The sequence below is a fragment of the Mastigoproctus giganteus genome, chromosome 5, assembly GCF_048544385.1.
Source record: "Mastigoproctus giganteus isolate SK-2022 chromosome 5, ASM4854438v1, whole genome shotgun sequence".
Taxonomy (NCBI): Eukaryota; Metazoa; Arthropoda; class Arachnida; order Uropygi; family Thelyphonidae; genus Mastigoproctus; species Mastigoproctus giganteus.
Window position 1 is genome coordinate 60,723,662 of NC_143579.1, and position 288,358 is coordinate 61,012,019.

General features: G+C 38.3%; 1 protein-coding gene across 1 annotated transcript; it reads left to right on the forward strand.

Annotated features, from left to right (window-relative positions):
- Positions 1 to 66,896: 66,896 nt before the first annotated feature.
- On the forward strand, positions 66,897 to 219,892 carry LOC150085441 (nucleolar protein 4-like). The gene is made up of 10 exons (XM_090373248.1): positions 66,897 to 67,433; positions 167,938 to 168,075; positions 184,881 to 185,201; positions 207,607 to 207,700; positions 209,421 to 209,617; positions 209,787 to 209,939; positions 211,109 to 211,312; positions 213,038 to 213,154; positions 214,298 to 214,676; positions 219,609 to 219,892. The coding sequence occupies exons 1-10, from the start codon at positions 67,044 to 67,046 to the stop codon at positions 219,782 to 219,784; spliced, it is 2,169 nt and encodes a 722-aa protein (XP_090229374.1). The 5' UTR covers positions 66,897 to 67,043; the 3' UTR covers positions 219,785 to 219,892.
- Positions 219,893 to 288,358: the final 68,466 nt, after the last annotated feature.

Consider the following 288,358-nt stretch of genomic DNA (forward strand, 5'->3'; position numbering starts at 1 on the left):
TTTGCAGGTGGATTAAATTGGAAAGGATTAAGAAAAAAAACTTTCTGAAGTTATTATAGGACGAACACTGGAAGAGGATTATTTCATTCATCGATCGAAGGGAAGGTTTGCAAAAGAATAAAAGGTTTTGAATGAAGATGAATTATATAATCAGTCAATATAAAATATTGATCAAATAAAATTAAATACTCCAGTAGAATTGATGTGCAAAGGCTGAGAGGTCAGAAATGGTTGTTTTATATCTCCTGGCAAAGGAACTATGGATAAGAGGCGTCTCTTTTCATTTTATTTCGCGCGCGAGCTTTATTATTTCTTCTTGGTCTTAGCGGTAACACAGAGGTTATAACCGTCTTTCTCTCATAGGGTGAAAATGTCGCGGTTCGAATCCAGTCAATGATGTGAGAACCTTCCATACACTTTTTACCCTTCAAATCCGAGTTAGTCGGTCTCAGGAGAGGATAGCAAGTTTTCCCCGGATTGCCCAGGCTTTTCGTCCAGAAAAACAGACAACAGAACGCACGCAATTTATGAACATAATACATATGGATGAATGAAGTTGTTCTCGGGTAACCCAATATAAGAGGTTTCTTTTTCTTTTTTTGTACATTCTTACCGGATTGGAGATATCTAGATAATGTCTTCGAACCTTAATTTTTCCCCATTTTGTTGGTACTATTAGTCTTGACTTTATTTTTATGATAATTCTATATGAATATTTAACAACTATAATTCCATTTCTTTCTCCCGGTCTTGTCCAAATACAAACATCAGCCAGTCAACATTCATTTACAGTATATCTCCAAAGTGCAGCACTACTTTTCTTCTTCATTTATCCATTCTTTTTCTGCTCCTTGGAACAAGCCCTCGTGGGTAGCACAGTTGGTAGAATCGCCATTCTCCCCCAAGCCTGGTGGAAAAGGCCTGAGTTCGAGTCCCATCAATGATGTGAGAAATTTTTATGGGCCTTTTACATAATGTGGCTGAATTATTAGGTCTCGGGCGAAGGTAGCATGGTTTCCCTCCCGGAAATTAAAGTTTTTCGTCCATCAAAACAGAAAATCGACCACAGAACACACGCAATTTACAGACAGTAAACAAGAAGCAATATGGCCTTACTCGCTGATGCTCCTAAAAGCCCACTAAAAAACAACCCTACAAAAAATTTAGAACAACTTTTCATTTTATATATTTGAGGAAAAATTGTAGTCTACAGAAATTCAAGTTTATTGTCTTAAAATTTAATCTTCTGTCTTCTAAATTCTCTACTTATACACGGTTCTAGTGTACATGGGTTCTAATAGCTTTCATCCACTGTCAGATACCTCTGCTTGACTGTCTTGAGCGTTGTCTTAATTTTGTTTATTATAAGCTTGATCAACCTGCACACCTCATCAAACTTTTGAGGTCCATAAAATCAATCGTTGTTTAAGAAAATTTTTCTTTAGTAATTGCATTGTAAATTTCAGTTTTTGAGAAGAGAGAAGGTAAAACGGAATTCCGTTTTATTTTAATTTTAAAAGAAATTCATTGAAAAATCAAAATTTCCTCACCTGAGAAATTTTGATTCAAAATGTTTTTGGTAATGCTTTTCGTTGTCAGTTGGTTTTTTCAATCGCGGAAGAGTTTTCACTCGAGCGATTGAACCAAAAAATCCATTGACTCCAAATTAGTTTTATATATTTTGTTGTCTTTGGGTCTAAAATTAAATTGGCTAAGAATGTATCAAACAAATGACACTGACAAATGACAAATTAATTCGGGAAATCAAGCTGACAATTTGAAATATAAGAATGTCAGCGAATATTACAGAATTAAATCAATGTAAAGATAGGAAAATTTTTCTCATTGGATGAACTTTGTTATGATTACAGCTTTGTTATTATTTGCTATGAACTTTGTTATGATTGCGTTGCCCATAATGCTCTATACTATAGTATCCCAGCATTGAATTACTTTTTAGATAAGAGGTGGAGCTTTCAAAAGTACAACTGGACAATAAAAAAAGGACTAGTGAATTTAGGTCGTTTACAATGGAGTCTTTATTACACAGAATGGTTTTCTTAGAATTATTTTAGAATGAACATGACCTGTGCGTCTCTCTTGATTTCATAGATTCTCACCTTCATTGTCTTTTTTTATGCTTAATGATTTTAACGTTATCGATGATGTTTTGTTGCGTTCCTTGTTAGTTGTTGTCGTTTTTTGTGGGGTTTTAGCGGCATCAGCAATGCAATACGTTTAGTAAATTGCGTAAAGTGTGATCTATTTGCTGTTTGCTGGAGGGAAAACCCCAGTTTTCGTGAAGGAACCTTGCTAACCTCACCTGAGACTGTCTTGTCAGTCCTTATTAATATTTTTTAAAGGCATTCTTTAAAGCTATCCCAAACTTAGCCCCGTTGTTTGCCCATTTACGTCGTGTTGAGAACGTCTGAGTTCGATACCAATCATTGGTCAAATTTGGGAAATACTTCCGTAGACGTGGAAAGAACTTATGACTTTTTTTTCATTTGAGGGCGAAATTAGTAGGTTTCGGGATAAAGTTGCGCGATTTTCCTCCGGGAAACTTAAAAAAATCTGAGGGTTTCTCCAAGAAACTTCAGAATTCCATCTCGCGTAACACACCACCCGATTATGGAATGCAATCACTTCACAAACACAATATATTGACACCTCATTGCTTCAGTATCTAAGCTCATAGAAAGTTTCGAATTTCCTTATCAAAAATTCTGTCCTGAATTTTCGCAACCAATCATTCACACCAGAATATACATTGTCCTTTGGTCCCTGACGTAAAGTAATCCACCCATGCTTTATTCATAGTGATAAAAAGTTATAAAAATATTTTTTGAAACAACTTCAATCACACCAAACATTGTCGATATCGTCATTCAAATAAAATCCCCATAGATGAGCACATTAAGAGAAACTCAATTAGGGCAATAAACAAATCTTAACGACCCAAACCAATCAATTCTGGTACAAATTTTAACTGAAAAAAAGTATATTGAAATAAAAAAATCTTTTTTTTTAGATAATTTACAAAATAACTGTTTAATTTCATTTCTCGTTGATCTAAGAGGAATTCTTGAACATACTCGTACAAGGTAAATGATAAGATCAACTCTTTTAACATGCAAAACGCAGCCACAAAATTAAATGCCTTTTGCTACCACCAAACTCTGTGCTTGTGTTTTATTATTTCAATGCTCGTATATTCAGAAAAGGACAAAGGGAAAGATTAATATATCTAACAGTGCTCTTCCAAATATCTCCTTCACAAATGTTACAGCTAAATTTTATCGTGTTTGTCTGCAAAGAACACAATTGTTTCAGTACTATTAAATATAACAGAGTGTTGGAACTATCTCAATAGTCCATTTTCACACACATCCCGATATTTTATTGTCTGCAGTTAATTCTGACAGCTCTTAGCGAATTCTTCATAGATATAAACTTTCTGACAAATATTCGAACATTCCGCTTGTTTAAAATCCGTCTAAAGTTATTGCAATAAATTATCCAGAGACAACCACGCAAGAATTATTGCAATCATGTTCTCAAGCTTTCGATACCCGGTGTATTAAATTTAGCCAATTGCGAGCTTTAAACTCAACAAGTTATTGATCTAAAAAATAATAATCTTGATCTTCCGTTTCCATCTAAGACCTTTTTCCATGATCACTATAAGGAAAATGATCAATTTTTTCTACGGTTCATCGATTGTATGCATCTTGCGTGACTTATGTACCTTTAAGAATTGTACCTGATAATTCTTTTCAGCTCTGGTGAAGCTAGTGAGTGTTTGCTGAATTTTGTTTTGTTTCTCATTTTTTGTGACCTAATTTTTATTTGGACTTATAGTTTTTATCTCGCTGATCACATAGATGTGTTTGCTATCGAAATCAAAGCAGTATTTCAGAAGATATGATCTGAATTAACAGTTGTTGCTTGCGGTGATTTTTGGCCCCAGAATATAGATTAAAATGTTCTTGAGTCTGCAATTCTCTCGATATAACAAGGAGGGTTTCTTGATGAAGCCTTGTGGATTAATTCCAGGTTGGAATATTCTACTAGGCATATGAGAGGAATGAGTTTTCTCAGCATAACTGGATTTAGTTGCTGGATGAAATTCAATTTAGAAAGACGGTGTTCATTTAAACAGAAGAGGTGCAAGGGTTTTCGCTAATGCCATTCAGAAGAAATTAAGGATTTCTTAAGAAGAAAATGATTGATTCCGGTCAGTGGCACTGGGTAAAGTTACTGTTGTGCCCTCTCTGAGAGTGCTTGTGTGCAACCGTTAATTATCCTAAACACTGTAAGGGAAACTGTAATAGAAGCAAAATCCACCATCAATCACTAAGATCACATGGAAAATTACTTTTAAGTAACTATAGGAGGCGTAAATGGTTGTAAGGCTTCTAAGAAAGCATTAAAGCAAGAAACTTACTTTTTCTATATAGTAATGTCATTAGTATTGTAAACAAATTAAATGAATTTGAGCTTTTAATAAAGTCAACTTGTGCTGATGTTCTTCGGTTTATTGAGATATGGTGCCACTCGGGGATGCGAGATGAATATCATTTCGACGAAGAAACAAGATGAAATTAAGATACAAGATCAAGAATTCATCTTCTATCTCTTTTCAGGATAGATAGGGAGGGACAGGATTGCAGGAGCGATATTTTTGATCAAAAACTGCTTGATGAGACAAAAATGTTCCCTGAGGTCACGTAATGCGGATATTGAGTCAGTGTTGCATGAAATGACTTACAGTAAAGGAAAGATGATAGTGGGGTATGTTGCATGACAAATGACTCTGAGGAGTATGACAAAAATCTATTTAAGGAGAATAGTATGATTGTCGACTAGAATGTGGACTGAAAATAGATTATGGATAGCCGTTTTTGGAACAAACAGGATGATTGCTCTTTATCCCGGCGTGTCCAAGAGAGTAAATGAGTTAATATCCTAGATCTGGTTCTTACTAAGGAAACTGTTTTAAATATTTCACAGTAAAGGAAACCGATAGGAGAGAGCAAGCACGATACTATAAACTGGGTTGCATTTAACCCATTTTGACCTGCTTCCATCTAACAGTTGGATGCAGGTAACAATTTTATTTTGATATTATGCGAGTATATCTAATCTATAGTGACGCTTTTGATGCCATCCTTCATGGAAGTCCGCTGTGTATAAACTGGAAGAAGTAGGGGTTACTGGTAAGATGCTACGCTGAATAGCAGGCTGGCTAAAATATAGGAGACAGAGCGTTGCTATAAATGGAGCGTCTTCATGGTGGACCAGTGTAACAGGTCGGGTCCCTCAGAGCTCGCTATTGGGTTGTCTCCCATTTGTGATTTTCACAAATGATTTTGACGATGGTTTCCAAGGGAAGCTACGAGTTTTCCGGTGATTTGACCGTGGAATGGGTGGTTACTTCGAGACAGGTTGCTTAAAAACTACCTGGATCTATTGCATATATGGTCTGAAAAATGGCAAATAAAATGCTCCCAAAATGGTTATGCATTTTGGAAACAAAAATCCTGGAGTAACATATAAGCCGATGGTTAGACCGCATTTGAAATATCATATTCAAGTCTAGTGACTGCACCTAAAAGTTATAAAACTTATGGAGAGAGTTAAAAGAAGGGACACTAGATTAGTAATGAGTGAAAATCGAATCGCTGTTTAGAAAATGAGCATTGACATTTTCACAATTAGACATTTAAAGAAAATCTGGTTGAGGTGAAAAAAGCAGAGAAGGGGTTTCAGTAAAATGAATGAGGAAAGTATGTTCTCCCTCCTAGGTGAGACACAAACCAGTCGGCACAAATAGAAAATCTCAGGGAATGACAGAAGCGTGGACCTTATGAAGTTCACTTATGGGCAGTGGGGTCCCGTACATACACTGGAATTAATTGCCGCCCAAAGTGATAGAGGCAGCTGCTTTGGCTAAGTTCAAAGTGGATTTTAATGGGAATGAGGGTGCTGGGATATTTTGTTTTATTATTATGATTATTTATTTATTTTAGTGTTATTATATCGCAGAAAAAGTCCACTTCATTTCATCGTTTTACTTTACTAATAATAAATAAAATAAAGTATGATATTTATTATAAAAACACATCATAACACTCTCGTGACAGATTCCAGTAAATTATCGCTACATAGAATAAAGTAATCTAATTGAGTTATACATAACCGATAAATATTGATGATAATTAAATTTCCTGTGAAAATTAACGATTAATATTTGTTTCGAAACAAGATCATGGGGCGTTTGACTACTAAATATCGTTTATTCATAACTCAAAAATTCACTTTCTGATTCAGTTTTTAAATTTATTTCGAACTTATAGAAATGAATTTTTTATCAGAAAATAATGATTTTCATGTTCATAAAATTAATAGCAATTCATTCAAATATTCCTCCCAGAAGTTGTATGACATTAGCTGTTATGAACAAAACACAGTTCAAAGAAGTTATTGACGTATTGGCTCCACTAATGAAGTGGACCGTCATGGCCTTGCCCTAATTCTGCTTACCACTTTGCCCGGAAAACGTTCAGTTAGGTAGAGGTCAGTGCTTTGTGCCGACTGTGTTTGAATGTACGCATACGTGGCTGGACGTATATGAGGATGTAACAAAAACTGAAACCAAATTCAAGCAGAGCGAAGAACTATGAGCAGTCAATGAGCTCCCAACAGCGTTTTGTATCGATAACTTCTCACGTGCAATTTCATCGTGCTGCTAACCTGCATTCAGTCATCGTTATACGCATTAGTATAAAGGACTCGTGTCAGTTAAAAGATGGTTATTCTGAAGAACATCGAGAATGTATCAAGTTTTGCTTTAAACTCACAAAACTTGCTTCAGGAACTCAAGAAGGACAAAAGAGCGAATAGAAATAATAGAAGATAAGAGTAATAAATTTTAATCTCCAGTAAGTGGCCCTTTTCAATGTGAGCATAGACATCTCCATGAATTTGTTAACGTTTCAACTCCAATACATTTTTTATCCTTCTGATTTTTTCCAGATAAAATAGTCACGTCTTACCAGCTTTGTTTCAAGTTTATCGAGAACGACATTAATAGTAAATATACTATTAAGGAGGTAACGTGATGCTGATTACATTTGGCAAGTTCAAAATCCTTTCTGTCTATTCCCTAGAAAGCACTTCGCAAACATAAACACCCACAAGCAAATACTAGGATCTTATCTGTCATCAATGATAACAAAAATCTCACGTAGTGCTGTCAATGTTGTGTCTTATTGCAACTAAAGTGTTAATTTATCTGAGTAACGTTTAGCTTAAGGTATAATCGCCAGTCAAACATCTCGAGTCTCGCCTGAGGTCGTAAAAGTCTGTAAACACTGAACCGGGGCAGTTTATAGAGTTAATAAATCATTAGTATAAGTTGTAAAATTTACCATAAGTCATCGAGCTATATCTCTGGCGATTTCAGAGATTTCGGAGGGAATAATAATATTATTATGACCAGTAAATAGGATGCTAACGTCAGGACCTGCCTTTCTCTCAAATAATCACTTAGTCACGTTCATTCATCACTAGAGATGCGCCAGCGGAACTTCAGATGTTGAAGAGCACCTGCAGTTCCATCTTCCTCTCTCTATATATATATATATGATTAGGGTGCATTTTTAGTGAACATTATTTCTTCAGTTTTTCGTTAATAATATAATAATTCAACGTGAACTAATTTCTTTATTTAAATAGTAGTTAGAGAAATCTAATTTGCATCTTCTATCATTGCTAAAAATACCATTGTTAGCGACAATATATCTAATGTGTTCCAAGGCCGATTTGGGTCTAATGGAGGGAATTTAACCGTTGTGCAATTATCGCTCATGCGGAAGAAAGTCGTATACAAAGTGATAATGGTTATAATGACCTCAACTTGGTACTACTTAAAGTTTAAAGCTGAATAACATTCAATGTGGAGCAGTTGTAGATTCCTATAACAGCCGGATCTTTATGTTCTTCCCCCCTTGCATTCAACTTAAACTCTGAGGTACAACTTGGTCGCTGGAAAGGTTACCATGGTAACGAAACGCACATATGAATGGAAAAATGACAAAAACATGTCTGGTTTTGCTCAAAGGACTACCGTCGGTCTGAAAGAACTACTGCATAAACAAGAACATCCCCCCGTTGTAAATCGCTACCTTCATTATCGAGTAGAAGAATCAATATTGTATGTAAAATAGTTATCCGCGTTAGATGTATATTTTTAAATTTATGTAAGGATGTACATAAATTCATAGTGATATTAATGTGTGTTTTGGTAAGAATAATTATGCATATTGTCTGTTGGAAATCGTACGGATATTTTATGTTATTCATCGAATAAAAATTTCGATATTTTGTTCAAGAACTGTACCATTGGAGTCCAAGTCCTCAAAGTTCATTTATCATATTTTAAATTTGATGGCATTTAATATCGAGCCAGTGAGACCTTGAATTAAAACAAAGTATCAGAAATTAGATCTCAATGTCATATTAATATAAATAAAAACATTAAATTCATTTTAATTGTTGGTAAAAGGGAAAGGTATGGCTATTAAAATAATACGCAATATCGAACTATGGAGAAAATTTTACTACAAAAAATCTCTGTTTTATGTACTCGTGCAGAAATCAATAGAATCATGTGACAACCGTCAGGGTTATTACTAGTTTTTTTTTTCTTCTTCAAAGGTTATAAATTTATTTAGGAGAAAAACGTAACAGCCTTATGGATATTATCTGAATGTGGTGCATTAACATCCTTGAGATGTGTAAAGCAAATAATATACTAGCTGTCAATTTATGTGTATAAATTCGATTAAATTGAAATGGTCGGTAAGTTTTATAGGTTAAAATTATAAAGAGCGTTGCAACTTCCAGAAATATTAAATAAACTTTGAATGCATTTCTGCAATACCAAATCCATTACGAATGGCACCCTAAGTAACCCGCAATAATAATAAAAAAAAGTAAAATAACGAATGTAGAATAAACATAAATCTCCATGGAATTGGATGATAGTATTGTAAACGCTAGAAATGCAGCTGGATCTAAAGATCTCCAAACAGTCTGCCACCTTGGCATTAGACGAGTCCAGTTATTTCCAAAAGAACTAAAATTAAAATAAATGCAGCTCAGAACCTTCAACTGAAATAATTATTTGATTCATCAGACTGCAACAGCCTCGTGGAGTTATAAAAGGGGAAAACCTTCTAGTCCAGCAAAAAGAAAATCGACCACACTATTCTTGATCGAATTTCTAGAATCATAAACCGCAACTTATGTTGAGTTTTATGGAGGACCATGAAGTTATTCATAAAACGTTTGTTAACAATTTTTAGTAAATCTAGACTCTTGCTAGGCCTGATTATTACAACGGCAGTACTAGTAAAGCAAATTGTTTTATTTGATGATGCAATGAATAATATATTGTGCTTTACGTAACGCCCTCACAGTTTATTGAAACTCGAGCAAATGTCATTGGAACCATCAAAATATTGGAGAGGGAGTTTAATTGATAAGATGAGTCGATCGCGCTTTTGTGACAGGGGTAGTGCAGTCCTCCTTGTATTCATTCTGCAAAGTGTACATCAGACAATATTAGTTACACGCAAAAGTAGACAAAACCTATGGGATCGACTACCACGTCTTTCATTACACCTATGTGGATCCATCGGGGGTTAAAGTGTGAAACAGGATTCACCAGACCAGATTACACGTTCCACTGCTCCAACAACCACTGTCACAGTTCATAATCATAGAAGCTCGCATATTGTGGTGTATATTTCTCTAATATTTTGCAAGCTAGTGTGCTGTTTCCTTTGTGATTTAATGTGTTGACAGCCTATATTTGCGCAATTTGAGAAAGAAAAGAAAAAAGAAAACTGGCCGGGAATTCTGTTTAAAACTTAAACGTGATACATTGCTAGTATATTCTTTTATATGAATATAACTTAGGAATTTAAATAATGTCTAGCAGCCACTCAAAAAGAAGATCTATCATTCGTATAGAATATCGCGATTTACTTAAATCTCCAGTATAGAAATAATATAACAAAAACATCATTTGATCACCAGTTCATTTATCAAGTTCTAAAGGCTCGTACACAGCCTCATGTGGCTAATTTGTAATTACAAGGATTTGGAATTTTTATGTGATATCTGAGAACGATGTTTTCAATATTCATTTTATACCTGTCTGTTGTAGATGTACAAGCTTATATTATGAAGATAAGACTTCAATTTAATAATGTAATATAATATTGAACTCGTGTTGAAATATTGTTTTAAGAAAAGAATTCTTCAAATACATTGCAGAGAATTTGTATTCGCCAACCTGCTGGATGAGGGCAACAAAGAAGCAGTGTGATATTTAGATCCGACTGCCTCAATATTGGGTTGGAAGTTGTCATTTACAAAATGGATCCTTTTATTCAAATATCAAGGTAATCTTAACATTGAAATTTCTGAACAAGAGTTTCTAAATAAATTTCTATCAACCTTCGAAAATCGACATCGTACAAAATTTTGACACATGGACTTCAATGTTGAAGTCCATATGTCTCGATTGTCGATAAGTCTCGATTATTATGTATGAACTGTATTTTATTTATACTTCCTGGTTTTAATATGCTAAAAACGAGTACTACAAGCAATAGTTGTTATAAATAAAATTTCTGTTTATTATCCTCTGATCATATGAGGGGACGGACACGTATGATCAGAGGATTTAACAAGATAAGGGATACCCTGGGATAACCATAGAGAGCTATCCCTGGGTGGCTGCGAACCACTAAAATTTTTATTCGTATATCGTGGAGATTTTTAAGTGACCCGATTATCGACAAGCAGGTGGCAACACTTTCAAGCTCCATCTACCATTAACTGCAGTGGTCGCCGAAAGCTGTTAACCAACAAGCTTTTAATTAAATGAAATGTTTAAAATATTTATACACTGGAAGGCAAATGAATTCGCAACTGAACAGGAGTTTGTAAACACACGAATGCTTACAAATTGCAACATTTGAATATTTCACAGCAGTTCATGCACATGATAGAACTTTGTTGACAGAAATTTTTGTCTAGAATGTATTTTGGACGATAATTTTGGCAGTCGATCATTTCTAGTCAAATTTTGAAGATATTAGAAGTTAAAAAGTAAGAATAATTATTCTTAAATGATGCCATTACCTTCTTCTTCTCAGCGTTGAAAAATTACCCATTGTCCGTATTTCAACATTCAATCATTTAATAGCGGAAGCTGAAACACCTGTTAACTACAGCTGACTGAACACCTGTTAACTGTATCATCACCTGATTGTTCAATAATCAATGGCGCTTAAATTAAGATACTTAAAGCCTCTTTATAGGACGAGGAAGAATATACGTTTATTGGATAATAATGCCACCCAAGAATATGCCTCCCCCTCCACATTGATCTCCATCATTAAAATTTATCTTTTATCGAAATTTTGAAGTTACCAACTCCTCTGATTCTATGTGGTCTTCCCGTTGTCCCTTTTGCCTTGCAAACTAATAGATGTGTCATTTGGTAAGTGAATAGATTAATGGTCAATAATCAATGGTTAATAATTATTAATCATTAATCTATTAACTGAGAAAAATGCTCAACACCATAATTGTTCAAGAACCTTAACTTTGAACTTCTTGTTCCAGTGCAGTATGTCCCAATCTATGGGTCTGGACCCAAACATGGATTGCCATTAGTGTGGACAACCATCCTCTCCTTCCTCCACTGAATTTCGAATAACCAATTCATTGTATCCAAAACTATTAGAGAAAAAAAACTTACAGACAGTCGACCCTTAGAATAAACCACCTCCCTCGGTGATCGATGATGATACTCTGACGCGAAATTTAAGGGACAGTTAGATCGTTACTTATAAAAACATATCTAAGAGCTGAGAAATTACTCCATTTGAAAAACAAAGTATTGCTTATCTTCGAGAAGTAAAATATTCTTGAATTAAAATAAAGAAAAAAAGAGAGAGAAGAGAACATATCTATTTTACATTTTGCAGAAAAGTGTCACTTTATTAGAAAGATAAAAAAACTAGTAATAAATGTTAATTACCTTAATTACCATTTTAATGACCTCGATAAAAAGTCTGAGATCAACAAAAATGCAAAAGTTGTATAGACTGCATGACTAATGTGAGGACAACGATGCAAATCCAATCTAGTAGAGAATATCTGAGATAGGTGAGAATTCCTAATCACTAAGACTGAGACAGGTTGTTGGAATATATCCTGAATAATCAACGTTTTATACTGCAGCCAACGAAACTACTTTTCTGATTTATCCTTCACTGGAGTTTCGTCAATAAATAAATGTGTGATCTCAGAAACTTTATTATTTGTACTTTATAACTAAAACTTTATTTTAAAATAACTCGCTAGGGATAATTTCTATTCTGTTAGTTTGCGGATTAATGACCCCAATTCTCCATTTTCAAGTTTTCGAATTAATTATGCATTCTTTATTTCCAGTTTGTAGCGCAGATGAAGAACCTGAGTAATCCCAACAGAAAGGCTTACATTCTACACCGTCATCGATCAGAATAGTTTTCAGTTTTCATTTAGTGAAAAGTGTGTTTTAGGAGCATTAATGTTATACTTTCGTAATGTCCTTCAAAAAGTTTTATCCTGTCTTTTTCTTTGATTCTAATCCATTGTAGTTTATTTATATATCGGATTCTTCTATCAGTTTATTTTTTGTTTCAACGTTTGTTTACTTTTTTAACTCGTAATTCAGATATAACGAGAATCCGTTATGAAGGATATCGCTTTTGATATTCTTCGCTCTCATTATAAGGGTTATTGTATTGTTTGCAACTGTTGTAAGCTTAAGTACCGTAAATGGTGATAAAATCATGGTGGCGATTTGGGAATTCACTTCCATACAAAATCGTGCACTTTAATATCAGGAAGCTCCTAAAATCTTTTAAGAAATAGAATGTTTGATATAAATTACCCTACTGGAGCCTAGCAGTTCTTGTCTTTGTGGTGCAGATTAATCTTGATCGCACATTTTACAATCTTGGCTTCTTTATGAGCCACAAAGATCTCTCATAGATGTTGTCCACAATGAAGTCTCTCATAGAAGGTGTCTCATAGACGTTGTTGATTGAGAGATGTCAATGTGAATATTATTCTTCACAACCAAAAAACCTCTGCTGCTCTTCAATCCTTCTCTGCTGAAGTTTTTACCAGAAGAAGACAACTGCTACTGAACCACACCTAGAAATCTACAGAAGGCCAATGAGTTGACCTTTAGAAGACTTAAAAATTCTTATTTTGAACAACTCCTGGTTATTAACAGGATTGTGCATATTTAAATTTTAGTATGTCCATAATTTTTGGACTTAAGAGCCATTTTGTTTTCTTTTTTTCTGATATCCAGGTCTGGGAATCCTGGTACAGGATTTTTTTTTTGCTGGCATCCACTGATATTGCACTCCAGTGGATGCGGGATTTTTGCTAATAAATTGGGCAAACATTTGAAACAGGGCCCCCCTCCTCCTCGTTGGCAAGGGCGGGTACCAAGCAAGAGTCGCCCAGGCGTTGGCTGCTCCCTGGTACCTCTGTGAGCTGAAACAAAACAATGCATACTTACTACCAAACATACGCTGCACTATACAACACATTTACGCCTATTATACAGGGTTTCTGTATCGAATATAGACACAAGGTGGAGTTGGACAAACATCTAGGGGCTACCCAAAAACAAAAACATACATACAAACATAAACATTACCCTGCTGCAAAAAGTATTGAGAGACACGCCAGAACCCATTTCACATTTATATCACTTTAATAGCGTGTCTGTTCCACTTTGGCAGCTACGACACATTCTGCTCTTCTGGATAGATTTTTACAAAAGAAACAAAGCCCACAGCGGGTATAGCCCTCTATTCCTTATGCAGAACAGGGACTAGTTGAACTACTGAGGTACGACGTGTCAGCCTGGCCCTAACATGACGTTCCAGTTCGTCCTATACAATTCAAATTGACACTGTGCACAGTCATTTCAACATTTGGGTTTCCATGCCCATGAACCATTATAGAACAGGCCCGTATAGCATAGGGCATACCGCCATGTCAAAAAAAAAACATGATTCAGTACGAAAGAGCTGCCACATCATAGGGAGCATGCAATTGTCCACAATGTTAAAGTAGACCTTGGAGTTCAAGTTTTCTTCCACAACCTCTAAAGGTCCTAGGCCATATCGTGAGAAACAGCGCCTCCCCCTAACTTCACCTTTTCCGACAATGCACTTCTGCATCAGACGTTCTCCAGACATCCTCGACACGCATACCCTCTCGTCTATTCGAACAGGGTGTAGCGAGATTGGTTACTCTCTAGAAATGATTTCCGCTGCTCTATGGATCAATTCTGGCGTTCATTGAACCATGGAAGGGTAAACCACTGATTCCAGTTGATGATGTTTGGCTTTGGGCAGTCGCTCTTCTATGAAATTGAGGCTGCTGAGTTCTTATATAGTGTGTTTATACAGACCTCAAAAATATTCCATTGGATTGAATATCCAAGCGAATCGAACAGATTTCTAGGTTCCTTAAAGCAAGAACACAAGTGATAAAAATTACAGACAATCCTATGTCGTAATGGAGAAAATATACCCAACCACTCAAACGGATGTGCTCTGTGAATCCCTTTTATAGTTAAAATCTCAACATAGAACAGATGGTGGAGCTTACCATTATGCCCATGACGTCTTCAGAAGATATCACATATACCATACTGTACTGAGTGATTCATAGTTCATGTAACACGAAATAAAATTTATTAATTATTTTACTGTCCGATTATATAAATGAATTAATTATTATAACTATAATGATAATAAGTAATTAACATTACAGTTAATTGCAGTACAGCTTATCGTAGAAATTCATAGGATGCAGCATCGTATGACTTGCAGAATTGCCGATTATCTGTACCTTTTTGAATCTTCAAAGTTCGTGTCTGATTCACTTACCTCCATTTAGGTTCCATTACATTTTTGTGGAGAAGAACATTAACGAGCAGTAAAACTGAATTAGCTAATGAATACGAAATATGAAAATGTCTAATTCTTATTTATTTATATCCTTGGCCACGTCCATTCAGATTAACTTCTTTTAGTGCGTACAACGCTTGCATTCCAGCAAAGCATATTTTGATATTGTTTGCTGACTGCCAATTCACATCTTTATTTCATTCCATTCTTTTTTTTTTTTTCATTCATTTTATAAGACTGAATCGGAAAGAGTTCCTCAAAGTATTTTCCACATTATCAATAAGGAGTGAGGGGGTTATCTTAGTTCTTGTGTAATCAAATTAAGTAACAGGGATAAGAAAATACATTAGTCTTCCATTAACACGCACCTAAGAAGATAATGGATGGAAATAAATTAAATGTTTGGAAGTATTGAATAAAAACGTGAACGAAACCATAGCTTTGTGTTCAGGGAAATCCTAAAATAATCAATTTACACTACGGGAATTTTAATTCGAATGACACAAACAAAAATGTGATGAATTGAACGTTGGTATGGAAATGAGCAAATGATGAGGGAGAGAGAAAAAGGCAATCGGTAGATACTAGATCACTAAAATAGGAAAGAACATCATTCATTTTACCGGTATTACCCAATCTGTACAGTGAAAGTGAACAAAAGTATTAAGAAGTACTCTTTTGATAATTTATAGTAATATTTTAAAGAGTCCTGAAACGAAATGGTAGGGGAAAAAAAGGTAAGGCGACAAATTCGCGAAATTTCCGTCAAATAGATCGAATGCGAATAAAAATGTCTATACCGATTTGAAATTTTAAGACAATTTTCCCGAATCCACATAAAAAAACCATGAATTAACACCAAACTGGATCAATATAGTCTCGGAATGTATTAAAAAGTTTTATAAATGGGTCAATATATTGTCTAAATGGGTCACAAAGTTTCTAAATGGATGAATATCGTATTACAAATTGTTCGAAGATTCCAGCTGTATTCGGAGCTCTCGCGGCAGATATATGGTAGTTAATAATCCTTGTTCATTAAAACTGTAGAGAAAAAGGCTGTGTTAGAGTCGTATCTAAAAGATAACAACTTTTTTTAGCCTCATTTTCACTCATCATAGCCCAGTTTATCGATTTCGGGAAGGAGTTGCATGAGTTTTTCATAAATTCAGATTTTAGTCCTTGAAACAGCCAAGCCAGACATAGAACACGCGAAATGTGTGGTGCCAATACGGTTACTCCACGTGGCATTAGTTTTCTTGTTGCAAAATCAAAATACCAACAAAGGCAAAAAATCTTCATTTTTTTTCAATAAAGAACCTTTTTATGAAATTTTTTTGATAAAATTTTCTTTTTTTCGTAGAAATTCGGGATAGAATTAGAAGGCAGTACGTTGTCTTCTTTTATCCCATATTTTCAAATAGTTTATGTAAATATTAGGTCATTTCTAAAAACGGTTGAGCCGGTAATTCATTCAGGTTTCGTGGATTCTGTTGTTTTCACTTTCCATTCAAGATAGTCCCATACTTTCTGTATAGGATTTGAACCTGATGACCGGGTGGTCAATTTAAATGTCCTACCATTCTTTCGCATTACACATACCAGTCATAAACAGTTGAGGCCCTTCAGACTGAACAGTTCTCATCCTGGAATACGGTGTATCGAAATCATGAATGTCTCTCAAATTTTCACCAAAAGGCATAACCTGATCATCCAGAATATTGTTATATTCAGCCTGATTCATCATGATTGATATTTCAAGTAGGAGTCTACCATTAAATAATAGACAGTCCCCAATGCATCACTAAACCCCTACCAGCTTATACGACACCTTGCACAGTCTGGATGAAATGCATCATTGCTACTCCTGTAAAGTTTATGCCTGTCATCATTAGATTATAGGCAAAATGCAAAGTTGTCAGACCACAGTCCAGTTTTATGCTTTTTAATCAATATTAGTCAGGGTTTTTAATGTGCAGCTATTAATGTTGATTCTTTTTCGAGAGAACTTATTCTAGATGTCCGTGTTATGCAATTCATTTTGCAGCGTTCTCTGAGAAACTGGATGATGAGTTCCTTCGTTAACTGTTTGCCTCAGTTCTTATCTTGCATGAAATCGGTTTTTGTTTATTAGACGATATATCTGTCGCGGATCACAGACTTTGGACCACACAATGCTGCCATTGATTTCTTGTTGATTTCGACTCACATAACTCCTTAAAAATTCTTATTACTGTTCTTTCTGAAACACCAGCAAATTCAGCTACTTCTTTAACGGATCCTTTAGACCTAATAGGATTAAAAGATCCGAAATCATTTAATATTCAAAAATTTCATCAATTGCTAGGTAATCATATTACTCCTTTTAATTTTCTGACGAACCATCAGGTGTACTGTATTGGAGGAGGAAGTTATTTGGGACCTTTTCTGGCCGCTTGATGGAAGGTATCCGGGATACTTGAAGTGGAAAATGATTGCATCATATAACTGCCGCCTTTCATCCGTGGCAAATACACAACTCCTTAAAAGGGTATCTCAGAGTGTAAGGGAGAAACAATTCACAGTTAACGACAACACCACGCGCCAATGCTTGATCCGAAGAACTAGTATTAACCGTGTTGCCAGGTTAACAGCAAGAGTGGGCATGCCAACTGCACGCATTACTTCCCAGAGTTCTTCGTGAGACTCCCGCCTGCCCAGACCGATCGATAACGCAAGGGGGAACGCTCATCTAACATTTCCAGAGTTTCTCTCTCTCTCTCTCTCTCTCTCTCTCTCTCTCTCTCTCTCTCTCTCTCTCTACTCTTTTATGGGAAAGAAAGGTGCTCAGCGACGCTGTAGAATAACCTGTAGCATGTCCCCGGATCTCGTGTCCGGAAGGTACCTGAATATAGAAAGCAGGGATCACTCCTGGTACAGAGTGTGTTTGTGCTGAACACCGGGGAAGTTACATTATGCGCTACACAAGGTCATTTTCTCATCACAGGGGTAGGAGAGAATATACTCTACAAGATGGAGGCGATAGAATGATAATAATAGCTGAGCCCACCCACACAATCTTATATACGGCAGAAACATGGGTCCTATTTCTACTAGTTCGTTATAAGTGAAATAGAAAACCTTACTTCTCTGCACAGGAAATATCACTGGAATCTTTTACATTGATTTTAAAGAGTTTCAGAAAAGAATTCCCGCTGAAACAATGATATCTATCCACGTTGCTTGACCCTCCTAATTGTCTTTTTTTTTTTTTTTTTTTGTTTGTATTTTCGCTGCTAAACCATCTCATGAAAAGATGGATGGTGGAATTCTTAGTTAAAGTTATTATCATTTTGCAAGCAACGAAAGAAGACAAAAAATCAAGAATACTCTTTGTTCGATTCTTTTAAAGTTAAATTTTTATTTAAATACTCTTAAGTCTTGTAAAATTCTGTACTTTAAAGGCTGAATAATTTATTCACAGTATTTCTTCAATTAGATAACCATAGAAATCTAATTAAGAAAACAGTAAGTCAGGGAGAACAATTAAGAATTACCTTTAAAAGAGTGTGTGTTTGGATTTCTATTAGGAAGCAAATTTCATTAAATCAGGTTCCTAATAGAAGATAGAGAAAATATACACGGTATGGAGCCCTCGTGGGTAGCACAGTTGGTAGGATCGCTGTCCTACCCACACCGGATGGAAAGGACCTGAGTTCGAGTCCCGTCGATGACCTGAGGAATTTTTATGGGCCTTTTTCACAGCGTGGCAGAATTAGTCGGTTTCAAGCAAGGGGCGCATGGGTTTCTCTCTCGGAAAATTGGACAAACAGTAAACAAACCCTTCGCTAATATACACCACCCAGATGCAAGAAGCATCAGCCTGAAAAATTATTATTAGCTTGCACAATATACTGACGTTTCATAGCCATAGCTACTTTGGCGCTTATCACAACTTAACCTAACCATAAGTACTTTTGGGGCAACTTATATTAGTAGCACTCTCTTGTGAGCATGTTCGTAATACGAATTGTGGGAGATCTAGGTAACGTATCGTCCATAACCACTTCCGTTAGATTGAACGTAGACTATTACGACAAAAACAGAACATTGCAAAACTAAAATAATCCTCAGAAGTCGTCTACAAAGTGAAAAGATCCATATGATCGAAAAAAAAAACAAACAAACATATCCTGATGACTTGCACTTCAGTTTTCCAACCAACTTATAATAAGACACTATTTTATGTATCAAAAACATTGAAGAATCCAAAGAGCTGCGCAGATGCTGATATCTGATCCTCTTATTTCACTCTCCAGTTATTTATTAAACTACTGGAAAAGTTCATTCGTCACAATCGGATATATGAAAGTTCAGCGACCCCGTGGTGGAGGTGATAATATCGTTCCCAAAGAGACATTCTAGTCTCTTTTGGAACGAGAAGAAATAGACGCTGTTTCTTCACTTTAAATTAATTAGTGGTAGATGAATCCGATCTCTTGCAGGCTGTACAAATATAAACTGGAAACTACCAATTTTATCTACCATAAACAGAATAACCGAAAGAAAATTATAATAACGTTGTCATCGTGTGCAATCTGCACTAATTAACTTTAACAACCTCTACGTCTTACATTTTTGGTTGTGTTTATAGCAACAAAGTCAATAATTTATGTTTTTTTTTTAACCATCGTAAAGTCCAACGCCTAATTCATTAATCAAGAAAACTGCAAGAAAAGGTATTGACTCTCTTCCTCTCTGATATCCAACATTTTTGGTTAATTAGCATCTCCGTTCGAAAGTTGTCATCATGATTCTTGCCTTAAAATTCAAGAGGAAGTGATACCAAGTCTTTTGTTTAGCCATCAAGTGTTCTAAGAACCGACTTGTAAATTTTCAAGGGATGGAGTGGAGTTTAATCTGTTTCCTACATCTGATAATGATGTTGTCTTCTTAGTAATCAACTACCCGACTCAAGGAAGAAATAATGCAAAAATATTGCTAATGAGACTGAAAGGAAAAAACATATTTAGTCTCTAGTTATTGGAAGCTGGTGTTAATTGAAAATTTGTTCAAACAGATGCTTAAACCTCATCGTGGTTTTATTCCTTTATTTCTACTCTTGAGAAGTATCCAAATTACATCAGTATATCGAATCCACCACTCTCCAAACAGAAAAGCGCGTTGTTAAACAGTTTTTCGTATAAGATGTATGTGTGTGCCCCGTGGGTGGCATTTTACTCAGTGAAAAACAAAATGAATCGCTGATGATCAAAAGGTAACACCGCATTGACTGTGTTCAAGAGATCCATCATATAATACAAAGATCCCACGAATTTCTTCATTAAAGAAATTTAGAACCCATCTGCAGGAAAACGATGCTTGCTTAAAGACTTTTCCAATCATCAAAGGGCTCCTGCATCTGGACTTTAAGAAATCTGTAGTTGTTACCAATGCCATCAATTTGAAGAAAGGTTACGTCTGACAGTCATTAAAATGAAATTGTTCATCCACGTATAATAATAATAATTTATTTATCCCTATTTTATGTTACACTTTTTTGGGAGATAACAGCAAAAAGGGAGGGAGAACACATAAGACAATGGCTTTTTAGGGGTGTTCCCTTAAAAAATTATGAATATACAAATATACAATTGAAAAATATACAGTTCCGAAATTGTACAGGTAATGTTCAACAGGAAAGACAAATAAATTGGAGTTTTTTTGTACATTTCTTTACAGAAGACTTCGAAAAGCATCACTACTTATAATATTATTGTGAACATTTTTACAATTAAATGAGGAGAGAAAAGAAAAATGATGAAATACATGCGCAGAAATTTACAAACTATTTGCCAACTGCTTCCTTTAACATTTGTACATTATTTCCATGTTGGTGTTTTTAAAATGCAGGAGTTGAGTGGAAGGTAATTTGAATCAGACATCCCTGGTGATGCGTTCATTTAGTAGTTTCTTGAATTGATTTAGTGAAGTGACATTTTTGATTTTTGCAGGAAGTTTGTTTCAGGTTTAGCACCTCTGTATTTTATACTTTTCTGACCTATGGCTTTTCTGAAAAGCGGAATCTTCAGGTTGGCTTCATTTCTTAGATTGTATGATATTTCTTCTTCGTCTGTGGTTATGAAAAAGGATCTGAAGAGAGGGGGAGAGTCTGCTGTCTTCATAGCACTGTACACAAGGATCGCCTCGGCTTTCTGCAATAGCTGGTAGATGCTTAGGAGTCTCACGTCCTTGTATCTCGAACTAACCGATGCGTTCCAGGGAAGGCCCAAAATTGAACGAACGCATCGATTGAGAATGTAGTTGATTCTCGCGAGGTTTTCTTGGCTGGTGGTACCCCGTGAGATGATTCCATAGGTGAGGTGCGGCTGAATTAAAGAAAGGAAGACTTGTCTGAGAAGAGAAGGAGACACCCAGGCAGAGGCCCTGGCAAGTATTCCCGCTAGTGACGAAGTTTTCTTTCGTAAGGTTATCATTTGTTTTGCCCAACTCAGCTTATCATCCAGCCAGATTCCGAGAAACTTGGTTTCATTCACCCTTTCAAGTTGTTTTTCTTTGTATGTTACGTCTAAATCAACATTTAGTGGTTTGTTTTTCGTTCTAAACACCATATATTTTGATTTTTCTGGATTCGGTATAAGCTGATTCTTTTGAAGCCAATTATGCATCACAGAAAGCAGGGCAGAGATTTTGAGTTGAAGCTCATTAGGGTCTTTATCTGCGATTAGGATGGAAATATCATCGGGATACGCTACTAGGTGAGAAGATGGAAGAAGAGAGAGAAATTCATCGATGTAAAGAACAAATAGGATAGGTCCAAGAAGTGAGCCTTGAGGTACTCCCCTGGAGAAATAACAGATGTGGGAGTATGATTGATTTGTTCTTACGACAAACGGCCGATCGGTAAGGTAGTCTTCAAGGAGAAGGTTAATTTTCCCTCTCAAGCCAAGGTTATTGAGTTTGTTAAGTAGAATTGTATGGTTTATGCAATCAAAAGCTTTAGATAAGTCGAGAAACAGTGCTATAGCACAGTGACCCTTTTCAAGACTATCAATGATCCTTGAGCAGAAGTCAACAATTGCAAGATCAGTGGATCTTTTAGAGCGATAAGCATACTGTTGTTGATGGATTAGCTGATTTTCTTCAAGAAAACCCATGAGTCTGCTATGAAGAATTTTTTCGAATAATTTTGCAAAAACTGAGAGTGGAGCTATTGGGCGAAAGTTGTTGATGGAGTTATAGCGGTTTCCCTTTGGAACAGGGATGATTATTGCTTTTTTGAATTGAGAAGGGAATTTACCAGATTGAAAGGAGAGATTGAATATATACTTCAGTGGCGTAAGAATTGAACTAAGGACCTTTTTCAGCAGAGACGGAGATATTCCAACGATGCCGTAACCACTACCAGATATCTTCAAGCCACTGTTTATCCGGCTGCATACACTGACGATCTTACAATATTAATCCAGGGTAATTCTAGGAAAAGCCTTGAAGAATCAGCAAATGCTGTGCTGTTAGAACTCTCCAACTGGTCTTCAACACATAAATTGCAGGTTTCTATTGAAAAAACGTCTCAGATGTTGCTTAAGGGAAAGCTTGACCATGGAAGACCTCCAGTTATTAAATATAGGGAACAATCCATTAAGTACTTATCGAAGACCAAATACCTAGGCATTTATATTGATGATGCTCTCAGTTTCCTATCACATGTTCAGTATGTGAAAGAAAAGGCTAAATTGTTCCTGAGCCGAATTAAACAGATAACAAGACAAGACTGGGGTCTTAGAGAGGCCAAACCTTACGACTTCACTATAATTGTGTGTTTTTGTCGATAATTTCTTATGGAGCTGGTGCATGGGGCTTTAGAGCTAATAAAGTTGCTGTAGTAAAGCAACTGTTACAAGCACAGAGAGCTGCCCTCCTGACCATGTCAAGAGCTTGTCGAACTACCTCCACCATGGCTCTTCAGGTTTTGCTTGGGAAACTACCTGTCCATTTTGAAGTTCAGTACCGCTACCTTAAGTATCACCTTTTGAAGAAAATACCATTGACCTATGATAACATCCAATTAGATCTAAGTGCTCCCATTAAGACTGAGAAGACAAGATTAAGGCAAATTTTTATTGCAAAATGGCAGCAAGAGTGGTCTTCATCTGATATTGGTGCAGTAACAAGGGACTTTCTGCCTGTAGCAAGTGAGATTAAAAAGGAGGAGTTAAAGTGGTTTTCGGCGGGCTTATATGGTATGTTTATATTAACTGGCCACGGAAGTATAAATACTAAACTTCACAAACTGGGACTTTCACCAACAACATCTTGTTTGTGTGGCTAGGAAGAAACTGTTAACCATATTCTTCACCAATGTCATTATTATAACGATCTTCGACGTGACCTACTTAGTGTAGTTCCTAACTTGGACTCCAGCAACAATAAAATTCTGGTTGAGTCTCAGACAGCTTTTAATGCTATGAATGTGTTTTCTTCTCGTGCATTTAAAAGAAGAACCGAAATTAGGTCCTAGTTTTACTGTTCCTGCGATTTCTTGAATCCTTTATTGGATTAGGAAAGAAATATCTCTCATTTTTGATTGGATTCTATATTTGCAACTGATTAGTATCATTAAGTGCTACACTATACTTTCCTGGATTTTATAATAGACTTGTTCTTGATATGAAACTGTTTTCTGCAGAATAGGTATTTACTGTATAAGGAATTTTGCTCTACTCATCGAGATACTATTTGGCCTTTAGCGTTTCATAGTTTTTGGAATTAATATTTCTTTGTGAGTGAATACCACACACAAATTGTATTTAGGCAAGAACTTTTTAAAACATAATTTTGAACCCTGCCTAATGTGATCTCATCTAAGATTTGGACATGTATATTACTTTTGAATTACTTTTAACCCTGAAACATTTTATTTATTGGGCCAGATTATGGCATTACCCTGGCATTACATTGGACGAATCTGTACATAGTGTATATTCTGCTGTGTTCCTGAAGAAGAGGATATTGTACATATTGCACATAGTGTCTTTCTGTGGAGCTTTTCAGAATTCGTGGAATTTGCTTTCACTGTTTTTTTTTTTTTTTTTTTTGTTAGAAGATCAATCATTTCTTCAACAAATGAAGACGTTCTGCCTACAAGGGGTTAGGCAAACTGTAAATTAAGATGTTTTGCTGTTCCTAGTTCCTAGGATGGGATTTTCCATGAGATAGGTCTCCATGGTTAGAGAAGTTAGTCCACTTCTCCACTTCTTCCTACTTTATTCTTGTTTAACTTCTTCTCACTTCTAACTATTGGAGAGTCCCTCTGTTGATTCTCCTCTATTCTATCCATTTACCTCCCCAGATCCCAAACTTCTCCCTCTGTATTCCTCTTTTTCCACTTCACTCTCTTTTTCGGGCACTCTCAGGCGTTTTGCCTTGGGCTTGCCCAGCAGGAGATAATTGATTCTGGCCGCCTCCACGTGGCGGGGATGGGGGGTGAGACGTAGTGACCAGGTGTTACTGCTTCTTATCTGCTAACAGCCAGGCACCGGCCGATAACATAACAACAGAACACATCATAACACTTACACGTCCAACACACTACATACAATTGGCCGGTTTTGGCATAAGCTTCAACACAAGAAGTATAATAGCGGCTTATGGGGGAAACCCTGGGATCCGCCACAACAACACATGAATATCCCCCTGTTTATCCGGCTATTTTATACGCTGCTGAAATTTGGGCATCTGCGTCGCCTTCACTTCAAAAACCGGTGTTCTCGTGTGAATACTGGACCCTGAAATGGGCCACAAATAAACATCGCCGACCCCCTCAATTGAGAACAACTGACATGGCTGAGCAGCTAAATGTACCCAGGCTCCCGAAGTTAATTGACAGCAGGCGTTTAATGACTTCAGTAATAATGTACACAGGAGTAATAAACGTCCCAAACATCTGGGATTTCTGTCAGTGGCACAATCCTACGCCATCCTTGAGGTCAGAGCCCACACTAATCCTCAAATACAACCGGTTGAAACTGTGTAGTCGGTTCCTACCTGCCCAGGCACTCCCCAAAATTCAGGCACTGCTCCGTCTTGGAGCAGACCTTCAGAAATTAGCTACCTACTACAAATACCGTCACATGCTCCTCGAGTGGATTCCATCTGTGGAACTAGGATAATTTCCTCCATATGAAGTTTAGTCCTCATTTTTCATTATTACAATTTACATGTTTGTAACTCATAATTTACATGTTTGTAACTCTTAATTTCCATGTAACGGTAATTTTTTTTTCCTTTTTGCCAATTAATTTCATTTATAATTTCATTTATAATGTAAAACTCCTGGCCATGTCGCCGTGTTGAGTATTATTGTCTCTAGTACATGTCCTGTACTTATTAGCAATAAAGAATTTATTTATTTATATATTTCATCAAAACCAGGGGCTCCCTTTTCTTTCAATTGATTCCCTGCTTCTAAAATCTCTTGATCGGAGAGAGGGACGAGAAAAAAAGAGTTTCCGATTGAGTACTTAGCAGATTCTCTCATTTCATTGTTTCTGAAGTCAAATTTGTCTTTGAAGAGGTTATTCACACTTGAAATAAAGTGGTTACAGAAGGCAATAGCTTTTAGCTCGTCATCTGAAATGAGTACCTCGTTTTCAACTACATCTCCAACGTAGTTCCGTGATTTCAGTTTCCTTCCCGGTAATAGTTTGTTCAAAACTATCCATTTTTTCTTGCTTGTTATGATATCTGTAAGTTGAGAACTATAGTATTTTCTTTTCTCTGACCGAATGCAGTCAGTGACTTTGTTTCTGTACGTTGTGTATTTAACATAGAGAACTCAATCACGATTGTGTTACATGAAATGCGAAGAGGCGTTTTACCTTTCGCATCCACTTACGATTCCGCTCTCTTCTCACGATGCCTTCGCGTTTAACACAATTATGACGTGATGGAAAGAATTTACCATTTTTTTTTTCACGACGTGGCCAAGTTATTCGAACTCGAGAGAGAGAGAGGGAGGAGAAAGGTTTTATCTCCTGGAAACTCGAGTTTTTCATCCAGCAAAAACAGACAAACCGATTGAATAAAACACGCCATTAGATAAAATATACTGTCTTTTCATTGCCTAAGTTGCTTTGGCACTCAGTACACCTCACCTTTCCCACGAGATTCCTTATCTTCGAGTCTTTAAAATAAGGGATGCCGCATCTAGCCAGAATCTGATCTGAAGTGCAGCCTATCTAAGATGGAGTTCATCAGCAGTTGAAAAAATTATACATATCTACTTTAAACACTACATAAATACTTTAAAGCGTTGCATTAGTGCAAAAGCCATCCCACCAGTTGGAGTCTTTTGCTAGAAACAGGGGTTAGTGTATTTCACATCGTTATTAAGCCTTTTGTATAAAGAGAGAGCTCTTGGACAGTTATATAAATCCGCCTGTGAAATATTGCCAGTCCACGCGAAGGTTACTAAATTAAGAGCCCTTAGTAAACTACCTTCTTGTATTATTTTTGTTTACTAAGCTGCCACGTGTCTCTGCAATATTGATCTTTCCAGAGTTCTTTGTGTTTAGTCCCAAGTAACTGTTAGCGGTTGTGCATCAGAATATTTTTGTGAACTGTCCAGAAAGAAATCCTTACATATTGCATTACTCATCAAGTTCATTTGCGTCATTTCGTACAAGACACGCAAGCACCAAGTTTCCCGCCACTGACTAATATCCTTCTTGTGTCTCACTTAGTTGTACGACTGGTACGTTGCTCTGGACTTGAAACCTGTTTTATATATAGTCGTGCGTGTTTTAGGAGAACAAGCCTTTCGTGTGCGATTCCAGAAACAACCTATCAGTGCTATTTACATGACCGTGTCACGACAAACTGCGTCATAACCTTTAACCACGAGGGACCGCTTCCAGAAATGTAGAATATCGCCGAATAGTTTTAAGAACTTCTCGTTATCTTTACTATAAATTAATGTTTCTTAAAAGAAACATTAATTTATAGAAAAAATGTAAAAGTCCTTTTCTGACCTTATTTGCCAGTAAGCCTGCTCGATAATTCAAGATAAATAAACACAAGACTGGAGTATTCTTGTAGGGTGTATCCTGCTGTCAATCAAGATCTTATAATCGCCTGCTTTCAAATCTTCTCTGCAAAACATCCGGAGATAAAGCATTAATGAACATCTTCCCATCTTAAAAAAGAAAATAAATAATTACACTGAAAATTCAGATATGTAATGATAGTTATAATACGTTCCTATCATTTTAGCCAACGAAACAAAACATGTCCCCGTTTAACGTTGTTTCATAATACGCGTTTCCGTTATTACGCGTTTTCTGTTTTATATAATTTAAATTATATAACACACAATCAAATTATATATAATTTAAATTATTATATTATAAGGTTTGATGATGCTTGTATCTTCACCTATACTTGTACTGCGGATGAAAAATGTCTGCCAAATTCCACTCTCCCTAATCACTGAGGATAATGTTATCAGTATGCTTCTTGCTAATATCAGCTTGCATCCCATCTTATTTTTTTAAAGCCTCTAGTATTGTTACTGTAGGGGCTATGGTTAGCAATTTAAGCTTTGGAACTACACAGCGCCCTCTCTCTCTCTCTCTCTCTCTCTCTCTCTCTCTCTCTCTCCGGGAGAGGATGCGAGATAGGCATAGAAGTGTGACTTTGGAAGTCCCACCAACCCAAACTTAATTTGCTTTTTTTGTACTGACGTTCATTGTGCATCGCGTCTAACGTCACCGTCAGAAACAAAAGAATGGAACAACGGATCAGCATCATCAAGTTTTTTGTAAGGCTAAGAAAAAATCCAACTGAAACACAGAAAATGTTACGAACAGTTTATGGGAAAAAGGTTCTGTCCCAAGCACAAGTATGTTTGCTCTCTGAAATGCGTGAAAAAAATACCGAAGTAATAATTAAATATAAACATTTCGATCATTTAAGCATTTTAAACAGGGTAGAGAGGACGTTGCAGACAATCCCCGAAGTGGACGACCAAAAACGACCTGCAGTCCCTAACTGGTGGATAGACAAAGTGTGCAATTTACTAGCAAGTGGCCATCGATTAACACTGAGAATTCTAGCAGTGAGTTAAATGAGAATAAGGAGTCGACAAGGTCCATAACCACAGACTTGAGAAAAATGAAAATTTGTGCGAAGCTTTTTCCACACTGATGAGGAAACACTCAGAAGGATGTAGATCGGTTGGTAAAAGTGCAGAGAAGAGCAATATGATTGTAAGGGGGGGGGAAAGAAGAGTGGTGTTACCAAGAAAGGTTTCAGTTCTGCAAATTGCAGTGTCTGTAAACTAAACACCTGAGAGGTGATCTGACTGAGGTGTTTAAGTCTCTGAATGGAATGGATTGAGTAAGCTCAATGATGATGATGACATCCTTACTCTTGCTCAGACAACACACATAAGGGGCATAAATTGAATTGAGGAAGGTTTTGCAGGATAGATATGCGCAAATTTGTCTTCAGCCAGCGGGTTGTTGATTGCCGGGAAAAACTTCCATCTGGTGTTGTGGAAGTGGACAGTTTGAATACATTTAAGGAAGAGGTAGACAGGCTATTGGAGATGTACATCCAGTAATACAGTGTTCACAGATTCCACTTGTTAACCGTGAGTGATTTTATCATCATGTCTACACAATTAAAATTACCAGAGATATGGAACATGAACGTTTGTCACGTGACTATAGTGGATATATTAAGATAACAGGCACCTTATCTTCCTTGGAAGGTAATATTTTACACTAAAAAGTGTTAGAGAACTTTGCCTGCCTCATTACACAAACAACACTGTCCCAACACAAAGCAATGGCTGCTGCCCGAATCCATTTGAAGAAAGTCATTCCTGAGGATCATCCTCCACTCACTGAACCAGAAGTTCCTGAAAGGGATCCGGACCCCAAAGAACCAAAAGTTCCTGAAGGGAATGCAGACCCCCCCCCCAAGATTTAGTAATCCCCAAAGAATCTTCTCCCAAGGATCTTCAGGTCCCCCAAAAAGTAGACAAGTCAGAATTAACCAGAGTGTATGCTTTGCGCACTGCCTTAGCAGAAAAACTAAAGGAGGGATCAAAAATTACCAAAGCTGCTGTCCTGAAGATAAATGAAGCATGGGGACAAATGGAGCGCCTCATTATTGAGGTACTATTGGAAAATGAAAAGCTGAAAGGAAAAATTGAAGAGAAAGAAGAGATAAGATCAACTCAACCACAAGTGTGTCAGCATACACCTTCTTATGCCCAGGCCACTGCAAAGTACATCCCAGCCCCTACGACTAGAGAAAGGAGTCAATCAAGGAACAGAAACATCCAGAAAACTAACCACATCATACTAGTCAAGCCAATAGACAATGAGACAAAAAACAAGCGAAGAAATCAAGATGGGGATAACAACAAAGCTAAAGAAGGATTTGAAGAGTGTAAAAATAAAAAGCATAAGGAAAACAAGAGCAAAAGCTATTATAATTGAAATTGCCACCAATGAAGATCTAACTAAAATCAAAAGCTGTGACAACTCTACCTCCACTGGAATGAAATTAGAGATGCCAAAAAATCTTGGACTATTTGTGATGACTATTTATCACTGGCTATTTATGATGTGCCAAAAGACATCACTAAGGAAGAAATGCTTGAAGACGTACTACACAAAAACCTAGAAGACCATGGAATCACTGAAGAAGAGATCAATAAAGACCTGAAGATTAGGTTTGCCACCAAACCCACCAAACCTACAGCCAAAGCGACGAGACACTGGATATTAGAGTCTTCAGGCAGCATGAGGCGATCTTTACTCTCACTAAACAACAGGGTTTATCTTGGGTGGACTGCACATACCATTAAAGACTATCTGGTTCCTACCAGATGCTATAAATGTCTGTGCTATGGGCACCCTGCTAAATACTGCACACAACAGGACCCAACCTGTGGACACTGTGGAATCACAGGTCACAAACACACAGAGTGCCCAAATAAGGAACAGCCCCCTCCTGTCCAAATTGCAAAGCAAAAAAGAAGCAACATAACCATTCTTACTGGGATAACAAGTGTCAGGAATATATAAGAGCAGTGGAAACATTACAAAAGAAAATAGATTATGAACAACCACACCCACAAAGTAATTACAATAGAGCAACAATAAAAATAGTTCAACTGAACTGTCACAGATCCCTGCTAGTAATGGGACAGTTAGCAAAATTAATCCAGGAAGAAAAACCAACAATCTTATTCTTACAGGAGCGCTACTCTTACAAAGGGGTTATCAAAGGGCTGCCATCTACAACCAGAATAATCCAGTCTGAAGTGGTTACAACTGGACAAGGGAGAAATGCTACTGCCCGAGTTTGCTTACAGTGACAAAAATAACTGGCCTATGCTCCACCCATGTTACTTGTGCATGTGTTGAGGGCCCCACAGGACAGCTTCATTTGATAAGACTCTATTCTGCAGATCCGTATGTCAATTATTTGGATCATTCTATTGATAAACTAAGGGGCTCTGACTTCTTTATTGCAATTGATGCGATTGCAAACTCAACCATGTAGAAAAGTGCACGTACATGCCCCAAAAGTGAATTGTTTGAAGAGGTGATACTGGCACACAATATGCAAATTCTAAACAGATCAAGCCATCCACCCACTGTGTTACCCCCATGGGTCACTCCTTCATAGATTTCACCATGGCCACTAGTTCCCTAATCAGAAAAGTAACAGAATGGAGAGTTAATATGAAGTGGACCACAACGTAATCATAACCAGAATCCCAAGAATCACACTGGGCCATAGACACGACATAAACAGCTTGTCGAGGTACAAAATTGCAAAAGCAGACTAGGACACATTTAAATCCCGGATTCAACATATAATAATTGAAGGTTACCCAGAATTCCTTAGAAGGCTCCCCGCACACCACCAAGCTGAAGAGGTGCAAAATATAATCATACAAACATCTGAAATCTCTGTCCCAAGGAAGAAAAGAAGATCCAACCATGTCCCCTAGTGGACTAACAATCTCACAGCTATGAGAATGCAAACAAGGGCGGCGAGAAGAGATTATCAGAGGGCAAGAAGATCTCACTCTATGAGTCAAAATGATGTAGCAATCCTTCTGGGACGGTACAGAGATATGAGGCGGCTGTATCATCAAGAAATACACAAACAAAAGAGACATACTTGGAAACCCTAGTACAAAAAAGTGGCAACACAGACCCTTGGGGTCTTGGTCTTGTGCACAGGCTGGTAACCACAAAATGCCATCCTGAGGAAATCTTCTCCTCTATCCAAGATGAACAAAATGAAGAAACTGACTCTTGGAGGGAGTCCGTGAATAGGATCCTTGATGCCATTGTCCACTAAGATGACACTAGCTAGGACACAATAATGCAAACAATCATGAGAATCAACAATCTCACTCACAAAGGTACAACTGAAGAAGATCCTTTTACCAGAGAAGAGATTGAAGAGGCCACAATGTCAAGCAAGGCTGGCAAATGCCCTGACATTGATGGAGTTGAGATAGAAATCCTCAAACAAGCTTGGAAAGCAATTCCCTCTGTTCTTGAAAATCTCTACAACACATGTTTACAGGAGGGGGACCTTTCCTCAAACCTGGAAGAAGGGACTACTCTCAAAATCCTGATCAAAAGCCCTACCAAACCTGCACTGGATCCAAACTGGTATCGACCCACTGCCCTGCTGGCAATTTTAGGCAAAATTCTTAAAAACCTGATGGCACAAAAAGTATTGACCTATTGCTATCACAAACATCTTGCATCCCATCACCAGTATGGGTTCAGTAAAGGACGCTCTGCAGAAGATGCGATGACAGTCCTAGCCCCCACAGCAACAAACACCACCAAGAAGTACTTGCTCGCCATCCTTGTTGATTTCAAAGGGGCTTTTGACACCTTATGGCAGAGTGTCCTAGAGACTCAGGGAGGATAAAGTCTCAAACTCGCTTTATCTGCTGTTTACCAGCTACTTCTCCGACCGAACACTTCTTCAATCAAACTCGTGTTTGTTGCCCCCCCCTGGTTTCTAAATTGCCTGACGCCCCACTCAACACAAAAAAACGAACAAAAAAAAAAACAAAAAAAAAAAAACATCACACCTTCACATATTCCAACACTACACATAAACGGCCGGCGATGGCGTTTACCTCACCACAAGATGACAAAGCGACGAATGGGGGACCCTAGAATCCGCAAGAAAACCACTAATAATAATAATTGGAGATGTCCAGGTGATGTGGGAAGGTTTTATTTTTTTTTTTTGGCCGATGCTTTACAAGCTTTCTTTCTTGCATCATTTAGAAGAAGAACTCTTTATTGCGTACAGAAGGCACATTACTGTACGCAGCATCCTTCACGGCTACAAGCCAGGGGTTTACATAAAAGACAAATTTACACTTGAAAATATATTTACAAAAATGTTATCAAGTGACTTTTATTTCCATGGAGAAGTCCTGTTATAGCGCAGAAGGGTTTGAACACTGGAGTGATAGATCTATGGCAGTGATGGATAGATACTCGGGAGCAGGTTCAAATGTCCTGTGACGTAGTCTGAGAAGGAAGTTGAATGAGTAATTTCTGCCTGTATTTCTTATCAACTGCGAACTTGTAGAGGTCGCCGTCCAAGGAGTGTATATACTGCAGAATTTGACCGGTTAAGAACCGATCGGATAACCGGTTTGGGGTTACCTGTAGGACTGGATTGGCCCGAAAGCTTGGGATCGGGATCCCCCATCCGCAGTTAGCTCAGAAGTCTAGTTCAGAAATAATGCCAACCATCATTTTGACAGCAAAGACGAGTCTTCTTTCATGAATGATGGCAGGAAGACGTCTGATGTTGACAGCTGCAGCCACCCGAAACTTCCATATGGCCTACTTTAATAGCCAGAATCCCCCCCGCGAAATTCCCTCTAAGATGCGTCGTAGCAGTTGAAGTCCAGGCTTCGGCGCCATAGAGTATGACCGGATATACACATGTCTCAATGTATCTGCAGCCTACAGCCTGGTCATGGACATGTATAAGCTGTTGCTCAATCATCCACTAGAGTCAATGGTCTATGTGTGGCAGAAACGAGAGCTTTTGATCAAAAATAACGCCGAGATCAGTACGTTGTTGGACAGCAGAAATCGTGGATCCTCTTAAAGGCTTCGAGGGTCTGTGTTTTCTGAAGGATTAAGGCATTGATGTAGTCAGCAGTGTCTCCAGGGTGGATAGGAGTGAACAGTTTTATGTCATCGGCAAAGATTATAATATCAGCTCGGCTCGCCAAGAACGGCTTGTGAAGCTGAGAACAAGGTTCCAGACAGGACTCTGCCTTTCAGAACTCTGTTGTAATAGTCCTGATGTAGCGCAGATTGCCATCGCGAACAATAATAGTCCTGTTCTCAAGCGTTGTCCGAATAAACCAGAGCACATCTCCTCCAATGAGGTAATATTCAGTTTTCTATATACAATACGTTCTCAGCAGGTCATGGTACACATCAAAATTGTCTTGTACTGCACTTTGCTTTTTTACAAGTTTTTAGTGACATCGATTGATTGGTTGTTGTGTATAATAAATTGAGTATTTGGCCATATAGGGATAGCGTATTGAAGCGCAATAGCTAACTGAAACTTAATGAAATAAAATATATTTACAATCATATATATATTCCTTTATAAATTACATACAGCATCAAAAAGTAAGAGATGCCTGCAGTGTTGTAAAGAGGCGTAATTTTAACTAAAACATTTATAAAATTCTATGTGAAAATAGAATGAAACTGGTCTGATTGACTTTATGACTGCGCAGTGGTGATTATAAATTACCAGTCGCATAGAAGCAAAATCTCTAAGATGCTATCGGACCATCAATATCAAAAAAAATTCAAAAAGGTAAATCCCATTTGTAAAAGACCTAAATCATCTTTTAGAGCTTCTTATGGTAATCTATCACATCTTATTTACAAGAAAAGATGGAAGAGTTGTTTTTTCCCAAACGCTTCTGTTATCTGTCATCCGTCACCGGTGAGTCTTCGAAGAAATACGTTGTCTCCTTATGGAATTTGCCCATTCAACACTCTGTGTACAAACTTTATTTTGATAAGAAAAAAAGGATGATTTAAGTCGTTCTGTCCATCCCTCCACCCCCCTTTCCCCTACGTCTAAGTGTAGGGAGTTTCGTTTCTAGTGACTTATTACATTTAGCGTGTAATACAGCGTGGTATCGATCCATCTTCTGCTTCATCGCGCTCACGTGCTAAAATCATTCACTTGTCCAATTACACAGTCTGCTGATATACCTAAAATTTTCAGAAAGCATTAATGCATCAATTTCAGTTTAACTTTCCTTCTATTTTGTAACGAGTCAAAGCGCTAAGTCGGATAGGGTTCTCACTAATATTAATGTCTGTACAAAGAGTCAACAGACTGTCAACTTATTCCATCATAATTTAGTGTACTATTTCATGTTCCCTTCATTCAGGGCAATGTAACTTCTGTCACATTCACTTATGTCAATCCCCTCGCTCGGTCTCTTTCTCTCTGTGCGTGTCAATCTACAGTTAGGCTAAACTCTCCAATTTGTAGTTTCCTTGGAACTACTTAATTCAATGCAACTTTAAATTTCCCATTTTCCTACATAGCAGCTACATTATCTTATAGGTAGAATATCTTCAGGGATTTTGATCGTAGTGAATTCTTGTTATCCACTTGACCTTTTATTTCGATCCAGTGACTTAGACAAACCATAACTGCATAAAGTTCCCTTCCCAATGATTTTGATTATCTAAATATTGCACATGATATGCATTTCTCGTTAATAATTAACATATGTTAATGCAAGATGCTTTTATATTCATCATCATAATCTCAGTTCAGTATTTTGTAAAATTTTCAGTTAATAAAATCAAACATAACGTGATAATAAATCATATATGCCATCCTCATACAAAGCATGCATGCATCGTCTTCCACACACCGGGTGGAAAGGATTAGAATCCTCTTAATAACGCGAGGAATTTTAAGGGTCTTTTTCACAGTGTGGCCGAGTTAGGCGGTCTCAGCCAAAGTGGTTTTATTACATATCTATTATGTATATTGTACGAAGCAGTGTTACGCAATCCATCAGCTCTCTTCTCATCCATACTGACATTGTTCTTTTGCGGTATAGAACTGTATAGCTTTCGAGTTAGAATGGATAGCAACATATACAGGGGCAAGTGGAACTATCATTGCCTAACCTAAAAAATAGAGAAATGTTTAAAAGCGAAACCAATATAATTAAAATTGATTAATTAATTAAGCAGAAAAACTAAACTTAAAGTTAATCAATGTAAATTATATCAACGGATCAACGAATGTAGAAGAATTCTTCTGATTGGTCATTGCATCTCTTAAAATTTCCATCCTGTAAATTTATAACAAACAAAACTATGATTTTTTAAATTTTATTTTCAAATATTACTTGAAGAAATTATCAAATACCTTTTTGATTATTTATTTCGCTTAGTTTTCTTATAAAAAAAATTATCAAACATTTGGTTAATCTCGTTTGCAAATAACCACAGCATAACGAACCGCCAAGGAAAAACAAACGTAGTCTGGTTCCAGCGCATCCTCAAACATTTTAAAGAATTAGAAGCATCACCTAATAGATCGTCTAAAAATAGATTTCTGTAATTTCAACGTCTTTAAATTTCTCTTCAAATATTCATCACTGGCGAGACTTTTCGAATGGAGTGGCTCTGTCTTTGGTGATCTATGGAAATTGAACGTTTTCGTTGGTACCCCAAAAACGCATCATTGTCGTGTGAATTCTACGAATACGTCGCGTGATGTGTGATGAATAGATAAAGTGAAAGATCTTGACGTGTGTAAATGATCTGCTGATGACATGAAAGATGAGCGTGGTGGTGACAGGCTATACCGGGTGTGTGTATGACAGGCGACATTGCCCAGCGACAGAAAGATTATGAATATCAGAAATTGATATTATTGCATCTAGGCCAAGAAAGTGCGTGTGATTATGTCAGGATAGTTTTAGAGAAATACTACGCGGTTACCAGATTACAATACAATCAAGATCTACACTGTTACCTGTACAGAAAGATGAAAATTTCACTACCTTTTTGTCAAACATAAAATGGCATTGAAATATTGAAGTGACAGTTAATATGAATTAACCCATCTTATCATCTATGCTTTCTCACGATCACCATAATAAATATAATCGACAAGTGGAAAACAGTTGATCATACAATAATCGAATTAAAATCTGCAACTGACCATGTCTTAAATGGAACAGACACAAGAATAATTTTGCATATTTTCTAGCAAAAAAACACACCGAAAGTTACAAGAATATCGAAAAAAAGAGGTAAAACGTACAGGAGAGACTCGCTGAGTTTATCTTGTTGATCATTGCCAGTTAAGATGATTAATATCTTGAAGTACGATCTTCTCATGAAACGTGGTCACTGACTTAAAAGTACAACGGGGAATTCTTTGATAGTTAAAAACCAACCGCTGTCAACTTGATTATTACAAATGCGTGAACCAGTGCTTGTCGAAGACCCTAATCATTTATAAATTTGAGAAACTCCACTTTACGATTAAGTAAATAAAAAATAAATGCAAAATGAAATAATTAGGTTTTTCAATATAATCCAGTGCTTTTTAATACAAATTCCAAAATTACCCTGTAAAATATAACTATATTGTGTATTGATTGATTTTATGTGTGTTGGACGAAGTGGTTAACAGTAAATTTAATCTATGTTGGACGAAACGGAATTCTGAATATAATATTTCACTTGGTGTGGACCCTATCTAGTCATGGGGCTTGTGCAGCTAAATCTATCGTATCTCTGGTGCCCTGCATCGGGGATGTTTTCAGATTGTTGATGAGAGAGGCCAATGGAAGCTGGAAAGACTGGCGCAGGGTAAAAAGAAAGACCACAGTCAGTCAAATAACAAACAAATACAACAGTGGAAACCAAAGAGAGATTACAGAATGCATAATTCATCATAGCTTGTTACGGATGGAGTATCGCAGCCGACGACCGAACTGGGTTCCGTTTCTGTAGGCAAAAAACAAGAGAGTACGATTACAGTGGACTCAGGAACACCAACAGTGCAGAGTAGAGGACTGGAAAAGCTTTCTATAGTATGTCCTATCCTGGATCCTGCTTTCGCTACATTCTGGTTTTCAAATCTATTTCTCGCTAAGGGAGGACCAGAATATAAAGAAAACAGCATGTTTTTGTTGTACATACGGTTTTAGGTGGATCAGTGAATAAGACCTTATGCGCCGTATATACTGCCTGTAAACTTCATGTGTTCTACGGTCGGTCAATTTGCTATTTGCTGAATGAAAAACCTGAGTTTCCGGGAGAAAAAACCATGCTACTCTCCTGAGACCCAATAACTCAGCCAAGTTGTGAAAAAGACCCATAAAAATTCCTCACATCATTGACGGGATTCTAACTCAGGTCTTTTTTATGGGGCTGCGTTGTACCATCTGGAAATGGTTTTTTTAACACCATAATGCGTTATATCACAAGGCGAGAATTGTACAGATCTGGTTCCAGGAACATGAGAATAAATTTAGCTCACTGCGGTGACTTCCTCTTCACCAGATCTCATTCTAATTGAGCTCCTGTAGGATGAGGTGGAAGGAGCCCTTCAGAGTAGAGATCTGCAACCCACCCACATTATACGAAATAATAAGAAGATAAGAGTCATTACCTGATAAAATATTTTGACTAATTCTATTCATTCAGTATACAAAATCATCTAAAAACATTTAGGTTACATTTTAATTTTAGATTCGAAATCCTGGTTACATTTCAGCGATTCCCAACAGTAAAAGAAATTATTATTGAAGGAGAAAGGAATGTCTGAGCTCTATATCAATGATCACTCGTAACCTCAAAGAGGTAAGTGATAGTTGATTAGAGAAGCAATGACCACCTTTTATTCTAAATTATAGTTACAGATGTCGCAAATAAGAAAGAATAAAGTTCCTTTGTGAGTTCTATAAGGAACCTTTAGGAAAAGTAATTTAAGTCAATCAAAAAACAGAGGATACGATTAAGAAAAAAAAGGTGACAAGACTTCGTAATATATATGGGAGTGAAATGAGAATCCGTATCAGACAAAATTGCAAATAACACTGAAACTCGATTCATGATGGTTTTGTGAAAAAGAAAGTTTAGAAACTTTTCATATAAACTGGCCAGAAATCAAACACATTACGCACGAAAGTTTGATTTTCTAAGAATAATTTTTAAACAAACAAAAAAAGAAGACGTATTCAATAATAACATCATTAATTTATAATAACCAAAACGATCCAATTAGAAGTAAAACGCTAAGTTAAAAAGATACTAGGACCTTGCGAGAATTATTTTCCTTAAAATATCCGCATTTTTAGTAAACGTGGAAACCTTTGGGAAAACTTGGATTAGGTTCCAGCCCATAGGACAGTTTTGCATAAAACAGTTTCCATAAATGAATGTCAGTAATGCAAATTTTAATATTTACTGAATATTCTAAGAAGCTAAAACAAATTGTGTCCTACAAAAGTCTGTAGTTTTTAACTGTTATAGTAACCCCACCTTTTAGGAGTATACCTTGTCTTTGACTTAACCCCAAAAGAAATCTAAAGGGATTAGGTCCAAGCGGGTAGAAAAGCCAAAAAAACAAACCAAACAATTATATTAGGCCATCCGAATATTTAAATTCATATGCCGTACTGTATATCTTATGTCTTTTAATTGCGTGTGTTCGACGGTCGATTTGTCTGTTTTGTTGGACGAAAAACCCCAGTTTCTTGGGAAGAAAACATTGTTATCTACGCCTGAGACCGGCTAACTCAGCCACGGAGTGAAAAAAATTCATTAACGTTCCTCTCGTCATCAACGGCATTCGAACCCGGGCCTTTTCAACCCGGTGTGAGGAGCAGGACGGTGGCGATACCACTGGTAGAAAAGCCAAGAAAATGGCAAAGGACATGGGATCTAGCTCACTACTAGCTCTATAAAAAAAACATCGGGTATGCTTCCTACGCATATGGGGAATATACGCACAGAACGATTGGATTACACATAGAATGAAATTTGGGAAAAGAATCTACACCAACAAGAACCAACAGTCCCAGATAACGACTGACATCTTCCTGTAATAACTCGCTCAAAACTAAGCCCCTGCATGCCCCGACCCCTTTATTCAGGTTAATCCACCAGCTAACCAAACATCACTGGATAAAACAGCCATCACAAAGGAACGCCTTATTGAGGTCATCAAAGTCTTCCCAACAAGTTCACCACTGGCCAGGAAGGATTCCCTGTTTTTATGATTAAATTATGCAGTGTATATATCATCGACCTCCTGCTTGACGCATACAACTCCATACTCGAAGCAGGAGTTTACCCTACCATCTGCTTCGAGTATGGAACACATATTACGTTTCTCCTGTCCCAAAAAAGTCTAACCCAAAATCGCCTATCGATTACAGACCAATTGCTGCAGGATGCGCCTTCATCAAAATCATGGAAAAAAAAGCCATACTCCCTGCTCTCACCCACATGTTTGCCACAAACCTCCGTACCTCCATAGTGTACTACCTGGGCGATCCATGATCACCAACCTCATGGACACACTTTTCAGAATTGAATGTACCTTAAGCAACAAAGAGCAACTTGATATTGTGTTCCTGGACATTAAGGCGGCTTTCGACAATCTGTCCATCAATGCATTATGTGCCATACTGTGCGGTTACTTCAAAATCTCTGGCCAGTGCTTCTTTAGTGCTTCTTAAGAAGCTCCTACAGTCCAGGACTCAATGCATCAGAAATCAGAATCATCATCACCGGATTCTCTGTTCCAGAGGGCTCTCCCAAGGGGGGTGTTCTCTCTATCGTCCTCTTCGCCGCATCTTTACAACCCTTCCTCGCAAACCATGCTAACTTTACCACGCACGCTGATGAGTTAAAGTTCTTCATCGTTACAAATGCCCCCAGTCTCTCTCTCTCCAGTCTGTCACTGAGCTCCAACCGACAGCTACATAAACTGGAAAATCACACAATTCTCTATTACCAAGAAGAAAAATCAAACGATGTGAACATCATTATAGCAAATTCCCCAGTTAAAAAGTCACCCAACATAAGGATTTTGGCATCACCTGGGACAAAGACCTTACATTCTTGACTCACTTTAATGTTACTCGAATGAAAACATATGCGGTTTTATGGGCAGTGAAACAGGAGATTTCCAACTCTCATAATCCGCACCTTATCATCAATTACATTCTTCGATGCATAATCCCAATTCCTTTATATGCCTCAACTATATGGTCCTCTGCACCCTCATCTTACCAAACCAGGTTCTTAACTCTGGAATACTGGATTTTGAAATGGCTAAATAAGATCGCCGGTCTAATTCAAAATCTGTTCTGGTCACCAATCTTAATATGCTTCCTTGGAAGTGTCACATCATCTCTAAGAATCTTGTTACCTTCTCTCAGCTTCTATCCGGAAAACTGAATTCATCTGATATCTGGGATATCATCACCGGACCGTCAGATAGAAAGAGATACCAGACCAACGTACCCCTATACAGATCTAAGCTGCGTAGAATGTCCTTCCTGAACAATGTTTCCACTTAACTCCATCCAAATATTTAATAGATTATCCATAGACGTTGAGCGGCTGTGCAAGGACAAAATCTACAGATCTTCCACTCTTGCAGATACGCATGCCCTCGTCATGCCCTAGGTGAGTCTCCTGGAGATGCCGCTTTAACTGGAAAGAAGATTCTAGAACATTTTACCTGTAAAGCAGCATCGTACCAAGAGAAGAATCAAATAGATACAGAGATTAAAATAAAATACATTTCATTACTCTTTTAAACCATTTATAGAATTATTTATACCTGGATTAATTTCAAATCCGTGCGATTATTAGACAATACTGCACTTTTGTTCAGCAATACTGCACTTTTACTGGATGTAAATTGAATACGTAAGGTACGTAGCAAAAGAGAAACCACTTGGTGCAATCAACTACTCCATTAAGTGTTTAGCGAGAGACAGAGGCTTAACGGGGACAGCGTACTCAAGATTCATTCCACTCATATTGATTTCATTGGACATTTGTATGTATCAAGACTGTACAGTCAGAACTGACATTTAATTGTAATTGTTCAGCTCTCTATACTAGTCAATAACGGCGTTAAATAGGGATGCCTCTTTAGTCTTAACCTTTTCATCTTAGCTGAAGATCCATTATTGGCCGGCAATCAGAAAGACAGAAGAGCGACAGGTGTCTTTGTTCTACGATTACATTTACGATGAAAAGTCGCTTTGCTTATATTGACTATTGCCATCTTTTACAGCAGCATTCAATCGATTGTCGGTTGTTTCTTTGCTAGAAGGTGGTTCCTGGAAGTGATCCTAAAATGCAGCTATCAGGAGTCTGGTCTGAGTCGAAAAATAACACAATTTATACACTGTCTTAACAAAAGTATGCAAACACATATAGTATTTGGAAACAACGAATCATACCCCACCCATTCACGCAATAAAAGGCGTTGAGTTGGACTCCCAACAGGAGTCATCGTAGGATGTCATATTAGCAAGCTGTTCGCATCACTGCAGCAAAACTCCAATACCCAATATCAACGGTGGTTGATGTAATTACCAAATGGTGCCACTACAGCAAGGAAATGTTCGAACAGACCGCAGAAATTAGAGGAAAGAGACCAGTGGTCACTCAGAACAGTGATGCGTAGATCTCTTCACTTCTCATCGAGTGTTCTCAACCAGGAGTTCAGGGAAGCCACAGAAAATAACATTACTACAAGGACGTTAGAAGTTGAATGGTATCGGATTTTAGAAAGAGCTGCTGCACATAAACCAGATATAACAGCATGCAATGCGCAGTATTGACTTGCCTGGTGCACCACCAACAGTAGGTTCCTGGAACGTTTTAAAGGAGTTTTATTGAGTGATGAATCACAGCACATTGACGTGATGAATGTGTTTAGGTCTGGCAAATGCCCAGAAAATGTTATTTATTAGAGTCGCTCCGACTATGACATTTAACGGGGTGTTGTCCCCATCTTGGAAAAGAGGGTTGTTTCTCGTGGTTTGCCCTTGAACCACTGGTCGTCGTTCATAGAATAATAAATGGCATGCGGTACATTGACATTCTGAAATTTTCAGCACCTACATAGTCACATCAATATGGGAGGACCTTTTCTGTTTCTGCATGACAATTCATGTCATACTGCACAACCTGTAGTGACCTAGTCTGAAGACATGGGCATGTTTTGGGGATGAAAAAACATAAATTCAACATAAATGAAATTCGACCACCGACATAATAAAGAAGATATTCGTGCTGTACCAAGGGCACAAATTTTTCCAACAAATTATCCATGAAACCTCCATACTGCAGCCTTCAGTATGAGCCGTCTGAACCATGCACGTTGGGGATCGTTGCCTCATGGTATATCATCACACTTGGCGCCTACTACCACTGGAGTCAAAAAGGATATGTGATTCATCACACTAAACCACCTTTTTTGCAGTCGTTGCGTGTCAGTAAAGACACTCCTGGTGAAACAAAAGTCGCAGTTGTCGGTGATCTAGGTTAGCTGCGAGTGTCTGCTACTATATCAAAACTGTTGGAAAACTACAATTTTCTTGTAGTAAATTAATTTGAACTGCCCAGTGTTCTACTTCAAGATGAATGTGGACATCCTCACTGAACGCTCACTAATCCTTCTGTTCTACCTGACCCCAGTTTTTCCACTTTCCGTTTACTATCACATCACTTGTGATGGTTGATTGTCTTGCCAATTTAAAAAAAATAATAAGAAATCATCTAGTAGAACTTTATAATAATAATGTCCTACTGGACGATTCCAGAGTTACATTTATCAATATTCTTGTTAGGGAAGAAATATATATTTTTTGGAAAAATTTTATTAGTTTACATTAAAGGTATCGGTTCATTAGGAGAGATCGCTGAGGGAACATGCATTATCGTCCATCACAAGAAAGTCAGGACCAATTATTCCTACCGTATGGGAACGTAAAGATCAATGATCTCATTTTGACATCTTACAGCCTTGAGAGTTACTCATTGGAATACATGGAGATAGTTATGATCATTGACATGCTTTCTGCCCATTCTGTTAAACTACCATTCCCAAACGAACCTTTTGCGTGATGTAATCTGGATGGAACTTAGTTTTCTGTTCCCTTTAGGTGAAAGTTGAGGGAGGGAGCTATTTCAACTCATCAATGAAGAGCACCATCCTATTGCTCCTGATCCAATCGACATACTGTTGGCAACAATTCATACGGTTCCTTTGAGAGATAAAAGAAACAAAATACACAAAGATGTCTCTCGTGAATAATCTATAGATTGTATGGCTGAATATAAGCCCACCTGTAGATCAAGCAAGTTCCGTGATCTAGGTGTTCTCTATGGTCTCTAAGAGACCACAGCATGACAACCAACTTATCTCAAAGATCTAGCTGAAGCTATCCTCGTGTGGTATTTAATCTTCGAGAGACTTTTCGCATCTTTTAGGTTCGGTCCACCAACAACTTGTGGACCACCGACAACTAGAATTTTTGGTGGCCCACAAGAGTCTCAAAACAAAGTTTGAACAAACATTTTCTCTAAAATTTGACAAGACCATTACAAATTCCAGTTGAAGTTGTTAGCAATAATCGCTGTGTGCAGGCCATGTTTTTAAATGAGCACTGAAGTAGGGCTAGCTCTTCTTAACAAATTATTATTTTGTAACAGCTTTGTTATAAATTTTTCTATAAAATTTGTAACATTAAAAACATTAACGTGACATTAAATAAAAGATGATCTATCCTAAATCCAAAAGCAGTGTGCTTAATGGGGAAAGAAGATGAAGAAAGCAAATAGCATCTACAGGAATCCATCGGACAAGAATACAAGACCAATCATACTTTCCAGTTTCGATTCATCCACGATTTCCATCAAAGTTCTTCCACCATTTCCTAACATCGCAAGACGCTTAAGAATTTGCAGCACACGAAGAAAACCCACTTCGCTGTGAAATGCTCCTACCACACGTAAAACAGCTATTTCTGAACTTTTCTTGTCTTCCATTTTGTCGAATATGAAAGCAACTCCTTTTCCTGTTTGTACGATTCAATTTATTTTCTGTTTGTGGTACTTCGCAGCAAAATTTCCAGAAGTGATTACGATATTTGAGAGACATTTCTGTTCTGTATACACTAATACACAAAAAGGAGTTTAACTGTTAGAAACCGGGTAGTTTTCCTGATTGCTGGTATCATCTCCCCTTGATACCACTCATCACGTAAGCTACCATTCCAGAAAGCTGTTAAAGCAGTTTTAATAGTAGTTGATGCGTACTCTGCAACCTTCCATCACTTCTGCTATCTGATCTCCTCTTGGTGACTTATTGCTTTTTAGATTTTCCTTGCTTCGTTAAGTCTTATTTCGTAAAAGACAAAACGGTTTTCTTTTTCCTTTCTATCGGATATCTAATTCCTCTTCGGATGTTTTTCTATTTTAGGCTCTTCATAAATAAAATAATTTCTCCACCGAGTTGTTTGTTATTTCGTATCCGTTAGTGAAGTGCGTCTTATTTTTAATCCCATTTTTTTATCATTTTTTAACGTTCTCTATGAACATTTCAGTAGCTTACTTGGCAACTGTATAATTTTAGATTTCCAGCTTAATCTTTTCGAAGCAATTATTTTCATTCAAATGAATATTTATTTTTATATTCGCGATTTACTAATTGCGTTACAAATATTTGGCTAATTAGTAGATAGAAGTCTACCGAGTTCGAGAATAATAAGATCGTGTTTTGTACGTATTTATTAGTTCTTAATGAACTTTTATACTGAAGGAATACATAAGCTCGATAAATATGAGAATGGAGCAATTTGTTTTCCTGGAAAATATTATACTAAAGTTGATTTAAAATTTACCTTTCTCATCATGACTGGAAGGATCAACAGAACGCTTTCTATAACTGTTACTATCATGATATTGTGAGAAATTCGACCAGGGGTGATTGCTACACCCCATCCTATATTCCTTACCTGTTTCCACGTGATTACTGCTTTCTTGGCACCCATAACACCATCTCGGAGAGTACAAGGAGGTGCACAATTGACTATGATGTCAACTTAACAAGAAGCTTTCACACCGCTAGCAGCTGGACATTGAACAGCGATACGTGAACCTACTGCAGACCAGACAATATTGTAGTACGCTGAGTGGACAGAAATCATAGCATACCTACCTAGTAATGGGTAGGCCCACCTTTCACCCGAATAAGGGCAGTCACACGGCGAGGAATTGAGTCCACTAGTTCACTAAAGCGTTCCACAGGTATTTCCATCCATGCTTTCTGCACCACTGTCCATAATTTCGTCGCATGAGGATCCAAAGCTCGAACGGACCTTTCCCCAGCATCCCAAAGATGCTCCACAGGGTTCATATCCGCTGAACGGGGAGGCCATTTCATGATGGTAAAATCTGCGGAATGCTCTTCGAACCATGTTCTAGTCACCACGGCTCTGTGGTGACTAGAACATGGTTCGAAGAGCATTGGAAGAGCAGAGTACGACTGGAAGAGTCTGTTGCTCTGTGGGTGCACGATGACCATGAAAGGATGCAGATAGTCTACGAGGATGGATGCCTAACCTGGACCGTTCAGAGATGCGCCTAGACGTACCACAGATCCCAACGTGTGAAGCTGAACACCCCCCAGACATTACCGACCGTCCACCTGCCTAAACAGTTCCTTGTTGACATGACGGGTGCATGGCTACGTGCGGTTTCCATCAGATACGCACCCTCTCGTCCGCTTGAAATAACTGGAAACGGGACTCATCGGACCAGGAGACCGTCTTCAATCATCCAAGGTCCAGTGCCAATGTTTTTTCTCCCAGATGAGGCGTAGAGTCCTGTGTCGTGGTGTTGGCAATGGGGCTCTGGGATCGGCGGCTTCCATAACCTATTGCGGTTAATGATCGCCTGATGGTGTTGGCGGAGACGTTTCTGGCACCTCCCTCGTTGAAGTCGGCTGTGATTTGTGCCACTGTCGTTCTCCGGTTGGCTGAAACAATGCGAGACAGACGTCGACGGCCATGTTCATCCACTACCTTTCTGCGCCCATAGCGCTGTCTACGATGAGATGTTATTCCGGAAATGGAGTATTCCCGATACACTCTTGATACTATCAAACGGGGATAGCACAGTTTCTGTACCACCTCCGCGATAGAGTGACCCATGCGTCGGGCACCCACTATCATTCCTCTTTAAAAGTCGGTTAACTCACGACGTTATCCATACTGACATGGAATTACCGTCTACGTGAATGCAGTGATGCATTGTACCTATATACTTGGCAAGCAGTGGGTTCGTCAACTAGTGAGAGGGGTGACAGCGTCGCGTTGCCTAGGAACCAGATATCCCGTGAATTCTGTCCTTTCGGTGTATATCTTTTTGGTGCAAGGATATACTTATAGTAATCGGTTAGTTGGTAAACGTGATTTAACACTTTCCTCGTAGAGTACAAAAGTTTGTGGATTTTCTTTACCATGGCAACAGAGAAAATGGTATAGAGTACTGTAGCTAGATTGCAGTATGTTTGGCAGTATAGTATACTATATTACTAAAAATATGGACAGCTCTGTGATTTCGGAAAAATAAACCGACCCACCATTTCAGGAATAAGTGTAGAAGCACATCAGAAATACAGGATATGGATCGAGGCGTTCAGGTTAGCGATTTCCAACGGGAGTCGTACGATGCTAATTAGCATTCTAGCCATTGTAGCAAAACTGCTGACATAATCACAAAAGAGAAGTATCATGGCACTACTATAGCCTGGAAAGGTTCGAGCGGACCACAGAAATGATGGAAAGAGAGCGAAGAGCACTGAGAAGAGTTGTATGCAGATGACTTCAATCCTCATCGAATACTGCCACTCAAATCAGGTGTTCAGGGAAGCTACAGGAACTGATACTAGTATAAGGAAAATATGTAGGGGAATCCATGGCATTAGATTTTGCACAAGAACTTGCAGTCAACTTTCCTGGTACAGAAACCCATCACAATCGGTCTCTGGAACGTTAGAAAGAGAAAGTTATATTAGGGAGTAAAGAATCACGATGTAGTTTTCGGATCTGGTGGCTGTGTTGGTTTGAAAATGCTCAGAGAACATCTTTACTAGAGTAAAAAATTGCAGCCATTGTCAACCCACTGCGGAAATGGACCATAATCTGCCACGCTGGTCCAGTGCGGGTTGGCAGATCGACCGTATTTAGCAATCAGGGGCTTGAAACCCGGTCTACTCAAAGAGCGTGTGCTACTGCTACTCGGTTACGGAGGCCAGTCTCTTTATTAGAGTATGTCATCCCAACTGTAAACCTTGGCCAGGGTGCTGTCACTGTCTGGGGTTGTTTTTCGTGGCTTTGCCTTAGACTATTGCTCACAGTTCTTGGAACGGTGGACGCCATCCGACATATTTACAATCTGGACTGCTCCACTCTTCCTACAGTGCGGCAGCAGTATGGCGAAGGCCTTTTCTGTTTTAGCACGATAATGCACCATGTCATACTGCACAGCCAGTAACGAATTGATTTGAAGATATGGGCGTGTAAAACCTTCATTGGCTTGTACAGAGCTCCGGCCCCATTGAACACCTTCGGAATTAACATCCCGATAACGACGCGAAGAATTTTTATAGGCTTTTTTCACTCTGTAGCTGAATTAGTCAGTGTCAAGGGAATACAATAAGGATTTTCTCTTGGAAACTCAGATTTTTCATCCAGAAAAACAGGCAAACCGACCAAATTTAAATTCAAAAGAAGTAGGCTATTGGGTCGAGCAGAAGTCGAATGAAGAAAAAAGCGATGGACAGAACGTGACTTTTTTATTAACATCCGAAAATTGCGAGTGCAATTTCATATACAAAAGCGTTCAAAGTGCAAAAGCCACGCATTTTGCTCAATAGGCAAGGTGAAGTTCCATTCATAAAGCTATTGGTTAATACACTTTATAATATCCAATAATAATGGGCGTTTTGTGAAGAATCCTGCTTCAAATAAGAAGACAATTTATCGCCATGAAAAAGGAAAGTTAATGCAGGTCAGCTTATGAAACGGACTTCTAAGACAATAGAAGGAACTCGATCGCGATCTTCAGTGCAAGGAAGCTCTTTTTAGAGACTCCAACAACAACACGACAAAAAAAGTCTATTTTGTAAGCCCATCCTAAAAAAATAGCTATTGAACAACTTAATGCAACTTATACGCCTAGATGCGCGACATTTACTTTAAAAAAAAAAACAAACATTTAAACCTCCTGGAAGACAAAGCACGCCTTAATCGTATTTACTTGCGAATATTTGTGTACATAAAAAAGTTCCAATTTAAATCTGTAGAGAAAAGAGAGAGGAAATTTTTTTTGTGTACGTTGAAGCGTAACCGAAGATAAAGATTTACTTTCTACATCTTAATATAAGGTTAATCTAGATAGGCACAAGCTAACAAATTCGGATACGAATTCAGACCTGTTATTCTCAACAAACAGCAAACAAAAACGTAAAATTATAAAATTAATTAACTAATGGATTATAAATTTCAGCACGATTTTCATAAAAGTTTAAATTTATTCATTGAGCCACTGTGCACCGACCAAATACGAATCCTGAGTTCAATCTGGGAATCCATTGACAACGTACTTTTAGATGTCCCAGTGCTACAATTCAGAGGTTCAACGCGTGCGTTATAACCAGAAAGCGTATTATGCGAGTGAACACAACAGTCTAACCAGAAGTATGAAGGGATGTTTTGCTAGCCGGATGATAACCCTTCTCTGGACCGCCCGCAGGCAGCACGCGGTAGCTAAGGAATCCCCTGCGTTAGTGCATCCAACATTTTCCCATCAAGTCACGTGCCAGCTATCCGGTCTTCGCGGATCAATTGATCCGCTAATGTCTCATTTGCAGTACAGAACACAGGCCGAAGCCTACTGATTCTTAATCATCTGGATCAATAATATCCAATTTAAAGCTTCAAGGCCATCTAGAATTACTGATATCGGTTGTGTCTGTTCGGTGAATATTCAAAAGCTTTTCGTGAATTGCAATGGCTGATATTTCCACGAAATTGAAACTCCTCCATTCTCGATCATATGATTTTGATTAGCCTTGAGATCAGTCTTGAAATCTAAAAGCGATAGAAGAAGATTATTGCTCTTTGGAGTAATGAAAGTGGACAGTTGATTAATAGTAAATTAAACAATAGACATCTTGAACTAATACTCGGTGTTAATTCTAACAGAGATATTGGTTGTAGTTAAAATCGACTGATGGAACTCGTCCGATCATAAATATGAGGAAAAGCAAACTGGGTGATGTCTTTTATGAAGAGAATGGATAAACGTTAGACTATTGTGAAGATGAAGAAATAAATGAGAGATAAGCCCGAGCTTTCGCAGGTATGTGAACAGAGTAGGGATAACATCATTGACACATATCGAGACGTGAACCTACTGCAGACCAGACGACATCGTAGTGTATCCTTGTAGTGTCAAGAAGTCTTAGACAAGACGGTCAGGAAATTAGCGCGACGGGGATGTTAATGTCACAGCTGACGTTTGTCCCATACATAATTCACACGGTCGCTTTCACGAGACACCTCGAAACTGCCGTTATCGGTCCGTGCACAGAACAGACACATCCGTAACCTTTTTCCGCCACCGTCTATAATGACAAAGTGGCGCGAAACGATTTTTGCCCCCCCATCCCCGCTCGCTTCCCTCCCACGACTCACACACACAGTTCCTCCTAGCCTCTACCTTCGCTGCAGCATCTCTTCTACCTCAAATTACGCTTTTCGTCCGCACCAGGGCTCAGTGCCCTCCGCTACGGCATCAGCTTTGTGTCAGGTTGATTACGGGACTTTCGCCAGTAATGGCGGGAATTGGTGCACATCCCCACCTCGCACGATGCAGTGGCGTGCGAGTTGGATAATGAACGACAGTGCCGCCTGCATCCTTGAAGTAGTAGCAATGCCTCGCACGCGCTCACACATGGCGACTCGGAACACGGACGCCCCAAGAGTTCTGTGTCTGTGTATCCCGACGACGCGCATGCCACCGTGAATGCCAAGTTAGCAGGCTTCCCCTTTGCTCGAAAAGTGCTGGCGAAACTGAGGCCACAATAGAACCTTTTTTTTCCCCACTATCCCTAACAGGGCTTTAATTATTTTGGACAGTTAACTACAATGTCTGCGTGAAATTCCATCCTTTGGGCAGCAAATGGGGTTTTTGATTTGGTGTCCGAACCAGTTAATTCTACGTTTCATAAATATGTCTATTTGTACATTCGTTCAACACCGAAAGAAAAGGGAACGTAAAATAGGGAGCAGAAGAACTAGATGGCAGATAGAAAGATTCGCATATTTGCGGTTAATATTTAATTAAAACACGCGCATTTAAAATTTCGGTTTATTTTGAATGTCAAAACGACATTCAAGTAAACGTTGATTGATTTTATGTCTATTTATTGTGAAGTTCGCGTTGCTAATAATTTCATTTCGATTCGCTTATCTAAAGCTCGTGCTGTTTTGACAAAGCGTTCAAACATACTCAATTACCATTAATTCATTTCCTAGTCTGTTAATACATAAACATGGAAGAACACTTTCTAACGGAGATTATTTCCAGAAAAAGGCGTCCTTGTCATGAATAACTCTCTCTCGGAAACAATTAGAAGTCGCATGAAGAAAGGCTAGATGCTTATCATCCGAATTTTCTTCAATTACCAATTACTGTCCTTCTGGACCCTCGTGGGTAGCGTAGTTTGTATGATCACCGTTCTCCCCACACCGCGTGGAAAAGATCTAAGTTCGAATCCCATCGGGTGGAAAAGATCTGAGTTCGAATCCCACCGGGAGGAAGTTTTATGGGCCTTTTTTCTAACATTATTGAGTTAATTGGTTTCATGCGATGGTTTTTTTAAGGCGGAAACACGGGTTTTTCTTCCAGCAAACAGCAAATAGTCCACAAAATAGTCCACAAAACACAAGCAATATGGCTCAATATGGCCTAAGTTGCTAATGCGCCTAAACCTTACAACAACCAACCAACTGTCCTTCTGAAACCCTTCCACTGCAAAATTGTACCACACGCTTGGTCGATTTTATAAGCAAGCATCAAAAAATAACAAATCTTAATTAAAAGTTTCTATTCGGTAAATATCTACAGCCTCTAACACAATGGCAATAGAAAATAAGATTTCAAAAACATAATTAAACGGATTATTTCTACAATTGCCTTTATGAACTGTAAGCGCTTTAGCAGATTAGGGAACGAAATGCTTTTAAGTGCTAAATTAAAAACTTACAATTTAGCAAGTCTTCGTTCATTAAAAGCAGAACTGAAATCAAAATGAATGGCACTAGCGATTTTTTTGTAAATTAGTTTTTGGACTTCAATCCCATTAAAGACAGGAGGAATATTTTCCCACCCTGGATGAGTTAGCTGGTTTCGATCGAAAGTTGCATGGGTTTTCTACAAGAACTCGAGTTTTTCATTCAGCAAAACAGATAAACCACAACCGTAGAATACACGAAGTTTACAGATGCAACACACTGAAGCCTCGTAGCCTTAGTTCCTTTGGAGCTTCCTACGGTAAACAACTCCTTCAATGTTTTCGGAAGAGTATCAGCCCATCGCTAGTCCTTAAATACATTTTAAGCTTATCACTAAAGATAATACAATCCTGGTTGACCGTGCCACTTGGCTGTTAATCGACACTACCGCTCCTAATGCTGCCCACAAAGATATGGCGTGGGAGGAACACGGAGCAGTGGACTGTGAAAATGCAGGGACACTTCTTTCAATCGTTTTTTAATGATGCTCCTTGATAAAGGCCGTGCGAGATTTGGCTCGATGAAATTTGGTGAGTAGTCATGGATCTGTACCATGTAATCAGTCGACGGATTCATGAATTGTCCAATGCTGGTGTTCTTCTGATGACTAGAAATTGGCAACAGCTGTTGATATCACTATTACCAATATCTTCACGTTGCCGTACAGCAACTATCTTCAGACAACCTAATGAGTAGCCCCGTCCAAGGGGATATGAACTCTTTTACTATTTAGAATTTTTGTATAAGTAAGTTTTAATAACAAGTACTAGCACTTAACTTAAAAAAGAAATCACCGACCTTGTGCTTCCAGTGTTTCTGTGCTGACTGAATTGTAAAACTATTCGTTTGCATATTTATATCTGAATAACATTGACACAATTTTCAGATCTACGAACTCTTTCTAGTTGAGTCACTTTCATTGGCCAGATATTACCAAAACAAATTTTTAAATTTGTTTTAAATTTTATTTGTTTAAAACAATCAAAAACTTTTAATATTTTAAAGCGAACTGAACCACAATCCTCTTTAAATTCCTACGGTCCCGTTCATCTTCGAATACCGACTTTCTACCGTATTTCTGAAAAGAGTGAGGGGGTTCCACTGCTGTTAATCGTACGCTTACTGGCCAAAAAATTAGAAACCTTTATTCAATATCTGGTAGAGCCACCTTTTGTTCGAATTACAGCCCGTACACGTCCTGTCACGGATCCCACTAGGTTTCTGAGGGAGTCTAACTCCAGATTTGAACATTCTCCAAACAAGATACTTGCCAAGATACTTCCCTTTTCCAACATATTCCGCACATCCTCAATTACATTCAGATCTGGAGAATTAAACGGCCAGGGTAGATGTTGGAAATCTTGGAAATGTTCTTCGGACCATTCAGATATAATTTTTCCACGTTGGATAGATGCAATGTCGTTTTGAAAGAATCCATTCCAATCCAGATAAAAATGAAGCATTTCAGAGTGAAATTGGTCCTATACAACAAAAAGATATTCCTTAATGTAACACGTCCTTCTAACAGTATGAGCGAACCCAGTTCGTATCAACAGAACATACATGATACCACTTCCAACCGCTTGAGTGTCGACTTGAAACAGTCTGGATGCATGGCTTCATGAGATTCGCGCCACACTTTCATCTACAATATTGGTGCGCAAAAAAAGTTTAACTCGAGACTCGTCAGACCATATTATCTTTGTAGAAAAAGAGGTGGCTTTTATAGGCATACGACTACCAAATTCCGATTCTTCGACTCCTACCACATAGGTCCGTTTATAAATATGTGTCTTTTCTTGCCTAAATAGAATTTTTCAACCATTTGCTTCACACCGGACCTTCTATTCTGACTCGCAATTCGCTTTGAATTCCTGTGATCACGTTCTTCTTGGAATACCGACTTTCTACCGCATTGCTAAAAATAGGAAAGATCACCTGCCCTCTCCATGACTAGCTCGAATAATAAGTCCCAGTACAATATGAATACCGTGCAAAGGAAGAAGGAACATTGGTACTTTGGAATCAAGGTACCATGTGACAACTTACATTTGCATACCGTATGTTTAATCATCTCTTAACGCCAATTGCAAAAGGGTTTTAATTTTTTGGCCAGTGAATGTAGTAACCATTGTTTATCATCGTTACGTCATCAGGGAAAGGCTTCTGGGAGTAGCATCTGGTACAGTAATCAACATCTGTACGTTCCCTGGAGGCTGAAAAACGGCTGATCGAAGGAATAAAATGGGGAGAGTGACGCTATTAATATATAATCTGGTTTTATAGCCCTTTGACCAGTATTATGTCCAGTCTAACATCCGAAGGACTTCATCCGTGGTCTCCATCCGCTTTTTCCAGTAATAAACCACAGTAATGGTTCGTTTTTACCAGAATCTGGAAGAAAACCGCTGCAAGACAATTACCACACGACATTCCCTTTGTTTTGCTGTGAAAGCCTTCGTAGTGATTTATGGATCTCCTTAAGGACAAGGTCTCCTTAACTTGTGCCAATCGTTCTTCAGTTACAACTTATGTGCGAACATACACAACTTTCACATTTCCAGTCTCCCGTATCCAAATCATACTTAGGCCATAATGCCAGTATATTATAAGTCTGTAAACTGTATATGCTCTGTGGTCAAATCTATACAATAGTTTGAGTTTGGGACATTCTGGACGCCTCAATCTCAAATCATTGTATCGAAATGGACAAAAACCTCTCCTTTAACAATCATCATATTTGTATGGTTTTTCTCAAGAAAATCCACAAAGAAATAACTGAATTGTCATCAAGCCCGAAATCTCCTCCATCCAGAACAATTCAACAATCGTAAAACTGTTCAGAGATGATGATGATGATAGCTCGTTCGGAGCTAAAAATTGTACCATGACGGATGAGATCTCCGTTTCAAATCTCCAGGATTGAAACCTGAAAATTATACACATGTATCCCAGATAAAGGATACAAATATGACTAAATTATTTAAAAATGTTATTTTTATAAATTTTGGACATAATTTGTTTAATCATTTTTCAATTTCTGGATTAAGCAGGCTTGTACGCAAGCAGACATAAGTGCATAGTTTGGTACTAACAAACGATTTAATTAGGCCACCGAATATTTAAATACATCTGCCGTGCTGTGTGTCTTATGTCTATTAATTGCGTGTGTTCCACGGTCGATTTGTCTGTTTTGGTGGGCGAAAAACCCCACATTCTGGGGAGGAACCTTGCTGTCTACGCCTGAGACCGACTAACAAAGCCACGGAGTGAAAAAAAAGCCCATTAAAGTTCCTCAAGTCATCGACGGGATTCGAACCCGGGCCAACACTTTGGTACCGTTGAATGAGAGGCGTTTTGCAATTGAGAGCAGTATCGTGAACTGAAGAGGAACACTTGTTGACGCTCGGCGTGTAGTGAGATATGCGGTCATCAGTTTTTTTTTTTTTTTTTTTTTTGAAGAACAAGCGTGTATCTTTAAATAGTTTATATCAAGCAAGCTTGATGGAAGTGACTGCAATCTTTCTTATACTTTGGTCAATAATTTATTTTCATTTAGAGTTCTGATTGACAGGCTTCTGCAAATTTGGTCTGAATTAAACCATTCATTACCATCTTCTCTTGTGGCGATGCCTTTTCATTAATCGTAATATCTTGTCTCAAGAACACCACTATTTGTCTTTGCTCATGCGTTTTTGTTTCTCTAAACAACAGAGCAAATCAGTTTTCTCAATTCATTCATTTATTTAAAATACAATGCCTGTTCAAAATGTAGTGGTAATTTCAGTACAAAAAATAAACCTTCCTGGGGCTTTAATTACAAAACTGACTGCTTACATCCCCTCAAAATAATTCCCAGCCAAACGAGCTGGAGCAGTCTCATACCATCCGCAATGTTAAAAGTTTTGTTGAAGAACGGTGAGGGTGCTTATGCCTTGTGTTGTCCGAAAGCATTGAGCTCTGAGTGGCTTCATCATCTTGTGCTAGAAATCAAAGGACTCATGTACGGAGAATACAGAGAGCGTGCTCAAAGATTTCCCATTTCCACCAATGGTGACCCTTGCATGTAGCGCAGTGGTTGTAATCACCGTCTTCTAGCGCCATGTGGAAAAGACCTTGGTTCGAATTGCGTCAATGATGCGAAGAACTTTTATGAACTTTTTACATTTTGGCTGAGTTAGTCTATCTCAGGAGAGGGTAGCAAGGTTTGTCTTCCAACTCAGAAAGTTGGTGTGCTCACAAACCAGGAAACGGACCAGAGAAAACATACAATTCAATAAAAAAAATGTTCTTAAGTGTATGAGCCACAACTGGGGAAACTCATAATTTGAAATGTTGGGGTTTTTTGCCACTATTTTTGTGTTTTGTTTTTTGTTATCTTCACAGCACCAGCTAGACGGCACCTTACATTGCTGAGTAAGATGACTGACATTGTCTTCAGTCCATGTCTAAACGACTTTATCCAATTAGCCACACTACAATACGCCAGCCATCATGCTCACTGCAAACCACAAAACACACTTCGTGTATCCTCTCGTGCTGCTTCAATCTTTATCTTCAGTCCTGCGACACTTGTCATTCATGCACACTTATGAATCTTCTGCTATAAAACTCTTTCGTTTCATAGGTGCCTTAGATCAAGTGATTCCTACTCATGTTCTCTTTTGAGCAACCTCGTATTAAATAAATGAAGTTATTAAAAACAATGTGGCTTTGTCCCGTATTTTAGTCCATTCTTCGCTGCCTTCTGTTCTTGGGATGGCCAATGACACGAGAGAAAGAATAACTATAAAGTTTTTCCTATAACAATCTATTATTACGAAAAACCAAAGCACCAAGGTGTCAATATTTCAGAATTCCACTTTTTTTTTTCCCCTGCAATTTCTTCCTCTCAAGACTGGGTCAATCACAGTCAGGTCATAGTTGTTAGCTCCTCGAGCAGGTACTATTCATTGCCCCACCTCAAGAAACGTCCTGTATATTATACCTCCCCACCACCCCTCCCACGAGTTGCTATCTACTCGCGGATGAAACAGGGATGTCCTGTTCCGGCTTCCCCTCTACGGGACTGAAATATCAAGATAAGAAGCAACAGAGCTAATCTGCATTGGGTGGGTGAATACTTTTTTCCTTTTTATACCTACCTCGCTGACTTCCAGCTAAACGAAGTGAAAAGCAAACATTTTACGTTATGTTATAACACGTATCAGTTCCCTGGTGGCCTTTGAGTTCTACGTAAGCATTATAACTATACTGAGTGGCTACTTTATTAGGTGCACCTACTCTTTTCATAAAATGCGGCGCTACTTCAGTTGGTTGTTATAGGATTTCAGGCGCATCAGCAACTTAAGCCATATTGCTCTGTACATATTGTTTGTAAATTACACCTGTTCTGTGTTCGATTTGCTGTTTTCTGGACAAAACACCCCAGCATCCGGAAGAAAAAACCCTATTACCCTCGTCTGAGACCAACTAACTCAGCCACATTGTGAAACAGGCCTATAAAAATTTCTCCTATCATTGAAGGGATTCGAACTCAGGTCTTTTTCACCCACCCGGTGTGGGGAAGACGATGGTTATACCAGCTGTACTACCCACGAGGGCCGCTACTTCAGTGCCAGCATCACGTGTCAGTATCATGCGATATAAATCATGCAAGTGGACAGATACGTAGGGATATTGTATGCGTACAATTCAGTTCAAGGAGGAACAAGACGAAAGATTTAAGTGAATTGAAGTATGGCATGGTAGTCAGCGCCAGACGCGCTGATATGAATATCTCGGAAATCGCATCCCTGCTTGTGGGTTTTCATATACGATGGTGTTTCGGGTGTATTGAGATTGGTCCAATAATCAAATAACATCCAGCCAACGGCAATCGTGTTGTAGAAAACAGCTCGTTGATGCAAGAGGCGAGCAGAGGCTTACTACAAGACGTGCTAGCTAATAGAAAGGCAACAGTGGTAAGCAAAGAGGCATTTCAAAATATCCAACTCATTGTAGCTTGTCGCGGATGCAGGTATCGTAGCCAAAGACCGAACCAATTTCCAGCTCTGTCAGCGAAAAGAAGAAAATACAGTTATAATGGATTGAGGAATACCAACACTGAACAGTGTAGGATTGGAAAAACGTTGCCTGATCTGTCGAAATCCCGTTATTGTTTTTCACCTGCAGTCGCCAGATATACAGCTTATCAATCAACGCCATACCATCTTGATCTGCTGTTTTTCTCCTTAACATGTATGATTGAACAACCAACTGAGGAGCATTATGAATTGGATCACCATACTATTTCAGCAGCATTATTATACCTACTCGAGATCCACTTGCCCCAGAAAATGTTAAAACTAATGCCGTCATCAGCCCCAGGTTCCTTAACTGCCAAAAATGCCTGAGAGCTGCCATTCTTATACCTTGGCATGTCCTGGAAACGTGTGTCGACTCTATTGCTACAACACTACTAACAAGCTGAGTCAACACTATTGCACAATATGCCTCCTCAGTGAATATTAGGATCGCGTCTCACTCCAAAGTCTGGTGGAATCCAAAAGTACACATAGCTTTCTTACACTGGTGTGCAAAACTTAAGGACTAACACTATTTCTAAAGGTTACAACCACAAAATCTTTACTTAAGGTACTCTTTACTGATGAGAGTAGATCCAGTCTCAGCAGAGATTCTGAATGTCAGCTAATCTGGTGAGAGGTTGGCACACTGTAGCACCCCGCAAACATCACTGAAAGGGATCGATATGGCGATCGAGGTGTTCTCGTCTGGGGAGGAGTTATCTTGGATGGACGTACACAACTCCAGATACTGAAAGGCTGTATTGTAACCGGTGCACGCTACTATAGTGAGGTAATCCTTCGCCATATGCGTCTGTTCCGAGGTGCCATTGGCCCCGAGTTCGTGTTTACGGATGATAACGCCACATCCCGTCTCACTGCAGCTGTGATATGCTTTCGGAAAACGAGGACATTGTTCATATGGATTTGCCTCTCCGTTCCACCCATCTAATTCCCATAGAACACATATGGGACGCTCTGGGGAGACGCCTAGCGGCACGTCCACACCCACCAGAAAATGTTCACCAGCTGAAGATGGCGCTGACAGAGGAACGGACGATGTTACCGCAAGAACTTATCAACAACATTGTTTTAAGTATGGACAGGCGGTGCAAAGCCTGCATCGACATTAGGGGATGGCCATATCTCCTGCTGAGGACCACCTTTTCCCTTTGTTCCATCTTTGGCATGATGCATTTGTATCATGGCAACCAGTGCTATGTTGCCATTTTTGAATAAAGTCCCTCTGTATGTTTTGTTTCCGTTGTTGTGTCGGTGTTGTTTCCTTCATCATTTCTGTACCTCACGAGGTTCCTTTGGTATGCTTTTCCCATATAGCTTCTTATAGGCCACTCCTATGAGAAGCTATAGGTGAAAACATGATTGGTCCTTAAATTTTGCACATCAGTGTATTAAAACCAGAGTTGCACCAGATTTGTAAAAGTAACCAACAGGTTTCCGACCGTACATCTTACTCAAGAGCACGAGCGCAGTTTAACAGAGCTATAACAGCACAACTTAGTGCCCCACTTCAGCATACAATTCCAGAACCCATAGCTTTCCTAGTTAGCTGGACCCAGCCCAAATGGCCAGAGCGTATCACTAGATTCAACACTCCTTCCAGTCGAAAAAACTGTCATATTAGGACCACACAAGAGCTATCTTATCTGCCCATGTGTATTATGTCCATAAATTTCATGTGTTCTCTGGTCAATTTGCCTATTTTTCTGGACGAAACATCCGAGTTTCCGGAGGAGGGAAACTTTGCTATCCACGCCTGAGACCGACTAACTTAACTCAGCCACGGAGTAAAAGAGTCCCATAAAAGTTCCTCGCGTCATTGACGGATTTCGAATTCGGGCCTTTTCACCTGGTGTGGGAGGGACGGTGAATACAAATGGTCGCAGGACAGGCAAACCCTCTTCTACGACCCGACCACGAATCACAACAAGACATTTGACATTCCATCACTTTCTCTACACATCAACAGATAGAAGCCCTAAATTCGTTTCCAGCAACTGGCACTGCTCGGGCCGATAGAGTGGCACAACGTATTGTAAAATGCTTTAGCCTTTATCTTTCCAAAGTTAGGTCTACCTTCAAAAGAATTCTGACCACAAGAAACTTTCCTGAAGTTCGGTTTTAAGCCCACATAGACAAGCATACGTTTTCCAGAGCAGCATCTTTTCGATGGACAGTTAAACAACGCTTAATCTTTGTCGAGGATCCTCAAATAATTAAGAAATACATTAGAACAGTAAGCTATATAACACTCTATGCCTGAAACGTGGCCATCAGCATCTAACACAACGAAGAAGCCAATTCTTATTGCAGAATTCTGGCTCCTTTTTTGAGCGAACTGGAAAGCTTGTCTCTTACCACAGCACAGAACTTCAACTCAACCCTAGCTACTTCAATGGGGATGCAGCGATTACCTGATATTATTATCAAAGCCCCTATCCCCAAACTCTCGCCCTCGTGGGCAGCACAGTTGGTAGAATCGCCATCCTCACGACACCGGATGGAAAAGACCTGAGTTTGAATCCGTCGATGACGGGAGGACTTTTTCACAACGTGTCTGAGTTAGTCAGTCTCAAGCGAGGATATCATGGTTTTTCCTCCTGAAAACTTGAGTTTTTCGTCCAGCAAACTGAAAATCGACCTTAGAACATACCCAGTTTACAGAAAATATACACAGAGCAACATGGCCTTAGTTGCCGATGTTCCTCAAACCCAATAATCAACAACTCCAACTCTCTTCCATCTTCTCTACCCACACCTCCTCATAATTTTCGCTCCTATCTTTCCTTTCCCACAAATTCCTGAATCCCCTAATACTCCATTCTATCATTTTTACTTCACCTGATGGATGCCTTTCACTCTCATCTACCTCAATTTCCTTCACCTATAACTTCCTACACATCTGTGGTACCGCTTTTCTGAACTCTAAAGAGCCTTGTGTAAAGAAAAGTATAAAATTTGGACTAGAATCTAACTTGAACTTTAAGTGGAAAGGATCAAGTACAGTCTAAGTCATGCACAGATATATATTACAGAATTGCCTTTTCTATATTCAAGAGAAATCAAAAGTTTTCTCTATTAATACCTGAATCTTCCATTAATAGGGTGTAGGTGAATCTTGTTTTGTGTTCTGCTACCATTTATGCAAAATACCATACCTTGCTTGGTCATCGGTAAGTTTAATGATAAATAAGTTTTAAGGATACAGTTTGTGTCTGTATGTATTATGATAATATCCTTTGAGGATTCGTAGCTCTTGCAAAGAGAAGTTATGTACGAGTATTTCGGTATTTTGTGAACATGTGGTAGCTGTTCTTTTTTTTGTTTTTAAAGAATAGAAGTGCGAAAACATTGAGGGACACGAAAGAAGGGTCAACGAAGAGAACAAAAGTGCATCGCTGACCTCTTGAAAGAGACAACGAGACTGTGATATCGATCCTGTCAGAATGATAGTACCACAGGATGAGCGTCCTTCGTCAGGTCTCGAGGCACCCAAAAGTCTGAGAAAAGCAAAGACGAAAGCGATTTTATATTTCATTAAGAATAGACCACATCCCCTTTACTTTTTATATGGAGTGCACACAGTTTCCATTTTTTATCTCTCTTCCAAGGTGAAAGCACTTCCGGGAAGTTAAGAAATATATTTTATATAGGTTGCACAATGAATAGAGTAAACGAGAAACGAAATTATACTGAAAACAATATGCGAAAGAGTAGAAGAGGGTAATAAGATCAAGAAGAGTGCAGCAATACAATAGATGAAATCTGCAAACTCAAAATACTAAGAAGAAAAGGCGAATCGAGTAACATAGTTTCATTAGTAAGAAAGAAAGAAGGAAAGATAATGAATTAGTAAGCTTGAGTCACCAAACCAATAACAAACGGGGAAGTTTTTGCCACATCTGAGTCATCCAACCATCCTCATCGATTTCAGCATCATTTGGGGGCATTCACAGAAACTGGTTAAATATCAGTTTTGTACTATCGCTTCTTATTGCATCCGGCTCGAGAATTAATGGCCCGTCACTGTGAACTTCATATTTTTGTTTTAAAGTGTCACCTCTAACTGACAGTCGGTGCTCTTCAAAGCTCTTTAAAGATATAATTTTCCCATATCAACTCTTCAAAGCACTGAATCTGACTTCTGAATGTATGCACTAATTTATCAAAAGTATTTGGACACCATCATGTTGGGAAACCCAGTTTTAATGAACAGATTAATAAGGTGCTAGTTCGTCTTTTGCCCCAATCATCGATCCGTCATAAAACGCTTTCGACCAGTAGCAGGTAACAGGAACTTCCTTTCGGGGTGAGGTCTGGACTCTTGCAATATGGAGTGCAATCGAGTTACTGCACTTTGCATTCTCAAGACCGATTTTTACACTGCTTTTGTATGGCATCTTCCATCTCTTCACTACACTGGCTACGGGCCCTTGTGGGTAGCATGGTTGATATAATCAATGTCCTCCCCATACCGGGTGGAAAAGATCTGAGTTTGAATCCTGTCAGTGACGCGAGGAATTTTTATGTGTCTTTTACATAACGTGACTGAGTTAGTCAGTCTGAGGAGAGGATGGGATGGTTTTTCTCCCGGAAACTCGGGTTTTTCATCTATGATAACAGGAAAATCAACCGCAGAACACACGCAGTTTACATGCATATTATATACGGCGCAAAGTTTTGCTTATTGACCCTTAGTTGCTGATGCCCCCCTAAATACTACACAACAACAGCTGATTACTCCTCTTTCAAATGCTGAGCGCTTTCAAATAGGCATTGTGTAGATGTCATTCGCACCATTCACTATATTGGAAATGGTGTCCGAATACTTTTCGCAGGGTAGCATACTTTCGCATGCTTTTCATCTTCGATAAAGAAACAGTTACTAACTAACACCTTGGATCTTTCCAAGTGATTTGAAAAGTAGGCTTTGGAAGCACGGTCATTCATAGCAATATAAAATGTCCTCCAGTATAGAAACCATAGACATGGATCATTGATAAAATGGAAGGACATTGTGAAGAATGGTGAATCATTTCTTCTCTTAGATGGATGACTCTGGATTTGATGCTAAATGTGCCAAAGATGCTGCGTATGATTGCATTTCGCCTATCATCACCCAGTTGGAAAAGAAGTGGAGTTAGATTGCCATAGCAGACCCAAGAAACCTTATATTAAGTCCTTTTTTTATTCTAGGATTTTTTTTGGCTGGTCACATGGTCCCTCCTAGGAACGAGTTTCGTCATCTGGTGGAATTTATAGTCTATTTACAGGTACAATACACTTAGAATAATTTCCTCCGTGCTTAACTCAACAGCGAAATCTGGCCAAGAAGGTTTACGTTACGGGCTATTTGAGAGGGGGGGGGAGATCCCTTTGATTGAGCTGAATGCAAAGAGGTCGAAAGTTACCATCGATACTATACAATGATATCCCATTATGTACAGTATGTTTACAAGAGGATTCAATCCAGTTGAATCCTCTTGTGGCTTTTGTGAAATTTCTCCTAAAGGCCAGAACTATCAGATTCAAATCCACCAATGGATTAAAAGCGCTGAGAAGATTCATTTCACACTTGATATTTGCCAAATTTTGTTTAAAAATAAGTCCCTGGAATCGAAAAATATACGACAAGGGCCGTATTGTGAATTTCTACCAAAGATGGCCAAACCCTATTAGAAACAGAATTTACATTTGGCAGGTACTAACTCCGTATTTTTCCTTACTGCCCCAATACTTTTAGTAATACAGTATATATCTTTCTAATAATTGCACTATTGTAAAATGATAGGTGCCATTAACGTGTTGTTAGTTGGTCCAGTAAAAGTGAAAAGTTTTCAATGTAATTTTTAAATTGTTTCATGGAAAGTTGGTTGTAGCAAAAGTCGAAAAATTAAAGAGGTACACAGCATATTGGGGAAATGAAAAATCAAATAAATTGTTTGCATTGATAAATTTAGAATGTTTACTCAAAAATGGTTTATGAATACTGTACGAATGTGTTAATGTTCGCATTAACACTGTTAATGCGAACATAACACAGGGTTAAGATTAATACTACAACCGATTTAAAATAGCGTTCACTTTTATGCTTTTTTCTTGCCATTTTATCTTTCTCCTACTTCTAAGTGCACCTGCCTTTCCTCTTTGCTTGTGCACCTCTCTTTCGGTCTTTGCATCGCTCTCTCTCTCTCTCTCTCTCTCTCTCTCTCTCACACACACACACACACAGACACACAACCTCTTCTCTATCCGAATAGCTGGAGGCAGTCTTTTAGCCGTTTTTTTCCCTGTTTTCTAGTTTTTTACTCCATTTTTTTTCATATGCACCTGTGACATTATCTGTTTTATCTCTCTTTTTTTTATGCGTATTCAGACGAGCAGCATATTAAGTAGGACATCCTTTTAATTTTACTGCACGTATATTAGTACCAATGAGTGAAAACTATAGTTGGCACATTTACTGTGTATGAAAACCTTCTTCAGGTTTTCTGCAGACGGTTTCCTTTCTTCTTTCCCCCCCTCCCATTTTTTTTCAAGATTTAACTTAAAAAACACGCAGCTGAATCAAAGGCAGACTCGTGAAATAAATGTTGGAATGGTCAGCACTGAAACAGCATGACGGCTAGTACACAGTAATCAGTAGCTACAGCCAGAGCAGCCTGCTTCCTGTGCGCGCATGTGTGTGTGTGTGTGTGTGCGTGGGGGCAGACATCAGTAGAAGCTGGTGGTTTGAGTTACGAAACAGCACCACCATGCAGTAAGCTAGTGCAAAGACTAACCTGAGCCAACAGAAGTTTTCCTGACAGGCAGCACAAGCCGGGTGGGCACACACAGGCCGCCATTATGTGGACCCAAGTGACTTATCGAACGCCATTTGCTGCCTGCTGATAGAGTTGCGGGCACGCTATCGCTGGTGGGCCCGTTTCGCCTTTGTGCCGATACATCATCCGCCGGCCGGGCTGTTGCTGTGCTCATAGCTCCTCTCACTAGGACTCCGTACAGGAAGCGTCTTGGCGGCAAATCGATAGCTGGTGAGCCGTGCACGAGACAGACTTCCCCGCCAACAGGGGGGAGGGAGGGAGGTGGGGAGGGCAGGCAGAGGGGAGAAGTTATACCTGGTGACTGGTAGAGGTGGCGGTTTGGCGCGTGCCTTGTCCCCCCCCCCCTCTTTTCTCTACCTACTACGCAGAAACATTAACAACAGCGACACCAATCGGTTCGTGTACCAAATGAATATTCGCTACGAGTGTGTGTGCAACCATCGAGCTATTTGCATATTCCGTAACGGGACAGATTGATTTAAATTAAGAGACTTCGTGTTTTCTTGAGTCTTTCTTTGCGCTGTAACGATTGTGACAACGCTGTTAAATGCTATAAATAAACAGACCACATTTAACATTTACATTTATTTATTTATAGTAAATTTATATTTTGTGAAGGAAAGTAAAGCTGTTGGTTGAAATTAGCTGCGCTGGCTATTTATTAAACTATTATTATCTCATTTATTTTTTTTTCTAATTTTTCTTCATTATTTACTCATTAGCTAATTAGTTAATAACATGAAAAAAATTTTATATTTATATATTATCTCTATAAAGATCATTTACATAACCTTAAAGAGAATTTACACTCAGGCCAATAGGTAGGGAGGGTCACTATAGAAAATTATTTGCATGAATATGACTTTCCACCAGAAGATATGCAAGATATTAAAACAATTATCGTTATTATAATAGCGCATTCATTTAATTTTTAAATTACTCTATTCAAAATGTTTTTAATGTATTAGCACGAATAATTAGACATAAGGTATAAACTCCAAGAGAGATCCCACGTTTATTTTTATCTTATAAGAAGACACAAAAATGAAAGGATGCTGTTATTTTATTCTTGTTTACATATAATGAACTAATATATTAATAAATCCTTGAGCTAGGCCTATTTATCCTTTTACTAATGTAGTACTTACGTTCATACGCCACTATATACTTTACTAAAATGTCTGTACATAACAAAATAATTAAAAAGATTGAGTGTTTATTAACGATTTAAAATCATCAGTAGAATTGCATAAATAATTGATATTTTCTGTACAAATATAAAACATTATTAACACGATATCAACAATCCAATTTCATTTCACATAACGAGACAGCCAATTATCTAAAGGGCAACAACAACGCCCTCTCTTTATTTTTAAAACTACTGTATTTAACAATATTAATTTATAAATTAAATAAAAAGCATATATTAATAAATCAAAATATTTTATTAAGCTCTTTTGTATTATTACCATAAAGTTGATAAATTTTCATTTGCAATATGTTAATAAAACAATAAATTTACTGAATATTATTATTATTTCGCAATATTAAGTGAAGATTTGTTTTTAATAAAATCGAAGTAGCTAAAATTTTCAAAAAATTTTAAACTTCAAATTATGTAGGATGGATAAATATTTTACATTAACTGTTTGTTATATTCAGTTAATGGGTCAATTAATTTCTGATTTTAATTAACTGTAGATGACTGCATATTAATAATGTAATGATGTTCCCGTGTTGGGACCCTTCTGTGGCATTTTCAAAATTTAATAAATAAACTGAGTAGTAAAAATCTTTATTTAGGGAATAAATAAATTAACTTTAGAAGATAAGGGCATTAAGAAACTTACTCTAAAAGAAAAAAGAAACTTAAAGAAAAAAATAAAATAAAAATGCAAAAATATGTTAGTGCCGGTGATATTTAATGTTTGGGTGCGTTCCACTTGAAGGGAATGATAAGGAAAAGCGAGTGGCAGATAATAAATTGAACGCTGTTCCTACTATTGGGGAAACTGTGGCATTTAAGTGTACCATAAGGGTAATGTCCAAAATCTTAGAAGGTTCGTGGTGTCTTTCTAGTTTTAAAATAAGGAGAGAGAGAGGAGAGAGAGCATGGAGAAGAAAAGGCAGCCCGTTTGTTATTGGGTCTGGGTCCATTCCGTAAACGTGGCAGGCAGGGTAGCGCGCGCAGACGGGGCGGAATAGAGTGCTAGTGCTTGCGTGAAAGTTCGATAGCGCGCGCCTCGTGCAGGCCGCTGACTGGTTGCTAGCTTGGTCTGTGACGCGGCCGTGTGCTGTCTGTGGGCGTAGCAGTGCAGCGCGAGGCTCGGTAGCCAACAACATAGCCCACACCCCCAGCTGACGACCCGGAGTCAGGATCCCCGTAAATTGAACTCCGAGGAAGGTGTCCTCTCTAGTCAACCTGGAGAAGAAGAAACAGACTCGTCCGGTGATATCCAAGAAGTGTAAATTAGCAGGACGGAGCATCAGGTTTAGGCTTAGGCTGCCACCTATCTCTGTTCATACTTTCCCGGGACGGCATCGGGGGCAGCGAAGTATGGAGCGACGACATAATACCCGACATGCTGCCGCTCTAGCAGCCGCTGCTGCTGCGGCAGCCTCTACTTCGGATAAGGAAAAAGACAAGGACAATTCGTCTAATGGCAGCAGCGGGTCACGATCTACATCTAGAAGAGAAATGTACGAGTCGTTCCAGTCATGGGCCCTTAAGACGTATGGTGATAGTGCCAAAACCAAGACCGTCACAAGACGTAAATACAATCGTATACTGAAGATTCTAAAAGGAGAAGAGCAGACGAATGCTGAAAATTCGAAGTTCCGTTTCTGGGTGAAGGCAAAAGGTTTCCGTATCGGGCCTCCCACTGCCCACCCTTCCGATGTACACAATGGTGACCAAGTGTTATACGTACCCTGCTCCAAGATATCGGTATGTTGATCTGTCAGTACTTTCCATTCAGATTTTTAATTGTTATATTATTTGAAAAGTTGTTAATATCTCAATTGATCTCAACATGTGGTTTCTGAAACTGTGGACGATTCCAATTACGGTAAGACCATTGTAGGCAGCAAGTTTTTCTAATATTGAGCAGAGAGGCTCATCAAACCTTTCAGTCTTAATGTTTTACTGTCAAGAGCAGTAGCTGTTGTTGCGTCGTTTAGGTGTACGAAACACATTCATATCCACGCGCGCAATGCAAGCACATACATGCACTCATATCAGTATTGCTTATTGCCCGACACAACTTTTGTTTAGGTTCGTCAATGGGACAGAGTATCTGAGCTCGCTGCAAGTGACTTATCGATTGATTTCTTTTCTCAGCGACGGCGCACTCGCTTTGCATGGCTACATGGTTGCAACACGTGGAACGGTATCGCAGGGGACGCTGGAGGCTCAAGTACTGCTCCGGTGTCTGAGCCAGGACCCCGCCATTTTGTGACACCTGCCTTTCTCCCGACAGCGAGGTAGTCGTGGGCCATTGGGATGTTCAGAGGTGTTCTCCTTTAAATAAATACTTTGGTTTTGAAATATGGATGGTTTCGATGGTTGCTCGTGCTCGATACATGGAGAAGTATTCGGAATTATTATCAGACTGGCAAAAATTTTCGTCATTTCGAAACGAAAGTGTTCGCCATTTCTGTATTGGACGGAACGATCAATGAAGAGGAATTAACTGGATCTAAGAGACGGGGAATTGGTTTTATTGTTTTATTACAGAGGGGGGAACGTGTAATTATCCTGGAAGTGCACTAGTTTTGCCAGCTCACTGACCTTTCTTGTAGAAGTTGTAATTATTTTCATATTTTTCTCTTTTTTGTTTTTTTTTCTATAAGGAAAAATGAAAAATATCGAACGCTGGTTTAAAACTGAACATTATTTACTAGAAACCGATAGTTGACATTCAAATTGTATTCTAGGCATGGAAGCGAAATGCTATTTTGTAGCCTGAGCTTTAAATAATTGCACATAATTTTTAAGAGTGTGTATTTGGCTTCAAACCAAGACATTGTTGTCGTGCTTTCGGAAATTAAATGGATGGCAATTAATTTTTCTTGGTATAGAGGGTCGATTAATCTGTCTTGAAATCACTTCCTCAGCACCGCTACGTTATTTTTTCTTTTCTTTTTTTTTTAAGTTAAATTCCGACATACACTTACAGTTGGGGAAAGACTTTGGAATTGATTTTGGCATGTCAATGGACCAATTAGGCAGGCGGGTCACACATACCTTTAAACATTTCTTACAATGGAGTGCTAATTGAAGAAGGCGGCGCATCAACAAATTCAAATTGTATTTGAATACTTTTAAATAGAATAATTTTAAAATCTTAGATGCTTTAACTAGGGATATTACCAAAACAAGAAATCGTTTTTATTTTAAAAAAAAATAATTAAATCTATTAGAATCTTTTGTTTTATTCAAATAGTCCTTTTAAAAAAGTAATTTTTGATGATATTTTGGTATAGACATCGTAATTTTATTCAAATCATTTGATTTGAATAAAACAGATTTTATAGCCAAAATTCTAATCCACTCTAGTTATGCATAATTTAACTTTGGTATTCGTGTGATTATTTATTTTAATCTTCAGGTTTTTCATTCAGTAAATAACTGATAAATTTTGTCAGTCCTCCCACCTAAAAAAAAAAAAAAAATATCAATGCTTTATATATTAAATATATTAAAAAAGTTATATATATATATAGATATATAGCTAAAGAAAAATAAAATAATAAAAATAGAACGGTTGGAGCAAGGTTAGAAGCTACGCAATTGCAGTCGTTCAACTGGCCCATATACGCGTACGAAAAAAACGAGCGTCCCATATAACCAATTCGCTTCTTTCTTTCTTTTTTTTCCCTTCAAATAAACTCAACTTATGTCCCTTTCAGAAGTACACTTATGAAGTTCTTAGCGTAAACCGAGGAAGGGGAGCAATTTTCCCATTGAGCAGTTGATCAGGCAAAATTTAAATTTATAAATCGTAAAAAAAAAAAAAAGAAAGAAAAAATCATCTCTAATACGAACAAAAAAGTTCACAGGACAAATGGCTCAAATCAAAAAATAAGCGAGATAAACCCTACTCTCTTTTTATTGAAACATCTTGTATACAATATTATAATATAAAATAATCAAACGATTATTGAAAAATAAATTTCAAACTTTGAAATTAATTTTCTAGTATGTTATAAAAGAAACTCTAGTGGAAGTATACTTTTGAGATCAACAAAGGCAAATAGGTCTTTGTAGATTCGATTTCAGTAACTAATAATTCTTTTTTCATACAGCGAAAACGTTGCTTGTAAATAATGTGGCGTGTAATGAAAGTTGTTACATTTGCTTCACTAGAGACAAGAACACATTTCCATCCCCCCCCCATCCCTTCACAAGCTTTCCTCCTAGTTAATATCAAAATAACTGGGTCATCAGTTCGTTGCAACCATAGGGGCAGACATAGCATAATCTGTTTTCAGAAAGATTAAGATTACAGCATATGGCACATCGATACCTTTACTCCACGGGAAAGAATACGTACCATCCTAAAAGTTTCAGTCCTCTGGAGAAATTATCTTTTTTTTTTTGCGATAATACAACGACCTCATAATAAAATTCATTCACCTTCTTTAGAATCTAGGAAAGCGTCACTCTGTGATAATAACTGACAAAAACTTTCTGTTAAAAATGGTTAGAAGTTCAAAAGTCTAAATATCCAATAGTTCCTCGCCTGAAAAGCTTCTTTTTTAAACTGTTGGATATATCAGTTGGCTTCCTATTTCCAACCAAACAAAACAAAATGTTCTTGTTCAATAAAATGCATTAATTTCATGATAATCACAGATGTACAACGCGAATTGAAACACCACATTGCTCTCTTTCTCTGGCAGAATGCCAGAAGAAAGAATCTGTATAGATCCAGGAGCATCATCTTAGTATTGAATCTAATGCAGGTGTTTTCAAAAAGGTAGAATCATAATGTCGGCACGTTTAATAGAAATTTGTCATTTAGACTCTGAACTCACTCGCGCGCACACACTTCATCGAAGGCTCAACCTGTCATCATTGTGGCTAGAGTAAGGCCAAACAGCCAAATTATCTCCCCGATATGTAAGCATGTGTGACGTACTGCCCTCTAGCTGTATGATGATCATAGAGGAAGTTGCGTATGTCAGTTGTAAAGCGATGACTAACTTGGGAAGATTTCGTGATCTTTGGTAACGAACAATGAAATGCATCTCCAGAAAAACCTGGTGACAGTTTAACTCGGACTCCACTCTTGATATTTCAAAGATATTATAAACTTCGAATTACTTTTAAGTTAATCAATCTATAAGAAAAAAACTGTTACGGACAGAACATCAAAGAACACTTTTCTGCTGATTTTCTTAGTGATGGATCCTTAACCCGACTGACCTTTTCTTTGCAAATGGTCGAGGAGTTTTAGAATGGCTTTGAGAGAAACCCTCTCACAAACTCTCCTCGCCATGGAATACAATTCCCAGATCTGTGGACTGTATCCCATGACGAGGAGAATTTCTGATTTGTTTAGAGTTAGCAACCATTGAGAGGAAAAGACAGTGAAAGAGAAAACTTGGTTTTCCGGATTCAGAAAAAGCAGTCTTTGTAATATGTTTATACCAAGAGAGGGTGGAAGTTATTATTCATTCAAGAAAAGAAGTGACGGTCAGAGTTTTGGATTTAATTCAGTTAATGAAAATAAATGTGACTATTATTTAAGTTTTTTTATTATTATTATTAAACAAGACTACATTTGGTTTTGAGGGATTGAATTTAAATAAGCTTTACATCTTCCATTGTAGAATGATTTGAAATAACTGGTAGTGGTTAACTGAATAGTTGTGGCTGTTTATATGCAGAGCAGAGTTTTCATCTTCCAACTGTTAGTAACTTTTTAGGTATAGCCCCATATGTAAGGAAAAAAGTTTCCTAAAAAGATATTAAGGATATACACACTGTGGAGATTTCATATAAGTTCACCCTTTCAATTTATTATATCCTATGTTTCTAAATAAGTATGACTTGTTTTCCCCTAAATTATATTTATTGAATCCATAACTTCCACTCGGCTTACAGAAAAATAACAATATAAAAATTAAACTAATTTTTGTGATGTAATAACCACAATAATACTGCCCATTACAATAAAAATGAGACCTCCGTGTCGAAACGGCATTGCTGTTTGCAATCCATTAGAAAGGTTTGGATTCAGTTATCGTCCCAGGAATTTCTTCAATACTTTTCGCTTGGAGTCAGCCGATCTCAGACAGAGGTGCATCTTCCATCTTATGTCTCAGGCAGAGGTGCATCTTCCATCTTATGTCTCAGGCAGAGGTGCATCTTCCATCTTAGGCCTCAGGCAGAGGTGCATTTTTCACCTGTCTTTGTCCCGATTTCTCCTTTGAAAAAATATAGAAACAACCCTGCGAACAGACATGCACGTCGCATTCGTTTCGAGGATCCATGTAGAGGCCCCTCAAAACTATAGGTAAATATCTCATATCCATGAAGTCCTATTATTATTATTACACAAAAAGTAAACGTTAGTAAGATACTTGGTGTTAGCCAAATTTTAGTGCCCGGACAGCTGCACGCTGTGATGGGATGATATAAATCGACCCTTTAATGTAAACAGCGTCCAATTCATGGTACTTAAGTCTCATAGGTGTTTCTAAAAGTTATTTTTATGCGCAGCTGTTTTATCTATGTCAGTAGATTCATTTCCATAAAACTGAAATCAGAATTATTAATTTTAATTATTGCAGACTCTATTATAAATATTATTCTGATTTGATCTGATCTCTAAACTAGGACAAATCAGATTTGTATGACATTTGTAACATGCCATAAAATGAAAACGTAATGTTGATTTAACGAACGAGGATAAAGGAAATATTACCTTTTACGGCGATGTCCTGAAAACTATTTATCCATTTGGTCTGATCATTTTATGCCTTAAAACAGAGACAAAAAAGTCCTCGTAGTTAGCGCAGTTGGGATATACCACCGTCCTTCCTACATCGGTGGAAAAGACCTAAACTCGAATCCAGTCAATAACACGAGAAACATTCATGGGTCTTTTTCACAACATGGCTGAGTTAGCCGGTCTCCTCAGAAGAGAGTAGCATTGTTTTTCTCCAGAAAACTCAGGTTTTCATCCAGAAAACATCAAATTGACCACAGAACACACTCAATTTACAGACAAATTATACACTGCGCAATATGGCCTAAATTGTCGATGCGCCTAAAACCATGCAACAACCAAGGATCAAAAAGTACCAAGATATATAGAAGTAGATTTTCATTCATGGTTTTCACGTTGGTGGCCCCATATCATTACACCTCGCACCATCGGACTATACGGGAGACACTGCTTCTTGAAGGCAAGAACTGTGAAATACATAACCGAAACTGTAATGTGGCAACAAATAAATAAAGAATAATCTTAAACATTGCACTGCTGGGTGCTATTCGAATTTTGAAACCTCCAAAATTAACTGCCAGTTTTTTTACTCGCAGTTAAGTAACTTTAGAAAGTTTCAATTCGAGCAGCACCCAGATTTCCAGTTCGAATAATTGAGGTCCAAATGTGATGTATTTAAAAACGTCTTAAGAATATTTTCATCTAATTTGTTTAGTGAAGATAAACATGGATAAATTAAGTTCCAAAATTATATAAATGTGGTCCCATCAGCTTCATCCCTGCAACTTTTATTTCCCACCACATAATTTAACTTTAATTCGGGATGAAACATTTTCACTCCCTCCACTACCACATATACTAATAAAATTTTTGCGTATTGTACTTTACAAAAGTTGGCAACCCTACTAGTAACTAATGATAAACACCAGAAAACCTATGTCAACTATAATATATGGTCTGTAATATTAATAAACTGTTTGAAAAATTAAACAAATACATTCTTGCGAATTCTTTATTTTGTCCGGATAGAAAGGAAATTAAATTTCACATTGTCGAGAGAAATAAAAATATAAAAATGAAGTCCAAAAAAATTTAGCAGCATAAAACGCGAATATGGATCACTATCAGAAGAATCCCTTAGGGATTGATACGCATTTGGAACGGCTTCAGTTTTTTGGACATTGCCAAATTGGCAATAACTTGAGTTTGCTCGAGTATTAAAGGATAATTTAAGTCTTGCTTCTTATGATTCCAGAATAATATCACTTTTTTGTAAACTTTTTGTAAAGTAATACTTTTATTTTGGACTTCATTTTTATACATAATATTTCTTTTGGGAAAGTCATAATTTCTCCTTAATATGTGGTTATTTTTATGCATTTAGACTGCGTGCTTATTTTTGCTGTTGACCACCTACTCATTCGCAAAACTGATACTTTGCAATTATTGATATAACGCATTAAACTCGTTTACGTGGTAGTCGAATAGTTAAGGTACACCAATAAAGTCTGAGGTATTAAAAAAATACGTAATTGATGGACTTTTAGTCTTATATCTACTCGTATTTTCATTAATCATGATATGAAGATTACTCAAAACTGAAGCGCTAGTGCTGCCTAATTCAAGTATTTAATATGGAGTGTGGTCAGCCTAATAACTCTCACAACGGATACTCCTGTTTATGAGACTGAAGACAATGGTTGGTATTTTGAAATGTTATGTGGAAGAGCATTATCGTTCATGAAAATGAATTCAAAGCTATTGACACTTCTGAAAATCTTCTCGAGGATCTCTTTCCTATACCTTAGAGCAGCCAAGGTGCTTCCTTCAAAGATGTGACAATTGGAGCTTTCATTCATCATGATGATTCCTCACCACAGTAGTCATCACTTTCTCCAATATTAGACGAATAGGAGCATGTTCCATCTTCTTTCCAGACTAGAACATGTCTAGAATGAGTTTCATGATTCAATCTCGACTCAGTTTGACTCAATGTGTAAAGACAACGTTGGCCCATTGGTCTCGTCTTTTTTGTTTGAAAGTTAAACAGGCTTTTCTGTGGGTAGAAATGAAGGAAATACAGGTCTTCTGTCATTTCGCACTGTGTCCAAAAAGTTTCAGAAAATTCTCATTTTCTGAAACTTTTTGGACACGGTGCATCTTGAAATTTTTGTTCCTATAATCATTCCAGAGAGATTGATTTAGATATTCCTAATTACAGGCTCCCCTCCCTTTCCCAGCATCCTATTGAGAGTCCGTTTGCTATTTCAATTCGGATTCAGTAATAGTGATACATGGCGCAATAGTGATTCCTCTTCCACTTCACGTTGTAACCTTGCCCATTCAGTGACCATATTATCTTTAGAAACTTTTAAAAATTCATTTTTCCCTATTATTCAACATCATCATCATCATATGTTAATGTATATATATATGGTGGCACCTGGGCAAGCGCCCATCTCCACCAAGTATCGTGCGTCAAAAAGAACCACTACTAATAGGCCAATAGTGTAATGTGTGTAAAATAATGTTAATAAAAAAAAGCCTTACAGCCACTAGAAGGCATACACACCTTGGCTCCTGTAGCCAGACCTGGATCACCTCTGTCAGTATAAGTACCTTCTCCACGCCCATTGGATGTAATGCAATTCCAATGGGCGTCATCTTCCCGCACCTCCTAGGGGCCCTAACCCAGGAGGTCCTAAAAATATAATAATAATATCAACAGCAATATTAACAATATTAAAAGTAGAACAACAATCAAACATCACCACTCCATGTTAGCAACACACAAAAGACTAATGACACCTGTAGATATTGCATCACCTGCTCATTCAAGGTATGCACTACACAGGTGGATTAGGTCAGGGTATGTGTTAAGTGCCAAAGAACCTACGACTATAAGGTATGTTCGTGTCAGACGGCACCTGGGATTTCTCCCATCTCCGCGTGTGTTCGCTCTATCGAGGACAGTACACTGTCAAGCCAGAGACTTGAAAGTGTGTGGGCCATGTCTGTGTAGTGTGATGTGTTGGGCCCATTGTTTGTCCGGCTTATTGGCCCCACGTTGCAAATACCTCGCCACGTGGAGGCTAGCAGGGTGTGTCCAGTATCACAACAAGTTGCTCTGGCAGGTCCTGCCACCTAGTTTCCTGCGATTTCAGTGGCTAGGATCTTAAAAAAAAAATCACGCTTTTGACGTTAATTGCTTAATGAGATTGCTGTTAGGAAATCGCTGGTTGGGGTTGAAAGCTAGAGAGATGTGTTAAAAGGCCTAATAGGTCGGGCCAAATTTTGATGTTAATAAATTGAGACGTGTGAGGCTATACTCTAGATGAAAAATAATAGTGGGAGGGGTGAGGCTGAAGACTGGGGGCGTAGAAGTAGAAGTAAGGGGGTAGATAGAAGAGATGACCCCTGCTAGGCAGTGTGTACCCATGCCACACCAGAGGGAAGTTTGGATGGCAGGTGGGGGAGGTGACGAAAAGTTATCTCCCCCGCCAGGGATGGGAGTTGGAAGCAGGCTGGGCTAGGTGTCCAGCCTGGGTCGCCGTATCGCTTAGGCAATGATCAGCTACTGTCCTGGTCTTTGTTCCAATATCTTGGTTGTCCTTTTCTTGTGGTGCTGGTCAGTTTGTCATATCCATGAGTTTGGTCAAGTATGATTGTCCTTGGGATCAAATTCCTTTTGTCTCATCTCTGGTTTAAGTCAGTTGTGCAGTGCGGTTGTCACTAATTCTTGTGGTCAATTGTGGTTGTTGAGTCAAACGTTGGGTTGAGAGGAAGCTGTTTGTGGTCGCTGTTTCTCTAGGTGTTTCGAGGTCACAAACTTGCGGTTTTCCTGTTTGTCGCAGAAGGTGGTCACTTTATTGAGAGCTTAGGTTTTCTTGACTTGTGGGGTGATAAGATCTTAGGGTCCTAATTAATTCTTCCCCTAGTGTGGTTGTGTCATTTTGTTGTTTGCACTTTTTCGTATGTTGTTGTCATTTTGTTGTCATTTATCTCTCCACTTTCCTAGTTGGGATTTGGTGGTTGTGGTTAAGTTTGTCGCTTAGCATATGCGGCCTGGGCAAAGTCTGAGAAGGCTCTGTAAGTCTCGGCACTCTCCAGAAGGTGGTGTTCATTATTTCTCGGGATGAATTGAATCTTGGTGATTAATACTAATCTGAGGTCCTCGTAGTGTTGGCATTCGTGTACCATGTGCTCCTAGGTCTCAGGGAACCCGTAAGCATACAGGGGGTTGTCGACTCGTCGGAAGGTGACCAGTTTACTTCTGATAACACCTACGACTACTAGGCATCAATATAATTTGTTTGCAATTGAGTACATTCTTAGGAGAGAAAAAAAGAAAAAAACCATGCAACCCTCGTCTGTGAGTGACCAGTTCAGCTAAATTGGGGGGGGGGGATTTCTCGTGTCAGTGACAGGATTCGAACTCAAGTCTTTTCTATATTATGTGGGGTGACTTGTGACAGTATAGCAGTTTCGTCACTTGTCAGACATTCCTTTCATAGACTGGAGGAATTTTAAAGGACTCTTCAATCGGAGCTGTATTTGGCCAATCTCGGCGAGGGAGTAAGGTTTCCCCTTGATTTATTCTGGATTTTTCAACAAACACAACATGAAGATTGATGTTGTATTGTTTATTACTGTAACATCAAACAAATTGATGTTACAGTAAAAGATCTACAAGATCCACGTGACGTAAATGTAAATGCGAGCTGGAAATTAATTCAGTCTTATTTTCTTGGTGAAACCATGAAGTTATTTATGAAAAACGAACCTGTTGCCGTTAACCTGACGCTGTTTACATCGTACTAAACTATGTTCATTGTGACAGCTAATTTTCTTTGCCAAGACTACTGTTTACATGTAGGATAGGATTCTTTCTTTGAACTCGTAGGAGTTGTTTGCTTTACTTTTATATACATGAACTTCCAATAGCATCATCCCCACAAAAAGAAGTCAGATAGAGTCAAATCAAGTGATTTGGCAGGAAATGGAAGCGGACCATTCATTGAAATTAGCCATTCACTAAACGTTTGATGAAGTAACTCCATTACATCTCTTGTCACGTTGATACTAGTTATAATCACGCACCCGGCATAGGAACTCTTTCTTCAAAGAAAGTTTTGGTAAACAGCACAGCATCACCATCCTCGTCACAAATAGGAACCAGCGATGTACTCGGCCGGCAGTACACTGCATAGTAAAGAGGTTTAGATGAATTTACCATTCTTTAATAATCTGAGGATTTTTTTTAAATCCATATACGGCAATACAGTGAACGTGGTCATTGGAATCGAAATGAGTCTCCTTGCACTTTTTATGCCATTTTGATTGTCTTCAATGATGTTTTCTCTTTTGACAGTAGTATAATCTCTTCCCATAGTACATTTCGACAGACAGGAAGAAAAAAAGTTGGTTCTGTGAGTTTGAAGAAGAACAGTGCCCATGGAAGTATTTATAAAAAAGGTGTGCAGCAGAAACAGAAAGTCTATGAGACAGAGAGTGGGGAGACTTTGTAAGAGACGGATCATTAATTAACTTGACTGCCCTCTTTTGAATGGAATCTAGAAGCCTGAAAGAGGTTTTGGAGAAACCGCCCCAGATGTGGGAACAATATTCCATAGTATGCCAGATTTGAGATTTGTACAGAGTGAGTAGTTCGGAAGAAAAGTAAAGCGCCGAGCGAAAGAGAAAACTCCGTTTTTTTTTTAAATGCAGAGGAAGCAATATTTGTAATATGCTTTATGCCAAGGGAGATTAAGAAGTCAGGGTAATGCCTAATAGAGATACATGATCTTGTCTATAAATCTAAGTGTTATCGAAGACAAGCATAGGAGCAGAAGAGGAATCCTTTTTTTTTTGCGAGTATAAGACAGAACTGAGTTTTATAAGGATTGAAATTAACTAAGTTATTTTGGTCCCACTGTAGAATTACTTGAAAATCAGCATTTAAGCAATTGGATATTTGAGAAGTTGAAGCTGTTTTTGCAGGGCAAGTTAAGCTGATGTAATAGAAGAACCTTTCAAAGATCCAAAATGTGGATCATTTTCCTGAAAATCGCAGGAATCATGGAAATTGAAATTTTATTTAGCAGTCTTCAATCGGAAACAAGGCAAAAGAAATGGAATTAACCCATAAAGGTACAAACACTTCAAATGCATAAATTGTACAAACACTTCAAATGCATAATTGAATAATCTGAATAATTGATTTTTCACCAGTTTGTGAGTTTATACTTAAAAATGTTTATTGCCATTTTAGCCTTGGCCGCTTAAATGAATTTAAAATTTTGTTTTTATTTTGTATCCTTGGTGCTCATTTGAATAAAAATATAAACAATGCTGGCTAGCTTAAAAATTCAGCAGGTTTACCTTCCCCTGCTGGATTCTTATCGTTCAACGAAATGTTCATCATTATCAAATTTTGAAAGATTGCAAGTAGATTTAATGATACTGTGCAAAACTAGGCTCCTCTAGTGCGTCAGTTCCATGATCATCAGTAGTTATTCATCCATTATAACGACTCATGCTTAATACTGAATAATTGATGACAATTCGTATAACCTTTTACAATTTACTATTCTAATTTTTGAACTGAAATAAACGATAATTTCCAGAGTTATGAATATCAGAAACTTTTCCCTTCAGGTGTATAACTGTCAGTCTGTTCATTGTTTCTACCACAGTATAAAGAAAACATTTACTATCGACTTCAGAAATAGCTGTGGTTGATTGATGAGTGACAGCCTTTGGCTCATGCGCTGTCACGACTTGATGGCTGTGGTTTCGATTATTCGTACTTATGGTTGGTTTATTAAATGCATTTTTACTTTTGTGAATGGAACCGGTTGATTTGTTTAATGGATGAGAATGTTTTCTAATTAATATTTAATCATTTAAGAAAGTTGAATTAATGAGATTATAGAGAATTTTCATGCACGTTAATTGTAGGTGGCGCATTGTACTTAGCGCTGAGTTACCGTCGTCTGCTGTTTATAGTAGCAATATAAGGCTTCGTAAATTTAACATTTGTGAGAAATTTGAATTACAAAATTTGAATTATGAAATTTGTTGCGATCTCAGACATAATTCTAACGTGAGTAGTGATTGTTCATCTTTATTTAATATCATGTTCAGTTTACTGAGCTTGTCATTTATCATGTTGTGTTTATAACGATAAATATAGACTAGGCTTAGTAAAATAAGCATTACATATATTTCACGTTGAAAGTTATAAATTAATGTTTATTATTATTTTTTTTTCACTTCCCTACAGGTGAAAAAAGATAAATTCTGATGCTGGATTACTTGTGGGCTTTAACTTATTTTTTCATTTCGTGTTTTATTCCTTTCTGTATTTATTTTTTTCAGAAAATGCGTTTGATAGGTTTGTTTATCTGTTACAGTTGGATATAAGCGCTATACTTCGTGTTATAATAGGTGCAGACATAGATTTAATTCATGAACAATTATTTCGATTCGGATAGAGAAATTTGGGGTTTGATTCAGCGCAGTTAAATTGGCCAAAACATATATTATTAGTTCCCTAATTCAACTGGAATGTCATTCTGCTATTGTATTGTGAAGTCTAATAAATTAAGTTTATAAATAATTTTCAGTGCTATTTATTCCCGGTTTGTATATTATTTATTAGAGGTAATACAAATAGCATCGTAGACGATTTTATTATAATAACAATTTTTAGATTATAACACTTTTAGAATATAACAGTGGACACTGCTCTTCCTAGGCTAATGTTATTAGTGGAGTTCCACAGGGTTCAGTGCTGGGCCCATTTTTGTTTTCTGTATGTATTGATGAAGGCATATCAGGCTTAATGTCTAAGTTTGCAGTTGATACAAATTTTGAAAGAGTGGTTAATGACGGTTTTGAAGGTATGCTGCTGCAACAGGATCTAGAAAAATTAGGCAGTCAGAAAAATTGCAGTTGAAGTATAACATTGACAAATACAAGGTACTGCATATGGATAACAGTAATCCCAGAGCAACGTACCAACTGTGTGGTGCTACACTCAGGTTAATGGAAAATGAAAAGAACCTGGGTATAAGTGTGTAGTCAGATATGGAGATCAGCTCGTGAGATTTTGTCAATGATATACAGGAATTTTGCTAGTGGGGATAAGGAGGTGATTATTCCCTTGTATAAGTCAATAATGGTCATGCCACGTCTTGAGTATAGCATACAGGTCTGGAGACCTCATTTTAGGATGTGGAACTGCTGGAACGGGTACAGAGAAGGGCAACGAGATTGGTGAGGGATACAAAGGGGACGGGGTGCTCTTACCAATAAAGGTTTCAATTCTTTAAATTGCAGCGTCTGGAGACTAGGAATCTGAGAGGTGATCTTACTAAAGTGTTTAAGGCTTCGAACTCAGTGTTTATGGGATTCTTCCTCTTGTACAGACTATGCACGCGAGTGGACATAAATTAAAACTCAGGAAGGAATGGTTGCAGAATAGATGTGTGGAAGTTCGTCTTCGGCCAATAAATGGTTGATTGCTTGAACAAGCTTCCATCCGTTGTAGTGGAAATGGATAATTTGAATAAATTCAAGGAAGAACTAGATAAACTATTGGAGGGAGATGGATAGGTGAAATCGCATTTTTTTTTATTTTTTTTGGCTGATGCTGTATAAGCTTGCTTTCTTATATCATTTTCAACTACAAATGCTAATAATAATAGCATGATTTTTCAATTCCTATTTGAAATATAAAAACAATTTTATCCGTCTTATTCATTAGTGTTATGTTAATAATAACAATTTATTTTAACAATATCCGAACCGAGTCTCGTTGTCTTAAATAAATTTTTGCCTCGACAAATTCATGGATTCCTAGTCTCCAAGGAAATTCTGCATGATTGGAAAACCCCCTACCGTGAAAATTCATCAGAATAACATATTTACATGTATAAGCAGTCCCAGTTTTAATCGTCTCCAGTCCAGTTATTCCACATTTCAACGGACAATTTTTAAGTTTTCCCAGACAACTTAAAAATACCTGTTACAAGTTTTCAACCTCTTTATCTGTTGAAATTAAGAAAGGGGTGAGAGGAATTTACGGTAAAATGCCACTTTGCTACACACTGTGTGCGACGACGTCATCGGTCCGTCATGGAATTCCTCTGACTATTTCTTTGTAGAAGACGGCAAGGATTTGTGTGCATTCCTTATTCAGTGTAATCACCAGTTCAGCTCTAAAAGTGGGGTGTGATGGCCGCGCCGTGAACTGACATTTCATCCAAAAAATGTCCCAGTTGATCGGATTCAGGTCTAATTTCTGAGCCGGCCTGGCGAGATTTTAGGCGTTATTTATCGCAAACTTCGTTTTTACATAGCACGGTATGAGATGAAGCTTTATAGTTCTGGAACATGAACTGTTCCTGTCACATCGTGGACAGCATACGAATTTAGCATCGCTGTTTTATCGCGCTAAAACCAATGGTTCGAGTCCGAAACACTAGAAGCAGTACTATATAATCATCCCTTCATCTACGGTGTGGTAGAAGACATTCCCCAGACTCGACTGCCTGATATGAAACTATATAATACAACTCGTCGCTCCAGGACCTTTTCCTGTTTCGTAGTCCAAGAACGATGGGTTAGTCATCAGGCACCACTACAAATAACATCTGGCATTCATTGGTGTGGTATAAACATCTGCCATGAAACGCATGTCACGAACCTTCCAAGAGGACTGTGGACGCACTTACAGACATTCCAGTGGATATCTTCAACTTAATGTTTTCCAGTGACTTCGTTCGGTTCACTTTCATCACTTTCTTCAGGAATCGGCGATTTCTTCCCGTCTTTTTTGGCCTATCTGACAATTTGTAAATACCTAAATTTCCCTCACTCTTCAATCTTCCACACCCCCCTTACATCGGGGGTAGAAGATTGGAGTCCACGATTAAATTTTTGAAGTTCGAAAGTGCGGCAGCTATCGCACGTATCAAAAATTATTTGTTATGGCATCCAAAGATGCCTCTTCTTTGAAAACGACTTGAGCGTCTTACCTTGACTTGTTCTGCTTGGTTGTTGAATGCACTCATTTATACCTGTTCCTTCTTTCATACATCTCATTCGCTGTGTTCACTTCATTAAAAGAAGGATTCCGGAATATTTTTGGTTGGCAGTGTATTTGTTTGGTTGGTAATGTGGGTGAAATACATACTACAGTTATATGTGGGAGTTTCATTGTTAATAGACTTATTAAAAATTTTAAGAAGGCTGGCGAAACCCAAAATCGACTTTCACACATTTAAATCTTCAAAACGTCAGGCTTACTTTCTTCCAGCGAGTTATTTCGACACCATTGTTTTTTTGAACAGAGTTTCTTATTAAAAAAGTATTGCGCCTTCTTTTCCATAATGTGGACGTGGTCTGTTCATATTTTGAAATGTTGAGAGATATTGATTTCGAAAAAGTTTTTCTACTTGCACATTTACAGCTCGAGATATTTCGAACAAGCAGAACTGGAGTTTAACTCATATGTTGGTAAATACAAAGGGGAAATTTTTGTATCTCTATTATTTTCATGCTTGATCTTGTTTTTTTTAATTATAACGGATATTTTTTTCTGTATTGTGTTGGTGGCACTTTCTTTAATCTCATTAAACTAAATTCCTAAATTTTAATAAACAAAAATTCGAATACAACATGTATTTCACGGACCTGTGATTTTATAAGTTAAATAAATAGCGCAGCAGGTACCTTACAATGAAAAATGCAGTCAACATTCTGCAATGCACTTTACTTATTTCCTCCTGTATTTTAATTTAAATTGAAATGTGACACGCATTTCACGGATCTTCTTTTGTTACTATAATAAAAAAATATTTATTTAAATTATTTATATATTTAGGAAATTGATAAACAAAAACAAAATAAAAAATGCAACCACTTCCATATGCGTAGTTCTTAAACCGAGAATTTTTATTTTATGCGCATCCGCTATATTGTTCATTAATTTCTCCAATCAGCGTACTTCAACAAACAATATCCAGTGCTTCAACCACAATATATGGATAATCTATGAAAGAAAAAACAGAAATAATAATTTCCGAATTTCTGTTTGTCTGATTTTAATTAAATTTGGAAAGGTTTAACAAAAGAGCCAAAAATTCATCCTAAAAGAGCCAAATAAATTTCGTGAGGTACAATGCATTATGCTTCTAGATCACCAAGATCCTAAAAGAGCCAAATAAATTTCGTGAGGTACAATGCATTATGCTTCTAGATCACCAAGATATTTTAGACTATGACTTATAAAACCCATTGAAGGATCACTACAGTATTAACAAACAAAAATTCTAAAATTAGAATGAGAAGAGGGTCCTGGAGCATTTTGCGCTCCAAAGATTGCAAACCATAAGGCTAGCTTTATCGAACTGGTCATGCGTGAAATATCGAATTTCTCTGGAAAACTCTGAAAACATCGGTTAATAATTAATAAATACAATACAGCAGATATCACAATTTTATTTAGCCTCTCCTTTGTTTCACTGAAATAAATTAAGGAGAATGGTTTGATTGCCAAAGTTAATTTAATTGTCAGTGTCCAGAATAAACCACAAATGAAAGCGTGGTTTTCGCAGTTTGTGTTTGTACACTCACGCATGCGCACCCTAGCACTTACATGCATTCTCTTCCGTTACCCCCTAGAGTAATGTTCGTAGGGCTTCCTAACCTCTTTCATGGGGCGGCCCTTGGCCAGCTTCGCAGAGAAAACACATTAAAAGAGACGGTCCGAGCAAGCAAGTTCACATTTAAGAAATTCCATGACTTTATATTACATTTCGCAGTAGTTAATGGCCACTAACGAAAACCATTATTTTGTATTAATACGTTGGAATTGCTAAATCAACGTCCTTCTTTATCGATTTTGTCAGTGTATAATAATATAAGTATGTTGATACGTCATCACAGTTGAGAAACATTTAAATTAATTTTGCAGTACTGGGAAAATGTAAATAAATAAATAATGATATTTTCAGGGAGCAATAGAGATGTAAAAGAGAATTATTATTTGGCAAAATAATGGCGCCATTAGAAATTATGAAATGTTCTTGGTGAAAATAGTATGGGATATCGTATTGTGTTATAATAGGAATCGGAGATGGAACATAAAGCTAAAGATAAAATAGATCCGTGGGCTGAAGATTATTAAGGAGCGAATATACCAGATAATATGGCACATATCTAATATTCATTTAATAAGTATTATTGTGTATTTGCTTAGATCGATATAAGATAGGCATTAAAAGAAAAATTTATTCGCGAAATGTTCAGAATTAGTGGGCAATGAAACTCCACATTAATATGCAGCATGGTATCTGGTTTCCAGTCTATAAGACCATTTCTGAGAGCTTCTTAATAGCGACCGATACTTGTGTAGTTTTTCATAGATGCTGCTAGTAAAGATATCCCATCCACCAGCTGATCAAATTTGGCTAACAAGAATTCCATTGCTCAGAATTCTGGCAGTTACAAAATAGATGAAAAACAATCAAAGCGATCCAGGTCAATGAGAAAAATAGTTCACTGGTCTTGGTCACTTGATCTTATGCCAATGAACTTGGCAACTAGACATTTATGGGAGAAGACAGGGGGAACATAACTAATATGTTTAAGGCTGCAAAGGAATCAGTAAGATGATCGAGGGAAGTACATTCTCACTGACAGGAGAATTCCTATCAGTGAGCGTATACCTGTTTTCATAGCATCAGGCACTGGAGGCCACAAATAGAAAAATTTTGGGGGAGGCTGCGTCTCATGACGGCTGTAACAGAAGGCTGTATCTCATCGCGTTTGCCTTTAGGCAGCGTGTGGTAGATCACTGGAATAAATTACCAATGTCGCCAAAGCAGAGGGTAAGGTAGAGCTCAAAACGGAATTGGAAAAATCACTTAGTTTGGCGGAATGTGGAGAAATCATGTTTTTCTCCTCCTATTGAGTGACCTTTTGTTTTTAAACTTATCGCTTGTTGTTTGTTTTTGCTCCAAAGCAACTTAGGCATTAGTGTGAGTGTGGCCCTCGTGGGTAGCACAGTTCGTAGAATCGCCGTCCTCCCCACACCGGTTGGAAAATACTAGAGTTACAGTCCCGTCGATGAGGAACTTTTATGGGACTTTTTCACAACGTGGCTGAGTTAGTTGGTCTCTGGCGATGGTAGCATGGTTTTTTCCCCCCGGAAACGCAGGTGTTTCGCTCTGCAAACAGAAAATCGACCACAGAACTCAATTTACAGACAGTATATACATGCAGTATGGCCTTAGTTACTGATGCTACTAAAACCCCTACTACAACAGCAACAATATCGTGTGTGTAATTCTAATTCTCTTGTAAATTATGATTCTTTGGTTGGTCTACCTTTTGCAATTTAATACAGAGAAAATTACAACCATCTTTAGATAGTAACACATAAACCCTAAAAACCTATGTTACATAGTAGCACATACAGTTAACTGTTTGTATTTTTATACAAAAGAAAGAAAATAAACCTCTTTTCATGGCAATGTGTGTGATTGAAATCTTGTTTAAGTCTTCTGCATAGGCCAGTCTTTGAGTTAATTTAATAACTATATATTAATTCTGCTCATTATTCCATTCTCAGCTGAAGGAAGGTGCAAGTTCCAGTTTCTTATGATACTATATAATTTTTATCGTGGAGAATTTCATTTTGGTCTGTTTTCAGCTTGTTGAATATTTCTAAAATATTCATGAGGAGAAACCTTTTTTTTTTATTCTTTCAATATTAGGAAGAGATGGTTTTAGAAGGAGTTAATTTACGGTTCCTCGTTCGCTCCTGTTATGTACCATTAGGTTATAAGAGGAGAATCCATAATGCTAGTCATCAGCTGGAAAGTATTAGCATGTTGCATATCGTGATTACTGGGCCGATGACGTGGCATTTAAATTGGTTACAAGAATGGATTTAGACATTATAAATCTGTTTCCAGCAACCTTGTTTAGCAATCGTAATATCCAATTTACTAGGCTTTTGGGAAAGAGGACCGTTTACTAATTATACTTTTGCGTTGGCATTTCTGATAATTTTCAAACCTAGCGAGTGTTGATTAAACGTTATAAAAAAGTAATAAAATTTAGTTGAACAAGGGCTCAACAGGAGAATCGAAAAATAAGGAAGACAAAATGCCATTTGTGGAAATCCCCGAGTTATAGTAAAATTCGCACTTAAGTTCTTGTGCTGAACCAGGAGGTGGCTTGGCTTAAACGTATGGCTGATAATATTTCCTGCAATCCCGAAATAGATATTCAAAATGTTTAGTTGTGCTGTTACAGAGAAAGCTTAGCAAACGCAGCTTAAAAATCCAGAAACGAAACAAAACATGCAGTTGCGATTTTTCATAAGAACTTCTGGTCTGATTAGATTATCAAATTATTCATTATGGCCCTCTTTGATAAACTCGGAGCCTGTGAGAAGTTTTATCATAATGTCGCTATTATGACTATTTCAAGTAGTTTCAAAATACATCCAACTGACATTGTTTGAAAATCTCTGAATTTGGGGGGATTTTTAGCTTTGAATATGAGATTAACTGTGTGCTAATTCCAGGTGGCAGGGAGGATACCGATACTCAAAAATTGTTGAAGGAAGTACTTAGACATCTCACCCCAAAAAGCAATAGTTAATTAGAAAGATCACATGACAGGTACCAATCCAATTAAAAGTAGGTTATAAAAGGCATATACACTCCGTGATCACTGAATTGTGACCACCCCATCCGTAATCGACTCTCCCGCATAGTTTACAGTATAAAATGCTGACCAGCTTCCTAAGCTACAACAGTGGTAATTTGCATCTGGTCGTGCAAGTCAAAGTGATAAAGTAGCAGTTATGGAACATAGTAAAGATATCACAGAGTTTCAATGTGGGAGCTCGTGCATCGTGTGCTTCCATATTGAAAACGGCATGTCTTGTGGATTGTTCACGTCCCGCTGTGGCTAAGGTGTACAAAGAATGGTGTCAAACGGATCAAACAGCCTCAGAGAGCCCTAGACGATTACGCAAAGTGGATGTTCGTGGTACGGACTCAAAGACAAGTCGCTGTGCGACAGTTGACATCGAAATACAACATTGGGAATGCAAGAACAATATCTAAAATGACGATGTGCCATACATTCAACAGAGTCCACAGCAGATGATCCAAAATGCACCCTCTCCTCACCAATAATCATCGATGGCGGAGAATTAGGGCTTACAATACCGAGATTCCGGGTTCCCTGTCATTTTTTCCGGTATTGATACAAAAATACCGGTTTTTCGGTACTAATTTAAAAAATAATTATCCATGATTTATTCACATAAAGATTATAAAGTCTACAACAATAAATCATTAATATTGCTGAATTTGCAAATGAGGGATTGTTGTACACAGTATAAATGCAACGAAAACCTGAAAACGTCATGAAACTGTAAGACATAAAATCTTACAAATATATTTTTCTTAGTAAGTATAGTGTGTGTGGAAGTAAAACACTTAAGGAATAACGAAACATCATTACGGAAATATTTCCATTAATGTTAGAGTCCTGGTAGTGCAATTAAGGAATATGCGGAAGGGTTAAAATTAAAAGCTTCTGAACAATAGTTGAATCCCTCTATTACACCGCTACTTGAGGATGCGACACTTAGTGCATTTTGGGAAAGGGTGTCGGTATGGAGCAGTTAAAAGGTATTGTGAACAGGTGATCTTGAGGTAAAAGATGAAAACGTTTCGTTGTGTGGGAAAAATGTTCTGTTTTTCCCACCAAAGGAAGAAGAGTGAGTTTAAAGACTAACACCGTGATTGGGTCAGGTTTAAATTAGATACGTAAATAAATGCAAACCCCTCTGGAGTTTGCACACAAGCTTGCATATAAAATAGTACAAGGAGCGATTCTAACTTGCAATCAATTCAATAAATAAATAAATGAGAAGGAAATAAGGTGCTCGCGCCAAAATAGGGGTTTGTGGTTGTTGTTCGGAGGGGTTGCAGACTTCCAGTGGTAGTTCTGGGTTCAGTTCTGGTCCGGGAGTGTTCAGCAGTGAAGGGTTCCGCCAGGCATGTTCCTGTGCTGGAAGTTAATCCGGAAGTTGAATAACAAGCCATTCAGATAGCGCCCTGGCTACTACTACTGCTGTGGTAATTGCCTTCAGTATTAACAGAGAACTGTTCTCGAAATCCCGAAATAAGACAGTACTGAAAGAGCTATACAGCAGAGATGCAGAGTTCAACTAAGAAGAGAGAGACATCACCGCACTCCGTGGAAGGAACCCGCACAAAGGAATCCCACCGTGAAAGAGAAGGAAGGTAAGTCCTCTGAACTGTGTTGTTTTGGAAATGGTACTTAGATAAAGTGAGAGATTATTTTAGAGTAAGGTTGAAGTTGAAGGAACACGAGAAATAAGGAAATGTTCAGCATTGATTTGGTTTATTGGTTGAAGTTGTAAAGAAAATTGATATTGCAAAATTAAGAGAGATTACATGGAATTATTAGTATTAAGTTAGCGACTTATGGATTGCTGTTGTGAAGAGATTGATATTGGTGATTAAGAGAAATATGAAGAAGTGATTAAGATTGAATTAGTTTAGTGTTTGAAGGTGCAAAGAGAGTTCAGATTATTAATTGAGAGAAATTTTATGGAAATGATAGCATGTATTAACAGATTAAATGAGAAAAATGAATAGATTAGATGTAAATGAACACCAGTTATGTATTATAAGTAGATTTGTATGATAAATCATACAAATCTACGTTTTTTTTAACGCAGGTTGTGGAGCTTAGTGCTTGAGGGGAGCTGCTGTACGAAAATCACAACAATGACCACTGACGGCGATACTAAGGTATAGGGAAATAAAAACTAATAAATAAATAAATCCCCCCCCCCCACAACTTAGATTTGGTTTCCTCACCAAGCTTAGCCGTCAGTCCCTTTCTTTCGTTAATACGGATATAGTGCCATAAAAAGTCGAAAAAGAAATATTTTTTTAATAAGATTTTTTGAAGATGAGGGAATGGGGGGGGGGGTTAAATGCAACTCGTCTACGACTATCTCAATACAAAGCACCAACCAGCACAGAATCCAAAAGGACGTTTACTGCCACTAATTAAATATGTACCAAAATTAGATCCAGTTTAAACGATAACACTATTGAGTTTCTTAAGAGCTCACTTTATTCGGACAGGTAGTGTGGATGCTTATTTTTTTGTTTTCAAAATAACTATGCTTATTAATTTTTGCTAGAATATTTATTATTGTAAAACGTGAATTCAAGTAATTACTTGTTTTTTTCCTTATTTTATTGCACCTAATTGTCATCAAAATTTATTGCGAAAAATGTTTTTCATAAATTAAAAATACCGAAATACCGGTATTAAGATTTTGACCGGTATTGTGAGCCCTACGGAGAATGCTATGTAAACAACATGCTGGTTGCACACTGGAGGAAACCAGTGTGCTAGTCAGATGAGTCCAAATATCTGGTGTAACACTCCGACAGATGCCTTCGTGTGTGGCGTAAGCAACGCGAGTCCATGAACCCATCGTGTATTGTGCCCACTATCCAGGCAGGCTGCGGTGGTTGCTTAATACGGGGCATGTTTTTCTGGCAAGAACTAGGAGTCCGTGGTGCATATGGACCATGTGCACCCTGCCATGCTGCATTCTTACCCGAACAGAAACCAGAAATCTGGTCTTCCAAGACGACAATGTGCCGCATCTTGGGCACGCACTATGCACGAATGATCCGTATAGAAATAATATACTACCCATCTTGATTGGCCACCAATTTCGGCTGACTTCAATCCAATTGAACACCTATGGATGTTTTGGAACGGAAAGTGAGGCGTATGGACACGCAACCATCATCTATTCCGACACTGTGGGAAATCTTTCAGGCAGCTTGGCTGCAGATCCTTACGGACGTCTTCAGACATCTAGTGGAGTAAATACCTAGGCAAATAGCGGCTCTTATCCATCCGAACAGTGGCCTAACAGAGTATTAGTAGGTAGTCATAATTCAGTGATCACTCAGTGTATATAAACTCTTGGTTTGGGATTGGTACCGTGACATTCGGAGATAATCCCGCTCTTCCTACACTATGGCAGCAGTATGGGGAAGGCTTTTTAGGCGCGGTAGCATGTACGTGTGAAGTCTCTGTTGTCTTCACTGTGTCCGTCCTCATGTAATAAACCGAGTGTTACAGTGAAAGTATAGGAATTTTCATAGGAAGTTTTATATTCGACTTTTTTTGCCGAGGCATTACAAATTTCATTAAAATCAGATCAATAGAAATTCGGCAATTATGATTTCTTTGTCCGTCCTTATGTAATAACTCGACCGCAGTGAATGGATTTTGTTGAATATTATAGTCTGCTCTTTTAGAATGATTTGTCAAGCTAACACAAATGTCGATAAAATCGGACCAAAACAAATCCGGAATTTTTTTTTTTTTCGTTCATATCACTTAGGTAATCCATATAGCTTATATTGTAGCTAAAGCACTGGATATTATATTTGTTGCCATGCGCTGATTGGAGGAATGAATGGACATTATGGGAGAAGTGCAGAAAAGAAGTGTTCCCAGTTCGCGCATAAGTTTTTTTTATTATAAATCGTGAATTATTACTATTTGCTAATGTGTTTGAAATGCAACCCACTGCATACATTAACTATATTGTTCTCTTTCAACATGATATTGGACCATATTATACTAACCAGCCTGTAGTGACTTGGTTTAAAGTCATTGATGAAAAGGACTTCTTTAGCTTGACCAGAGTTTTGACTTAAACCCTATTGAACTCCTTCGGGATTAAACTTTATGTAGTTTTATTAATTTAATGTAGCTGCCATCTACCCAGCAGCTACATTAAATAAAATAATCTTTAATGAGTCATCAATTTATATGAAAAATTAGTTTGAATAAATTATTTTTGAAAGTTGGAAAATACTGTATTTAGTGTTTTACATTACATCAAAAAGGGACTACCAGAAGTACTGAAGTCCATTCTTCGTCCAGCTACTACCATTAGGTTATCGGTTATTTTTATCGTCATATCTGTAATCCATCCATCCGTTATAGTATCCAAAAGAGATCAGCAAATTGGTCAGAAAACAAAGAGGTGTTGGGTTTACAGTAAAAGGTGAGAAATGTGCAAAAGACTAGAAAAAGGGTAAAAATCGTAAAGTACCTATGATGGCGTGATATATTGGCTTTTCAATAATTTATGATACAAAAGCACAATTGATGGTAAGTTTTCAGCGATGAAAAGAAGTCTTTTAAAATGAAGCCAAAGGAAATAAAGTACAATGTATACAATGGCGTTTTAAATTTCACATTATGGCATTTCATTGTATAGTGTAGACACCTGCCGGTTGTATGAGCATTATTCTTATAACGTATGCACCTATATACTAGTAATGTTCATTCAACCGGAAAATTCATGCATCCGGCATCCGCCCCCCCCCCAACCTTTCCATGGATGTCGAATAACTAGGCTTTTATCGTATTTATACATCTGGTCTTTCTGTTGACTTCTGAATACCTTTTTCGAAGATGCTTTGTGATTGAGAACTGTAACTGCACAGCTTCGATTATTTAGAACTTTTTAGACTCAGAGCTATTTTTAATGGCGCGAAAATATAAGTCCGGACTGTGGAAGAGGGGGAGCACGTTCCATTTAAGATACCTCAAAGTATTTGTTGTCACCAGTCCAACAGACCTTGGACTTTTGACAATATTATAGGCTGTCCTTCAGTATTTCCTAGTAGCAAACTACATTGATATTCTTCTGCTCAGAAAATCTCTTTGGAAATGATGCCTTCTGCATCCCACAAGCCCATTCAATGGCTTCGCTTGCCATAATTCTCGACTTTAATTGATGTCTTTGCAGCACGTATACATTTTTCATTGTAATAAACATTCATATCATATTGAGTTTTATATAAATTTTTCTCCCAGTTTCACGTTTTTCTCAAAAAAATTATAAATGCTCGCTGCTCAACAGAACCCTTTTAGAGACGATGCTGACTACTAATTAAATTAGTCTTGCCATTCCTCCTATAACTAATGCTTACTTCTCCATTCGACATTGTCACCATAGCTGTTTTGAAATCCTGTTTTCCAAGAAGTCGGTATTGAAAAACTTTTCAATCACATTCGACACACTGCTGCTGTGTCCTACACACAGTAGCAGTGTGTTGGGGTTCAGAATTCGAAAGCTTGAAGCAACTTATTGAACTTAAAGAAAAAGTTACTTTAGAAAGCTACAAATTGAACCGCGAGTAGATTTCATTTTCTATAATTCACTTTTTTGAAAAACAAATATGATTCGATTTTAGAAGAAAATGCAATTGAGTTATTCAACCCTACAGGAGAACAATCCACATTTAAGAATCTGTAGGTAGCTATTATAAATTTGTCTTGTGCGATGAAGGTTTTTTCAACAAGAAAATGAATTGGTGTGTATTACACTGGTGTAGTGTGCAAAATTTAAGGACCAGTCATGTTTTCACCTGTAGCTTCTCATAGTAGTGGCCTGGATATGGGAAAAGCATACCAAAGGAACTTCGTGAGATACAGAAATGATGAAGAAAACAACACCGACACAACAACGAAAATAAAACGTTACAGGGGGATTTTATTCAAAAATGGCAACATAGAACTGGCTGCCATGGTACAGATGAATCACTGCCAAAGATGGAAGAAAGGGAAGAGGTGGCCCTCAGTAAGAGATATGACCACCCCTAATGTAGATGCAGGCTTTGCACCGCCTGTCCATACTTAGAACAATGTTGTTGATAAGTTCTTGCGGTAACATCGTCCATTCCTCTGTCAGCGCCATCTTCAGATGGTGAACATTTTCTGGTGGGTGTGGACGTGCCGCTAGGCTTCTCCCCAGACCGTCCCATATGTGTTCGATGGAATTTAGATCGGTGGAACGGAGAGGCAAATCCATATGAACAATGTCCTCTCTTTCCAAGAGCATATCACAGCTGCAGTGAGACGGGATGTGGCGTTATCATCCGTAAACACGAACTCGGGGCCAATGGCACTTCGGAACAGACGCACATGGGGAAGAATTACCTCAGTACAGTAGCGTGCACTGGTTACAGTACCGTCTTCCGGTATCTGGAGTTGAGTACGTCCATCCAAGATAACGCCTCCCCCAGACGAGAACACCTCGACTGCCACATCGATCCCTTTCAGTGATGTTTCCGGGCTTATACCATGTGCCAACCTCTCGCCAGATTAGCTGATGTCCAGAATCGCTGCTGAGACTGAATCTACTTTCATCAGTAAAGAGTACCTTAAGTAAAGATTTTGTGGTTGTAACCTTTAAAAATAGTATTGGTCCTTAAGTTTTGCACACCAGTGTATCAGCAGTAAAACAATAGATAATGTCCAGTAAATGGAAACAGTCTCAACCAATGATGAAGAACCTTAAGGTACTCCAGAATTGATTGAGAAGTTTGAAGACAGAGGCATATGCTGTCATAAGTAATCATAAGTAAAAGTGAAGGTTAGTTGTACATTACTTATGAGGGATTCAGACCATCGGATAGAGCTTTCTTAAATAATAAGGTCCTTACTCCTAATTTGATTTGATTCCTATTTTTAAATAACAAGAGCAATTATTTTCAATTATTTGAATTTATCCAACCTTTTCCATTCGACCAGTTCAACAGTTTTCAAGGTTATTTTAATGGTTATTATTTCAAGGTTTTAAAGGTCGTTATTTCAAGGTTATTTTAAAGGTTGTTATTTCAAAGTTATTTTCAAGATTTTAAGATTTACATGCAACTGTTAATAAATTTCATACTGAAAAAAAACAAGAAACTCAACATAGATCCGTTGTTTGGATTTGGGGAGACATCAGCGCCTTAAACTACATTGTGCCATTGTGTATTTTATCTGTAATTCTTGAAAAACTTGGGAAAACCCTATTCTCTCTCTCTTCCTGAGATGGACTAACTACAGCCCTGATTGAAGAAACTTTTAGAAATGACTCCGGGCATCGACAGAACTCTAACCCAGATCTCTCCAAGCGAGTGACAGGTGGCGCAACCACTATACCGTCACGGAGGGCAAACATCAATTCCTTCGGTGACTACCACACTTACTCGGAAACTAAGGTCCAGTTATTTCGCTAACTAATCTGTTCTTATATTGTAAAGACATCGTTAATAATTTATATATTTTTACTATTTTTTTTCAAATTTCAGGTATAATTTGCTGTTTATTTTAGTATTAAGGTACTGCTTTAATGATAATGCGTTGATATGGTTAGTTTTATTTTACTTTTAGCGTTTAAAGTGATCCACGAAATGTCAAATAACTAATCGAGTTTTTGTAGACCCCTTTTGTGATGATTGAAAACTTCATGATGTGTTAATTATCAATATACGACAAAGTGAAATGAAATATCGGTTGTCCTGTGATGAAGTGACCCTAGAACGGCCTTGCACTGGTCATGACTTTTTTTTTTTTGTCTCCATAACCCGATTACCACACTACGGTCGATATTAAACTATTTTGCTTGCTGTGCTTGGGTTTGGCCTCCTTCCATTCTTCCTATTGGTTTCCACCTCAGAGAATCGTCTAAACGGTATTGCCTTGACATTTTCAATAAGACTTTTTTTGTGACAAAGTTGACAGTATGTGCTCCAAAGGTGAAATAAAGAGGATCAGCTTTAAAGAATTTTATGTTTGTCTGCTTGAAATAAGCTTAATGCGGTTCAATTCTTTATATTCGCCGTACTTGCTTCTGTACATAGCTTGATTTTTTTTTTATTTAAATTCATCCTGAAGTTGTTTATTGATTGATTAAAGTTTTGAAATCAGTATAAAGGTTAAATGTGTTAAACAATAAAATGTGAAACAGAAATAGAAAACCAAAGAGTCGAAATTTGAAATCACTCTATATACACGGATTGTTCTTATAACCAAATAAAAAGTACATTTTCTTTAAGGGAATGAATGCATCGGTAAATATTTTCCGTATAATATTGAATTTTATACTAGAAGTTTCGAATGATTCTCTCAAAAATGAAGAACGAAACTAGATCTACAAAATTGATATCACTTCCTTTTCGCTGTTTCATTGAACAATTTCGATTGACATTGCTATCCTGACTGTTTTAATGTATTCATCTGGGGAACATCGTGGTTTTTACTGTAATATGTAATCTTTCATTACTATAATCATTATTAATAATTGCATTATATGAAGTATTAAAAATTACAGTACGCTAGAAAGATACTTTTGTTTTCTCTGAAAATAAACTTCCTTGTTTAATTGCAGTTTGAAGTCTCTTTCATCCACAGAATGAAAGAGAAAATTTTTATGTTTAGTGTCAAAACAAATGAACTGATTGCCATTTTCCGATTATTATTGTACATCGGTTATTGATATGAGTAACTGCATGGGTATAAGTCCTTAAACCAAAACTGTCTCTAATAATTGAATTGCTGTGCTAGCTATTTCTGAAGATGGAAGTTTGGATCCCTTGTTAAAGCATTATAGAAATGGATGGTAGGCAGTATTCTATTACACTCACGCTAATGTTAAAATTCCCATTATGCGGTCAATACAGAATGGAAGTTTTTACTGTTATTGTCAATTTTAGACTGGCTACTGAACTCGAAATGTGTTTTCCAAGATATTTAAGGTACATAAAAAAGTAAGGCACTTTTTAAAGTTCATCAGTACTTGAGTTTTGCAATCTATTTTATTAAGTTATTTCTGTTTATTTCTTATAAATGCATCTGTACCGATCAGTGCTCAACATATTCTAAGCCACAACTGATTTGATCATAATTTAAACGAACGAGCTTATCTGTTGTATGAGAAAATGGTTCCACGTCTATGAACTTTGTACCTGAAATATGTCCTTTTCAAAATTGTTTTGGTTTTGCACACTAAATGCGGATAAAGATGTGAAAAGTTATGAAGGTAACTAATAATTTCTAACCTCTTGTACAATTTGGTGAGGTGCCTCATTTTGGAATTTTCAATATGGTTTTCGAGCTAAAATGTGCTGCTAGGTGTCCGTGACATCATGAAGTTTATGCCACAAAATTCAGTCCAGTGATCCCCCAGTAACACTTGTATCAGCATCCAATTTCACAGTTGTGAAATCTGGAACATGGGTCGAATAGAATGAGGTCAACTCATACTCATGACTGATCTTTTTATCATGGTGAATGACACCATACAGCGCAAAGTTTAACTATGAATGTTGAGTAAGGTAATCTCTCTCTCTTTAAACTCAATAACTATCTGAGGAATGATGTATTTTTCCCGTTTATGAGCTGAATCTGATACTAAGAACAGTAGATCCTTTCTAATGAGAATTTAAGCAAACTTGCGAAGGCAGCTCACCCACACTGTATGGTATACGTGGGCTGCATGTGGCATAGGCACAATAGCTCATTAGACAGCGTGCTTGGGTCTTACGTGCCATTCGTTTTATTTTCAAATTTCTTCTAATATATTTCCCAAATGTATCAGCTACACAGCATACCCAGCGTCTTAAACATTAATTAAAAGCACTGCAAGTTTTAAACCTGAAATTCATGCCACTGTCTTACATCAATGCCGTTTATTAGCTAACTCAATACAGTTCGTTTAAAGAGCCTTATTGAGGACCCTTCTCATTAAGCACAGTAATGAATTGTATTAGGTAGTTATAATTACATTTCCTTAACTAGGAAGTTTATAGACGGAAAAAGTTTATTGCAGAGCACTGCAGTTCAAATGATCAATATTCAGCCTATGTAGAAAGGAACGGCTTTAAAAGTGACATCAAAATGGAATTGGGACCATTTTTATTGCTATGCAATATGGTTAAGACCATTGCAAGTCGCAGAGTGATTACGATTACTCTCCTTTCGCTCAGTTTGTAAAAGAACTGAATTCAAATCTGTCAAGAATGGAGGAGGAATTTATGAGCATTCTGCACATCGCAATGAGTTAGTCGATCTCTGGCGATGGGTGTACGATTTTCTCCCTGAATTGCAGACTTTTCATCCAGAAAAAGAGGCAGTCCAACTATATAATAAACATAGTTTATAGAAAATACGACGACGTCGCATACCCTTAGTTTCTTTGGTGCAAAATAAAACAATATTATTCACTTCACAGATGTGATATGATGTAAATAACAGCACGTCACAGATGCATCCAATAATCACAGCTCCTACCAGCATATTCCTGAAAGTGTCTGGGCGCTGTTGCTTACTGCATTTCTTGTGCAATGTTCGCAATGTCCACAGCCAGAAGTGTTACGGATTTCAATGGAAAACATTACCAGTGAAATAGCACCATACAGCGACTCGTTATTTCGTGTCATTTCGTGGACATGTAGAAATCACTGTCCGCGATAGTTAACCATTATGAATGTTCCACTACCACTGTGGTGTAAATACCCGTAAAAAAGGGTTTCGTCGGTCCACAGATTATTTCAAGTAGAATTTTTTGAAATTCAAAACTAGAATTGTTTCAAATTCAAGTAGAAAGTGGAAAGCAAAAGACTGTGTCTGTATGGTGAAAAGATTACATGGTGTCAGCTGCTGAACTGCATATAAATTATCTACGGGAAGCAATGCAGTGCACTTCGAAGTAATTTATGAACTTTTCACAATGGAATGACAAGTTGTGAAAAGATGAGTTGTAAAACTGCTCGAAAATATCTGACGTATGTCAATCGCATGTTGAACTGCTGTTGAACATAACGGCGAACTCATCAACAGTATTCTCCTCATGCATCTGCCGTTTCTGACCAAGAATTACGGACAAAACACTTACTGCCTCAAACCTCTTCACCATGTTGCGAAAGTGGTCCTTTTCTCAATCCTTTCAGAAGGCGATATTCCTAAAGTGTAGCCAGAGAATTGCTGCTTTGTTAATAGAATTTCTCTAACAACGTATGAGTTCTCATTTTAAGTACCGTGTTGACTTGCTGTTCCTGCTTGGTGAGCACTCATCATTATGGTCCTTTCACGGACACATTAGAGCTACCCGATTTGCATATTAAATCTGTACAGTCCAAATTTAAATTATTTTTCTTAAATTAATTTGAGCTTTATATTCATTATAAACCGTTACTGATTTTATTACCATTTATACAATACTTAATTCATTTCAAATCAGTATTTCTTAGCCTGTGTCGAAAAAATTGCTGCATTTTTAATGAATAACTTTAAAATAATTAATGCTGCGTTACATTTCATAAAGGGAACTGACCTTCAGTGGGTTCTGAGAGTTAGATGTTCCTTTAAGCGCCGAAGCAATTAAGGCGTCAGTATGTTGTATCTGTAATTGCGTGTATTTTTTCAGTCGTTTTACTGGACGAAAAATCTTGAGTTTCCGTGAGAAGAAACCATGCAACCCTCGCTTAACACCGACTAAACCAGCCATATTTGAAAAAAGCCCATATAAATTCCTCGCGTCATTGATGGGATTCACACTTTGGCCTTTTTCACCTTGTGTGGGAGGACGGCGATTATATCTACTATGCTACCCGTGAGGATGTTGTAAAACTAAGATGGTACTGCATGAAAAAGGCTGAGAAGCACTGCTACAACAGAATGTTTAAAATAATCCTTTTGTAGAGTGTTTTCAATGCGCCAGCTGCAGACCAACGAAATACACAAAGACACCCACAAATGTCTAATCTTGGAGTAAACAGATCCAATTATCCTGACTGAAGCCGTTGGATGTGTCGATACATTTTTGATATTAGTTATTTGACCCTTGCATTGGTATACTGAGTACTGCACGTCAGCATTGTCCAAGTATAAAGCTACCACAGTATCAAAATTAAACCAGAGAATTTGCTTTATTAAGAACAACTCTTCTTAATTAGGAAGTGATAAACACACGATGAACTTACAATAATAAAGAAAACAAAAAAACGATGTTTAATGCATCCAGTCTTAAAATGTAAACAAATTATTTATTTTTTTCAAAAAAGTATACGACGTTACAAAAGATTCTCCTTTCAATTCTCAGTATTCTAGCAAAGATTATCATTTGATAAATTTTAACAAGTAATTAACAAAGTATCTCTTTCGTGACATCGTATACTTTTTAAAAAAGTATACGATGTCACAAAAAATTCTTTTCCAGGCCTTAGTAATTTAACAAACAGCGGAATCCTTCAATCAATATTATCATCAGCTTTGCTTCAGTGCTAGCATAACTAAAGCATTAACTCGCTATTAACACAATCACGTTCCAACTGAGAGAACAGGTAGTAGAATAGTTGTGTGGTGATATTTATTGGGGCACTCACATGACAATAAATATTTCTTTGCACCAAATGAAGCACAATTTTCTGTTTCTTTCTCACTATCTTCAACAGAAAAATCTCGCCAACACCTTTCATCAAGCTATGTTTCCTCCGATGTTCTTCCTCCAAAATCACCCCATGAACACGATACTTCTTCCAGTGCCCTTGCGAAATTGACGTAATCCCTTCATTTGTCAATTCTAAGTATTTCCATGGAAACGGCACCACTAATGTTAAAATTTCGGATAAATTGTTTTAACTCTACCCAAACGTATTCAATGGCACTGATATCGCAGTGATACGTGGGTAATTTCAAAACTAGAAAACTCTTCTCCAAAACCATTGTATCAAACGTATATTCCTTATTCGAAGGAGTACTTCCTGTAACTAAAAGCTAAACTTTTTTTTAATAATTCGATGTCGGATATATTGTTCCCGGAGAAGCAATCTATTATTTCCTGTTTTCTCTTTGGGGATTTTGGAGGTTTGGTTAGCTGAACAGATAAAATGCATTATTGATTGAAAATCCTGTTGCTACACTAGCGCTCTTTGTTGCTTGCTTGATTAATATAACCCTTTATCAGAATATTCAATAACGTTGAATATAATTTTCTTACCTTGGGTACGTAGATATTTCTTCCTCTTCTCTTTTATACAGACGCCGGTTCATCCATTTCTATATTTTCATAATGCCGATCGCTGGTGTATAACCACGTGCATAGAGTAACGCATAAAGACTGTGAGCTTAAATTTCGCGCTCTAATGTGGCTCCTCCTACTACACTACACAAATGGAATATTTCTGGCATGTTGATAGCAAGGAGCTATCTTAGGTGGGTGAACTACAGCAGTGTATCCAATTATTTCAGGGACCTTTGTTCTTAAGCTATTATGCTAAGTAGCTTATTAGGTCATGGAACGCTAACTTACTCTAAATAAAAATTAAATAAAGAGCTTACTTGGTGTATATGCGTAATAAGAGGTGTATTTCCAGAAGTCTATTAGTGACCTTTATTATTTTCTATGAGAAAAATTTATTGAGCGTAATTCTCATCGAAGTTTACGAGGCCCACGCAGATGGATAATACCCTCTTGATTAGTAATAGTATTCGCGATATAGTGCAAGGAAGCCACAGGCTTTTACTGGACTGGAAAAAAAACACCAAGTAGATAAAATACAAATTATATGCCTTTCTTCTCGTGCAGGTAACTATCTAGTTGACCTTTGAATTTATTCAAACTGTTAGCCTCCTACAATCCAATTCCAAAACTTCCTGCAATCTAATCTCGACCTGAACTCCTGTAATTTGAATTTATGGCTCTTAGTTCTAGAATTCTTTAGAACAGTGAGAATTCGACCTTCATTCAGTTTCCTAACCTCTCTCAGAGCCTTATAAGCCGCAATCTGGTCACCTCTGAGGTGCCTGATTGACAAGCTCTGTAGCTCACATAATTGGAGTCGTTCCTCATACGGTCGTCCTTCTGCCGATCTCACTATTCTAGTTGCTCGTCTCTGGACCCTTTCAAGGAGCTCAGTGTCTTTTTTCAGATGAGGTCTCCATACTTGAAGGCAGTATTCCAAACGTGGTATTACAGTTGCCCGATAGAGTGGGATTATGACGTTCCTATTTCTACAGGATAACGTTCGATAAATCATCGATACGACACCATGGACTTTCCTGGCTGCCTAATCACACTGTTCAGAAAACTTCATATCTGCTTGTATTATTACTCCCAGATCCCTTTCTTCCCCTACCGTTTTTAATTCAACTCGACCAAGTGTATAATTTATTTTGTGGTTGCTCTTCCTGAAATGTAAAACGTTATATTTTTTCTGCATTAAAACTTGGCTGTCACTTTATTCTGAATATTCCTGAAGCCTGTCCAAGTCATCCTGAAGAGGCGCTAATTATTAATGGTTATTATTTATTTATTAATGAGTTTATTAATGATCAGTGCTTGGCACTGATCATTAATAAACTCTGTCCATCTTTAAGCCGTCTGCAAATTGACATCACGCCTTCTGCTCCTTCTTCTATGTCATTTATGAAAATGATAAACAACAGTAGTCCAAGAACCGATCCTTGAGGGACCCCACTTCTGACGTTACACAAATCTGAAGAATATCATTAATCACATTCCTAGCAATCCATCTTAGAATTTTACCAATAATGTCCTCGTGAGTAGCACAGTTGGTAGGATCGCCATCCTCCCCACACTGGGTGGAAAAGACTTAAGTTTGATTCCCATCGATGACGGTAGGAATTTTTATGGGTTATTTTCACAACGTGGCTGAGTTAGTCGGTCTTAGACGAAGTAACATGGTTTTTTTCTTCCGGAAACTCGGGTTTTTCTTCCAGCAAACAGAAAATCGACCTTAGAACAGACGCAATTTACAGACAATATACACAGAGCAATATGGCCTTAGTCGCCGATGCTCCTAAAAACCCAATAACCATTACTTTCTTTCTTTCTGTTTTTCTCTCTCGCTACTGTAATCCCATAAATTCCCCAGCATACACTAGTAATAATACGAACTTCTCAACCTTTAGGTACGTGAGGCAAACTGCATATATGTTACTTGAAAGATTCCTTGAATTATGGTTCCCACGCGCTTTAATAACTGTGATTCAAGCCCATATTGACTACTAAATACGGTGATCTTGTGAACTCCTTTAACTTTTCTGTGGTCGCTCCGGAGTATAAATAGAAAAGTTATTTTATTTATTTAAATGATATCTGTTTAGAAAAAAAGGAATATTTAATAACGACTATAATCCACGGGACTTATTAACACCAGTGACTCACTGGAGGAACTTTTCTTTCGATCCAGATCTCAGCTGTGAAACAGAAGTGGCTGGTTTATCGCATTGCTCTGTACTGACTCGCTTTGAGGTATGGAACGTTTTTTCATGCTGATACAAATCCGAAGCAATGCCGGATATCATGGTTTCATTGAAAAAACCAACAGAATAAGTCCAAACCACGTAAATCCCATACCACCACATAAACAGCCGACAATTTCATTGCTGGTGCAATACAGTCCTGGGGACAATGTTCTTTGGACATGCGTCATATCCAGTTGCTTCCACTTGATATCCACACTTCACAGCGTGAATATCCAGTTGCATCCATTTGATATCCACACTTCACAGCGTGATTCATCACTCGACATCATGTTTTGCCACCGCTATAAGGTCCAATGTTTCTGTTCTCTACACCAGTATAGATGGAAATGCATACTGTTGAGAGACAGCTTCAGCTTAAGAACAGCTGTGCGACCACGGTTACCTATGTTTCGGACGCTTGCTGGTCTTAAACTTATCCCAGTTCTCTTAACTACCTCTCCATTCATCTAGTTTTTGGCGCCTTTGCGATTATCACTCATTATCCGTTTCAACTGTCAACATGCTCTGGAAGTTATTAATGGTCGTCTACATCGAGAAGAATGATAAGGTTAGCTTCTGTCTTCCGATGTTTGCAACAGTTTATCTAAGGGTGTCCCATCTTCGCTAACTGGTGATTAGTTGTGCCTACTATGCGACAACTTACTTACTACGCATCCCTCGTGAATGGGTTTGGATCCGTTTCTCATCCTATTCTGTTTATTCTACCTCTTATTGAGTGTGCATGCCTTTTATATCCTACATTTATCTGGTACTGCAATCTACCTCTCATGAACCAACCATTACTTTCGAGGGATTGGGTATCCCTTTTCAGAGGATCATTATCATCGTCGTCATCATCATTATCAGCCATTTTCAATCCATTGCAGGATTAACTGAAGTCCTCTCTAGCAACTTTCAAGTTCATTCTGTTTTGTGCAATGGCCATCCATTTACTACGCACAAACTCTTGAATCTCATCTGTCCATCTCCGTTGTTTTCTTCTAGTTCCTCTTGGGTACCATTCTGTTATTTTCATAGTCCATTTGTCGTCAAATCTTCGAGCTATATGTCCTGCCCAAATCCATTTAAGTTCTTTAGTTTTGATAAGAATGTCCTTTACTTGTGTTTGCTGCCTAATCCATGTGTTTATCTTCTTATCCAAAAATCTGAGGATAGTGTATGTACAATATTTACAAGCCTTATGATACGTGCTTTTTAATTTCTTTCAGAACAAATTATTTATATAAATTTCCTTCAGGGTATAATATTAACACTAGATCAGCTGATTATCAATTTCTTGCTAAAATAAACTTTCCATCGTGATTGTTGAAGGTGCATATGGTTATGTCATGGCAGTTTATTGCGCTCTGCGAAAAAAATTGAATTTCCAAGACAGTGAGTTTAAATTTCGCGCTATAATGAAACTCCTCCTACTACACAAATGGAACAGTCCTAGTCTTTGACGTTGAGGATCTCTCTCTCTCTCTCTATCCAAAACTGACATGATTTAAGTTATGTGGCTACTGCTTATTTCATGCTCATTGCTCTGTTGGTTTCTCCTGATGGATTTCGCTGAACCACTCCCATTAACTTTAAAATATTTTGGACGTATTTTCCACATGCGTCATGAACTTCGAGAATAATTCCTATATACTCGTACAGTCTTTCTATTTAGTTTTTTTTTCGCATTTTCATACTTTGAGATTACTTGTTTTTTTTTTTTACTTTAAACTCCCACAATTTGATAGTAGACTTTACTGAAACACATTAACTACTGATAATTTCCCACCTCTGGATCAAAGGACCCTTAAGAAAGTTTGGATATTTCTTATTTGGATATACCGTGGTTGAATTTTTATGATGCTGTTTCTGTCTTTATATGTTCTGCTGCATTATAACGTTGTTCAATGAAGAGCATTCAAAGAAAGACAAAGAGAGAGAAAAACATCAAAACTTGACACAGTCGTAAGCATGCCCAAGGCAAACCGCGGAATAATTTTTATGAGAAATATCGACCCGTTTCCAGCATTTGGGAAAGTTCAAAGAGCACTCATGAAAGTTGCTGGCCTGGATATTTTAAGACAGCTATTTGTTTCCAAAGACTTCTTTGAACATTGTATAATATCCACCTAATTACTGTATAAAATTATTGGAATACAACATTACCACTTAAGAAAAAATTGACCCTTAAAATCGACAGAAAATATGTCCCAGCATGCCTACATTTGAGATACTAAAAGATGTTTATGTGGTATTCACGAAAACAAAAATAAATAAAAATGAATGAATCCCTTTTGCAATATCCATATACGCGTATTCCTCGATCCTCTAATGTTATATCATCCGGTATTATCAATTTAAGAGACCAGTAAAGATCAGTTTTCTCTTAATCACAGTACCCAACCATCCCTTATTCTGGCTAGTATATGGCGTACTAAATGAGCTCGTGCTGTTTACGATCACGCGTGGACCAACTCCAGTGATCAACAACTATCAAATTAACTACCCTTTGACCCACAGCACGCAGTCAAACTGGACGATACCTCCCTGCCTCGTGGGAAGGAGGGGCGAGCTACTGACACTAACCCACCCACTCATCAGAGTAATTGAGGTGCCTGGTCTCCTTTTCCTCGTGGATCTCCCTCTCTCTCTTGTTCGCGCGCGCGAGCAGAATTCCCGACCTAATGTGCACCTACATTACCTGGGCTGTGCAGGCCGCCATCCCTACTACGTCTAGTACCAGAGTGATATACGTTGGTTGTTATGGCAACAGTCAACATGGCTGGTCCCGGGCAACTGGTCTGGCAGTCAACATTATTTGGTCTGTTTCCAGTGTCTTCAAACTTGATTTCCTGGAACAGTTCGCAGACAGTCCCATCCAAATCTCTTTAATAAGTAAAGGTGGGAGTTGTTTTCCCTGCTGGCTTCCTATTAATGTTGAATATATCGTTATCATGCGACTTTTATGGTTCCATACCTGAAACAGAATTAACAAAGAAAAACTTTTTATGTGGCCTGTTTATGGGCACCATGTTAAATATCTACTCATGCGTAATACTTGGAGTGAATAAAGATTAAACTTGTAAAATCAATATTAACAGATTTCTGGCAAATGATAGTATCTGTTAATTTTCGATTATCATTGTCCATGGGTTCACAATTACAATGACAAGTAGATGCGATAAACGATGCGGGACTTTATAGAATTAGATGGAGGACAACATTCTAGAAGTAATCATGCCTTGGAGCCCAGTGGGATGTCCTAGATTTGGATAATTCTAAGTGAAATTTTTTTTTGTAAAGAGATGCCGAGATTTTGCCATAGCACCATTCCTCTTTCTGTAAAGATGTACCACATTTATTATTTATTTATTTATTTTTATTATTTTTTTGAAGTACTCAAGAAGTTGGATTTTGGTGTGTGACTAGTACATTATCAAGTTTCTCGAGCAAAAAACGCGAGATGGATAATTATTCGATAATTAAAACGAACTCAAAAATATTTTAATATTTAGATTTAAACTGATACAAAGTTACAGAAAAAAAACAGGAAGAAACCTCATTTTCTAAATTTTCTATCCTGGACGACCACATCAGGGCAGAGGAGTTCACAAGAACATCAGCTTATTTAATAGTCACATAAAGTTGAACTACAGTCACTCAAATGCGTGTATTGTTGTACCTTCGCACTTGACTACTTGGTTAGACAGCAAATACTGATTTAATTATAGCAATTAACTGTCTAATTACGTAGCTATGCAAGCTGATTTTCTTTCACAGTCATTTGTCATTTTTAACCTCCTCAGATGCCTTCACGGATACCACAGTGGCTGTAATCATTTTCTTTCCCCACACTTGGTGGAAAAAGGTCCGGGTTCAAATCCCGTCAATGGGATTTTTTTCCTGTTGAATTAGCTTATCTCAGGCAAGAACAGCAAGGTTTTTTCTCCCAGGGATCTCAGATTTTGCCTCCTGGAAAACAAGCAAATCGAGCAGAGAAAACACTCAATTAATGGACATAATACACGTGGGTGGATGAGTTGTTCTAGGGTAACTCTTATATGACTGTTTCTTCGATCTCCCCACATACAATTTATTTGTTTATTCAATACAAATCGCACAATTTGTCCTTTTGCAGTTTATGTTCACCATAACTGTGCGCAAGCTGAAACAAGATCGTGCGTGTGACCTTTTACAAGAGGTAGGCCAGAATAAATTAATTAATTATCTCAACGTGTTGCGCACGTGCAGATAATTAAATGGTTTATTCTGGTCAAAGTTTTGAACAAATTATAGGATATGGTTTCGCAATGCAAATGATCTTCAACCTACCTAAACAAACAAGTGGAATAGATGATGTTATTTGCTATTGCTCGCAATAGACGTATGTTTTGAATAATTTTCTGCATAGATAATAACAGTGTTCTTTTAAGTAGAGAACTTTTTGTTCTAATTCCAGTTGAGTCACTGAAATTTGATTTAGGGGACCAGATGAGGGTTGAAAAGCGCTATGTGTTGAAGACCACCAACATCTTTTAAAGTTAAGTATTAAGAATCATTGGGCACCCTCATAAAATCATCTGAATATTAAATCGAGATCTTTTCATGTATTATTTTATTGGTTTATTTGGCTAATCGATACTCCATAACACTCTTAAACTTAAACACTCTTGATGCTTTGTAATTCTTAAATATCTTTTCCACCACTAGGTGTCTCTTCAATGTTAAATGAAATCTTTTCATTTAGAATTTTCTGAAATTTTGCGATGGTCGTTTTATATGTCAAGTAATTTTAAAATTGTGGAGTTTTGAGCCCGGTATCAGAGAAAGTCGCTTTTATTATCTACTAGATAGAAATATATATAGTTTTTGCTAGCTTTTTATTGAGATTTTCCTCAACTGTATTTAAATTTAAATATGGTTTCGTAACTTTATATCTGCTGAATATTTTACACTTTTGCCTCCTGCTGAGGAACTGTTATCTCTCTCTCCGCCTTGGAGATCTTGTGCATGATGATATTCCCATCTCTCTCTTAACTATGCAAGTAGACCAACTGGAAATCAAATAATGAAATAGCAAACATCTCGAACCGAAGAGAGAAGTTTAAATTAAGCATGGAAGCAGATTGTAAAGGTTCTCATTTTTCAGTCTCAGAATGTGCAAAAATTCACATCAGTTGCTCTGTTCATCAGTGGCCATGTCCAAAATGCATTGAATACTTATCCTTTAAGTGAAAGAGATTTGTATGCAGAAAGAGGGATGAGGTCCGGTACAAAGTAACTGGCGTACGAAAATGGTCGCAATTCTGGAATCTAAGTAAGGCGGGACAGCGCAAATGAAGTCTCCTCTCTTATTGGAATGGGTGAGTCATCTACCCCTAAGGCAGGAGAGGATATTACCTTCAGCCCAGGGGCTAGGGGGAAACCGGAGCGTAGGGGGAAAGCGTTAGGAGCATGCTACGAACTTCAATACTCTACACACACACATACACACGCACGCACAAGCACAGACTAGTACAGGCGAAGAACTACCAGAGCTCCCAGACGATCGATCGAATTCCTCCAGGCCGAAATGGGAAACCGTCCTCTGTCCCCCTTGTAAGGGATGGCTGTCAGCTTGGATACGTGACGTCATATATCCGTAGCTCTCCGGGAAGCTTTTGTTGGAACCAACTAAAGTGTCTAGGGGGTTACTAGGAGAAACCTATGAGTAACCAGAGCATTTCCCAGCTGCAAGAGAAACTCGAAAGGTTAGAATAAATATCTACGGTGCAAGTGGCTGGTTAAGCACGTTTAGTTATATTTAGAACAAGTACAAGCGTTGCGTGGTAGTGGTCGTAGAGGTTATATTTTTGGGACTGGGAAATTGTGGTCGCACTTATGGCGCAACTTGATGTTTTACCCTTTCGGCGTCGATGTAGCATCCTTTTGATTTCGTTCGCGGATGAATACAAAAGGAAGCTATGGTAGTTTGACCTTGCCCTTGGACTCGCGTCAATCTCTGACATCATCCCGTGCATGAACTTGCAATTTGAATAGCTTTTTTTTTTTAAATAAACGTCGTTATGTTAGTTCTTATGCCATGATGCAGGCTATGTAAGTTCATCGAAGCTGTGGGATTTAGAGAAGTGTTCAAAGGACTGATGGTAGTCGATTTTCATCATTATAATGCCAAAATAAAGAAAAATAGCAACCTGCTAGCTGCTGAAAATTAATGAATAGCTCCTTTATACTTACTATTTTAATTGCCAAAGAGTGTGTAAAATTACTGTATATTGTAAAAGAGGTCCCAAAAGTGAAAAAAACTAGGAAAAAACTGTTTGTTTTACAATTTTAATTTATTTCTATTCAAATTACATCTTCAGAGAATATCTTTCTTTAATAGATCAGACAAATGGGTAAATGTAATTTACTTTAGCTTTAGGAGTACCGGCCTTTTTTCCCATTTTTAAAGTTCATAAATGCGAATTCTGTACTTTGTTATAAGGTAATATTAACTCTTGCTTTAGATTCTGAAACTTAATCTCCCGCACCCCTGAAGAATATGTCACTTTATTATACAAGTATAGAGAAAGCATACACTTTGTTTCAAAATAATATGCCACACTCTAAAATTATAGATTGATTTATCTGAATTTTCGTGTACAAATAGATAAAGGCGAGGAATGATGAAATAAGAGTAAAACAAAAGATCCTTATTAGTGCTAAAACCAGTAAAAACCAGTAAAAAGCAAAACTAAGTATCACTCTCCCTCTCCCCTATGCACCCTGTTATGCGTTTCTGGCATTGAGCCAAATACTGTATGAACTCATTGTGCCTGGGCTAACCATTCATTTAAAACTGCTATGGATTCGGTTTGTTGAATCATGGATCTTAGTTACATCATTCCCAACTACAATAAACAGGAGACAAATCAAGGGACCTAGCAGTCCAGGAAAGTATGTAAGCATTGCAAAAAACTGCCTGACATCTTTAACCTATAGTATCTAGCGTTATGCTGTTGAAATAAGGGGTTACATAACTGTTGTATAAATGGTAAAAGTCCATGTTTAAGTATGAAGTAATTTTGGCCTAAAGATGGCGCCTTCATATGCCTTTGTTGAATAAAGCAGAACATCTCTCTTTTACTAGTACATCACTTAACAAGAACTCCTCTGTCATCAAACAAAACTTTGATTCATCGCTAAAAGCAATCATCCACTATCTTTCATTCCATCTGACTCTTATCTCTGCATCTCTGAAGTCGTACTCTCTGAGTTGTAGAGAGGAGCTGGAATCCTATCTCAGCCAGTCGTCCACTAATGATGCTTCTTGATACTGGATATCGAAGGATGAATGAACATAATCACTGTTCCTGCTCTGAGAGGAAAATATATGTTGCAACGTGTCGGCAAATTATCCGGTCCTGAAGTTGTAATATTTGCCGGGTTCCCCAGAATCTGAACGATTTATTGTTGCGTTCTACTGGCCACTGGTGCAGAACACAGCAACTGGGTGTGGTCTGCACCAGTGGATCAGCTAGGATCTTGCCCAGCACGAACATTTTTCCGGGTTGACCATCTACCCGGAAAACTGTTCGTGTTGGACGAGAAAATATAGGATATGTGTTGCTCGTATATGTAGTCTGTGCATCAAAAGCCTTTCTAACAAATTCAACTCACGAATATTTTCTCTTTTACTAGTAGTACGCAAAATGGCCATTACGATGGCTGTGCCCTACTACCTAGCAGATAGCGCAGTGGTTATAATCACAATCCTCCCACACTGTGAAAAGGTCTGAATGCGAACACAGTTGATGATGTGATGGTTTTCACAAAATGGCCGAGTTATTCGGTCTCAGGAAAGGGACGAATGTTTTTTTTTCTTCCTAAAATTTGTGTTTTTCGTCCAGGAAACGAGACATTGACTGAAGAATGCATGCAGTTTACAGACACAATATGCTGATGCCTGATAACCTTGGTTGCTTTGGCGCTTAATACACACCTAACCTGTATCCTGCTTGTTTACATATCTGGCTGATTATTTTGCTAGATATTGATTCACTGAAACAATATTTTAAATGAATTTATTCTGCGTTAAGTAAAGTTCACCTGTTTATTTCGTACTGCACTTCCACTTTAAACTGGAGAGCCTTCCTCGAATTTACCTCGAATTTGCATTGTATGGGAGTAGTTTAACCTTTTTGGCGAATTTTGATAATAAGTTAGTTAACGCAGTGCGCAACATTTCAAGCGGGTTCGTTTTTTTTTTTTTTTAATTGATTGATTCTTTTCCTTTTTCTGTGATGAATAGTAATGAATAGTAAATATAGTTATCTCCTTATTAATTAATTACTAAGATTATAACTTATAGAGTACTGAACGAAAACTCGATAGTTTTACGTTCAGTTTTCTATTTGTCTGATTTTAATAAAATATGGAATGCCTCAACAAATATTTTTAAAAGACCCAAATATAAAATTTTATGAAAATCCGTCCGCTGGGAATCGAGTTGTTACATCCGGATGGATGGATGGACAGATATGGTGAAGACAATAGACCTAAGACAGTGGAAAATAAAGAAATCCTTTGAAATACTGTCATATTTCTCGGATCAGACTTGACCATCTTATATGAAGACTATACAATGTGCTGCCACTTTATTAGGCACACCTACCTAGTAGCGTGTTGAGCCTCCTTTAGCCATCAAACAGCCTGAATTCGTCTAGGCATGGACTGAACAAGATTCTGAAAACGTTGTGCAGGAATAGAGTACCATGCAGACATGAGTGTGTCACGCAGTTCCTTGAGATTCGACGGAGGTATAAGCTTGCAGCGAACAGCCCTTTCCAGCTCATCCCAAAGATATTCAATAGGATTGAGATCCGGAGAACTGAGCAGGCCACTGCAACAAAGAAAAGTCATTGTCATGTTCCTGGAACCATTCCATAGTGATTCGGACTTGTGCACCGGCGCATTATCTTGCTGGAAGCAACCATCTGACTGAGGATAAACTGTCAACATGAACGGATGCACTTGGTCAGCAACGATGTTTAGGTACGATGTGGCATTCAGACGTGAATCTATGGGTATCAATGGACCCAACGTGTGCCAATAAAACATTCCCCACACCATAACACTGCCCCCACCACCTTGCACAGTAGTCATCAGACATGACGGGTCCATGGATTCATGTTGTTTTCGCCAAATTCTGAGCCTTCCATTAACATGATGCACCAGAAACTTCGACTCGTCAGACCAAGCAACTGTTTTCCAATCCTCGATATTCCAGTGCTGGCGTTGCTGTGCCCACGGGAGGCGTGCTCTCTTGTTCTTCATTGATAACAAAGGTACGCGATGTGGCCGTTGGCTGTTGTAGCCCATTCGCGACAAAGTGCGACTAGTGGTCCGTTGCGATTGTTCTGCGCAACAAAGTTGTATTCTGACGTGATGTGCGACACTGTGGCCCGTCTGTTTGCTTGCACAATTCTAGCCATTATGCAAATCAATGGGCACAGGTCATGTACTGTGGCAGACGAAATCCGCCTTGCTGCAGAGAGCCACTCTGTCGACATCATCTTGATTCAGGGGCCGTTTTTCACTAGGACCCATTCTCTTCTCTCTCTCTGCAAAAATCACTGGGTATTCCATTCATACCCGCATTATTCAACCTGCCCAGGCAGATCCCAAAATATGCATTGTGGTGCTTGCCAGAGATCTGGATGTCTTGGTCATTCAGGGACTCTGCAACGAGTTTGCAACGTCCATCCAAGTCACATACTCTGAAAAGTCTTTCTATCTGATGTCACTCTACTGTCCCCCATCAGCAGATTTCAATGATTCCCTTAACTCCTTGGAGTACGCCCTGGACTTCATCGGCCCAGAATCACTCCTCATAGCCACTGATGCCAACGAAATCGCGCCATTCTGGTTCAGTTCGACTACCGACACCCGGGGAATGCTGGTTGAGGACTTCATCATCAGCAGGAACCTAACGATCCACAATCAACCTAGTCAGAATACAACTTACAGCAGCTTCATTGGAGAGTCAGACATTGATCTCACCATTTCCACAACAGACATTGATCTCACCATTTCCACAACAGACATTGATCTCACCATTTCCACAAGGAAACTTAGCCCTCTAGTCTCCAATTGGGAAGTCATTCCCAAATGGACAATTAGCGATCACAGAGTTATCTGGTTCTCCGTAACATTAACTACAACCATAAACACCAGTAAAACTAGGATTCCGGACTTTGTCAGTTTTCCATCAGAAATGTTGAGAGGGAAGCTTTCGAAAGAACTATTGTCTGATTTCCCTCTCACAGATCCAACCCAATAAGCGTCTGCACTGCTGATGAATTACTTACCACCCTGCAGCAAGCTGTTCTGAAGGCCTCTTATAAATCCGCCAAGCAGAAAAAGTCTTCCGTCCCACTGTATGTCCTTGGTAGACTCGGGAACTCACCTTTCTTAGATAGTCCGTCCACCGAGCTCGCCGATTTTACCAGCGACATCGTGACTGGCCATCCCCAGAAGTAGCACGACTATACAGCGACTACATCGCTAAGAAAAACGAATACACAAAGGCTATTGCAGCGAGGAAGAAGGCAACATGGTCTGACTTTGTCAGAGAATCTGGTATGACGAATCCGTGGTGGCTAGTCTACAAGATCATGCGAGACAAAACCTACACCCTGGACATCTTCAGAACAGTGATTGCAGACTCCCAGGAGATTTCCAACTGGCAGGACTCAGCATCGTTGATAAGCTTATTTCCACCATACGACACTGCTCAGGACTTGTCTGAACATACTGCTATTCGTACAGCAAACAACAGTTATGAATCAGATGAAACCACAGAACCTTTCACCTTGGAAGAATTAACAGCAGTTCTCCAAAATATTAACATCCAAAAATGTCCAGGATTAGATCTTATCGAATTTCATCCTCCGTCTCCACAAGCTTCGGCCAGAGTATATACTCTTATTGTACAACAAATGTCTTCAGGAGGGATGTTATCCTGTGGACTGGAAGATCTTGCTACTGAGACTCGTTAAAAAGCTGCACAAGAACCCTACTGACCCTCGCTCTCACCGTCTAATTGCGCTACTTGCAAACTTTGACAAAATACTGGAGCGGCTAATGGCACTTAGGACCACAGTTCTCTTTCAAGCGTGGAATCTGCTCTTCACCTGCCAGTATGGATTCACTCCAGGACGATCCTGTGAGAAGGCTCTCTTCGATCTAGGTCTGCACATAGAAAACTCTGAAGCAAAATTTGAACTTGCCATCTTCATTGATTTCTAGGGCGCGTTTGACATTGTCTGGTGGGACAGTGCTTGGCACGCCTCTGGACAGCCTCCTGTTCCAGCCATCTCTATAAACTTTTCCAAAGTTACTTTTAAGATAGAACAGTAATTGTAAAGTCAAAATACCATCATGTCTCCAGGCTAATCACCCGGGGGTGCCTTCAGGGCTCAGTCCTAGTTCCTCTCGTGTGGAACATGATCCTACAAGGCTGGCTTTCCCCCTCCTTTGCCAATACCAAGATTGTTGCTTTTGCGGACGATCTCACGATCTGAAAGCCGAGAAAACGCTAATCGGGTCCTTCGAATTCTGTGTTTATAAAATAGCAAACGAAAACGGACCAGAGAATACATGCAATTTACGGATATAACATACCACGTATGTATGAGATTCGGCTCTGATCACCCTAAAATATAAAATGTTTGTTTGTTTGATGTGCTAGGCAGCGTAAACAACTTCCGGCATTCGTTAGTGTGATGCGGGACTTGTGAGCAGCAGCCCCACCATGAACCCATGCCACAGCGCTCCCAATGGACGGTGGTCGCACTTAACACTCGTGTCGAGATCTGGTGTTCCAGAGTAACGTTTTCCATGAACCGCTCTAGTTTTCGTTTCGTCACTTTCTTCGAGAAAACTGGCGATTCTTATCCGTCAGTTTTTGTGACTGTTTGTGTACACTTATTGTAAATAAATTGTAGATAAGCATAGATGTCATCCTTTATGGTATTGGTCAATTTCCCTTAAGTTGGATTCACTTTAAATTGAATCATGGCCTCTTTGCTTCCAGACTGTGTAGGGGGCAAAACGTGATGGTTAAAAAAACAATAATTATAATACTATGTAAAAAATGAATCTGCAAAGATGCCATCTGTTTTTCTCTAGTATCAGTATTTTGGAGGTACTTGAAGATTTTATGTTTTTGAAATGTATTGTCTGTATTAGAAAAGCCTATTTTTGAATGCCTATGAGTATCAAGACAAGTTGTGACCATTTTCACTGTGGTAAATGCAAGTCAACATCAGAAGGATGATTTTCATGGTTAAGTGTATGTCTTTTGCTATACCTCGAATATGGAAAGAGCCCACAAACCATCGTAACAACTGCTACTATTTTATGGCGAATATATCGAAGTTTAAAAAGACTGCGGATTGAAAAGCTGTGCAGCGTATTCTAACATACCATCCTCTGACTCCACACAATGAATGCTTGTTAATTCCCAATCCACCTTCCAAAAACGAGTCTTCGTAATTGAATGATGAATTTGGTGAAGTATAGTTGGGTTATACTTGAAAAATCTGTTTAAGTAAAGTGCCACATTTCCCTAATCAGCTAGAATTTGATGACTTAGTGAGGGACTTAGGTCTAACCAAATAAAATGCTGAGCTCCTAACATCTCGTTTAAAAGAGTGGATTCCAGCTGCAGGACCTCCGCATGCAAAAAACAAGTCACTTATGCTCATTTGCATACTCACTTATACATTCATATAGAGTAATATCTTATAGTTTTAGCTGCTAAAGCATTTAATACACAACAAGACCATTTATGCTATAACTTGTATTTCTCCACACGCGATCACTGCAGATGGTTTTAGGACTTCTTCCCTTCACTACATTCCGCACGCGCGAGTAGCACAGTGATTATAATCACCGTCCTCCTCACACTTGGTGGAAAAGGCCCATGTTCGAATCTCGCCAATAACGTAAGGAAGGGCCTGCCTTTCACTCCGTTTCTAAGTTAGTCGGTCTCAAACAAGGACAGTAAAGTTTTTTCTCCCGGTAACTCGGGTTTTTCTTCTAGGCAAATCGACCAGAGAACACATGCAATTTATGGGCATTATACACATGAGTGGTGTTCTTCAGTAAGCCTAATGCTTAATTTGACATTTTTTCCTTCTCTACACTTTTGATACCTATGAAACTGGTATTAAGTCAATCATTTCACATCAAAGATCCTTTATTTACAATCATACCTCCTAGATGAGTATTGTTGTCGATACCCATCAAAGTACTGCTTTATCTCTTAATGTGCATGACATTCTTTCTGAATATCATTTCCTTTGTGTTTCGGCATCCTCTTATTGTTCCAACTTTGATGTGCTCAAATTATCTTGCGGACATACCTGGATATACAACTATTTAGGCATCTTTGCTCGTTTGCTGATAGAACTTTGCTCCACGATTCGACATTTGCTGGATTTTGTTATCATCGGATGTACAGTAATCGTAAAGGCCTGAATAAAAAGGAACTGTATCAACAGACATAAGCATGAGATACTCTCACCTTCTTTACTTTCCCCTCAGTTATCATTTTTTGTTCTCATGGATGATATGAGAAAATTACTGGCGTATTTGAAATGACCGTAAGGATATAAAGATGAAAGTCTCTTTAAGTCTGTATGGGTTGTATGTCTAGTAGTAATCTTTCTTTCGACTAGAATAAAACTAGGAGCCGTTTGGAATACAGTGAAGAAATCACCAGGGACAGTTCAGGAAAGTCATCAAACTCTGAAATAGTAAACTACTGCGTTTCTTTCTTTCTATTTTTTGTCTGTCTCTTTCTGGAGTCCATCACCTATGTGGAATCTTGATGTTTTGGTTTGGAGATAGTTTTTTTGTCATTTTGCTATTCTAAAGAACTGATTGAAATATAAACATGAAACTGCTTTGGAAAACAATAGGTGGCGTTTTATGGTTTTACCGTAAGATGGATAAAATCCTTCTGCTACGCTTCAGCCTGTGCCATTTGATACATACCCGTATTATTATGATGATAATATCAAAGGATGTGCATAATCTTGAAGGTCGTAAGCAAAAGGGAATAGACCTTAGTGGTCTTGAGGATGCGACACTTCTTTCATAGCAGCGTATAACGCATTGACAACGATCATAAAATAAAGGGAAACTTATTTGTATAATTATTTAGTTCTAATTTTTATCTGAAATGTATTAAAAAACATCAAGAACGATGGCAATTTAATTTAAATTAAATGTCTGGATGGACATAGTTTCACAAAAAATTCCTCCTGAAGATGTGTATAATAACGAAGAGGTGACCATATTACTCCTTTTAGACGGTCACTTCGTCATGGGAGGACCGATATCTTCCATAACTGCAATATGTCTATAGTGCTCATTAACTAGTATTGGAACTTGACGCTGCCATATGAAAGATTATTTTAGTAAGATGCTAGAAGAGTCAAGAAAATCATCTCTATACACAGAGGACCATGACTTAATCCTTTACTTCCAGTAAAGAAAGGCATCTTAAACTGATAACGCCTGACTTGGGAGATGACCATAGATAGAGTCGCGTTCTTTTCACGGGAAAATGAACAGGGGAATTCTAAACATACTTTCCCCTGTATAGAATGGAAGAGGAAAGTGAACGGATGCAGGTATCCAAACGGGATCGAAGAAAATTCGATTGTTTTAGTCAGATTTTAAGTTTAGTGGACTATGATACCACACCATATTGCAGCATTCAGGAGTGGTTAGTATATACATGAGAGCATAAACCTGTGGATCAATTTACGCATTTCTGTAATCTTAATTCGACCTTGAGTGCTTAAAACATGCTCTATTGAAGACGCATTGCACCTCTTACCTTTTCAAGACATCTCCGTGAAATTATAGCAGTTCCTATTGAAGATTAGAGAAAAGAATTCAAAATTATACTGAATTCAGAATTAATAATTCCTGCTATCATTAGACTGCATTTACAAGTCTAAATATTTTATTTACCGATTTGTAAATGTGTACTTCTGCGTTCTTCTACAGGGTGTCTCAAAAATATTGGTACAAACGTTTAGGGGAGGTAGCTAACATCTAAAGGAATGTGAATCGCATAGGAACCCATAACCGGAAACGGCACCGTAAGTCGGTAGACGGCGCTGTTCATCAGTTCGCGAGAGGGGAAAATTTCGGGTTTACTCATTCAAGCAGTAGTCACCGCACGAAGAGCATGCATCGATATACGGACTGTGAGCTGGCAGACATGCACCTAGTGTATGGATTGGCAGAGGGCAATGGACGAGCCGCTCAACGAATTTATGGAGAACGCTTACCAGACAGACATGTACCGGACCACCGTTTGTTTGTGCGTGTGCATCAAAATTTGTGCGATTATGGGTCATTTAGAGGTAACAGGAGTAGTGCGGGCAGACCACGTTCGACGCGAACTCCCGCCATGGAAGAAAGTGTGTTGAATACCGTCCAGAATAATCCTACTACCAGCACACGTGCCTTTGCCTCTGCCTTAGGAGTGTCTCGTTGCAGTGTACAGCGTGTCTGGCACCACGATTCCTTACACTCCGTTTCATCTCCAAAGGATTCAGTTACTGCTCCCCCAAGATCATCCTGCACGTGTGGCTTTTGCGCAGTGGTTTCTCCAAGAAAGTGTTCAAGATTGAATCTTCCAGCCTATGTTTTGTTCACGGATGAGACTTATTTCACTCGGGAAGGTTTATTCAATCAGCACAATGCTCATGTATGAGCTCACGACAACCCACACCGTGTGCGCCCCCATGCGGCACAACATCGCTTCGCAATAAATGTGTGGGCAGGTATGGTCGGTGACTGCTTAGTCGGCCCATACCTGTTACCATCCCGCATGAACTCCGCTAAATATCGGATCTTTCTTGAACAAGTTGTACCAGGGTTACTTGAGGATGTTCCAGCAAATGTGAGACGCAACATTTGCTTTCAACATGACGGGGCGCCTGCCCATTATGGAAGGTGTGTTCGTGACCATTTGAACAGGCCTTTTGGGCGTTGATGGATTGGCCGTGGTGGACCCGTTGCCTGCCGCCCCCCGCTCACCTGATTTATCGAGCCTTGATTTCTTTCTGTGGGGGGGGGCTCAAATCTATCGTGTATGAATCGCCTGTGGAGACGGAAATGGATCTCGTCTGCGCTGCTGCTGCTACTATCAAAGAAACTCCAGGTGTGTTCGATCGTGTCCGCCAATCCATGCTGCGTCGGTGTCACGCATGCATCGCGTCTCATGGTGGAACCTTCGAACATCTGTTGTAACATCATGAAATGCATCCATTGTTAATATTATGTCAAATAAATGTTTGCCACTAATTACTGTCTTGTGTCATTTCTGCTTCTTGTGCCTCTGCTACTACTTCCCCGTGACGTTTCTGGTTATGGGTTCCTATGCGATTCACATTCCTTTAGATGTTACCTACCTCCCTAAACGTTTGTACCAATATTTTTGAGACACCCTGTATAATTCATCGTGTGCCAATGAAATATTTGCCGACCGGGCTAGCCGAGTGGGTAAAGTACCTGCCCGGCAACCCAAAAGGTCGCGGGTTCGATTCCCGCCTCGGGCTTGGATCAAAGTACTGTAAAAAACCTTGGGAGGTGCAATATGGCCACAGCAGCCGATGCGCCAACAACTACCAAATCAAAAAAAAAAAAAAAAAAAATGAAATATTTATTAAGACAACTGAAATGCCTCGTCAGTATGTCAACAAACCGGACAGTTTCTGTTGTGTTTGGGCGAGTATGCAATTGAGTAGCACAATTGAACACATTTTTTGATGATCAAGAACGCTTACAGCCGTTATTTTTGCTACGAGATAAATCAAACTGAGACTTGGGCCCAGTATACACAGTATGTTGCACATATTATGCAGTGATGGTGAATCAATGATGGTTGAAGGAAAATTTTAAATATGTGCTATTCGCAGTGCCACTGATATGACAGGAACAAAGAGACTATTTTAAGGACGGCCACTTTTGTTTACCAAGAACTTTGGCTTTTCGGCTAAAAGTAAGAAGATTCAGTGCCCTAAAAATTTATCACAATTGAACTACAGGCTACAGTTCCGCATTGGGACCACTAACTCAATTCTCTGATGATATGCTAGTTCCTAAGCCTTTTCAAATATGGACTTTAGATGAAGGCTATGAGATCTTATGAAGGTGGGTGAAGAAATGAAAGTGTTCTACAAGAACACTTCCATTCCTAAGAACATGTACCAACCCAGGTGAGTCAATCTCAAATAGAACCAACTGGCCTAGTTCGAACACTGAAATCTTTCTACGGGTCAAGCTGAACTCTTGGGTTCCAGATTACAGGGGTGAAACTTGCTAGCAATTATATCTGGATGTCGGCCAAAAGGATTTATTGCAAGGGATCTCATTTCCTGGAATAATATTGATGGCTTAATGGATGCTCTATCTAAGAAACATAGCCTTGAAGACTTTTTAGAAACTCACTAAAACGTAGTTTAAAAGTCGTGCTATTGCAAGATGGAAATACGTATTCATCTACCTAACTAAAATCTGTGATTATCTGTCATTAATGGTTGCACTTTTGCTGGGTTTGCAACTTGGTTTCACAAATTTTCACTCTTTTGCTGGTTTTACCATAGCATGGATTTTTCCATTATATTGTCAAGATTGTTCATGTAGAACATCATATATTACTAGAGAGAAAAATCTTCACCTTCCATCGCTAGTGGACAGGAAAATTATTTATTGCCCCTCTTCATATCAATAGTAGGACTTAGTTTCAATACTCAAACTAAAACGTTTAAGGGTTTAAGGACTAAGGAATAAGAAGATAAAGAGTAAATATTCAGTGGTCCACAAATCAAGATGTTAATGCAAGGCAGTTCTGTTGATGACGTCCTCAATGTACTCGAAAAAGCAGAGTGGAATGCTTGCTGGCAAAGTCGTACAAGTGTACAAATAACTGGGTTATAATATGAGCATAAAGCCATCCTCAAAAATAAGCAGAAAGGCATCTCATTGTTACTCATTGACAATTTGTTCAAGAATTCATTGTGTATGAGGGTCCAGAGGGAGGGGTTCTCTCAATCATGCTATCTGCAGGAACAGTGGAACTCAAGCCAATATACTAATGCTGATGACCTAAAACCATCTATTCACCTGAATAAATACCTGAAAATCTCAGAGTGGAGAAAATTGCGCTACCTGAGAAGCAAGGAAAGGTCCAACATCTAGCATATTATTACTGTGTGACAGTGTCTTTTATCAATAAAGCTAAGGATCTTTAATTAAACACAGTAAATAAGATTGTAAATAAGCTTTAATTAATTGTGACACGTGTATTTCTTAACTATTCACACCCTCAGAATCAAGAATATATATAAGCTGTAATGTACGTAATATATTAAGTTATAATATGTGTTTGTCTTAACCTAGTATGTACATCCTCCTATCCAAAGGCTGTTCTGTGGTAAAATTGTTTTGCAGATAAACAAATTGTTTTTTTCTCCTGGAAGCTCGTGTTTTTTATCCAGCAAAACAGAAAATCGACCACAGAACACGCAATTTGCAGATATCACTGAGAAATATGACCTTAGTCGCTGGACAACCTATAGCAACTCATAGCTTGGTTGTTTAGAATTTGCGAAAGTAAGGTCATGAGATGTCAGTGCATCGTGTCCGTAAATTGCTTGTGTTCTTAATAATAAGAAAAACTCGAGTCTCCGGGAGAAAAAAACCAAGAGAACCTCTCTCGAGACCGATTAATTCTGCCACGGTGTGAAAAAAAAAAAACATTAATTCATTTTACCCCTACAGAAAGAATTTCTCAACTTCGACTGGATGAAATTCCACTGAAAGAAACCGTGTCCAGTCCTGTTTCGGCACGCTATGCGATACAGAGAGAGTAATGACTGTGTGCGAGTAAGACGCATAGTCATTTTTGAACGACGCCATTGGTTTGTTTACGATTCTCAAGGTCACTTGACCAAATTTTGTACATATTGCGATTTATTAGGGGACGCAGCAATAACCAGAGGAGTATTTTCTGAATTTAGAGCAATTGCTGTATACATTATTATCGTAGTAACATTTTTAAAATAATTTTCTCTTTCTATCTCTTTCGAAACTGGTTTCTTATTATCATTGTACTCCGTTCCTTTTTTTCCATTCAGCCTTTGCTTTCTGATGTGGGGCACTTTCTAGAAAATAACGGGAGGTAGGGGAGCGAGCGAAAGAGATAGAGAGAGAAGGAGAGGACCAAAAGCAAGAGAACGACAGCAGACAGTGAGGTGAACTCTGAACGATCGATTTTCTACCTCTCGTTGCGGACTTTGGAGTGTGTGTGTGTGTGTGTGTGTGTGTGGGTGGGTGGTGGGTGGGTGTATAAGTGCGCATGTTGGACACACGGCTGCACTAACAGAGCCAGTTCCTTCAGTGGGTTCATGTTTTCCAGTCTGAATACGTGCTCCAAAAGACACGTTTAGAAGTACGATAAACTTGCATGAGAGAGAATCTATAATCACCAACGCTTGAACAACTAGCGATGTATAACAACGTGTACCTTTTTTTGTGTATTGGAGTAGGATTGGGACATTCATTCTCCCAATTTGGACGATACAACTAATTTACCAGTTTCATCATTTTTTTTTTACGTAGAGACCTTTGATAACTAAATCCGTGTCATCATTACCTTCACAATTCTGTCTGAGAACGCAATGCAAAATACAGGTAGAAAATCTGTTTCAGTAAAAGGCGAAGAACGTTTTATCTTTTCAAATTCTTCCCTTTACGTGCCAGTTGTTCATGAACCATATTTTTCACTGTTCAGATTGCCACGGATGCTTACTTTCCGCTTCCGTAATTTCTAATTATTGATTAGAAACAGGTCAGTTGATTAGTAGTAACCATTCACCTTCGAGATTGGCTCTCTTTGTAGGCCAAATGATGAGATTAACCCATCAGTTTTATAATTCTTTTGTTAGCTCTTTTAGCCCAACGAATGAAACCTCGTGGACAGCGTATATACCGGTTGTACAGTACATTACCACTAGCCGACGGTGGACACAACCCTCTTCAAGTAGAAATGGCACGTATTGGTACAAGCTGGGTTTACTCTAGCTGTTCACTAAACGGTGATTTAGGTCTCGTTGTAACCCTGTTCCCCAACTTCTATATTTTAATCTGTAAATTCTGCTTAAATATTTATTAAAAATGCAGGATGAAAATCTCCTAATATTTGAGGGCTGCTTTGTGGAATACATAATAAACAATTTTCTCTTTGGCATCTTACGACAAATAGGTTAATCCCGTAATAATATAATTACTATAATCAATTACGATAACATAACCTATTAATCTTATTATTTTCTAATACTTTTCCAACTCGGAACTTAGACCTAACTTTCATATAATGAGATCCACTAATTGAAACAAGCACGTAAGAAGGTATTCTTTGACGGATGGTTATTCTTCGTGGATTGAGATGCTGATCATATTTGAGATAAATAATGATGCACGATAAAAAAACTGATTTAATCTATATGCCAATGCCATCAATAATTTAATGTTTTGTGATTAATCACATGCGGCTTCCACTAAGAAATCAGAATCACAAATGCCACCTTCTTTACGATGCCACTACTGAGGATTGAGTCCCAGTTTATAGAGCCTCTGTGGTTAGCACAGTGGCTACGATCACTATTCACTATGTGGAAATAAGATTTCAGGTTGAATCTCATCTCAGTGGAAGACTGTTTTCATATTACGAACAACTTAACCCGTCTCGGAGGAGATTTGCATTATTTTTCACCCGCATTCTCTAGATTTTTATACTATGGACAAACAAAACTGACCATAGAATACATCCACGTTACAGACACAATATACTAGTGCTTCACTGCTTTACTTTCCTCTCTGATTATTCTAAAAATGGCAACCAATTTCCAGTGTCTTTATAACAGCTGTGCCCGAATTATTTTTCCGTTGCATGTGACCTGCTTTTCTTCTAAAATTTCGTTTAAATATCTTGAAGAGCATGTAATATGACTTTTCGCTCCACAGGACCACTGGTAAATCTAAACTCAGGTTTTCTAAGGTCTGATGACGAGATGAGGTAACTAGTCCTCTCAAGCTGCAGTGGCTCCATTCAGCCAATATTACACATCCGCCTCGTTGTTGCTTCTTGGGTTCAATATCACCTCAGGACTATTATGTTTTTGAATACGTCTTCAATAATTTTATATGTCATATACACAGTTTTCTCTAATGAATGCTGTATTTCATAACTTTTGGTCGAATAGTAATAATCTTATTTTATTCCTTTAGTCTGTTTTATTTTCCCAACTTTCTTATTTATTAGATATTTGGCGCCACCGTTATTTCTTAAAACTTTGAGCGATCATAGTGCAGGTGCTGAGTCCGCGTGCAGGTGCTGACTTCCTCACACCTGCCAAAAAATACATAAACTCACTGTAGCCATAAAATACTTTTACCCTATGTGGCTATCCTAGAAATTTTATTACTTATTTATTTGTTGGATTTTATTTATTTCTTGAACAAGGAATTAGGTCGAAAATGCAGCTACAACACTGTCCAGTTTATGAACGAAACGCCCGCATGAGTAGCACGGTTGGTAGAATCGCCATTCTCTACACACGGGGTGGAAAAGACGTGAGTTGGAGTCCCATCGTTGACATGAGGAATTTTTATGGACCTTTTTCACAACGTGGCTGAGTTAGTCGTTTTCAGGCGAGGGTAACATGGATTTCTTTCTCCCGGGAACTCGGGATTTTCGTCCAGCAAACAGAAAATCGACCACAGAACACACGCAATTTACAAATAGTATACACGGATCACTGTGGCCTTAGTCGCTGATGCTCCTAAAACCCTACAACAACAACATCATGAACGAAATAGATACGATAAGAGAAAAAAAGCATTCATAGGACTATGGCAATTTCTGACCAGTTACGAAGATTAAGGATTTCTGTTTCTTGGCCTGCGGTTCAAAGATCCCAAAAAAAAGCAAAAACCTTTTCCTGAACTGTTCAGTGTACAGAAACTAGAATGATTCGCATCCCGATTCTCTAGAAGTGAAAGCAAGTATTGTTCTACAGACTAAATGCTTGTAGATTCGCAGATCCCTTTGGAATTGGTTAGAAAAGGATTTCTTTTTAAATCTTGCAAGAATCCACATACGTCACCTAAACAAGTTATGATCGAAGGTGGAATCAATCCGCCAACTGAAATTTAGAAAACCTGGAGGGAATACAAACATTCACTCTTGGATTCGACATGTATTACAAATTCGATAGCGATGGGCAGTTAATATCCACTGAAGAAAACGGGTAAAAAATATTCTATAGTTCTGGAAAATACCGATACTGGACATCATTTCTAATTTAGAAGATATTCAGAAAAATTAATGAAAATAGCAAAAACAGAAAATCTCACATAAGAAATAAGGTAAAAGATAGCTTATCATGGCCTTCCCTTAACTTCTCTGGAAATTTCATATTCTCATTTAAATAAATTCTGTAATTTAAAATTAAAGATGGAGGTACTCTCATTTAATGTTTAGAAGTAATGTTTAATGTGGTTAAACCATTTCAAAATTCAATATAAAAATTAAGGAAATGGTCCATTATGGTGTATCACGTTTTGCCAGCATGGTGAAAAACAAATAGAAACATTGCTGAGCGAACAAGAGAATTCGAAACGAAAACTAAGATCATATTCTAAATTAATAAACATCATAGCACCGTGTTAATTAAAACAAAATTCAACGACACTCTTTTCGTATAAATTCAGACAAGCTAATTGAAAACAAGCGAATCAGAAAATAAGAGCGTGAGGTCCAACTGAAATAAATTAACTTAAAAAACCAAATTCAAAAGACAAGCACACCTTATTTACATATATACAAGCCACATCAAAGCTTAACCTTATTTTTCCATCATTTTTCACGAAGTGGTAAGTTATTATGGGTAAAGAAACATCTATTGCTGGCAATTAATATTAATATTAGGCATATTAATAAGGGCTGATTGAATGCTGAAATTTGGGGAAAGCTAATAATGTTTTATTAATAACTTTTATTATTTTTAAAATTCCAAACATCCCTCATGAGTAGAGTGGTCCACGTGCAGAATTCCGTTCAATTCTAATAGAAATCGTTTCCAATTTAAAATTGATATACATTACATCGGAAGTTTAGAAAATTTGGCAAGTTTATAAAACATGTTATCTATTTATTTTTAATTTATATGGTTTATGGGTTTTCACCTTAGCTAAGTTGTACTGAGCTATATACTCTAAAAATAAATTTTTAATTTGTTCCATTAAGCTTCGAACCTTGATATAATTGCAGATATCTTCATTTCATCTGAATTTTAGGCTCTGTGCGCCTTCTGGGTTAGAATTATGTATGGAAATACAAATTAATAATAGTAATAATAAAAATTAATGATAATATAATAATAAATTTTGCTTTCTTGCTTTTTTTTTCAGCCTACTATATTATCAAAAATATTCGTGCGTCAATAGATAGTTTGAGAAAAAGTGCTTTTAATTCAAATCCTAATCGGGCACTTCAATTCGTTCCCCGGGTGTTTAATGGGGTTGGGTCCAGGACTCTGAGCTTACCAGACGCTAGGACCCATGTACGTAGTATTGTCACTGTATAGGAACGTGGGGCAATCTTAGTATCCCATGAAAGTCGGATATGAGCTTCATGGTTTCAGGCATCACCACCAACATACCAAGTCCAAAGGAGCTGAAACATGTTATCAGACCGCCTGCACCAAACTTCATGGTTCAGATGATACATTCCGATAAGAAGTACTCTTCTGGCAATCACACACAGAAATACACAGATATACAGAAACTTTGCTAGCAGCGATAAAGGGGTGATTAAGGCCGTGGTTAGGCCGGATCTTGAGTACTAGAGTATAGAGTTCTGAGGGCCTCACTTTAGGAAGAATGTATATCTGCTGTAACGGGTGCAGAGAAGGGCAACCAGACTGGTGAAGGGAACAAAAGGGTGTTCTTAAATAGAAAGGCTTCAATTCTAAAAATTGCAGCGTCTCGAGACTAGCACTTGCTGGGAGATCTGATTGAGGTGTTTAAAGCCTTGAATGGATTGAGTAAGCTGAAGTTAATGGCATTCTTCCACTTGCTTAGACTACACACATGAGGGGATATAAATTCAAGTTGAGGAAGGATGGTTGCAGAATAGATGTGCGGAAGTTTTCCTTCAGCAAACGAGTGATTGATATTGTTGGAACAGACTTACATCTGTTGTTGTGGAAGTGGATGGGTTGAATTAATTCAAGGAAGAACTAGACAAATTTTTGGAGGGTATGGATGGGAGAACTGTGTAGGTTTTTTTTTTCTCTTGCTGATTCTATACTATATAAAATTCAGCGACACTCTTTTCGGATAAATTCAAACAAGCTAATTGAAAACAAGCGAATCAGAAAATAAGAGCGTGAGGTCCAACTGAAATAAATTTTTCAATGGCGACCGTGCAAAACTTAAGGACCAGTCCGGTTTTCACCTGTAGCTTCTCATAGAAATGGCCGGGATATGGGAAAAGCATACCAAAGGAACCTCGTGAGGTACAGAAATGATGAAGCAAACAACACCATCACAACAACGGAAACAAAACAGTACAGAGGGACTTTATTCAAAAATGGCAAAATAGCACTGGCTGCCATGATACAGATGCATCACTGCCAAAGATGGAACAAAGGGAAGAGGTGGTCCTCAGTAGGAGATATGGCCACCCCTAATGTCGATGCAGGTTTTGGACATCACCGCTTGTCCATACTTAAAACAATGTTGTTGATAAGTTCTTGCGGTAACATCGTCCATTCCTCTGTTAGCGCCATCTTCAGCTGGTGAATATTTTCTGGTGGGTGTGGACGTGCCGCTAGGCTTCTCCCAGACCGTCCCATATCTATTCGATGGGATTTAGATATGGTCACCCCTAATGTCGATGCAGGCTTTGCGCCTCCAGTCCATACTTAGAACAATGTTGTGGATAAGTTCTTGCGGTAACAACGACCATTCCTCTCTCAGCGCCATCTTCAGCTGTTGAACATTTCTGGTGGGTGTGGACGTGCCGCTAGGCTCTCCCCAGACCGTCCCATATGTGTTCGATGGGATTTAGATCACCAGTAACGGGCAGGCCAATCCATACGAACAATGTCCTCACTTTTCCAAAAGCATATCACAGCTGCAGTGCGACGGGGTGTGGCGTTATCATCCATAAAACACGAACTCGGGGCCAATGGTACCTCGGAACAGACCCACATGGAGAAGGATTACCTCAGTACGGTAGCGTGCACCGTTACAGTACCGCCTTCCAGTATCTGGAGTTGTGTACGTCCATCCAAGGTAACACCTCGACCGCCATATCGATCCTTTTAGTGATTTTTGCGGGGTGATACCGTGTGCCAACCTCTCGCCAGATTAGCTGACGTCCAGAATCGCTGCTGAGGACTGAATCTTCTCTCATCAGTAAAGAGTACCTTACCCCAATGCGCTGCTGTCCAGTCCTTGTGTTCGATGCACCACTATAAACGGTGTCTCCGATGGGCAGGTGTTAAAGGGACACAGCGTACTGGCCGTCAGGGAAACAGTCCACCTTTGTGGAGTCGGCTGGCCACAGTAAACCGCGATATCCTGCGTCCTGTGCTCCTGTGCAGCTGGTTTGCGATGGATCCCGCTGTCTGGGATCGCTACCTCTTGGCCTGTAGGACTATATAGCGGTCATCATTGGCGTTGCTTTTCGTGGATGACCACCACTGGTCCTTCGAACAGCTGTACCTGTCGTTCTGAAAGCCGACGATGCTATATGGGCGATGCCGAACTCTGCAGCCACGATCGCCGCACTTCGACCTTCCTCGAACTTCCCAATTATTCGACCCCGGGTAAAGTCATCCAGATGTTGTCTACTGGCCATTTCGTTGTCTGTAGCACTGTATGAAAGCAATCGAACGTCTGTAACAATCGTGCTCACCATTCGGTAATTTGAACATAACTGCTGAACTGCTGCTTTTATCTGTTTATGTGAGCACTCTTCATCACGATTAAAATTTTTGCATGTGCACCAGCTTTCTACTGAACGGCCACAGTTATGCAAATTGACACCACAGTCTGTTTCGTTTGATTTTGTGGTTATAACCTTTAGAAATAGCGTTGGTCCTTAATTTTTGCACACCAAAGTACTACACACCTAAACATGTCCATCGGTACGAAACATTGTGCACCGAGATTCGTCCCTCCGTAGCACCTTCTGCCACTGTTTTGGAGTTCATCAACTTCGGGAACGCGATTATTCTATATACCGATTTTCAATGGCGACCGTGATACTCGGCTCAGGTCAGCTGTCCTACAATTTATTTTCCCGAAGACTATGCAGTCCCTCAGTACGTCAACCATACTTTGGACTGCATAGTCTTCGGATATTTCTGTGGCCTCTTGGATCTCATCCATGATGTTTCCACAGACAATATCTAGAGAAAGAGGTGCAAACAACTACTCTCTTTATGGTTTATGTATTCGACGAACCATCAAAAGAGGATACCACGCACCTACCTTTTTTCTTAATTTTTTGATAAGGTTCGAAATGGTTTAAACATATTATAATTGCCTGCTGCATTAGGAGAGCTCTGTGTTCAGTAACGGCTGTTCCGATTTAATATCCTTACGGGAAGCCAGCGGATATAATCACCATCCTTCCCATAATGGGTGTTAAAGGTCTGGGTTCGAATCCCGTCAATCAAGCGAGGAATTTTATGGGCCTCTTTCAAAACAGAAATTAGTTGGTCAAGCGAATGTTTCAGTTTTTAATTCGGAAAACTCGAGTTTATCCTCCCAGTAGATGATAATGGAGAATATCCTATCAGACATATAGTCAGCAAATTGGCGTGAAATAAAATCTATTCAACCTGACTTACACGGTTCCGGAACTTAGCAATAAGATCATCAGAATTCTTTTCATTTTCTAGAAAATAAAAGAAAACAATCATCGGATAAACCACAGAACCATATTGATGAATACGTATGCGGTTTCTATTCAAGAAAAGGCTTAAAATTTAATGTATATTATAGCCGAGGGTTCCCTCCTCCCTAATATTGAAGCGCAAATCTTTTTTCAAGGTGCAGTCTCGACAGTCAATACCATTAGTCAGTTTCAGAAGGCTGGTCTTGACGGCCACTGAAAAGCACTCCGGTTTCTAGTAGTGATACCACCAGAAAAGACAAATTTTCTATCCCTTAATTGCTGGGTTCAACGAGGGTTTTGCTCGCTCATCCACTTCGGACACTAAGCTAATCAAGAAGATGGAAAAAGTTTGATCTTATTTCTCTTTACTCTGTTTACTTACACGTTTTGGAGCTTTTTTATTTTTAAATATCTATTTCAGTTGAATTATATACGCACCCTGGAGCAGAAGATTGCTAGAAGCGTACTTCTTTTACAACTTCCGCATTACTTGGACTTGAAATTTTAGCAAACTTTTGAAATCCTTATAACAAATTAAATTCAAAATTAATTCCAAACTTGGTACTAAATATTAAAATGATCAAAACTTAAGTCCACAGGAGAAAATACTGAAAGATAGCAAATTGGAAGTAAGACAAATTGACAAGAGACATTAAATTATTCCCTCGCAGATAACAGTTGGTAGAACCACCATATTGGGTGAAAAAAAGACCCGAATTGGAATCCCATCGATGGGGTAAGGAATTTTTATGGGCCTTTTCACAGAATGGCTGAGTTAGTTGGTTTCAGGTGAAGATAGCGTGGATTTTTCTCCTTGAAACGGGTTTTTTGTCCAGCAAATGGGCAAGTTGACCATAGAACACACGCAATTTACAAACATAATGTATGCGACGCACTTGATGAAACATCACATAATGTACATAATGTAGATAGATGGTGCATCCACTGTTCAGGAGAGGAATTGGCACAATACTGCGATATTCGTTCTAGTTAGGATTAACTTCGGTTTCAGCAGTACTATCCTACTTCTTTTGTTTCTTTGTTGTTGCTGTTGTTGTTGTAGGGGCTCCCACGCCTGAAACTAACTGACTAACTCCTGCCACGTTGTGAAAAAATCCATAAATATTTTCTTGCCATTGATGGGATCCAAACTCGGGTTCTTTTCCTACCCGTTGTGGGGAGGATAGTGATTACATGCATTATACTAACAACGAATACTTTTGTTTCCTTAAATTGACGGTTACTACAGCAGTACGGAACTTCGTTTGTTTCGAGACAAAACTATCTAGAGAGAGAGAGATGTGTGCAGCACTAAGCACAATCAATAATTGCATTTTAATCAATCGGTTATGTAAATATACTGAATTTTCACTTTATTAGATACACCTACCCTCTTTATGAAATGAAAAGCTCCTTCAGTAACAACATCACGTGTTCGTACCATGCGATACCAAGCAGGTGGGAAGATACATACGATGCTGTATGTGCTCGATTCAGTGCGATAATGGACAAAACGAGAAATTTAAGTGACTTTTAACGTGGGAAGGAGGTCAGAGTCATATGCGCTGGTATGAATATCTCGGAAACTACACTCTGTTGAGGTGTTCACGTAAGACTGTGTCTAAGATGTACCGAGATTGGTCTAATTACCAAATAACATCCAGCAAACAGCGATTCTGTGGATGGAAACAGCTCATTAATGTGATAGATCAACTGAGGTTGACAATGCTTCTACAAAGTAACAAATGCCTCTTTGTAACCAAAGAGGCATTTCAGAACGCATAACTCGTCGTGCTTTGTCACGGATGAGTTATTGTTGCACCGACCGAAACGGTTTCCACTGTTGTCATCAAAACACAAGAAGGTATGTTAATACTGGGCTCAGAAAAACACGAACATCGATAATAAAGGATTAGAAAAACATTGTCTGATCTGGCAGATCCTGGATCCTGTTGTTTTTCACTGATGGGACGACTGGCAAAAACAGCACGAGTCCATGTACCCATCCTATTAGATATCAGTAATGCAAGCTAATGGTGGGTGGCTGGGAAATGGTATGGAGAGTGTTTTCGTAGTTCATATTGGACTCGTTAGTACCACTGGAGCAAAATTAGGATGCCACATGTTATCTAGACATTGTTTTCAACCAAGTTCATTCATAAAGGCTGTAGTATATCCATTTGAGAAAACTTTTCCACATCACAAGGCCAGAAATGTACAGAAATGGTTCCGAGAACATGAGAATGAATTCAGTCTGCTGCTTTGGCCTCTACAATCACTAGATCTCAATATAATTGCAAATCCAATTTGTAAGAACTGTGGGAAGCAGTTGAGTCAACGTGGATCGGCATCCTCGTAGCACGCTTTTGATGCCTGGGTGAGTCCATACAATACTGTTCTAATCGTTTTAGGTAGGTGTATCTAATAAGTGGCCACACAGTATATAACAGTGGGGGGAAGATTGCACAACTTTTTGATGACCCTGCACTAATATGCTGAAGAATCCGTATCCCAGTAAGTAATATACAATTGCGATGCTTGACCCATCGTAAACAAAATACGTCTCGCAAATGTTTGTTACGTTGTATTAAACATTTTTATTTATATTTTTGAGCTAATACCTGGAAGAGCAAGGTTTCCCAACTTTGTATACGCTAACTTCTGTAAGTTTGATTAATAAGTTTGAGGAGTTTTCAGTCCGCCCCATAAAAGATATGCTCGCAAAATATAAATTTATTGTATTATCCATCTTTTGGATTGTTCTTCTTGTGTTTTCTCTTCCGTTACTCCATTTGCTCTCAGTGATTTTAGTGGAACCCAAATTTTTCACTTAAATATCTAATCTAGGTCACAGGTCTATTTTAGAACCCACTTTCTTTCACTTTCTGCCTTTACTCAAAAAATTCAAGTGACACTGTTCTCGATACATCCATGGTCATTTCGAAAAAGGAAAGAGAGGAGGAGAAAAAAAGCAGATTCTTCAGAAACTTTCAGCCCCGAGATCTCTGATTCTATTTCCTACTGTATTATTTAGCGAGATACTTCAAGATAGGTCTGATTGTGGACACCTTTCCTGTACCATCTATAATGAAACAGTAATATAGTAACAGTAATGAAACAGTAGTATCTTTAAAAAAACAGTAAATGCAGTAAGTTGTAAGGCAGTTTTCGTAAGACATTGGCTGAACTAAGATTCGTCTACCGTATGAGCTTAATTACTCACATAAGTATTTTGCCAAATTTCTTGCCATCCATCATTTCTGAAATGGATTTATGAATACCAAGCTGACTATTTTTATTCCTTTTACTCTTAGAGAATTTTCTCAACTGAATCGCAACATATCTTACAAAGCTCCTCCACTGAAATGGTCTCTAGAACACTAAATAGAAATACTTTTGTTAAGTAATAATCAGTGTGGGAAGATGGTACCTATGGTACCTTTCTTCTTTTCAGGAATCTGCAAACATTGCCTTTCTTTCGATAGAAGACTTTTTTTTACCGCAAACAGAACCAGTGATTAATCCTCTTAACAAGGGATTAATTACTCTAATCAAGCAGTATGATTAATTGCAATAGATAATCTCTGTATTAAAGGAATTGATGACTATGATTCTGCTGAATGTAAATTTAAAATTTATTGTAAAATACAGATTTTGTGTAAAAAGTGAAAAACTGGCGTTTTAATTTTAAAGTTTTATTTAAATTTTAAAGTTGGTCCTTAATTTATCTGATACCATGAAAAGTTTAAATTATTTAATTTTATTTTAAAGAGAGCACACACACACACAAATGGGGGACCAAATATGGCTGTATTCGTATTGGATTTATTCGGTACAAACTTTTAAAAGCACCATTACAGCAATTTAGAATTCGGAATAAAAAATATTTCTTTCTTTCTTTAATTCCCCATAAACTTAAACAACAACGGTCCCGTATGGATGACATATCAGAGGTAAAACTGTATTAAAAACAAAACATGCCATTACTTGAAGAATGGTTTTAAATTTTAAGAAATTTAAAGACCATCTTCAACTTTTTCCCAGTTTGAAAAAACAGCAACCCATCTCGCTTCCATCCCACTTCAAGAATTGGTCATTAATGATCGCACGAATCACGTGTCTGAATTTTTTCAAATGGCTTACTTTTAATAAATTACTGGTTCATCAGATACTGTAAGGTAGAAAAATGATTAGCAGGAAAAGCGTTTTAACAATTTCGCACAGATTACGTGCATATCTGGGTAGCTAAGGCATACATGGAGCCTATTCTGGTCTCCCGGCTCTCTTGATTCCATTTTTTTTCACCCGTTTCCATGGCGACATCCCACACTCTCCTTTTAGTGTCCTTGATGTAACGTTGTGTCCTGACTGCTATGGTTATACCCTATCCTGTTTAATCCGGGTGACTTCTCTCGCTGCTATGGCAACAGCCAACTTGTGTGTTGTTTCTGTAGGGAGAGGGGTTTTGTGAGGGATAGTCTAGAAATGCTCTCTTTCAATGGAGGGTTACTGCACTACCAGGAAAGATAAGAGTGTCACTGATATAATGCACCTTGCAAGGAGGTGGGAGAAAGGGGGTTGATGAGAGGGAAGATCGGGATTCATGGGCACCTCAAATTTCCTGCGTACTAGGAACAAATGTATTTATCGTTTTGGTCCCCTGTTGACTGGCATTCCATCCATATGGATTATATCTCTTACAGATTCTAACAGCCTTTATACCCTTCGAGACTCGGCATGATACCTTTTGCGGTTATGAATGATGTCACTCCTTGATATTAGGGTCGATGAATGCTTTCTTTATCTTGCGGTGTCTGTGCTATGGTATAGAAATATCTTTTAATTCCTAAAGGGGATTCTTTTGCCCTTTCAGTATATTTAAAAATTCCTTTATAGCGTATATTCAGTAAGTTACAAAAAAACTCAATATCAAACATGCTTGTTATTCAGTTTGATTCGGTATTATATTGATTAACATCTGTGTCCCCCTCGTGAGTAGCACATTTGGTAGGAGTCGCCATTCTCCCTACACCGGGTGGAAAAGAGCTGAGTTCGAGTCCCGTCGATGACGTGAGGAATTTTTATGGACCTTTTCACAACGTGGCTGAGTTAATCGGTCTCAGGCGAGGGTAGCATGTTTTTTCTCCCAGAAACTCTGGTTTTTCATCCAGCAAACAGAAAATCGACTTCAGAACATGCGCAATTTACAGATAATTTTTCCAAATCGGGTAAGAAAGGCCTAAGTTCGAATCCCGTCAATGATGCGAGAAAATTTTTAGGAACTAGGGCTGTTAGTTGACCACATGCGAGGATTGTATGGTTTTCGTCCAGCAGCTTTCTGTGATGCTTCATTACGTTATATGGATTCAATGTACAGTATATCTTACAGCCTTTATTTCATGTTGATGCATACAAGGTGGTTATAAAGTCCTTTGCTATTTAAAAAAAAACACATAAATCCGTGCATCTGGAAAGAACGTTCACCACTAGGGAGCCAATATTTTCATATTAACAATTTACCTATAAAAATGGGTAAGTAGTCTTTTATGTTACTAAGTAATGCCGTGTGGAAAGGGTAAAGCCAAGAGGCTGTTTCCACAAGAAAATGCCTTTTTGCACCTGATTTGCCTTTTTGCACCTGATAAAATAAACAGTAAAACTTTCTACTTCCTCAATGCCTCCCATTCACATTCGTGAGTTTTGACTCCAGCATATTTTTGACTGTGGAGATATTTGGTAACTGGGTATAACCCATGGTGTTTCAGCTCGTACAACCCACAAATCGGCAAAATAATAAATAAATGGGAGATGAAAAGGAAAATGGCTGCGTATAGCCTTTCACTCCCAAAATGCAGACTAATAATAATTTTAATTAATTTGTTTACTTGAAATTGAATTCCAATCAAGGAAGAATAATTCATATTTATAAATATATGGACACATACATACACAAAAGAATTTTCATGAGAAAGGAAAATGACATAACGAGAATTAAATTAATGAAAGAGGTAAGGCGAGTAATTAAAATCACGTATAATATTTATAATTAAATAAAAACAGTGAAAAAACTTCAGATATAAACAGAGATCAGAACGTGTCATCTGATTTAAAATAACATTGAAGCAAAATATGTCCTGTTTATAAGTACGTCTAGTTTATATATTAAATTACAATACTTTTTAATGAATAAGTGGTTATCGATAAAAAACAAAGTAGGATACATTCAGGATTCAGAAGAAAGGGCTGAGTCAACTTTCTCACTCTGTTAAAACATTAGTTGAAAATCGTCAGAGTTTCTTTGAAGGTCTACTGGGATAATGGAACAAAATAAAGAAAAACTGCAGCCGTTATCAACCCACTGCAGGATGGAAGCCTCTTCAACAATTCATGTTGAGGGAAATGGACCATAATCTGCCACGCTGGTCCAGTGCAGGTTGACCGTATTTATCAGTCAGGGGCTTGAACCCCGGTCTACTCAAGGAGCGTGTGTTGCTGTACTCCCGCTCCTAACCACTGGGCTGAGAACATGATATTGAGAATTAGTTTGCCATCTGGGAGCTTGCTGAGAAATTTGTTCAGATCAATTTTCTTAAAAATTATAGATTCGTTTATGAAAATAGTTGTTAATATGAGAATTCACTAACCTAAATTTATACAACCTGTACACGCTGCTTAAAAGATAAACATTATTTAGGATCGACTTTGCATTGTAAATCATGTATGTGTGTGCGTTTTTGTGTCTCTTCCATTCTGTCCTTTCAGTGCAAATGGTGAACGTATTCTGCCATTCACAACCACCCACCCCTCCCGTATACAGTCCCAGCTGAACTCATAATACGCCCCACCTACAATCAAGTTGTTTGAGTAGCTTAGCATGCGACCTATCCCGCATCGCTGGTGCCAGACAAACCTACAGCTGTGCGCACCGACCCGGACATGACGATCCCCCAGGACAAAAACAGTGCAGGCAACCAGCACGTGAAACGGGTGTGTATATGTTTCTCTCTTTCGCGCGCGCACACACACGCATATAGACACACGCACGAACACATGCGCTTCGTAGTCCAGGTATACATGTGACCTACCTCCTGGCTGGGTGTTCGTCGGAGACCTCGTTAAAATTACCTTACTTTACCGACTTTAATTGACTGACGTCGTTCTTGCCAGCTATTCGAGCTATCTTAGTGGCGCATGCGCTCTAATTATTATGTTCTAGTGCATCATTAGCATTGGAAGCTCCTGTGGGAGTTTGACAGTAGAATGGTTCATATCAACGAGTCATCAGCAGTAGATGAAGTTCGCTTAGTTGCTCTGAGCCCCTAAAGGACTTCCCCTTTTCGGTGTCTGATTAATGGGATCTAGCGCGACAAGGTCACCAAGAAAATATGGCTTCGTTTTATACTTCAAGATGGAAACGCGTTAGTAGTTGTACGTAATTTGAAGTGCCCTGTGTACACTTGATAAGGGCATTGTACATCGATATTAAAACGATAACCATCGTAAATAGCTTTATTTGTTTCAGATATGCCTGATTGGTGTCGCTGATAAAGAGACGCGTGAACTACAATATGGCCTTTTTAACTCCTGTTATGTATAAGAAATTCGTCTAGCTTCTGCTTTTTGTGGTATAGCCTAGTTTAGTTAAATCTACCTTATCAAATTAAAATGGGACCATTTGAAACAACTCCAAGTACGTTGGGAATGCTATAAAATATGTTAAAACTAGCCGAAGTATCCCATATTATTTTCAAGGCACCTGGATTCATTTATATTGTGTTTGCAAATTGCGGTGGTCGGTTGCTGGGATGAAAACAACCTGCCAGGAATAACACTTCCTGTTCTACGACAACATATGTAGTGGCTAAAATTATTTTAATAGACAAGAGGACCATCGATATTATCTGGCTTCAATGGTTGAACTGAACTTCAAGGTCTTTAACTAATTGAATAACAATGCGATCAAAATATTGTCAATACAGTGGTTGGGGCTGTTAGTGGATTACGTCACGTAGAATTCTTTTCAGGGATTTTTTCACCTCGCAAACAGACGAACTGGCCTTAGAGCATACACACACGGATACCTGCGGCTTCCCCATTCAATAATGCGTTATTTAAAGGAGAAAATCACTTCCACACGATGGAGCCAGGTCTAATCCTGAAAACTACCATCTCATTAGTGATTTTTTTTTATTGTTTCAAAATTTTTTCCTTCATTTTAACCAACCTTCATTCTCTATCATTAGTATCGACTTCATCTGTTTTCCAATAACCTTAATTTACGTTATCAGTATGGAGTCTCAACCTAATCAACCATTGTCCAGTATTTTATCCCAGAAACAGAATGGTGACCATATAACTATGGACTTGTTTCCATATTAAGTCCCAGAAAAAATAATAATTCCATCTTTAAGCAGATTTGATTTTGTTGAGTTGTTTCTAACAATACGAAAGATCCTGTCATTGGCATGGTGACACTGAAGTTGTCTTATTTCCAACTTACATGTATTTCAAGTTGCAGAAAAGAGCTTTAATTAAAAGGGTTTGGTGCGATTAATCAGAATCAGTGTTTAATACCATAAAACTAGTAGGAGCATCTGGTCCAAATAAAATATTGATACAAAACGCTAAATAATGCCTATTTTAAATGCATGCTATAGAGGACTCTTGAGTTTTCATTTCAGCGTGATATGCGAAACATTTTACAGACAAAAAAAATTTCTCCTGTTTAAATCTCGATTCAAAAGGTGTCGCTGCACTACGCTTCGTGTCTTGTATTCCTTATTCCGTACTGTAGCGTACCTCCCTGACTCTTTTCCGTTCACTTTATGACCTCAACAGACAGATCCGTTACCAAGGCGACGAAAAGCACGCGTTCTTGCGTCATACGGAACCACCTGTAGTATGACGGCTGTCCGGGATGAACGTAAATGGGGCAACGAAATTTTATGGCTGTTTCTGTGTCGCTTTGTATGTGGATGTGGGCCCACGTTCTCTGCGGATTAGTATGGCGCATACGAAATAGTTATTAAGGAGTGTTCCGAGATTGACAGCGCTGTGCTCTCTACTTTTCAGAGAGCGTTATGCAAGGACAAGCAAGGCATGGACAACTATAGGATGAAAATCTTCCTCTGTATTTTTGCACTCGCTACTGGCTGCTTTTGTGCATAGCTGATAGGACAAGAGAGCTGGTAATGCCTCTTCCTTAACAGAATTGCAATATAAATTCAAAGGGGCAGATTTTTTTCTTTTCTCTTTTTTTCATATTGTACCTTGGTTGTTTTTTTTTTTAATCTTTAATGTCTTTCTTTTAACTTTTTAAACCTCTGCCCCTCCCTTTTCCCTTATTTCTGCGATATAAGGGGAAATGGACAGAAGGTTTAATGTACAGCGCAGAGTTGGAATTTCTGGTTAATTAGAAGATCGGTATGATTGCTGCACCATCCACTAAAAGAAATCGGATTGTTGTTCAATAAATCTTTATTGATCCCAAAATAGCATGCCGTGATGCATTTGATATAATGCCCTGTTTATTGTTAATAAAATTAACATAAATATAGTAAAATGGAAACATAAAAACACTAAGCAAATATCGTTTACTTGGCGACTTTCTTTACTGCCTTATTTTCTGGTTTATGAGATCTTCTCATGGATAAGATGCACTCCTAATAATGAGACGATTTTGAGTTTGAAATTATTGTCGGGTTGAAATCCATGAAAATGAAATTAGGAATTCAATGCCTCTGAAAAGTCACACGAATCATAAGGATCTAGTCCTTATATCTAAAGACAACTCCCCGGATATGGATGCGATTGTCCATCATGATGCCTCACATAGTGGTTCCTTTACCTGATGTTAGAAGGCTGGGACTGTGCTCAATGTTTTCTCTCCAGAACGTTGAAATGAAGTTTCAAGATCGAATTATTACTCATCATCTGTAAAGAGATTATTTCCCTATTGGTTTCAGAGATGGTGTTGTCTGCATCAAGTCAAATGGACGCTTTTCTGAAATCTACTCTATGCAGATAGCTTTTAAATTGTCGTTTTGCGATCACTGATAGAAAGAACGAGAGAGGGTACGCTGACTGCTATTTTCCCTCGGTGTTTCACAAATTATTTGAGAGAAATTCGGCGTGTAGCAAAGCAAGACAGAAAATTCAAACTTTTAACATGCCGTGCTCCTGGTGGCAACGCCATAATAGCGAGGTCACCATCCTTGACATTTTAAGGCTCTGGCCACATCAGATTGCAACTGTGGTCAAAAATCGCCTGCCAATAACCACTTTCTACTCAGAATCTTCCAAACGTGTAGGTTACATTTTGCAGAAGGAAAAGACCTAATCAGATGCTTTGTGTACTACGAATCATATTAGATATTAGTAGAGTTGTTGTAAGTTAGATTAAAAGGGAGTGGTACTGTTGTAGTGTACACACTTTTATATCCGAACCCTAATTTGCATTATCTACAATTAAAATCATTCTAAGGCAATATTCGGATTTATTACGAGTGATAAATATGATTCATTAGATTTAAATGTGTTTACAAAGCGTTGTAGAATTCTATAATATGCTCTTAGATTTTTAGAGATCTAATGAAAGTTGGGAAGAGACGTTGAGGAAAAAACTTAAAAAGCCCAATTTCTTTGTAAAAATACAAATCTGTGTTTTGCGTGTCCAAAAGATCTATTTTGGAGTAAACAGAGTTTCCTAGTGGGTGGAACTTCCCAGCCTGACATTAGCTAACTCAGCATCCTAGAACAAAACATTTTCTAAAATGAATCCCTCCCGTTCCCTGAAAAATATTCTTTCCGCTATGAACAGGATACGATTCTGGTCAGTTCCATTCTGTACCATATGCATGTGTAAGGTAGGGTGTGTTTCCGTGGTCAATGAATTGCAGGGTCTAACACAGCTTAAGCTGTTATAAAGTAACTGGGGGAAGAGAAACAGATAAATGTTCTAGTCAAGAGATAGCTCTCTATAAGCTTATCTCTAAGCAAGTAGCGCATATGACTTTGCAGACAGAAAAATTATTCTTTCATTAAACTACAGAAAAGAAGAAATGATCATGCTGGTATAGCTGCAAGACATCAACTGCTTTCTCGCAGCTGATGTTAGTTAGTATTTGAGTATACGCTTAAATATACAGCAGTAATTTAGAAACAATTTAATTTGCGTTTAGTACAAGAAACCCGCAGAGCTGGCGAAAACGATGTTTCCAGAACTCAACTGGTTCCATAGTAATAAAAAAATCCATCGGCCTTCGATTATCTTTAAACTTTCCACCTGATTAACAATCGCAAAGATGGATTCCATCAGTGTCGATCCACCGATGATATATTCATGCTACTCCGTTTTGGAGAAAATCCATCGAATAGTTTGGAGAAACTCAAGCTGTTCTCTTTTTCTCGTGGTTGGCATAAAGGGCTTCTCTTTTAAACAAGTTTTCCTGTTTCATGGTCTGTCTTCTGGGTTTTTTTCCCTTCCAGTTGCCTTTTTTCTCTGGCTGTTCGCTACCTATGCTGGTGAATAGCTCTATTCTTCTGATTTTTCTTCAAAGTATGGTGCTCCCAAGGTTTTGAGTTTTCACCTATCCTTTACCTCCTGTATATTAATGACCGTCATCCATTCCACTTTCCAGGTACTGGAAAGTGGAGTGAAGTGGAAGCTATAAATTCTCGAATATTCACCGCTACTTAAATTCTAACCTCAGGTAATTGCCTTATGGGAAGAAAACTTCAATCTTTGTGAAAACCATTTCTTGTCTATCCCTCTCATAAAAGGTTCTCCTGTTCCCATGCTTACCATTAACACTAGGATTTCTAGACAATTTCACCTATCTTTACTGAGAACAGCTTTGCCTCTGACATCTTTTGGCAGAAGCATGTCCCAAATATTGCTTCCTCAACAAACTAGGTTTTCCCTTTTGCTTTCAGTGCTACTTTTCTTCAAAACAGCTACTAACTCTTTAAATCACAGATCCTACCCGCCATGAAATATCCAACTCCTGGATGGTGCCCTCAAAACCTCTCTTAAACGCGTAGCCTCTTCCAAATGAGGCCACTCAAGTTAATGATTTCATATCTACAGAAACACACTGGAGTTCAGCCTCTGCTGAATTCCATGGGAACTGTTATTCTGAATTAGCATCTGTAATTCTCTCTCTCTTCTTCCAGATTACTCTGAAAATGTGCAACAACTGGTCAACATCTATTCACAGTTAAACTGTACACTCACCAAGCTAACGTTTTCTCTTCTCCATTTGTTCTTTCTACTTTGGGAGAACTTTCCTTTGTATTGCCTGTAATTTTCAGGAAATAAGAATCTTCGATCTTCTGAACCTTCATGTTGGTTGGTTGTTGTAGGGTTTTAGGCGCATCAGAAACTTAGCCAGTATTGCGCCGTATATAATGCGTCTATGAATGCGTGTGTTCTCTGGTCAATTTTCTGTTTGCTGGACAACAAACCCGAGTTTTCGGAAGAAAAACCACGCTTTACCCTAACCCGAGACCAATTTACTCCGCTAGGTTTTGTAAAAGACCCATAAAAATTCCTCATCTCATTGACGGGATTCGAACTGAGGTCTTTTCCATCCGGTGTAGGGAGGACGGTGATTATACCAACTATGTCACCATAAGAAAGGACTGGAAGACTGACTCCATTTTGTTACAGGTTTAGTGGGGTCACTTAATGGATTCCATTTCCATTACCACTCTTTTTATTATTAGCTAACTTTCACAACGAGCACTACTACCCTAAGAGTCCCATTATCTGAATTTTATAGCAAGGTGCTCAAGTTTTCCGTCAGTCAGCTAAAGAACTAGGACTATAGCGATAAATGAATGCTTTTTGAAACTGATTTTCTAGAACTGATAAAGTGGCAGACTCTAGGCAAATGCGGTTATCAGTAAAGTTTAAAGCCTTGCAGAAACGTCCAATTATACTTCTCCTAGGAGATGTGCAGTTTGTTTATTTGTACGACAACAGACAACTGCTCCATAATGTAATTGACCAAATTATCTTTCTCTCCTTCCCATCACTTTCGACTGAAAGCTGTAATTCGGACCTACTTGAATCAGAGGGTAAACAGGAGGCATAAGTTAATGTTCAAACAATAAATACATTGCAGATTCATCCTGACGAGGGATGACAATGTTAAGTGTACAAGCTTAATCTTACCTACTCCATAATATTATGAGGAAAATCAGTACAACGTTCTGTAACTTTTTCCGTTACCTTATACTGATTATTTCTAAATATAATTATTTAGAAATAAATTAGACATAAAGATAAACATGTGAAAGTATTGCTGTTGTTGTTTAGCTCTTCTTCAGAAAAGTGGAAAAACTTCAGAGATCTGTGATTACAAGCCCATAGAAGTTTTTAGCTAGCATAGGTCCATTAGCAAATACAGAGTCACCAGCACGAACCACCATCAGTAACCGTAACAGAATATATAGGCATTCGTTTTACTTAGCAAAGCTCCCTAATTTCGACCATCTAGGAAGAATTTTTATATTGCGAGTGGCCCCTCCACACGAGGAAGTCTTAAAAGTTGGATATTTGGAAGAGAAAATTCATACTGAATTCACCTTGTCTCACTGAGACTTGACTCACCAGCGAAAGATAACTCGACCTCCTCACTACATACTCCACTTATAACTATATTAGCAACCGTAGGTGAGGAGGCGTGGTGGAAGAATGATCCTCTTCTATTCCGATTTCTGTCAACGGTTTATAGTTGCACAGAGCGCATCAGATAAATTTGAAGCTTTTGTACTTTTTTCAAGTTGACAGTTGCCATGTCCCAGTGGTATACGTTCCCACCACACCAACAGTACGGAAGCAAGAATTGAATTCCTAGCTTGGATTGTGCATCATCTACAGCCGCCTTCTCTGTCGTCTGAAATTACATTTGGACATCTTACTTGTAATGACACTCAATGCCTTCTACCATGCATCTTAGAAAAGACCTGTTCCGCCAGAAGTTACAATTTTGCAAGATAATCTCATTGGAGTAATCAATGGTTCCTAACAAGGCGACAATCAACACAGACGATTCTCCCGTATTCATAATAAAATTATGCAGCATCTATATAATTGATACTTTCTTACACGTTTTTCAGGAAATCCTCAGACTGCTGCAATCCCAAGAATATGAATAGCTACTCTGCTCAATACTTAAAATATTTGTAAAAGCCATCTACACAGCAATAATTGATAACTGTTCCATCCATGGGCATCCCTATCTGTACACAGTGATTAGTAGAAGATCCCCGATCACTGACCTTCTAGACACCCTTTTCCGAATAAAAAGCTATTTTAACTGTAAATTGAAACTTGACATTGTGTTCTTCGATATCAAGGCTGCATATGATTGGATATCCATCCCTGCTATTCTTCACATCCTTAAATTCCATTTTGACATTACTGGAAACATCTTAAAAGTCCTGCCATCAATCTAACACTAACATAACACATACATCTCATAGTTGCTCTCTTCAAGCCTGTTTGCAGCTCTACTGGAACAGTTTTTTTCTATCAACCAAGACTTCCTGCTCTTTGCTGATTATTTGAAATTATTTATCACTTCTTGGAATACAGCCTCAGTCCAGTTAATTTCTGAAGCTGTAATACACACACACTCACGCTTCTTGAAGAATTCCTAAACTTACCTAAAGAATACGTAAACGTACTAAACAATTACTTTTACAAATAAGAAAATAAAGAACAATATTCCTGTCATATTAAAGGGTTCCGAAATCGAAGAAGTTCCTCACCACTAAAATCTCTAGCTAACTTCCAGGACTAGAAACAAATATTTCCCTGCTATGTGGACCATTCAGCAAGGCACATCGGATTTTGTTAGTTATCCGAATCTAATTGTTTAGTACTTTTAGAGATCTGTTGTCCTAATTATCCTGCACGCAGTGGTGATTTGGTCATCCGCCCGTCCTCATATCTTAAAATCCACTTTGGTTTAAAATACTGGTACCTGCAATGGTTGAACTGAGCATGTCGAATGGACATGTCTTATGTAGAGCGGGTCCTGAACATTAGTTCAACTCTGCCGTGGAACATAACTTACTAGGTTATGTTCTCCATGTCTTCAACTGACCAAGCCTATTCAGATATTCTGTTTTCTTTCATGGGGTTTTGAGCCTTCCCGCTCTGAAATTCTGAGCGGACCACAAATTACTTGCCTGCTTACTACACTGATGGACAAAATTAAAAGAACACGTAGAAAACGTGTTGTAACTCGTGCAGTTTGCAATGAAGTGCAACAAAATTTGGTATGGTGTTGTACCATAGAATAACGATGAAATTCAGAGACAGCAAGAAACTTTGGACAACTATAAGAGACATTTATAGGTGTTGTACAAGGATTATCAAAGAGGTTACATTATAAAAGTCGATACAGATGCTCCAAAATGTGGTCATATGCCGTTGGAAAAGACCATACGCCATGTTAATGTCAATAGTTCCTAACCATTTTTGTGATAGGTAAAAAGTCCCAAATTTCCTTGGGGATAAAACCGTGCAACCCTCTCCGGAAAAATTCCTCTTCTGTCAGGACAGCATACTTATTAAAACTATTGCCAGTCTTGTTCCTTCCCTCTCACTTAGGGTCCAAATTCAGTAGCACATTACAAAGAAGAATTGTGAGTTCGTATTATTAGATGGATGTCTTTAAACTTTCATATTAGCGAAAGTTTAAATGTTTAACCTCAATTTTGCTAACTTGACTCTCTCGATGTGTGGATAATCTATTCAATCAATGTTTCTCATCTACACGCTGCAGGAAAAGAACTGAAATTTATATTAGGAACTAGGAAGTTGCCTTGGCTACTTTTGCCATCTTTGTTGTCTCTTTCTATTATTTAGTTTCTCAAATGCTTGCATTGATTCCGCCTGAAAATATGAGGACTCTTCGTCTGTCTGAGATACCCTAGTCTGAAAGAAATTTAACATCCGTAAGGGTTGTTGATTATCATTTCTTTTGACATTTAAAATCATTTCTTTCGTCAAGCTTATCATCTTTCATTATTTCCTGTGTTCGATGGAGGTTTGCTAAACCGATGACTTGCAAACGTGTTCTTTAGTGAGGCGAACTGCAACCAAAGAAAGAATGCAACTTTATCTTTACAAGAAGGTTTTTGGTGTGCTTTTGTTTTCTCCTTTGTTATACCTGGCGTACAAAGGTGAATCGCTCGTCTGTGTTTGTCTCTGATATTTGCCGTCTCCTCTCTAGATTCCGTTTTGTGAACTAATTATCGAAGTCACTGATGTACCGGAAAGATCCATTGCAAAGCCACCACAAAAAATATGGAAAATATAAATTTTTTCAGTTTGTATTTTAATATAAATAATTAAATTTGGTATTTTAATATTTAATTAATTTATTAATTAATTTATTCTCATAGAAGAGAGAAATTTGCACGACATTGAACAAGGAAAAGAAATGAATTCGGTCTTGAGCTTTCGTTATCGAGATCCATCTGAAGAAAATGAGAATTGTCTTAAGAAAAGTCAAAATACAATTAAAGTTGTAAAATGTTGCCATATTAATCTATAAGATTAGGGGGATAGAAAGTAAGAAGGGGTGAATTAATGAGGACATAAAATAATAAAGAGGTCAAGAAAATTTGCCTTCACTGAAAGAAAGTTATTTGCCAATAATGCTTCCAACTATTTCTCACAGGCACCTATCAACTCTTTCTAATTAGAATGGACAGCAAAATAGATAAAGTGTTGCTTAACACTTCCCACATCCTCAGTTACTACAGTTTAGACTTGAACCGCCGTAGGTGGATACCAACAGCAAATTTGAGTTTAAACAAGTTAGTGAGGGCATTCTTCTGGCACTAATTATTGCCTTTCGTAACGATTTCCAGTCTTTGAAACCCGTCTGTCTGAAACATGTACCGGTGGGACTTGGCTCTCTCTCTCTCTGTCTCTCACCCACTCACTCATTTACTATTGCCACGTGCCAGAACAGAAGCCCTCTGGCGAGTGAGTTTCAGCGAAAATGGTATAAAGCTTTTAGTTGGCTATTGTGCGAGTTGGTCAAAGCCCTATCTGCCTTTCAGCTGCGGTGAAATACGAGTTCCCTGGTGTTGTCGGAGACTTTGCGAACGACAGCTTGTTGACAGGGGAGGGGTTGCGTACGCACGTCTCTCCAGTACGCTGGTTAACCTTATGTCTCTTGCCGCTATCGATCGACAACTGAGGAGATTCCTGCCGGCGGGCGGGCAGGCGGCCTGTGCCGGACCAAGTAGAGCAGTTACTAGGTTTTGGCCCGTGCACGCACAGACGCACGCACAGAGCACAACGCGGGGAACATGCTGGAGTTTACCCACTTGCGCATGCCCGCGGCGTAATGGTGTTTTGTGGGACCGCTGTAAGGAGTTGGCCGGGCCCTATCAAAACACTGGATTTCCAGGCGCAGACGAGTCTAGAGTTCAATTATTTATTTATGTCGGCCGAAGCAAAATGAGATATGTTGCACGAGGCAGGATTAACCCTCCCCCACCTCTTTCCCGAGCTGGACTCCTACTCTTTCATTACGAAGCTTATTTCTGCCATTATGGATGATCTTTTCCGCTTAGTCTTTCTAGGGATTCGTTGCTGTTTCCGTCTCTTTCTACTTTTCTTCTTTCTCTCTCTCTCTCAGAGTACTGTATTGTTTATTTCTTTTACCTCATGTATTCTACTTTCCTCTTAATAGTACATTCGCTGAACTAAAATCACCTCTTCTTTTAATATTCTGTATATTTTAATTCAGATATTCGCCTCCCAAAAAGTTTTTTTTTTTGTCCTAATACCATTCATGCTATCTTTAATGAATCTTTAAGCTATCTAACCCATTTTTCCAGTGTCATCTTGCAACGGCATCGAAAATATTTGAGATCCTACCTGTCTTACTCATACTCTGTTCATTCCGTCTTGCAGGAGATTAACCCATTGTCATCAAGATGACAACCGTAGTTCTTTCCTTCCACATAATTGTCACGTGTAACCATCACTTCATTAAGCTGAATAATCGGTTTTAATCCTCATTTAAAGTGTAAAAGCGAAATTTTTAAGGAAACTGCAATCACACAACAATCAGTTTTTGCTGTTTCTTTAAGATGTCTTGGGGATTTTACCTCAAGACTTCATACCCGTAATATTTTGTGAAAATAAAACATCTTCTGTCGTAGATCCATCTGCTTTCTTTCCTAACTTTTCTTCCTTACATTCGAATACAATATAACAGAGATTAAGTTCCTTTCCCTGTGGACCTTATTAAATAATGAAATCGCTACATAATTCTGTTTAACTACTTAAAAACAATTACGTTTTTCCTTCTTAAAGTAATGGACCTTGTGCGTTAATTTCTGGTGCTCCCTTTTTTTGTTGTTCATCTCACTCAGGAATTTCATCCTGTAAATTGATGATGAACTTGCGTATTATTGCGTGTCACTAATGTTGTTTATTTAGGAGTCACTTTGATCATTAGAGAGATTTCAGTTGTTGGGCAGAAGCCAACTTTGATACAGAAGAAATGAAATTTTTCTTCATATATCTGTTGCCCAACTTAATGTGAAAATTATAATAATAAATTTGTCATATATTCTTTGAAGAACACAGATGATGATGGACTTAGGGGTGGTGCTTTGTTCTAAATGGTATTTTCTCACATATGGCGTTGATTTTTAACTTCAGCGAACTTGAGAAATGGATTTTTAGAAGTGTGGTATTTCAAAAATTAAACAAAAATAAAATATTAAGTCACTCCAAAACAAGGATTTCTACAAAAATGACCTTAGATGCATACATTAAGGATTTCCTTAATTTTTGACTCAATATTTAAGTACTGACCATTAATACGCAGGCCCTGGTGTACAGGGATGCGTGAAAATTTTTAGTTTAATGATGCTTACTGACCGATTTACTTTTGTTCATCATCTACTTGTCTCATCAGTAGTCGAGAAACTTTGTATATTTGAATAAACAGCACATCTGCATGCGCTAAAAGAAATCATTAATGATGCATTTGCTATATGCGTTAACTTGTAAATTTTCGGTCTTGGCAAAGGTATAATGTTCCTCCTGGAGGCATTTCGGTGACAACATAATAAAGCGAAACATCACAACGAAGTCTTTTAGAAAGTTGCAGTGAGACATAATGCATTCTGGAGAGTTACTCGTTAAAACTCAATTCGACAGAACTAGCTGAGATTTCCTTCAACCTATACATTATTGTTAAATTTTTCCTTTTTGACAGAAGAGAAAGAAAACGATTAATTTAGCATTTAATTGAAGTTTAATAGCGGTTGAATTGTTTGAATTAATTGGCATTTTCTCGTGATTGATATATTTTTAATAAAAGCGCATTCATTCGATAAAATTATAACCAGTAAATTGTATTTTCCAACTGAAATCATTCTGCGGGTCGCACGTTTGACAAGTTTACTCCTGATGAACATTTTATGTTTCGAATACTCATTTTTCAAGATTAATTTAGCATTTGTTTATTGATTGACATTTTTTTTATGAAAATCCCAAGAACGAGAGGTCCATGGGTTGAAGGTTGAAAAGATGAAAGAAGATTGATCTTTAAGTTGCATTGCTATAAATTAACCCTAAATTTCAAGTAATAGTTTATTTTTAATTTGGTTTCTTCAAGGAAGGAAACTCCTTTTAGCAACAACAGAATAGAATGAAATATTTTCAATATTCTGTGTAGGATACCTTCTTTTATTCAGTTGCTCTGGTTATCTTAATTTCTATTTGAGAAGCCGTCAGGGTCATAACCGAGTGGAAAGTGTCAAGTTCTGTTGCACAGCTCTATATTATAGAGATCTTGTTAAACAAGAAGTGCAAGTACAAAGTTGAAGAAGTATATATACAAATCTCTTATTCTTACGTCTAAGAATAATCTGTATTCCTTTAAAGGCAGATTACACTCCACGCAGGTTGAAGTGCTCATTATTTCACAAATTTCCAACTTCAGTAATAGATTAATAACAAGTTCCTAGTAGGATTCGTGAAAAATATGCGAGTAAAAATGGACCTTGTTTAAAATGCATACACTCGATGTGTCGATTTACCCCCAGATGGCTCTGCTGTTTCCTACAAAAGAATTTAAAACAGATGTTTTCGTTCGCATGGAAGTTCAGTGGTTACAAAACCAAGCGGCCAGCATCTAAACAAAACAACGCAAAAATAGAAGTTTAAATTGTATTTACTGCGAACGAATTCACCTGCTAAGGAAAGTTTTTATATGTATCTCTCTATATATATATATCCAGTACAGTAGCCTCCACTACATCATGGAGGGGGAGGGCTGTGTTGTGAATCTTTTCTTAACATCTTTCGTACCACAGCGCCGCGCATACCTGATAACACCGGCTCACCTTTTGCGTTCACTTCTCTTTAGTTACTTAGTAGAACTGCTCACTGTTCCTAATCCTCTCCGTATCCAAGCAACAAACAAGAAAGGGTAGAAAGGGAAAAAAAAGGAAGAGAGAGAACGGATCATTTGCTGCCAGCGGATTAGCGAGGTCGTATACTTTCGCTGGCAGAACTACGAATGTGCAGCCAACACACACACACACACACACACACACACACACACACACACACACACACACACACACAAGCATCCCCTGGCACGATCAAACTGCGGCGACCGAAACAGAAAAGCTGTTGCTATGACTACCCTCTAAGTTTGCTAAATTAATTCGAAAGTTTTCCTTTTGTGATTCTCACTGTAGTTGAGGGGAGCATCTTATGAGAAATTGGAAATGCAAATCGGGTGATTAATTGGTAAACGCAATATTGTCTTCTCACTGTTGTGTCCTTTTGGAGATATGTACCACCTTCAGGTAAGGTATTATTGTAGCAAAACAAACGTTAGGTCTTTTAATGTAAAGGAAATGAGTTATTTGCCCTTAATTAAATTTTCTCCCACTCAGGACTTCAGGAGTTAATAATTAGCATTTTTATTAGTCACTAAATAGGTGAGATTCTCTCCAGAAGAACCTTGTCCTTCCTGCAACATATATTTTATTGTAGCTTAGCTGTGAAGTTGGTTCAATCCAAATTGGTGTTTATCCAAATAGCTTCTGTTCACTCCTTTTTTATTTCCTTTCCTTTGACTCTCTTATTCAGCATGGACTGATGGAATAATGCGAACAGAACTATGTGAATCACAGCATTTGGAGATTCTACGATTCTATCTCCCACCCAACAAAAAAGCAATTCATAAAAACCCTCCATTGTGAGATTTAGGTCTTCCTACATACAAATAATCTCAACCTTCGAAATCTATCTCAAAATAAAAATGCATGCAGCAAGACAAAATTTCTCCATCGATAATAAATATTTGAATATTAAGACTAAGATTAACCTTAAAAAAAACTAATATTAAATATAAATCCTGAGGATATATATTTTTCTTTAAATAAAGAGAAATTTCGTTTAAGTAAAACTACATTATCCGTTTCAAATATTCCAAAAATAAAGAAATATTCAGCTAAACCAAATGAATATAGAAATTGTTATTTCTTATATTTTTCTAAACCTTTCCAAAGGCGCCACCAGGGGGAGATGTAATATCGTAAGTAGTTTTGCACGATACTTACCGTCACTAGTAAAGGTTGCACGAAAGAGGGAAAAAAAAAGTTGGGGAGAAAATACGTTTAGTAGGCCATGGTGGCGCCTGTACATTGATCTTCCCTGCAGCGCACCGAAGTTAGGCAGTAAAGGGAATAGTCACATAACTGGTGGACATTCACAGTGATGCAAGGATTATAGAAGGGAAGGAGCATGCTATCTGTTGAGTTTGTTATCTTCAGAAGATAGAAACTGCTTTTAAATCAGACGCAATCTGTATAAATCAAGTATAATAAAAACTCAGTCAATGAAATAAATATTTCCGATTGGGTGAAATATTTTAAAAGGAATTCTGTAGAGTAGGCAAACGAAAAACCGAACAAAAAGGCAGTTTAGCTCTTAAAATACTAGAACTAAAATTTTCTCTTCCTTCTAATACATATTTTAATATTTTTCAGCGTTAACTTTTATATATGGTTTGTATTTTGACTTTTATCTTGGTGTTTAATGCTTCAACTAACCTCATTTAAAATCTTGGAGTTTAACAGGTCCTTCTACTTTGGCAGTAACAAAGTTCGTTGAGTTGATTTGAGCAGAACTTTGTTCATTTCGATATCTGGAGTTAATTAAAATTATTTTTCCAAGCCATATCTACTGTTAGTCTGGAAATGGCCTTATATTGAAAACGTTTGCTGAATTTCTTCGTGGACGCATACATTTTTGAACGATATCCATGGATTGCATTTTCATAAATTAAATGCAGACTTCAGCTGCCATCTTAATACAGAATTTTATTGAAAAGCCAGTTGGTTCTAATGGTATTCTAAACTACGTTATTTAACATATATCGCACCAATATTCTATTTATCAGACTTTCAAAATGCCTTTCCATCAAGACATTAATGTCCCCAAAAGGTGATTTCGACATCATAAATTCGTTATTAAAATGTATACTGTTGATGTGATAGCAGTTGAAATTGGAACTGCTGTTCGCAATAGGCAGGGAGTTGCTAACTGTCAATGAACCTTCATAGATTCTGTCGATTATACAAACAAAGTTTGGGTATTGTGAATTTGATCTGCGAATTTTAAGGATACATATCAGGAAATCAGCTGATTTTATTTCATCTTATTATAATCTTTTAAATGTAATGATCCAAAACAGAAACAGAGCTTTTAACAAGGACCCTCAAGTAAAATTTTAAAATAGCAATTATAATTATAACAACGAAGTTCAGGAGCTAAGGACCTTCCTTAAAATTAATCGAGTGAACCTTGCTGTACATCAGACTGAACTGTGAATGAGTTAAGAGTTTTTGGTCCCGAAATACCATCTCCATTTTTTCGAATTAGAAAATCAGTAAGCCAATCGAGGAAAGAGGACATCGTGTAATTCTTCTCCAAAATAGGTAAATACTCCAATTAAAGTTAAAGGTGGTAAATCAAAATGAATCTTCTGTGTGCGTATGCTCTAAGATATTAATTGTAATTAAAAACAATTTTTGTGATTGATTAATAATGTAATGCATCTTATATTTTTCCTTTGGGTAATCTGTAATCCCCTTGTAAGGAATCTGAAAAGAATTTGAGAGCTGGAGCATACCGAAAGATAAGAAATGTTATCACTTGTATTTGGTTTGAGCTTTTGTGCGAATTATCTTTGCAGGAAGCAAGGGAGATGGTACCCAACTGGATTAGAAAAATGAATCCCTGTCCCAGATGTGAGCAGGTATTTATTTACTATTTTGAGTACTTCGAAGGATTCTGACGTCATAAAGTACGGGCAAAATCATGACTTTATCCTGAATAAGCTATTGAGAAACTCTTGGAGTGCTTCAGTTGCATCAAGTCTGTTGGAAAGCAAAGAGAAATAACAGATGTTCTTGCTTTTCATTAGACAATGCTAGTGAGTACAGCTCGTACGTCACTAATAGATCATGCCGAAATATGATTCCACAAATAACAAGACATGAAAGGTGTCAACACTAAGAGGTGTCAACAAACTAATATCGGCTTGCTGATGGAAATGAAGCTAATCTCCATCATAAGAGCTACCTAAAGCTACTTTGTGTAGCTTTGATGCGGGTGGCTGTAGAAGTAAGTGCTATTTCAGGGAGTCACTTCCGCTATTAGGCTTCAGAATTCGATAAAAGGATATAGGATTCGTCAAGAGTGACTCAATATCTTTGACTGAATATTTTTGATGAAATCTTTGTGGTACAAAAATTATACGTTATCGCAGAGTAATTTCTTTTATCAGTAATAACTATAACATCTATTTTTTGCTTTAATAAGTTATACAAACACTGCAAATATGTGTATTTTTGTTTTATTTTCTTTCTTCTTCATCCTTTCCCATAACTGGAAGAATAACAAGTCCGTGGACACTAATTGGATCTTATTTATCTCAGTTAAAAGTTTGATACCAGTGGTCTGAACAAAAAATACGCTTATCAAATTATACTTGATCACTTCAGGCTCTGCTAATGAGAGACAAAAAGAAACTGATAAAGAATATTGATATTTGGGAAGCCTCCATTGAAACTTTATAACAGCTATTACGGGACACCAATCCCCCAGGTACAAACTTCTTTTAAAGTTAAATTATAGAATTTTTGAAAATGCAATTTTCCAAAAAATCTAATGAAAGATCATTTTGTAATTAAACTCGACCACAGTTAACGAGTTTCCGTTTTCGGCTCAATAACTATTCGGTGTAGTGAAGTAATTTTAATCGGAAAGAAGTTCTGTAGGGATTGGATTAATTTTTGAGTGTATTTCTCTACTGAACATGCGCAGGGAAAACAGTTCAAACTAGAGGAAAATGAACCACTGAACCAAAATAAAACTATTCGAATAAAAGGGTAATTAACACCATTTACGGTTGTACTTTGGAATCCATAGTATTGTATATTCAATGCCAGTGTTGTTGATGCCCGGTTACTTCTTTTTGAAGTTCCACCCTCCCTGAGCTTAATTCCTTGCCAATTTAATGGTTAAATTAAAATTCATCGAGAAAGACGCGCATGTGAGTAATCTCACTGGATGCCTTGTGAAGATTGCTAACATTTTTTACTCAAAAATTACCTGAACAGATGGTAATGCCAACTCCAACACGTGTGCTGACGCTATCGGATATTGATATACACTTTGTTTTAACATTCATTGCCTAATTGGGCTTGACAAAACATATTAGGAAAAAAATGCACGAATGCTTTACTGGGTTTAACATTATGGTAAAAAGAATCTTCATACCCAATTCTAATTTACAGCGAGTGCAGTTGCTGTTGACAAAGAAAAAAAATTGTCTTGGTGTACGCCCGCAGGATCCTAGAGAGGATATTTAATCTGAGAAAATAAAATACAGTATGACATAGCAATATGTGAAAGTAATAGCTGTTTATTAAAGCAATAATTGTTTATTAAAGGCAGAGTAGTTTCTAAATGCTACAGGACAGAGACAAAGAAGAGAAAAGCGAAAAGCGAAACACAGAGCAGAGATAGAGAGCAGATGAAATACAGACTTGGAAAATTAATTTACGTAATGCGTTATATTTCAGGCGTGTTAGGTTTTAATTTCTTAAATCAATTGACTTTTTTCTTTTTCTGTGATTAATAGAAGCGAAAAGTAAATAACTAATTAACTTGTTATGAATTGATTAACTAATATCTTCCACGTTTTGTAATACTTTATAATCAACAACGCGTGATATGAAACAAGTATTTCAGGCTCCGGAATTTAATAAGTCGCGGCATACTCTTCGTAATGCAATTTACTTATTTCTTCCTGGATATTAATAACTTTTGAAACACGTATTTAATCACAGTTTCTTCTGTGATTAATCTAATAATAAAATGGTAATAATTCATGATTTATGATTTTAGGGGAGGGGGAAATACGAGCAAAATGAGTTTTATAGTAATAGTAATAGATACATGTGATGCGAGAAATCAAGCGCATGAGTTTATGTAGCATCAGCCAAGAAAAAAAATTCACACTCACACAACCATTCCCTCTAAATGTTTGTGCAGTTCCTCCTTGAATTTATTTAAACTATCAACTTCCACAACGACAGACGGAAGTTTCTTTCTTCCAGCAATCAACCACCCGCTGGCTAAAGGCAAATTTCCGCACTTCTATTCTACATCTGTCTTTCCTCAATTTGAATTTATGCCCCCCTTAGGTTCGTAATCTGAATAAGTGGAAGAATCCCATCAGAATTCAGCGTGCTCAACCCATTCAAGGCCTTATACACCTCAATCAGATCACCTCGCAGGTGTCTAGCCTCCAGATGCTGCAATTTGCAGAACTTAATGCTCTCCTAGTAAACGAAAGAGGACCCTTTCGTTTCCCTCACCAATCTTGTTGCCCTTCTCTGTACTCGCTCAAGCAACTCTACATCCTTCCTAAAATGAGGCCTCCAGACCTGTACGCAGTACTCAAGGCGTGGCCTCACCATTGCCTTATACAAAGGGATAATCACCTCCTTTTCCATTCTAGCAAAATTCCTATGTATCATTGACAAAACCCCATGACTGCTCTTGCAGCCTGTCTGCATTGCTCAGAAAACTTCATATCTGACTGCACAATTATTCCCAGGTCTTTTTCATTTTCTACCACCTTAAGTGTAGTACCACACAGTTGGTACGTTTCTCTGGGGTTACTTCTACCCATATGCAGTACTTTGCATTTGTCAATGTTAAACTTCAGTTGCCACTTCTTAGCCCATCTGCCCAAATTATCTAGATCCTGTTGCAGTAGCACACTGCCATTACTGTCATTAACAACCCTGGCAACCTTTGTATCATCTGAAAACTTCGACACTAAGCCTGATATACCTTCATCAATATCATTGATAAATATAGAAAACAACAGAGGACCCAACACCGAACCCTGTGGGACTCCACTAATAACATTAGTCCACGAAGAGCAGCACCCATTGATTACCACCCTCTGTCTTCTCTCACTTAACCACCCTTTTATCCATTGTATCAACTTGCCCTTAATGCCATACTGCTCCAATTTGTACAGTACTCTTCCATGTGCAACAGTTGCAAGAGCTTTCCTGTAATCCAAGTATATGATATCAAAAATATTTTTTGCATCCAGTTCCTTTGTAACCACATCATAATATCCTATCAAATTTGTCAGACAAGACTTTCCCTTAACAAACCCATGCTGTGTCTGAATTATTGTTGCAGTCTTGTCTAGGTGATCCTGCAATGCATCTTTAACCAGTGACTCCGTTATTTTACCCGGAACAGAAGTTAAACTAACTGGTCTGTAATTACTCGTGTCACCCTTCGATCCCCCTTTGTGAATTGGGGATACATTTGCACATCTCCAGTCCGTGGGGACCTCCCCTGAGTCCAAGGACGCTCTCATAATTATGGCTAAGGGTTTGTTTAGTTGCTTTGCCGCCTCCTTTAATATAACTGGATAGATCCCATCTACCCCAGGTGCTTTTCTTACGTTTAACTTCAATAATTTCTCCTCCACTTTGTTCTCAGTTATTACAAAATCATTAAGCACCCTGCTATAATTTGATAACCTTCTGACATTTTCCTTCCTTAATAACTCCTCATGAGTGAATGTAGATGCAAAATACTTATTCAGTTTGTCAGGCTGTATGAGCAGGATCATCAACAGTCGAACCATCGATATCAAGTGGACCAATCTGATTCACCCCCTTTTTTTAGAGGTTATATAAGTAACGAAATCGTTGCTTATGCGCGAGCTGAGAACATTTTGTTTCTGCCTATCCACCATACTATCCATTCATTCCTTCAATCAGCTGCAATATACGGTATACAGATGGCCTATGTGATATTTATGAAAGATAAATAAATAATTATTTACCAGATTACTATTGGTTTAATTTTATTGGCTTGAGAAATCCTTCTGAAAGATCCAAATATAAGATTTCATTAAAATCAGCCCACAGGAAGTCGAATTATTACATGCGGGGGAACAGACAGATGGACATGGTGAAGAAATGAACTATAAACTCTTATTTGTGACCTTTCTCTCTGAGATTGGGAATAAAATTTTGTAGTTCGTTTTAAGGCTCATTTTCTATATTTATCATCTTTAATAAGACTAGGTCTTGCTATGATAGAGCCTCCTAGTTAAAAACAAAAAAAATACTGTGATATTAGGGACCGAACTTACAAGCCCATGTATAATATGTCCATAAATGCGTGTGATCTCTGATCGATTTCCAGAAGTTCTGGGTTCGAATCCGGTCAACGAAGCGAGAAACTTTTATGGGTGTTTTTCAAAATGCGGTTGAAAATACTTTGGGGGTTCTATAGAAAAATAAATCGTGGATGTCACACTGCTGATCTATTTTACCCTACTAGAATGTTAACCTACGTTCAAAGAGTTAATATCTGAACTTCTGTGGACTCTGAAATAAATTTCTCTTTCGCTCCAATTTGATTTTACTTTGCCCATTCCAGTACACCACTAAACGAAATAATCGGTGTTCTGACAGCACATTTACCATAAATTCCAGCCATAAAGTAAACGGGGGTACAGAAGACCTCGGTCACATATTTGCTCCCTCGCCAACCACTCAATAAAAATGTCCCTTTTCGAGGTGGTTGGCATACGTGTCTTTCCCACCTAGGCCTGCGTCGCATGTCGCCACACATGTTGCCATGTCGGGCTACAGCAGGCTGAGTGCACAATGGGGACAGACGCAGCCTCACGCGGGACACTAGCCGTGCGTGAGTGTGCGACTGTACAGAACCGTGCCGGCTCCATTTTCTCCTGGGCGAACACAAATAATTCAGTAGCTTCGCTCCAATACGTGCCTGTGAAGGGAGACGAGGGGGTGTACAAGTGGACTCAACTGGGGACCAGCAGCTCGCGGCGTGGGGACAGTAGAGCGACCTCGGCTGTCGGAAACAGACGGTGGATCGATAGGGGCTGTCCGCCTGCATGCCACTCAGTGTGTGCGTGTCTGGCACTTGCTATTACTGCTGTCACTGGATGGCCAGGCCTAATGAAAGTGTCCTAGTTGCAGGGTTCCGCCCTAAGTGGAGCTGCGCGAGGATCTTCGAAACCTTGATAATCCCAGTACCCCCCTTCTCCCCCCTCTCTCTCTTTCATTACCTGCCAGGACGTGATGACCAGAAAAAACACGAAATACCATTCGTGAGAAGAACATACATAGCTCTGTTCAACTCAGATAGGTAATAACAAACTACTTTGATAGATACTTTAACGTCCTAGTGGGCCTGAGCAGAATTTTTTCCCGTGTAACTTAATGGCTCCAGTATAACACGAAGTTAGCATTATGTAGCAGGAGGGTCTTTTAAAATTCTAAAATAGGACATCGAAACTTTTAATTCAGCTTAATATAAAGACAGTTTATCATCTTAATAGAAAGACATCATGTTTATTGTCTTGAGAGAAAAAGATCTTGTTGTTTATCATCTTAATCGAAAGGCATCTTGATAGAAAGGCAGCATGTTGTTTATCATCTTAATGGACAGGCATCGTCTTAAGAGAGAGACATCTTATTTATCATCTTAATAGAAAGGCATCATCTTTATCAACTTAATAAAAAGGTATCATGTTTATAAACTTAATAGAAAGGCATCATCATTATCACCTTAATAAAAAGGCATCATGTTTATCATCTCAATATAAGGGCATCATTTTGTTTATCATCTTAATAGAAAGGCACCATTTTTATCGTCTTAAGAGAAAAGCATCTTGTTTGTCATCTTAATAGAAAAGCACCATATTGTTTACATCTTCATAGAAATGCACCATATTGTTTACATCTTCATAGAAATGCACCATATTGTTTACATCTTCATAGAAAAGCATTGTTGTTTGTCATCTTAATAGAAAGGCATCATCTTTATCACCTTAATAAAAAGGTATGTTTATAAACGAAATAGAAAGGCATCATCTTTATCATCTCAATATAAAGGCATCATTTCGTTTATCATCTCAATATAAAGACATCATTTTGTTTATCATCTTAATATAAAGGTATCACTTTACCGTCTTAAGAGAAAAGCATCTTATTTATCATCTTAATAAAAAGGCACCATATTGTTTACATCTTCATAGAAAAGCATTGTTGTTTGTCATCTTAATAGAAAGGCATCATCTTTATCACCTTAATAAAAAGGTATGTTTATAAACGAAATAGAAAGGCATCATCTTTATCATCTCAATATAAAGGCATCATCTTTATCATCTCAATATAAAGGCATCATTTTGTTTATCATCGTAATATAAAGGCATCACTTTTATCGTCTTAAGAGAAAAGCATCTTATTTATCGTCTTAATAAAAAGGCACCATATTGTTTACATCTTCATAGAAAAGCATTGTTGTTTATCATCTTAATCGAGAGGCACGATGTTTATCGTCATCGTCTTAATAGAAAGGCATCATCTTATCATCTTAATAGAAAGGCATTATGTTTACGTCTTAAGAGAAAGGCATCATGTTGTTTATCATCTTAATAGAATGGCATAATGTTTATCGTCTTAATCATTCTATTGTTTCCATAAAACAAATTTAACGATATATTAAAAATATGGGGATTTTGTTAAATCACATAATGTATGGCTTTAAAGGTCTATATACTATACTTTTATGAACAATATACTAATATTGTTCATAAAAGTGAACCACAAATATACTACAAATTTAAAGATAATTGCATTTACTTCGATTATACGGGACTGTTTCGCAACATCTTTTCTGCGCGTAGGAATGAAACGAGATTGGAATCTAACTATTTATTCCGTACTGGATATCATGGCCTCAGTTTTGTCATATTATAAATGCAATTCTGGTGCCCTTTTTAAAATTTTAGAGATCATTTGCAAATTTTCTGCAAAGTAGAATATTGTCAGTCGAAGAATGATTATCAGAGAAACACGAGAAAGTGGAATTTGTAATATCGTTCGTGTAGAACGTGGTTTATTACCTTGGCAAGGACATGGAATTGTAGACTGCAATAAAGTCAAAATTGTACAAGAAGAAAATCTAATTAAGAAAGTTTCTGAGCTCAGAAAAAAGATGAAAATGGAAAACGCTGCTAAAAATGATTATGAATAGATATTCAGTACGCAAGTAAATCAGAAAAAGAGATCTACACAATCGCCATCTACTGGTCCTGTAGTACTTCATTCGTTTAATCCAAGGATGTGAGATGTAAAAGCAATTAAAAAGTATTGGTACTGCAATTTTTGAATATTCCACAATACCTTTAGTAATAAAGCTCATTTGAAATTCATTTTGGTTCTTATTACTTGGTTGATCATCATAATATCTTCTGACTTGACGTAGATCAAAAGATAATTACACAGTTGAGTGTTCGCTTCTAAGTTCAATGTTTCATACCTTCTGTTAATTCATATGATACACGTCTACTCTGTCCTGGTCAACTCCCTCCTTCTGTTTTTTTAACTCCAAACACATGTTCTGACATTTAGTCACATGACAGTGCGCTCTGACTGATTCTAGACATGGCTTGTTCCTGAAACGGACCGCCACCACGTGCTCTCACTCATCAATGCCAAGTTTTGGGGATCGTTCCACTTTCGGCTCTATTGATTTCTTACTGCTCTTGGCTTCACGGGTGGCAGAGCTAGACATACTGCTGTCCTGCTAGCTAATTCCGACCTGACCAGCGTCGCCAGCTAGTGCAGCTGACGTCATCGCTGTTTCGCGATAGGGTGTGGTAGGAAACACGCGCAGTTTATTCACTATTAAGTGGTCGCTTTAAATCACTTTCGGTAGTTTTATGCGTGCATGTGCTTGTGTTTGGAAGCATTTGTGTGGTAGTCAACGTGGCTCGATTTTTTTTGGTACTTTTCCCCCTCCCCCTGGTTTCCCAGCATGCGTTACTTCACGTTATTCAAGTATTACTACGTTTAGTGTATATTATAGGCCAAAAAGTTTTCTTTTCTTTATTTTTTGAGTCATCTAAGATTTTTGTGGACCATGAGGGACTTAAACCGTTTCTGGATATTAATTTATATAGTATTAATAAATAGATTGTTTGCTTTCTTGTAAACCGAATGTTTTTTTTAAGAATGGAATCCAATACATTTGTTTAGATAGTTCTTTGATGCTATCTTTTATTAATTCTCTGAACTTTTCAATCATCATTGAACACTATAAAACTAAGTTGGTTAAATCTAAAAAAGCAGCCACTTCTAATTTGTTTTTCTCTATACCATAATCAATAACCATAGTCCCTGGTTATGGGAGCATTATGAAGTTGCGTGTGTTCTGAGGTCCATTTTCTGTTTGCTGGACGAAAAGCTCTAGTTTCTGGGAGAAAAAACTATGCTACCATCGCCTGAAACAAACCAACTCGACCGCGTTGTGAAAAGGGCCCATAAAAATCCCTAACGTCATTGACGGAACTCGAACTCAGGCCTTTTCCACCCGGTGTGTGTGGAAAAGACCCGAGTCTACCAGCTGTGCTACCCACGAAGGCATAACATACATATAAGCATTCTGTAATTCAATTAATGAAAATTGTTAAGACCAATTTAGCAGTTTTCTTTTCTTCATTTTTTGAGTCATCTAAGATTTTTGTGGGTCTAAAAGATTTTCATAGACCATTGGAAGTTTCGTAGGCCCTGGCCACATTTTAATCAGTGGATAATCGCGTCCTACATGTTAAAACAGTCCACAAAATATCCAAACCGACAGGATTGAAACTTAGGCCTCTTCTACATCCAAATTCATTGAAAAAACAAAAAAAAATGTTTTGAATACGATATGGTTAACTGTGATATCATTAAGTCTCCTTGAATCCTCTGTGGAATGAGTAATAGTTTTCGTTACCTTCTGAACTTCAGTTTCGGATTCCAACCCATACATCTCTGTTCAGCCTTGAAAATATTCATTATGGTCGTCAAAATCATTGCTTTTTAAAAATCTTAAATGTTCATGAAAATCAATGTTGTCCAATTCAAGGATGGAACTCTAAAAAAAGACTGGTCACACCTGATTTGGGTAGCTTAAAGATAAAATTGCTAATAACTCTTTCAATTCAGACGCTATGAAAAAGAGCCTTTATACAAATCGTTGAAGAACCTTGCGAAAAGGATTTTCTTTCATTTCTTGTTAACCATATAAAAGTATTCGCAACTGAAAACGTAGCCTTGGGTCGTAAACCGAAAAAAACTTTTTACTTCCCATCTACAATTTAGACAGAGGCGTGAATAAAAGCCATCTTTGATAACACGTAGCGCTGCATAATAAACGCTACTCCGCAAGATGGTAATGTGTGGAAATGGTGCTTGAAGTGGTATCCGATAGTCTGGTGTCGGGGGTGATAATGATGTCACTGTTTGAACGCACGCACATGCACACACAAAAAAAAATCTTAACGGCATTTCAGAAAGTATAAGACGATAAAAAAACAACCCTAAAATTGCTTAGTTATAAGTATGGTGAACACTTTGTACGACAAGAAATGAAGCAGAAAGTTAATGTGTCGTAGGCCGTTTCGATGAGCGATGTGTGGTTTTTCTTCTGAAGGTCTAGTGGTCGTCCAGCCACGATAAAAAATTAAGAGAGTTAACCAGGACTATTATGATTTCATGCTCCCTTAGCCACCCTCTCCAGATACTAATCTTCAAGGAGGAATATTTTTTTTTTTATAATTCAGTACTTCCCGATAAGTTGTACATCAGAGTATATTTAGGAACTGGAGGCACATCGACACTCCAAGTAGAATCACTTTGAACAGATGGCGCTGTTCTTAACTAACGTTTCTTGCTTTTCATTATTTAAAATTGATACTGGCAATGATAAAAAAATCGTTATTTTAGAAATTAAAATAATCCCTACGACTGAGACATTTATTATATGTCAGGAGAAATGCCTGATCAGTTGCTCTAAAGATAGATGGCATTGATGCGCCAAACCACAACTTCTGGAGTACTCAACCCTTTCTTTTTGGAATATTACTTCACTCATTTTCCAGTGGTTTCTTTGAGACGAAGCCCCATTCTGATGACTTACTTTTTTTGGCGTGTTCGTTTGTATGGTTGACTTAAACGTAACACGGTTGGCTATTTTCTAACATGTAGGGTTATTTGCCATGTAAGCATGATTAGCAGACATCCAGAATCTGTTTTTTGAAGGGAAGAGAGGAAGATAAGGGGGAGGGGGGCTATTGGCCTCATGAAGCAATCATTTATCTTTGTCTAAACAACAGACAATGGTGCGGCTGCTGCCTAGAACGAGGATGACCCGCTAGCTCGTGTTCAAGATAGAGATCCGTTAGGCTATGAAAGCAAGGAAGGAGGTATACACAGATCGATATCGTCATCCCGTCGCGGCATCTCCCTTGTGGACCCTGCAGCCATAATCCTTGAGGGGAAAGAAACCACCGTCTCTCCTACCCACTTTACTTTGCTGTTGTCTTTAGCTACGTCCATCAGCTATGGGGTCAGGAGGTGGGAAGCTGACAGATGGTACACCACCACTGACAGTAGATAGGGTGGAAGATGGCGGGGGCGGAAGAGGAACGCATGTGGGTTGACACGCACTGTTTGTTTGTGTAGGTCAATGGCCAGGAAATTAGCACTGCTCTTTGAACAACTTCAATATCAGGTGTATTTGGCAGATGGAGAAATTGACCACGTGATCGACTAATGGTATATAGAATTAACACATGACATATGTCTGTATTGAAACGTTCGTGGATATGAACAGGGGGGAAGTTAAGTGTAAATCAAGTGAATAGAAAGAGAGAGAGAGATAGAATTTTCCAATTCTATATTCCAGTAAACTTTCTAGACGAAATCGAATATACGTTCTACAAAAATAATGAAATTGAAACCGTTAATTTAATCTTTGATAAATTATGAATTTGTTAAATCGCACACACACTCCAAACCCTTAAATACATCTCTGATTTGTGGAGTTGAATTATCATACAGAGTCATCCGTTAGAGCTTAATTCAGAAAGTTCCCCATAACTGCTCAAATAACTGAGTTGGCTCAGTGTTAAAACATTGAAAAATCATTATATCATCAAGGTCTTGTGATCTAATACAAGGGAGAAAGTTCCAAGCATTTTATGATATTTTTGCATTGTACTTGTAAAACCGACCAGTTGTTATATGTTGAGTTTTCTGAGGACTGAGTGGCTACTTTCATATTAAACCTTGGGGAAAGTGAAGAATTATTCTCCCCTAAGGAGAACTTAGAATTATAGCTGTATACGGAAAAGTAGAAGACCATAATAACGTAAGGAAAGGAACTATTCATTTAATTTATCGTGTGACACTATTAGTGAATGAATTCCAAATAAACTCTGTTAGAGATTTATGAAAACTAATTCTTAAAAATGAATTCTGGTGGTAGCTACCGCTTCTCCAACATCTAATTAAAGTTAAAACTACAAAAGTCAAAAGTCTATGTCTCTCAGATTCTTATATCTCGTTTCGATTCGTTAGATGTATAAACTCAATTCCATTGCTCCTTAATTTGAACATGAAACTCTCATGGACTCTAATTGTAATAGACAGTATGCCACTGACTACTCCAGTTGCATTGAGAACTGTGCTCTTTAAGATCTATCATCTTATCTCTTTTTACAAGGATTACGTAAACAGCTTTCCTCACCCAAAGTAATTTCCACAAATTGTAGGTGCTTATTCATTTCACCTTTCTTCTGCAGTGGTGTATCTTTTATACATAAAAGATTTTACACGTGCCATCTATCTAAAAATTAATGATAAAAGAAAAGATAAAAGAGAGAGAGACCAAAGGTTCATTTTAGTCTTTTCTGAGTGTTATATTTATTTTTGGCGCTCTGAGATTTTAAGGTCATTGAGTTTCCAAGATGTAAATACGTGCATCATTATCAAGTATACTGTTCGTGTTCATAAATCCATATTCTTCTGTCGATTTTATGAATCTTTAAACGATTATACTCGTACAAAAATTCCTTGTGATCGTTAATGTAAAAAAGCAGATTGTTAAAAAGAGGAGTGGAACTATTGATTTGTTATATATCGTTTGCATATTGAATGTAACGCCCTAACTCAGATTCCCTCCTCAAGTTCAGTGTCTGAATCTTTTCATTGAAGAGTTTCATTTAGCAATGTCGAAATGAAAATAACTCTGGGCACCATTTCACAGGATAAAAATTTAGCTCCATCCACCAACACTGCACTTATATAACACATGTGTAACTCAACTTCGTTCTGTTTGAATTACAATTTTTAAATGGTAATTTAAATTACAATTTGTTAACAATTAGAAATCATTTGAATCCTTTCAATGACCCGAGGAAAGGAACTTTTTTTTTTTATTATGGACATAATGTACATGGGTGGATGATTTCATTCTCGGGTGGCTCCAATATGACAGGCTTTTCCAAAAGGGATAGCTCAATGTCTCGTTCACCTAACTGAGTGAAAAATTGTCCTTGCACACACGCATAAGCCAACCTATATTTATTTCGCTCTCCAGCTAGAAATCTTATAATTTATTACACCTCACCCATCTCTTAACTAAGACAATGCGTAGAATTTTATATGAGATTTTTTTCTCCCAGTTTTCGTGAATAGTTTATAAAGATCGATACGTAAACCAAATCAGGGAGTAATATAGAACCTAGTATTCCTCGTGGAACTTCAGAACATTCTTTGGTAAACTAAACTTCACTGGAGTAATGAAATAAGTTTATTACTTTTATTATAGGTAAATTGGATGGAGAAGAATACAAAAGATCGTGCTTTAACTGATAATTCAGAATCGATTAATGTTATTAATAATTCAAACTATTTTAATGAACCTGTTATTTCTTTCAGTTTTTTGAAGCCGGTATATTTTAGTTGCATCAAACCTCTTTTTTCTTAAGACACAGAAACTGCTCTCAAGTTCTTTATCAGGCCTTTTTCGCTATTATTATTATTTTATCCATGAATTAATGATGCTTTCTTTTCGTCTATCATAACAGCATGACTAAAAAGACAATTTTTATCTATATGGTCCAACTACCTATTTTGTATATTAAGCCACTTGTGGACGTCTGATAAAAAATTCCTAATGCGGTTACTAACAGAGTTAAGTTCATAACTAGATTTTTCAAAGCCCAACCCACTGTCTTCAGTACAACCTCTCTTCGAAATTCTATCAGATTTAAATATTAAACATCCCATTAACTAGAAAAGCTCTGGTAGTTGACGTTATTTTAAATTTAAACCATAAAAAATCAAATGCGAGTGGAGATGATGAGATAAAATACGTTTTTCATCAGCTTTTCTTCCACTGTTATCTTGAAACAAGTATGACACCGTGAAAAGGAGGGGAGGGGGGAATATATTCTCTGTGATATCGATTGTGGTCGGTTGTGGTTGTTTACATTAAGCTTCGAAGCAGCTAAGTCCACGAAATGGCGTTAATGTTGGTTTCTTTGGTGGTCCTTTGGGATGAAAAACTCCACTTCTCCTGGTGGACCCTGCCTGAGACTGATTAACTTGGTAGCGATGTGAAAGTGGTCCATAAAAGAAAATTACTGTAATCAAATTGTCTTCTCGGTTCTGTTAGAAAAAAATTATATTATCGAATGAATTACTTATAACATCAAGCAACATTGTAATATTGAGTCACCCTACTTTGGACAGAACTTGTGTAATCGAGACCAGCTGCAGTGCAAGATGAATTATCCACTACTTATTGACGTAGCTTAATCGTCAAGATCATGAGGTGCCAGTAGCCCTCCTTCCCGAGACCGACTCACCCTGCCAAGGTTTGAAAAAAGCCCATAAAATTTCCTCACACACTTTGAATTCGGACCGCTTCCATTTGAACTGGTCCGAGTTTGAAGTTTAACAGAGTATAAACTGTGAACACCAATTATAGTTACTGTACCAGGGGCAGGACCAATCCTCTTGTTTCCTATTAATGCGATGTATTTATTTCTTCTTACATTTTAGCAGGCCCTCGTGGGTATTGCAGTTGGGATAACCAACGTCCTTCCCACATGGGGTGGAAAAGACCTGAGTTCGAATCCTGTCAATAACGCGAGGTATTTTTATGGGTCTTTTTCACAACGTGGCTGGCTGAGTTAGTTGGTCTCAGTCGAGGGTACCATGGTTTTTTTTTTTTTTTTCCCGAAACTCAGGTTTTTCGTCCAGCAAACAGAAAGTCGACCACAGAACACACGCAATTTACAGACAGGCCTTAGTTCCGATGATCCTAGACCCCCATACTATAACAACTACAATTGTGTATCATTTAAAGGTTGCAAACTATTTTTCTTTGAGTTTGCCATCTTAAAAGGAATTTTTCTGTTTATACTCTGGGACGTCCACATTAGAACAAATGAATTCACAAGGTAGACAGAGAATACAAGAATATCATCGTATTTATCAGTATGCCTTCAACCATTGTCAACACTTGAGTTGATCGTGGTTCGAGAGTATTTTGAGTTGACCTTGCGTTTGACCACTCCTCTGAGGTATTTTAATTTGGTGTTTATCTGCCTTCTTGACGTGATTAATGGTTGAAAAGAAGGTTGTTCATATCGGGTTAGTACTTCACAAAGTAATAAATATTAAAATACTGGGATGGCTCTTTGCTTAAAGCTTTTGTTTTTAATTTATTTCAGCCCGGCAATGGAAAGGAAGACACTGTGTATAAAAAAGTGGCAGTTGTGGAGAATTTCTTCGATATTATTTACGAAGTGCACGTGGAGATGGATGGACGGGGTGGAAAACACGCGGGACAAAAGAGAACGTACAAAGCGGTAAGTTTCTTTTCTGATTTGGTTGTCTTATAAATAATCATAAAAAGTTACTTTATAAATTTTTAATTAGACTTAATGAAAATTTTATGTCTTCATGTAACGAATTTTGTTATCATTTAGGAAAATGATAACGAATTTTGTTATCATTTATTACAAGAAAAAGTATGAAAAATTGTGAAAGTTTCTAGTAAAGGCTTTTGGTCAAAATAAAGTATTGTTTTCTATTCTCCAACAAAAATCGAAAAGCAACAACAGAGTCCTAGCGACATACACTGTGCTGCCACTTTATTAGGTACACCTACCTAGTAGCGTGCCGAGCCTCTAGCCTTCAAAACAGCCTGAATTCGTATAGGCATGGATTGAACAAGATGCTGAAAACGTTGTGCAGAAATGGAGTACCATGCAGGCATGGGTGTGTCACGCAGTTCCTTGAGATTCGACGTAAGTGTAGGCCTGCAGCGAACAGCCCTTTCCAGCTCATCCCAAAGATGTTCAATAGGATTGAGATCCGCGGACTGAGCGGGCCACTGCAGCAAAGAAAAGTCATTGTCATGTTCCTGGAACCATTGGAATCATTCCATAGTGATTCGGACTTTGTGCACCGGCGCATTATCCTGCTGGAAGTAACCATCTGACTGAGGATAAACTGTCTACATGAACGGATGCACTTGGTCAGCAACGATGTTTAGGTATGATGTGGCATTCAGACGTGAATCTATGGGTATCAATGGACCCAACGCGTGCCAAGAAAATGTTCCCCACACCATAACACTGCCCCCACCACCTTGCACAGTAGTCGTCAGACATGACGGGTCCATGGATTCATGTTGTTTTCGCCAAATTCTGAGCCTTCCATCAATATGATGCACGAGGCACTTCGACTCGTCAGACCAAGCAACTGTTTTCCAATCCTCGATAGTCCAGTGCTGGTGTTTCTGTGCCCACAGGAGGGGTGCTCTCTTGTTCTTCATTGATAACAAAGGTACGCGATGTGGTAGTCGGCTGTTGTAGCCCATTCGCAACAAAGTGCGACTAGTGATCCGTTGCGATATTTTGTTCTGCGCACCAAGGTTGTATTCTGACGTGATGTGCGACATTGTGGCCCGTCTGTTTGCTCGAGAAATTCTAGCTATCCTCCTCTGACCTCTCTCATCAACAAGTTATTTTCTTCCACAGGAGTGCCGTTGAGAGGATATTTTCTGTTCGTTGCACCATTCTCGATACACCCTTGAAACTGTGCGTGAAAAGTTCAGAAGAACTTCCATTTCAGAGATGCTTTGTCTAACACGTCTTGCACCTACTACCATGCCACGTTCGAAGTCCGTTAGATCATTCCTTTTCTTCATTCTTGCTACGGTTTGTACGCTTAACTGGTACTAGAAAGGTTGTTCTGCTGCATTTATGTCCACAACTGTGGTCATGTGACTTGCAACGTTGTGGGACAAACCATTTGTGTGCACAGTAGGGGTGTACCTAATAAAGTGCAGCACAGTGTAAATAGAAGTATCAATGTGTCTTCATAGCAAACCGGTGGATGAATCGTACACAAAAAGAGTGTAATAGCGTTTAAGGATCCAGTCGATGCCTTCAAGGCACTTCTCTGCTCTAATGAACACTGAGGATGTGTGCAGTTGCCCAGAATGGTTATCCTGTAATTGAACTTTTTACTGATATCTATCTCATTGCGTGGCTTTCACTTACTGTTAGCACTCTGTGTTAATTAATTGATCTGTTCCTTATATTTCTGCTATCGTTACCTTTTCACCGTCCAGTATTTAATTAGTTCTCTGAAAAACCACGCAAGTAAACACACTTCAATTGCAGGAATCCTAAGGAATGTAGAAGCAATTCTGGCACTACGCCAGTTCATAGCGCCACGAAAGAAATTAGAGGACTTTTAAAGCACTCAAGAAACCCTAGAGGGATTAACATAGAGTACAAGTGGTGAACCATCTACGCAGCATTTTTTATTTTCTCTTAATATTGCTGGCGGGAAGATTCCCCTGTTGAGTTCGCATCTCAAGAAATACCTTTCTTCACTGTTTATTTGATTATTGTCATTCTATGTAACTGTCTTTCTCTCTTTGGGTCTTTTTTTTTCTAATGATGATTGCAAGTGCACACCGCTGGTTCTTCCATTTCTCTCTCTCTCTCTCTCGATACAATTTTTGTTGCTAACCAAACTTGAGAAACACATACCGACGAGAAAGACCTTTTTTTTTTCTTCATGTCATCACCCCAAACCCTCTTTCTTTCCTCTTAAGATGATTATGAATATTGTTCCTAAAACAGTAACGAAACGTGTATGTGCCAACCGATAGTTCAAGCTAGTCTGACACAAATTTCTTAGACCTGTGAGTCCATAATGTCAGCAATTCTGGTCGGCTTGCGGCAACGAAATCCTCTGTTTACACCCTCACGTCCAATTAATAACCTTGGATTTCGCCAGATGAAAGGCGCTTAGCTATCACTAGGAGGAGGCAACCTAAGTATCCGTCGGAGTAGGAACGGGGGCCCCCACCTCACAAAAGGGAATACCCGGGCTTCTGTGGTACCAAGAAATATTAGGTGGTAGATGTTTCCATCCGACCTCTATGATATCGCTTACTAGAGGCCTGTATTGGCGAAATCCATCTTTGGACTCTTGAGAAAAATTCTGGGATTTTCCCCTTATCTTAAAGAACTTTAGAACATTCTAACCAGACGTCTAAGTTCTTTTTATTTCAGTGTAGTTTGGTTAAAACATATTAACTACTTTGAGTACTTTTTTTCTGAAAAAGTTCGATTTGTCTGCTCCATTCTGTTTATTTGTATTTCTGATACCTACCGCTCTTGATTTAAGTCTGGTGCTAACGTTGTTAATCCAGTCGGAGAGCGTTACCTCTGGTCTTTATGTTTGGCTAGGGACTTCAAGTTGCTCACATTAATCAAATGTTGCCAAGGAACAGCACTGTTTACAATAAAGAGAGCAAGAGACCTTGAGATGGTAAATGGGAGTTCACAGACAGATTTATTTATCTTAAGATCCAAAAACCTTGCGAAGATGCTGAGTGGGGACTGGGCACCAAATTGCAGATCCAGATCTACTGCCTTTCTTATCGTATGAGTCAATGAAATCTCATCCGATCTTAATGCATTATCTCAAGACGTCTTGCTTTATTTTATAAAACACAAGATGGGTGATAAATCTATTAGCATAAGAAAATTAAGTTTGTTACCCCAGTTGCTTATGTCTTTGTTTTAAAACATTTATATCCCAGAATGTAGACACTACTATTATCCAGGATCATTTTATATAAGGATACATCTTTTTGTTTCATTAAATTTTAGGTTTAGTAAATAAAGGTGGTTTTCTAGGTTAGATATCACTCAATCATGCTAAGACTCCAGCTGTCCGAAGAATGACTGGATCAATGTCCTCAGAATTGTTCAAAAATTATAAAGCTTGAGGTCTCAGCATCATCAAAATAAAATTGCTGTGAGCATTGAGAATAGGGTCAAGTGGCGCCGGAGAACGACAAAGCTGAATGGATATATCCCTGTGGCACTTCTCTCGAAACATTTTATCACAGCTGTGATTCTTTTATACCTAACTATGAGGTGTCGTATTGGAATACACATTTTAAGAATTGGAGTATCAGGAGAGTATGATGGTTTCTCGTGTTATTGAAGTATGAGGAAACTAATAGTAAGTAGAAAGAAATTGTCAAAAGTGAACGGATGAAAAGAAATTTAGAAACAAATTACACGTACATTCTCTTTAACATTTCAAATTTGTGAATTAAGAAATTGAAGCCATTTTGTAATTTGCTGAGTTAAAAAAACTTTCTGGGAGGCTATGTACTGTATTTATAAACCGGACATTGCGCTGACACAACTAAATCAGTCTCCATGGATGATGACTTTCAGGAAAATACATTGAGTGACCACTTTATTCGGGATACTTACCAAATAGCGAGCAGATATCGCGGTTTAGTCCACGGAACAGCCTGGAGTCCTCGTGACGCGGACTCAACGAAATGTTGAAAGCGTGCCACAGGGATGCTTTCGATGCGTGGTCTGTGTTGACTCAGTTGTTGAAAATTAGATTGATGCTGATTTCTACGCCATAACTTCAAGAACATACCTACTAAAAACTCTCAACAATGTTTCTAAAGATACACTTTAAGCAAAAAATTAAGGGAGCACCGAGGGTACACTTTCCTCTGTAAATTGACTTAAGACCTCGTGGTTGGTATAATGGAGGAAGGTGATTATACCAACACAGTTGGTATAATCACCTTCCTCCCCGCACCGATTAGAAAAGACCTCAGTTCGAGTCCAGTCAATGACGCTAGGAATTTTTTTGGGCCTTTCTCACAACAATGTGGTTGAGCTAGTCGATCTCAGGCAAAGATCGCATGGGTTTTTTTTCGGAAACTCTGGTTTTGCGTCCAGCAAACAACAAAATGACCATAGAACACATTCAATTTACAGACATTATATATGATGCAATATAGCTTAAGTTGTTGATGCACCCAGAACTCTACAACAGCTAACCAAATCGATTGAAACTGTTCACGTACGATGCAAATACCAATGAGCACGCATGCACATCGTTCTGATATGCAAATATGAATTTTAAACGCACAGGTCTGATCATGCACAACTTAACCACTTCTAAGTAAAGTGAGACAAATTTTTAGTGTTCACTCGCCCCCGAATCCTAGTAATAACAAATAATGAGCAAGGAGGCAGGCTTATGCAGCGTCGGCCAAAAAATACCTTCCAACATTACCATGACTCTAATAATTTGTCTAATTCTTCCTTAAATTTATTCAAACTACCCACCTCCACAACACCAGATGGAAGTTTATTCCATCAATCAGCTACCCGCTAGCTGAAAGCAGATTTCCGCACAGCTTTCCTGCAATCATCCTTCCTCAATTTAAATTTGTGTCCCCTTATGTGTGTTATCTGAACTAGAATCAGTATACTCTCAACATATAGCTTACTCAATCCATTGAGAGCCTTAAATACTTCAATCAAATTGCCTTCCAGGTGCCTAATTTCGAAGCTGCAATATGCAGAACTGAAGTCTTCCTTGCAATGAGTACCCATTTGTTCCTCTCGCTAACCTCACTGGTTTTCTCCGCACTCGTTCCTTATGGGTTTCTAACCACTCTCCGTGAAGAGTAGACATCCCTACTGCCAGCATCCTTGAATGAATTCCATTTCTTTAAGAATCTTTTAAGTGTATACGTACTTAAAAAAAAATCCTCCTGTTCTTTAAAGCAGTCTGAACAAATTAATGGTGGAGAGCATATTTAAAATTTTTTCTCCCTTTGATAGCTTCGTTAATTGTTTATTTCTGCGCTCCAAAGCAACTGGAAGAGGGGTCTTCAGGACTAATGCTATGAGGCATCTATATTAGATTTGTAAACTTTTTGTTTATTTTGCTGAATGATAAACCAGAGATTCTAGTGGATTGTTGCCATACAGCTCTCACCCGACTGAGGTCTGATAAAGCCCATAAAAATTCCTCCTGCGGTGGTACAGCAGTTGTTGTTGTTGGTTGAAGTTTTAGGAGCATCAGCGACTAAGGCCATATTGCTCCGTATATACTCTCTGTAAATTGCTTGTGTTCTAAGGTCGATTTTCTGCTTGCTGGACGAAAAAGCAGAGTTTTCGGGAGAAAAAACCATGCTACCCTCGGCTGAGACCGACCAACTGTGCCAAGTTGTGAAAAAAAGCCCATTAAAATTCCTCATGTCACCGACGAGACTCGAATTCAGGTCTTTTCCACCTGATGTGGGGAGGACGGCGATTTTACTAACGGTGCTACCCACAAGGGCGAAAGCCAGTCCACTCACACCGTGTACAACATGCCTAGATTCGATTCTCTTTGTTTTGGGAGTACCTTTGTGGACAGTTTCACACCATGGCCCAATTAATCAGTTTCGGGCGAGCGGTACATATTCTTCTGCTTTATCAATGGGATTTTCATTCTGAAAATACATACAGATACAATGACCTAGCCCGTCCCAACTTAACAACCTTGGCTTGATATTTGCAAACGTTACGTTAGCGTAAACTTTCAAGAACCCACCCAAAGTATACTTTGTACTAGCATTTATCTCAACTATTAAGGATCTTTCCACATAACGAAGCAAAGAGAAACCCCTAATGGGTTCTTCGCTGTCATTTTTGTCTTCAGTTGGCATAATAACTGATAGATGGGTAATTAGTAGTAGTCAGATTTTATAGTAACTGGTTGCCAGGGTAATATCCGATAGATAACAGGGAAAACAAGTAGTCAATTCCACAGTAACTAGCTTCCGCAGTTGCAGCTAGCGTGACCCCTCGCCATAGTGGAGAACGCCTTCGCAAACTCATTACACTCCGTTGTGGAATAATAACGTTATCTTTGGTGAGGTTAGTTAATGGTTATGTTTAAGTTTCTATAGCTCGGCATCTTATCTTATTTTACTGCAGAATTCTTGAACACTTAATGTTAGAACGATTACGAATCAGTAATTACTCTGCTAGAAATCACTTGGAATTTATTAAGACGTTATGTTTTGGGCTTGTAAGATTTATCTTCAATATTTTAGAGGAGACTTAAAATTGGTAATAATACAAAACTACTTATAAGCATTGATGAAAGTATTTGTTGAATAAATTATCTGTGGTCAAGTACAGGAGGTATTAAATTTTAATTTAATATTCGCAGAGTATGAAATAATTTAAAACAATTCATGATTCACCATCGACAATTATAAACGCTATATAATTGTCCATTCCTGAGGATGGTTACTTGAATGAAGTGGATGTGGGAGCTCTGTGGCCGACGATGACATTTGTGGCCATTCGAAGAATCGGGTGTTACAGGAATCAGTGTCCTCGTAAGTAGCACAGTGTGAGGAATTTTTATGGGCGTTTTTCACAACGTGGCCGAGCTGATCTGTCTCAAAAGAGAGTAGCATGGTTTTTCTTCCCGGAAATTCAAGATGTTCGTCCAGGAAACATGCAATTCGACCACAGAATACACTCAATTTACAGACAAGATACATGGAGAAATATGGCCTTAGTCGCTCACGTTCCTAAAACCCTACAACAACACCAACAACAGGAATCAGTGTTATGAATATCGTCTGTCAGAAGCGAACTTCTGCCAATAGCTATTCTGTCAACAACCGAAGAACACGTGCAATTACAGACATAATATACTGACGCCCCATAGCCTCAATTGCTTTGGCGTTTATCACCTAACAAAACTCTGAAATGCCAAAAAATCCTCGCCCTGTCAGTTCAGATTTTAGTTTCAACAACGAGAAGAAATCACGAATTTGAGTGTCTCCAACCATTTCGCTTTTAGCCAAAAATTGTCGCACATTCTCACTAGAAGGAGTAGGTCCACTCAAATCTAAAAGCACTCTCTGTATTCACTATATCTAACCCATTGATTTCTTTTTTCTTACAAAAACTGACATTTCACAAAACAAGGGCTCTGGAAATGCTTCGAATAACGACAGCATCTCTGGACTCATTACATCTAGAGTCAAGGCTACTGTTTCGGTTGATGACAACTCAGTAAGTGACATTTTAAAAAAAAAAAATCCCAGAACTTTGTTTCATGTAAATTCTTAATTCGATGTAAATCACTGGCAACTGATCTTGAAGGGCTACTACCATGCACTGGATTACAACTTTGTAATTCATAACCATGCAACAAAGACTATTAATTTTACTAGATGACAAATCATTCGCGATTAACCCTATTCTAAAGATTTCTTTTCCACTAAATGTACCTTCCGTGCCAGGTGGAAATGGTTTGAATTCGAATCTTACGGATACGAAGCTTTAGATTCGATTGAAGGCCTGGGAATCGAATTCAGGTCCTTTTGAATTTGCGCGGTATAAGACAGCAGTAACTATCCAATGCACAAAGCTGGGGCATTGCTGTACGTAGTAGCAAGATATTCCCTGGGGTGCTGTTGTATTGCTCTGTTCTACTGCATGAGTGTCGCGTGGTCATCTTGCAATAGAGCCAGCTGAGTTATCGTGCAGGCTGATCGCCCGCCCTTCCCGTCCATTGCCTTAATGTGTCCGTGGTGCTCCTCTGACGAAGATGTTCTGCACCCTCTAAATCTCATCGACGTGACGTTGGCTGTTGCGACCTTGATCTATCTCTCTCCAAGGAATAACATACTTAGTGACAGAACTGTTGTCTAGCTTAAAGAATTCACTGCGCTAGGGATGAGTTGCGACTTCTGAATCCTGCCTTCTCGTGTATTCTTTCTTATCTCTTCGCTTCTGATGTTTTTTTTTTTGTCACTTGTTAGTGTCAATAATCCTCTTTTCTGAGGGGGTTGAACTACGACTCATGCCCCTTCCTTGCTTATGATCTTATTTTTTGAAAAGGGAATCTCTGGTATCTTTACAGTCATCGTATATGTTTTCCATACGAACATTTAAAGATTAAAGATTAAGTAATTAAAGAATACTGTGATTGATTGAATCAGTGAAGTCTATATTTCCATCTTTAATCTTCGGATACACTATACAGACACTCCATGATAGCCTCGTGGCTAGAACAACGATTTTAATACTTTTGCTGAAAATACCGGGCTCCAATCCCCTCCAGAAGGGAGGACTTCTCATGGTTTCTTACACCTCAGCCAAGTTAGTGAATCTCGGAAAAAGGGAGCGTGGTTTTCTTTTTCATATCAAAAACTCAGATTTTTCTGAGTTCTTAGAATTCTAAGAACCATAGAATTCACGCAAATTACAGACACAGTCCCGTTTTTTCTGATTAATTCTGCTGCGACATGAAAACAGTCCATAAAAATTACTCTTTAGAGAGATTCAAAACCAGACTTTTTCCACGCAATGCAGAAGTACAGCGATGACAACCACTGGACTATCCAATGAGATCGATGGAACAATATTTCAACACACGCCTAATATACACTGAGTGATCACTGCATTATGGCCACTTACCTAATACTTCGTAGGTCTCCTTTTGCCCTCAGTACAGCAGCTATCCGACTTGGCATTGATTCAATAAGATGTCGGAAGCGAGGTATGGCCAACGAAGCTGTGTGTAATGCGGTCAGCAATGCAGGTATGGAGGTGATTGGTGTATTCATACGCCTAATATGCCTTTCAGTAATGTCCCACAAGTGCTCTATGGGATTGATATCGGTGGAATTTAGAGGCCAATCGATATGCCGGAAGTCAGAACTGTGTTCCTCAAACCATTCCTGCACAACAAGTGCCCGATGGCTATGCGCATTGTCATCTTGGAAGACACCATCGCCATTCGGGAAAAAGTGTAACATAGCGGGGTGTACACAGTCAGCAAGCAGTTGACGATAGTGGAGCCCACTGATACGCTGTTCCACATGCACCAGGGATCCAAGTTCCTGCCAGTGAAACATGCCCCACGCCATACAACCGCCTCCACCGGCCTGCATTTTTGATACCATGCATGATGGATCAAGAGCCTCATGTTGTTGACGGCAAATCCGTACACGACCATCCACGGTGTGGAGTAAATAACGTGACTCATCCGACCAACACACCTTCCAGTCTTCTAACGTCCAACTTTCACGCTCTTTGCACCAGGCGAATCTTTTACGCCGATGAACCTTGGTTAGGAGAGGATGCCGTAGTGGTCATCTGCTGGTATAGCCCATATGTGCTAGCGTGACACGCATGGTCATGCCAGATATTGTTCCGGGTTGGCCCAAGTTGTATTGGGTAGTCAACTCTTCAACAGTGCTGCGCCTGTTCGCCTGTACGAGTCGTCGCACCCGGAGCTCACCTCTAACATCAACCTTTCGCTGACCTTTGCAGTTTTGCCGTCGGGTCGTTGTTTGACCATTTTGACGCCAGTCCTGGTATACTAACTACGGCGGCTCTCGAACACCCCACCAGTTCAGCCGTTTGAGAAATCGAGGCACCAGCTCGTCGAGCACCCACAATCTGTTCTTTATCAAAGTCCGATAAACCTTTCCTTTTACCAATCACGCTAGGAATTTCACTACCTACTAAACCACTGACACCTTATCTATGCTACGAAGGTCGACTAACTCCGCACTCTCGTACCTCACGTGGTCAACGGGTCGCATTCAGTTTTCATAAGGGTGGTCATAATTCAATGATCACTCAGTGTATTTCATATTTATAAATGTTATTGGAAAGCAGGCGCATGAACAGTAGTGTTTATGAAAGTCCTTTCCTTAGTCATACAAGATTGTAATACAATCCTATTTAGTCATCCAACAATTAATCAGGTACAATCCTACATAACTTTTTCTTACACGAGTTGTTTCTAACTCCAACTCGCAACATTCATTTGGTCTACAAGACAATTCTTGTACCTGATTTCTAAGGTATTATTTGATGTAATTCATATTTCGATTTACTAGAATTTCATTTGCATTTTAAGTATATTTTTATAATGTTGAAAGACGTGAATTCTCATATTTTTCTTAGTTGGACAATTGTTTTGTATTATCTGCAGCTTTCCTTGATCGCATCGTTAAAATTATTCCCATGAGAATGATTCCGCAAAAATCTTGATTCCTCATTCTACTAGACACTCTCTTCATTTATAGAAACCTTGGCTTTATAAATTAATCTCTTACAAAATGTATTACTGTAGCATGTTTTAAATTTCGCCGCATGTTCATGGAAGTCAATATTGTCTTCCTTACTAAATGTAAGTTGGGATGCAAGCTACAATAAAGGTGCAGTCATTGCAAACAAGTCATTAATAAACTTCATTTTGAAAAATGGAAAAGTAGAAAAGTGCCTCTTGTTCAAATGACAGTCGAACATGTCTTACGCCATCCTTAAACCATTGCTTGCAACATCATTAGATAGTTCTGCAAGCAAAACTGTACCACTGCGTAAATATAAAGATGACCAACAAGCTTCCTCTTTTCTTCTAACTTTTGCATTCACGATCTCAAGAAACCTACCAGCATTCTAAATGCCTTATTTGATTTTTGCCTGAAGGAGATCGATATTTACTTAAACAGGCTTGATACCAGCACATCTTCAGTTCTGATGCTATCTCTCCAACTGTTATTACAGCCTGCACCCCAGAGTAACTGAGAAAACAGGCTGTAAGTGACCTGTACTTCCTCTATTACACTCTATTATTCCAATTGATGTGTTTCTTTCTACGTGGACAATTGTCTATGTTCAGCCCATCCCTAAAAATAGATACAAATGTTTGTCATTAGATTACTGTCCCTAGTGCCCTAAATTCAGCGTGAAAGGGCAGTGGTTTCAATCGTTATCCTCCCTTACCGTGGAGAAAAGGCCAAGGGTCGAATCCCATCTGGTGAGAAGGAAACATTGCTTTTTAACTCTGAAACTCGAATATATTGTCAAATGATTACTAATATCCGTGTCCTCTTGAAAGTTGTGTTAGTGGATATGTTTGAAAAGCTTCAGCAAACATTTCTATCTTACCTCAGCTTCCATATAATGTATATCCCACATTATGGACTATCTGACAGGTTCCTGGATAAAAGATGGCAACAAAATAATAAAAAGTGGTCTGTAGGAAGCCTTGGAAAAATGGGAGCAATTTTCTCGCCATTATTATGGAGCATTAATTCCAGTGTTAGCAGTTCTTCCTCCCTGTATTTTGTCTCATCTATGATGTCAAAATATTATATATTCAGCAACCTATCCAGTTCGGAATAACCATGAAAAACAAGTAATAATTGTATGGAGCCGGCTATCTATTGTCTGTAAATTACTTGTGTTCTAACTTCAGTGCCAGGTTTGCTTGTTTTTCATGGAAAGTACCAGTTTCTCAAAGGAAAGTATTTATTTGAAACAAGCTACCTCAGTATTCGGTACAAAAAAATTCTAGAAGCGTTCTACCTGTCATTCGAGTCCTCTTTTCTATTCGATCAGCACTCGCCATTGCGGACTAAGCCGCGGAGACCCTACACCATCCTTCCGTTTCACCTTTCAGTGCCACATATCGAAACTGTAATCACCCTACACATGTGAGAAGTCGGATCGCGTGCTCGGGTACTTTTCCTTCGCCCACACTGTAAACAAACTCCAGTACGTTTACTCCACCAAATGTCAGATCAATTTTATAATGTCGTGTGGACAATTGGAATAGTAATTTACTCCAGGACCTCAGTTGCAAAATGTTATAAATAAATTGAAGATAAAAAACCTTTTTAATTGATTAAAACAATTAAAAACAAATCTGCAGGCATGACTTAGAATTTCTCGAAAGAAAGATGGAAAATCCACCTTCGAATTTCCTTCGTTTTTTTCCTTCCTGCTCGTAGGTACGCAACATTCCTCTTTGTCAGTTCAATTTTCCAATAAAACAGAAGCAAAAATTTCTGAGTTATTTTTGAATTACTCAATTTGTATGAAATCTTTTCTGCGAGTCTAAAGAAATGTAAAGCTCAGTTGTAAATCCGTTGGGAATTTAAATATAAATCTCTGGAGGATGAAAGGGTTTAGTTTATTTCTGATTAAAACTTGATAAAACGCTCCATCGAGGCAGCAAGAAGGAAACAATAATTTTTAAGTATCCGGGCTCTTCCGATAACAGTAATTCTGTTTGCAGTTTCAAAACGAAAGCCGATATTATACTGCTACAAATAATAAGCTGAAACAACGCCTTAATGACGAAAATTGACTTAGGCCCTTCTTGTCATTTATGGACTCTTTGGAGCTTAATGCCCTGTTCATCGACCCACCTGAACTGCAACGGTTTCTTTACCAAAGCTAGTAACAAAAAAGGGTGTTTCTCTTCGCTGTTTTTTTAATCGAAGTAGCAGATAGTTGATTGTCCTCATGCAAAAACATGTACAGCTTACAACTTTTGGCAGAAGCAGCGACTAGACAAGAATATTAAGAGACTGAATCCAGACCACGTTTGCTTGGCCGGAAACACAAATTTAAATGCGTGATATCTTCTGCATCCTTAATTATATTAAAAGAGCATTTACAAGAATAATGAAGTGACCAATAAAACGGACCCATGCACCACAATGGAATTCAAATATTTTAGACACAAGGAATAGGCCTTATTTTTCGGAACAAAATCATAAATCCTCTTAATTCTATCCCCTCTAGGAAGTTACACCTCAATACAGTACACATTTCGGTAGACATACGAGTAGACATTACTTCTGCAAGCTGTGTACTCGTATAGTTTGTTTTTAATAGATGGTATCTCGTCCGGTTTCAATATATGATTATTTTTTAATAAAAATATGTATTTTTAAGCTAATTGCAAATAATAAAATGAGAGTTTATTTCCTTAATTTTAATAATCACTCAAGCAGCGTTGTAACTCACTTGGGCTCGTCGGTATTTGTTTTAAAAAAAGACGTTTTGAATTAGATCGTTTGAAAATTCAAGAAACGTTCTAGAATTCTCAAAACATCATTTGATCTTTTCAGTATCCATCGATCGTTTTGATATTTTGAGTATCCTTTGATCATTTTGTTCTTTTGAGTATCCCGTGATCCTATTGACCATTGAGTATCGTTTTGTTCTTTTGAGTATCCTTTGATCCTTTTGTTCTTTTGAGTATCCTTTGATCCTTTTGTTCTTTTGGGTATCCTTTGATCCTTTTGACCTTTGAGTATCCTTTGATTCTTTTGAGTTGAGTACATTATCAAATAAACTTTTGATATATACTCCATAATAGTTTATTTTAAGCATGCTAACAGAATTTGATAAATGCTTATGTTACCACTAATATTTTAATGTTCTTATTAAAAAAAAAGCTATCTGCAGTTCTGTGTGAGGATTGGTGTCAGTTTGGTGTGAGCCAGTTGAGCAAGTGGGTGATGGGGAAGGGAAGAAGAGAGATACAATGAGAGGATGATCAAAGCATTTGTGATGAGGTCAACCGCGTCAACGGCAAGGAGAGCGGTTGGATTTGCATCATATGTGAATCACATGATCGCAGAATAGAAGCATATGCTAGTGAGAACGCGGATAAAAAAAAGCAAGGGGCGAGAGGCAGCACGAGAAAATGGAGTAGAGACGAGGGTTAAAATTAATAAGTTGAATGTTGTGTAGAAGTGTTTCTAGCAGCTGGGAGCAATGTTAAGTCTCAGGAGAATTATAAAAAAATTTCCACTTGAACTTCATCATGAAAAACACAAAATCTTTTGATTTTTGTGAATTCCTTACCCCTTACTTTTTTTATATATATTTTATCATTGTCACAGATTATTTTTCCCCCAACAATTTTTCCAATCCACTCTAGATGGGAGGGACGTTTAATAGGCTATTCCATACTGTGGCCGAATTAGTCGGTACGAACGAAGTATATATATATATATATATATATATATATATATATCCAACAAAACAGGAAAATTGACCATAGAGTATATGCAATTTACACAATACACTGATGCCTTAGGCCTTAGTTTCCTCGGCACAAACAAGCACCACCCATCATTGTCAACTAAAATGCATGAAAAGCTCTCAGGAGAACCTCCAGTTAGCAGCTCCGAATATGGTAACAATATAAAAGAAATTGATCTAGTTCTTCGCCGGTCGAATGCATGTGGTATCATTAAGCACAGCCATGAGCCCAGCATTAATGCTGCCAGTCTTTTCTCAGACGCTTAGTCAGTAATTTATGTCTTTTGATGGAAAGATCTGGAGTTAAAAGTCGGTCAAGGCTAGGCGAACTTTTCTAGATTTTAACGCAGTTATGAGTTATTCGCTCTCGGGTGAAGGTCGTGGGACTGTCGACGTTACTGATCCAGGACGATTACCTGGCGCTGAAAGTCTCTCTGACATACAGAAAGAATCAACACCCAGTTCGCAGTAGTTTTCATCAACTGGATCCCTTAGTACTGAAGACTACACTGGTTCAGCGAGGATGGCTCATTAAGATGTTCTCAGGCAAATCTCTTTTTTCAGCAACGGCGATTGTAGTACCATGATACAGGTTGCACAGTAGAAATTCCTTTCCCCTAATCAAGAAGGTATACTGTTTCTTAAAACTAACCAACTAAACATGAAACTGTTATCTTTTGTTTGTACCCTACATAGACCAAGCTGTGCGCTTTAACCACAGGATTTCAATTTTTGTATAACTCTTTCACCATAAAAATTTTCCCTTTCACATTGTAAGCCATCATAGTGTTTAAGGGGTTAAAATGAAACAGTACGTAAGTTTCCAACATAAATTCCAAATATGGATCTAGAGTCTTAAATTTTCTGTTTGTGGACTGCTGGGATTTGATTTGATGGTAAGAAATCTCCGTGTATATTTCGATAGATTTACTCTGATTTGAAATAACAAAATATCTTCAAGATGATTACGTTGAATTATATCTTCGAATAAAAGAAACCAGAAAGTTTACCTCTTTGTCCATTAATTTTTCCTGGGAATTCAACAAGCTTATAAAAGTAAATCTAAGCAATACTGGCAGTGTGATATTATTTAATATTCCTAACAATAATGCCAAGTTTCGTAATATGTTTCTTATATATTTATGTAAAATAAATTGGTTTTATTACAATGTCATGGTGCAGGAAGGAGATAGGGGAGGCTGGTCTTAATTTACTTGAGTTACTCTAGACCAACTCGCGATCCTTGGCCAATGGTTGCTAGCCTGTGTTTTATGCAATAATAACAGGGTAAAATCTTTACATTTTTGGGTACTTTCTAAATTCTGCCTCTCACATATTTAATAACATTAAGTTCCAATGCGTATTACCCATGGAGCATCCGAATAAGTACATAAATTAAACTTGATAAAGCTTCAGTGAATTCTAACTTGCTCTTTGGAAAGTACGTGAATATTCCCTACGAGTCAGAAACTCAGCTTGCCTACTTCATTACGCCTTCTACTTCTAAAATTGCGCGCATGACACCCACTCTAACTGAGCAATCCTTTCTGGGAAGTCACATTACATTTAGAGAAAACTATGACATACCGAATAGATGACCAACCGCGTACTCTAAATTACAAATCCCGCATTCCACTGGTACAGTCTTCCAGATGTGAGATTTAGCGTTTACTTTTTTGGCGTGGACTTCTCCGTGGAAGTTGTCATTCGAATCCCGCTGTAGAGATTATGGAACCATCCGCCTTTCTGTACCAGGTGAGGGGAGCAAAATTATATAGAAACGCTCTTGAGATCCTAATTTGTACAGCGACGTGGAGGTACATGCTCACGGATGCCGTATCGATTTTCCCGCATTAGTATGCAAGCTATTTTTAACGAACCCTGATACCGTATCTTATATTTATGGTATGCTATCCGGATGAGAATTACTGCCAAAAAAAAAGTAAGAACGAAACATCATTGCCAAGGAAACTTTTCTGCATCAAGAGGAGATACGAATCTCTCTATAATAAGGAATTTGCTTTTCTTCACCACTTGCAATCCTTTGAGTCAATTTTAGCCCTTAGAATTACGAATGCATTTTATTTTGCCCCAATAGCTAATGACGTCTTTATAAATCCTCTCTTTGTTACTCTCTTGCAGCCCACACTTGCTGTTTTATCACATGTCGCCCGCCTGTAAAGCCTTGGCACATGCTGTATATCAGCAGGATGTAGGCAGTGATGCCCTCCTACTCACTGCCATATGCATGTCCCAGGTAACCGCGCAAACTTGCCTGCTTGCAATACGTACATTTACAAACCAGACGCGTTACCCTTGCACGTAGTGTATAGCCCAGCTACTTCTAGGCTTCCTTTTGTTTGCTATACTTAATATTCTTTTGTACATAATACTTCGTTAAGTATCAGTAATATTTTTTCTCCATTTCTCTTGTTTCGTAGATCGCTGAAACGTATGCCTTCCTCCCCCGGGAAGCGGTGACCCATTTCCTTATGTCATGTGCTGACTGTCAGAAGAGGATGCACCTAGCCGGTGAAGGATCGTGCTCTTCTACAGCTTGTGGCGGTAAAAGCAGTCACCATGGCAACGTTGATGGAGTCCAAAGAGATGAAAGTGCCGCAAGCAGCAGCTCTCCGGAACAAGGGGACGAGGTTACAGAACCACTAGAAATTGACTACAGTTTGCCTATAACGACCACCTATCTCAAACACATGCGCAGCCTGGGATACTCGGAGGAGGATGCCCTCAACCCAGACCGTGAGGTGAGTTTTGCTAGGCTCAGATGCTTTCTAATGATCTCATAGACCCCACTGAGTCCTGTTAGTCATCAGCCACCCTTCCGTTTGGGAATTGGAGACTCCTCGTCCTATGCCGGAAGTGACGTAGAATTAGGGATAAGGTTAGAGAATATTCTTAACGCTCCTGGGATTGCAGTGGTCGGTCGATGGAACCTCTGGTTTTTTAACGTCTAAGTTATCTTTGTTTATATATAAAAAAAGTGCAATTAAAAATATTCTTTTGTCTTTAATGTAGTATTTCCAGTGAATAGAATTTTTTTAAATATGTAGTCTTTTATGTTTCTCGAAGGCAGGTTTCGAGATGATTTTTTTATAATTCAAATAAGTGAAGAACTCGAGCTGAATCTTAAACTGCGCATATTAATGTACGAACTCTGGCGCATTGTAAAGCAGAACATCTCTTGTGTTATTTCCCAATTATGGGACAGCTTAATTTTATATTCCCAGCATGCTTTTGAGACTTAAAAGTATACTATAATGGCATTTATACAATCTATGATTGTCACACAGTTGATTCTTTCTCTCTCTGATTCGTCCCCTACGCTTTTCTCCTCCCCCATCACGTGTATGTGTGTTGGGGAGTTAACATTGAGGAACTGAAGCACTTTTTTTTCATCCTCACGTCCCATAAAAGTAGCTGTAAAGAAGTCATTTATCTTTGCGCGCCAAATTGTATGCCAGTACGTGCTCGGCCACACTAATGGTACGGTTATCATTTTCAGTTCACGGCGTATTGCCACATGTGACAGCGTTCTCGTGGTCACGTGCTCAGAAGAAGCGAGTGAAACTGGTCGAACCAACACCTCCTGGAATTTTGGAGATGGAAAAGGAAAAAAAAAACATTGGCGGTTGGCGAAGTACTCGGATGAGAAACACATGAATAATTTCAGATTATTTCGATGTTTGACTGGGAAAAGTTGGACATGTCAGTCCAAAAGGAACCGGGCGTGATTCGCGGCACACGCACTTCTTAAGACTATTCAAACTCTGAACCGTTCCATTGACTTGTTTATAAAGTTTACTCGAAGGTGATGTGCACGCATGTTTCAAATAATCCACAGAACTCAGTGAAGATATCTGGCATCAGATATACTTCATTTTGCCTTTCTTTCTTATAAATAAGCTTCCAAATAATTTTGGGGTCCAGCAGACTTTTGATTATTGTAAATTCAGCGAGTATATTTATATCATCATAACAATAATCCAATCATCTTTTATGGTATCCAAAAAACGTCAGCACGTTGATGAAAAATGTAGACGTATTGTGGTAACTTTAAATGAATGCAGTGTAGTGGAAAATGTGGGCACGATGGAAGCAAGCTAATCACAATGGGAGGAAGCAATAGGTCTGATTGTGTACCCAAATGTGGTATCCCGATTGTGGAGATAGGAGATGTACTCCGAAAGAGTTGTAAAAGGTTAGAGAAGGATCACAACACCACCACCACCAACGGATGATCGAAGACTGACCCTAGCCTAGCTGCCAGACAACACAGGGAGATGATAACAGAGTTTGTTGACCACTCACGCCGGAATATCTCTCCCGAACTGTATCCCGTAGGCTACTAGAAAGAGAGAGGAGGGGTGTCTGTATACAAGATGAGACATGATTTGTGTCCGTTTCACTTCATCACCGTTTCAACTCAGTGGTCCGATATGATGTTTAGGGATGAGCTCGCATTCAGTGTACAGTACGATTCTAGAGGGAAAGAATGGAAGGAGGCCCAAACCTACTCATAAATAACAAGGAATGAGACAGTTTATGGTGTCAGTTGCCTGGCAGGCATAATGTGAAATGCATCTACTGAACTGCACCATCAAGGAAGGAACTAAATCCTTGAAAATTCTTTAGTGGTGCAGTAGGCACTCTGTTCCTACTAATGGACGAAATGACTCTACTCCCTCCATCTAGCACAATTGATGAAGAATTTTCTTCTGGTTGAGGGTATTTTCAGAATGGAGTGGTGGATGTAGCATGCAGACATGAGTCTCATTGAACATGTCCCACAAGAACCCTTGAACACTCTTATTAACAGCGTGACATGCCGTGTGAGCATTTTATGGGTGTCACAGATGGTCATACTTTATCAAAAAATACAAACAAAAACGAGACCATGGTAATTCTAAGCCCATGAGAGGAAATGCAGCATCTTTTGTGTTACCACGTCTCGGATAAAAAAAATATATACGGTAAAATGCTCTTATTCCAATACAGTTCCGGTCTGTTATTTCCCTCCAGTTTTTAACTGTTTTAGGTACGGATTTTAATTTTTTTATGCTTCTTTTCCTATTTTTTCTGTTTATAAAAAAATCTGAATTGATTATGTTCTTGTTGTAACGCGTAAAGTTTGAAAATTTTAGCAAGAAATAAAAACATAAAATGTAAAAGTGTCTTTATATTTCAAAAGTACAAGTACTTTAAATCCAAAAGAAAATTTTGCACATCAGATTACATCACTCTGATATTTGTGCCCTGGGTGTGCATATTCTCATATATGAATTGCATCAGTAATTCATGTTTTTTTGAACCACAAATGCCATCATTTGGGCTTCAAAATGACCTGCCTTGTATGAATTTATTTTCACATCACTTCATCAAAAAAACAGACACTTGTGAAGTGTTTTCTATAGTTGTTGATCAGCGTATGATCGTCTTGCATCTTCTGAACTGACAGAATCACACAGTGGTGTGGTGTCAAGATGGGAATCAGCTTCCAAGGAATCGTATCCAGTGTAGGGGAACGCCAGGGTCATCTTAGCTCTTATACCTTACTACAAGGACAGACGTGGTACCATTACTAATACTTATGAAACACTAAACCACGTTGTGAATTCAGTAAATTTCAAGTTAAGTCTTGAAAGACAACGGGAATTTGTTGAATTTGTTGTTGAATTTACACCTCTCCTCTTAGCTGTTATTTAAAAATTATGAAGTGGAGGTGAGGTTGCTTGCCTGGGACTCGGGCTGGATCTCAATGCTATCCCCTCAGTGGGACAGATTCCCACACATCACATTTAACTATACATCACCTGCAGCACTGCCTTCCACAAGGAAAAACAGCAGAAAATTCCAAATAGCCTAAACAAATCAGCCTCATTAACCTCTCTTTATCAACTCGCCTCTTAATTTTCAAATTGCTAATCATCAGAAAGGAGATAAAATACTGAGGGGTCATCTAAGCTCTCATTTCAGCCTCATTTAAAAATGTTATGCAACAAAATCTTAAGCAATTTGTGGCTCCTTGGCCTGGCTTAGAGAAGGTGCTGCAGTACTAGCATTTGACTTGACTGTGGTTCTAGCCAACGTGACTGCTAAATATGACTTTTTTCTCTTCTGAATATCTTTGAAATCGCACCTTTGCGTGAACAGTGAAGGAAGCTCCATAAACAGCCTCAATAAACCCTTGATATTTGCTGAAAAGATATTAAAGAGCATTAGCCCCTCCCAAGGCCCGTTGAAATCCAATCAGTCTATTCTAAAGCAGCTTTTAGTGCGAGGTTGCCATCAATCAGATAAAAATCACAGCCTCTCATCGAAGTTGAGTAATGGTGTTTGTTGAGACGGACACACAAACAGACTTCGATAAATTATGTCCATCAACGATGATTTTAAAAATTGATTAAAAATAATCATCTCTTATACGCAGTCGTACTGAATTTTCCTTACCTTGTTCCCAGTAGACTTTAATGCTTTTCTTTGGTTCTTATCTCTCAATGTTTATTAAAAGTGACCACTTGTTAACACAATACATATTGTGTTAACAAGTGTTGGTCCGATAGATATGAAAATGAATCATCGTGCACCAGATTCAAAGCACAACTGTGTGTCGTTCGTGACTTATTAAAATAAACTCATAGACGTATAATGACAAAGGACACGAACATGGCAGCTCCATTTCACTCTCAGGTGCACCGACCTGTTAATTTGTTGTCAGTGCAAGGAAACTGAGTCTTTGACTCGTTTCGCTTCTCTTCCAGCAAACCCACGCACACCCCCTCCACTCACCTCCCCGTCCTGGCACGGGTGGGAGAGGTCTACCCCTGTTTCATCATGCAGCTTTGCATGACAGCTCACTCGCCCGTTTGCAGGACCCACGTGTGTGTGTGCGTGTGTGTGTCGCTTGGGCCAGCCAGTAAACTGGGAAAGTGGCACATCTAATTTGGAGCGCGTTTTGCTCCGGAGGTGGAGAAACGTTGGCACTGTATTGGGGCCACTTTGCCTTGATACCGTTACCATGACGACGCCCGGACGGATTTTCCAGGAAGTGTGTCCCTGAACCGAACACATCACAAACCCCAGCCAGTCTGCATTGCAGTAGCGTCCTTGGTGCGGTGACTGAGCGGTAGCCTGTAAGGGGGAAAAAAGAAAGAGAAAAGGGGGGGATTAAAAATAAGAAAACATCTTAGTTGCACGAGGGAGATTTTCGTATAGAAATCACTGACAAAGGTAAACAATAGCAAGTTTGTTGGGAACCTCTGACATTCTAAGAAATAAAATAAAAAGCATCCACGATATCTTGCTGGGTGTTAGACGCCACGTTTTTCATCCTGGATTGAACTTGGTCCATTATCTGAAACTAAAGTTCAATAATAAGAGAGAACATGGTAGAGCGGATTACCGAGCCAACCATAACGAACCTCTGGAAAGCATTATCTCTGCTGGAAGATATCAAGGACATGGTTAAATTCTTTCTGTTATTAGAACTGAGCAAAGAAAACGAGGTCCGGAATTTCTTCAGCCATGTTTATGAAGTCCTCACAATAATTTGTTCTGATTAGTAACCGGGTGGAATTAAGCGTTATAAGTTATTGCAGACCTGAATCGAAATGCTGAGCATTGCTTGCAAACTTTAAAAGAAATAAAATAACTCTATAATCAGTGGATTGTGGAGAAGAGATTTATTACTTTTAACTGAACAGATTTGTTCTTCGGTGCAAAAAATTCATATGGGTTTATAAAGCAGATAAGCAGAAAGAGCTCACATGCATTGAGAGACTCAGAACGACAGAATTCAATTGGTTGTTTGTTTTAGAAGGTACCAGATCACACGATCTTCATTGTGTTTGACGTCTGTGCAAGTGGTGTGTTCAAGGGCCGGTTTGAACGTTGTGCACGCTTAAAAACGAGGAATGACTGATTAAGGAAATCTCTGTTCCCTCTGTTTTGAGATCAGCCCAATCAAAGCGGCTTTAAGAAATACCCCAATCTCTAACGGATTTGAACCCAGATCCCTCCAAGCGAGTGGAACAAGTGGAGAATCCATTATATATCGGAGGACTACTGAATTGGACTGAAGGGACCATTTGCAGAGCGTATATTTAATCAAATTTATTATACTAAGATCAACTTATTGTCTCACTTTGTCTCTTTGTATCAACTTTTTAAGATTTTGCCATTCTTGACGTGTCCAGTAGTATAATCTCAGATTGTGTTTTACTTTGTATTGATAGAGAAGTGAAAATTTTAATTAAGATTCAATTGTGCTCTCTCTATGCACACAATTCCTATTGATTCTAACTACTATCGTATATAACTAACCATTACATTAACCTTTAGAAAAAGACAGAACGATAGTGTGCGTGTGTCTGTATGAGAGAGGGGGCGTGTTTCTTCAACATCCATATCTGACAAATTCCATGCTATTCATTCTCAACAATGCATTCTCACGAATGAATAGAAAGAAAGGTAAAATGGCAAATGAGCATTAGATCCAAATACTCCTCGCAAAGAACCGTTGTTGGGTTGCACGAAAACGAGACAGTGAGATGTTGAGGCAATTTCTTTGCAGTCTTCCGAATACCTATGATAATGTTGGAGAGCAATAAAGGAAACCAGGTACGCAAGCACGGACATAAATATGAATGAAATATAAATCAGACACATCATGCAGACAGCTACAGTGATGTTCAAATCAACAATAAGAAAGGCAGTGAGGGTTCTAACTCAATTACAATCCGCACTGGAAGCGAACATTACAAAAGATCAACTATGAGAAGACGTAGAAGAATTAGAGTAGTGAGATTCGTAATGTTTTTCTACACAGCCTTTGGTTTGTCTTTGGATATTTTGATGTATGGTACAGCTTAAAAGAAATTTCCATTTCTTTATTAGATTACGTTGTTTTCACCTCTGGTACATAACCGGCGTACCAACTACTCCATTCTCTTATTATACTTCGACCTCTGTAATTTTCCTTATACTTAATTCTGAAGCGTCATGAGCCAATAAGTTTCTATTTCTTTGGGAACTTTTTACAAGGAATTTTATCGGTAAAATTTCTATTCCAGTTCCGTTTGTTCTTTCTTGGTTTTTCTAAGGATTACTTTCTTTGTTTCTATTTCGATAAACAATAGAAAGTTTTATATGATATTCCGTATACATGAATGGAGAGAAAAAGGCCAAAGGGTTCATTGAAAATCGACTGTCATATTTTTCAACCTAATTTAGATGAAATGAAAGTGTAGATCAACGTGAAAAATCATTGTTTATATACTGAATAATACAGGTAGTGAACAGAATAATGGAAACACACATCAATATGAAGTTTTAATATTATTTTATTTATTTCTGGCATGCAGTAAAAGTTGACTACCTAGAAAAATTCGACCTTATTAATACCAAAAGTGAGTATGGTGTTGGACCATCTTATGCGGCCAGAATGGCATGGATATGATGTGGTGTGGAATCTTCAGAAATGTCCTACAAGGATCTTGTAATTTTGCAAGCTCCTTGTAGGATAAATTCATGCAGGTTAGTTGGTGGCAGAAACCTCATTAAGTACTTCTCCAGAAACTCCCGTAAACGTTCTATGGTTATTGTTGTTGTAATGGAGTTTTAGGAGCATCGACAACTAATACCATATTGCTCCGTATATACTGTCTGTAAACCTTACGTTCTATGGGATTGATGTCAAATGAATGGAAGAGCTACGGCAATGGATAAAGATCGCGATCTTTGGGTCACTGCTGGACAATATGAACTCAATAAAATGTAACATTGTCATCCTAGACGGAAAGAAATATAGCTTGGTCCAGCGAAATGGACGTATGGAATATTATGAGTGGCTGGTGCAGAGCAATCCGGCAATAATATTCAGCTTCATACCGCTCCTTTCTGACAATTTTATGAAAACCGATTGCTCAGGATCCACATTTAATTCTGCACACACTTGTTCTGTCATTTCTCTTGTGCTGTGCTTCACAGTCGAACCTAACGATCGCGCAGCCTTGTTGTGCATTGTTGGCCATTGTTACAGTTCGAAAATGAAGTCCTCCCATCTTTCAACCAAGCATGCCTAAAGCATTTTCGAAACAATTCCACGTGATATGTTACTGAGTCCTGCCCTTTTTTTTTTTATCACAGATGTTCCTGCAAACAAAATTACAGCGCGTTCGAAATCACCATCAGACCTCGATAACTTGGAACCACTGTAGGGTAGCTATGTTCGCACACAACAGTGGAGTCTCAGCCCAACCTGCTGATGGGAAGCAATCTGCATGTGGCCTCTGATTTGCATACATGTCGGGCCGTGATATTCAAGTTGCCATTAATTCTGTCCACCATCTATATTTCGTGAAGGCTTTAACTAGAAAATGTGCTCAACTTCTTCCCATGAATGTGGTATCAAATTAAAACTCCTGATCTTTAAGATGTCTACTGGTGCATCTTAAAAAACGTACAAAAATTTTCTCTCAGAAAATTTTTGTAATTCATTTCGTTACATCATGAATTATCCGATTCTTTACATATTAAAATATTCAAAAATTGAAGTATCTGGCATCAAATTATATTGTGGAAGACACTATAATTTGTGGTGCTTAGGATCGTCAAGCAATTTACATTTGTGGTCAGCGTATCATGCGAGATAATTTTTTTTCTACTGATATTTTCTTGTTTCAAGTTCAATACGTTAGAATTTCAATGTTCACATCACTTACCTTTTCAGTTCGCATGATTTCATTACAGTCAACTCAATAAATAGTGGCAATCAAATGATAAACTCCGTTCAATGATACTTAAATGGTTTCAAACCAATATCTGTCTCATATGTTCTGGTTGTCATGGAGCTGCCACATGAAAGGTCCACAGCAGTCAGATCCCATCTCCATCTCTACCTCTTCTTAGCCCTCTCCTCCAGCCGAGAACAACGATCATCCTCTGTCAAATCATACAACATCCCAACTCCTTCCTCTCGATCTCTTGTCCCATCACTTTACTTTCAATTACATTTATACCCTCCCCCTCAGTAATATCAATAGAATTGCATTTAAACCCGCTCTCCTCAATATCCAATCAAATTTTTATTTCTTTTCTCTATAGTCTTTATCATACATCTATTTATTCCTTTACAATGCTTCTTCATTTCCAACCCAATCTGTCTAGCCCACCGCACACCCACATCTCAAAAGTTTCAATTATTGTAACGTCCTCTTTGCTTAGTGCTCATATCTAAACTCCTTAACGAATAACACACTTTAACTTTCAACTAACCTCTTTCTTAACTCGATATCCATTTCTCCTGTACATGTCTGCTTCCTCTTCTCGAATGCTATTTTACCCCTGTGCAAAGTTTATTTTCTGCCATTCCACCCTCCTTCTGGGTTTCTCCTTCCGTCCCTATTGCCCCATTTACTATTACATCTACACATATATATTGAACGATGTTGGGGAGAGTCAACATCGTTGTCTTACCCCTCTACTTATTTCTGTTTTCCCTGTATAAACCCCCCGCCCACACACACACACATAAATAACGTGAGAGGAGATTATAGATATCTGCAGATGAAGAGGAGGGCTGAGGATAGGGAGATATGGAGAAGCAGTTCAGTGTATGTGAAGTGAAGACCTACTGTTGGCAGAACATCGAGCCCAATACAGTTCCTCTCTCTCTCTCTCTCTCTCTCTCTCTCGTCAGTCAATTCATTAATATAGTCTATCAAATGCTTTCTTTAAATCCAAAAAAAAAACAAAAACTTAACAATGCTAATTTCCATCCCTCTCTTACTCTTCTTATAACTTCCTCCTCAGTGAGGATTTCGACCTGGAAAACCGAAATAGCAACTTGAAATGCCTCAACTCTTTGCTGTCACTATTTGACACTATTTAGTAGCTTTTTCGTTGCTTTCCGTGCCTTGGGAGAAAAGGCAAACTCCCGATCAGGGACGTTAAAAACGAAAAAAAATGACAATACAGCAAGAAATGGAGCTGTTGTTTGAAAAGAGAAGAAAGACTTAGCTTAGCTAGGCATCCCTGGTTCGCATGCTCTGTACTCACAAACAATGAGTCTTTGAAGCCAAACAGATCTTGTATAAATGAGTAAAATGCATAAAAATCTTTATTCAAAGTAAGCACGCTCAATTATATAAGAGGACCAAGAGAACTTAAACCACAGGCGGCCATAGGCAAAGGCCTATGGTATACAACTTCTTAATATGACACCAATACTACAACTCCTTTCTTTGTGTTGAGATCCCCCCCCCTTTGAGTATTCCACTATTTTTGGCTCTATTTTTGGTTCTGCTGACACCATTAGCTAGCATCTTCAACTAGGATTGGTTGGAATGTTGTCAGTCATGTTTATTCTTCTACTCTACAAACGTAGCCAGTGTTCTAGAATCTTTTCAACTCCTACACGAAATTTTTGTTCACTGAAAACCATCTGTGACTGGTCAGCTTCCATCCTGTCTATCACACTCCATTTTCAGGTAAATGTCTCCGCTGGGACTCTCCCGAGAGTAGGAATACACGCTCTTTCAGCATTCATCTTTTATCCGGTACGAAGCAGCAATGGGCTCTAGATGTGATCTGATGGCACTCAAGTTTAAAGCGAATTTCTATATATATAAAAAAACAGAATGCATGATTTCTCGGAGTCACTTGATATGCCCTAATTTTTTTGGATTTCGCAGTGCTAAACTTATACCAGATAAACAGGAGGTTTTAACTTTATTCTGTATAAAAAAGGAATCTGAAAATAAAAACCAGATTATTCGGTAAATTGAAGGAATTTACCTTTCCACAGTTTCCTTTTTTGAAAAATATCTAAGTAGAGCACATTAGGGATCTACTAATAGTGTGTATTTGATATTATTTCCAAGGTAATGATCTCTTCTCATGCAGCTCAATCCTTCACGAATTAGCGCTCTTCTGCTTCTGGACTATGCCACAAGCAGAGGAAATAGAAGTTCTTGGTAATTCCACTCTGAAACCCAAGTAAAAGCGTGATCAACTTAAATGTCAAATAAGTGCTAGCGATATTATTTGTATTTGATTGTACAGTATTCAATATCTGGCACATGCTCTCATAAGTTTCCCTTTTTTTTCTTTTTTTTTTTTTATGAAAACCCCAAACACGAGAGGTATTAGAACCTATAGTACTTAGTACGTGCATGGGTTAAAAGTTGAAAAGATGAAAGAAGATACTTGTTGACATTAGACTTTAATTTCTGTAGACTGTAATTTTCAGGAAATACGTATGAAGGAAGGTTGTTCCAGAAAACGGCAGTTGAATGAATAAACGAGGAAGATGAAAAGTTCGTCCTGTGAGTTTCAAGTTGGACAGTAAATGGAGGTTGGTGGGTGGCGGCACGTGTTCGGACTGCTTTGAAAGAGAGATCGGGAATTATAGAAGCCAATTCAGAAGAACAGTGCCCATGGAAGTATCTGTAGAAGAGGCATGCAGAAGAAACAGTACGTCTATGAGAAAGCGAGTGGAGAGACTCTGTTAGAGATGAATCATTAATTAACCTAACTGCCCTCTTCTGAATTGAATCTAGAAGTCTGAATCCGCCCTACCATTGTTCCCACCACCCCAGATGTGGGAACAATATTCCATGGTAGGGCGGATTTGCGATTTGTACAGAGTGAACGGCTGTTTGGAAGAAAAGTAACGCCGAGAGCGAAAGAGGAAACCAAGTTTTTTAGACGCAGAGGAAGCAGTATTTGTAATGTGCTTGTGCCAAGAGAGATTAGAAGTCAGGGTAATCCCCAAAAGAGATATATCATTTTGCCTAGAAATCGGAGTGTCACTAAAGATAAGCATAGGAGCAGAAGAATCCTTTTAGCGAGATATAAGACAAGGCTGAGTTCTAGAAGGGTTGAAATCAACTAAGTTGTCTTTGCCCCACTGGAGAATTACCTGAAGATCGGCATTTAAGGAATTGGTAGCAGATTTTCGAGAAGTTGAAGCTAATTGAGCAGGAGAAGGTTTCTCAAAATGGAAAGTGGAATGCAATGTGCTATCACCGGCAAAACTATGGATAGGATTTCCAGTCAATGGAAGAAGGTCATTGATATACAAGAGGAAAAGATTGGGGGAAAGAACTGAACCTTGGGGGACACTGGCATTAGTGGAGAAGTTATAAGACAGAGAGCCATCTACCATCACCCTCAGTGAGCGATCAGAGAGAAAACTGGATAACCGATTACAAAAAACAGTTGGCAAACCATAAGATGGAAACTTGTTTAGAAGACCTTTATGCCAAACACGATCGAAAGCCTTTGAAATGTCAAGAGCAACCGCTTGTGTTTCACCAAACTTTTCCATTGAATTTGTCCATAAATGGGTAACATAAGCCAGAATATCACCAGTGGATCGACACTAACGGAATCCTTACTGGCGATCGTTGATCAGACGGAAAGTTTCTAGGTGGTTTAAGAGTTGGCGGTTAATTGATTTCTCCATTACTTTAGAAAGACTAGAAGTAATTGCAGTGGGACGATAACTGGATGTGAGGGACTTGTCACCTTTTTAGGAACTGGCTGGATATGAGCAAATTTCAAAGCAGAAGAAAAAAACACCTTTGGAATAAGAAAGTGAAAAAAGGCGGCAAAGAACAGGAGTAAGTTCAGGAGACAGGTTTTGAGAACAAGTGGAGAACTATCATCGCGACCTGGAGCTTTCTTAGCATCAAGATTGGTCAAAATCCTTCTGACATCCTTTTGACGGAAGACCACAGGAGGCATTGAATGGAGCGTGTTGGGAATGGTGGGAGGTGTTTTACCAAGAACATTAATACATGAGTTGGAAGAAAAATGGGATGCTAGCAGGTCAGCTTTATCCTTGGCTGAAGTGACAACAGAACCATCTGGTTTTGGCAGAGGTGAGAGCAGAGATGGGCAAAAGTTGCAGCCAATAGTTTTGGCCAGAGACCAGAATGCTCGGCTACCATTAGGGCAAGAAGCAAGTTTTCTACTCTTAGCCTGTTCAAAATCTAGTTTGGAATGATTAATGGCTGCTTTACAATTGTTACGAGCTTTGATGTAGGCAGAAAATGAAACTGAAGAATTGGAAACAAGCCAATTACGATATGCAACGTTCTTCTCTTGAACAGCCTTAGCACATTTATTGGAAAACCAAAGTTTAGATGAAGGACGAGATTTTAAAGTGGAGTGTGGAATAAACGATTCCATGCCTACAAGAATAATTTCACTGACATGATCTGAGCAAACGTTGACATCAGAAGTTTTGAAACAGTAATCCGACCAAGGGAAAGAAGAAAACAAATCTCTCAGATCATCCTATTTTGCATTCTTGTAATGCCAAACAATACGAGGTTGGAAATAGCCACGAGATAAAGGCTCCATTGGAGAAGAGACAATCACCAAGTTGTGATCTGAGGTACCTGAAGGACCACTCACTTCGACCGTGTACTTAGAAGGGTTGTTTGTGAGAAAAAGAAATGATCTTCAGATATTGAAGATTGTAGTGGTTCCATTATGTAACCAACCTGCTTTTACACTTCCTTCAGCTGAATCAATGAATAATTGAAATTCTTCCGCTTTATGTTCACACCCATTTTTTCCATCAGCGTATTCAGACAGACATACACATACAGAGGAATCCTGCGCACCAAAAATGCAATAGTTTTTTATTTCTTTCTAAATACAGGAATCTTTGAACCATCAGTTAACAGATTCCATTTTTTTAGTCTTGATCTTAGAGGTTTATGCCTGTTATTCAAAAAATTTAAATCATATTAAGCTCACTTTGCCCAATTAGGTTTGGTTCTTTTCTACTCTGTGGGATGTCACAGAAATAGCAGTCTTCATGATGGCTTCATGAAAGCATGTCACGCCATATCGTGACATGCTGTCCTTTCATCTATTCAATATGGTTTATCTAACATGATATGCAGCATACATGTGGTGTCCAACTTCTCTCTCGATTTCCCAAGTTGAATTTTGATTTTTATGTAGTTTAATCAACTTTTTGTGGATTCCCAGCTAAAATGTATACAGGGTGTCTCAAAAATATTGGTACAAACGTTTAGGGGAGGTAGATAACATCTAAAGGAATGTGAATCGCATAGGAACACACAACCGGAAACGTCACGGGAAAGTAGTAGCAGAGGTACAAGAAGCAGAAATGACACAAGATAGTAATTAGTGGCAAACATTTATTTGACATAATATTAACAATGGAGTAGGAGATGTATGCGTTTCATGATGTTACAACAGATACTCGAAGGTTCCACCATGAGACGCGATGCATGCGTGACACCGCGCGCAGTATGGATTGGCGGACACAGTCGAACACACCTGGAGTTTCTTTGACAGTAGCAACAGCGCAGACGAGTCTCGCCACCAGATTTATTTCCGTCTCCACAGGCGATTCATACACGATAGGTTTGAGTCCCCCCCCACAGAAAGAAATCAAGGCTCGATAAACCAGGTGAGCGTGGGGGCCAGCAACAGGTTCACCACGGCCAATCCATCGACGCCCAACTCGCCTGTTCAAATGGTCACGAACACACACCTTCCATAATGGGCAGGCGCCCCGTCATGTTGAAACCAAATGTTGCGTCTCACATTTGCTGGAATATCCTCAAGTAACCCTGGTACAACTTGTTCAAGAAAGATCCGATATTTAGCGGAGTTCATGCGGGATGGTAACAGGTATAGGCCGAATAAGCAGTCACCGACCATACCTGCCCACACATTTATTGTGAAGCGATGAGCGCACACCGTTTGGGTTGTCGTGAGCCCACACATGAGCATTGTGCTGATTGAATAAGCCTTCCCGAATGAAATAAGCCTCATCCGTTAACAAAACATAGGCTGGAAAATTCAAGTCTTGAACACGTTCTTGGAGAAATCACTGCGCAAAAGCCACACGTGCAGGATGATCTTGGGGGAGCAGTAACTGAACCTTTTGGAGATGAAAGGGGGTGTAAGGAATCGTCGTGCCAGACACGCTGTACACTGCAACGAGACACTCCTATGGCAGAGGCAACGGCACGTGTGCTGGTAGTAAGATTATTCTGGACGGCATTCAACACACTTTCTTCTACGGCGGGAGTTCGCGTCGAACATGGTCTGCCCGCACTACTCCTGTTACCTCTAAATGACCCATAAACGCACAAATTTTGATGCACACGCGCAAACAAACGGTGGTCTGGTACATGTCTGTCTGGGAAGCGTTCTCTATAAATTGGTTGAGCGGCTCATCCATTGCCCTCTGCTAATCCATACGCTAAGTGCATGTCTGCCAGCTCACAGTTCGTATATCGATGCATACTCTTTGTGCGGCGACTACTGCTTGAATGAGTAAACCAGAAATTTCCCTCTCACGAACTGATGAACAGCACTGTGTACTGACTTACGGTGACATTTCCGGTTATGGGTTCCTATGCGATTCACATTGCTTTAGATGTTACCTACCTCCCCTAAACGTTTGTACCGATATTTTTGAGACACCCTGTATACATTCATACGTATTGTCAGTCTCAATAACGTCTTAAAATCATATCTACAGTAAATAAATAATAAAATGAATTAAACTATATATACTATGACACTCTTGTATTTTATGATATATTAATTTGGATCAGTGGCACAATGTACAATTTGTTGCATATAGCCTAAAATGAGGTGGAAAGAAGGATCAGGATTCGCAGTTCTATTATTTAAACTACTGCAAGGAATTGATTCTTCGAACTAGTCGTGCGTGAACAGTGAGTTTGTAAGTCTGACCTGATGATTTTCCTTATGCTTCAGAATTTCGTGTTGGAGTCTTTGTTAGAAAGAAACATCAGCATATTTTACTTTAAGATAAACACCAAAACGAATTTGGGGAGCCTCAATTCAACAGTCTGAATAATTGGAGCAAATTTGGTCTACTCTCATTCTCCCTATGAATTTTCACCTTAGAAAATGCATTTATATCTGATTTGCTCGAAAGAACTTTAGGTCCATTATATTCACCATATTTATTAAATACCGTGAACTTTATCCATTTCTGTAGTTATGGAATGGTAAAGTGATGGTTAATTAACTATTGGATACTAGAACACCATGCATCTCCAATGTTGCACTACAAAATCGATCATGAACCTCGAATGAATAGGCAACAGTGAATAGTAGACGCGTTTTTCCCTCGAAATATATATTTTGTGAGGGTGCTGTGTGTACTTATGATTAAGAATATACATCAGATTCTTGATTAATATTATTCTTTTACTGTTTAAAAATGCAGAATATGAATTAATTGTGCACTGTCTTAAAGACAATTTCTTGCCTAATCATAAAATGTGTGCATAGTATATTTTTTCGCTTTTATGTATGTATGGTGATCAAATAAAGAAAATGTTTTATTATTCCTTAATCGAGCTTAATGTTTCAATAATTTCAACACCGAAAGAAAGAAGAGAAAAGTCTATTTCTCACTACTGCTTGTTTTTAAAAATTACTAGAATGGCTGTAGTGTGTGTACATCACTAACAAAGCAATAAAAAGTAGTATTCAGCCATCAGTTTAAAAAATTGAGACGTAGAATATTTGAAGGACAACAAAAGCGACCTCTGGAAGATTGTGCAAGAAAAATTCACTTTAAATTCCACAAGCATTTCGCGTAATGTTAAATGAATGTTGGATTTACAGAAGGGTACAATTTAATTATCAACTTCTTCAAGATTATTGAGTCTCTCATTCAATATTGATGGATAAGGACAATGACTTATTTCCTGTGCCCGAACAGAAAGGTCAGTCTAATTTCATTTATGTATTAAACAGTATTTGTTAATCTTAATTTTGTCCTGCAGTTCTTAAGTTGTAGAATTAAACGCTTCCATCATGGCGGGTACAAGATAGAATAAACGTTATTTAGCTGAGAAGAGGTTTCTATCTTATAATCATGAGCTTCAATTAGATTTATAGCTCTCATAATTCAGTTTTCGTAGTAAATGTTAAACGAGATAGTAATTCCAATCAAGCCTCTTACGAGAAACAGTGCCAGTCATTGAAAGGCGCCTCAATGTCCAGTCACAATCGAATTTCTCATAATATATGCGGTTGGCTACCCGTAGTGTATTCCCATGTTTCTGGAATAAACCATTTTGAAGCTGAAGTCCACCTTGTCTTAATGGGACCACGTTTACTGGGTGTAAGACGATTCTTCGGACGAAAGTATTGTGTGAATATGCTGGATCACTAATTAACCAAGCTGGAACTTGCTGGATCACTAATTTACCATGCTGGATCACTATTTTGCCATTTACTGTAAGGCATGTTAAAAATTTGCATTTACAGTCTCGCCTTGTACCCTGAATTCCCCTCCAAATTGTCCTCTACCAAATTGACACAGATAGCGAACTGTCATGCGCCGAATTGACGTAGAACCTGTTTTAATCTAATTTCACCGGGAAGGGGAGAGTGTCATTATCGAGAATACATTTCACCCTAATACCAAATATTTTTCAGGTCCTCGTGTACGCTCAACCCTTTCAAAACAAGATGAGCGATATTAATTACAGTGACAGTTTCTGTTGCATGCAAAGCACGTATTGAAAATATTCACTGAGGTTGTGTTCAGCTTATCACACTTGTTAAAAGATAAAGCACGTAAAAGATAAACTCGTGTCCACTCCAGCCTCGTATCTGTCCATACGTTTTAGTAAATCCAGAGGACAATTACAGATATCTGCAAAAAGTAAAAAAATTATTTTCTTCCCCAACTTAACTCCTCATCATTCCTAACGTAAAAGTGCAGATAATGTAAAATAGAAAATGCTGACACTCCCGACGATGAAGGGTCATCACAACACCGATCGAAAACCCGACTGTCGGCGCAGTGATAATGTTCCGGGCGACAGCGCCTGTCTGCTGCGAGGCAAAGTCACTTTTATTGGGTGTAAATTAAGGAAACTGTTAGTGGGGGCTACACCAGCATGATTTATCAGTCAATCAATTGGGCCTAATGCACGAACTCTGGTGAAAAGGCGACAAAAATTGAGAAATGTCTGTTAACAAGTTCACGTTCCATCTGCATGACCTACATTGTGATCGCACACACTTGTTGATCCGTAGACTGCAGTTCTATTGATTCCAACGTGTCGCCCGTTTCCAAGTCAACGACTAATGCTGCCCGAAGACAACTTTTGTGCGCCAGCCCTGTGAGACACGTTCCACGTCATTGATTAGTGTAGCCAAACGTTCAGATGTTTCCACGATGAAAGGATATTCATCGGAAGGCATTCTGGTCCTGATTAACCTCTGTATACGACAGCTTATGGTCGGTGACATTGCATGCATGAGCACCAACACGCGCACACACCCGTCCACTGCTTTATTCTAAATTTTTCATGGGAAATCGTTGTTATCAAAATGAGATTAAGGCTGTTTTCATAGCTCTTTACGTTTACCACTCTTAATGACTGTTAACCATATTAGAATGAGACTTTTGGAAACTGATGAGATTATTATTATATAATTTAGAAACAAAATCCACCGGGGTTGTTTCAAAACTTCATTTGCCTAATACAGTAATGTAATTAATTGAGCTTTGATACAGACCAAATGACTCTGAGAAGCACGACAAGAAATCTCTTTAGGCAGATTGAATGGGCTAGAACCTACGACTGTCTCATTCTGGATGACCAACTTACCTCTTAGAATACGTGGACCGGAAATATTGTTACAGCTTTTGGAATAAACTCTTTGCTTGCTACTTATCTCAGCATGTCCGAGAGAGTACAAGGGATGCTAATATCCTAGGGATCTTACTAATGAACCTAAAATCTTCTGTATGTAAAGAATCCCTAGGTGGTACAAGGTAGAGGTGAGCGCTTCGATTTCTACAGAAGAGACTATAATGGAATGTGATATTTCTTAGGCTCGATTAAATAGAGAGAACATGGTGTCAAATTCAAATATGCTATGGGAAATATTCAAGGGATTTATCCTCGAATTGTGTAAGCGCAAGATTCTAAAATGGATGACGAAGGAGGTTGAGTTTGACTGCGAAAAAGGAGTAAACATGGGATAGTTATGGACAATGTGTGATTCCGATTCGTATGAGCATTGTAAGAGAATATGTAACAAAAAACCAATGGTAGGGTAAGACCGGCGAAAACAGAGTACGATAAAGCCCAGCAGAAATGGCAGATGAGTTGAACAGATACTGTTCCTCACAGAAAGCTGATCATAAACTAGAAGCAGTTATTGGCAAGATCCTACAGTGGATTGCAGGCTGTCAAAAGACAGGAAGCAGGGGTTGTCATAAATGGTCAGTCTTTAGGGTGGACCAATGTAGCAAATGGGATCCCTCAGAGTTCGATGTCCGTGTCCCCTCTTATTTCTATATTGACGATGGTATCCATAGTAAGCTATTGAAGTTTGATTTGAAGGGTGGTGGGAAGAATGGTTGAGAATTCGAGCCAGGCTGCATATACTGTATGTCCCAAAAATTGGCAATTAAAATTGAATGCTTTAAAATGCAAGATTTGGGACACAAATCCTAGAGTCTTCCATAGGCTGCGGGGAGGTGAGTGGTTCAAGACAAATAACTGCTATTCAATCTGACACGAAATTTCCCATGCCATGTAAACAGGCGGCTAGAAAGGCACACAGTGTCATATCCATGATTTGCAGTACCTTTACTAGTAGGGAGAAGAACATAATTATCCCTCGGTACAAAACTATGAAAAAAGGGGTAATAATGTATTCAGAGTATTTTCAGGTGTGGAGACCGCACCTAAAAAACAACTTCTGGAGAGGGTTCAAAGAAAGGCAAGCAGATCGATAATGAGTGCAAATCAATGCACATACGAAGAACGGCTTGGAAGGTGTGACAAAGTTTGATAACCAGACGTCTAAGGGATGATCTGGTTGAGGTGTATAAGGGGACACAAATATAAAATCTCGGGTAATAAAAGAAGACTGGATTTCACGAAGCTCATGTACTGGCAGGGAATTGTCGAACACTGAAATAAGTTGTCTCCCAACGTGGCAGAGGACAATGTGTTCTGGCTAAATTCAAAGCAGAAATAGATGATTACCTTATGGAAATGAAAATAGTGTGAATGTTCTGATTAATATTTTTTTTTTTTTTTTTTTTTTTTTTACAACCCTCAGCACAATGTTAAGCTTTTATAAATAAACTAACCATATCTCGATAATCTTTTCAGGTAATGATATTTCGTCAATTACCTAAAATACTATAAGACCCACAATTTTGGGAAATAATAAGGGAGGGGGGGGGGGTCTTTTGCAGCGTCACATGCCATCAATCTTTTTAATCTCAATTAATTCCTGTGCACCATTGGCTAGAGGAAATACATTAGATCATATATAATATAAATTTACCAGATTTCAATTAATTCTACTATTTAAATTAGTTTTATTTACAGCTTTATACATTTTAACGCTATTAGTTTTTTTTTTACCGTAAAAAATATACATAAAGAAACACCATTTTCTTCATCAGGAGTTCAAGCATAAATTCATGGAGATCGAAATAGTAACTGTTTCTTCATATTTCCTCTATTTCTTTGAATTCTGCTTGTACTGCCCCCCCTCCAAAAATATATATTGACAACTATTATTGGACTATTTTTCAAAGGTAAAGTAACCTAACCCTGACCTTACCATAAATAAGGTTATTGAATACGTTATCTGACGGCCAGATATAACAAGCAATCTTTATCTCACTTAACCTATTTAGAACAAGCTACCATTTCTCCAATTGATATGAAATATATTGAAATTCATGCGAGACGACGAATAATGACAGCTCTACAAGCAGTCAGATTGATGAGTGTAACAACACAACCTTCCGCTGTTGGTAGATGTTAATGCATCCCACCCGAAACAGCAATCTTATGACAACAGCAATAGACGTAATACGAGTTGGGAAGGCACTCACCTCCACCAATCTTGAACTAAATGAATTTGCGCGAAGTATATCAGATGGACAAATAGAATCGATTGATGGTTGCTGTTTTACATGATGATGGATTGATGCATTTTGTTTTCGCCCACAATAGACCTTTTGTAGCAAATCGTTTGCATAGTAATAGATGTACTTCGTTCCACGAACGGGGAGCGCTTTCCACACTCAAGAAAAAAAGAGCCAGTTATGTGAGAGTGAAATGGGATTACTTTTCAAACACTTACGACGGTTATCTCAGTAAGAAAGCCAAGTCGTTTGTAAAAGTTTACTCTGCGAGCAACAAGTTACATGTTCTGCTGATAGGTGGCAATTTACACAGTGCCGGAAATATCAACGGCTTTGTGTTGCTATAGCAACGGCTCTTGTTCATTGCGGGATTAGAGACACGAGTGTCTGCCAGCTCTGACAGAGGAGAACCCGTTTCAATATGGTGCTTAAAATTCTGGTCAGGCTGTTCGCATCACGAGTGCAATTTAGGAGACATTTTCCGGAACTTTCATGTTTGGAGTAATGCAATCTTTTGTCAAAATTCGGTGTCAGCTACAATATAGCTAGCAGCAGCACCATCACCACCCACGTTGCAAGACAAAAGATTAAAGAGGTATTTATCGTTCAATTTTGATGAACGAGTAGCTTCCTCGAACTCGTGCAGTGTTTTGATCCGAGTACTCCACTTGATTTTAGTCATTGTAATATTGAAAGGTTATATAAGTATTGTGTTGCCATAGATCCGAAATGAAAGATGGTTTCGGTTGTTTTGGGTAAGCGCTGTGGCACTTGAGGCCATGCGGCGTGAGATAATCGTTAAAAAAAAAAACTTATAAAATTGCTTCCATAAATCGACCTCCATTGCCACCACATTCTGTTATTGGTTTGTCTGATCACGTGATGTGTTTAAGCTGCCGATCTACAGTTCCTTTTTGCTTCTTCATTCACTGATCCAATTTGCGTCATCTGCCCTTGATTGGATTTAGTAGAAAGTGGACATGTTCGCTGTTTCTTAGGCGGAGAGCAGAGTTGCAGGCTTCGAAAAACGCGTATTGAATGTCACGCCCGTTGCTATGTAACCTTGAGGCTTCTTTAGGAAGCCTGTCCCAGGTATAAGTACATGCCAGTTAAAAAAGTATCAGCTTTATTTAAAACAGTATCTTTATTTAGGCATCAAAAAAACACTGGACTCTTTTTAAATGAAAATAAGCGACATTTAAACCATAATTTAAAAGTGTTACTCTGCTTGACAAAACATGGCTCCATCGCTGATGATGTCACGTTTGATCACAGCAGGGTAGCCGACGCTCTTAACACACTACAGCATCTAATCTCTCCTTTGTAGCACCGAATTTGTAGTACTTAAACAGAAGCACAGACTTGCCACATAGGTCAATTGTCCAAATAAAGTCGGTTGTGATGTAGAAGGGGTTCTGGAACTCTTCGCTGGAGGGCAGCAGAAGCAAACAGAGGACTATTGACAGATGGACGGTAAACTTATGATGTCACAACGTTGTGACTGACATCAAATTTAGGCAGACCTCGTAATTCATTACTGAAGGTCTACTTATGGAGAAGAATGCACGTGCCTGTCTTTTCACTCACGAAGTTGAAGAGAAATCGGTTTTCGCTTTGCCCAACCATTCTTTTCCTGTCAATATGCATCTGTCGATAATGTCTATAATTTGTGCGTTGGCCTACTTAACTCCTCAAGCCCTTAATTGCTAGACATAATGACTTCCCTCCCCTCTTTGAAATGACGTCATCGATAGCGAAATGTGATTTTAGTGACGAGGGACACTGATGGCTTAAAGACGTCTCAATACAGACTTAAGAGGATGCGAAAGGATTTCCTTCAAGCATTTACCAGTGCTTAAAGGAAAAAGTAAAAGCGTGGTCACACGAGCATTCGGAGGAGTTGAATTAAACCTTCAGTAGTATCTAAACTCAGCCTGTTTCCAAAATGTTTAGGGCAAATCAGCTTCAGATGATCACAATTCCATCTAATCGCTAAAAACTTTCTCTGTACGCATGCTCTAGCACTAAATAAGGCTTTCTCTCACCATCAATTGTAGTGGAGAAAGATTAACAAACAGGCTATTTTAGGTGTTTTATGAAGTAATATGATAGTGTGTGAGGTGTGCGTTACAACACAGGAATGCTGATGTGCATTCTTCTTTCTTCTTCTCCCTTTTTTTTTTTAACGCTAACAGGATTCTGAGGACGTCGAGAGTGAAATCAGCGAAGGAGCACGGACACCCGGGAACGAAAGTACGGAGCAGCAGTATGATTGTCATTCCGAAGAAGGTAAGTGTGTTTTAATATACAGGGTAAACATACTTTATCTGTACAACTTCATTGCTAAATTAGCACAGGCTGATCATTTAATGAAATGGCAGCGCCACCGTACAACCACTAAAGTTTCTGCGAACTGTCGGTGGCTAGCGGGATAGTTGTATGTCCAGGAATATACTGATGCAGTTCCAAGTTCGAGCCTTGAGTTACGTGCTGTAAGTGTGAACCGGTTTGTGAGCTGAAACTTGAGCTGCAAATTGTGTGGCTTTGTGCCATGGATATGTGCCATGGATATCATGGATATGTGCCACGTGGTATAACCATTAATAAAGAAGGTTATGCTGAAATCCCTGCGCCATGCGATTCGCGAAAAACGACCTGAGTTTTCTGACCAATAGTGGTTCTTTCATCACGGTAATGCCAGACGGCACACTGCCACTATTGATCAAAATGTTATCTAGTAAATGGGTGCAGTATTCCTGCACCCATTGACTGGATATCTCCATACTTGTCTGGTCTTTCTCCCTATGATTTCTTTTTATTCTCTAAGTTGGAGATTGCGCTGAAGGGCACGCATTTTGATTCGGATGAGGAAGCCCAAAATCTACAACGAACACTCTCAAAGACTTATCAAGAAATGGCTTTCGGTAGTTCTTCTAAGAGTGAGTCCATCGATAGTGCAAGTCTACACTTCGAAGGAGATTGTTTCGAAAAGAAGAGAGCGGCGGACTTCAGCGACGAAGATTAAAATTTCATTTAGGTCCACTCCGCGAATTAAATGATTAATCTGTGTAAAAAATAAATAATAATAAATAAGATGGAGAAAAACTTGGTTGTTCCATCGTTTAGAGAAACTCATATTTTATTGAAACATCGAAAACAGGCAACAGGTAGCATTCTTGAAGTGGGCATGACAATTACTAGAAATCATTTACATCTCAGGGAAGACGCAAAACATAAGATATATCCCAAGTGGGTGGTCCACGCTGCTTTGTAGAGTGGACTCTTAATTCCAAGAACTTATTGCATAAGATTTATGGGGTCATTCTACCATAACTTGAAGAGTTACAGACAAATCCCTTTTGTCGCCAACATGGGGACACCACTGAACTGGAGTTTGCCAATACGAACATCACTTGACTATCACTTCCCAGACTTGTGTGGCATGGTGAATATGAGCTCATTAGCGCTCATATTCACCACGTGCGAAGAGATATCATGGATATGTTTCACTGAACTCCACTGGAAAACTCCAGCGACCATGAAGACACCTGTTATCTCAACAGTTGAGAATGCTGAAAGTATTTATAGGAACCTTAATAGTGTCTGCTGAGAATGTTGACTGCAACTTAAGTCTGAATTTGGTTATCGATTAGATGTAGCCCAGCAAATTAGTGCACGCATGTGGAATATTTTAACGTATAAATAAAAACTCAATTTCTCTGAAACGGGACAAACAATTTTTCTTTATCTTGTTTACTTTGTTATTTAGCAATAAAATTGTAAAAAAAAAAAAAATGTGTTCATCCTGTGCAATCGCTATTAAAAAAACCTGCATCTTTCTGAGATAAACTAAGATTTTGTTCTTAAAATTTTCTAACCACAGGCATTACTTAACGTAATTCATATATTTGTAACTTTTACGAATAAATGTTTTTAAACTGCTTTTATAACTTATTTATTTTTCTGAAGTGATATTTCGTTTATCTGAGGTGTGTTATCCACTTTGCAGTGGTGGAAGAGGGTGACAATCACACCATGTCCGACCTTCCAAGTGAACACAATGCTAGCGTGGCGGACTGTCCTCTGGACATGAGCAATGTGCACCATGAAAACGAGCGTCTGCACTGGTCACCCGAAGAGCCAATCAATATGACCAAAATAGAGTACATCCGCAGTCATCAGGATCATTCCTACGACAGAGCCATGGTGAGTGACACCACTGATATAAAATACAGGAAGGTTTTCATTGGTACTCCAAATACTTCAGGGGTTACAAGTTGATATACATAAATACTATAAAGATATTGTATGTGTGTAATAAACGGCAATGTCATCTGTAACAAGAGCGCTTTCCTTTCTCCTTTCTTAACTACAGAGTCCTTGCGTGGGTTGCGTGAAACGGGATGCATCAGCCACTCCTGATGAACTCTCAGGAGGAACGAAAGACGAAGACGACGATGAAGATGATGATGATTCTGACAAGATTGACATAAACAAATACGATCCGGAGAGACTGAAGGCGTTCAATGTAAGTAACCTATTCTTTATTATTGCAATAGTAAAAAGAACATCGCTAACCATGAAATACGCAGACCACTTCTGTACTGCACAGTCATGATTCCGACCAGGGAATTGTAATTTGGGTTAAATGCCAAAGCATCTAAGCCTATGAGGTGTCTGCAAATTTCAGAGGAATTCGAATTGAGGTCATTTCCATCCTCATTACCGACCAGGAAGACAGAAGGTGCAACTGACAGCCTGACCAAAGATTTTAACGGGATTCACGCTGCCGATTCGTGAGAGTAACCACGAGGAAAGATACGGGCTGGTGGAAGGATAGTATCTCCTAACTTTCGTTAGGAGATACTATCTTCCTGTACTATCCGTACATTTGCCCATTGCTGGCTGCTTTAAATGTTTTAGGATTTGTAGGAGTGGTCTGCATTTGTCAGCATAGTCAATGATCCTTGAATCATAGGCAGTGGTCCTCGGCGGCCAAAATGTTAGTGTGATGTATAATCCACATTTCTTTTGAAATAAAAAAAAAATGTGTAATCCACATTTCTTTTGTGCTTTATCATCATTAATGGAACATGATGATAAAGCACAAAAGAACTCGTAACTGAAAGAAAGGCACATTAAACAAATCATAATTTGTTATGCAGTCCTAAGATCTGCAAATGATTAACTGCAAATGGCATGAAAATATTCAAATTTCTGGGTTTCTCTCTCTCTGAAGAGAAAAAGAGGCAAGAAATGGTCCTTAATTTTAACAAAATACATGTGTTAAATAATAAAATGAATCGCATTATATGGTAAATTTGGCAAACTACACCTATGTGGATTAAGGTTTCATCTAATCAATATTCAGGTGGCTTCATTTTGTGGTAGGAAATCTGCCATTAACAAACGTCATCCAGAAAACTAGCAGTGCAGTCCAGATGAATCAATACGAATGTTACTGATGTTATCTTTGATCTCGTTACGAAGTAGGTCCACCTGTGACGCCTCAGATGCAACCAGACCTCGGAAAAGTTGACTGCTGTGTGGGAAGAGCTACTGTTAATTAATAATACACGAATAATCCCAATGTTTTTCTCAATAGTGTAGGCGACTTTTTTTTTTTTTGAAATGCTAATTAAAAACACTGCTACAATTTGTTTAAAATATTTTTTGAAACATTTGTCTTTCTCTCAGATGTTCGTACGGCTTTTTGTGGATGAGAATTTGGATCGAATGGTTCCCATTTCCCGACAGCCGAAAGACAAGGTTCAAGCCATAATCGATTCGTGTGCCAGGCAGTTTCCAGAGTTTGGCGAGCGAGCTCGTAAGCGAATTAGAACTTATCTGAAGTCTTGTCGAAGAAATAAGAGAGCCAGGGACCACAGTGGTTGGGATGTGGTAAGTTAAACGATTCGTATTGCTAAAAGTGAAATTGTTTGCTATTAAGCAGTTACAGACTAATTATCCTATTTCGAAATTAAATTGTGAAATATATTAATTTTTAATTATATTATATTATATTATATTATATTATTAATCATTTATGGTAAGGCTGTTGAATTTTCCATGTCAAAGTTTATAGTACAGTCAGATGAGGAAAGGGATGTATTTTGGTATCCTGATGAGGCATTTTTTTATTTCGATTCGCCATCTTGATACAAGATAGCTGCCACTCACGTTATAATTACACCCATTTAGAACTGTTGCGTTTTTAGTCCGATTCAGATTCAGTTTACGCTATATATATGAAGATATTTTACCCCATCTGTATATCTTGGGACAAATAACGTAGGAGTATTTAGAAGATCTAGTCGAGATGAATTAAGAAGTCATTTAAGTGAGGGAAAGCAATCGGTGAATTTAGATATCAATCTTAAGGACCAAGGGACGATCCTGGGGAACCCCTGACTTTAATTTCGACGAGTTTGACATTTTCTTTAAAAAAAAAAAAGCGGTGATCAGATTTAGACAAATAATTTAAAAGCTCAGTTGTTGATGTCTCATTTATACTCAAGATGCGCAGTTTAAATATCAACAGATGATCGAGCACAACTAAGTTCCTTAATAGAAAGAAAACTGTTGTTGACAAAGCATGACTGGATTAAAGTAAGCCGATCACTTTCTATAAACAATTGTCTTGTGTTAGTAACTGATTTTTAAATCGGAATCAAAGGAACTCTTGAATTATAGAGTGCTTCTGTTTCGAAAATGAAATTTATAATCCCAGCTGCAAGGAATTGCTGTGGTTTTAAAAGTAATTAGCGAAAGTTCCAGCCATTTCTTAAAACTCTGGTTTATCGGCTGCAATTAAACAAGTTATGGATGAATTGTTCTGGGAGTACTGAATTGTAGTTTCTGTTTCAATTTAAAACTGAACCACATGGGAAATTTATTATGAAGAATTTTGATAGTGGAACTGTTTGACATCCTCGTTTAATCTTATCAAATGCATCATTACCAGAAGAATAAAAAGATTCAGTTATTCCATTTAAAGATTAACGAAGTCCTGATTTATACGAATCCAATAAACTTTGCGAAAGTCATTGCGATATGCATTGATTTTCAATTTTGATTTCCCACAGGTTGCTTCAAAGAACACTGCAGCCATCTTTTACACCAGACGTCAAGCGTAAGCCAGCTGTAATTTCTGAAACTTTCTCCTTCGACAATTCAATTCTATTTCTGCGTAATACCTATACCAAATCAGAACGTTTTCCAACTATTGTTTATCTGCAAGGTCTCTGAGACAAGACAAACTGAGTTCAGTTTATTTATATAACCCTGTCTTTATATCTGCAGATCAGCCTTATGACTAATGTTCGTGTTTTGCATGCATATCGATCAGGTGGGAAATATTTATGTGTTTGTCTGAAGGTATAAAAGTAGGAGACGGTTGTTTACAAATAAGTAGGACGATAGATCTACATCGTGCAAGGAATAAGAGAGCAGACACACACAATGTGCGCCAATAAAAGTTCACAGATAAATTCTTGAAAAACCAATAGAACTTGCCAGGCCTTCCCCTTCCTGAAACATTCGCCCTCTTCATACACACACGCATACACCTGACGCTACAAACTGTTGCATATGTAGAAGGGCTCACCCGTTTTGTTTTCTTTTCAGGCTCGCTCAGCACATCCACACCTAACCTCAGCTCTAGCGGAGCAGATTCTGGCGACAGCCTGCCAGAACGAGAGTCAAAATGCAAAGCGCATGCGTCTGGGACTCAAGCCAATAGCGGTAAGCCTGGTGAGTTGGCTAGTGTAAGGACTGGTGAACTCGTTTTTCTTGTAATGTTTCAGATAAATTATTGTTAATGATTCCGCCGCTTGTACCGTCTGCATTTTGTGCCGTCAGCCCGAGTCTGGCGTTTCATCTCGGAAGATGTCCTTCGCGTCTGTTGCTAGTGAACTCACCTGTTTGTTACTCACAGCTGGCAACTTGAACATTTAAGTTTTTGAACGAAAGAAGTGTCCAGAACTGGACAATGGACATTCGTGTATTAGACATGAAAAACGCTTGGCACTTTCTGTGGAATGCGGTAGGTCTTGCAGTTCTTTTTATTATTAATTATTATTATTTATCTCTTTGTTTACCCACCTACCAAAAATCTTCAGCGATTGTACTATTTAACTTTTATAGAGAGAAAAATGGTAACTTACTTGTAGTAAAGTTAATTTTATGAACTTAGACTCGTAAATTTAGGCTGTTGTGACAAGACTCAAGCAAGTCAAAATTCAAAAGCTTGTGAATATTTCAGTACTGTTTTTTTCTTTTTAAATAGAGTAATTCTTTAAGTCCTTGAAGCAAACTTTTGAAATGGTTATTACGTAGTTTATCTTTATACCATAATGCGTTACTTCCGTGTTGTATGATTACGTAGGAAAAGCCTACTGGAGGACTATTAGCCGAGTGGCTTTGAAATATTTGAAAAGAAATCTAGCAGCATTAACTTATATATTTAAATTGGGAATTATATAAAAACTGAAATTCCTATTACCAAAATCAATAACTAATAATATAAGCGTAAAGAGTTATATCAAATGTTCTTATTTTATTTCTTGTATCCTTATAAAATTACCATCGTTAAGAAAGTTCAGAAATTTGTCAACTGACACAAACTATAGAAATTTAACAAAAAATATATATGTAATTAATAAGTATGTTTAGTGCTGCCATCTCCTGGCATTAATTGGAACCGTTATGGAACCGTTTACATTGTTGCCTACGGATTATTTTTAAGTAGCGTTTATTTGTTAAATTGATTTTTCGCGTAGCTTGTAGTACGCGGTGCATGCAACTGTTGTCAGAAGTTTGTTATCTAATACTGTTTGGTGCTGTCACAGTCGAGGAGACTGATGTTGTTTACCATATGTTTTGTAGGCTGAAGTGGAGCGAAGCCGTTCCAGTTCTTCGCAGTTAGTTCATCTTGGAGCTGACGGGGACCGTGGGCGTGCTACTACACCCACCCGAAGTCCACATCATTCTTCGCAACCGCACGACATCCTTCAAACGACCCTTCGCCACGGCAGGAACGCCGTTTCTCTAAATTCGCCGGCGGTGTCCACTACGAGTTACACAACGACAACACCCGTGATGGTGAATGGTACCAGCCATTCTCAGAAGCCCTCCTCGCCGTATTCGGGATCGACAAACTACAGAGCCGCCGTGTCAAATGCAAGCAATCAAAACTCGTCATCTCTGTCACAACCATCAAACAATATCCATCATATGACGTCACACGGAGCCCATGTAACCAACGGTAAGCGTGGACTTCACTTTGCTAGTGAGTTGCGAAATCATTTACAAGTCCACTTTATCTGCACCATCTTTAGTGTTAGCTAATCTAACAAAAACTGTAGACTGACGCCTTGTACTTTAGGATCTTTGGCGTTTCTTATTTTACTTAAGGATAAGTGTCAACTTTTATTTTACGTGTACACTGTATTTAAGGAGCTTAGTTTAGTTCGAATCCACTGGGTTAACTGCGCGTTTGATTAAGCGTTTTATTTTTCCATAACCACGTTTCGAAATCTACTCCCTCCTCCACAGTTAGCTATATTAATGAATCTAAGTTACATGCGTATTGATGAGTATATTCAACTTACATTTACAGTTGTGACCTCGAGCTAGTACAGTGACGATTATGTTCTTTTTTCCACGCAGTAGCTTTGGTCGAAATCGTGTGAGGTTATTTTGTTTTGCACAAAAACAACTAAGGGCTATGAAGTGTAATGTGCCGTTCTACCTGTAAATTGCTTACATTCTAGATTCGGTTTGTATATTTACTAAATACAAAAATAACCGTAACGGAATGGAAAATACCAACTCTAGTTCGGGACCGACTAACTTGGCCACAGTGTGGAAACTCCAGAAATTTCCCCATCTTAACTGGATTTGAGCACAGATCTTGTCCATATTATATAGAATGATCATATTCATCGTGCCCCCACGAGTCTCAGGAAAGACTTCGCAATATTTTTCCCGGAAATCGTGATTTTCATTCGGCAAAACCGTAACCAAGCAAAGAATACGTGCTGTTTAGACTATATACCTACTCCTTTTGGCCTTAATTGCCACAACGCTCATTCTAAAAAATTCAACTGTATCTGTTGTTTAACTACCAAATAGATTACTTCCTAAATTGATGTGCTCCGCTAATTAACGGGAGTGTTCATTATTTCCTGCTTATTTATATACTAATATTATATGTAATTTTATATATAATTAATTACTGGATATCTTCGATTTTATATTAATCTGTTCATATGGGAATACTTGATGGGATGGACTAGTGATATCCATCTTAGTACGGGAAGAAAAATTTATAAAGACTTGTAAAATTAATTCGAGGGCTGTTTATAAAGTAATTTTAATTAAAGTCCGTTTGGCCGCGCGTAGTTTGTAAACCGTGAATCGACCAGCGATTAAACTCGGAACAATCAATGTCTGAATCATGCGCAAATGAACGATACAGGATCACGATCTTTCATTTGCACTGCCATGTTGACGATTTGTTTACCATTGTGGTCACATTTGCTTTTATCGCTTATAAGACGTATGCCTCACTGATCGTATCGTGAGTTATTTTGCATACTGATTGCATGCAGCGTCAAGCATACCCCGACGTTACTTTTTGGAACTTATTTCTGCGCTTTTCATTTTCACATGGTCTACACAATTCATATGCCAAATTTAACCTCTGAACTGTGCACTTTTGGTCATTGCAGAACAGCCAAAATGACGCACTTTAATTACAACCACCGTGTATATTAATAAAGTTACCTTGAGCGCTTTGTTAGTGGTTTGGTGGTTAGTTCCATCTGGACGCTGTCTTCATAAACTGATCAATAATGTCCTAAGCTGTCTCTACACTTGTATTCAGTGAAACCGCATTCACCTAAATTTGTAATATGATTTGGAACTGCTTACTTAATAAGATCGTCTCTTTAAATATGTGAAAAAATCATGTTCTGGATGTGGCCCTATATAATCACCTTCGATCAATTGAGTTGATGTGACTGTTTCAGCCTGAAACAAAGGCAGCAATGGTCCTGATGAGTCGAAAAAACCCTTAATTATTTCGCACGTGGTGATGTTAGTGTTTCCACTACACAACGTTACTGGAAACCTATTTCAATTCTCTTTGAACCTTTCTATTAGAACACTGGTGTCTCTTATTTATCATTATGAAGTATAAGACTTGGCCTTGCGGTAAAATACTTGCCAGGGGTAACGGTTTCAAAAACATTAAATTAAAATGTTCAATATAAAATAGGGAAATGCATGAGAGAATTTCATTAGGACTTTTGACTAGAAGTTGGGGATAAAAAGTCTCTTTTTGGAACAGTTGCTGTAGACTCCATTGGATTTGTTGCAAATTCATCTTGAGGGGTGATTCGGCATTACTCTTGTTAGAGGCAGGAGTAATGTCATTGTGACTGAGATAACATTCCCCGCACGCACAGTGGTCTTTATTCAGATTATACGTTCCCCGTAGGTATTACAATGGCCATCCTGCGCAAAAGGTATTTGCAGTAATTCCGTATCCATGGGAAGAATTTCTGTGGGCTCTTTCCAAACTGTGGTCGAATTAGCCTTGGGTGAGTGATTCATGGTTTTCGCTCCCAGAAATTCGGGCTTTCCAACCATGAATACAGACAAACCATAAGATCCATGTAAATTGCTGATGGATCTTTAATTAATAATATTCGAATATTTTCCTAAGTAGTAAGTATCAGATTTGTTTATTACTGCTTGGAATAAATGATAATATTCATTGGGCGGATGTAATTAACGCAGTACAGAATACGTTGCATACACAAAATATAAATATAATTGGCATTAAAAAATAAGTTGAATATGTGATGACAAAGTGCAAAGTTCTTCACAGGATGTCGTATCACAAATTATAATGAAATTTTTGATTTATTACTTTTGTTATTTGTTTTTAATTTTTATATAACTAATTGAGTATAAATCACTTTTAAAATTAATTAGCATACAAATTAAAATGCTTATGGCTACCATATTGCCACTTATATAGCCACTCCAAGCAGTTGTACTTAACATTTCAAATGCTTTTGATCGTGTTTGGCATAAAGGTCTCTTAATGAGCTTCCAATCTTATGGATTGCGACTGTTTTTTTGCAATTTGGCATCCAGTTTTCTGTCTGACCGCTCGCTGCTGGTGGTGATAGATGGCTCTGTCTTTTAACCTCTCCACTAATACTGATATTTCTTCAAGGTTGAATTTTTTTTTTTTTTTTTTTTCTCCCGCCCTTTCTCTTGTTCATTAATGACCTCCACTGACTGGAAATCCTACCTACAGTTTTGCTGATGATAGCACATTGCATTCCACCTTCCAGTTTGAGAAACCTTGCCGTGCGCAAACAGCTTCAATGTCTCGAATATATACCGCCAATTCCTTAAAAGCCGATCTCCAGGCGGAACAAAGTTGGGACAAAGAAAACCAACTTCAACCCTCCTAAAACTCAGTCCTGTCTTATTCTTTGTCAAAAATCCATTGCTCATCTTTAATGGCACTCGGATTTCTAGACAAGATTGCTCGTGTTTATTGGGAATTGTATGATTTTTGATCTATCTCGGCACATTGCAAACATTGCTTCCACTGCATTAAACAATTGAGATTTTCTTTTTAATTCTCGGCGTTACTTTTCCTCCACACAACTACTCACGCTGCGCAAATCTGATGTCCGCGCCTACCATGGAATATAGTTCCCACAATGGTGTTTTGTCTCCAAAACCTTTCTCAATTCCCCTGGATTCTATCCAAAACTGGGCGGTCACGGTGATTAATGATTCATCTCTTACGACTTCTGTCCACGCTCTAACACCGACGTTTGTCTTTACTTATAGATACTTCAATGTGCACTGTTCTCTTCAGTGGGAATCTATAATTCCACTCTCTCTTCGAAACCATGAAGCATTCATTTACCGTACAATTTCAAACTCGCAGAACAACTTCTTCCTTATTTATCCCTTGAACTTCTGTTTTCTGGAACCTTCCTTCAAATTTTTTCCCGAAAATTACAATCTCCAGAAATTCAAATCTAACGACAAGTATCTTATGTCTTCTCAACCTTCAAGCCAAATACGATACTACAGCACTATAGATTTTTATGTCCGCGTTGTTATCATAAAAAATATAATTCATTATTATTGATATTGGAAAGAATTATTATGACCTTTAATAACGATTTTGTGAGCAGTGTTTAAAAACCTCCCTTCAAGATGGCCATGTTGCCAGTAAGCGAAATGGCTGCCATAGTTATGAAATTAACCGCCATTCTCTCGCACCCTCAATGTAACAAGGACACTCGCATGGCGTCTATTTTATTCCCCTGTTTTCTTTTAATTATAAAAAAAATAATTTTTTAGAAATGAATTTAAAGCAATGATATATTAATCGTAAATGAGAGGAACTAATAACAATAATTTCATATCGGTTTTTTTTTTTTTTTTTTTTTAGAATTTTCAGTCATTGAGCCTCCACATTGAAGCTCGCGTGGCGTCTGGCAGACGCACCATGAACATCTGTACAGTATTTTTGTCAGCTTTTCGCGTTTAGCCAGCGAAATCAAAGCATTAAGGGAAGATTAGACACTCGGCGTCTCGCAGACACTACGTGGGAATTGCTTAGAGGAAAGATAGACGCTTTTGCTCACTTAACGTCTATTAAACGCCAAACAAAAATTTAATGTCTCGCAATTTATATTATATTGAAATGTAAACAGAAATTGCTGCAGAACCACTTAGAAAATATTGGGGGGGGGGGGGGGTTACGCTGGAGAAATTTTATTTCCAGATTATAAAAAAAAATTCTTCATGAGAGGTGGCGTCTGCCAGATGCCATTCTAGCAGCAGGTTAGATTCATTAATTTCGAATATTTTTGAAAAAATTAAATATTTTAACAGAAAAGCTCAGAGTTAAAAAAAATAATAATAATAAATAAAACCACTTGGCGCATGCGCAGAGACGCTAAAACGTCATACATCAGAACGAAGGTTTCTAAAATCTGCTCGGTTTTGTCAATTGGCATAAATATTCTGCAGTAATTGTAAGTGTTTTATTGTAATCTTTTTTTTTTCTCTCTCTCTGATATGACACGCATTGCAAAGCGATGAACACGTGCAAACTAAAACGCTGTTCTCTCTTCCTTTAATTATTCAGGGCCTACCGATCTGAGCATGAAAAAGCCTTCTTCTAACAGTAACAGCAGTAAATATTCGCTGAATCCAGGAGAGGTTGCGGCAGTAAAACAACTGATTGCTGGCTATAGAGAGTCCGCTGCCTTTCTTCTTCGATCCGCTGATGAGCTCGAACAACTTCTTCTACAGCAGAACTGATCATTTTTGGTGTATTGAGTGTGCATGCTAAACCATCTCTTGCCATCTTTGGAAATTTACAGTCGATTCACCCGTGCTGCCATCCCGTGGCAAAAAGGTGAACCTCAACCAACCTAATATCTCCAATTTTTATCCTTGGAGAATTAAAAAAAAAAAAAAAAAAAAAAACGGTTTTTTTCATATCGTAAGCCACGTGGCGAAAAGGTGGCCTTCCATTTTTCGACGATGTATGTGGCTGATGTTACCTTAAGATGCAGCAAAAAGAGTGATTTGTGGTTTTTCTTAACACTTGTTACATTTGTATTTTAGATGTTTAACAAATCATCAAAGATGGACCAAATGTGTAGCGTGATTGCCTTTGCCCTGTAGCAGAAAGTAATGTGTAATTTAATTTTGTTAAGGATTACCGCGGTACCAAGGGGGGGTGGTACCTCGTTGTAACACATACAAACTTTTTCGAAGGTATTCAAGAGATGATATTTTGTTAAGGTTTAATTATATGAATATGTAAAAGGTGTAATTGTATATAAATATATATAAATAGATAGACGTTTGTGCGTGCCTGCGTGTGTGTGTGCGCGCGTGAGCAAGTGTGTGTGTGTGTGATCATTCAGCACATGTATAGGCCTATTTATTTGTAAGAAATCACTGCCACTTTAAAGATAACATTTTCAGAATTTTTGCTCTCATACTGAATACATTCCTTTTTTATATAAAGGTAAAGTTCCTTGATTATTTTTATTATCTTCGTATAATGTTTTACGAAAAAGGAGGCAGGGATCTTCCTTTTATCTGTTATTGTGGTGCAGTGTGATTTGTAAAGCCAAATATTTGTTATTTCGATGCTATGGGCCAAATTAGTGTTTGTAAAAGAACTCTCTAACTAGCGAGTTTATTCCAGTTTTATTACAATTTCCTCTGATGTAACAAAATATAATAATTATTATTTTATTATTATTATTATTATAATGCAAACACATATTGTGATCACAAAGAGAGGCAGATTTATTAAAAATTATACTTGGTTCCGTTATGTTTTCAGCGCTAATTTGCCTGCTGCCATCTAGTGGCCGTGAACGAAACTATTCCTGGAGAAACTTCGAGTTAAATATTAACGAATAAATTTGCATTACAGACACGTCACTGCAATGCAAGTTAAATTATTTACAAGACGCTTTTTTGACACCCTTAGAATCTTCTCTTCCGTTTCAATTATTTAGTAATTGGAATGTAAAGTATGTGGAGTGATCAAATAGCAAAAACAAAATGACGTAATTACAAAGTGAAGAATTTTTAAAGAATAGAGTATTTAATATATTTGCTAACTGCTGTTTAAAATTATTAAATGTGTTTTATAAATTATAGGCGGAAGGATGTTATCGTACTTCAACCTTTTCCTATCACAAGTAGTTGGTAAAATAGAGTTCATACTAAGGTTGTTCTGCCTCTCTGTGGATATTATCGTAACATAATTTCTAGAAACGTAAGTGGCCTTTATCTGCGATCAAAGAAAACTTACAAAGACACGTTACAGTGCACCGATGCCTTTGTATCGGCCCCACTAATTTACGTAGACATTTTTCGTATCAAAAAAAAAAAAAAAAAAATTAAACTGTAATCAAAGATCTTTGATACGAAAAAAAAAAAAAAAAAGTGAACTGTATATAGTATTAAAGGATATTCCTTAAGAACAAAACGTACTTTCTAATACAAGTCATTTAGCACATGGAACTCCTTTTTTTGTTCTTCTTTTTTTTTTTTGTGGGAAAATCTATAAAATACGTCAAGGTGAAAATATCGATTCAATCAAAAGATCTGTGCTGCCATCTAGTAACAAAAGGTTGAATCAAGCTCACAAAATTCATTTGATTTGTTAGGTAATAAACCTCTAGATTGTTCTTGAACAATCTAGAGGTTTATTACCTGAGTTTATGACATTTATCTATTACTAGACTTTTTAATTAAATTATAAGAGATTCTATAATCACCTCTGCAAGCACAAATGTTCATTTTAAAGTTAATTTATAAAAATCGCGATTTATTTTCTATAAATACCCAAAAAAATTCTCCTGTGACGTATTTTAAAGATATTCCCATTGTAAAATAATACTTCTGTTGATGTGCTCCATGTATACGTGTGCATGCGAGAAAAAACGATAATGTAGAAATAATAAAAGTTGTATCCTTATTAATAGCAATTCTTTATGTGCAATACTAGTAATTTTCGCCAATTATTTAATATTGTTACTTTGTTGGGAAAATACAGTCAGCAGAGTCATTGGCAGTCCTTAATGACTGCTGATGCACCATCTGATACCGCATCTGATTTACTTGTGATATCTTGCTGTTAGAAATGCAGTTTTTATGCTAATCACACCATTATCCTTTCAGGGTTTTGTTTTAAACTTATGGATCGAATATATTTAGTAAATATAGTGTATTGCACCTCATTCATTCTCCATACCGTGTACAGAATCAATTATTGAATGTTATGCTACTTTAATACAGTTTATTTCTCCCTTAAATTTTTATTAAAGTGCGCGTGGAAAAGTCGTACATTTATAGTTTAATTTTTGCTCATTTTTGAAAAATTTATTATCCAACAAAGCACAGTAAGGTGAAAATAATAATAAAAAGGTAATAAAAATATTATGAAGAAATGGCGGTATTATATATACAATACATTTACGTATTCTGCTTGAAATTTTTCTTCTATAGAAAATCTAATAGAGTAACTTAGTTATTGAAGAACGTTTTTATAGAAAGTGTTAGCCAGTTATACACTGGCCTACCAAAATTCATGGGACACTTTTAGTTATAAACATGTATTTATTAAAAGACATTAACCTTGTTTGGCCCATCATTTGCCGTTATGCCTTCAAAGTGTAATGGGAGACTTTCTACTAAATTGGTAGTATGTTGGTTGTATTATACTCCACTCTTTCTTTAAAGTTGGAAGATTTATCAGTGGCCACTAAACTCCACACTCAATTTCTCTACAGCCTGAGTAACCAGGCATATTTGGCTCCTTCACTCACTATTACAGGCCTACCCGTTTGTTTCTTGGGCTGGTTGTCACCTGTGGACTCATTCAATAAATTGCCAGTTGCCCCTGGGTATGTGTAATTTGTGACCAGTATCACTCAGATTTCCTCCAACGACATCCAACTGTCATTACCCTCTGATTCTCTGTAAGCTGCGAGCTTATCGTTCGTTGTACACGTTTGAAATGAATTCTGGGATAACTGCTAATCAGCTTTATAGGCCAAAATAGTTGCTTATTTCGTAATCACTGCAATCAGAAAGGTGTCCTATGCTTTGGGGAGGATAGTATATAAACAAGGGCTCACAATGTTCATGCCATGAATATTTATGATTTTTTATGGTTGGTTATTGTGCCTGAGAGAGAGAGACTGTTAGTTTAAGAATTTTCCATAATTTCTCTCCTTCCTTTTCCCATTGGAAAAATTCTCTTATTCTTTATTTGCTAAATTCTATTAACCATCTGATATAGAGTTAAAACTTTGCTTCTCTTCTTTATCAAAATGAGATTTTTGTGAGTTGTACAGTTACGACCGAATTCCCTGTGTATACGAGGAGTAATATTTTTCGTTAAGCCATCTGTGGAATTTTTCTTCTTTGTTTACAGTAATATCCGAGAATATCTTGTTTATGAGAAATCTGTCCTTCGACATGGCATTCCAATAAAGTGACGTGGGTTAAGACAAAAGGTTGTGTGACGAGAACAGTCGGCTATCTGATCGAAAGCCAGGAACTCTAATGGAGCTTAAAGATCTTCCAACTGATATCTGTTAATAACGCGCAGCTAGTTCTAGTTGGTATTTTTCTCTGGGTTAACAAGGGAAAATTAGCAACCGATCAAGTCACCTGGCCAAGTTGTTTGAAGTTCAAAATGTATTCTAATACGGTTGCAGGAAAATGTACTATATAAGACAAAGAATTAGGTTAGGTTAAAAGGTATGAGTGGATTAACTAGTCTTGAAACAAAGATGGTTGTTAGAGGATGCCCGTAATTGTGGAATAAGAGATAACCTATGATCTCTGGATTCGGAAATGTAGAAAAAAAAATGACTACGTGTTTTCCATCCTTTTCTCTGCAAGTCTGGCGGTTCTAGAAGACCAACCACAGATTATGGGAGTTCTCTAGTACCGGAAGAGTTGGTCCATCACTGAGGGTAATTACTTATGTATAACAATCATGTCCTATTCGGGCCACATCAGAGTTTTCCATACTGGTTGTTGTTACAGGACTTCTACTTGGTCACTACGTTCCACAGTAGTATTGAAGTAAGTGATTTACTTTTAACTCCTACTAATGATATTAAAATGGAAGAATGATAAAAGGCACCAAAGCTTATGCAAAATCTGTTACCTTATCCCTTTAAATCTAAATAAGCTTTTTGACTCTATAATAGGTGGTAACTTGTTCCAATACTTGATTATTCTTTGACTAAAGGCAAATTCTTATCCAGTCAACAATTATATTTCCTTGATTTTGAGTCTCCTTGTTTGCGTTATCCTAGTAAGAGAAATAATGCCTACATCATTAAGTGTTGGCTCAACCCTTTTTAATGCATTAAACACCTCATTCAGATCCTCCACACATAGGTCTAGTTCAACCAACTTTGCATCTTACAAATCTGGAGTCTCGTCACGTATGAGTATTTCTTTGCATTCACAACTAATTTTGTTGCCCTCATGCGCCCCTATAACACCGCCCCCAGTTGATAATTTAGATTAAGATTATTAGGACCCCGATGCAGAACCTTTTGTCTACTAGGATCAAACCTTGTTGTATATTTTTTCTAAATCTTGTTACAGCAACGTTCCCTGATTCTCGCTCTTGCCAATACCATGCAAATTCTAGCATGAAACTTGTATTGCCATTATCAATATTCTTAATGAAAATCAGAAACGAGGTCAGAAATCTTTTTTTACATATTGCCTTCATTAGCGAAGAGGTTAAAGGTGTCCCATCTCCATTATGTATAGGCAGAGATCTGCTAATTCGCAGTACTCTATTGTGAATTAACAGCTGAAGATGGTCCGCTTTTAATCCTTGGGAGATCACGAATCTGTATCTCTTCCAGCTACTTGCTTTGCCATCACCAAAACTCATTGGTGTTGTACGCTAAAATGTCATAGCATTCCTTTCACTGTACACCGCCATCCTTTTACTGCACAGCTCTGAAAATGTAGCAGAACGTCATTGCTCCTAGAATTCTTCGTTCCAAATTTTGGTTAAGTCAATTAACTTCTCTAAACTTCGGTAAGTTTGAGAAGCAAAACATAAACATACACCAGTCAAATTTCAGTTTATAACGAACCATTTCTTCATAAATATTTTAAAGCCATTTCCTACGTACCTTTTGGTTTTCCTTTTAAAAAAATGAAGTTGTTAATCATTATATTATTACGTGAAAAATATAGGTCAATGAACATTGGAGAATGAATGCGCATGTGAAAAGTAATGCAAATTATTTCTGATATCATGTTGACAGTCGAATTCTCTGGAAGGTTCCACATTATTAAAACTAGCTTTAAATTTTTTTCACAACTGGTATAATTTAAATACAGGGTGATCATAAAAATAAACGAAGTTGAGCTTTTGGGGCTTTATACCCTACGTAGCTATTAGATTTTAGCCAAGGGTCAGTCCTAAAGGGCGAGGACTGCAGTGGATGCAGAGTAGCTGGGCTTTGGACAGAAAAGGGGCCCCTCCTTAATCCAAAAGAACTCTTCCTCGCTGGCCTTCTTTCCAACCTTAATTCTTGCACCCATGAGTGACTCCCAGTCTACAGGACTGGCCCTAATTTTAACTATAAGACGATCAAACCTGAATTCGTATTATTATTCCGGGATTTAGATAATATACTTCCCACCATTTCATCAAGTTTTGCTAATTTAGCGCTGATTGGTTGTGTCGGTTTGATACATAGCCTCTGGTAGCAGAAACTAACTGTTTTTCGAATTTTGACATCCAAAAACTTTGTTGTTATGCTCACCCTGTATATTTATCGGGTTAGGTATTTGTATAATATATAAAAAACGTGTTTAACAAGACAATTTCGTATATTATGTCAAAATTATTCTGTTTTGTCTACCTCTGTCCCTTAAGGTGGAACTTGTATTTATTTTTTCTAACCGCTGTACATGATATCAGATGGTACCTCTGAAGATGTGAGTTGTCAGCACTTTCTAGTCCTTTCATTACGTGATTGATTGTATTTAAAGCTTTTTCTGACATTCCTACAAATTTTGTCTAGTCACTAGATTAATTTCTGTTGTTTTAACTCTGCACAACAGATATTTATAGATATTTACATATATTTGAACTCATGTACGGGGAGTTCTGTTAACATTCCCATGTAGAGTTTGAAGAACTCGTTTTTGGCTTGTTTGTATGAACAGTTATGGAAAAATGAAGTTAGGTATAAATAAGCTGTGTCATTTTATGATGTGACCATTTTTTCAATAAAGTTTTCAGCTCACTGCATCTTTGAGACGTTTTGTTTTATTATAAATTAAAACAGAATTCGCCAAACAATTCCATTATTTTAATTAAGACTGTTCTTTGTATCAGCAAATATTTACACAGAGATGTCTTTGTTGGTGTACAATTTTTTAATAAAAACTTATTAAGCTCCTCTCTAGATGAATAATATTCGTAAAAATTACGAAAGAAGTGACAAAGCGATGAAATTTGTTAAAAGAATAAAAGAACTGAAGGTTTTTTAACCTTTGTTGGTGGAATTAAAAACTGCTATTTTATTAGAATATCAGAAATTACATCGGGAGGAAACAACTCTACAAGTGTCTGTCTGCTTCAACAGTTATTATCTTTTAAAAAAAAACCTTAATACAAAAGAAATTTTCAATCTTCAGCAAAATTATTGATACCAACGCTATTGTCATTGTAGAAAGATTAAAAAATTGTGTTTACGTTTAAAATTGGTTCACTTAATTGTCCCCAAGATAAATAAAGATTGTCTATTTCCCAAAAGGTTTTTATTTTTTGTTCTCTCTCTCTCTCTCTCTCTCTCTCTCTCAATGCGCGTGCGAATCGGTCATAACTACGAGGGCCCTTAGCCTTCTTACTGTCTTGGAGGTCTACGTTAAGCTTTAACCACCTCAACTCCATTTCTCCCATCAATGAAGGATTTTAAGAGGATTTCTGCTTATGATCACCTAACCATGCTTTGTCCAATGATTCGTTCCCTTAATTCAAATACCAGCGCACGTGCGCCGATTTTTTTTTTTTTTTTTAGTAACATCCTCCCTCAATACCCTCCCATTTACGTCGCGCGAAGATAAATAAACATTATGGCTCATAATTAATATTCTTTCTCAAACGTTTTCCTAGTACGCATTCAACCAGGCTTTTTTCTAAATGGAATTCTTCTTCTTGCTCTGCAAAAAGCCAACAACTCTAATATAAACAATTAATTATTACTCCAAATCCTGCAAGAAAGTTAATTTTCTTGAGTTCAGTAATTACATTTAATAGCAAATGATGCCCATGGTTTTTTTTTTTTTTTTCGGCCATTTCTTTTGATCGAGAGAGGTAAACGACATTTCCAAACTCATCACTTTAACAGAAACGGCTGAAAAGAAATCACATTTTTAATAAGTGATGTTCACCGAAGATTAATTGCAAATGAAAGAGAGAGAGAGAATGGCATTTTCCCCCCTTTCTTTCTCCAATGCTCAGTTCTCATTGGGAATAAAGTTTAACACCATTTTCACTTGTTTTTAGTGCCATAATATTTGAACATATGACATGGGGTCTCTGAACCTGGATGCCATTATTTCTAATAGTTTAAATTATAATTTTTATTAACCTTTAAAACTTATAACGCTTAAGATGGTGTAGTGAGCTCAAAAAACACGATTTACAACGCATAAATATACGATAAATCCTAATAGGGTCATGATAATTAATTGGGCTAGATGGCTGCCATTATCGAACATTTAAGGGATGAAAAGGGATTACGTAGATTCCTCGAAAAGATAAATATTCGAGAGAGGAATGGAAAAAGGAGCCAGTAAAAACGAAAGAAACTGAAGGAAAGTGTAAGATGAAAAACGCAACGCTTGTAGACAAGGAAAGAGAGACACCATTAGAACTCAAACGCCAATGTGAAATGGAAAGTACGATAATAGCAGACATTAAACACTTGTTTACTTGGCCTTTCGAATAATTTTTTCCCTCATATCATAATGACAGAATTAACCAATCAAGAAGTACGCGCACATCGGTGACTTCCCTGTACATGTATAGAAAACCTGTTAGAGGCTGCCCTTCACCTACTGAGCGAATATTCAAGGTCGGCAAAATCCTCTCGTGAGAGTTTATATGCGTGTGATATTCTCCATCCCCTTCTCATTTCTAACCTACTGTTGTCCCTTCCTGCGATCGGTATTCTAGCGAGGTTTCCCCCGTTATCCATCCTAAATAAAATGGGACCACCAGAAGCCACATTGAAAAGGTCCTTCGATGAAGCCAAAAACATTCCAGTCATCCTGTCGCAATAGCGTCCCTGAAGTTTCCGGGAAAACACCGCATTCGTCAAAGAAGAAAAAAAAACGCGAACTCGTAACAGGAAGTCTTTCCAAGGAGTTAGAATTCCACTTCCACGCCGAAGGATAGCCATTTCACAATTGAGTTCAAACGCACATCGGACAGTTGTGAAGATCTGAGCGCATATCGCTATGACTGTCCTGCATTAAAGGTAAGTTGATAGATGGTAATCTTAATCTTAACTCAGTTCTAAATAAGCCAGCCTCTTGTTTGACTTTTATTCGCGACTAAATGTCTTTATTATGATTTGGAAGAGAGCTGTACTCTCGTAAAATTTATATCATTTGTTAAAACCCCTCCCGAAAACAAAAATTGGGGGTACGGGGTTCGACAAGTCACGGTTCCTGTCCTCTGGACACTGCTTAAATTGCTGAATACACCTACTTCCACTAAATTTCAATAGAATACCATTACTAGGAATCCATCCATCAATCCAGAGGGAGGATATGGCTCTTCAGGTACTTTGGTTATCATCAAAGGATATTCAGAGCAATCCAATGGGTAGAAGATTAATTCTGTTTAATGATCATTAATCAAGCAAACTATGAAATTTATTTCGATCAAAAACAATAATTTCTAGAAGTAAATTCAAAACATACAGTGCGATGTAAGATTTTGTTTTTACCAAGAGGTTACGTATTGATGTGGAACTCAGATGACCTTCCATGTGTATGAATGATGAATGTTAATCTGGAGATGCTCTTGCTTGCAAATAAGCAACGACTGCTTTGTAGTAATCAATGTTAGAGAAGCCCTGCCACTTCCATCGTCACAAATCACTCTAATGAATCACAAAAGAACCAGCCTGAGGTTGGAACTGATTATATGCCAAGTCTTAATAATCCCTAGAGCTGCAACAAGGGGGCACAATAGTCTATGACCTTTGCGGACTAACCCTTTCAACAGCATGTCCAGGTGATTACAGTTAAGTATTTATTTGCAATCAGAGCACGTTCCCTGGAATTTTCATCAGAGCATTGATTGCCATGTCCTGCTTAGGTCTGATACTTGCTTTATGCTATGCGTGTAATGTACCCTATAGTTGCAGTTTATTCTCCAATATGCTTCGAAAAGTTGCTACGCTTTTAATTGAACATATGATCTGAGCAAGCTCTCGTTGATCCAATGGTATATTAATGTCCCGGGAAAGGGATTTCTGACCTCTGTTGCATACTTTCGAAAACTCAAAACATATTTTGAATTTTGGATCTTATGTACAGCGACTCTGCCCAAGTACTTTATGATGATAGAGGAAACTGTAAAACGGCCAGCTATGCGTGTAATGTCATGTTTGTGCAGTGTGTTGTTTTGTTTAGTTGTTTCTGGCCTCTTTGTTACCAGGAAGCGATCACCTGGAAAGCCTGCCTAATGTCCAACTACACCAAGGGGAGGTGGGCCACAACTAAGTGTATCCATAACCACCATGAGGTGGATCCCCTACAATCTTTTTCTGTCCTAGGAAAGATGACAACCAAACCCACTGGAAGTAGTGCTATACCTGTGGGTGTCAGCAAATACCGTACCCACAGCTGCGCAAACTGGGGTACCAGCAAAAAAGTAAATATTAAAAATAAAGAAATATATAAATTGAAAAAGACAAAAAATAAATAAATTGAGAGGGGGAAAACAAATAAAAGAAAAGAAACAGGAAGAAGGGGGGAATGGAATAGAAGGTGAGTGCAGCAGTGCATTTTGAAACAATTTAGATTTAAAACAGCAAGGATCCTGTAACGTAAATGGTAAGGTGGTAGGTGAAGTTCGTTTCTAGAGATGTCAATAGACGTTGCAGGAGTTTGGTTGGTTCCTTGTTGTTGTTGAGATGATGAGAGAACCTGCAGTGCAGCAGGACAGGCTGAATGGAGATGAGCTTGGAAAGAAGTTTAACATTGACGCCTTCATGAAACCAGACTCCTGAAGCCTATTGGAACGAATACTGCTGTATAATATAGTAAGAGAGTCGTCTTCCAATTTATAGTCCCTATTCCGATTTGGAAATGTGAATAATTGCTGCAGTGAGATTATCATGAGAGGAGAAGAATAATCTGTCATCTAAAATTACGCCAATATGTTTCAATTCAGGTACCAAAGGTATTTGCTTACAGTCTATCTTTATATTTGAAGACCTTCTGTAATCTAACTTGCCCTTAAAAACCATTAGTTTTGTTTTTATGGCAGATATTCGTAATTTATTTATAGTAGACAACTTGATTAGCTCAGAAAGAGTTATATTGGCTGATTGTTCTAGTTGAAAACGCAATCGACCTGGAATTAGAAGAACCAAATCATCGGCGTAGGCGAAGGCAGAGATATTTTCAGGTTTTTTGAAAGAGCCAGCGTCCAATACTGTTTCAGAGGGGTCCCAGAACTGATCCCTGGGGACATCCTCTTGCGATGGTCCTTGAGAGAGACTGCTGTTTCGAGATTACTTGGATGAATCTATTTTGAAAATAGCTTGTGATAACTTGGAACAGTTGCTGAGAACACTTAGCTTTGGTAAGACGATTGAGAGCGCTCTCCCACCAGAGGGAATCGAAAGCTCGCTCCCTCGAAGTCAATGAATATGGCAAGTTCATATTTAGCCCTGGAAGCTGATAGCTAAAGAGACCAAGGCGTCCTCACAGGATTTTCCCTCCTTGAAGCCAAATTGGGGTGGAGACATTAAGTTTTGACCTTCAATAAAATCTGTTATTCTGGGAGCTGTTATTCCAGGAATCACTCCGGAGTCCCCCTGACTCCGGAGTGATTCCTGGGGGGAGGGGGAGGGGAGAAAGTAAAGTGTAAAGTGTTCATTGTCTAATGGCTCAAGGGGTTTCCCCCATCTCCGTGTTGTGTACTCTGTTTTGAAACACAGAACACACTGTAAAGGACAGAGATTTTAAAAAGTGTAAGGTACATGTTTATGTTGTGTAGTGTGTTGTGTTGTTCCTCTGACCTTTTAGCCGTTGGGCCCCTAGTGGCCATTGCCCACACTTAGACCCGAGAAGGCAGGTCAGGCATAGAAGGATCGCGTGTTGCGGCTGAATTGGACGTTGAGAAGACTGGGCCGGGGCCCTATATGCCACGCTGGCATAGGTATTGGAAGGCAACGGAAGAGAAGTCAAAGGTGCACTGACAGAAGGAGCTGACCTCAAGGCACAAACATCCAGGTACAAAACGTTAAAGATCTTAGTAACTTCAATCACAGTGGTTGAAGAAATATTAGCATCTGACTCCAAGATGCGAGTCAGCTGGTCCCTCAAACTAAAAACCGTGTCCACAGAAGCCTTCACAGTAGGGTGAGAGGGAATAGAAGAAGCGGAACCCCTCTCATTAGAAAACATATCAGGGAAATCTTTACCAATGTCACAAACCCTAACTATGGGATTCATATCAGCTCTCAACACCACAGGGCCAATAGACAGGTTAGGAGGAGAGGACAGAGTAAAGGTAGAGTCATATTCTTGTGCACTTGAAGAGTCCATTTTAATAATAACTCAATGACGAACGACACTATAATAACCAAAGCTGGTACACTGAAAGATATGGTAGAGAAGAGTCCTCACAGCAAAATCAGTCAGATTCGCCCAATAGAACAGGAGTTATGGACAACTCAAAACGTTACCACTAGAGAGCGCTGTGAAAATTCCAGAAATTAAGGAATTGAATTTTAAGTATTCTCCCAAAGACTGAGCTTAATCCGCCTAATACGGACAGAGATATGGGCGTTTAAAGCCAGAAAATTTTCAGCCCAAACCAGCCCACAAAGTAAATGGAAGGGCAGTTTGAGATCCACAAAATGAAATGGCTTTAACTCAGTCGAGTTGTCCATAACTCCAATAGAACAGGAGTTATGGACAACTCAAAACGTTACCACTAGAGAGCGCTGTAAATATTCCAGAAATTAAGTAATTGAATTTTAAGTATTCTCCCAAAGACTGAGCTTAATCCGCCTAACACGAACGGAGATATGGGCGTTTAAAGCCAGAAAATTTTCAGCCCAAACCAGCCCACAAAGTAAATGGAAGGGCAGTTTGAGATCCACAAAATGAAATGGCTTTAACTGAGTCGAGTTGTCCATAACTCCAATAGAACAGGAGTTACGGACAACTCAAAACGTTACCACTAGAGAGCGCTGTAAAAATTCCAGAAATTAAGTAATTGAATTTTAAGTATTCTCCCAAAGACTGAGCTTAATCCGCCTAACACGAACGGAGATATGGGCGTTTAAAGCCAGAAAATTTTCAGCCCAAACCAGCCCACAAAGTAAATGGAAGGGCAGTTTGAGATCCACAAAATGAAATGGCTTTAACTCAGTCGAGTTGTCCATAACTCCAATAGAACAGGAGATATGGACAACTCAAAACGTTACCACTAGAGAGCGCTGTAAAAATTCCAGAAATTAAGTAATTGAATTTTAAGTATTCTCCCAAAGACTGAGCTTAATCTGACTAACACGAACGGAGATATGGGCGTTTAAAGCCAGAAAATTTTCAGCCCAAACCAGCCCACAAAGTAAATGGAAGGTCAGTTTGAGATCCACAAAATGAAATGGCTTTAACTGAGTCGAGTCGTCCATAACTCCAATAGAACAGGAGTTACAGACAACTCAAAACGTTACCACTAGAGAGCGCTGTAAAAATTCCAGAAATTAAGTAATTGAATTTTAAGTATTCTCCCAAACACTGAGCTTAATCCGCCTAAGACGGACGGAGATATGGACGTTTAAAGCCAGAAAATTTTCAGCCCAAACCAGCCCACAAAGGAAATGGAGGGCAGTTTGAGATCCACAAAATGAAATGGCTTTAACTCAGTCCAGTAGTCCGTAACTCCAATGGAACAGGAGATATGGACAACTCAAAACGTTACCACTAGAGAGCGCTGTAAAAATTCCAGAAATTAAGTAATTGAATTTTAAGTATTCTCCCAAAGACTGAGCTTAATCTGACTAACACGGACGGAGTTAGGCGGATTAAGCCTAACTATTAAGCCCGATATGGGCATTTAAAGCCAGAAAATTTTCAGCCCAAACCAGCCCACAAAGGAAATGGAAGGGCAGTTTGAGATCCACAAAATAAAATGGCTTTAACTCAGTCGAGTTGTCCATAACTCCAATAGAACAGGAGTTATGGACAACTCAAGTTGTCCATAACAACTCAAGTTGTCCATAAGTTGTCGAGTTGTCCATAACTCCAATAGAACAGGAGTTATGGAAAACTCAAAACGTTACCACTAGAGAGCGCTGTAAAAATTCCAGAAATTAAGTAATTGAATTTTAAGTATTCTCCCAAAGACTGAGCTTAATCTGACTAACACGGACGGAGATATGGGCGTTTAAAGCCAGAATATTTTCAGCCCAAACCAGCCCACAAAGGAAATGGAAGGGCAGTTTGAGATCCACAAAATGAAATGGCTTTAACTCAGTCGAGTTGTCCATAACTCCAATAGAACAGGAGTTATGGACAACTCAAAACGTTACCACTAGAGAGCGGTGTAAAAATTACAGAAATTAAGTAATTGAATTTTAAGTATTCTCCCAAAGACTGAGCTTAATCCGCCTAACACGGACGGAGATATGGGCGTTTAAAGCCAGAAAATTTACAGCCCAAACCAGCCCACAAAGGAAATGGAAGGGCAGTTTGAGATCCACAAAATGAAATGGCTTTAACTCAGTCGAGTTGTCCGTAGCTTCAATACAACAGGAGATATGGACAACTCAAAACGTTACCACTAGAGAGCGCTGTAAAAATTCCAGAAATTAAGTAATTGAATTTTAAGTATTCTCCCAAAGACTGAGCTTAATCCGCCTAACACGAACGGAGATATGGGCGTTTAAAGCCAGAAAATTTTCAGCCCAAACCAGCCCACAAAGTAAATGGAAGGGCAGTTTGAGATCCACAAAATGAAATGGCTTTAACTCAGTCGAGTTGTCCATAACTCCAATAGAACAGGAGATATGGACAACTCAAAACGTTACCACTAGAGAGCGCTGTAAAAATTCCAGAAATTAAGTAATTGAATTTTAAGTATTCTCCCAAAGACTGAGCTTAATCTGACTAACACGAACGGAGATATGGGCGTTTAAAGCCAGAAAATTTTCAGCCCAAACCAGCCCACAAAGTAAATGGAAGGTCAGTTTGAGATCCACAAAATGAAATGGCTTTAACTGAGTCGAGTCGTCCATAACTCCAATAGAACAGGAGTTACGGACAACTCAAAACGTTACCACTAGAGAGCGCTGTAAAAATTCCAGAAATTAAGTAATTGAATTTTAAGTATTCTCCCAAACACTGAGCTTAATCCGCCTAAGACGGACGGAGATATGGACGTTTAAAGCCAGAAAATTTTCAGCCCAAACCAGCCCACAAAGGAAATGGAGGGCAGTTTGAGATCCACAAAATGAAATGGCTTTAACTCAGTCCAGTAGTCCGTAACTCCAATGGAACAGGAGATATGGACAACTCAAAACGTTACCACTAGAGAGCGCTGTGAAAATTCCAGAAATTAAGGAATTGAATTTTAAGTATTCTCCCAAAGACTGAGCTTAATCCGCCTAATACGGACAGAGATATGGGCGTTTAAAGCCAGAAAATTTTCAGCCCAAACCAGCCCACAAAGTAAATGGAAGGGCAGTTTGAGATCCACAAAATGAAATGGCTTTAACTCAGTCGAGTTGTCCGTAACTTCAATAGAACAGGAGATATGGACAACTCAAAACGTTACCACTAGAGAGCGCTGTAAAAATTCCAGAAATTAAGCAATTGAATTTTAAGTATTCTTTCAAAGACTGAGCTTAATCCGCCTAAAATGGACGGAGGTATGGGCGTTTAAAGCCAGAAAATTTTCAGCCCAAACCAGCCCACAAAGGAAATGGAAGGGCAGTTTGAGATCCACAAAATGAAATGGCTTTAACTCAGTCGAGTTGTCCATAACTCCAATAGAACAGGAGTTATGGACAACTCAAAACGTTACCACTAGAGAGCGCTGTAAATATTCCAGAAATTAAGTAATTGAATTTTAAGTATTCTCCCAAAGACTGAGCTTAATCCGCCTAACACGAACGGAGATATGGGCGTTTAAAGCCAGAAAATTTTCAGCCCAAACCAGCCCACAAAGTAAATGGAAGGGCAGTTTGAGATCCACAAAATGAAATGGCTTTAACTCAGTCGAGTTGTCCATAACTCCAATAGAACAGGAGTTATGGACAACTCAAGACGTTACCACTAGAGAGCGCTGTAAAAATTCCAGAAGTTAAGTAATTGAATTTTAAGTATTCTCCGAAAGACTGAGCTTAATCCGCCTAACACGGACGGAGTTAGGCGGATTAAGCCTAATTATTAAGCCCGATATGGGCATTTAAAGCCAGAAAATTTTCAGCCCAAACCAGCCCACAAAGGAAATGGAAGGGCAGTTTGAGATCCACAAAATAAAATGGCTTTAACTCAGTCGAGTTGTCCATAACTCCAATAGAACAGGAGTTATGGACAACTCAAGTTGTCCATAACAACTCAAGTTGTCCATAAGTTGTCGAGTTGTCCATAACTCCAATAGAACAGGAGTTATGGACAACTCAAAACGTTACCACTAGAGAGCGCTGTAAATATTCCAGAAATTAAGTAATTGAATTTTAAGTATTCTCCCAAAGACTGAGCTTAATCCGCCTAACACGGACGGAGATATTGGCGTTTAAAGCCAGAAAATTTTCAGCCCAAACCAGCCCACAAAGGAAATGGAAGGGCAGTTTGAGATCCACAAAATAAAATGGCTTTAACTCAGTCGAGTTGTCCATAACTCCAATAGAACAGGAGTTATGGACAACTCAAGTTGTCCATAACAACTCAAGTTGTCCATAAGTTGTCGAGTTGTCCATAACTCCAATAGAACAGGAGTTATGGAAAACTCAAAACGTTACCACTAGAGAGCGCTGTAAAAATTCCAGAAATTAAGTAATTGAATTTTAAGTATTCCCCCAAAGACTGAGCTTAATCTGCCTAACACGGACGGAGATATTGGCGTTTAAAGCCAGAAAATTTTCAGCCCAAACCAGCCCACAAAGGAAATGGAAGGGCAGTTTGAGATCCACAAAATGAAATGGCTTTAACTCAGTCGAGTTGTCCATAACTCCAATAGAACAGGAGATATGGACAACTCAAAACGTTACCACTAGAGAGCGCTGTAAATATTCCAGAAATTAAGTAATTGAATTTTAAGTATTCTCCCAAAGACTGAGCTTAATCCGCCTAACACGAACGGAGATATGGGCGTTTAAAGCCAGAAAATTTTCAGCCCAAACCAGCCCACAAAGTAAATGGAAGGGCAGTTTGAGATCCACAAAATGAAATGGCTTTAACTCAGTCGAGTTGTCCATAACTCCAATAGATCAGGAGATATGGACAACTCAAAACGTTACCACTAGAGAGGGCTGTAAAAATTCCAGAAATTAAGTAATTGAATTTTAAGTATTCTCCCAAAGACTGAGCTTAATCTGACTAACACGAACGGAGATATGGGCGTTTAAAGCCAGAAAATTTTCAGCCCAAACCAGCCCACAAAGTAAATGGAAGGTCAGTTTGAGATCCACAAAATGAAATGGCTTTAACTGAGTCGAGTTGTCCATAACTCCAATAGAACAGGAGTTACGGACAACTCAAAACGTTACCACTAGAGAGCGCTGTAAAAATTCCAGAAATTAAGTAATTGAATTTTAAGTATTCTCCCAAACACTGAGCTTAATCCGCCTAAGACGGACGGAGATATGGACGTTTAAAGCCAGAAAATTTTCAGCCCAAACCAGCCCACAAAGGAAATGGAGGGCAGTTTGAGATCCACAAAATGAAATGGCTTTAACTCAGTCCAGTAGTCCGTAACTCCAATGGAACAGGAGATATGGACAACTCAAAACGTTACCACTAGAGAGCGCTGTAAAAATTCCAGAAATTAAGTAATTGAATTTTAAGTATTCTCCCAAAGACTGAGCTTAATCTGACTAACACGAATGGAGATATGGGCGTTTAAAGCCAGAAAATTTTCAGCCCAAACCAGCCCACAAAGTAAATGGAAGGTCAGTTTGAGATCCACAAAATGAAATGGCTTTAACTGAGTCGAGTTGTCCATAACTCCAATAGAACAGGAGTTACGGACAACTCAAAACGTTACCACTAGAGAGCGCTGTAAAAATTCCAGAAATTAAGTAATTGAATTTTAAGTATTCTCCCAAAGACTGAGCTTAATCCGCCTAAGACGGACGGAGATATGGACGTTTAAAGCCAGAAAATTTTCAGCCCAAACCAGCCCACAAAGGAAATGGAGGGCAGTTTGAGATCCACAAAATGAAATGGCTTTAACTCAGTCCAGTAGTCCGTAACTCCAATGGAACAGGAGATATGGACAACTCAAAACGTTACCACTAGAGAGCGCTGTGAAAATTCCAGAAATTAAGGAATTGAATTTTAAGTATTCTCCCAAAGACTGAGCTTAATCCGCCTAATACGGACAGAGATATGGGCGTTTAAAGCCAGAACATTTTCAGCCCAAACCAGCCCACAAAGTAAATGGAAGGGCAGTTTGAGATCCACAAAATGAAATGGCTTTAACTCAGTCGAGTTGTCCGTAACTTCAATAGAACAGGAGATATGGACAACTCAAAACGTTACCACTAGAGAGCGCTGTAAAAATTCCAGAAATTAAGCAATTGAATTTTAAGTATTCTTTCAAAGACTGAGCTTAATCCGCCTAAAATGGACGGAGATATGGGCGTTTAAAGCCAGAAAAGTTTCAGCCCAAACCAGCCCACAAAGGAAATGGAAGGGCAGTTTGAGATCCACAAAATGAAATGGCTTTAACTCAGTCGCTAAAGCACCAAACCCCACCAAACACTTGGAGAGGGCCCCTAGGGCAAGAGGACACTATATACCAATAGGCAAATAATAGGAACACCATTTGTCCTGCAGGTTTAAGTTTCTTCTTTGGCAGCAAATCCCCAGTTCGAGTAATATGTGAAACAATTGTGAGCGGTCCTTTCTGGATTTGTGAGTGACACAAATGTGCACTTACTTCCATAACCTGAACTTTTTTGCACTCTTATATATACACTGAGACCAATGGCGACAACCACTTACCATAGAAACAATTTTTATAACCTATATACACATATAATAACCGTTTAGGTTGCCATTAAAATATAAGATGGCAGCGCCCAAATTTACTTAGTCCGCCAAAATTTGCCGCCGAGATACCTGATTGGTTGGTATATTGGAGAAGACAGTATGGCGTGTCCAGCAAAAAGCCAAGTTTATATTTGAGGGCAGAGTCAAACCTAAACATATTTTTTCCAATGGATTTTCCAATAGGTTTTTCCAATAATCTATTGTGTTCCTTGAGCAAAAGCTCATCAACACGTTTAACTAAAAGATAATAGATTATTCTTTAAATATATACTCTTGGACCACTTAGCTCCTTCCATCAGCTAACGCAGTTAGCTTTTGTGATAGGGGTTTCCGCTCCTACAGCGTGGAGGTGGGTCCTCTACTATCTATTTTCATAAATAAAAGCTTCCATAGTAAATTTTGCCATAAAACCATTTTTTTCTTTAAAAAGATACTTCCTTAAAAACATACTAAGAACCTTTCCTCTATACAACTTAGGCTTCCCTAAAGCAGCTTTTTTAAAAAACTCTACCTATATATTATTTCATCACTATAAAACATCACATTTCTATGTACACAACATTAGCTACTTAAACATCCCTTATTCTAAAAATTTCTTCAATGTAAAGCAAAAAGCCTTATAAAAACCTAGGTCCTCGAAGATCTCATGCAGATCAACTACACCTCCGATCCTTTGCCGGAATCTATTTCTGGGCCCATCATATCTCGGGCAATACCATATAATATGCTCACTGTCTTCCGCTAGCCCACAGGCACATTTATCTTGCTGAATTAACCCAAACTGCTTCAAACGAACCCTAAGTCTATGCCCAGTCACCACCATTGTCTGGTGCAATCCCAGATGTGGCCACCTTTCCTGCAACCTTCGAGTCTCCACCGAAGGAATAAATTTATGCGTCACCCTGCCTACCTCTGAATTTGTCCAGCGAGCTTGCCAGATCTGGGTCAATTCTCTTAGCAATCGTTTCTCATCTCTCCTTACATCAAGGACTCCATAATTACGTCCCTGCTCAGGACAGGAACTTAGCCCAAAAAGTTCTACCCGTTGATTCCTTTTAGTATTGAACAACAGGAACCACTTAGCTACAACCAGATCTATGGGAAGCTTCAACACCTGCAACGCTTCACTGGACACAGGTTCGAGAGGCCCCTCGTCAAAGACAGCACTGCCAGTCTCTGTGCGGCACTCAACTGCCTTCGCACGAAGCAGTGATTAACAGCCTCGCCTCATGCCCCACAGCCATACGTAATAATTGGCTCAAAGACGCAGTGGTAAAGTAGTCTGAGAGCTTTAACTCTCAGACCCCATTCGTGGCGAACTATCCTCCGGATCCTGCCGGAGATCTTCACTTTTTCGCGCACGTGTTTTGCATGGGGCACAAAGCTAATCCTTTCGCCCATCATAATTCCAAGATATTTCATATGGATTTGGTACCTCAGAGGACACCCCTCAATCTCACAGTGGGATTTCTATTGGCACTCAGTTTTCCTTTGAGCAACATTATCACCGACTTATCTGCCGATATCGCTAATTTGTTTGTAACTGCCCACAAATCCAGCATCTGTATTGTTTGTTCAGCCTCCTGCTCAATCACTAATCTTGAGTTTCCTTGAACAAGCAATAGCACATCATCTGCATAGGCAAATATCTCAGCATTTCCCCAATCATCATTAAGAGCTTCGTCAAGGACAATGTTCCACACCGCAGGGCCCAGTATCGAACCCTGAGGTGCTCCCCTTTCAATCCTCCGTACTACGGAGGTGAACTTATTCCTGACTACAATCCTTCTGTCTGAGAAATAGCTTCGCATCACTTTATAGAGGTTATGCGGGCAGTTCATGACCCTCAATCTTGCCAAAATACTCTCCCATCAGAGAGAATCAAAGGCACCTCTGAAGTCAACAAATACGCCTAACACATATTTGCTATCACTGACTCGCAAGCATCTTATGGCGTCAGGTAGGGCATCCTCAACAGACTTCCTTCGTCTGAAGCCGACTGCCTTGTCAAGCCTAGCCCCATAGTCTCATATTTCTCTAGAACTCTAGTCAACATCAGACGCTCTAACACCTTTCCTAGCACCGAAAGAAGTGCTATCAGTCTATATGACCTGGGGTTCGATGTATCCTTATCACCATTCTTTAGCAGGATTCTCAGCAAGGCAGACTTCCAGCAAGCTGGAAAAACCGCCTCCGCCAGACACTCATTGTAAACCTCCAACAAGGAAGAAGCGTACTTCTCAAAATATTTTTTAAGTGTCTCTGCAAAAATTTCGTCTTCGCCTGGGGCCTTTTTATTCTTTGTTTCCTTTAGTGCCACTTGCAACTCCTCCATTATAAAGGTGCCTTCCATACCTTGCCCAAGATATTCGACATTTGCTCTCCTGATGCAGGCCTGGTTCAGTATGTCCTCTTGTGCATTATCAGGAAGAAACAGGGCGTCCGGCACTGCCTCAATCGACTCTTCCCATGTTCTCGTTTCAGAGTCCGCAGTGCGAATTGAGAAGGTAACCGTCTCCATCCTTAGCCGTTCCATAACTAATTTATACGGGAAACCCTAAGGGTCCCGATTCCCTTCTATGTGTACAAAGGCCTCCCAGGATTTTGCTTTGCTTTCCTAATTTCAATGACATACCTGTTCCTTAGATCTTGGAACTGGCAGTACAAACTCACTAGGTATATCCGCCCAATCGGGCCAATAACTTCTACACATGTTCCATGTGAGAATGAAAGACTTTGTATCTTAGTAATTGCAAGGTCGGGATTGCATATTATAACAGCAGACTGGCAATTCTCATGCTGCGCAATCCTATAACTTACTGGGTATCCTTTTATACCCTCTTTTACCCTATAGAGTTCCTGTACTAGGAGGAGATCACAATCCTCTTCTCGTTTCTTCTGCGCCAACTGCGAAGCTACTTGGGAGGAACGCTGACCATTAATTTGAATAACTTTTAATTTTGCAACTGTTTTATTTTTAGTTGTACTATCCATTTACGGTTTCTTTTTTATGGATTCAACATATTTCTTGTATTACGGGCAATCTTTGCTCCGAATACTATGGTCAGCCCCCAGTCCCTTTCGCTTACAGTTAGCACATCTCGGTGAATCTTTTTTCCGAGAACAGTCCTTGAAGAGGTGACCTTCTCCCGCACAATGCCCACAGGTTAGCTTTGCTTTGCAATTTCTGGAAATGTGCCCAAATGCTAGACACCTAAAGCACTTTGTTAAAAATACGATATCTCGCACTCTGTGGGAGCTCCAATGGACGTGAAGACGACCTCTCTCCATCAAAAATTTTCTCACTAACTCTGCGACCTCGAGGATCCAATTTTTTGCCTCTAAAACATAGACCCTGGCAACAGATCTTACTGCAGTCTCTTTCAAAAATTGCTCTTTCGAAATCCCAGCTTCTTGTACATTCTTTATATAGACTTGTTCCAGGAATTCATCTTTTTCTAAGCTTCCCTCCACATCGTAAATAATTATTCAATTTCCTTGTTTTCTTGGGATCTCACACTGCATCCCACAGTTCCTTATCTCGACACAGTTCGTGACCTTGGCTAGATCTTCCTTTGAGTCAAGTTCCAGCACGACACCTTTATCGCGAATTGTGCGAAAACTTTTCACTTTCATTTCCTTTAACTGGGGCCTTACTGACTTAAGAACTTCGCTTCTCACCTCCTCGCTCGTTTTGTACTTTCGTGGTCTGCCTTAATAAAAACCACGTCTTGCTTTTTCCTTTTGAGGTGTAATAGCACCACCTCGCTTTACCACCTCTGCAATTGATTCCTGGACCTGTCCCACAACATCACGTTCTTGCAGCCGAACTCTGAGTAACTTGTTGGCCTCATTCACCTTAAGCGCCTTCGATCCAGTAGGTCCCACATGTCCAGAATCGAATTCATTGCTGAACGACTCACTTTGTTATTGTCCTTAAAAAGGAACTCGTGCAACTGTTTCCTTGCATCCTTAATATCATCAAATGACAAGGCCCCCACAACTTCTATCTTCTCACCACTGTCACTCTTGACCTTTTTAAACCTGCACGTTGTGCCGTGTCCATGCGTGCATCTGCATCACTGGAATCATCCATGGAGGTCCCCTGCTCTTCATCTTCCACAACTCCATCTCGGAAGGGGGGTCAGAAAGAAATGTGGGGATGATAGGGAAGGCAACCCCAGAAAGGTCAGTGAGGACTGCCCACCAGGAGAGAGGCGACGGTTCCCGTCGCCTCTCCCCTCCCCCTGCTGAAGATAAGGAGAAATAGCGGGCCGGGCAAGGGTGCCTCGCCCAGATCGCCAAAAGGCAATAGGCAGTGATTTCTGATAAGTCCAATCCGGTGTTCCCTCAAATGTGAGTCCTGTCCTGACTATGGTGATCAGAGTCGTGCCCAGTGAGAATTCTTCCTAGGAGGGGAAGAGAGTAGTTCCCGTTTGATGGTAAGTTTCACGTTCCTTTCCTGCCTGTCAGAGTTATTTCAGTGTTTTTGTTCTGGTGTTACTCCAAGTCCTTGGCGCATGTTATGTCTGTTTGGTGTCTATTCCTTATGCATTGTATCCTTGGTATTGCTTTCCATCATTTCCTTTGTGCTGTCGCTTTATTTCTATTTTATTTATTTGCTGCACCTATCCAGGTATTGCGGATTGCAATTTCTGTTCATCTAGTGCGAAGCGGCTGAGGGCTTTGTATTCATCTTCTGAATCCAGGAGATGGTACTCTTGGTTTTTTGGCAGATATTTGATCTCGGTTATAAATCTGCATCTATGTTCTTCATAGTTTTCACAGTCATACATGATATGCTGCCAAGTTTCCAATTCCCCACTGGTTCAAGTGGACTCTTCTGTTATCCAAAGTGCATTGAGTTTTTCCTTTAAATGGGCCATGGCCCGTCAGATGGGGTGTAAAGGATAAGTTTTCATCCAGGATAATACCTAGATATTTTATTCGCTTTGTGAATTTAATGGTGGTTCCTGCTATTTTTATTAGCGGCGGTCGTTTGATGTCTAAGGAGCCTCTTAGTAGGACTGAGCTTGTCTTGGTTGGTGAGATTTTAAGCATATGTGTTTTCACCCAGTTTTGCAGGGTTTGTAGTGCTTCATTAGCCTTTGTTTCAAGTCCCGTTCTGGAGTTCGCTTCCACTGTTAGGATCAGGTCATCCGCAAAGGTCTGACTGGTCACGTTGCCAAGGTCCAGGGCCAAGAATCTATCAAACACCACATTCCACAGCAGCGGCCCCAGGATACATCCCTGCGGGCAACCCCCTGCGGACGCTTCTAACCATTCTTTGGAGGTTGTGACAACTTTAATTTTCCTATCTGTCAGATGCGCCCGAACACTGTTGTACAAGTTTTCTGGGGGTGCTGCTTTCCGTAGCCTGCCAAGGACATTCGGCCACCAGATGGTGCGAAGGCCCCAGCAAAGTTCACTGCTATTACCAGAAAGGACCTCCTGTTACTCTGGGTGGCCCTGGTTATGAGGTTCTGGACTGCCTGAACGGTCGAGGAGCCCAATTTGAAACCATATTGCCTGGGTGATTCTAGGTTGGCAGTTTTATAGTGGTTCATGATTCTTTTGTGGAGCATCCTTTCGTAGAGTTTACTTAGGGTAGAAAGTAGGGCTATGGGACGATATGAAGTAGGTTGGTCCGGTGGCTTTGTCGAGTTCTTCAGGATAAGTTTCAGATGTGCAGTCTTCCATTTTGTCGGAAGTTCCCTGTTTCCAGGCAATCGGTTAAAGAGTTTAAGCATTAAGTCCGGTATATATTCCACGGATATTTTTAGCCATCTCCAGTTTTGTGAAGTCCAAACCGGGGCATTTCCTGTTGCCATCTGTAAGGCCGCATCCTGCATTTCCTCAACTGCGAAGGGCGGCTCTGTTTCTTGGGTCCTATATGCTTGATTTGCCTGTTGTTGTCATTGAGGGTATCTGGCAGCTCGTGGATGAAAACGCTCAGGATATTGGCTTCGATTCTTCCCACGTTTTAGTGGGTTTCCATTGGGCATCCTCATTGCTGTGGCAACTTCCCCCCTGTGGAGCTTGTTTGTAGTAATTTTATATACCACCCACAAAAAAGGCGCCTCCGTAGCCAGGTGGGAAGGAGCAGCAGTGCGTAGTGCACGCTTCTTGATTAGACTGGGGTTCGAGCCCGTCACCACCAAATACGGAGGATGCGGAAAGGTCAGGGAATGACCACCGCATATCCCCGGAGCAATATGGCCTTAGTTGCTGATGCTCCTAACAAACAAATAACAAACCAACAAAAAAATATATATGACATTAGGGTTCACCATAAATGATTACATCTACCCATATATTTATTTTGTCTGTAAATTGCGTGTGTTATCTGGTTGATTTGCCTGTTTTTCTGGACGAAAAAACCCCCACCTGAGACCGACTAACTCAGCCACGAAGTGAAAAAAGCCCACTAAAGTTCCTCGCGTCATCGACGGGATTCGAACCCGGGCCTTTTTCACCTGGTGTGGGGAGGATGGTGATGGTATCACTGTGCTACCGCGCAGACATATACCACCAACAGAGGGAGCAAGACAAATAAACATGAATCCCTAAACCTGGACTTTACGATTAATAACTTTGGACAACATTGCGTCTACTGTGTGCGCACCTGATTTTCTCGATGTGCAATCGGCCCTCACCTCCAAAGACCAATTTCTGTTTTCACTTAAAAAACGCCCCTGTAAATGCACAATACTGAATACATCATCCCATTGGGCACAGTATTTCCAACTTTTGCACGTAGTGTTGTAGAACAATGAACTCTGCTGTTGAAGCCAGCACTGCTTTTACAGCTCACCATCACTGTATTTTCCACAAATGTCCCTTCATATGTCCAAATATAAACCATATGGAGCCAAATTCTAACTACTGTATATGAAGGATGAAGCAAACTCTCCTCCCTAGGTCTGCAATATTTATTTGAGTCATATCGGACGTGTGTGGCTTGGTATTATTAGTGTAAAGTGATTTGGTGTCTTCTTAGAGCTTTCCTGTTTTTCTTTTTATTTTTTTGGTTTATATCTCAGTTGAGCTTATCAAATGTTTCCAGTATCTGTCCTTATTTATAGTTCGATCTTTCTCTAAAAAAGTGGACTTTTTCTGAAAACACTGCGGCCATAATTTTTTGTGATGATCTGGCAATCGGAGGCTCCTTCACTGGAGCTGAGGGATGTGTCCATTCCATAGGGGGACATTTTAGAATGAAGGGTAATAATGGAAGCTCCAGGTCTTATCAGTTCTTTAAAAAAAGCTCCTTGAAAGTTATTTCACACTCGCAACAGGTTCTTGGAAAATTTCATTTCTCTTGTTAGCAACCTGAGTACCCATTTGTGGCATATTTTTGCTGTAATCTAATGTATCTAAAATGGTTAATAGACCTCTCTTTGAACGCAGTGTTTGCATCATTGCATAAACGGTTATCATCCTGTCTTTTTAAATCATTTCATCTAAAATCTTAGTCATTTCTTCAATACACAGATTTTGTTCCTCTTCACCATGGCTGGTAACAAATGTCAGTGACTCCTTTAAAACGCGCATGCCATCTACAACCATTGCTTATATCAGTGTCTTGTTGGTAAACTTTCTTCATTTTTTCGTAAATCCCAACAGCTGAGCTGAATTTTCTCCTGACTTGAAAAGGAACTCTATCACCAACCGATGTCAGAAAGGCGCGTGCATTTATCTTGTGCGTTTGCTCCTCACGAATAAACATAAATTCTACATGGTGGAACTCTTACATATCTACATTTCCCATTATCTGTTATATTATAAGGTCCAATGCGCAATGAAATCAAAATACGTTTCCATGGCCAATTTCCCATCTGCGTAACATCACTGTATCTCCAATTTGAGGAGAGCCAAGTATCGTCTGGATCTCCTGTATATTATTCCTTCCTCCCGCCCCTTGTTCTCCCTCTACCCTCATCCTAAACTAACACGAGTTTCATGCCTGAGACACGTGATTGTCAGTACCTTGAAGCCAATGTACATAGCGTAGCCTTTTGTTAAGAGAGTGAGTGTGTAGAGAGTGAGCAGGTGGGAAAACAGATGCCATATGAGGGTCTCTTTATTGTAGAAAACACCAGGATTCAACTTCTACGGCTTGCAACGTGTGGTCAGGTTATTCTATGTCATTAGGTCAGCAGATAACTTCAAGTGGTTTGATAATTATAAACTGACTTCGCAGTAGTTTCCCTTTCATAAAAGTCCTTTAAGTGAAAGAACATTAACACCTCCTGAAAACCTTCAGAATTGAGTTTTAATTCCTTGTCATTCAGCTAGCACTTGGCTGATTTGAAGGACAAAATAAAGTCCGAAAACATTTCTTAAAAACCGAAGTTTGTTTTCATGTATAGCTTGTTCAAACCGGGTGTAGTAGTCAGAGGTTCCGGGACTTTGAGGTATGCGACGTGATTCTGAAGACCAATGAGTCATCCTCCCCACTGTTTGTTAGCAAAGGAGGATGGAAGAAAATTAAAGAAACGTTCCTTTAAATTTTCCTTAACTGTTGTCACAAGGATACTGAGAATACTGGATCCTTTTTTGCACAAGATGAAGGAATTATAACACTCCAAAGACACCAGCGAAGATGGATGAGAATACCAAAACAATCTGCCATCATGAGTTCTGGCTACATTGACTAATATTTACGTTCAACACGCATTTCTAAAACAATAGTGGCCTCTCCTAGGCGAGTCTTAGCGCTGATGAAACTCATTGAGGTCGCTGTATAACGGTCCTGGCTGACAGGTACACGGGGATGCCCCTCAAGTGACGCAATCACCATTTTTCCATAAGACGTAGACGCACAGATGAATCCTAAAATCGTTGGTGATGTCATTAAGCAACTTTTCGCATTTGTTTACTTTGTGGTATTAATATCTGAGAAGTTTTGCTCATTCATTCTGTCAAAGAAACAGGATGTTTCATATTTTAGACAAAGAGAAGTGAGTCATGGAAATTGCAATTGTTCCCCAAGCAATATTCTACCGGATACAGTTTCAGTAAGAATAAAAATCGATTTTCGTATGCTAATTAATTTCATAAATTGCCTATAGATGTCGCCACTTTTAGAATTGCTAATACTAAACAAATTTTACGATTATTTTATGAGACGTCCCTCCAAAAATACTTCAAAAAGCAAATAAATAATTGAGATACGAATAATAAAATGGTAAATCTCTATCACAATATGAAATATTATTAATTACTCGTTAAATAAATATTGGGGAAAATTTTAACAAAATATTATTGGGCAAATATAACAATTAGTCAAACCAGCTAATTGAATTATGCTTTTGGATTACTTATATTAATTAATTATGATTAGCATAATGAATTTAATCAAATTGAATTAATCGTATGATATAATTTCGTTAATTTTAATTTGGAAATTAAAAAATTTAAGGCAAAAATTACATGTTTTACTTTAAAATTAATTAAAATTAAAAATCATTATAGTTATTAAAATATAAAATTAATTATTATTAAAACAGTTTGATGTTATTAAAAATTAAAATTAAGTGATTTTTATGCTAAGAAATATTAATTTTGATAATTAATAATTGTTAAAAATTAAAATGAATTCATTTTTAATCATTAAAATTAAATAATAAAATTTTCCTTAAATCGGTTTTAACCGAATTAACCAAATTAAATTATAAATTAAATTAACCTTTGGATGTTATTAAGCGAAGGTGGAAATGATTAATCTTTAATTAGCAAAATTATATAAGATCGCAATACTTAACTAATTTTAATTAAATTAATTTTATCTAATTAAATTAATGAGCTTTTTAAAAATTAAATAGTTGTTAATTTACCTTGCTGATTATAATTAACTATTAAATGTTTTTGATTCCTTTTAACGCTGTTTAATTTTCCAGCTATGAAGCATGCATCAAAATCCACTGGTCGCGTTAGGTCTCAACATCTTTGCAGTGGCCTTGGCCAAGATGTGTGTGGGTAGTCTTCCGATTGTAATGGTCACTGTAGAAGAAAACCAAGAGATTAATTTGCCATGCACGCTTATGTCAGGTCAGTACCAACTGTCTTTCTGGATCCTGGCCAACGGAACAGTTCTATCAACCAACGACCAATCCAAAACTTGCGCCATCAATGAAGACAATGGTTCTTTGACGCTGTTTGACGTGACCGCCAGAGAAGAGGGCAGGTACATCTGTGTGGGTCGAGACGTTGCTGCGAATCAGAGCCAAAGAGCATCGTGTGTGGAGCTTCGCGTGAAATCCTCAGAGGTGTCAGAAATGTGGGAAACCCTTAAACATAGTTTGACTGTGGCCAGCATAGTGGCTTCAAGCGTAGCTGTTGTTATGATACTCTCTTGCCTCGTGTACAAATACAGGTGGAGAGAGGACAAGGGCCCGATCACCGTGGCGCCCAGAATAGACAGTGTTTCTTCCATTTATGGAGATAATTTTGTTGTTGAGAAAACTTAAATTCTCTCTCTCTCTCTCTCTCTCTTTCTTTCTTTCGTTCTGTACTTGTGATAGCCCAAGAGTGTCCCCAAAGAGATTATTAATTCAGTTTCATCAATAAATATAGTGTATATAAATATATTTGTATAAAAAGAACTGTAGAATTCACAACTGTTTTTATTGATATTTTGTATAGATAATATATATGTTTTTAAAAATCTATAAAACTATTGTCTGTGTCATCATTTCTATACACCCAATTGACAGTGGGTTTGAACCACTGTCAACTCAAACGCGTGTATTTCTGATCATTTTACTGCTTGGTTACGGTGCCTGAATGTCATGTAGGGGGAAAATGCCCAATTCTTTAGCAATATTACGCGCAGGAGAAATATCGCTAAGGAATTGCACATTTTCAAGTCGAAAAATGGTAACGTAATAGAGAAATGGAATTACAGAGGTTACACCGAACCCAAGAAGCTACCAGACAGGCGTCTAATATTGACTGATAGAAGATGATGCTCCTGGAGATGGTTCGTTACCTCATTTTACCATCAAACCCTAGAGATTCTAGAGTTTGAAGCAGCGAGCGCGAGATATGTAAATTAAATAGTCCTTCACCTTACCCTTAAGCACAATATCGTTAAATAGTTGAGATTTAATTAAAATCTCCGTTCTGCGGAGATAAATACACATATAAAAAATGGAAGGCAGTCCGGATTATCGGGAATCCGAATTAGCGAGGTTTAATTGTAAATACCTATCCACTTTTGCACCACGATTGCTGTAAGCACGCGAAACGAAATATAAACGTGTCCGAATTAGGTTTCTATTCCAAAAAAAGCTGATTAAATCTAGAAACTGCGCATGCGCCTATTCTTAGACTCGTTTATATAGAAGAATGACTACGTACAAAAGGTATCTAGAAATATCAAAGCAGCAGGGGCACTCATACAAGTTCTAATGCGTTTATCCAGATGTAAGCATCTATGCAAATTATTTCAAAATAAATTCTAGGAATTAAAACGAATAAAAAGAAAGTTTTAATAGAGAAAGTTAACACTCCGGTATTTTGTTATGTTAAAGGTTTAAAGTGTGTCATTTCTTTGACAAGCTGAGTTCGTTCATAAATGGGTCGATATGTAAAGTCATTGACTTTTCATAAAAGGACATTAATCGCAATAAACCGGCCACGGTCGTTTCAAAATGTTCGGAAAGGTGTGGTGGGTAGCAAACGGTGAAGAATAAAATATTAGAAGTAATATTTCAAAATTTGCAGCGCCCGAATGAGACAATATTAAAAACCATAAAAATTAAACTGAATTTTTAATTATTCTGCTAAAACTTCTCTCTTCACTTGTTCGCTCACATTAATAAATATCAATAAATAAGCGAATCAGCTGATTTCCTTCATTAATTAAAAAAAAATGGATACAAAACAAATTTTCCTCTTTTAGCTCTCTTAGTCTCCGTTAGATGGCGCTTGCTTACCAGAATGCCAATGTACTCAACCCAGTCAGTCACCCGCAGGATTTCTCCATAATGGTTACCTGGGAAACGTGTGGGCTTGTTGGAATGCCGCCTGCTCCGACAGACCAGTCATTAGTTGAGTAGAAATGAAGAGAGGATGACTGCACTCACTGATAACAAGATCAGCAATTTGTTCTTACTTTTCTTCGTCTCCCCCGTACGGCATTTGCCCACTACTTAAGGGTATACACCTGGCCCGGGAGCCGTACAGGATACTCCCGACTGCGCTGCGCTGCGGCTATAAAGGCGTCGGTTACTACGCCACCTGTTTGAACACCCTGTCTTCGACCTTCTTTAGGAATGTTATAATCCTAGTTTTTAAACCGCTGCAAATCTTGCACTCTTTCTACAGGACAGAAAATAAAGGTAACTGTCGGGTCAAGATCCTTTCCGTTACCATGGAGACGAACGAGACAATATCGATTTTTTTTTTAAGAAAAAAGAGAAGAAAAATGTATTTTACGAATCTGTCAGATACGATTTTTGAGGCTTTATTTATATAATGTTTCTAAATTTTGGCGATAGATGGCGGTTGTTACACACTTAACAGTTAATACTTCAATATGAACTTTTTTCTCTTTTTTCTGTAGAATAAAATGCAAATTTAGCTCTTAAGGGGCTTCTTTAAGATTTCTACGAGGGTCCGGGGAATGAATTGCGTCTATGGGAATAATCTAAATGCTAAATGAACCTATATTTTATAGTTTGGGAGATTTAAGAACTCTCTGAAGTAAAAAAAATCATTAATAGAAATTGTAAAATAATTTTTAAAATAATTTTGGAATAAAAATCTTCTTCATAAAAAATTTTATTATTGAAAATATCGTGGAAGATAAATGTTTTTCGAACAATTTTTTATATATTATCATTCATTGTTTTTAAAATAAAATATTTATACTGCATGCGTAATTTATTTATATAGACAATCTGAATATTTTATTTTAAAATTAAAAATAAAAATGGATAAATAATGGTATTAAAAATAAACAAGTATTAATAATTGCTAAGAAGATTTCTGATAAATTGTTCTCTCCTGAAATGGAGATTGCGAAAAAATTTTTTATAAAAATTCGCAAAGATTTGAACCATCATCGAACCACAATTTTCTCCGATCCATTCTCTTCAATGTTTATCTAGTTCTTCCTTCAATTTATTAAAACCATCCCCTCCACAACAACGGATAAGCTTGTTCCAGCAATCACCCCCCCCCCTCTGTTGACTGAAGGTGTACTTCCTCACATCTCTTCTGCAACCATCCTTCCTCAATTTTAATTTATGTCCCTCATGTGCAAAATCTGAGCAAGAGGAAGAATCCCATCAGCGTTGAGTTTGTTCGAACTATTAAAACCTTTAAAGCTTAAAGCCAAAGTGCTTTAAGCCTTAAACGCCTTAAAGCACCTCGCTACCCGTCTCTGTACTCGTTCCAGCAGCTCCACATCCTTCCTAAAATGAGGCCTCCAGACTTGTATTCAGTACTGACGGTGCGGTCTAACCAATGCCCTATACAACGGGATAATCACCTCCTTCTATATGCTGTCAAACTTTCTCTATGAAACCTCATGAGCTGTTCTGGCAGCCTGTCTGCACTGCTCAGAGGACTTCATATCTGGCTGCACAATCAACCCCAGGTCCTTTTTATTTTCCACTACCCTGAGTACCCACACAATTGATACGTTTCTCTGGGGTTACTTCTACCCATATGCAGTACTTTTCATATGTTAAACTTCAGTTGCAACTTCTCAGCCCTTCTGCCTAATTTTTCTAGATTTTTTTTTTGCAGCAGCATACCTTCATAAATGTCATTAACCACCCTTCCAACCTTTGTATCATCTGCGAACTTAGGCATTAAGCCTGATATATCTTAATCAATACCATTAACAAATATTGAAAACAATTAATGGAACTAGCACTGAACGTGGGGGGTCAATTAATAACGAAGTCCATGAAGAGCAGTACCCATTGACAACAAATCTCTGTCTCCTCCCACTCGACCATCCCTTTATCCAGCAACTTGCCCTTGACGCCACATTTCTCCAATTTGAAAAGAAGTCTTTTATGTGCAACGGTATCTAAAGTTTCAAAAGCTAAAATTCAAGTATATGAATCAAAATTATCTTTTGCATAGAGTTCCTTTGTTACCGAATCAAAGTATCCAATCAAATTGGTCAGACAAGATCTCCTCCTTAACGAACCCATGCAGTAAATGAAATTTAACTGCAGTCTTGTCTGCTTCTGTATCACCCGATAATTTATATGCATCCCATGCATTTTTCTCTTCTTCCATGAGTCCCATTAGATCATCCGCATCATAGTATCCAACATTATAAAGACAATGTACAATCAAAAATATATTTGCGTAAAATTCATTTAAACAGAGGTTGGCTTATGCGCCAGTGGATAAATGTATAAAGGTTGAACTGCTGACTGCCTCTGCCAAAGAAGATTGGACAACCTTCCAATTGGGCTGTACGATGGCGCCATCTTTTGATAAACACCTAAACTTTAATAATAACGATCTGTTCCACAAAAAAAAGCAAGAAAGAAAGAAAGAAAAAAGTATCGCTTAAGTATATATTTTTTTAAAAAATATTACTTTTTATGTCTCAGTTTTAAAATAAGTAAGAAATTCTGCAGTACTGTTTAGAAATTATAATTTATTCAACTGAACAATTTCAATAAACGCGCACAAGGAAACTCGAACCTAATAAGCGGTTTTTCCTCCCTACTTTACATCTCTTGGAATTTTGCTTAAAACAATGTTAGACAACCGACCCCTTGTGTGACAACACCGTCCTTTGAACCTCCTGTGTTCCGCTAATCAATCACACGCTGTCATGCAAGTAAGGAATTCAGTAGGAATCTTACAAAGCATGTCCAATCCTCCAGAAACAAACAAATGTGTTTTTTAGGGCAATTTGGACCTATATTTTAATAGAAATCATTTTGTAATTATTTTTTAACATTTTTGCCACACAGAAAGTGGCATCCGCAGTGATTTTCTCGATAAGTTCAGCTGCTGTCTTTTTCAGGCTTCAATCGTGAGATTTTGTACCGGGTATTCCAGTTTTTCCATAGATAAGAGAAACTAACCTTGAAATACTCATAATTCTTTGATTGGCTTCTTTACTAATGCTGTTTCCTACCCATAATTCCTTACCAGCCACATACAGAGCTATACAAAACCCGTTCTTTTCTTCGTTAAGACTTAAAAAAAAGTCTGTCTATCTTTCCTTTCTGTCATTGGCAGTCGGTGTGAGTAATTGAACTCTAGCGATGTTCGGACGTGACAATCGATACGTCAGAAGCCCTTGGATTCAGAGATCCGCGTTTGTAGCCGACCTCCAAAACTCGGTAGAGGAGGGGTGGAAGAGGGGGGTGAAGGGAAAAGAAAGAAAGAGAAACCATCGATTGTTAAAGTGGGGCATTCCATCCTGCAGGTGTTGCCCAATCCCCGTGCAGGTCCTCGCAATTTCCCTCCGCTACTCGAACTCGCCAATCTTCGTGCTTTTCAGACCATTCACCCTCCACCTGGCGCCCGATTTCCGAATCCGTGCAGCTTTTCATAGGCGCCGTGTCGCCGTCCGATGAGGGGAGTTCTAAGTACTACGGTTACACACCGGAACATCTGTCCTGCTTAACACCTGAAATGTTAGAAATGACTGCGAGGGATGCGTCTCGTGCGGACAGGTTTTCGGCAGCTCCCCGGAGGTGATGGAAAACAGGAGAAAAATTGGGTGTTGAATCATCCATTTCATTTCACCCCTCGAGGGAAATATACAACTTCCGGTGGCTGTAGGGACGCTGCTGGCACTGCGGACACTCTCGCTGATGTCCAGTTCGTGACCGGTTGGAGATCAATGAGGTCACATTAAGAAAATAACCCCTGGAATTTATTATCATTCTTTATAATCTTAATTCAGCCCAGACTGATTTAATTTTGAGAATTATGTGGACTCTTTCACGATTCCACCCCCTCTATGGGAATGCGGTGGAGGTTAAGACGAGTTCCTGCGACAGTCCACCTGTACAGCGTTAGAAAAATATGACCCACCTAAGGACATTCAGGTGCACACCCTCGACATTGCCGCAATGTGTGACTCATCAACACCCCACAGAAGTACTGATGGTTGCCGCCCCTTTTCCAACGAGCTTTTCAGATAAAGTAAACATAAAGCGAACATTACCTTCTTCACATTTCCTAAACGTCCCTTCAAACCCCAACATTTCCGAATGGAGTTCGTAAAAAATTTCGAAGTTCACCAAGAGAACCCAACTTACAGCAGCACATTATATTAGCTTAATGCCCTTGATGACTCAACTAACAATAACAAATGGCAGATTATTTAAGACAATCCACCCAACTGCTTTAAATTTCCACCGGATGGTTTTCTTTTGCATTATGATTTATTTTTGGATCTAATTAGCCTCAATTGGATTTTTTATTCATTTGTTTTGAATTCGATCAAATGGCCTAGATTTATTTCTAGAAAGAGTTCCATTTAGGCCAGCTGGCCTTTATGGAACTCTTAGATTCGTTTAGGCCATTTGGCCTAAGTTTTTTTAGAAATCTACTCAGTTAGGCCAATTGGCCTAATAGTTCATTTTAGGCCACGCCGGCTCAAATTAACACTCCAAGGGAACCAAATTGTAAACAAGAGGTCGTCTATAACACAAATTAATTATTAATTAACGTTAATAGTTAATTGAAAAACATAAACATAAACATAAAACAAAAACATAAAATCCGAATGATTTTCCAAATCTATTAATAAAAAAAACTAGTTATATTAGTTTTTTTTAAATATAATATTTTTATAACTATGGGTATTTTATATAATACAAATATTATTATTCAATAAATCATTTTAAACTTCGGATACCCGGAAGAGTAGATCAAATACCTTCCTCAAAGATAATTACATCAAAAGATCGTCGCCATGGAAACGAACTGATGGATGAAAAAGATGCCAAAAGATTCCAGAGAGGAAAAAAATGGACAGGCGAGTTTTTGGAGGTTATCTATTGAGGTTCATAAAAGGTACCCAAGCGAGGAGGGACAGTCGGTTAAGAACAACGCTCTAGGCACTCGGCCGGCGAATTGTTATAACCTCATTTAGCCCATGAGAGTATGCGAGGAGGCAGCGCTGGTTCCATGATTGCCTACAATGTGTAATCTTATCAAACTAATAAAACAAAAATAAAAAAGTGGAAAGAGCCGGGCAATTTACGATCCGTCCAGGCCCTATTTAAAAGTAAGACATAACTCGTTCCCCGAGGACACATTCAGGCATCTCCACCCGGAGCTTAATTGCACAAGAAGACTGTGTCGTAGAGATTATAACTGCCTGATGTCGGGGGCTATTTTCCCACAAGTCATTACACTGACAGAACATAAGTGCGGTGTCCTTGAACTCTGGCGAAAGTGCTCGTTAACAAGTGTCTTTTGCATAACCGTTTCACTGGGTAATGAGCTGATGGCGTACCTCTCTCTGGATGGCGATTGGGGTCATCATCCCTTCTCATCTGGCACCGCTCTTGGGAAACCTTACTGGTCCTCTGCTAGGTATGACCGGGTCACGAAATTTATCGCTCCTCCCTGTAAAGGACGTTTCTCCGCATCGCTAACCGCTTTCGGAAATACTGTCTTTGCTGTGGAAGCGTTGTTTGCCGGTTGCGCAAGATTTATGACCCAAGTGACCTCCGCATAGTGGATCCATCCCTCATGCGGTTGATAGCCCTGTCGTCTGTATAAAGGAGTGTAAACTGGGATTCAAAAAAAGGCCATCCGCATTGATTTTTGATCAAGTTATTGGAGAATGTAATGACAGAAGCTTGTATGGCAAGAATGAACAATCCATGCACTGGAAAGAGTAACCCGTGGTACATGCTGGAAAGATTAACGCGTTTTGCACCATTCGACATGAATTCTAAAGTTTCTGCAAAGAAAGCTGAAGTCTATGCAGTGCCTAGAGGGGATGGGCCGCTAAGTTGAATCCGTTTTCCCTGCTCATACCGCATAAGCGCCCATTTTTTCTTGGAAAGTTCGAAGGTATTTTTAAGCAAACACCAGGAGTCAACAACTGCCATAAAGATGGTACTCCTCATCATTATTTCTGGTGTTTAATCCTTCAATGGTAAATACTGTCTAAGGATGTCTGAGGACGTTGAAATGAAGGATGGATCGGGTGGTCACCTTGGAGTCTTTGAAATTTGTCCGGACGATGCTGAGGACGCTGAAATGAATAATGGATCGGGTGATCCGTTTGGAGTTTCGTATTCTGAAAAGCTATCGAGTCGAGAAGACAGCAAAACAAAATTTTGTGTACATTAATATTGTGGAATGAAGTAATTCTTCTGGTACGGAGTCAGTTGTAATTGTAGAAAAGCCCTCGAATCACCATTTTTGTGAAATAGGCATTTGGTGATTTAAAATCTTCGAAGTTCTACTTTAAAGCCTCTTGGTTTCATAAATTATGAATATTTAGTTCTATTTTAAATTGTGTTTTTAATGAATTAGCGTTTTTGGATTTGTTCCTTAACTTTTGGTCGCAAGCGTATATTATGCAACATTAATTAAAAGAAAACTGTACTATAACAAGGATTCTCCCACCAGATGAACACGATAATGATATTTTCCATTATTCTTCAGCTATCGAGAATAAACGTATGAAACTCTGTCAGGTATTTGCAACTTTGGATCCCAAATTTTGGTTTTCTTTTCTGAATGACTAAGGGATTTCTTTACAGTTGTCATTCTGGTCACCGTCGAAGTTATGATCAGATGCTGTGAGAGCAGCCACTACCCAGAAAGTGCGCTCGAGTTTTTTGAGCTGAAGGTCGACAGTGATGGTTGGTCGAACTAATTGCTTCGATCTGGCAATTACGTGTTCGCGAGCTTTCACAGAATCGCGGTACTGGCTAGCCACAGCTGGGAGACACGCGCATTCCAGACAGGGTTGATTCACCCGATTTCCCGGTCATTAAAATGGTTTCGCTATGAAGTTGTTGAACAGATAATTATTTCTTAAATGCAATACAATTTTCCCTCTCCCTCCTTCCCTCCCCTCAATGTCTTCCTTCTCTTCTTCATGTTCCGGAATTTGCTTTTTCAATAACTTCCCAAAGTCTCTTCTACAGACTCCATTATAGATGCACTGATGTGACTTCGGATCACCATAAATTAGCATATTTACGATGATATCCATTAAAGTAATAAGCTGAGCACATCGAAGTGGAGGAACACTTGGGGCTGTTAAGAGAAAACAGCTTTCAAAAGAACACTTACAATTTCCACTTTGCCTAATAACTCTACAACTTCAATAACTCCATATTATAACTCTACAAACTTTACTGGTTCTGTATAAGTTTGCAACTTAACTAACTCTGATAACTGTCCACAACGAAGTGGAAACAAGAACAGTTAAGATAAAAAAAAACACAAGGTTTAACGTAAACATCCACTAATTAACAATCTCATTGCTCAATATGACCGGGATCGTTCGTAGAAGAATCAGCGATAGACATGAGCAGATTCAGAATGTGCGCTAGTATTACTTATGTTTGTTAGTGATTCATTTTATGAGCCAAATGTCTGCAAAAAATTAGATTAATCCCGATAGGAGCAGCAGATGCCTACACCTCTGCAGAAGGAGAGAATGATATGGCTTTGGTGTTCACTCAATGATCACTGAATTATGACCACCCAATCCGTAATGGACTATGCCACATAGTTCCCACTGTAAAAAGCTGTACAGCTTCGTACGCTAGAACAGTATAATTTGCATCTGGTTGGGCAACTCAAACTGATAAAGCAGCAGTTATGGGACGTAGTAAAGATATCAGGGAGTTTCAAAATGGCATGATTTTGCTTCCATATCGGAAATGGCACGTCTTGTCGGTTCCTTATGGCCCACTGAGATTAAATTGTGCACAGTATGGTGTCGAATGGGTCAAACCACCTACCGGAAACAGAACTGTAAAGGATTACGCAAAGTGTATATTCGTGGTAAGTGAAGGGTACAGCGCTATAGATTCAACGGCAGGTCACTGTGCAACAGTTGACGTCGCAATACAATATGGGAAATACAAGAACAATGTCCCAAATGACGATGAGCTCCGCTTATCATCGTCGACAGCGAATGTTGTGGTGTCAGAAACACGCTGGTTGGACACTGGAGGACTGGAAACGAGTGTGCTAGTGGGGTGAGTCCAAATACGTGTGCAATATGCCCATGGGCGCCTTCGTATGTGGCGCAAGCAAGAGTCCATGGACCCATCATGAATGATGCCCACTATCCAGGCAGCTGGCGGTAGTTGCTTAACATGGGGCATGTTTTTCTGGCAAGAACTAGGACCCCTACTACCTATGGATTAACGATACATTGGTGAGGTCTACCGGTAGCTCTTAGAAGACCATGTGCAGCCTGCCACGTTGCATTTTTATCTGGAGAGAAACTGGGTCTTCTAAGACGATAATGCGCCGTGTCATCAGGCTGTGTACAAGTGGTTCGAGGAACACAGTGAAGATATCACCCACCTTGATTGGCCTCCAGATTCGCTGGACCTGAATCCAATTGAACAACTGTGGGTTGTTTTGGAACGGGAAGAAAGTGAGGAGTATGGACAAGCAACTGTCGTCCATTCCGATACTGTGGAAAGCCTTGCAGGCAGCATGGCTGCAGATCCCTACGGACGTTTTCAGACGTCAGGTGGAATCAATGCGTAGGCGAATAGCAGCTGTTATCCTTATCCACGGTGGCCTAACATGGTATTAGGTAGGTGGTCATAATTCAGTGATTACTCAAAGTAATTTGCGGTAGGTGTGACATCATAAATACACAGTGCAATTGAACTCTTCCTCAAGGTCTTCTAAGTGACAACGAGTAAAGTTTTTTAGCCAAATCCTGCAAAAGTATTTTAGTTAGCATGGAGGTGGATATTTTCCCAAGCAGTTTCAAGGGACTTAAGGAGTTGGAGATAGGCTTGTAGAGTTTGATGAGAGCAGGAGATTGAATTTTGTTTATTATCTTCACAAGGTTGATGTTCCACTGCTGGGGAAAATGATAGTTTGGAGAGACAGAATTAAAAATAGACTTAAAACTAGAAAAGCATCCAAGAACTATTGTAATATTTGAATTGTTGGATTCTGTTTGCAGTCTCAGAAGCTGTAGAATTAACGCTGCAGTTATTATTTGAAATATTGGGATCGCCTCCATGTTTTATTCAACTGGTTTCAATTCAAAGATCATACTGAAGTCTGGGTAAGGGTAATTCATACATTGCATAAACAGTATTTAACACTAACGCGTAGAAATAAGGATAAATAAACTTCTCTTAAACGCCATTTCAAAATGTAAAATCAAATGTCAGCCATTGCTACAACTAACTACAATGTTGGCCACGTATCTCTGCATGTAAGATTAAGCAAACATCCCTACTACATAAATTAAAGCGGGTCTTAAAACGTCAGCGATGATCCCTTCAAATCGGTGGCTCTCTCTGGGCAACAGTGTCAACTCGCTGCTCACGTAATACCTGTAGAGGGAGACACTGTCCTCTATCAGCAGATGCACATTGTCTATCAACGGGCGAGATAAAAGAGAAACAGAAAACTGGTTGCACGTTTAGCAATTTTATTTCCTTAATTCATTTTAACTGGTTTCCTTTAGAGCAATAAATCGACAATGTTACAGGTAAATTCTGATGTCAGCAACTCATGAATGTATATCTTGTTCTTGTAAGTGGAAAGAATGACTTCGTTTTGGGAAACAAAGTTGTAAATATGTGATGAGGTCTCGTATTGTTCTTCTGGTAACCGGGAAACATTTTCATTATGGGGGTGAGAACGAATCTCGTAGGATTTATCACTCACAAACCACCAAAGCTAAATACATGCACGACTTCTGCTATGAAAAGTTTATTTCGAAAATTTCTATGGGCCTTTTTCGCATCATGGCTGAGTTAGTTGGTCTCAGGCGAGGATAGCAAGATTTTTTTTTGTCCCGGGCTTTTCGTCCTGCAAACAGTAAATCAACCAGAGAACACACGCAATTTATAGACAAAGATCTCCTCCAGAGAAAGTAAAGGTCAAATAGTGCAAGACGGGCACAGAAACAATATACCGACGCCTCGTGGCCTTAGTTGCTTTGGCGCTTCACACACACACACACGCACGCGCACATACAAGAAATGAGCATCCTATTACTCGACCTACATTTATCGAATGAACTTTGTCAAGTTCATCTTGAGTTCTCCTCCACCAAAGTTCAAAAATACTTTTCTGATCTTGCTTCTCTTTGTGAACCGCGAAGACAAAGACTACTTCCCAGAAAGACAACCATTTGAACAAACAATTTGCACGCAACCCAGCGTGTCCTCAAGGACGAACAGATGTATCCCTCTTAAATAAGCTGGACATCTTAAAAGAATACTTCAAAACATCAAATCAAATATTTGTATCCTGCAATCATTAGTACATAGTAGCGCTCAGTTAGTATTAGTATTGGCAAGTGATTCAAGAAAACAAGATTACACAGCATTAGCCAAAAAAAAAAAAAAAGAGAAAAAACATATACACACACCCAACATTACCTTAATTAGCTTCTCTTTAAATTCAAACTGCTCACTCACTTCTACTACATCAGATGGCTGAAGACAAATTAACACATATCTCTTGTATCATGCAACCATCCTTCCTCAATTTCAATTTATGTAACCTCATATGCTCAGTCTGAGCAAGAGGAAGAATGCCTCAGCATTGAGCTTGCTCAATCCATTTAAATCCTTAAACACCTCAATCAGATAGCCTCGCAGATGCCTAGGCGCCTCCGTAGCCAGGAAGCAGGAGCAGCAGTGCGCAGCACACGCTTCTTGATTAGACCGGGGTTCGAGCCCGAGACCACCAAATACGGAGGATGCGGAAAGGTCAGGGAATTACCACCGCATATCCTGGAGCAATATGGCCTTAGTTGCTAATGCTCCTAAAAATCAAATAACAACGCAAATGCCTAGTGTCTAGACGCTGCAATTTGCAGAAATGGAGTCATTCCTCGTAAACGTACCCTTTTGATCCTTTTACTAATCTCATTGCTTTTCTCTGCACCCGATCCAGCAGTTCTACATCCTTCCTAAAATGAGGCCTCCATTCCTGTATGCAGTATTCAAGATGAAGCCTAACCATTCACAAAACCCCATGAGCTGTCCTGGCAGGCGTCTTCATTGCTCAAAGAACTTCATGTCTGACAGCGCAATTACCACTCAGGGTACCAACTGTATGGTACCCTGAGTGTGGTACCATACAGTTGGTATATTATTCTGGGTTTGCTGCTATCCATATGCAATACCTCGTATTTGTCGATGTTAAAACTTCAACTGCCACTTCTCAGCCCATCTGCCAAATTTTTCTAGATATATTTTTGCAGCAGCATACCTTGATTACTCTCATTAACCACTCTTCCAACCCTTTTATCATCTACAAACTTACACATTAAGTCTGATATATCTTTATCAATATCACAAAAAAATAAAGAAAACAAAAAAGGGTCCTACACTGTACCCCGGGATCCCACTAATAACATTAGTCCATGAAGAGCAGTGTCCAATAATAACTGTTCTTCCATTCGACCATTTCTCTATCCACAGCAGTAACTTGCCCTTAATGCCACAGTTCTTCAATTTGTACAGCAGTCCTTTATGCGCACCAGTATCAAAAGCATTTCTGAAATCTGAAAAACACCACAGTCCTTCCAGATGGTCTTCCCGTCAATACAGTTACCCATCACATAGATTTAAGAGTCACCTGAGACAAACAACTTACCGTCCCGTGGCACTTTCCAAACACCAAGAAAAAGACCTTTGCAGTGCTCTAGAGGGCAAAGCAAGAGCTCATTGGTGTTTACCATCCTAGCCTCCTAACACAATATGCTCTGAGATGCGTCTCCCTAGTTATACTCTATGCATCTGTTGTTTGGTCTTCTGCAGTGTCTACTCGACTCAAGAGCTTCCTTAATAAAGAATACTGGATCCTAAGGTGGCTAAACAGGACATTCGAAAAACCTTTCGCAATCTCAAGAGAAATCCTATATATCACCTTTAACTGGACATCCTGGGAATTAATCGTAATCAGGACCGACATCATCACTGCTAGTAACAAATTTCTGACAATCGATTGGATTCTACAATGGCCGAACCATTCGAGATAGGAACCATACTGGAAACTCGCTAAGCCAATTTAGGAATTACCCTGGAAGTTCACTGATTTTTTTTAGGAATTTTCTCCTGGAAGCTCATTGAGTTTTTAGGAAATATCACTGGAAGCTTGCTATTTCAAGAATTATCCTTTGAAGCTTATTATTTTAGGAATGACCTCTGGAGGCTCACTAAGCTCCTGGAAGCTCACTATTCTCATTGAAACCTGTTCGCACTTGCTAAGGTGCTTACTAGCTGGATTGATGCGCTTCCATTTGCAGAAGACAAAATTTCAAGTTCAAAAACAAGAAATAGAAGAAATCAGCGCTGCCCACTTAGGATAACACTAACTTCATCGAGCGTCACCATCCAATATTTCAACACATTATCCATTGATCCGAATAAGTTCAATGAATGATAAATCCTGGGCTATACAATGCATCCAAACTAATCTCCTGTATCTAGATGGAGAATAGTCAGAAAGCAGCTCCGAACAACGAGTCCTCTTCCACAATCAACAGAAATTTCTCTTGCCACAACCCAGTAGATTCTTCTTCGAAAGAGCCCTCATAATTTGGCAGCATATTTCATGAACGTGATCTCGGTCAAATGAACGCTACTGAGCAAAGGTTCTGCAACGATCCGAACTCGATTTTCCTGCAGAACATTCCTTCAAGGAAAGGAAGGGCACTATTTTTGGGCTCATAAGCAAGGTTCGTCAGTCAGCGCATCAATAACCAAGGGAGAAAGTCAGGTTTGTCTCCGGGCGCTCCGGATTCTTTATTGACAGCATATTTCAAACAGAGGGAAAACTTCTTTCTTTTTTTCTTCCTATCTTGTCTTAATCTTCTCTCTCTCTCTCTCTCTCTCTCTACCCAAATGCACACAGCACCACTAATAGACCCCCGTGTTCATCCGCTCTTGCGAGGGCACACGATTTTCGTGATCGAGAAGAAATAATGAAGCCTTGTTCAGTTGCCCGGATAAGAGGTTTATGGGTTTGCCACTACAGACCTCCTGAATGTACAGCACGGGGGGGAGATGGGGGAGAGAAAGAACAGACAGCTACATCACAATTATAGGCGTTTCTGGCGTTCCCACACGATTGTTTTCCCTCCTCCTAACTGGCCCGGGGAATCACGCGAAAGAAGTGGCCCCGGAACACGAAGGTAAGTGACCTCTGAGGGGTGTAACGGACTAGGGCTTCACCAGAAATTATCCACCGGCAGTCACTATAGCAACAGACTATGGGATGCTGTGGAAACTTTATACAAACATCAGAACAGGCTTTATAGTCTCCGCCAGTACTCCGGAGGCTCACCTCCCCGGGCATCCAAAGGTCAAGGTACAGGTAGGAGAACAAATGGCAGAAACAGGAGGCTGACGACCCGTCTACAACAGGCGAAGTGTGGGTAGAATCTTAATAACTGTCGGATCGTCCTGCATAACCCTAAACATGTCGTCTGCTCACTCGAAATGAGTTCTGCCTTCTTCTAACGCACACTTTGTTTCTTAGAAAAGCTCTTAGAACACAATAGAAGTAATTCTCTGCGTCTGACGTAATTGAGAACATTAAATAGATAAGTCTCAGCTGATGGGAACGGATTGAAAAGACCCATTTAAGGATTCGTTTTCTTAAATACACAATAAAGTTTTCACAGATCTCGTCTGCTGACTGGCTTTAATTAAAATAAGATTATGACACAAACTAAACTTAACGTAATTTCTTATATTTGCCGAAGTGCTAGTGTAAATGCCCTTCAAATTGAGGGGCCCTTTACAAATCAGTCAAAATTTATTACATCATGGAGATTAGACAAAAGTTAAGTGAGAAAATGAATGTTTATTTTAGCTAAAAGGTTTTAAAAAATGTCTAAATAAATGTGTTTGGTAAATATTAAAATTAAGATTTATTTACGTTTCATTATGCACGGTTAGTTTAATAAAACTTCAAACTTTTGTTTATAGAATATAAAAAGAATGAAGTAGCAGAAATACCTCTTATTCCAAACGAAATTGCATTACTAACAGAATAACAAACACTAACAGAATAACAAACACTAACAAATGCAAACGTATGTATTAAAACCAGACGAACTCATAATTGCGATCGTCTGCGCTTTTGATATTAATACAAACAATGAAACCAATCTTTTGCACAGAAGCAACCTAATTGAGAGCTTCTCTGGTTCTGATATTAATTCAAACAATGAAACCAGTCTTTTGCAATTAACTGAAATGAACATGTCTACCACGTGTCTGGATCTTCAATTGTTTACGCAATAATAGTTACTAATAATCAATTAAAAAGCTAAGCACTTTTCGTACACGTTAAAAAAACTTTACATATCAGTTTAAAATAATAAGACTTGATACATTTTTAGTTATTGAAAAAAAAATATATTGAATCACATTGATCAGCCAAATACATCAAATCAATTGATTTACAATTTGCGCTTCTTAATTGAATATCGTTTGTACCCCACATCTGGGGCATCTTTTGTCACAGTCCAGCAATAGTCAGCATTGCAGAGTTCCATTTGACTTTGCGCTTCTCCATCTCCAAGATGCCCTGATGGAACCTCTCGTCATGCTCATCATTTAATTGGCCACAGTTGTCCGGGAAAGAATCTAAATGGGAGTGAAGAAAGTGTATTTTAATGACACGTGGCAGCCTAATTTATGGTATGATGACAGGTTTCTCACCAGGTGTTTATAGTTATCTGCTTTGTTGTTTCCCAGAATGTTTGTACCTACAAGATTGAAAGCATTCCAGGCCGCTTTGTAATCCGCATGGAGGATTTGGTCAAAGTTCGTCCTTGAGAAGGTCCCATATAAATAAATAAATTTTCTGTTCATACTCCGGCACGACAACCAAGTCAGTAGAGTTTACAGTAAATCGTCAATACAAATATTTATCGTATTTAGTAGTCACGGGCTTGAACCCCGGTCCACTCAAGGAACGCGTGCTATGCGCCCTCGCTCCTGACCACTGGGCTGTGAGCCAATGAAAACGCCTTCTTTCCTTCCTTTATTTTGGCATCAACAAGTCTTGGAAATTTTTCCATGAGGTATTTGAAAACTGCTCCATCTTCTTGACCCATGGACTTAACAAATTGTTTCATAAGTCCCAATTTTATATGTGGCGGAGTTAACAGGATTTTGCCTGGTCCAACTAGTGGACTGAATGGATATTTTCTGTCCATAACAGTTCACTAGTTGAAAAGTCACTTTAAATCTGCCATTGGTGCTCCTTGTAGTTGGTGGATTCAATAAGAAGCTTCATGTTATCGTTTGATCCTTTCATATGAACTGCGTGGCCTCTTGGAATTGAGTAGAACTGCTTTTAAACTCAATTTAGAAGAATCTGTGAAGAGTCTTCAGTCTGGAGAGTAGGTGGTCAATATTAAATGAGTCCAATAAACCACAGATGTCAAGCAAGAAGGTTATTTTCCATTTTACAAAACTGGTATGATTAAGTCCTTTTGGCAGCACCGGTATACAAACAATTTGACATTGTCTTAAAGGAGATTCCGTCTTTGCAGTCTTGAGCCTAAAAGTTCAGCCTAATTTTTTGGTAAATGAAGATCTCTGTTAAGATCATTTAATTCATTTTGCGTGGCTCTGCAGAGGGGAAATTGGAAATAAAATCCAGATCTGTAGATGTGGAGGGTTCAGGTGATTTCTCTTGGCCATCACTTGACTCTTCATCACATTGTAAAAATTGATAATCAGTTGGTGGCTCATGAACGGGAAGTCTTTCTCTGTTGAGTACCGGTCGAATAACAGATGGTATATTTGGATAGCTTAAGGTCCCCTTTTTCTTCTTGGAAATTCCCTGCTGAAGAGGTGGTACCATACAAAACTAACAGTCTGTTATATGAATGATCTAAAGGCTCTCTCCAGATCATGAGCAACGCGACATTGAGCGCCTTTGGGATTTAACCAGCTACAGAAATTAGAAGCACGAGTATTGCAGCAAATATCAGGCGCCCAACTTTTGGCTTGGTTCCCAACCTTGCAACCAAAATAATAGTTTTATGCTTCATTTATGAGATGCGCAGTATGAACGACCGGATTCGTTTCCCCTTTCCCTCAGAGGAAACTGAATAATAAAAGAAGGAGAAAGCTGGAAAATATTAAAGAGAAAAATAAATTAGCGAGACCCAATCGAGTTGAATATCAGCAGCAGGACAAAGCGAAGATTATCGAGTTTCTCCTTATGGGACAGTTCCCTACCTACTTCGAAAATCCCACCCACACGCGCAGCAAACAAGGGGTACTTTAAACCATCAAACCATCCTTTATTTGCCGACCGGGTTGACGCCAATGTGAAAGGTCAAGTGTCGGGAGGAATTTGCGATAGATGATTACGAGCACGTACAGAGACGGGGATGGGGTGGAAAGGTTGTCTCGGGGTGATCGGCAGTACTGGATGAATGTGGAGCAAACGAAATTCCAAGTATTATCAAATGGAATCGGGCGGGGGGAGGGTGTTTACGGAAGACGAATTCCGAAAGTGAAAAGCTAGCTTTCTCCTTCAACCCCCCCACAAAAAAAGGAGAGGGGGGGTCGAGATGAAATACAAGACGTCCTTTTAGTATTAGTTTCCATCTACGTAGGGTGGAGTTAAAACTTCGATGGGCGTAACTGGTTTCGACTCGATGTGTGTTCGCAACCTTGGTCGATCCCAGACCTATATATGCCAATAAATTATCTCCCTCGGGGACCGCCCTTATCACCGACAGTTACTGCCGGGGCTCGGGGCGACAACTAATGAAATATGGTACGCTCGTGTCACCTAGCGGTGGATAAAAAGAACAATGGGCCATTTAAGCGAGGACCCCGTGGTCCATATCGCGAGAATTCTTTTCCATCCGCTTCCAAATTGCTTCCAATGGCCATTACGACGTCACCCCTTCGGTAAACTGTTAGTTGTGTCAGAAGCACGGGACATGCATCGCTGCCATTAACACAACCTTACTCAACGTTGTGTGTCGAGTGTCCCTTAATCGCCATCCAACTGCCAGAATTAATGAAGGGGGCCTCCGACTTCCCCCGGAATAAATCCAAATTATACACCATTTACAACTTCACCGCTTTTCATAACCCTCTACTTTGTGGTGTGGTGTGGTGGGGGAATACCAAGCATCGCCGCCTCTCCCCCTCCCCTACCCTCCCCCCATCAGAGCATCGACCGTGAACGCTACCCCTCCTCGAGGCACACAAAAAAAAAAAAAAAAAAAACAGATTGCGGTTGGTCTATGATTACGTGTATTTCGCTAATTACCCGTAATCCATCGGCCCCAACCTCTCCCACACGAACGCGCATTGTCGTCTGCGTAATTACAAAGATGGCGTCTCGCAGGCATTCATTTCCTCGGACAAATTATTGTAATTGAAGAGAGCGGATGGTTGTTTTTCGACGATAATCATTCGCCACATCGGCTAAGGGTTTTTTGAACGCAATACGGCGAGATGCATTATCGACCCACCCGACTGTTGCTCGCGAAATAAGAGTTGAATGTCACGAGAATTGGCAGACGACTTTCTGACCGTTACTTCCGGAGCCGGCATCGAATGCGTTGCACGCACTTGCCGGAGCGAATATTAGCCGCGTACTCCCCAAAATGGATGCCCACATTCCACAGCCTGCAGTGTCCCTCCTTCCCCCTTCCATCTCTCCCCTTCCCACGTAAATGCACGAAGGAGCAATAACCTGCGCGACACTAAATATTCAGTCCAAAAAGGAAGGGCATGCATCGCTAAAGACAAAGAAAGTGTCACAAGGTAACGAGTGAGCGAAGCTCAAGGACATTGGGCCTACGATCCGAGTGCCTTTTCTCTTCTTTTCTTTTCACCACCATTTTGGACGTCTCGGTAATGTTGGAGGCAACGAGTGAGAGGCTTCCGCAAGGTCCAAGTGGAATTGGGAGAAAAAACAGGAGAAAATGGGAGATTTGACAAATAGCCTTATATAATAAGCAATAGTTCCAAAACAGAAAAAACAAGAAAACTGAAAAGGGAAAATGTAGAAAACTGGAGAAAACAGGAAAAGTGAAAATAAAAAGGGAGAAAATGTGAATAAAATAGGGAAAGTGAAAGGGAAAAGGGGAAAAAACTGGGAAAACAGGAGCAGATGAGAGCAAAAAAACTAAGAAAACTAAGAAAAAATCCGCAAAAAAACTGGAGAAAACAGGAAAACTGCAACAAATATAGAAAAACAGAAAAAGTGCAACAAATATTGAAAAACAGGAAAACTGCAACAATTATAGAAAACAGGAAACTATAGAAATAAGAAATAAGAAAATTAAAAAAATGGAAAAATAGGAAAACTAAAAAAAACTGGAAAAATAAGAAAATTGAAAACGCAGGAAAACTAAAAAACTGCAAAAACAGATAAACTGGAAAAAACAATTACGTAAATAGTAAAACTGAAAAAAAAAACAAGGAAAATTGGAAAACTAAAAAACTGGCAAAACTGAAAAAATTGGGAAAACTGGAAAAAACAACTAGGAAAACTGAAAAGGGGAGCGAAAAATTGTAAAGTAAAAGGAGAGAAAAGTTGGAAAAAAAGAAAAACCTGAAAACGTAAAGGGGGGAAATTGGGAAAAACAGGAAAACTGAAGGTTTTTTCTTTTCAGTTAAAGAACTGAATAAGAAAAAACCTAAGGGAAAAACAGGAAAACTGATAAAGAAAAACCCTGAGGGAAAACCAAGGAAATAGAATTTATTAAATAAAAAGCATTTATAATAAAAGATAAAGGAGAAATAGAGAAAAAAGGAAATTTTATTAAATAATAATAATGTGTATGTATGAATTAAATATTTAGGAAAACGGGTAAATGCGGTGGAGGTGGAAATTAGTAAATAAAAAATATATTAAATAAATACTGGGAAAAGAAACTCAGGGAGTGGTTATTTAATTTAAAAGATGCATGAATTAAGCAAAGTGAAAAAAATTGGAAAATGCATAACAACGAGAAAGATAGAATAAATATAGAGGGAAAAGACAAAAAGCAATGTTAAACAGTCTTACTTTCAGCCATTGAACGAGAAATGTGTTATTAAAGTGCCATCAAGAAATGTTCCATTTTGAACTGATTGGAAAGACATCAATTCCAAGTAGAATAATTTTAAATTCCTGCCCAGTATCAATGAATATGTTTCAGCGAAAAAATACTTTCTCATTGGGGGATTAAAAATAAAAAAAAACACTTCTTTTTAAGGAATAATTATTATAACGAAACAATCTTTATGGTTTAAGTGACGTTTTGCTTTTAATAATGTACTGTGGAAAACAATTGTCCGTCAAGGTTACTCTTAGTGTTGCAGTGGAAAACCAATTGATGACCTTGAGCCTCCTGTTGTTGCATACATTTTTCCAGCTGTATCAAAGCGGGCATTTTCTATCTATCTTCACTCTCAATTGTTCTAAAGTGATGACAAATTGGTTAGAGCTCACGGAAGCGCTGTATGACCAGTCACACAGCTGTAATTTTCAAGAGCAGATCGCGCTAAGTCACACAGCTTTCTGAATAACAGACAGCACTAAAAGAGAGAAATTCAGTTACTCGTATAACGCACCTACAGTTACGTAGCCTGAGAGAAATTGTAAGTTGTTTGCGGGACTATCTTTCCCTCTAACGCGTTTGTCCGACAAGCAGAATTCAAACTTAGATGATAATGCAATGGTCTTAATCCCCACAGTATTTGTAACGAGTTGCCCTGGTATTGCACTACTTTCAACATTGTCTCTCTCATGGTCTCTCTAAAAGGTTAATTGGCCGCCCAACGAGATTTGATCACGTATACACGAAGTAATAAAAAGACACGCAACTCGATATTCTTTTTCTGATAATATTCTGAATTACAATATCAGTTATTTATTTGTGCAGACTCATATTAAAAAAATCTTAAATCAGCTCGTTGACAGCACTGTTAGAAGGTCACATTGGCTCCTTGAGCAGGATTCCACTGGCACCGGAATCCAAGATGGCGTCAAGAAATCGGCGTGAGTGTCAGAGAGAGCGTTGAAGAAATTCCACTAGAAAATGGGACTGATCCGGAGACAGCTTGTGTTGATGATTCACACCACCGGAAGAACATTAAAACGAGGCTTCGAGGTTAGAGCGTGCTGTGTGCTGTTAATTAGGCGCCACTAACAATACAGGAGGATGTCTGGTGAACGACCACAAAGGAGAGAAAAATGTACAACAACATATTCTGAAAGATTAAAAAAAAAAAAGTGAAAAAAAAAAAAAAACCAGAAACGCCTGCAAGGGGTGGTGAAATGTGGGAAGCCTTTGTACTCATCACGGCAAGGTCGTCAGATGACCTTGACTCGTGTAGCGGGCGAGAAGAGGACACACGAAATGATACGCGATGTTTCTTAGAAGTCCGAACACCGTCCAACACAAAAAGCAACCATCGCTAACTGCCTGAATGAGGGACCTCGCACAAATTGGTGTTCAGCTGAGTGGATCTGCCCTTAAATGCAAATTATGAGGTCCAGGCAGGCAAAGTTCCATTTGTAAGGTGTCTACAGATATAATGAAGTCCAACCATGCCATTTCCACTTGGCACCGGCTCTGATTGAGAGAGAGAACGAGAGACTGTGGTAATCATGGCGAGAAATTGGGATGAAAAACCATAGTGTGTACTCCTAGAGTCTATTACGAAGTGCAGTAATAGAGGTAGTTATACCTGAAGAAATCCTTATTTTCAAGAAGTGGAAAATATACTTTTAAAGATACTACCCGTATGTTATTTTGCCACGCATTCACCAAAATGATTGAAGTTTTGTTTCCGAGAATTCAATTAAAATTTTCATGTCTGTGTTAAACAAACGTGAGCTTTATATATAGAAGTCACAAATTGCTTGCTGAACATCGCCTCTTTGTGACAGCTGCGCAGAAAGGTGTTTTAAATGGAGTAAAATCGGTGCTGAGGGATTCTTGACTATTCCTCATTGAAGAAATCCTGTACTTGGAAGTTTCAATTTATTTTAACGATGAAAATAGATTGAGAGTTCCCATATTTCTATTACCAAGAAAAGTCAAAAATAAACACGAACTTTTGTAGAGGGGCTGGGGGACAGTTCTTGCTGTTGAGAGAGCTGGACACTGCAAAAACAGCATTACTGCTTCAATCGAATCCTGCGCAGCCTCACACATTAATCCAAAGACGCTCAACCATTACCAACAGCCTGGTAACTTTATTTAAGCGTCAACAAGCCATTAGCAATGAAAATCAGCTTTGCAACCTTCTGTTAGATATCAAGGAAGCATCTGATATAATAACTCCACCACTTATGCAAACCTTGAATAACCTCAGGCGAGGTTATCAGTCTCTTGCACTTTCCACACTCCAAAAGACTCTCAGTGAATATCAAATCACCAGAGGTATACCATTCGAGGGATGCTTTCTGCTTTTCTATTTTCCCTGGTAACTGCCGGATCTGAGGGATGACAGACATTGAAATCCTGCAGTCTTTTGGCTTGGAACAATCAACATTACATTATTAGTACATTAGAAAGCAGCGGACGGTTGTCAAAAACTTTCTTGTCAATGCAAGAGCTCATCCCAAAGAGGATCAACTCCAAGATTATTTCTCATTTTTACCATGGAGGCAGGCATAGAGGGAATCCCACAGACCTTGAAACCTACTTCAGTCCTTTGATCTAACTTCTCTGCAGATATGCACCAATTTAGAGATTGACACTGTAAGATTTTACAGCAATAAGTCCATTAGGAGCGAATCGTGTCTGGGACAGCTGGCAAGTCAGCATTTCTTGAATTTCTAAACTGTAAAATCCAGAAATCAGAATAACAAGTATGCCCTCTAGCTGATTGGCGTTACGGATGGACCTAGCGACCTGGGTCCATCGATCTAAAACGATCTTCCAAACAGAGAAACGTTTTTCTGACGTGGTTCATTGCTGTAAGCGCTGTCTGATCTCTGATTCATCGTACAGTACTTACAAAACTGTCATTTAAGAAAAAGAGGTCCCCATTTTGCAGCAATAACCTTATCTAAATAATAGGCCTTCTAGAGAACTTGGTCAACTTATGTGATTACTTGTTTTAGTCAGCCATAAATGTAATTGGTAACACTTAGCAGTTAACGAACCAGCGATGATTTGTGTTGGTAATTTAGAGAGGGAACAAAAAACCACTTTCCAGGAAACATTTAAAGTTGGCAATAAGCGATGTTCTGCCTTTCAGATAGTGCTAGCGAGACCTAACCAATAACTCCCTCTTACCTTGAAGAAGAAAATCGCATAAAAAGAACTATCATCGCAATCCTTAAGCCTATTTTCGGAATTTACAGAATCTAAACATAGGTGGCGCTGTAGTTCACATGCAGCACTTCAGAAAAACGATATAGATGGTATTTCGATAATAAAGATGGTATCAAAGCTCTTTAAAAATGATGTTTCGGAGTGGCAACCCAACTGTGTTTTTAGGCCTAAATCCCATTAACTAACACGCACGTGAATCGAAAGAGGGAGTAGCATTGTGCTATGATTGTCAGCCTTTCTGGTCGCCCTCTACAGGGGTGGATAGGTGTGTCCAAAATAGTCTTCCATTCTCCGTTGTTCCCTCTGGTTTGAGGTGATAATGATCGAGTTTATCCCAGCGTGTAGCACGCAGGCCCCCCCCCACCCCCTTTTGCCACATACCTCGGACAGCGGTTCAAACACCGGAACATTCAATCAAGTGAACAGTTATTTTACTCTCCAACCATTCCCCTTCTCTGTCTCCTGGACTTATCACAAGTTTCGGAGAGTTCTCTACCCCCACCCACGCACCCACCCCTCTCAGATTTCCTTTCTACCCTAGGAATGTGGTCCCCTGGTCCGGAACGCTAGTTTGGCGATGCCAGTAGGTCAGTGCAACACCGCACTCACTCCACGACGACTCATGGGTTAACTGAAGCGAGAATTTAACTCACCATGACCGCGAAAATAACAGATGTGCTCAGTGTCACGTGTGTGTGGTGTCACCGTATCGGGTGAATGTAAATTAGTTTGCATCTGCACTCGGGGCACGTCCTTGGGAAAGAAATATGTAAGACGCTTGTAATTAATGAGACTGAACGCTCAACAAACGGCGAGCTTTTCTGGGAATATATCCACGATGAACTCTTGATGCACGTGAGAACTAATTACTCTTCCCCCTCCCTCCCCCTCCTCCTTAGAGGTCTTCCCACGTGTTGATGCAGGTTTCCTGTTCACTAATGTATTCCCTAATAGAGCAATTGTCTTTGGTATCGATTATGGACTTCGGTTGATGGAGCTGCTGAGATTGAAAACCCTCCCTGTGTTTTCCCAGATGTTCTCAAATAATTATTTTTTTATCTTCTTAATGTCGTTTAACATACAGTTGCAAAACAATCGGTTGTGGTAACAAACTGTCGACAATGGCAGCGTGCTGGTAAAGACAGTCGTTCGTTCGATCCTGCACGAAGAGGCTAAATAAGAATTTCATTATTAATAATGGTTGCACGGTCATTCACCAATATAAATAGCATTTAGGTACTGCGCATGTGCCAATTGATACAAAAAATCGCATTTGTAACACTGTGATAAATATATGTGATTGTTTACAACACCCGGATTTATTTTTAGGAAAAACAAACAATAATTTTAATATTTTCTGTAGCTTTATTGGGCTTTTTATTGTTTTTTTTATATAATATTATTATTTTTTTTTAATTTATAAATTTTTTTTAGCTTAATGTTTAACATTTTTCGTCTGCCTTTATTAGTTTATTTTATACAATTGATTCTATAAACAAAAATGGCTGATTAAAGTTGTTTTCTTTCTTCTCATTAAATGTTAAAAGAAAACGTAGTTTATTTTCAACCTGAAACAGATTTGAAAGGCAATCTCAACATAGAAGTTTTCATTGTTTGTTTCAATTATCTTTTGTTTGTAATAGAAAAAAAAAAAAAAAACTGACAACAGAAACGAATCTCGACGTAACAATGAAAAGCCAACAATACAACTAACATCGCGAGACGCACTACAAAGCGTTCCTCTAATGACTGTTAATATTTAGACAAACGTAGAGGATGCATCATTATTATAAAGAACTTCCTGTTATCCGTGTGACATATCGATAGATGGCGCTTCAATAACCCGTTGCTGTATTAGAGGATTAAAAAGTAAAAGGACATTATAAAGCCTGTAGTAACAAAGCTGACTATTAAAGTCTCATCCGCTAGAAGTACTCAGCAGAGAACAAAAATGAAAAAAAAAAAAAAAAAGCCGGGCATTTGGATTTAATGAATGTATTGGTGCATGGGGTTTTCGGTGGGTGGAAACATGCCTCAGTGCGATTGTCCATATCTCGCTGTGTGAAGAATAACTGATCAAAGACCATAACATTCTTTTCAGCTGGATCAACCTTGTGGAACGGAAACATTCTTTCACACATGTGAGCTTTTATTATCTCATTACCCAAGTATTTGCATATGTTGTTTTGTGTGAACGACCAACAACACTTAATCCAATCGTTTATGTAATGATCAATCCGGTTTTTTTAAACCTTCTTTGGCAATTGATGTGCAAAAAATGTCCACCAGTTTCAATTATCCACTAAATTACCGATTATCGATGGCAAATTAAAAAAAGCTCAATTAATCTATTACTCTTAACCATCAAAATTAATCTATTACTCTTAACCATCAAAATTAACTATTACTCTTAACCATCAAAATTAACTATTAATATCGACCAACAAAGTTACTGATATTTAATTCTGATAGTAAATTATTAAAATTGACAGTCATTGTTAACAATGACATTGTTAACAATTTAACAATAACAATAGCATTGTTAAATATGTAACGATAACAATAACATTGTTAAAAATGTAACAATAACAATGACATTAACCATTTCAATCAGCCATTAACTATTAACGTTAGCCATCAAAATTAACTATTAGCTATTAATTTAACTATTAACTATTACTTTTAACCATCGAAATTAACTATTATTATCCACCACCAAGGTTACTGATAGTTAATTAAAATTGACAGTCATTGTTAACTATCATTTAAATCAGCTATTAAATATTAATCTTAACTATTAAAATTAACTATAAATATTAACCGCAAAAGTTATGATAGTTAAAAATTCTGATAGTTATATATTAAAATCGGCAGTCATTGTCAACTATCATTCAAATCATCTATTAACTATTAATCTTAGCCATCAATATTAACTATAAATATCGAACACCAAAGTTACTGATACTTAAGAATTCTGATAGTTAATTATTAAAACTGAGTCATTGTTAACTATCATTTAAATCAGCTCTTATCTATTAACTACTACTACTCAACCTTAAAAAATAACTATTAACTATTACTCTTAACCTTAAAAAATAACTATTAACTATTACTCTTAACCATAAAAATTAACTATTAATAGCAGCCACCAGTATAACTGATAGTTATTCTGATGGTTAGTTATTAAAATCGACAGTTATTTTCAACTATCATCTATTAAGTATTAATCTTAGCCATCAAAATTAACTATAAATATCAATCACCAAAGTTACTGATATTTAATTCTGATAGTTAATTATTAAAACTGAGTCACTGTTAACTATCATTTAAATCAGCTCTTATCTATTAACTATTACTGTTAACCATGAAAATTAACTATTAATATCAGCCACCAAAGTTACTGTTAGTTATTCTGATGGTTACTTATTAAAACTGACAGTCATTCATTCTTAAGTATCGTTTAAATCAACTATTAACTATTACCCATAGCCATCAAAATCAACTATTAACTATTACCCATAGCCATCAAAATTAACTATAAATATCAACTACCAAAGTTACTGATATTTAATTCTGATAGTAAATTGTTAAAATTGACAGTCATTGTTAACTGTAATTTAAATCAGCCATTTAAATTTTAGTTAAATAACATTTAGGTACTTTTAATAGTTAATTATTAATTTTAATAATTAACTATTAAAATTAACTATTAATTTTAATAGTTAATTATTAAATTTGACAAATTTAATTATCATTTAAATCAGCTTTTCTTCTGCAGGTTATAAAATTAATTATTAAAAATTGGAAATATAATGTATTTTTAATTAGAAAATTTACATCATAAATATTTTTATAAAATTTCATTTATATTAAATGAATTATCAAAACCGTTTAACTTTAACGGTGTTCAATAAATATGAACGTGTTTGAGACATGTTTAATTTATTAAACGTTGATGATGTTTTTAAAAAATGTTATAAAAATAACATTGTAAAAACAAGGATCAATTATGTATTCAAATTTTTTTAATAAAATTTTTAATTTTTAAAAAATATCATTTGAAATTAAGATTATCGTTTAAAACAGCTGTTTATCGATCGTATAATAGTTAAGATTTCCAAATGTGTCGGGTTATTATAAAAGTCAATAGCACGGGTGGTCGTTAGACCTGCCGCCTCCAGTTGATGAACGGGACGCCAAAATGCCGACATGGTCCCCTAAAGAGGAGTAAATAATCCCCAAGTAGTTACATGGAAGCCACGTTCGAACAAAACACCAAAAGTGCCTTCGTTTGATTGGTGTTTGGGCAGGGAGGTCCACACAAAAATTGCATACCGGAGGTCGTGTGACGTGCTTCTCCAAGAGGTTATTTACCCACCTTCGATGCAAGGTAGAGTCGTCTGCTTGTTACTGGCTCATAGACCGGGTACGTAACACCAACCTCCAGACCAATTATCTTCGTCTCTTATCTTTTCTAAGTCATATTTCTTAAGAGATCTTTCTTGGAAGATGTGGACCGACCTCGGGTTCATCTTAGGACACAGAACGCGTCTTTGTCTTTTAATTTACTGCCGCGTTCGCTCCTTTTTTTCTTTTCAATTTTTGCGGTGGGAATGACTGCAAGTTTTGGTTTCGACTCGGGAGTTGTCTTCTCCCCTTAATGGTGTCGGCAAACTGGTGTGGGCTGCGAAAGTTGGAGCAGCGTTGGGAGGAAACTGGTTCACTAGTCCAGCGTCTGCTTTAACGAAAACTAAGCAGACGAAAGAAAAAAAAAAGGGGAAAAAAAAAGGAAAATACAAAAGGTGTTAGTCACCCGCCAGCGAAGTCATCATTCAAGAATGCAGTACTTGTAAGGTGAATATGTACAGTTCAGTGTCTCCTCCCCTCTGTGTTCGGGGGCCCAGACACACTAACGTGACAGCTGTGACAACACAGGGGTGGGTAAGAGAGGCGCGTCTTAGTCGTACCAACACCAACCGACAAATGTAAACTTTTAATTTTTTTTTTTTTTTTGTAGTTTGCAGGTTTGCGGATAGAGGGGGCTACGACTTCTAGGGGAGGAATTCATACTTGTTGAGACATTTCTACGTTTACTTCAGGTGGCTATTTTACTTATTTTTTTATTTTTTGGCTTCATTGATTGGTCGTGAACTTTTAAGTGTGTGTGAAGTATCATTGTGAACTTTTAAGTGTGTGTGAAGTATCATTAGAGGCCACGAATAAAAAGAAAGTGAAAAATAAAGGGTGATAGACGTAGTTGACATATTTCTTTTATCTTTTTTTTTTAAATCAAAGGTTTAAAATCAATATAAAGCGATTTTTGTCCAGTTTTTTGTTTTGACATCGAAAAGAAGGGGGCAAATGGGGGGCAGAGAGAAAAAAGGCCAATTACAGACGACCTACTGAAACGTGAGCGTAGTTTCTACTTCAATTTGCCATCTCCATTACAATGAACAGCAGAACTAATATTACCCTACAAGTAACTACGGGCCCGCGTCCTACAACGGGCCCGTGTCCTACAAAACAACTTTCTCAGCATCTTCACTACTTTAAATTACAACCTTTCAAACTAGAATAAGCTTAATAAATGAGGCGAAACTGTAGTGTTCGCGTAATACGCTTTATCCATTGCAATCCGGGTTCGTAACATCGCAAAGCGCCCTCTATTCCAGCACATATACTTCCATATGGTTTTTACTTTTGTTCCATTGTCGTGCTCCAGAATAATTCACGTCGCTCACGCCCCAACGAGATCTTTTAGGTTAAGCGAGTAGTGCGCATGCTCAGCGTGCCTTACTATGTGTAGGCCCGCGAGAGATTGAGCGAAAGGGTGAGTTTGTTTCCCCCTTTCTTGACATTTCTAGGTTTTCCAAGTAACTGATCGGTATCTAGAAAGACGTGAACCCACCCATCAGCTGTCAGTTATCTATAGGGACGGATCAGATCATGCATTAATAAAGAATACAACTGATCCATGGCCAAACGATCTGTTTTATCTCATGCTGGTGGCACACCCACAGGTTTATAGCCGATGTTCACCTTGGACCTCTGACATGGCTCTTTTTTTTTTTTTTTTTTTTAATCGGGCGTACGCACACAGCCGGGGAATGTCCGGATATATAAGACGTGGTGTTCATTTATACCAAACAACCTGCACGCTATATCTGAAGGTTTCAATTAAAATAAGAAAGAAAGAACGATAATTGCAATAATAACAATAAAACAATTAGATGTTTAAATCCACTCAGTTGTTATTTGACTTTGATGTCGCCATGACGTTGAGAAATCAAATAATGCCTTTTAAACAATTTTATGTTAAAGGAATAAAAGAATTTAATGAAAGAATAAAGTATTTAAAACATCCATATATTTAAATAAATGAAACCATCATTTTAATTGTTTCCCGAGTGCTACTGATGCTATGGTTACATTTCTCATTGTTGTGAGTTTCATTGTTGACAGAACATCTTAATACAGTAACAGAAACCAACATTTTAATTGTTTCCCGACTGTTACTGTTGTTATGGTTACATTTCTCATTATTGTGCATTCCATTGTTGATAGAACATCTTTAATACAGTAAATGAAACCAACATTTTAATTGTTTCCCAACTACTACTGTTGTTATGGTTACATTTCTCATTGTTGTGAGTTCGATTGTTGACAGAACAAGTTAATACAGTAAATGAAATAATTTTAATTGTTTCCTAACCGCTACTGTTCTTATGGTTACATTTCATTGTTCACAGAACATCTTAATACAATAAATGAAACCAACGTTTTAATTGTTTCTAAACTGCTACTGTCGTTATGGTTACATTTCTCATTGTTGCACTTTTCATTGTTGACAGAACATTTTAATACAGTAAATGAAACGAACATTTTAATTGTTTCCTTTCTGCTACTGTTGTTATTGTTACATTTCTCATTGTTGTGCGTTTCATTGTTGAGAGAACATCTTAATACAGTAAATAAAACTAGCATTTTTATTGTTTCCAAACTGACACTGTTATAGTTACATTTCTCATTGTTGCGCGTTTCATTGTTGACAGCTGGCGGTCAACAATAGAATTGATTTCAGCAATTGACAGCCGACTGTCAGCCTATTTATAAAGAATTTTTTACCAAAGCATGGCATTTTTTGTATTTGATGTTGTGACTGCTGATTATTATAAAAATATAAATAAATAATAATAATAAACTATCAACTGTGGACAAGAATACTTGAATGCTTCGTTTAACTTCGGTTTTCCTCGTCAGACATTTTCGCTTGACTAAATTGAGTTGACCACAAATCTCCTAAGTTGACTAACACCTGTCTGCAGTAAATTATATGCATGAATTACGATACTTTACCGGGTACTCTTAATGAAGCTCACTGATATGCATGTATGGATGTTACGTGTGCAGCTTGTTAATGTATAGCGAACTAGGTAAGGGCATGCTCACTCGGGTTATAAACAACATACGCCCATAATTTTTCCTGGCAGCATTTAAAACGTCATATCAAAGAAAATAGGCTACACCTTTTTTAATTTAACTTTATTTACAACTAATAGGATACTTTGAAGGCTTCATTAGCTATTAGGCAAACTAACTCATCCACCCATGTTTCGACCAGGTTTCATCGAAAGCTTTTAGCGTTTAATGTTCTAAAAAAAATAAACGGGGTGTCAGAATGATCGTGAGATATGCGCGAACTTTGACATCTTGTAAACGGATGAGTCGCAGGCGCCATCTGCTGGTATAAATAATTATTAAAGCGGAGTATTAGTGGAGGAAATCAACATTTCCTCCACTAATACTCATTATATTACCATAATACTCATCAACATTTCCTCAATTATTCTTAAACATTGCGATCTTTCTTTCTGGTTGATGAATCTGAGAGCATGCGCAGTGTGTACGAATTTTAGTGAGGCCACAGATTTCGTGGAAAATTTTAAATATTTAGGAGGAGTATCTCTCTCTCTCTCTCTCTGTACAACTTATGTAATCAGTAAACCGAGGCAGCTGGTCTCAGTTGGTGATATTTACCGCTGGGTACTCCGGTTTTTTTCTGCCAGACAAAATTTACATTGAAATGTAAAAACCCGCATAAAACGAACATAATGGGACGAACTAGAAGGACATCTGGTTATTTTATTTCATTTACTGGTTGCTAGGTAAGAAAGCGACTGGGTGCTCCTGTAAGACATCATCTAGTTATAAGAAATAGTCGGGCGAACCTGTAAGAGAGTTGAGTGAACTTGCTGCAATCAGGCATTCGGCATCTCGACCTATGAAACGAACTTAAGTTTAGCACGCCCTCACGTGCATGTGCTGTGGCAGACGTAGTCGGTCAGGCCTGCCACTCGTAAAACATGTCGACACTCCCACACGAGATAAAGCAATGACCCAGTTATGAACAGACAAACGTTAAGATGGAGAAATCGGATGCCATTGCTGTTTTTTTCTTTGTCTTCTGTTCTCACCATTGGAATGTCCAGTAACAAACAAACATCGCTGACGGATTTCCAAAGGGTTAAAAGTCATTATGTGTATCATTTAAGCTACAACACCGAGGAAAAGTATTAGAAACCCCACTTGAGTATGAGCCTGGGCGAACTTGTGCTCTAATTACACCCTAGTGATGGAATCCGCCGAAGGTTTGTCAGCAGCCATTGGCTGAAGACCCTAGACACTGTCTGCGTCGATACATGAGTGAACTCCATTACTGCTAACGCGCCTGCTGAGCGAGATAATTGATGTTGCCTGTTTTCCTCATGGTACGCCTTTAAGGACTCTACTGGGATACTTCGGCCCTTGTAGGTTTGCCATATCCACTAAGTCAGGAGCTATTTCATTTGCCTACAACGGAAGGCGTGCGGATATCAGAACTACGTTCTCTAATAAATTGGTAGGGCAGTGTACGTTCTCAGCATTTTGGTTTATTTTTAAATTAAGGAATCGTGGACAGCTGGTACAATTCTACTTCAATTTAGTTGTGAATTTTGAAAGAAGGACGACTGCTATGTTATTATGGTCTCCTTTCTTTTTTTGTTCAGCCGACTTTTTCCCGCCTTTTTTATCTTTCGAATCATGCACTTTCTCTAACAGACTGTGGCATTCATCATTCAGAGAAACTTAATTGTCACTTGGCAACAGTACCAGTCTGTCGGGTTTGAAAGGTGTTACCGCAACAGTAAAAATTAAAAAAAAAAGCTTTGTACAAGGCTAGGGCTAATCACCCAACAATACCCGACCAATTAATAAGAAATACAAATTCTCAGAACTGCGTGTGTTTTTCGAATGCGTTGCGGTAAAGACACGTGCATTTGAGCATTGACCGCGCATGCGCACACACACCTGTACACTTCGGATGAGCACGGGAGCGGCTAGTTACAGAGATCCCCTTACGTGATCCCCCTAAGACAATTGATATTATCCCGAGGTGCAACATAATCTAAAGCGGAATCGATTCAGTTCATGGTCTTGACCCACATACTCACTTTTCTTATCATTTTTCTTCAGAAAGGTGCTAAAGACGTTGCAAAAAGATTAGACCTGATGGATGAAACAGTTGAACAATGAGAACGAGGTTCTCTGGAAAGTTAATAACACCTTATAAACATGGACTTGGTTGTTTTATTGGCGCTAAATCTTTTTTTTTTTTTTATGCAACATATTCAGGCGTCAGAAATTAAAAGCCACGTAAATTACGACCTGTCAGGGCTGCGTTTCTTCTACTCACATAAGAACCCAGATATACCACCTAAGACTCCACGAGTACAGTTGTAAGGGGCGTACACTGCCGAAGAATGTTGAAAATTTCCTGAAATACGACGGCCAATGATGTCGTATTTCAGGAATTACAGTCGGTGTCAAAAAAAATTCCCCTCACTCTATCGGAGTTAATAGAACGGCCTGAAAATCCGCACGTTAGTACAACCTGATGATCTCAGAGGTCGGTGTTCCGTTGAAACTGTACTTAGACCTGTTCTTTTGCCATTTCTACAACAGTTACGTAACCCATTATTCGAACAAGACAATACTCGACCCCATACTGGTAACGTTGTCAGACAGTTTCTTTGCTATGTAGACGTGCCTTCTTGGGCTACTAGGTCCCCTGATTTGCCTCCTACTGAGCGTGTCTGGAACATGACTGAATGGCAACTTAGACTTAAAGGGCGAGTAGTCCGTTTGTGGGGGTTCATAAAGGTAGAAGAACAAACATCAACTTTAATGTACGCCCGGGATGAAGGCCCACTGTCCTCCCCGACACCTATTGGCCTTTTTACCTAGCGGAGGGCACCAAATGCATTTCTTTAGGGGGCCATTAGACTCGAACCTCCACCACTAATCAACGGGTTAGACAACCAAACTCACATTCATCAACCCCTTAGTTTCCGTGGTCTTGTCTTGGTTTCTACGTGTTGCGATGGTGTATGGAGAGGTCAGAGGTTCCCCCTTTATTATCTGAACTCGTTTAACAATGGAGATATTAGACAACTAGCGCCACGTGTTGGATCTGCCGTCAAATCTACGTTAATTACTAGCTCTCCGTAGGTGCGCTATTCTAGCGGCTTAGCAATTTCTCACGTTATGAGTGACCCAGATAAATCTGGTTTTTAAATCTTCTAGCCATCCCTCCTGCTAGGCCGTAGCTGTCGATAATCTGTCTACAAATGAAGGAATCGTGAAAGGGGACGCCCTACCAGGGAATTGTGCTCGAACTGTTTTCTTTCCCAACAACAAAGCGATCTATAGAAACTTAATTGAGAATACTGTTCATGATAGCGTAGTTTTGATTACTACAATTTTATTAGTTATTTTAAGGGTGGGGAACACCCATTTCTGACTAGTAATGACGCAACAGATGTAAGCTGAAATCCGAAGTAGGCGTTTGGTACAAATATGCGCAGTAATGCAACATCCGGGAACCTTTATAGCGCTTGCCTTTCAGGGTAATATCTATCTGTCTAACAGCCGATCGTCAACAATGTAAAATTTCAACTTCAAACACAGCAGTCGATATTATAACAATTGGGTGATTTACAACAGACGATATCTCAACAATCAGACGGTGATTTACAGCAGACGATATTACCGATATAGGTCAACTTGGCCAATAAAGGTTGATATATAATGCCTAAACAACACTTTTACCTAAAATGAAAGGGTCAGCTTGGCAAATTACCTTCTTGATACCATGGATTACGGTGATAACGGGGGGGGGGGGGCAGCGGATGCATCTTATAAAATAGCACTGCACTGCACTGTGTGTTGGCTAAAATCGAAATCATAATTCGAGTTACTTAATCTTGTTTCTTTCCCTGAGATTGCTCTAGAATTTCTGAAATATTAAATTACTTTGATTTTTTTCAAGCGTAACAGTATTTTTTCAAATTAGGAAATAGGTGAAAGTCCGCTGGTGCTAGATCTAGTGAATATGAGTGCTGGCCAAGGTTTCAAAGCAGCAGTCATGAAGTGCAGCCATGGCAATGACAGACTTGTGAGCAGGCGCGTTGTCCTGGTGGAAAAAGACTCTTTTACTGGGTTTTGCTAGGCTTTGATATTTTCACGCAAACGCCTCACAAGGTCCGGGTGACAATGTCCTGTGGCTGTCTGGCCTTTCTGAAGGTATTCTACTAGCAGCACTCTGTCAGCATTCCAAAAAAACAGAGGCTATCATCTTGCCAGCAGAAGGAACCGACTTGGCTTTCTTTGGAGGGTGAGAGGCTGTGTTTCCATTGTTTGGACTGCTCCTGTGTCGTTGGCTGAAAGTGATGGACTCACGTCTCATCCATGGTCACAAACCTTGCAAGGAAATTTGCTGAATATGGTTGAGAACGGCCATATTTTTTGACTTGACAACTCTCGTGCGTTTTTGATCTTTAGGACCCATTGTGCTGATACCTTTCTCATAGCGAAAACCTCTGTTATTGTGTGGTATACATATTCGGATGAGATACCAAAGACGCTGGCAATGCACCAAACTGTCACTCGTCGATTTCTCATCAGCAGATCATGCACACCGTCAACAACTTCTGGAGTTATGGACATTGTAGGACGTCATCCACGCACCGTGGATCATCTTCAGTCACACCTCCCTCGTTAAAATTGTGCTGTCCACTTCTTAACCATGGAATAGAAAGGGGTATCCTCCTCAATGTTGAAACCCTCATGAATATCGGATGACTGCACGGTGACTGATTTTGTCCATCTTTCCTCGTTCACACAATTTTCTTGACTTAGGGACCTTCAATTAAAAAATACTTTATTGAAACTGCATAAAACTCGGTAGGTAACTATTCGAAGTGTTAACAGAAATTTTCAGCAATCAGTGATTGACAGCAAATGATATTGCAACAATCATTTACTTACAGTAAACGATATTATAACAATCAGTGAGTGATTTGTAGCAAACGATATTACAAAATCAGTCGGTGATCTACAAACGATATTACAAAATCAGTCGGTGTTCTACAAACGATATTATAACAATCAAGCGATGATTACAGCAGATGATACTATATATAACAAAAGTAGCAGACGATACTATATATAGACAAAGTAGCAGACGATACTATATATAGACAAAGTAGCAGACGATCCTATATATTGACAAAGTAGCAGACGATACTATATATAGACAAAGTAGCAGACGATACTATATATAGACAAAAGTAGCAGACGATACAATATATAGACAAAGTAGCAGACGATACTATATATATAGACAAAAAGTAGCAGACAATGCTACAGCAATACAAACGATATCGCGTTTTTTGAAGTTATTTTTAAACAAATTTTTAAACGTTTTGCGTTATTTTGAACATGTATTAGTGAAAAGGCGACTTGGGATGTAAGGCATCAGTGTGTTCCAGGGCTGTGTTTTTTTTTTTTTTTCTTTCTATTTCATAAAAAAACAGGAGCTTCCCCTAAGAAAATCTTACTATAATTGAACTCCTTTGGCTACTGTAATATACTAAACAAAGGTTTCTTTCTGTATCCCAAGTAGAGCTAAACCATTGATAATTTTCCGGTCTCTTAAGTATGATTTAAAGCACACGTGACAGCAGACACAGGTAGCCGCCTTCTTCCATCTGAAATCCAAATTAAAAAAAAAAATCCTTAAAGATAATATGTAGTTAACAAACAATCAACTAGGTAGTATTCCTAATGATTATTATTAAAGGTGTGCTGACACAATGCCCGCCACTACTATATCTACATGTAAACAGAAATATGGAGGTGGGTCCTTTACTTACTCGCGGGTGTGGTCAGTAGAAAGAGAAGCAGTGGCGCGACTGAAAAGATCAGGGCTATCGAATTAGGTCAAGGAAAAACAATACACAACCCGTACGTAACAATAGACTGACACACAGCAATTAGAACTCCAAAATGTAAGACTTCCCCGTGCTTGTAACATAATGATAAACCGACAGTTTTTGTAACATAACCTTCCCTGCCGAAATGGGGGTTTAAAGGTCAACGTGTCAGGGGAATACGACCCTATGATCCCTTCATTTGTTGGTGAATCCCATTTGCCTCGTCTTTATCATCAAAGCCTTGACTTCATCGGTCAGCTTCCACCTAGCGAATTTGTTTGGTACTAGGATGACGTTTTAAATTCGCATCGGGCCGAGATTAATCTTGAGATAGAGGACGAGGCTTACTCTATGTCCTTAATATCAATAATGGCAATTTTAGATTTCACATTGCGTCACAAGGTCAAAGGTCAGATGAAATTTCATTCGGCTTCGCGTAAGCTGAGATCCCCTACCAAACGGTGGGCAAGCAGACGTCAAATTGAAAGCAAAATTACCGGAAATCCCCACATTAAAAAAAATCGTTTTTTTTTTTTTTTTTTTGGCAACCCTCGCTGCCATTTTGTTTCCGCAATAAAAAAAAAAAAAAAATTGAACGTAAAGAGACAAATGACGAGAATGAAAAGCTCAGACAAATAGAGTGAATACGCGCTCCTTCCGGCCACGACAACAATGTATGAAATGTACAACACGTACTGTGTTATGAATTTCACGCCATTTCCAAGGCAGGTCAATTCAGCTCTTAAAAGACTCGCTGGCAGTTGAACAATAATAGTTTGCCTTGAAATGTCAAAGCGTTTGTGGCCTTCGGCTGTTCAAAGCAACCCTCTATCTACGGCTAAACCACTCTAATCGCCTGCCTTTAGATGCATACATAAATCTGTGTACGGTGTCCCCATGGAAACAGCCGATGTACCTTAAGAAGAGCTCGATTTTGTTTTATTCTCTTTAGATTACTACCATTGTTACAAATGTAAGTTCGTTGGCATCTTTTGGCGCAAATCTGCGAGAGTCTTTTCAATGAAAGAGTCCCATCTACTAATTCTGACTCGAATTCCCCGATAATATTTTTAACGCTATGCCACGCATGCGCGTACGTCGAAGAGAAAAGAACAAGTGACGTAATCCACCACAAATTTCGCTTTTTAGTGAAACTAGTCATTTGAGTGCTCGCTGGCCTTTGCAATCTTTTTTGTGCATTTTGCGCGTGGCGAGCGTGCTACTTTTCAAAAGAGCCAATTGTTAGTGACCCGCTTTCCACATAGCGTCACGAATGTTATCAAAGTTGTTCTCAAGGTTTGAGGTAAACAGAATGACTTACACCAGTCCTAAACTCCAGTACATTTTTCCGCCTAAAGTTTTTAAATTATGGAAAAAGCTTCAAACTCTTCTCTATTTTCCTGTTTACCAGACGCTGGAATATGGATTAACCTAGCAAACTGTTTCTTCATTTTCTCTTTGTTTACAATAAATACGCAACCATACGGAAGTGACTGCACTCAAGGTGTTCAAAATGAACTCTCTCTTGCAGAAAAAAGATAAATTAAATGCAAGGAATCGAATTCTTTTTTATTAACAAAAGTTAAATTCGTCTATATGTAGATTTCAAAGGTTTATGCTTTGAAATTTACAGTTAATGACGTCACAATTTTAGCGCGTTATTTCCACGTGCTTCAAACATCGAGTAGAGTGAAATTGATCTTTTTTTAAATTATTGTTAACAATGGAACTGTGGTTGATAGAAACGAATCTTTGAAGTTTCATAATAATGACGTCACAATACAAGCGCGTTATTTTCACGTGCTTCAGAAATCGAGTAAGTGAAATTGATCTGTTTTTTTTAATTATTGTTAACAATGGAATTGTGGTTGATAGAAACGAATCTTTGAAGTTTCATAACAATGACGTCACAATATAGAGCGTTATTTCCACGTGCTTCAAACATCGAGTAGACTGAAATTGATCTTTTTTTAATTATTGTTAACAATGAAATTATGGTTGATAGAAAGGAAGCTTTGAAATTTCATAATAATGACGTCACAATAC

Excerpts from the sequence above, each read along its gene's own strand:
- LOC150085441 (XM_090373248.1), top strand. The coding sequence starts at position 67,044 with ATGGAGCGACGACATAATACCCGACATGCTGCCGCTCTAGCAGCCGCT. Across the intron at positions 209,618-209,786 it reads ATTCCTACGACAGAGCCATG|AGTCCTTGCGTGGGTTGCGT; the intron begins GTGAGTGACACC and ends TCTTAACTACAG. Across the intron at positions 211,313-213,037 it reads ACCACAGTGGTTGGGATGTG|GCTCGCTCAGCACATCCACA; the intron begins GTAAGTTAAACG and ends TTTTCTTTTCAG.